At 43.4% G+C, this 273,149-nt stretch overlaps 7 protein-coding genes, 3 long non-coding RNA genes and 2 other non-coding genes across 34 annotated transcripts; 7 read left to right on the top strand and 5 right to left on the bottom strand.

The window, feature by feature from the left end:
* Window positions 1-7,213: 7,213 nt before the first annotated feature.
* CALB2 (calbindin 2) lies at window positions 7,214-35,614 on the top strand. Its single transcript, XM_020908583.2, has 11 exons — window positions 7,214-7,388; window positions 17,597-17,673; window positions 20,715-20,804; window positions 23,450-23,530; window positions 28,650-28,706; window positions 29,301-29,378; window positions 29,878-29,933; window positions 30,250-30,289; window positions 30,422-30,475; window positions 31,235-31,306; window positions 34,926-35,614. Exons 1-11 carry the CDS (start codon window positions 7,295-7,297, stop codon window positions 35,040-35,042), a joined length of 816 nt encoding a protein of 271 aa, XP_020764242.1. The 5' UTR covers window positions 7,214-7,294; the 3' UTR covers window positions 35,043-35,614.
* A 5,096-nt stretch (window positions 35,615-40,710) lies between these two features.
* On the bottom strand, window positions 40,711-59,950 carry LOC139029884 (uncharacterized). 2 transcript variants are annotated; one of them, XR_011482163.1, is made up of 6 exons: window positions 56,459-57,044; window positions 55,849-55,998; window positions 55,083-55,113; window positions 53,556-53,688; window positions 42,178-52,028; window positions 40,711-41,823 (listed from the first exon to the last, which is right to left on the bottom strand). It is a non-coding gene; the product is annotated as an uncharacterized lncRNA (long non-coding RNA). The 2 variants fall into 2 exon arrangements; XR_011482162.1 differs by lacking the exons at window positions 40,711-41,823; window positions 56,459-57,044 and adding exons at window positions 59,203-59,283; window positions 59,740-59,950 and having other exon boundaries at window positions 42,852-52,028.
* Window positions 59,951-60,266: 316 nt separating this feature from the next.
* On the top strand, window positions 60,267-60,339 carry TRNAM-CAU (transfer RNA methionine (anticodon CAU)). The gene has a single exon. It is a non-coding gene; the product is annotated as a tRNA-Met (tRNA).
* A 3,067-nt stretch (window positions 60,340-63,406) lies between these two features.
* TLE7 (TLE family member 7) lies at window positions 63,407-77,068 on the bottom strand. 4 transcript variants are annotated; one of them, XM_020908576.2, is made up of 11 exons: window positions 75,919-76,401; window positions 75,414-75,695; window positions 66,929-67,336; window positions 66,793-66,815; window positions 66,556-66,614; window positions 65,846-66,058; window positions 65,498-65,739; window positions 65,155-65,296; window positions 64,868-65,021; window positions 64,050-64,123; window positions 63,407-63,766 (listed from the first exon to the last, which is right to left on the bottom strand). In XM_020908576.2, exons 3-11 carry the CDS (start codon window positions 67,234-67,236, stop codon window positions 63,662-63,664), a joined length of 1,320 nt encoding a protein of 439 aa, XP_020764235.2. In that variant the 5' UTR covers window positions 67,237-67,336; window positions 75,414-75,695; window positions 75,919-76,401; the 3' UTR covers window positions 63,407-63,661. The 4 variants fall into 4 exon arrangements, with proteins under 4 accessions (XP_020764235.2, XP_020764234.2, XP_020764239.2 ...); XM_020908575.2 differs by lacking the exons at window positions 75,414-75,695; window positions 75,919-76,401 and adding an exon at window positions 76,408-77,068; XM_020908580.2 differs by lacking the exon at window positions 75,414-75,695.
* A 53-nt stretch (window positions 77,069-77,121) lies between these two features.
* LOC139029885 (uncharacterized) lies at window positions 77,122-79,565 on the top strand. Its single transcript, XR_011482164.1, has 2 exons — window positions 77,122-77,262; window positions 79,261-79,565. It is a non-coding gene; the product is annotated as an uncharacterized lncRNA (long non-coding RNA).
* ZNF23 (zinc finger protein 23) lies at window positions 78,837-104,752 on the bottom strand. Of its 12 annotated transcripts, none has more exons than XM_070451041.1 (9): window positions 102,533-104,752; window positions 99,052-99,175; window positions 94,420-94,529; window positions 91,866-92,118; window positions 91,355-91,472; window positions 86,809-88,618; window positions 84,510-84,636; window positions 83,727-83,840; window positions 78,837-81,139 (listed from the first exon to the last, which is right to left on the bottom strand). In XM_070451041.1, the coding sequence occupies exons 6-9, from the start codon at window positions 86,842-86,844 to the stop codon at window positions 79,335-79,337; spliced, it is 2,082 nt and encodes a 693-aa protein (XP_070307142.1). In that variant the 5' UTR covers window positions 86,845-88,618; window positions 91,355-91,472; window positions 91,866-92,118; window positions 94,420-94,529; window positions 99,052-99,175; window positions 102,533-104,752; the 3' UTR covers window positions 78,837-79,334. The 12 variants fall into 12 exon arrangements, with proteins under 12 accessions (XP_070307142.1, XP_070307141.1, XP_070307147.1 ...); XM_070451040.1 differs by having other exon boundaries at window positions 91,866-92,134; XM_070451046.1 differs by having other exon boundaries at window positions 86,809-86,873; window positions 88,455-88,618; window positions 91,866-94,529.
* A 1,334-nt stretch (window positions 104,753-106,086) lies between these two features.
* ZNF19 (zinc finger protein 19) lies at window positions 106,087-208,726 on the bottom strand. Of its 6 annotated transcripts, XM_070451051.1 has the most exons (8): window positions 208,662-208,724; window positions 204,064-204,138; window positions 116,075-116,227; window positions 114,229-114,252; window positions 113,945-114,008; window positions 111,213-111,339; window positions 110,547-110,660; window positions 106,087-109,424 (listed from the first exon to the last, which is right to left on the bottom strand). In XM_070451051.1, exons 2-8 carry the CDS (start codon window positions 204,096-204,098, stop codon window positions 108,337-108,339), a joined length of 1,605 nt encoding a protein of 534 aa, XP_070307152.1. In that variant the 5' UTR covers window positions 204,099-204,138; window positions 208,662-208,724; the 3' UTR covers window positions 106,087-108,336. The 6 variants fall into 6 exon arrangements, with proteins under 6 accessions (XP_070307152.1, XP_070307151.1, XP_070307156.1 ...); XM_070451050.1 differs by having other exon boundaries at window positions 204,064-208,726; XM_070451055.1 differs by lacking the exons at window positions 114,229-114,252; window positions 116,075-116,227 and adding an exon at window positions 129,735-129,846 and having other exon boundaries at window positions 208,662-208,674.
* Window positions 168,799-175,753, top strand: CHST4 (carbohydrate sulfotransferase 4). The gene is made up of 2 exons (XM_020872909.2): window positions 168,799-169,127; window positions 173,905-175,753. The coding sequence occupies exon 2, from the start codon at window positions 173,906-173,908 to the stop codon at window positions 175,079-175,081; it is 1,176 nt and encodes a 391-aa protein (XP_020728568.2). The 5' UTR covers window positions 168,799-169,127; window position 173,905; the 3' UTR covers window positions 175,082-175,753.
* A 1,719-nt stretch (window positions 208,727-210,445) lies between the features above and the next one.
* On the bottom strand, window positions 210,446-219,536 carry TAT (tyrosine aminotransferase). 2 transcript variants are annotated; one of them, XM_020901838.2, is made up of 12 exons: window positions 219,426-219,536; window positions 218,581-218,827; window positions 218,336-218,440; window positions 216,531-216,598; window positions 215,514-215,672; window positions 215,158-215,296; window positions 214,688-214,740; window positions 214,240-214,392; window positions 213,446-213,574; window positions 213,050-213,133; window positions 212,255-212,353; window positions 210,446-211,508 (listed from the first exon to the last, which is right to left on the bottom strand). In XM_020901838.2, the coding sequence occupies exons 2-12, from the start codon at window positions 218,813-218,815 to the stop codon at window positions 211,368-211,370; spliced, it is 1,365 nt and encodes a 454-aa protein (XP_020757497.2). In that variant the 5' UTR covers window positions 218,816-218,827; window positions 219,426-219,536; the 3' UTR covers window positions 210,446-211,367. The 2 variants fall into 2 exon arrangements, with proteins under 2 accessions (XP_020757497.2, XP_070307158.1); XM_070451057.1 differs by having other exon boundaries at window positions 218,581-218,794; window positions 219,426-219,528.
* A 111-nt stretch (window positions 219,537-219,647) lies between these two features.
* LOC139029886 (uncharacterized) lies at window positions 219,648-227,096 on the top strand. The gene is made up of 2 exons (XR_011482165.1): window positions 219,648-219,732; window positions 223,856-227,096. It is a non-coding gene; the product is annotated as an uncharacterized lncRNA (long non-coding RNA).
* Window positions 227,097-232,561: 5,465 nt separating this feature from the next.
* On the top strand, window positions 232,562-232,665 carry LOC139030074 (U6 spliceosomal RNA). Its single transcript, XR_011482393.1, has one exon. It is a non-coding gene; the product is annotated as a U6 spliceosomal RNA (small nuclear RNA).
* Window positions 232,666-257,131: 24,466 nt separating this feature from the next.
* MARVELD3 (MARVEL domain containing 3) lies at window positions 257,132-270,789 on the top strand. 2 transcript variants are annotated; one of them, XM_020901837.2, is made up of 3 exons: window positions 257,132-257,597; window positions 260,115-260,242; window positions 265,442-266,947. In XM_020901837.2, the coding sequence occupies exons 1-3, from the start codon at window positions 257,212-257,214 to the stop codon at window positions 266,050-266,052; spliced, it is 1,125 nt and encodes a 374-aa protein (XP_020757496.2). In that variant the 5' UTR covers window positions 257,132-257,211; the 3' UTR covers window positions 266,053-266,947. The 2 variants fall into 2 exon arrangements, with proteins under 2 accessions (XP_020757496.2, XP_020757495.2); XM_020901836.2 differs by lacking the exon at window positions 265,442-266,947 and adding an exon at window positions 270,003-270,789 and having other exon boundaries at window positions 257,137-257,597.
* Window positions 270,790-273,149: the final 2,360 nt, after the last annotated feature.

Raw genomic sequence — 273,149 nt, forward strand, 5'->3', positions numbered from 1 at the left:
CCTCCTTCACCCCGGTCCTTTAGTGATCTGTAATCTTCTGGAGGGAGGCATTATCAGGTCAGAGAAGACGAAGAGACTCTTGTAGATTCACAAAGCAAACTAGTAGACCCAGAATCCAGTTATGGCACTTTCTCAGTGGTCCAGGGGTTAAGAATCTGTCTGCCAATTCACACAGGTTGGGTCCCAGGTCCGGGAAGAGTCCACATGCCGCTGAGAACTAAGCCCGTGTGCCCCAGCTACTGAAGCCTGCACACTTAGGGCCATGTTCCGCATCAAGAGAAGTCACTGGAACGAGAAGCCTGAGCACGCAACTGGAGGGTAGCCCACCACTCACCGCAACTAGAGAAAAGTCCTCCCGCAGCAACGAAGACCCACAGCCAATAAATAAACAGAACCCAGTTATTCTGAGATCCCGCCCAGTGATAAGGAGAATAAAGGCAGCCAATATCTATCTACTCTGTGCCAAACACTGTGCAGAGTAATTTACATGCATCACTTTACTGAACCATTACTATTCTTCTCTGGAGAGTCTGTTAGTGTCCCTATTTCATCGAAGAAGAAACTGGGGCTTTAAGAAGTTGGAGAGAGCCTAGGATTCATCCATTCAGGAATCAGCAATCTATGTCCCACAGGCCACATCTGGCCCAGGGCATGTTTTTGTAAATAAAGTTTTATTGAAATGGAGCCATGTTTGTTTACATATCATCCTTGGCTGCTTTTGTGCAGAGTAGCTGAGACAGATACTCTGTGGCCTGCAAAGCCAAAAATATTACTATATGGCCCCTTACCAAAAAAGTTTGCCAACCCCTGTTCTAGGTGACACCCCCTCTCTGAGCTTCTTTACATTTGGACTCATTGGTCAGAGTGTTTTATACGTAGGTTTACTGCAAACACATCCCACTGCGTATTTGAGTTTTCCACATTGAGCACCCAAGCCTAGAGATCTTCATTAATGCCACTGTGCCCACAACTCCTTCTAAGAGCAATAGCTCTTTCTCTGCACTGCTTCATGCCTCAACTCCCCTCACCCTCTTCTGACTGGATCCATAGCTAATGGGATCAAGGGGTGGGTGTCATTCACAGCTGGGCAGTAACCTATGATACGAATGGCTTGATTTAAAAAAGTGAACTAGGCCAATCAGATCGTTCTCTTGGGCATTTAGGAAAGGGGAACTGAGAGACCCAGGCCAATAAGGGAAATGGAAGATGTGACTCTTGAGGGCAAGTGGAGACCAGGTGGGTATGATACACAAGGAAAGGCAAAGCCACGAGGACATGTGCTGTAGGAGAGAAGAAGCCGGAGGAACCGTGCTGACTGTGTAGACAGAACCCTGGCAGGAGCGGCTTGCTGCCATGAGATAAAATGAGAGAGAGGGATCTCGGTCCCTAAAGGTTGCCCAAGCCCAGGTCTCATGAGAAAAACTGTCCTCTTCTTGGATTATCAGCTAAGCTTCTTTTGGTTACAAAGGAAAGAAAATCTCATATAGATGGGTTTAAGCATCAATGGGTATATATCAACTAATATAACTAAAAAGGCCAAGATGCTTCAGGTTCAGCTTAATCCAGCAGCTCAAATGATGTTACATACGATCCAATTTCTTGCAGTTTCTCTGCCTTGCCTTTTGTGATTGGACTTCACCCCCACTCCGTGCTCTTCCGCACCTTGGGCCATTCTAGACTCTTAGCTCATGGTGTCAAGATGGCTGCAGCAATTCCAGACCTCAGAGCTGCATACTAGTCTGCCATAGAGAGGGCATCCCTTCCAGTAGCTCCTTCCCATCCTGGAATGCGATCTCTTACTGCCTATTTTTGATTGCACTTTGGCCAAGCAGTGGGCTGCACTGACTCGATGAAACCCCCCTAGCATCTGCTTTCAGTTTTCTCGCCTATAACAACAACATTGGAGTGTTCCTTATGTCCCAGGCCCTACATCACTCTTTACGTGCATTCCAACTCTTAATGTTCACAAAGGTCAATGAGGAAGTTATTAGAACTATCCTCATTTTACCAATGAGAAAAGGAAAGTGCAGAGAGGTTAGAAGCCTTGCCCAGGGGCACATGGCCATCACGTGCCAGAGCTGCTGATTAGCAGCAAAACCAAGAGCTAAAAGGGGGCCTGGGGGATCTTGGAGCCAGAGCTCTCAGCCTCTTCTGTGTCCCTGCCTGTTGGGGGAGGGTGTCACTCAACAGCCCCAGCTACTGTCATTCCACTTTGTATTGCTATCCTGGTGACCCAAATCCTTGGTTTAGAGGGAAGTATTTTGTCCACAGATTCTCTGGCTTCAGACCAAATTTACTCAAAAGTCCTGCTCCCACCTCTGGGTTCCTCTGGACTCTTTTCTCCCTCCACCTGATCCGTTTCCATGGAAACTGCTGGGCTCCTGCATCCCTTTCATCCTTCTTTCTGGGAAGCAAGGCCAGCTCTCAGGCACCCCAGTAGCCAGGCCTAACCATTATAAAGACCAAAGAGGTAATATCTGGAAGAAATATTTCCAGGCAGAGGGAAGAACCAAACAGGGTTTCTGATTTTTTCCTTTGATGTTCTCCAAAATAACACCAGGTGCTCTGAGCAGCTCTGCCAATTACCTCGGCCCAGTGGATACTGTCTGGAACGCCATTTGTCATCTGTTCTCCTGCATCTCACCATTTCAATCAGCAGGCCTCCCTCCCTTCTTGGGGGTGCAAGTCTGGGGTGTGAGGCAGAGGGCAAGACTTCTTTCCAGTCTTTGGTACTGGACTGGAGCACTCACGATGCCGCTGGTGGCCTGGGGGTGCAAAAGGGAGGATGTACCAAGCTTGCCCCTTCTGGAGAGGGAGGAAGCCACCATCAGGTGAGCGCCTGGGCATCTCAGGAACAGCAGACATGGCAAGCTTCCTTGCCACTAGGAGGCGCCCTGCAGCTGCGGAGGTCAGAAAATGGCAAGTATTTTGTCCATACTGTCTTCCCCCGTGGCTTCCCCGACGGCTCAGCAGGTAAAGAATCCGTGTGCAGTGCAGGAGACACAAGAGACATGGGGTCAATCCCTGGGTCAGACAGATCCCCTGGAGAAGGAAATGGTAACCCACTCCAGTATTCTTGCCTGGGAAATCCCAAGGACAAGGAGCCTAGCAGGCTACAGTCCATGGGGTTTGCAAAGAGTCAGACATGACTGACTAAGCACATCAGGGCCTTGGCACCTGGTCCACAAGGTCTCCATATACCACAGAAGCCAGAATGTTCCCTGTATCCCACTCCTGCCAGGTCATGGTTGGGTGTTAATCTCTCTGAGCTTTGGTTTCCTTATCTTTAAAATGGGCCCAATTCTTGCACTGATAAGATACCTGTGAAGACTTAACCAAGTAAGACACAGTAAAGCCCTCTTTTTAAAGTCATCTCAAGGTATCCTTGTGGTCCTCATCGTCGTTATAAATCGTGTGGGGAGATTCTGGAAGAGTAGCAGAACTTCAGATGCCCAAAAATAATCACAAGACTCAATTTAGATATAAACATAAAAAGAATTTTGTTTCTATAGTCACTGCTTTCAAATATGCTCATTGAATCTCTTTCTTATTCCTGAGTAATTTCTGGATCCATGCCCTTCTTCTCAGATTCAGGTATTTAAACTTGGCCATGTCCAGCTTAAAACTCCAGTCTCTTATTCAAAGCTCTCCTCCTCCCCCATTGCAAACTGGATGAGAGACCTGAGAGTCTTGGGTAGGGGCTGATCATGGAGAGGAGGGGTGGGCTGGCTTGGAGATGTAGCCTCCTTCAGTGAGTAGGGGGCCCAGGGCCAGGAGGAGGTCTTAGCTCTCTGGTCATCTTGGGTTGCAGGAACAGTGGGCTGGTCTCTAGGGAGTTTGAGGGCCCCTTGCACAGTAAAATGAAGGGTTTATTGGAGCTGTTTTCAGCTCTACCCTAGCTTCCTTCAACACCAAGAATCAACCAGAAGTATCTGGCTTCTGCTCCTCCTTTTCAACTCCATGCACCTTTCCCAGAAACCACAGTGACCTCCAGGGGCTGCAGAGAACAGGGACGGGGTGGGGTGTGATCACTCCCATCTTCCTTCCAGGCCCAGGACAGGACAGCCTGAGCCTTCAGACAGCTCTAAGTCAGACAAAAGCACCAGTTCTGTCTTCATGTGCAGACTCCAGAATTCTGCTCGGGGAACAGGAGGGCCTGCCGGTGTCCCCTTACAGAAAGGCACCCCTCCTGACCTGGAGAAGTTTTCTAGAGTCTCCTCAACAGAGTATGGCTTCAGAGAAACCACACATGCTCCACTCCCTGAAGACTAAGGTTCCTCCCTCTCCCCCAGGCAGCTTCTCCTTTCACAGCCCGTGGCTTTGGTTAGAAGCAGAGGGCAGCCCAGCAGACAGAACACAAGATGCCTGGCTCCTGGGGAGGAGCTTTGCAAGTGGGGTACTCAGCCCCTTGTGTGCTACTCTTTCAGAACAACAAGAAAAAATTTCTAACATTCTATATTAATAATAATATCTACTTCTTAAGTAGTGGGCTTCCCTGGTGGCTCAGAGGTTAAAGCGTCTGCCTGGAATGTGGGAGACCCCGGTTCGATCCCTGAGTTTGGAAGATCCCCTGGAGAAGGAAATGGCAACCCACTCCAGTACTCTTGCCTGGAGAATCCCATGGAGGGAGGAGCCTGGTAGACTACAGTCCATGGGGTCACCAAGAGTCGGACACGACTGAGCTTACTTTTTAAGTGAGCATTTATTGCTGCCAGGATTCTTGCTAACTAACTCCTTGAGTACATTATTTTTAGACCTTATACTAACTTTGCACCACCAGTATTATTATGACTTGTATTTCTACTAAGGACCAGAGAGGTTAAATAGCTGTAATGGAGGTTAAATAGCTGTAATGGAGGTTAAATAGCTAAGATCTCCTGGAGGAGGAAATGGAAACCCTCTCCAGTATTCTTGCCTGGAAAACTCCATGGACAGAGAAGCCTGGTGGGCTACAGTTCATGGGATCACAGAGTCAGGCACGACTGAGCACAGGTCTCAAAGCAGGTTTTGCACCCACATCTCTCCAGTCCCAGAGCAGGGACTTGTAACTACTGAACGTGACTGTTTCTGCAGGACTCAGCTTGGGGACAAAGGGCAGAGCTTGGACTCTGCCACCCCTCCGGGGCTTGTATCTGGGAGTGAGGGATGTGCCTCCCAGAAAGAGACTCCAAGCGTGCAGGAAAATGAACAACGCAGGGCTGTCCCAGCGCTGGGTTTGGAGGCCACTGTGGAACGCTGCAGTCATACTCAGGACCTCTCCTAGTCAGGCCAACATCTTCCCCCATCTCAGCAGTTCTGAAAAGTAGGAAGCACGAGAACCACTCTCTCTTTCTCACCAGGAAGACCAAAGCAGCAAAGAGGTACTGGTTTGGATCTTCAGAGAACCGGAGATGAGATCTCTCGCCCCTGTCTGGGCCAGGGGAGGGCACAGGAGCTGAGCCGAGGAGCCCAGATGACAGTGGCAGAGCCGAAAGGGGCGGCAGCACCGTGTCACGTTAAGTCTGGTTCAGCATTTCCTCCGTCTCACTCTGGGGTCAGCCCCTCTAGAAGCTATGAGCCCCCTCAGGGAGGGATGCTGGCCAAGAAATTTCTTGCCAAGCCAACTGCCGCTGATATCCGTCTCCACAAAGGGCAGCTGGAGTGTGAGCTCATTTAATCCTTGAAACAATTCTTGCGAGGTAGATACCCACATCCCCATGTTTTAAAAGAGAAAAACTGATGCACAGATAGGTTACATAATTTGCCCAAGGTCACACAGCTTATTCTGGGGTTCAGATCCAAGCAGCCTGATTATAGAGTGCCTGCTCTTAACCATTGAACAATCCTACCTCCCTAGACCCAGAGGCTTTGGTGGATTCCTCAGCCCTGGACCAGACAGCGTGGGGGCAGAGGGTGCATACAGGCCTGGAAAGCTGGCTTTTTATGACAACTTCTCTCTCTTACTCTGTTCCTGCAAGTAACTGGAAACACTTTTGTGCTAGGCAAAAAAAACCCAAAACAAATGGTTTTGGAATCTTCATTGTGTTGCCTCTTTCAGGCTCACTCAGGGCTCATCCCTCCCCTAAGGGGCAGACGGCCCCGCGGGCTCCTCCCGGCTCCTCTCTCCCCTGGTGACCTGCTTTTCCTTCTCACCTCCCAGCCTCTGCTCTGCCTTCAGAAGGCAGTTCAGCTAACACTCATTAACACATGCTAATAAGCATCAATTCATTTCTCAGTCACTCAGCGGGAGAGGCGAGAAAGGTGGGGACAAGCGACCACTCTGGGGGTGATGGTCCACAAGGACAGGGCAGCCCCCCAGGCTCAGGCCCCCGGGAGAACGGGAGGGAGCCCAGTTCCCAGCTGGGGAGACCTGTCAATATTCTCTGGCTGTACCCTCAGCAGCTACCTCCATCTTCTCTGAGACCTGCATTTTCAGATCATTCCTAGGTCAGTGTGGGACCCTCTGGGCCCACCAGCCTCAGCAAATTCCCATGATGCCCATAGGTGGGTGTTGGCTAAGACCTGGGACAGGAGGATCTAGTTCATGGGCAAGGGCCTGTTCCAGGGGCTAGCGGGCATCAGAAGGTGGAGGGAGGTACCCAGGTGAGGGCAATCAGAGGAAGCCCCTCCTCCACTCCCTGGGGGTCGCTGGATCCTCCCTGGGGGTCGCTGATTCCAGCCAACCCCAGTAAAGCCTAGAGAACCTCGGCTTCTCCCCAAGCTTCGGCCATTAAGGGACCATGATCCAAGGAAAGAAAGCTGGGCAGGGCGAGTCATTTGAAGCCCCAAGTCCCCCCATTGAAAAGCGGTCCCTGGTCTTCCTGCTGCGGAAGGGTCAGACGAGACAACGCATGACAAAGTCCTAGAGAAGTCCGAAGTGCCAGGGCTAAAGATCTGTCAAACTTTTATTATTACTACTGCTGGTGGTGGTGGTGTTGCTAGTTATTTATTATTGCCGCTGCTAGTGAGGATAGGTGGTGGCTGTTCTCAAGATGATCAGAGAGAGGGAGAGGGGAGGCAAAGGCAACCTCTCCTCTGCACTTGAGAGCCTTCTCCCTGTGCAGGTCCAGAGTGGTCTCAGCACAGACAGGCATCCCCACCCAGAAAACCCCTGCAGAACCCCTGGGCGGCCGCCGCCCCGCTGAGACGCAGGCCGATTCTCTGAGCGCGCGCGCCCTCTGCTGGCTGCGGGGCGCGGGCGCAGCCTCTGGATTGTATATAAACGCAGCGTGGCGCGCAAGACCTGGCGAGTGCAGGAGCGGAGCCGGCGCGCGGGGAGAGCGCGGCGCTGCCTGAGGTCTCTGAGCGGCTCGCCATGGCTGGCCCACAGCAGCAGCCTCCTTACCTGCACCTGGCCGAGCTGACGGCGACCCAGTTCCTGGAGATCTGGAAGCACTTCGATGCAGACGGTCAGTAAACTCCAACTTGTGTGCCCGCTAGCCCCCAGGGGACCGGCAGTGGAGGGAAGGGGTCAGTGATGATGTGGGCAGGTGTTAGATTGCGCCCAGGGCATGTTTTGGCCGCAGAACCTGCTGAGGTCGGGGTCCTGAGTTTGGAAGACACGTCGCTGCCCAGTAACAACTGTCAGGAACTTTTCTCCCCTGACAGAGCCCACCGGCTTTTGCAGCCTCATTCTGGGCAAGTTGGGGCTTTCCCAGACAGGACGCCTGTGCTGGCAAGGCTCCCCAAGACTCCCCCTGCCATTTTATCTTCCCCCACCTTCCCTTCAAGGTAACAGCCTGCCTTCAGAGGCTGCAGCCACAGGTCTCAGAAGCCCACTCATTTCTCCCCCCAAGTTCCCCTTTTGGTGAATACCAGGTTAGACAAGTAGGTGTCCAGGGGGCTGGGGCAAGCTGGGGGCTGCTGAAGGGACGCCCGTGGCCTCCCCAGCCTGTTTGGTAGGAGGAGGAATGGAGAGGACAGCCGGGCAGTGAGCATCCCCTGGGCTTCCTCTGCCATCTTCCATCCCTCACCGGCATGCAGGTCCCACTCACAGCAGCAGTGGGTGTGGTGGGGGGCACGCTTGAGGTGCCAGCCTGACGTGTTCTTTCAGGGTGCTATTCCTGGGTGCTTTGGGTGACTCCTTCCTTCTCTGGGTCAGGGGAGGCACCATCTTAAATGCCTCAGTGACTGACTCTCTGGTCTGTGTGGTCTTGATACTGACTAACCAAAAACCAAGGGCTGGACTGAATGACCTTTGGAAGTTGGCTCTAGGGATTCCAAGGGTCTAGGATGGTCTGACTCAGGCATAAAGGGAGGTCCCCTTTTAGAGGCTTGAGATATCAGTAGAGACTTTTTTCTCTACCACTCCCCTGGAGAAGGAAATGGCAACCCACTCCAGTATCCTCGCCTGGAGAATCTCATGGGCAGAGGAGCCTGACGGGCTACAGTCCATGGGGTTGCAAGAATCAGACACGACTTAGCGACTAAACCACCACCCCTACCCCCACCCCAACTTAAGTGATCCTATTTCCTTCTCACAAGTGCTGCCTGGGGTGGGCATCTGAAATGTTCTGGTATCTCACACCACTGGCAGGATGGTGGTCCAGGGTGTTTATCCTGGGACTGAGAGCAAAGGGGGTGGGAACCAGAAGGAGGATCAGGTGGAGGGTCCCTCCATTCTTCTCCCTTCCCTTCCTTGCCTCAGCAGGGTGGATGGAAAGGTGGCTAAACAGGTACCTTGCACCAGAGTGCTGTAGAGAGGCAGGGGTTAATGGGTATGATGATGAGTGAAGTTCTGTTCCCTAGGAGCCAACAAGAAATCTGGGGGTGAGAGGCTGTGTGATCTGCCTATGAATTACTGAAGGAGGAGGGTAGATTGTTAAATCTGTAAAATGGGGCTAAGGAGGGGTTGTGTCTCCAGTCCATGGCTGGTGCCATAAAACTCCCTCGGGGGCAAGGGCTATGAGAAGACTGTCTCATATTCCAGGTGACATGACAGTCCCTAAGGCTTCTCCTGCCAGTTTATCTGCACCGGAGGCTTGCATGATTCAAGGAAAGTTACCAAGTGGCCAAGGTCATACCACCGGCCTCCTGCCAGATGAGTCAGCTATAAACAGAGGGCTCCACAGTTCTCCTCTCCCCCTGTTCTCACAGGGACAACCAATAGCACTCTCGATAATCAGGCAAACCCTCACACTTGTCTGAGACTTTGTACTTTTCAGAACACAATCACACCTTCTTGAGTTCCACACAGAGAGGCTCTGGGCAGATCATGACTCTCCTCATGCAGGGGAGGGAACAGACATGAAGTGTGACTTTTCTAAGGTCATGGAGCAAAGTGGCCCCTGGCCAGTGCTTATATCCCCACTCTGATATCTGGACACCTGCTTCCCCTGCCATTCACTCACAGAAGAGCCCCTGACCCAGCCTTGGAGGCGATAGGCAGTTCCTTTAATACTAGAAAGGGGTCCTTCGCATGGCTGGGCATAGTTAAGCTAGCATGAGGCCAAAGAGTCATTAAAGATCCCCAAACCCCTGTGCCTCTGGCTCCCTTCTGCTCCTCCACGAAGGGAGCTAGATTGCTTCTTGGTTCGTTGTCTCACTTGGCATCCCACTCTCCTCTCTGATCACTGCTTCGGGGAAGTTCCAAGGGGGGACCATGGACCTCACAGAGAAGGAAGGCACAGGAGATTAAAACGCCAGAGATGGTAGAAAATGATGCTACAGCCAAACTGAAATTCCCCTAAAGGACCGAGAATTATCCTGTGGGTCACCTTGCTCTGGATCTTCGCTATCTGTCCCCTCCTGAACTCTCAAGGCTGCCAGTGAGCTTTCCTCTCACCCATGAGGTGCTCCCTGCCCTGGCCGGGCCTCCTCTTGCTCACTCCGGCTTCTGTTTTTATCTTGGGGTTCTTCCCGACTCTCCTGCCACTCAGAGTTAAAGACCTCTGGGCAGACTCAGCTCACCAGGTCCCTGGAGTGAGCTCGCTGGAGCCCAATTAGTCCCCGCCACTAGGGAGCATCGACCCACCCCTGCTGGACTCTAGTAAACAGAGACCAGGAGTCCGGAGGAGAAGCTGGACTCGGAGGAGAGTGAGGATGAGGCAGGGGATCTAACCCTAACTCAGCCCATTTCTAACAAGGAGGAAAAGCCATCATCCTGGTGACTTTGCACAAAGATAGTATCTTTAAGACTATCATCAGCCTGGTGGTGGAGAAAGGAAGGAGCGGGTGTCTGGAGAGGGGGAAACTGGGACTCAAAGAGGCACCATTCTTTTCACAATACCGCATCGCAAAGTGAGAGGGCGGGGGACCCAGGAATCCTCTCCTAGCCCCCCTCCCTGCTCCTCATCAGTGGCCAACCAAGGTCATGCACTTGGAAGGGTTGGGGGGTCATCCCTCAAAGGCAGAGGTAAAGAAGACCGCAGCCGAGCGCACTCTGTGAGCCTGGCTGAGCAACCTTTGCGTGCCCTACTTGACTGAGTCCAGAAACTCTTGTGTCCTGGTCACTTCTTTGTCAGAACCTTTCTCCCTGTGCAAGATTCAGGCTTCAGAGAGATGCCCAGTTCCAAGCTGATGCTGGCCCGTCTGTGGTTCTGACCACCTGGCCACCAGGCTCCTATTCTGCTGACCATCAGGAGGGGGTCTGTGAGGAGCCAAGATCTGCCCTTTGGAAGCTGATGCAAGTGTGGGGATAACTTTCTCTCCCAGAGGCCAACAGACATTCACAGGTCAATGCAGGGAATCCCACTCATCCCAAGGAGCATCCTACAAGGATATACTCATGCATATACATAAAGCTATATGAACACAGGGGTCTATTACCAAGTTCTTTGGGATACTGAACTTTTGAGAAAGAATGTGCTTCCCTAGGGAAGAGGAAAATAAACCCTCTAATCTATACAGTGGAATATTATACAACCAATGGGACTGAGATGGGGCTTTTATACTGACATGGAAAAACATCCAAGATGTATTACCGACATTTTTTTTAATTGCAGCATGACACTATTATAGTATGAGCCCATTTTTACTATTAATGAAACAAGTATGATGAAAAATATTAGAATGAACATAACAACAGTGGTCTTCTCTGCAGAGCAGATGATGTCAAAAAGGCATTTTCTTTAACTTTTGATGTTAATTTCTATAGTGTTTTACAAGAGCCTGTGTTTCTTGTATAATTAGCAAAATAATAAAAAGGGTCAAGAAGAAAATAATTTTATGGGCACTGCCCCCCGAAAGAAACACATCTCTCTCTCCAGGTGCGGGCCTCTGCCCAGAGTTTTCTAGGCCTCTGTCTGCCTCCAGATGCCCCTGGTGATGTGGGAGGCTCTCAAAGCCTTGCACAGGGCCTGTGCCTCGTTCCATATGGTGTGGCCACAAAGAGTGAAAACTACCGAGAGGGAGGACCACCAAGAACCAAGGAAGGCCCTGCCTGGTCTTCTCACCTCTCTCCACACGGGTAATAACAGAAGCATCCTCGCAGCCCACCCTCTCCGGGGAACACTGGCCGGCCGGCCGGAGAGTGGCCAGGCCAGCTCTCGGTCACCGATGCGCGTGTGTCCCTGATGGGGGAGCTGAGGAGAGCTAAAGAGCAGTGCCTCTCAGAGGCGGAGAGAGGCCTGAGGCAGCTTGCACTGGGATTCTCAATGAAGGCTTTTAAAATACTGAAAAGAAGACCTCTGTGCATAAAATAGGGCTTCCCTGTGGCTCAGATGGTAAAGAATCTGCCTGCATTGCAGGAGACCTAGGTTCGATCCCTGGGTTGGGAAGATCCCCTTGAGGAGAGCATGGCAACCCACTCCAGTGTTCTTGCCTGGAGAATCCCCACGGACAGAGGAGCCTGGCAGGCTGGAGTCCATGGGGTCACAAAGAGTCGGACACGACTAAGCAACTAAACGCAGCACAGTGTGTAGAAGAGATAACTAATGAGAGCCTACTGTCGATCACAGGGGATTTTACCCAGTGCTCTGCGGTAACCTCAGTGGAAAGGAAATCTAAAAATGGGTGGATGTATGTATAACTGATGCACTTTGCCGCACAGCAGAAGGTAATACAACAATGTAAAGCAACTATGCTCCAATCAAACTCGATAAAAGGGAAAAGAAGACTTGCCCAGAAAGGGTTACAGAGTATCCTGTCCCAGGCATTTACACAAACACGACGGCTGCTACTGTGCCACACGACTGTGCTGTCACAAGCTGATCGTAGGGTATATAAAAATGACTGCTTCTTGGAACGTTAAAGTCAGAGGGGTCTGATACCAGGAGGGAGCCAGCCCTCCTGGCTGGTTTTCGTTTAACCCTGTCGGCATTTCTCTGTGGGGTCCACGTGTCCCATTTGTGCCTGAGGTCGGGATTTGAGGTTCTTTGGGAGCAGTGTCCTGCCCCACCTGGGTAAGCCCTAAGAATAAGGCCCCCACCCCACCTCTGCTTTCACCCCCAAGTCCCCCGTTTGTTTTGCCTACAGTGCCCTTTGGTGTGGATGTCCACAGCGTGCCAGCCCTGCACAGGATGCCCTTTGTGTGGACTCGTGCCCCATGGCCCAACCTCTCCGAGAGTGATGGTGCCAGCTGAGTGGGGAGGCAGCTGTGTCTGAGAAGAGCTGGGGCTCCCCAGGGAGGCAGCTATGGGGACATTTGCACAAACAAGACACTTCAGCCTGCCCTGCCTCACCAGGGCAGCCATCAGCGATCCCGCATCCCTGCCCTGCTCGCCTTGTTTATCTCCCTCTAGACTTGAGTCGTTTCAGTAGCTGAGCCCCTGGAGGTTTCCAGGGCTAAGGAGACCTCTCGGGGAAACCTCTTCTAGTACCCAGGGAGCCAGAATTAATAGAGCAGGCGTGCGGCTCTTCAAGAACTGAGCCTCTCCAGCTCTGACCCACGGGGCTGTCCTGGCAGATTGCATCAGATCCCACCTCTGCCCAGCCAGTCCCAGCCGGGGCCTCTGGCTTCGGCCCTCTGCCTCCCCTCCTCTCTCGCCCAATCTGTCCCATCCTTCTGGCCTCCACCCCTGGGAGTTGGCCCAGCATTAGGCTGCCAGATGTCCACAGGTTCGGGGGACCCGACTCCAGAGCCAGTGTTCCAGAAGCAGCTCAGCGCAGAAACACAGATAAAGTCAAGTGTCGGAATATTCACCCAGAAGCTGTGCACACTGGGTTCTTCCCCCAGGAGCCTCTGGGAGACGTGTGTCTGTGTCTGTCTGTCTGTCTGTGTAAGACTGACAAAGGGAGAAACCAAAACAAAACAGAGATATGCACAGAGGTCGTCCCTGGAGCAAGCCAAAGGAAAACAGGCTGTAAGCTGTGGTTCAGTCTCTTTCCCCGCAAACTCCTTCTCTCTAACATGAGGTCCACAGCACCCGTCTGCTTACCTGGCAGGGTCCTGAAGACCAGATGGGACAGGAATTGGAGAGCTCTTTAAATGGTGTACACCGTGCAAAGGCATATTATTAATATTGGAGCAGAGCCAGAGAAAGCCCATTTCCTGCCACAAAGGGTGAGATGTGTCCCAAAGAAAACTGGGGCTGGGGTAGAGGGTTACTTGCCCTTTCATAAATTTGAGCTCCTGACAGGGAGCCAGGAGGCATGGCTTTCTGGATGCTTTCTTGGGCAGCTAACTTGAAACTGCCTAACTGCCCTCCTTGATTTTCTTAAACAGAAGGAACACAGAATAATACAGATTGGTGAGCACTCACCGCCACAGCCCCAGGTCCATGCTTCTCAAACTGGAGCATACAGGAGGGCTGGTTCAAGAGCACATTTTCGGGCCTCACTGCCAACAATCCTGATTCAGCCAGTCTGGGGTTGGTTAGAAATCTGCATGTCTAATAAGCTCCCAGGCGATACTGCCATCATCAGGCCCTGATCACTCTCTGAATAGTGCTGGTCTAGGCCACTCTTGTCAAAAGAGGCGCTGTCACTTAAAATGAAACCCTGGTCTACCACCTCGGGGTTCATGCCAGCCCTCCACCTCAACTTCAAAGGTGAACCAAAGGCCTGAACCTCAACCAAAGGCATGGTCTCTCTAGGGAGAAGAGCTCACATTCAAAAGCAGTGGTTCTCAAATGTTCACGCTCCTATGTTGTTAAAATGCAGATTCTGATCAGCAGGTCTGGGGTGCGGCCTGGGATTCTGCATTTCTAACAGGCTCACGTAATTCCAGTGTTCCCATTCCACAGGCCACGCTTTGACATCAAGCTCTCATACTCCAGATCTGCCAAATTAGAACTTCCATTCTAACAAGCTCCCCGGGTAATTCTTACATACCTTAAAATTTGGGACAGACCACTCTAAAGCAGTCCTTAATCCTGACTGCACCTCACAATTGCCCAGAGAGCTTTGAAAACATGCCAACAAGACACCCCCACCCCATTAAATCCGGAGCTCTGGGGGTGGGGTCCAGGCAGTGGTGCTGTTTTAATAGCTCTCTGGATGATTCTAATACCTAGCCTGGGCTGAGAACCAGGATTCTGAAGCTGAGCAGTAATGCTGCAACTCTTTGGGCCAAAGGGTGTATAGCCATGGATTGGTTGGAAGACCTTAAGAGCACAGAGTATAAAATGATGCTTTTAAGTTATGTGAGATTTTACGTTTTCCAGAGTGCTGTCACAGCTTTGTGTTGTATGGGTGTCACAATGATTCTATAAAGTTAAAAAAAAAAAAAGCATAAGTAGTTTTGAGCATAAACAGTTACAGTTAGAGATCAAGAAAGATCAAGAGTTCAGAGAGACTGACTGGCTCAACATCAGAACAGTCACAGAAATGGTGATGGGCTTACAGCTCTTACTCAGGCTCCTCTTAGCCGTTCAACTCTCAGAAAATCTGTATACACAAATGTCAGTGAGAAACAAACCCCTTTCCACCGTGGACAGGGACATTCTTCAGTCAAAATTTTCCAAGTGTCTGTGGTCAGATTAACTGTGAAGAAGTGCTGACTCACTTCAAAATTTGGGGAAACCGAGGTAGGGTGGTGGTGAGGAATGGTAGCCACGCTAGAATGAGGAAGGAGGCAGGGTCCCTGGCTCCACCCAGCCCCCTCCCCAATGTTCGCAGGGTGTGGTCTGATATGGGGATTAGAAGGGATGGTTGTTGTGTTAACCACATCCTTATCAATGCCAATCCACGAGATCTGTGGGGTGGCCAGCCAGCCCATCCCCATATAAGATGGTCATAGGAAAAGCAAACCCCCTGCCTAGTGCCGAAGTCCTCCCTGAAAGCTGGTAGGCCAACCTGTCCCCTCCTCCCGCCTTGGATAACCGGTGCCTCCTGCCTGATGGGCAGGGAGTCGCTCTGAGGGAAGCCAGGGTAGTGGAGGTCCTTCCCCGTGCCCCCACCCCGATGATGGAAGATGCCTCATCTGCCCCCTGCAGCCTACCTAACCTCTGCTCCTCACCTTCTGCCTTCAGCTGGTAGACACCTCTGTTCTCGTGTGGCTCCCTCGCCCCAGGAGACCATTAAATGCTCTTGGGGAACAGGCCTATATCTAAACTTGGCTATAGTTCCCACAATGCTGAACTTGTTATTCAGTTTAAAAAAACACAAAGGCTGTGGAACTGAACCACATTTCTGTCCCTCTGCTCAGAATGAGGTGCTGGTGGCAAGAGGGATCATGCAGCCCCCTGCCACCCAGGCTGCTCAAGTCAGACTCAAGGAGGAGTTGCCTTCCACGGGGGCGCTGGCCGGCTCCTGGCCCCCTCCTGCCCCCCTCCTGCCTCTGCCAGTAGCTGGGGTTTCTCAGCGAGGCCTTCCCGCCCGCGCTGTCCAAGCAGCCGTTACTTCAGCCTCCTCCTAGCACACTCATGAAACAGACTCACAGGCAGACTCACACGTCCATCCAGCCCTGGGCCAGCCCACCTCGGAGGCCTCTGCCACATGGAACCCCAGTGCACACTCACTGCGAGCTCCACACACACCACCACCCCGCTCCAGCCTCAGCCTCGGGCTTCCTGGACCCAGAGGTGAGCTCAGCTTCCTGCCTGAGAGACATAAGAACAGCCAGATCACGGCAGGGAGTGACCCAGGGAGACAAAAAGTACTGGTTCCTCAACTCGGAGTCACTGTCCACTGGGAACTGCCTTTTTGTCTAGAAAGCCCTTCGCCCGGCCCCCTTTCCGCTGCCCCACTCCAGCCGGCCTCACTGGCAGTAGGCACGCACTCGTGAAATTCCAGCTCTCCTAAGAAGCTTTGCAGAACATCCTAGAAGAAAGATGACCACCCTAGCCTAAGAGAAAAAGAGAACTCAAATCTTCCCCCACCACGCACTAACCAGCCATCCCTCCCCCCCCACCACCCCACAGTTATAATTGTATCTTTTCCCTGTAGATAAAAATACATAATTTATCTCACACGAAGCCCTCCATACACCCTCCATATTGTGGCATTTTTCCTACTAGAGGGCGCCAGCAAGGTTACTTATTATCATGGGGCACTGGAGGGGAGGCTGGGAAGAACATACATGCCCACCCTGACATCTCCCTCCACCCTCCCAAAAGCCCCCACCAAGGCCAGGGTAAATATGTCTTCTTTATTCTCTTTGTTTAGTTTGCAACTCCGTAGGCCCTTGACACAAGCTACCACCTCCCTTTCCTTTTCAAGTTGAATACTCTCTATGAGAAACTTCCTCAACTGCTTTAGTTCAGATTTGGAACTTGACCTTTAGCCAGTGGTTTCCAAATCTTGCTATAGGCATGAAAATCACTTGGGGAGCTTTTTAAAACATCGGGTGCCCCCATCCCATGGGATAGACACCCTGCCTTTCTCCTTCCACTCTTCCCTCTGCATCAGTTTCCTGGAGCTGCCATAAGAAAGTACAACAAACTGGGTGGTTTAAAACAGCAGAAATATCTTCTCTGACAGTTCTGGAGGCTCAAAGCCAAAAATCAAGGTGTAGGCAGGGTTGGTTCCAGGCTCTGAGGGGTAACATGTTCCATGTCCCTCTCCTGGCTTCTGGCAGTGGCTAACAACCCACAGCACCCCTTAGTTTGGAGATGTACCACTCTGATCTCTGCCTCTCTTCACATGGCCTCCTTTCCTGAGTATCTCTCTGTGTCTTCACATGGACTTCTTTTAAGGACACCAGTCACTGGATGATCTAGTCCTAGTCGCTAGTATGATCTCATCTTAACTAATTATGTATGCAAAGACACTATTTCCAAATAAGGTCACATTCTGAGTTCCAGGTGGACAATGTTCAATTCAGTATAGCCTCCACCTTGAGTACACCAAAGACTCAAGTTCTGCCTCTGACCCAATCCACCCTGGTGACCAGGGCTTGCCATCTGCCCACAGACCTTGAGGCTGATGACCTGTTGTCCCCTGTTAGAGCTCCAGCTCCTGCTGCTTGCCCAGCTGGCTACGGATGGACAGCTGCCAGCCCCTGCTCCCTCGGCCGGCGTGGTCCTGACGCTGGCCCCTTCCAGTGCTTTCTGACTACTAAACGTATACTCCAAAGATAACACCGTTATTAATCCTTGATTTCTATGGTTGCAAATGCCTGGAGGACAGGACCCACATCCCTAACAGTCCAGGGTTGGCCCAGACACCTGCTTGATGACCAGTGAGGAGAACAAGTTCTCCATGAAGCCCCCGACCTCCCCACCCCACCCACTGTAAATCTTACTATTTAGCTTGGAGATTCATTGCTTCTTTTTTTTTTTCTTTGCTATCTTTGCAGGAAATGGGTATATTGAAGGTAAAGAGTTAGAAAACTTTTTCCAAGAATTGGAGAAAGCAAGAAAAGGCTCTGGCATGGTAAGCTGTCCCCTCTCCCATTGCTTGGAATTTCCTGTCATCCTGACCATGGCTTTGAGCATTATCTGTCCCAGGGCATGCATGCCATCAGCAGCCTGACATCTCTCGTCTTGACCCTTAGAGTTTTTCTTTTATTTGGAAGGATTTTAAAAATTGATATACTCCCTAAAAAGGGTACCTTACCTCACTATCCTTGGGTGCCTGGAATTGAGGGGTGTTCATGGGTACCATAGGTTGATAAATGCCCCCAAAACTGCAAAATTTTGTGTGTCTATAAACATTATTTTTTCCCAGGGAAGAGTCCATAGCCTACCTAATATGCTTAGAGGGGTCATGACTCAAGATTGGATGCCTAGGGGGTTTCCAGTGCCTTTATTCAAGACTAGAGTTTCTCAGCCTGAGCACTACTGAAATTTGGGGTATACGACTCTTTATCATGAGGGGCTGTCCTGGACATTGTAGAATGATTAGCAGCATCCCTGGCCTCTACCCATGAGATCCTGGTAGCACCCCTCCAAACTGTGACAATCAAAAGTGTCTCCAGACACTGCAAATATCCCTTTCAGGGGATGCAGAATTGTCCCCACTTAAGAACCACTGTTCTAGACCAACCAAGGCTGGAACCTCAGCAAGGACTTAGAGGAGAATGGAGGATTGCTCCAAAGCAGTATCTGAGCTGGATGGCACTGGCTCATTTGTGCAGGTGTCAGACCGCCCCTCACGGCCTGGCGTGACTCCAAATCACACCCCAGCCCTTAATGGCAGGTACCTTGTTCCTCCTGGTGCCAACTTGGCACTACTGACCACTAAAGCCTTCTAGGGGGCGTCCAACAGATTGAAAAGGTAAGGTGACTGGAGCTAGTCCATTGTGACTCTCATGTCTGGTTCTCAAATATATGGAGTCACACCACCAGCTCCTGTGGGTCTTTTCACGGGAGGGTCTCTCCATTCTCCCTTTATGCGTGTCTGCTGGCTCACCCACTGCTTATTAGCAAGTCTTCATGGAGCCTTTGGGAGACGAGTCACAAGCCCACTGGTGAGCACTCGGTTCTGAGCTCGGCAGTGGGCCCCAGTGAGGAGGATGTCCAAGAGATGGGCTTAAGTGGTGGAGGTGATTCATGGGTTTGTTTATCAACAGTCCTCTATCACTCCTCATTACTAGGATAATGAAGCCCAGATCATGGAAAACACAGGCTTCTCAGCTGGTTCTGGGATCATGAGGTAGATGGAGGAATGTGATTTTATGAAGTGCTTCAAATCTGAAATCCTTCTCTTAGTCATTCCCTTCCTCAGATGGCATCAGGGGTGATTTTCAAGTCTGTCAACAACACTCTCAATTAACATCATCCTGGACTGGTTCTCAGAGCAGCTGTTACACGGCAGGAAAAATGCTGGTCTTGGAAACAGAAATAATGAGTTCTCATCCTGACAATACTAACTGGTGACCTCAGGAGAAGCCACTGCATCTCAGCCTCCATTTCTGTGTAAAACAGACAGGTTACTAGCTTCATGGGGATTGCTGTGAAATGCAAATAGGGTAAATAGACCCTTACTTGTGATAAGGGTCTAGGATCACTCCATGCACATCTGTAAATGTAAAGCAATAAATACTGATAAACAAACACATATTGGGAAATTGAGACCAGTCCCAAAGGTTAAAGAAAAAAAAAAAAAGACAATAGAAGGGATTCAGAAAAGACTGTAAGAATTGGTAGAATTCTTACAGGCCCAATCCTAGGAAACACAAATCCACTAGAAAACCTTCAGTGAAACAAAGAAAAGGCATCAAATGCCTAAACAATTCATTGTTGATTAAGGATAAGGAAGAGCTTGTTAACGCAAATAATCAATCACCAGCACCCCAAACCAAGAGAGCTCTGAGAACTTCAAGAAGGGCTTAAATTTAAGTTAGGTGATGATGGCCCAACACAACTTTTGAAGTGCTATGCTTTTTAGTAGTCACACTCATGTAGTGGACTATTTAAATGACCCCTCAGCTAATATAGACTTTCTCTTCACATTCTTCCTAGCCTAAAATCGCAGTGAAAAGCATTGCAGAATTGCCAGTTAGTCTTTAAAGAAGAAAACAAGCAATTCCCCTTGCTCTGGTGGAGTGCCTAGAACCTACTGGTGAGCCTTGCAATAAGCTGGGCTTATTAGAAGCTGCCTCAGTAAAATATTGGGACCTGAGTTCTCCTATTTGCAGTGGGACTAAATCCTCACCCTTCTGACAGACTTATCGTTTAATCCATTCCAACGGTAGAGGGTGTGTTTACTTATGTGGTACACAGAATCTCCACATGTCCTGTTCCCCTTTGAAAATTATGTGACTGAGCCTCAAAGAGGGCTTCCCAGGTGGCACTAGTGGTAAAGAACCTGCCTGCCAAGGCAGGAGATAGAAGAGACGCGGATTCAATCCCTTGGTCAGGAAGATCCCCTGGAGGAGGGCACGGCAACCCATTCTAGTATTCTTGCCTGGAGAATCCCATGGACAGAGGAGGCTGGCGGGCTATGGTCCACAGGGTCACAAAGAGTCAGACACAGCTGAAGCACCTTAGCAGGCATGCACAAGCCTCAAAGAAAACACTGAAAAGGAAGGACCCTGAAAAGGAAAGAATACAGCTTTTTAAAATTTTTTTTAAATTTTATTTTATTAAATTATAGTTGATTTACAGTGTTATGTTAGTTTCTACTGTATAGCAAAGTGATTTTCTTTTTACACATTCTTTTCCATTATGGTTTAGTACAGGGTATTGAATATAGTTCCCTATGCTCTTCACGTTGTCTTTTATCCCACAAATACATTTTTTTTCATTTATTTTTATTAGTTGGAGGCTAATTACTTTACAATATTGTAGTGGGTTTTGTCAAGAATACAGCCTTGATTACTCAGACCACTGGTTCAACCCAGTTGCACACAGGTTCAACCTGCATATTTGGGATGCAGAATAACTCCCCATTATTGCCACACCAAAAGGGTGAGAGATCCCTGGTTTGAAGGGGACCTAGTGGCAAAATCAGTCCCCTTTGTCTTTCTGCAGGTGTCAAAGAGTGACAACTTAGGGGAGAAGATGAAGGAATTCATGCAGAAATATGACAAGAACTCAGATGGGAAAATCGAGATGGCAGAGGTGAGTCCTAGTGTCTAAGCTGCTTATAGTTATCAGACCTGAGTCCTAGCTGCTAAGAGGTATGTGGGAAGGGTCATCAGTTGCTTGTATCTTTCCCATGCATGAGCATCCTTCCAGGAGTCTGATGAGGTGGTGGTCTTAAAGCCCCTAGCACTCAGGCTGATCAAAGAGAACAGATGGAACTTTTTCTTTGTCTCCCAAAGAAAGAGGAACAAACATTGGCCTAAGACAGGGATAAAGAACTTGCTCTCAGGGTCCAACAGGTACTGTAAATGTGTGATGAACTTAAGACAGAAAACAGGGTGAGGACTGGGGAGTAGGAGAGTTCATGCCCCACCTGAAGGCATCCAAAGGAGGGTGTGTGTGTGTATAATTTACATATGTAGTATGTATAACATATTTATATATACACACACACATATTTATATATGCATATTGATATGCATAGATATACATATTGCTAAAAGATAAACTGAGGCATATTAAAATTTTTAAGAGTTTCTTTAAGCAAAAATCAATTCAAATGGGGCAGGACCAACCTGAAATAGTTAGGAACACTCTACCAACAGAAGCTAAGGGAGACTTCTATAAAGAAGAGACAGTAGCAAAGACGTTCTTTGACTGGTTATAGCCTCAGTGGTTCCATTACTTGGGGAAGCCTAGTTGGCTGTTTTGGTTGGTTGGTTAGATTTTGGTTTGCTTATGTAGGCTACTAAGGCATTAAGGCCACCTCAGTCTTCCTGTTTAACGATGGCAGAGGAGCCTGGCAGGCTACAGTCCATGGGGCCGCAGAGAGTCAGACACAACTGAGCGAGTGGCACTTTCACTTTTCATATGCACACTTATACACACACATACACATGTGCACATGTATGCAGGCCTAACCAAACTCTTCAGGAAATCAGTTTGCAACCCATGGTCAAGTGATCCAGAATGACAGCTGGGCACACAAAGGACAGAGTTCTTCTGGGGTGGACTGGTTACCACGGCGCCTCAGGTCAGTGCCCTGGAAGCAGATGCTGAGACAGAGATTCGAGTGGGCAGGACTTCAAGAGCAGGGAAGACAGCAGCAGGACAGGGCAGAGGAAGAAGCCAAGTAAGGGTGTGGTCTCAGCTGATCGCATGGGGGGCTCTGGAGGGCGGATTGTGCCACCTAGCTGGTCCTACCTTGAAGTGAGGGGTAGTAGGGTGGTCCTGTGAACCCCTATGTCAGTCAGGTATTGGATGCAGGCTGCCCCCTCCTGGATGGGGATTGGAGGGGAGGATGGCTGGGGCAGCCCGTTTGGTGAAGGGCAGTTCTCCTGCAGGGGGCAGCTATGAGCCCCTAGCTCACAGCCTTCTCAGCCGCTGAGGCCCACCAGCCTAGTTAAAGATGATCTGCAAAAGGCACCGAGATCAGCCACTACAGATGCCTAAAGTGCAGGTGTCGGAACATCGTGACTCAAGTGGGCTTAGACCAGGGGTCAGCAGGCTTTTTCTGTGAAGATACAGACTGTGGTCAATGTTTCAGAGTTTGCAGGCTGTACAGTCTCTGTCATGACTCCTCAGCTCTGCCACTGTGGCACAGAAACAACCCAAGCAGTATGTAAATAAATGGGCCCTGCTGTGCTCCAACACAAGTTTCTTTACAGCAAGAGGCAAAGCAATTTGAGATGGGTGGTTGCTAGTACACAGAGGACTCTGGGGGTGATGGAGAGCCAGATTTGGCTCATGGGCTGTAATATACTGACTCCTGGCTTAAACTGTGAGAGACTCCTAAGGAGAAATGCTGTGAGAAGGGTTGGCAGGTGGTGAAAGAGGCCAGGTCTCCAGCCTGGCTTCTCTGCAGTTCTGGTTCTGTTCTCTGGCTCACAACAGCTTCATCCCTAGGCTGGATAAGAAAGCTAGCTACAGCAGTTCCAGGCATCACATCCAGATGCAGAAAGGGCCCACCTCACTGGTCCCTGATAAAAGAAAGGAAACCTTTCCCAAAAGTGCCCTCCGCAGACCTCCCCTCACATTTCATTGGCTAGGACTAGGTCAGTCCTACCCAAAAGCCAATCACTGGCCAGGGAAATGAGATTATTAAATTTAACTGAGATTGATTAGGATTTGCCTGTGACTCCAGAATACTGGAAGCAGAGAAGATGAGGGGTGGGGGGTGGGGGGGGTGGGGGGGAGGATATCCTGCATTTTTTTAAAAACCAGATTTGTGTGCAGTATAATTTATATACAGTAAGCAGCATCAATTTGAACTGTAAAATTCCATGAGCTTAGACAGCTGTATACAGCTGCAATCAAAATACAGCATCTCCATCACCCCCAAAAGGGTCCTCTGAGCACCAGCAAACACCCATCTCAGATTGCTTTGCATTTTCTAGAATTGTGTAGATATGGAATCAGTAAGTATTCCTTTGAGTCCTAATACATGCATTTTAAAGTGGCACCACTTTTGGTCCCTCTAGCTACTCATACCCAGAGGCTTGGGGGCACTCAGAAGCGCTTCTTAGAAAATCCTCCTTCCCTTTAAAGGGCTGCCAGCCCCTATTCTCAAGGAAAGCAGCAAAAATGGAACAAAATGTGACTCCCATGCTGCCTTGCACTGGCTGTTCTCCGACCTTTCCTGGCAGGGCTGTAATGTTACTGTCACTTTCTGATCCCCACAGCTGGCACAGATCCTGCCGACCGAGGAGAACTTCCTTCTGTGCTTCAGGCAGCACGTGGGCTCCAGCACTGAGTTTATGGAGGTGAGACCAAGGCGCTGCCTTCTCTCTTGCACACTGGGGCCTGCCTTTCTCTCACATTCAGAGACAGGCCCACCCAGTGCCTAGTAATGGTCTCTGGAAGACACCAAACCCCTTCTGAGTAGCTCAGCTACTCAAGGTGTGGTCTGTGGACCAGGAGCATCAGTGTCGCCATGACCTGGGTGCTTGTTAGACATGCAGAGTCCTGACCCACTGAATCAGAATCTACATTTTAACAAAATCCCCAGGTGATGTGCGTGCACACTAAAGTGTGGAGGATACGGTGAGAAGTAAGCTTGGGTAAAGTACCTTTTTGCTTCCCTTGTGTGGTTCAGCTGGTAAAGAATCCGCCTGCAATGCAGGAGACCTGGGTTCGATCCCCAGGTTAGGAAGATCCCCTGGAGAAGAGAAAGGCTACCCACTCCAGTACTCTGACCTGGAGAATTTCATGCACTGTATAGTTCATGGGGTCACAAAGAGTCGGACACAACTGAGCGACTTTCACTTCACTTCACTTCAAAGTACGTTTGGGAAATCATGTGTACACACTGCTTCCCATTTGGGTATTTGCCATAGATATTTGCATATTACAGGATCTGAGAAATCCTGCAGCAAACAGCCTGGGTTATTCAGTTTGCTTCTAGAGTCCTTCATGTTTTCTTCTCACTCAATAGCATTAGTGTTCCTGGAATTCAGAGTTCCAAGAAGCATTCTTGGAAAGGATGGATTCAGCCACCATTTAAAACTGAAAAAGGCCAGTGAGAATTCCAGTTTCCAGTATCTTCCAGGCTTGATCTTTGACTGTGGTCATGGCTTCACTGTCCATCTTCAAAGTGGACGTGGTCATCTCTGCAGTAGGGATTCTTTGAGAACCTCATGTGAACAGGACAACGAAACTCAAGTGTCTTCTGAGTAATATTCAACCAATAGATTGAACCATGAGAAACTGCTCATATTTAATCATTCTTTATTTACAAAAATTGGAAATTCCTTACATTTTAACCAAATATATTACTAATCCAGCAAACTACCAAATATTTTCTGCTATTTTTCTGGGGCTCTGCACCCTAGCCACTCAACGTATGTGTCCGTCAAGGTGAGATTCAACTCATCCCTTCATCATCCCAACACACACACACACACACTCTCTCTGCCTGCTGTGATAACTAACTCACTGGCCTTCAACACAACTCCAGTTGCCATATTTGTCATGTTAAATCCATTTCCACCCACCGGTAATCTCCTGTCTGTGATTCACTGCTTAAAAATGACTGGAGAGCCAGTCCAGAAACACACATGGCAGAGAGATCCCCACACGGATGGAAAATCAGTTAGAAATCATGGATTCTCAGGGTAGAAGACTCATTTTTTTAAGTGGCAGCATGCCCAAGCATTAGATATGGGTTTAATTTTATGGTGCTTTAAAGGATTTTCTCCATTTTTTTTTAAGATGGCAAAATTCCATAAGCTAGTAATTTGACATGCTGGATTCTGTTCTTAGCCCCGCCTTGCCTGTCTAGAAGGAGAAGTCGCATATACATAGAACTTGTGGGAGGGGGGGGGCTACTTTTGTGAGTGTCAATTTTCTGTCTATAGAAAAGAGGCTTCCCTAGTGGTCTAGTGGTTAAGACTCTGGTTCCACTGAAGGGGCACAGGTTCCATCCCTGGTCAGAGAGTTAAGATCCCACCTGCCACATCGTGTGGCCAAAAAAGAGAAAAGAAAAGAGAGCATTTATACCTGATTGCTCCTTTCTTGATGGTGAGGCAGCCAGAGATTGGCTCTGTTCCACTTATGATCAGGAAAATGGGGATGATAGCTTACAGGGTATAGAGATGCTTAAAGAGGAGCAAAACAAACCCCACCCCACCCGCGCCCCTAAATCATCAGTGGTTTTTTTCTGTGTAGTTGACATGGTTCCATGTTTTACCTGTCTTTGTCCTTTAAGCTAAGCCCAGCATAACAACTGATCCCCACCCCATCCCACAAGTTTCCTGGAACCCCACTGCCTTACAGGACCATCCCTCCTGGGGCTGTCCATTGGTTCCATCTTTGTCAGCAGGAAACCTGAAATGGCCCCTCTGTGGCCCCGAAAGCCTTGTGCTCTCAGATGGTTTCCATCCCACTGCTCAGAACAACATTTTAATTTCTGACTTTAGTGACACCTCAGGATTTCTTTGAGATTTCACAAAGCCCAGGTCTCTTGAACTCTTTTCCTTGAATGGGAAGAGAATAGTGACCCACTGATGGCAGAGCACAAAGTGTGGAAGGGAAGGGAAGTCCAGCACGGGGTCACGGGGCTGGGGCGGGTCCCGGGAGCGGAGGCAAACCTGCTGGATGCTCTCACTCTGAAGGCAGCTGAATATTTTGCTTTCTGTGAGCACTGGGGTCCCTCCAGGCAATTTGGGGGGGCATCTGTCTTTTCTCCCAGTCAAGACTCAACCTAGAAACCAAATTCTAATGCACTCAATGCATGCAGGTGGTTGGTGAAGTCATATTTGAAAATCTGCACATATTTCTTTGTGCTTAACTCAAGGGTGGGCTTTCTGAGCATGAGACGGAATATTTTGATGGAACTGGGCATTTTTTTCCCCAAAGAAAGTTCTCTTCCCAAGTCAAAAGCTATCTATCCAAGTGTCACATAGAATAAGTCTACGAGCAACATAGCTTCCTAAAAAACCAGGATCAAATGTTTTGAGCCACTACTATACCAAAGAGTTGGACACAATTGAGCGACTGAACAAGACAAGCCTATACCATGAGAGTCACAGCCTAGTTTGGTAGCATGGAAGAAAGATCCTCACACACCTCACAATAAGAGGGGGACATGCCATAGACAGATGAATGTGTGGTACATACATACAATGGAATATTACTCAGCCATAAAACAGAAAGAAATAATGCCCTTTGCAGCTACATGGATGGAGAAAGAGATTATCATACTAACTGAAGTCAGTCAGAAAGAGAAAGACAAATACCATATATCACTTACATGTGGAATCTAAAATATGACACAAATGAACTTATCTGTGAAAGAGAAACAGACTCACAGACACAGAAAACAGACTTGCGGTCGGTCGCCAAGGAGGTGGTGAGGGGGGCAAGCGTGGATTGGGATTAGCAGATGCAAACTATTATATATAAAATAGGTAAACCATACAACATAAGTCCTACTATATAGCACAGGGAACTGTATTTATTATCCTCTGATAAACCATAATAGAAAAAAAAAAACATGAGAAAGAATATATATATATACATATATGTATAACTGAATCACGATGCTGTACACCAAAACTAACACAACATTTTAAATAAACTATAATGAAAAAAATTTTTTAAGGGGAGGGCATGATGTGGAGGACTTAGGGATGCAGGAGATCAAATCTGGGAAAAGAATGAGTCCCTGCTGACTCTTAGAAAATCAAGTGTTGCTCGAGTCTAGGTGCGCTGTTTGGGGCTAGGGGAGAAGGGAATGAAAATTAAGGGAAGAAAACGTGAAAGGAAATCTAAGAACTATGGTCAGGCACCAAAACAGACCAAAGTTTAGGGAAATAGGGTTCTCTGGGCCTTTTGTCACAGATACACCCACTTCCACCACCATCACCCCTCATCATGGTATTCCCTCCTCCCCACCAGATGGCTTGAGTTTCAGGACAGCTGCACTCAGGACCAGATTCTTTCAGGACCACTGTATTTGTTACCTATTGCCATGTTAACAAATTACCCCCCAAAATTTACCAGCCTAAGGCAACAAACATTTTATCATCTCTCAGGTTCTGGGGAAATTTGGTAAAGCTCAGCCAAGTGGTTCTGGCTCAGAGTCAAGATGTCAGCAGGGCAGCAGTCATCTGAAGGCTTCACTGGGGCTGCAAGATGCACCTCCGGGGCGGCAGTCCCATGTGGCTGTTGGCAAGAGGCCTCAGGTCCTCACTACATGCATCTTTCTACGGTGCTGCTTGAGTGTCCTTACGACATGCACCTGGCTTCCTCCAGAGTGAGTGATCCAAGCGCGAGAACAAGAAGGCAGCCTCGCTGTCTTTGTGACTTAGTCTTGGAAGCCACAACTGCCACATCTGCCATCTTCTATTCATTACAAGTGGGTCACTGAGTTCAGTCCACGTTCAAGGAGATGGGATAGGGGGTGAGGGATTTATGGACATTTTAAAACCCTGCCAACTGTTTTTCTTGTTTCTCCCATATACTGTTTGCTCCGGCTCAGATGGACAGAACAGAGAGGAGAGAGGTGGTCAGACCCCTATCACCTGCTGAATCTCTGTATCTCTTTGATCCTCCAGATGCTGGGTCAGCAGGCAGTTCTATGGTTTCTCACAGGGACCCAACGCATGTACCAAATAACTGGGACTCAGATCAGAGCCCAGAACCAGTAATGGAGCAAAATCCAGGGAGGGACTGACTGTCCAGGCCTAGGTCACATGTCTACTTCTGGACATTGGTCAGCCCTTCTTGAACCATGTGTACTGAACATGAGAGAGGGGTAGTTTCCTAAAAAACAAAGGATGGGGGATGATTTTTATCAGAAAGATGGGGGAGTGGCCTTGGGATAGTTTAAACAAACTGATTACACTACCAATTATGTTCCATCCTCAGACGTGGTTGTCACAGGCATCATGATGAGGGGTAGAGGACATAGTACAGTGAAGAGTAACCAAAATCTGTTTCTGCCCCTTCCAGAGGGGTCTTAGCCTTGCCCTCAGTGTCTGTGCAGAGAATGAAAGGCTTCCAGAACAGTAAAAGGACACTCAATATACCCCCAACAAAAATAGGATCCACAGATCCTAGTGCTAGTTCTGATAAAATCTGCCTGGCTGGTATCTAAGAAAACTGTAACCCTGGTTACAAGATGATCGTGAAGCCAGTTAAGAGTAGAGAGACCCTGTCCCAGCAGGTTTTTTTTTTCTCCTCTATGTGACCTTGGCCAAGACGCTTGCCCTTGTTTCTTCATCTGTAATATGGAAGGCACTGGGCTAAACCATCTCAATGTCCCCATCCCACTGTGATATTCTTGAATATCAAGACCCAGCCTGTCTTGTTAAAGGGAGATGGAGGGAAGCTTATAGGTGTGGATAAATCTTTGTGAATAGGTTGACATTCCTGTTGCAGGCTTGGCGGAAGTATGACACAGACAGAAGCGGTTACATTGAAGCCAATGAGCTCAAGGTAGGATGGGCCTTGCCAGGGAGGGTGTGGAAAGGTGGAGCATGGGCCCGAGGCCCAAGTGGTGGTGGGCTTAAGGAACCTGGGGACGGAGGAGATGTTGGGTGAGGAAGTTGGGTGTGTGGCCTGATCAGGGATACTCAGGCCTAGCTCTGAACGGTTGGACGTATTCAGCCATGTGAAATCGGCAACGTGGAGCTGCAGGTCACAGAGTACAACCAGTTCACGCTCCTCAGCACATCAGTGCCCAGAACAGGCATCCTCCAAGTGCTCTAGCAGTTTGGCCTTCTGGCTTATACGTCTACCAAACTCCTCTAGACCCAGGGATCTCCAGCATGACTTAGCATGTGTTCTGGGCTCTCCAAGGAGCCAGAGCCGGTTTCTACCGCCTGTCCTAAGGGATGAGGTGGCATTTAGCAGCTCCTGCCTCCTTTGGGGTTACTCCACAAGCATTAAGGGGTGAGGGAATTATGAGGGCTGCAAGCTATGCAAATGATGGGCTTCAGAAAACAAGATCAAGTGACTGTCTGAAGGAACAAGTGAGTCAGGGGCAGAGAGACTGAGTCAGGAGCTCTGAAGAGGCCTTTCATATTCCAGGGATTCCTGTCTGATCTGCTGAAGAAGGCGAACCGACCATATGATGAACCCAAGCTCCAAGAGTACACCCAAACCATAGTGAGTAGCCAGGGCACAGGACATGGGACCCAAATCGGTGGGATCTGGGGTTTGCGGGGTCATTAGTTGGCTGATTCTTCAGGCCGGGGAGAAGTGACTCCCAGCGGCAGCTGGCAAGAGAGATGTCAATTCATGGCCCCAGCACCTTCTCTCTGAGGTTCCCACTCAGCCAGATGCTCCTGGGCCAGAGTAGGACCAGAGCATCTGTCTGTGTGGCAGCCTCCACAGCTCCAGGAGAGGGTAAACTTGGGGGGGGGGAGGCGGGCCTTCAGTGTTGGCCTCTGTCCTCTGAAGCCCTGTCCCTCCGAAAGGGGAGAGGAGAGCCATGACCAAGTCCCTGCTGATTTAGCCCATGCTGCCCCCTGCCTCCAGGCGACCTCAGAGGATGCATGAGCATGCTCGGCCATGTTCCCCTCCAGTACAGGGGATGGCGGGTCAAGGTCTCACATGAGCGAAGGTCAAAGCAAATAATCCAAGCACCACTTTCTGTCCCCAACAGCTACGGATGTTCGACTTGAATGGGGATGGCAAACTGGGCCTCTCGGAGATGTCCCGGTAAGTACCCGTCCTCACTCACCCCAGCATCACTTTTCACAAGACCCTGGCAGATAATCCCTGTGCTACCGTCCCATCACCAAGATCAACCAACCAGTGGGGAAAGTGACAGGTCAGGTGTCCCGAAGCTCAAAGTTAGATCAAATAGTGATCATTATCACCTCAACGTTCCGTCTCCCTCTTTTTTGAACCTTCCTCTGAAGTGCTCAGGAATCATTTCTGTAACTACAGATGCTACTTCTGCATCCCCTCCAGGTCCTAGTTGTTCCTATCTCTGCTCTGTCTCCTAATTACTGCTCTAACATTATCTTTCCAGACTCTTGCCTGTACAGGAAAACTTCCTGCTTAAATTTCAGGTAAAAGAGCGACTTTGCTTTTCTTCGATTACTCCCTTCCCCTCGTCCCGCTGAGCTCACCCTTCCTCAAAACACACACACACACACACTGCAGGGCTTTGGCTTCTGTCTTTAATACCTTGGGCCTTCTAGGGCATGAAGCTGACCTCGGAGGAGTTCAACGCGATCTTCACATTTTATGACAAGGTAAGATAGAGGACAGTGTGGGTGGAAAAGCAGGAGGCCCATCCCAGTCACCCCACCACCACCAGAATGCTCACCTTGGTCCTCAGAAGTAAACAAGCTGTGGGAGCAGCGGTCTGGGCCATGCAGTTCCTTCCTGTCCCTTTGGATTCCCTGCAGCATATTCCCTGAGAAGATAAACGTTCTTAATAACGTGTGACTTGTGGGACCCAAGGTTTTGGTTCCTTCAAAGTACAGGAGAGAATAGCTTGTGGACGGGAAGAGGGTCAAGCCCAGGACTAGGATGCGATTACACTGTTGGGGCCCAAAGGCAGGAGGTGCTCAGTACTGCTCCCCCGGTGCCGGGTCACCACCTTGCTGTTCTTCTAGGAAGTGGGGAGTGAGAGGCCCTCTGTACCACTCTCACCCCTCTCAGCTGCCCTTGCCTGGGTGACTCCAGTGGTTTTCCTTAGAACTACAGGTTTGGGGTAAATAGCCCCATGTTACCCTGACATATTATTGTGGGATTCAACACCCAGCGAGTTAGCAAAATGCTTCTTGAACCTCATTTACATTTTCAACGCAAATGTAAAATACCGGAAGGGAAGGTTACCAACAGTTTGCCCTGGGCCCTCACATTGCTGCAGTGACTGGCAAAGTCAGAAGTGACATGTTATTTGGGCACCTCTTTTGCTCAGAGCAAGGACCCTCAGCAAAGCTAGACTCTGGTCAGGGGTTGGCATGAGTTTTGAGGCCCTGTGCTGACCCTTGGCTCCCTTCCAGGACGGAAGTGGCTACATTGATGAGAACGAACTGGATGCCCTCCTGAAGGATCTGTATGAGAAAAACAAGAAGGTGAGGGGCTGAGCCCAGAGGTGGGGTGCTGTCATGGAGGTGGTGTGGAAGTGGGAAGGCCGGCCAAGGGGCACCTGCTCCCCTCTGATCACCCCTAACAAGGCAACAGCAATCTTGTGGGTTCTTTTCATGGTTGATTTTTTTTTTTAAATACACACACCAAAGTGTGCCGCCGTAACCACTTTTAAGTGTTCAGTTCAGTGGCGTCAAGTACACTCAGCGTTCTGCAGCCATCCCCACCTCCAGCCCTCTTTTTGTCTTCCCAGAATTAAAGTCTGTACCCAGTAAATGATAACTCCCCCTTGCTGCCCACCCCCAGCCCCTGGCACCATTCTGTATTCTGTCTCTGTGAATCTCACCACTCTAGATACTTCATACAAGTGGGGTCATGCAGCATTTGTCTTTCCATGTCTGGCTTATTTCATTTCATGTAACTTCCTCAAGGTTCATCCATGTTGTAGTGTCACAATTTCCTTCCTTTTTAAGGCTGAGTAACGTGGTGTGACTATCCCACATTTTATCTGTTTGTCCACAGACAGACACGTGGATTGCCCCCACCTGCTGACTGATGTAAACAATGCAGCTATGAGGCCATGGCAGTTTTAATGTGGCACACTTCTTGGAAGTGTTAGTCACATGGCAATTAAAAAAAAAAAAAAGACTTTTTACACTAGGAGAGATTTGGAAGAGCAGGGCCAGTGGGAGTTGAGGGTATTCTGAACTGACTCTAGAATCTTGAGCTGGGGAAGGGGCTAACAGAAGTCCCTGACAAATGTGTTCCCTGGAAGGAAAGGCTGGGAACTGAACTCCATTACTTTGCCGGGTCATGTTGCCTCTTGGGCAGTCCGCAGGGGCTCATCTCGGTGCCCAGGATGGGCGGACACAGGCAGAAGAGGAACCAGGAGACAAGTCTTGGCAGCATCTTCCTCCACCTCCTGGAAAATGTCTTTCTCTGAGCAAATAGCTTTTTTGATGCTTTCTTTAATTAGATGATGAGTGATCTATAATTCCCTGCATTGTCTAACTGCGTGGGCAGACAGGCAAGAACTAAATTTAACTCCTAATTTCAGGGAAAAAATTTCATCATGGCTGCTGAGTCTATCTGTCTCCCTTTCCAATTGTCTTCTGACCTCTTTATCTCTATCCTGAATATCATCCTTCATTTCTTTCACTCTAAGTTTATTTTTTTTAAAATGTTACCTATAATTGCTTTTTGAAAGAGGCAAAAAATAAATTATGTGCAAATACTTCCTAGGAAGAAGGAATTACTCATCACGTGCTTGAACTTGGCAAACTTTTTTCTGCTACCAAACTCTAGGAGAAAATTGTTTGGGTATCCGTATGTGTTCAAGGGATGTTGGGCATCATAATGAAAAATATGCTTAACTGTAATTGGAATAATGAGGCATAGTTTTTCTCCATATGACCCTATTTTATGCCTGAGGCTGATAGGCCTTGAGGGCAGGCATTAAATTTGGGGAGAGACCTGAATTTCCTGGTCATCATCTAACTACGGTCTTCCTTGATTCCCAAAAAGACAATATAGCTATACAGCTTGACTTTCTGAGATGTGCAAACAAACAAAAAAAGTCAGGTGTTGTGGTTAAGAAAAATTCTGAAGGTTAGAGAACAAGGATATTAATAGAGTTGTTTACCTGGGAATCTTCCACCAGTTCTAAGCTCCAGACTGAGCACATGGAGATCAAGGGAAGGAATCAGTAGAGAGAGCTATATGCCTGTAAATAACCTGAGTTGGGAAGGGAATGACCATTTTTAGGTGAACCCACATGGCAGATGCACATGCCATTTTGATGGTGCCTACATGGGCAGTCAGTCGGTTTCTGAGCAGATTAATGTCTGAGGCTCCTGCGGGACAGGCTGATGGGCTCAAACGTTGACATGTTCTTAGCGTTCCTGAGACAACTTTAACCTGCTAAAGCCTTCCCCAGCTTCACACAATGCTTCTAGACATAGAAAGGAAGCAGCCTCCTCCCTCCATTCTGCTGGAACTCCTCAGGCCATGCTGAATCAGAGGATTTTCTCAGGCTCGTGGCTGATATAGGGGGTCCCTTCCTTGGCTCCTGATTGAGGGATAGGTCGCTCAGGCACACCTCAGTGTTCTGGACTAGGTGGCATTTCCAGGAACTTCACAACTTTAGGGAAGTTAGAGATGTTTGCAAAGTGCCTTGGGACTGGGTGGTAGCGCAAACCCAGCAATCAGTCCTGTGAGGAGATGTCACCATAGAATGCAATGAAGGACTGACCCTCAAGCACTGACTCCAGGTGAGCCAGGTAGAGAATTACAGCCTTCAGGACTCAGAGGACTAAGGCTCTTCATGGCTGTAGGGTTGGTTCCATCCTTTAGCCAATCCCTTAGTCTTCACCCCTCAGTTTTCTCATGGGGATAATGACCCATTAGCCTAGAAGTATTAAAAAAAAAAAAAAAGATCTGTCAACAGGTTCAATACAAGAGGAAGTGGAGGAGAAAGGAAGGAAGGAAGGAGGGGAGGAGGAAGAAAAGAATTGTAGAAGGGAAGAAGGAGGGAAGGAAAAAGAAAACTGCTGAAGTGATTTTTCCAATGATGATGACTGTGGTGTATTTCAGTACTACTTACTGGCTGTTTGCATCCAAAGCCACACAAGGCTTATCAGCTGCTGGTGTTCTGTTTAGTGCTGGCCTCCAAAATCCCACAGACAGAGGGGCCTGGCAGGCTACAGTCCATGGGGCCTCAAAGGGTCGGACACGACTGGATGACTATCACGTTCAGTTTTCCATTTTATATGAGATCGTGGGTCACCTGTCTTAGAGCCTCTGAAGGCCTCAAGGTGCCAGGGAGCAAGAAGTAGGCTGGCAGGCTTTGCCACTGGAGGAGAGGGGAATTAGAATTCCTTGTCCCGCTGGGTGCGGCTTAGGGCAAAGGCAAAACCATGGCGTTTCCCTGGCATTCTCTTTCTCACCCAACGGGACCCAGCGGACTGAGTGAACGGAGGCCCAGTGAGGTAGAGGAATTTAGCGAAGCTGTATGTCGATAATGACCGGTATCAACAGCTGCTGTGTGGCGCGCATGCTGAGTGTCAGGGACTGTGCTCGATGCTGTTTACATTCATTTCTCATCTAGTCATTGTAACTCCTCAGTGAGGCAGACTTATTCCTGTACCGATTTTACAGATAAGGCAGCTGAGACTTAGAAAAGGCTGAATACTTTCCCCAAGGTAATGCAGCTAGTAAGTGAAGGGGACAGCATCTTAACCCAGGGCTTGGGCTTCCCTGGTGGCTCAGAGGTTAAAGCATCTGCCCGCAATGCGGGAGACCTGGGTTCAGTCCCTGTATCAGGAAGATCCCCTAGAGAAAGAAATGGCAACTCACTCCAGTATTCTTGCCTTATTGAGAATCCCATGGACGGAGGTGCCTGGTGGGCTACAGTCCATGGGGTCGCAAAGAGTCGGACTTCACTTTCTGACCCCAAAGCCCATGCTCTGTATGCCTCTCGGCTACTTGCACTGAGATGGGATGAGGGAAAGGTTTTGGTGAATGAACATTTCGGGGAGAGGGGCGGTGGCTGGGGGGGAGGGGTGCCTTCCCCTGAACCTGCTCTTACCCTCTCCCTCTGTCTCCTAGGAAATGAACATCCAACAGCTCACCAGCTACAGAAAGAGCGTCATGTCCTTGGCTGAGGCGGGGAAGCTCTACCGCAAGGACCTGGAGATTGTCCTCTGCAGTGAGCCCCCCCTGTAAAACAGGGGGTGGGGGCTGCTTCGCCACCTCCCCCTCAAACCTGCCCCTGCTGCCCTGCCACTGCCGCCCAGACCCAGAGATCCTGAGCGTCCCTGTGACTGTCCCTGCCACCTGCACACACCAGCCTGCAGATCAGGAAAGGAGAAATGGAGAAGGGGCTGCTGCCAGGCCCCCTGGAGCCCCCCAAAGCCCCACCCTGGCTGACTGGGCACAGCTGTGTGTGCAGGGGGGCACCAACCTTGTGGGAGGTGGGCGGGGGCACGGACAGGGGGGTCCCTGGTTCTCCTTGCTGTGATGCATGAGCTCATTCGCTGTATGATTTAGACGTCCATGTCCAACAGAGTGGACCCTCTTCTCTGCCTCTCCCCCATGCCACCAGCCACCCCCACCCCCCAGGCCCACTGCCCCACCTCGCTAATGGTATAGCTGCCTCTCAGAGCTCCTTCCTTGTTCGTGGTGGGTGTCAGCCTCGTCCTTTTCCTGATGCAGCGTGCTCCTTGTCCCTCTGGGTTTCTTGTTTACCAAAGAAGAGTTTACAGACAATAAAATGTTCACCTGTGGAAGCTCTCCCAGTTCTTGCCAAGTGGTCAACTTTCTCTCTACAGCCAACTCTTGACAAAGAGAAAGCCTGTTCTCAAGTGAGTGGGGAGGCTGGGGGGAACTGCCCAGCTGGGGTGTAAGCACTGGAAGCAAGGACCCCAGGACTCTGGGCTTACCCTTGCCATGCACCACCTGCTCTCCATCAACCTGTTGTTTTTCTGCTCCGTGTTTGTTCCCAGGTTTCTGAGATCATAACAGCAGTTATCAGCTCACTGCAAATTTACTAAATGCCAGGTACTGTGCAAAACAGCTCACCTGCAATATCTTTCAGTCCCTGGAGAGGGGTGCTGTGACTGTCTCCACTGAACAGATAAGGAAAACTCAAGATTAAAGAGGTTAAGTAACGAGCCCCATGTCTCAAGGCCAGTTGGCAGTGCAGAGCCAGGGTATGACTCCTGAGCATCGGATCCACATTTTTTTTTAATAGGCATGCTGCATGTCTTGCAGGTTCTTAGTTCCTTGACTGGGGATTGAATTCATGTCCCTGTCAGTGGAGCATGGTGTTCTGACCACTGGACCACCAGGGAAGTCTCTTCACAATAGGGCTACCATAGTCTGTGGGAACAGTGGGACTAGGTGTCCCTTGAGTAGGGGTGACCTCCACCCGGAGTTCCAGACACCAAAAACTTAACTTCTCCCCACAAAATGCAATTTACCCCACAACAACACATCAGGTGCCCCAGGGTCAGCATGGCCTTTGGGTGCAGAGAACTCTTTGGGATCTCAGAATAGAGAGATAACTGTGTGTGTGTGTGTGTGTGTGTGTGTGTGTGTGTGTGTGTGTGTGTTTTAATGCTATCAGGTTTGACTGTCTACAAGATGAGTTCTGACATTACCTCATTTCATGTCCCAACAGTCCTTACAATGAATACTATTTCAGGTAAAGAAACTAAAGTTCAAAGACATTAAGTAACTTTGGAAGTGCCCGCTTGATAACCAGGAACCTAGCTGGAGCAACAGAGCCCCCAGAGTGGATATACCTGGGTCAGATACACGAGTCTATTTTAGGTTCTCTGAAAAGAGAATCTATTTAGGTTCTCAGAGAAGTGAATGAAGTGAGAGGAGCGGGCCATGCTGCCATCCCGGGGGAGCCTAGATGGAGGAAACAGCAAGTGCAAAGGCCCTAAAGTGGAAGAGTTCCTGGCGTGCTCAGAAATGTGGTCACTGGGGCCGGAGTAGAATAACGGAAGGGGTGAACAGTAAATAGGGCTGGGGGAAAGGGTAAGGCCAGGTGGAGGCCAGGACAAAAAGGACTGTGTCACGGGAAGCCACAGAGAGGGGGAACATCAGAGAAGTGACATGATTTCAAAGGTCACTCTGACTCCTGTGTCAACACTAAACTTAGGAGAGAAAGCAGAGACATCAGTTAAGAGGCCAATGCACTAGGGCCGCTGAGAAATGCTGACGACTTGGACCAAGGAAGTGATGGGAGGTGACAGCAAATATCAGATTCTGGACCTGTTTCTAGAATTTAATCAAAAGGGCTTACTGAAGACTGGATAAGTCATATGGGAGAAAAACGAGTCAGGAAAGGCTCCAAGGCTATTAACTGGAGCAACTGGGTGCCCGGTGGACGCCAGTAACCGAGCAGGCAGAGAGCATGTTTGGGGATGGGAGGGCTAACAGGGATATATATGACTGTGGTTTTAGTACGGGGCTTGTGAAAGCTTCCTGATGGGAGGGACTGGTTGTGGGTGAATCTGGGTCTTGCTCTGATGGGCGGGGCCATGCTCGGTAAATCTTTAATCCAATCTTCTGTTGACGGGCTGTGTTCCCTCGCTGTAGTTTCGCCTGAGGCCAAACTATGGTAAGGGTAAATGTGGTCACGGAGACCTCCTTCAAAAGGGCTTACACCAGCACACCAGTACACTGCAGCCTCCCAGGACTGTTGTATTCAGCACCCCCAACCCCGTGGCAGGCCACTGTCAACCCACACCTGCGCCGGAGACTCCTGGACACTCATAGGCAAGTCTGGCTCAGTCTCTTGTGGGGTCACTGCTCCTTTCTCCTGGGTTCTGGCACAACAAAGTTTTGTCCGTGCCCTCCAGGAGGCTATTTCCCCAGTCCTGTGGAAGTTCTGTAATCAAAACCCACTGGCCTTCAAAGTCAAATGCCCTGGAGGCTCTCAGTCCCTTTGCTGGATCCCCAGGTTGGGATATCTGTTGTGGGTCCTAGAACTTTTGCAACAGTGCAAGAACTTCTTTGGTGGAGTTGTTCTCCAGTTTGTGGGTCAATGCTCAGCGGCTCTATGGTCGGGCTAACGGCAACCTCCTCCAAGAAGAATTATGCCACACACTGCGCCTCCCAGGTCTGCTGCAGCCAGAGCCCCTGTCCTTATTACAAAATTCAGACTTAAATTGAAGAAAGTAGAGAAAACCACTGACCACTCAGGTATGACCCAAATCAAATCCCTTATGATTATACAGTGGAAGTGACAAACAGATTCAAGGGATTAGATCTGATAGAGTACCTGAAGAACTACGGACAGAGATTCGAAACATTGTACAAGAGGAGGCGATCAAAACCATCCCCAAGGAAAAGAAATGCAAAAAGGCAAAATGGTTGTCTGAGGAGGACTTACAAATAGCTGAGGAAAGAAGAGAAGCAAAAGGCAAAGAAGAAAAGATACATCCATCAGAACACAGAATGTCAAAGAATAGCCAGGAGAGATAAGATAGCCTTCCTCAGTGATCAGTGCAAAGAAATAGATGAAAACAACAGAATTGGAACCTATAGAGATCTCTTCAAGAAAATTAGAGATACCAAGGGAACATTTCATGCACAGATAGGCACAATAAAGGACAGAAACAGTATGGACCTAACAGAAGCAGAAGATATTAAGAGGAGGTGACAAGAATACACAGAAGAGCTATACAAAAAAGATCTTAATGACCCAGATAACCATGATGGTGTGATCACTCACCTGGACCCAGATATCCAGAGTGCAAAGTCAAGTGGGCCTTAGGAAGTATCACCACTAACAAAGCCACTGGAGGTGATGGAATTCCAGTTGAGCTATTTCAAATCCTAAATGATGATGCTGTGAAAATGCGGCACTCAAATGCCAGCAAATTTGGAAAACTCAGCAGCGGCCACAGGACTGGACAAGGTCAGTTTTCATTCCAATCCCAAAGAAAGGCAATGCCAAAGAATGTTCAAACTACTGCACAACTGTACTCATCTCACACGCTAGTAAAGTAATGCTCAAAATTCTCCAAGCCAGGCTTCAGCAATGCGTGAACCATGAACTTCCAGATGTTCAAGCTGGATTTAGAAAATGCAGAGAAACTAGAGACCAAATTGCCAATATCCACTGGATTATGATCCACTAGAAAAGCAAGAGAATTCCAGAAAAACATCTGCTTCATTGCCTGCGCTAAAGCCTTTGACTGTGTGCATCACAACAAACTGTAGAAAATTTTTAAAGAGATGGGAATAGCAGACCACCTGACCTGCCTCCTGAGAAATCTGTATGCAGGTTAAGAAGCAACAGTTTGAACTGGACACGGAACAATGGACTGGTTCCAAATCGAGAAAGGAATATGTCAAGGCTATATATTGTCACCCTGCTTTTTTAACTTATATCCAGAGTACATCATGCAAAATACTGGGCTGGATGAAGCACAGGCTGGAATCAAGATTGCTGGGAGAAATATCAATAACCTCAGATATGCAGATGACACTACCCTTATGGCAGAAAGAAAAGAGGAACTAAGGAGCTTCTTGATGAAAGTAAAAGAGGAGAGTGAAAAAGCTGGCTTAAAACTCAACATTAAAAAAATGAAGGTCATGGCATCTGGTTCCATCATTTCATGGCAAATAGATGGGGAAACAATGGAAACTTTACTTTTCTGGGCTCCAAAATCACTGCAGATGGTGACTTGCAGCCATGAAATTAAAAGACACTTGCTCCTTAGAAGAAAAGCTATGGCCAACCTAGACAGCATATTAAAAAATAGAGACATTACTTTGCCAACAAAGGTCTGTCTAGTCAAAGCTATGGTTGTTCCAGTAGTCATGTATGGATGTGAGAGTTGGACTATAAAGAAAGCTGAGTGTCGAAAAATTGATGCTTTTGAACTGTGGTGTTGGAGAAGACTCTTGAGAGTCCTTTGGACTGCAAGGAGATCAAACCAGTCAATCCTAAAGGAAATCAGTCAACATTCATTGGAAGGACTGATGCTGAAGCTGAAACTCCAATACTCTGGCCACATGATGAGAAGAACTGACTCATTGGGAAAGACCCTGATGCTGGGAAAGATTGAAGGCAGGAGGAGAAGGGGACGACAGAGGATGAGATGGTTGGATGGCATCACTGACTCAATGGACATGAGTTTGAGCAAACTCTGGGAGATGGTGGAGGACAGAGAGGCCTGGCATGCTGCGGTCCATGGGTTGCAAAAAGTCAGACACAACTGAGTGACTGAACTGAATGAACCAGGATGTGGGACATGCTGCCTGATATCAGGTATCTGTCAGGACACCAAGAGAAAACAGGTTCACGTTATTTGCTTTTGACAAACATCTGCAAGAAAAACAAATGCTAGGTGCTGGGGACACAGGAGCGAACAGACCAGTTCCTGGCTGCTGAGCGCTTAAAGGCTCCCAGGCCTGAAAGGTAAGGAAACTAGCCACTCAGCCTGGTAAGTGGTGGGTCAGAAAAAAGCAGGAAAGAGGCCCCCGAGGTGGAGAAATTCCTTGGTGAGAATGCCTGGCAGGCACCAGAGCCAGGCTCAGTGGGGTGGAGGGTGGGGAATACTAGTCCCTTGAGAGCTGAAGCTGAGAAGGGAGAAGCCAGAGGATAAAGCTCAAAGACCAGACAGGACCAGCTCTTGCAGGCCCTGCAGCCCTGAAGGCTTAGTCATCAATCTCTCCCCAGGCTGCTTTGAAGTTTCTCTCTTTTCCTTCTGGTCTTGTTGAAGAGCCACCTTGAGGAGGTGGCTCAACTGTCACCTCCTCAATGAGGCCCACCCTGATGAAACTGCAACCCACTCACCTACACCCTGTACCCCATAACCCCTTCCCCAGGAACGTTTTTCTCCACAGCACATGACCACATGCCCTGATGTGCGTTCAGGTGCTCCCCCAGCTAGAAGGCAAGTCCTCCAGGGCAGTGCTCTCTCTCCCTGTCCCCCATACCTGCTCAACCCACACACATGGGGACACCATTCCTTCCAGCCTCCCCCCACCTGTGTCCCTCAGCTTCCCAGAAGAGTGGCCCCAAAGATGTCTGAGTCTTAATCCCCGGATGTATAGTGAATATATTATCTCATGTGGCAAAGGGGAATTACTTGTAGACGGAATTAAGGTTGCTAATCAGCTGACTTCGGGGAGGTTATCTCGGATGATCCAGGTGCACTTGAAGTCATCACAAAGGTCCTTGGATATGAAAGATGGAGGCCAAACCCAGAATAAAAATGATGCATAAGTGAGAAGCATCTAGAAACTAGGAAATCCAGAATATTCTTCCTTAGAGCCACCCCACAGGCCTGCCGATACCTTGATTTTAACACAACTTGGACTTCTGACCTCCAGATCTGTAAGGTAATAAATCTGTGTTGTTTTAAGCAGCCAAGTCTGTAGTAACTGGAAGTGAATACACAGCAGCAACATGAAGTGAAACTCAGGCAAAAACACAGACCCACCTGTTCCATATTTGTGTTCCTGGCACATTGTGAGATAGGGGTAAGGATGTATCTTCCTCCACGTGTTTTTGTGAGGATCCAGATAATCCTGGCTACACAAACTTTGCACAGCACCCAGCATGGAGTCTCTCTAGCTGGCAGCTGTGGGGATGACGTCTGCTGTGGTTGACGGGCAGGAGGCTTCTCTTCTTCATGCTGTGTGACTGGGGCTGCCCTAGGACTCACGGGGACCCAGCTGGTTCCAGATTTGGGAAGTCTCACCTTTCAGAGCAGGCGTCCTCCCCGTGGTGTACCACCTCCTCCTTCAGGGATGGGAGTCTTCTGAGCCTGGCAGACACTCCAAGGGGATGGTTCTATCCGCTCTGGCCCAGCAGCTGACCTCATACACCAGGCCCATGAGGGTCCCAGAAACTGCCCAGAAGTCTGGCTCAGGGTGCTCAGTCGTCCTCATGCCAGTCCACTGCGTCCACTCAGAGATCACGGTCAATCAAGAGAACCCGGCCAGACAGCCCTGGTTTCGCTCTCAAGTCCCCCATCTGTAGAATGGGAAGCTTGGAGTGGATAGCGTGCAAGGTTCCTTCAAAATCTTACCCCCTGACATTTCACGGATAGTATTTATAAATGCAAATAAACACACTGAAGATGACTAACGTCATCAGCCATTAGGGAAATGCCACTGTGAAAAACTGAGTATCATTTTTAAGTGTCTTATTCCCATTTACAAAAGCAAAATCTACTGAATTGTTGTGGACGACAGGGAGCTAAAGAAGAAAAAAGGCTTTCTTACAGAGCCAATAAGCAGAGTGTTATAATACAACACTGCCAAAAAAAAAAAAACCACAATGAAATTCCCACACCCCTCCATGAAGTGCTCTGTAACTCATTCTTACCTGCTTCTGGGCCAAAAAAGTCCTGGAAATCCCAACTCAATCCATGGGGATAATCTGAGAGCTGCCTAACCGAAGTCAACTCAGAAGCCCAAGAGTCTATTCTTCATATAAAGTATGGACAGTTTGAAGTACCTGGTCCAGTCTGTTATTACGAGGCTCTAAGACCATCCTCTTTAACTGGAGACTCAAGCACTCTGCAGCTTAGAGCAGGGCCTTCAGGCAAACACCAGACTAAAAAAAACATCTCTAAGATGACAGAGATTTCATGGCTACGGTTACCGTATTACTGTAACCAGTAAGATCAGAATGGAGCAGAGTACACTTCTCTCCCAGACTACAGTACAGAACAATTTCATGAGACTTTAGATGGACCTCACCCCTAAGGGTAAAAATATATGGGCAGTGAGGCACTGACAAGTTGCCAGGAGCTTCCACAAACCACATAATTTCTAAGACACTTACATTAACACTTCATCCATATAAGCATAACCACAAGAAGGCCAAAAACACTCTCTGATCTGACAATTCTTATGCAAGTCTTAAAATAGTAACATATTAAATAAACCTAATTCGTTCTGGAACCTCTCTTTTAATACGATGCAAAAATAAATCTCTGTGATTTTCCGGGGCTGCTCTGAGAAATAAATCTCAAAGAACACAGTACACGTAAAAGATATCCTGAAAGTTTCCTTCTTTTACTATGTTTGTTATTTGAAAAGACAAAATCTACAAAGAGTTATCAGAAGAGATATAGACACTTGATTAATATATGATTGTGGGTGCCTGAGAAACAATCCCTGGTTACCCATTTAAATAACATTTAAAAGTACACAGACCCAAGAGCATTGAAGGCACGTTGTTCATTTTTGTTCAGTTGCCCAGTCATGTCCAACTCTGTGACCCCATGGACTGCAGCATGCCAGGCCACCAAGTCCCTCGCCATCTCCCAAAGTTTGCCCAAGTTCATGTCCATTGCATCAGTGATGCCATCCAGCCATCTCATCCTCTGAAACCCTCTTCTCCTTCTTCCTTCAATCTTTCTCAGCATCAGGGACTTTTCCAATGAGTCAGCGATTCACATCAAGCAACCAAAATATTGGCATACTGAATAGTGAAGGCATAGTCCACATAAATATTTGCACACAAATGTTCACAGCAGCATTGCTCATAATAGCCAAAAAGTGGAAACAAACCAAAATGCCCATCAACTGATGAATGGATAAATAAAATGTGGTATTTCCATACACTGGAATAGCTATCACTCATAAAATGGAATGAAGTACTGATATGGGCGACAACATGGATTAACCTCAACAACACTACACAAAGAAGTTACACACAAAAAGCCACATACTATATAGTTTCATTCATATGAAATGTCCAGAACAGACAAATCCACTGATACCAAAAGTAGACTAATGGTTGTCAGGGGCTGGGGCAGTGGTTGGGGGCAAGGAATGGTATTGGGGAGTAAATGCTACCTGGTATGGGGTTTCACTGTGAAAATGTTCTGGAATGAGGCAGAATGACATAGTAGTGACAGTGTTGATGGTCGCACAACCTAAGATACTAAAAATCACTTACCAAATAAGGAGTTTGTATTTTTTGTGCTATAAAATGGTCTATTCTAGGACAGAATAAATAAATTCAACATAAAGCACCAAAAAGTTTTCTGGTGGACACAGCATCTCTGCTGTCAAAAATAACCTTCTATGTTGTAGGCAATGGTATTAATCAGTAAATCAAGGGGGCAAGCCCATCCAACCTGAGCAAACTTTGCTAAAATAGCATGCATTGCACAGTTTATTTCCAGACCAAGACAGTGTAAAGTAATATAAAAAAAGGCAGACCTTCCACTTCTGGGAACAAACTGACCCTTTACTGTGCAACAGGGAGTCAGTGAGGTCAAAACTATTTTCACAATAGTGATAAAATGTTATTTATGTCAACACAATGTGTTCATCATTGCTATTTGCAAATGACTCTATAAATAATTTGCAAAATGTTTCCATTTTTATATCAAATGCAGTAAATACCAATAGTTTTAACCCACATAAACAAAAGTTCTTTGGGTAATTTCAATGAGTTTTAAAAATGTAGAGCGGAAGACAACATCTGAAAGCTGTGTTAGGTGAGAAAGGAAACAGATTAAGAAGTGTGCTGACTGTTTATAATAGCCAGGACATGGAAGCAACCTAGATGCCCATCAGCAGACGAATGGATAAGGAAGCTGTGGTACATATACACCATGGAATATTACTCAGCCATTAAAAAGAATTCATTTGAATCAGTTCTAATGAGATGGATGACACTGGAGCCCATTATACAGAGTGAAGTAAGCCAGAAAGATAAAGACCATTACAGCATACTAACACATATATTTGGGATTTAGAAAGATGGTAATGATAACCCTATATGCAAAACAGAAAAAGAAACACAGATGTACAGAACAGACTTTTGGATTCTGTGGGAGAAGGCGAGGGTGGGATGTTGAGAGAACAGCATCGAAACATGTATATTATCTAGGGTGAAACAGATCACCAGCCCAGGTTGGATGCATGAGACAAGTGCTCGGGCCTGGTGCACTGGGAAGACCCAGAGGGATTGGGTAGAGAGGGAGGTGGGAGGGGGGATCGGGATGGGGAATACATGTAAAACCATTGGTTGATTCATGTCAATGTGCGACGAGACCCACTACAGTGTCGTAGGGTGGTTAGCCTCCAACTAGTGAAAATAAATGAAGAAAAAAAAAAGAAGTGTGCTGAAATTCACCCTAGGCCCTGAAGGTTCCCACGCCCCCTCCCAAAGGAAGATGCAGCTGCCCAGGACAGAACTGACAACACACAAAGACCCCCATCCTGGGCTCCGAGCATCATCACCTTCCTAGAGGTGATTCATCCTGGAGAACTTTCTCCAGCAATCCACACACGGAGAGAGCAGTGGAGAGTTGGCCTTGAAGGGAGCAGCTCCCAGGAGATGGAAGGCAGGTGGGGCTAGGTGGACACCAGAGAGGCAATGCATGCGAATTTATCATGTATGGACCACCTGCATTGACCAAAGAGGTTGGATAGTTGCAGGGATAAGGGAACACTGGCCAGGTGGGAAGCACCTAACCTGGAAATAGGCAGGAAGTGACAGAAGTGGCTGGAGGGAGCAACCACACCGTCTGTCATCATGCTAAGTGAACGTCTTTATTTCTTTTTTTTTTTTTAGTTCTACCAGTTTATTGCTACCAACCCATCTCCCTCCACCCTCGCGCACACATGCTCAGTCATGTAATCCCATGGACTTCAGCCTGCCAGACTCCTCTGTCCATGGATTTTTCCAGGCAAGAATACTGGAGTGGGTTGCCATTTCCTTCTCCATAAGTGAACGTCTTTAAAAGGTGAATGAGTTGGAGCACCATGGTGTCCACAGTTAGAGGTGGGGGAGAAAAAAAACCCAGGAGAGACACACAGAATCCCGACTGGAGGGCCAGGAGCTGAGAGAAAAAAGTTCTTCAAAAGGTGCAGAGAGATCCATGGGGTCAGCGCCACAGGCTCAAATCCCATGGATATGTCCTGAAGGGTACATGCTCCATCACATTAAACCGACAATAGAAATATCAGTGATCAATGCCAAATGACCAGCTGGTTTCCGCTTAATCAGGGCCCTGACTGATTGGGACCTGGCTGCTTACCAAGAGATTTCACTGCCACTCAGCTCAGTTATGAAGTCTGTCATCACTTGACAACTACTGTTTGGAGCAATAACCACAGGCTGTGAGCTACACTCACACCAGAGTTTGTATCATGAAGAACCTGCCCGTATCAGGCTCCTAGTGGAGGAGACAGCAAATATTTCCAGGGGTTGTCCTGCCCTTGGATTGCAGGGGTGTCCTTGCCTTTTTTGAGTCCCATACGAAATGCTAATCTCTCATACTCTTCATCCCATTGATCCCCTTCCTCTCCCTCCATGCTCACCCTCCACTCTCTCTCCTCACCCCAAGCCTCTGTGCACAACTCTTTTTCTGATGACCTGTTCCCTCTTCCTTCATGGCCCTCAGTAATGTTCCAGGGACACAGTGTGGCCTGTAACTGCCCTTCTTCAGGACTAATCAGGCAAATGATTTATAGGGCTGATCAGTACTAAAAGAAAACAGGGGGTCTCTCACTTCAGAAAATTAGCAAGAACCACGAGGCAAGGAGAGCAGAGCATTAGACCAAGCCTGGGGCCCTTCGAGGCTGCTCACATGCACCCCAAAAGCCAGCCCGCCCCCTGCGACATGGAGACAGAAGTGAGCTTACTGACCATCAGCCCAGGGCGGAAAAGAACCATCAGTCTGTGACCCCTTAGCTTGTCATAAGCAGGGGATGGGCTCTCATCCCTGACTGTCCCCAGCGGGACCCAGAATCTCACCAACACCCCATAAAGCAAATCACTAACACTTGTCAGAGCAGACATTGCAAATGAAACTTAACAGTTAAAGAAAAGCAAGGCTCCTGAATGCTAATTTTAAAAACCAAACTGAAGTTGTAAAGGGTGCTTCATGACCACAAAACTATGCTCTGAATCAAAAAGCCTGCACAGCAGGCCTGGTCTGGGGACAGGTATGGTCAGGGCAGCGCGTCCTGGGGGATACTGTCAGCAAACAGAGAGATGAAACTGAAGGGGTGCCAGCTGTGCCCAGGTTGTAGCAGAGAGGATGCCTCCCCTCGCCCCTCAGATAGCCTCTCTAAGTCCGGAAGGAAGGAGGCTGTTGCTCCGGACTCCCCTCTCTTGGCTTCTACTTTCCTGAAAGATCACTGAAGTCAGGAGGCACTCCTCTGAAGTAGGGTATTGTATCAAAGACTAATCAGCTGAAACCATAGCTGGGTTAACTGGCAAACAGCTGAAGAGCCCCAGGCAAAAGTATAAATGGGGAAAGAAATGGACCCAAAAAGGCAGGGAGGCCACACAATCGGAAGAGTAATCACCTAAGGAGCATCTCTCAGTCAAGGAGAGACTGGAGCTGGCAAGTAAATCCCCCAACTTCCTGGTGCCATTTCCTGTGGCTCACACCCCACCCCCGACCCTGTGCCCCCAACCCCAGCATCCAATGAGCCACAAGCCAGAAAGCAACTGAATCCCAGGGTGAGAAAATCAGAAGTCTGATGAGTTCGATCATAATGAAATGATCCCAGAATACTGCCCACAGCAGTTCAAAAAAGGTACACTCTTTCCCATCCAAATGGAGACAGAGGGCATAACTGTGTCATAGAAGAGACAATGAAGGTGCACAGGCCACATTCTACCAAAAAATCAAGAGAAGAGTCACATAGGCCTTCAGAAGGCCATCAGCAGCAAGTCATGGCTCCATAACACAAACAAATCAGGAAGAAAGGGAATGGTTTGAAAAAAGATGCAGTCTCCCAGTCCCAGGTGAGAAGATGTGTGCAGCGGGCAAGTGTTGGAAGAGGAATGGGACCAGTGAAGGAGGCAAGAGTTCCCTGAATCTGGCCAATCGATGCACCTCTGACAAATGAAGTCGAAAGAATGCAGGCCCTAACGAAGGCCATCGGCCACGAGGTGGCGCTGTTGCACAGCCAGCCAATCGGGAAGGAGAAAGAGCAGGCACTCCTTGAGAAATTGAAAATGGACAACCAGAAAACCCAAGACCTGGAGAAAAAAATTAGAAAAAGATCGTCTAAAATTTACATTTGCCACCTAAACAGGAAAGCCACGACTCCTGTTCTGGGCACAGGATGTTAAAAGAGCTCTTGCCACAGAGGAGGTGGGACCTGCCAACTTGAGACATGTTTTAGGACAAACACACCAAGAAAAAGAGAGACTCTCCAACAAGCTGTCTCTTCAGAAAGTTCTAAGATGTCAAGCAGTCTGCCAGAAACTTCCTGGAAGATGCCCTCGACAACCAGAGGCTCCTGTGGTCTGTCCAACCATCAAAACAGGTGAAATCTGGCTCCCCAGGCCAACTGGGGGCGGGGGCTCTCTCCCCGCTGAAGGACCCCGGCCTGGACTGGAAGCCCCAACAACCACTCCCAGGGGTCACCTGAGGCCTCTAGTGTGGCACCCACCTCCTGGCTGGTTCAGCTGTGTCCCACCACAGATGCAACAAACCCTTCTATTCTAGGGAGCTGGATGCCACAGGCTGCCTGTCATTTCCACAATTTCCATGGGCACACGGAGACAAAGACACCCACGCCACCAGGAAGACCTCCTGCACCCCCTTGCATCCTCCCACCTATTGTTCCTCTCAGACCTACTGAGAAAATACAACCTGTGCTCTCTCCCTCCCCCCACCAAGAACTTCCTTTTGCCCAAGAGAGTCTACGCAGACAACAGTCTGAGGTTTGGGTTTCAAACAACTATCTGACCCCTGTAAAGACCACTGGCTGAGCTGTTTCTCCCCACCACCAACAGTGAGACAGCCCATGAGCCCCTCCTAGCCCTTCCCTGCAGGTCAGCCTGAACTGAGTCCGGCCTGCAGAGGAAGCCCCTACACCTTGTCCTGGGCTCCTCCAACGTCTCTTCTGGTCACATAGCTGTGCTCGGCTGAAACCCTTCACTTTTGCAGATCTCTGTAGAAGAGCCATAGTGTCATAGCATCAGAGGGAACCAACTGGATTCCCACAAACATGGCCAATCCCGGGCCAACCCCATCATCATCTTCCTCAGCCATTCTCCCTGAATCTTCCAAGTGAGAATTCTAAGATGGGACCCACCCCCCAGCCCCCACCCTGTGGAGACTGGGCATACTCCAGCAACGGCTCTGATGTCTACATAGCAAATCAGAGAGCTCCACACTTTTTAACTATTCATACCACAATCCTTGGTGCAGTCTGATCAGCGTGAAGAGGTGTCATCTGCAATTAAAGCCAAGACTGATAGCCCTAGCTCCACAGCTACTTCTCACATGGGAAACCAGAATTCTGAACCCACACATCGGTGATGATCTGCAACACTGACTTGGTCTATAACACACAGCCCTCAATATCCCAGTGGCATCTTTACAGACTTCATGATAACGGCCACATTCACTCCGCAGAGAACCACCTCCATGCTTTAAAGCACCCAGCAACATTGCCAGGGTACACACATCTTTCCCAATGTACCTCTGTGTACATTAGCTCTGTCACGGCACGGCCGTGATGTCACAAGGCACTAGCTGGAATCTTCATTATCGAACTCACAGGGACAGCTGTGCAGACAACCATCCAGGTATACACAATGGGGAGAGGGACTCAAATGGCCACACTCAACGCTACCGACATGCACCTCCCAGAGCCCAACTTAATGCCAATTCTTATGCCTGGGGTCTTTGTCAAAACCCCCAAGTCCCACAGAGTGCAGAAGTAACTAAAGGCAAAACCCAGCACTCAGTTCCCTCACCGGAGGTGCTCCTCGCTGCACCGAGCATTTCCAAAACTTGCCTCTGCTGCCTGGTACCAGACATCACAGTCCCCACAAGGAGGGAATCGCAGGCTGGCAGACCTGCAACCGAAGGACTGCCCGAAGCAGGCCACACACGAGCATTCAAACAAAAAACTTCCAAAGCTTGGAGGAACATTCTTCACACCTGAGCAGCAACACATCGTGGGGTTTGGAATTCCTGGGGAAGTGCTGGAGTAGCTATACAAAGAATTAAGCAAGAAAAAGAAAGCCTGATTCGACTATGGAGGACGAATCATCATTAAAAAAAAAAAAGCCAAAGATGCTCATGGCATCCAGGATGCCCCAGCATGAGGGAACCGCAAGTGCACAGCGCTTTTACATCTCCTCCTAAATAGTGGGGACCTCAAATGCTTCCAATTCATATTCCACATCCCTTCCCTGCTGGGCCTTCTCCTTAAAACCCTTCTCCTCTGGTCTCTCCCCTGCATAAATAAGCAACTACCACTTCTGAAGTTTGTGGTTAAAAAGAAAATGTATTCACCACACAAGGTTATCTCAAGACCTTATTCCCCACAGAATTATTTTAATAGTAAAGGAGTTAGGAATTTAGAGCACTACGTATAATGCTCTAAAAAAACTCTCTGGGTTTAAGTAAAAAGAAATACAATAAACACCAAGTTCCAGCCCATGCGGATACCCAACCAGATTTAGGAACCAGTAATTCACATTTAAAAGGGCTAGGGTTTAAAAAGTCTGTGGCCGTCACCTTTGAAAACATTTTTGCCGTGCATTCATTGCACCCTCCAGACGGTGCACAGAAGTAGGCAGAGACTACCAAGGTTCAGAAAAGTAAGCTTGCCAGAGCACCGAACAGCCGCGTTCTGAGAGCTCACTGCGCAGAGAACGTTGCAAAGCAGTAGTTCTCAACCAGAGGCAACCGCGTCCCCATTTCTCCTCCCTGAGGATATCTGGCAATGTCTGGAGACATTTTTGACTGTCACAAATTGGAGCGGATGCTACTAGCATCTCATGGGGAGGGCTAGGGACGCTGCTAATCATCCTACAACGCACAGGGCAGGACACCGCCCGCCGTGACAAAGAACAATCCAGCCCCAAGTGTCAGGATTTCAGAGGCTAAGAAACTCCCAACCAAAAGTCACTTGAAATCCCCGAGGCATCCACTCTTGAGCAGCTTATTCTGGAGACCGTCTCCCTGACAGAGGAAACATATTGTACCCAAAGACTCCAAGCTTTGCCGTTTTGAAGGAATGGGGGGGAGGGGGGCCTCAACAGCCCCTGATGGCCAATCGCGACCACTCTCCTTCACCCCACCCTGCAATGCCAGGCACCGAAGGATACTCAGGTCAGAAACTCTTTTCAGAGTGTATTCCAAAACTTTTAAAGACACTTCTAAATAAACAGAAACCCTGCTCAAAACAAGCTTCAGCACTTACTACCTCATTTAAACTTCATAGTCATCCTGTCAGGTCGGGACTCAGAGTCACTGCGTGACAGAGGAGGAGCCTAAAGGTTCAAGCAACTTTTCCAAGGCGACACAGCCGGCGAGTGGCAGAGCCGCAGGCCTGGGGGCCTTAGGGTCCCGCAGCCACGTGGAAACTCGCGGAAGGATCCCAGCCCACGGCGGTGGGGGGGGGGGGGGGGGGTTGTGGGGGGCACTCCGACCCCAGCCTGGCTCCCACCCAGCTCGCACCTCCTCAAGTGGCCGCCCTCCCCTGACTGGTAGGTAAAAGCCTCAGAAGCGCCCCGCCCGGCCCTCTCGCACCCCCCACCACGGAGGGCAGCTCTCGGCGCAGACGCGGAGGCAGAACGTGGACGTAGGGACGTTGACAGGACGTGCGGCCTTGTCGTTGAGACACTGACGTGGGCACGCAGCGTGGGGCGTGGGCAGCGCCTGCTCCCCAGGGCCGGCACTGCGTCTGCAGAGAGAACACGCTGTCCCGACCTTCCCCGCGGTGTGGGTCTCCGCAGGCGCCTCTCTGGCTGGTCGCTCCTTTTCCGCTGCAGCCACGCCTGCCTGTGGCCCCTGTCGGAGCTACTGGTTCATGGAGCAAGTCAGCGCCAAGGCCCCTCACTTGTGCATTTAGGGTCCCCCAAACTTCCCTGCTGGCTCCATCCGCCAGGAGCCTTTCTGTGCTCCTCGGAGGCCGGAAGCCAGCCAATACCTATAAGTCAATGAGCAGTGGCGAATCCCTGAGGTTTCCTTATTTTTCCTTCATTAAACTTCTCGCTTCCCTCAGTTTGTCTCTGCTTTTGTTTCACAGGAAGAGGTTGCTTGTGGACGAGGCGGGCTAGCGGTCCTTCAGCGGAAAACTTCACTTTCCTCCTCTGGCTGGGAATGATGCAGCACATTCATGCCCCTGGGTTCGTCCTGTGTCTCCACTTCCTGGTGGTCGAGCTTTAATTTGGTCACGCGGTTCCTGCTGAAAACCACCCAGCAGGGGACCTTTGCATCCAGAGGCCTGTGACAGTCAAGAAATGGCATTTGGAGAAACTGTTCAGAGGCACATTTTTTTCTTTTACTTTACATATATTCAGATCTAAAATTTTTGTTTCAGAAAACAATAGCCAACCAGATTTAATGGATATTACCCCTTTGCCCTATGTGCACCAGATCAGTTTTTTAAATGGGTAAACGTTATTCTAAAGCTCACCCACCACCACTACCCTGCTATTCCTTTCTGTAACCCACCCCTACTTTGGGACAATCCCTATATGAGTCAACAGAGCATCCTTTCTCTGGATATTTCTTACTGGTGTGGGACACTAGTGTAGCCAGAAATCAGTATGTTATACCTGCCCAGTGAGTTCTGACAACTTACAGAAAAGGCATTATATTGCCCATATCTGGACCATAATGGACTCATTCTAAAACAGCCCCAGCTCCTTTTCTTGACTGAATATCAGATCCCTGCAAATGGGCAAGGGTGGCTTTTTCCATTTCAGACTGGATGGGATCAACCCTGCCATCTGACGGAGGAGAAACAGGCCCAGAGAGAACTGAACACACAAACAGGCCCAGAGAGAACTGAGATCACAAAGTCAGTGGCAAGGTAGGGAATAGACGTGAGCTCTTGGCCTGGGCCAAGGTGCATTCAGGATATGGTGACATCGTCAGAACCTTCTTCCTCTTCACCCCACAGAGAGTGGGCTCTGTGGACGGGGCCCTCCTTCCCCACTGCACTCAGCCTGGAGAGGAGCCAGCCAGTTACAGGAAGCTGTGACCTGAGGCTCTCAGCTGCTAAAATTCCGCTTGAGGGCATCCTGCCACTGGAGTCGGCATTTCTGGTCAGGAGGGAGAGGACTAGGGCACCCAAGTTAAGATCTAGGTGGAGCCAGAACGCCATCTGCTGGCTAACTGCTAAGTAACCCAAACCTTAGGTCTACCTCTTAGGATTTCTTGTGATCCCCACCCAGGAAAGCTGAGGGGTGGATTGAGGGCAAACCCCTCCTGGAGAGATTTTCCTTTTTTCTCTAGATTACCCCTGGGGGAATCCCCAGGATTCAAGCTGATGATAAAATCATATCCATCGTGTACAAGACCCTTTTTCTCTCTTACTGCATCCCTAACCCAGCATCATCTATTGATGGCTTTATGTGACCAACCACTGGATACAGTACTTCGAGGACTGGAAACAACAAGATACTGTTCTTCCCACAGTGGAACTTCTTGAGTGAGGCAGAAAAAGAAACATAGTGAGACAAAGATTTGATGGTAGGCAGTGGAATGGAGGGGGTAGAAAGGAGGACCAAGTACCATGAATATGGATTAGAGGGGCTCTAATGACAGACAAGGTGTTTTAGCTGAGTTTTGAGAAGAAACAGGTAGACAGATGTGGGGAGAGGGGAAGGCACTTGTAGGGGATGGAACAGACATAGCCAATACCCCTTCTCGCTAGCCCCATGTCCCAAATGCTTCCTCTTCCTCCCTCCATCCATCCTAATTCACCATGGGTCACAGTGGCTGTCCACCTAGAGAAGCCACCCACCTTTCCTGGCTGCAGCTCCCCTCTCCCACCAGGTTCGTCTCCAGTGGGATTCCTGTGACTCTCCCAGGTCTCATACCTTGACCTTGCCCATGAACACTCAGTTTCCTGGATCCTGCACAAGCCTGTCCACAATCTGGAAATATATGGGAAATATTTCTTATGCAGGGGATTCAGCAAAGCCTAAACCACCCTTTGTCCCTAAGAAACAGAATTCCTCCCAAGAAAAGGAGAAAAAGTATGAAGGTGTCATGCCAATAAGTTTTTTTGCATGTTCAGAGGAAGGAGCAAGATCCCTGCAGGCCCTTATGGTTGTTATACGTCCTCACTCATGGCAGGGTGGGTCCTGATGGTGCAGGGAAACCCGGTCACCCTGGACAGCAGCATTGTTTTCTCTAGCCTTCTGATATTCCTATCTCATCTGGGGAAAATCAGCTTGAGCTAGAAATCTGTGCTGCCACCAGAAGGCAGCAGCAGACCACAGTCTGACCAGAAACCAGCTCCTTTGTTACATTCTCTGTCCACGAGGTGGCGCAGTGGTTCTTTACCTTGGCTGCAGATCAGCTTCACCTAGGGGGATTTATAGGAACGCTGACGCCAGGATCCCACCCCCCAAAATTCTGATTTTCCCAGGGTGCAATCCTAGCATCACACGTTCTGGTCTCCCAACAAAAACTTTATTTTTGTTTAATGGGGAAAAAATAAAGGAGGAGAAGCAGCAACCTCTCAGACCATTTTTTTCAGCTAGGATTGAGAACCACTGAGTTAGGCCTTTGTAACTCAATCGTGGTTCACAGACCAGCAGCATCAACGTAACCTGGGAACTTGTTAGAAATGCAGAAACTCAGGACTCATCCCAAATCTCTGAATCAGAATCTGCATTTTAACCAGATCTCCAGGGGTTTTGTGTGCATATCAATGTTTGAGGAATGCTGGCCCTAGTAATCAGAAGGGCCCTTGGGGTGGTCTTGGTGAAAGGTGAAAAGTCGCTCAGTCGTGTCCAACTCTTTGTGGCCCCATGGACTGTAGCCTACCAGGCTCTTCCTCCATGGGGTTTTCCAGGCAAGGATACTGGAGTGGGTTGCCATTTCCTTCTCCAGGAGATCTTCCCAACCCAGGGACTGAACCCAGGTCTCCCACATTGTAGGCTTTACCGCTTTACCGTCTGAACCACCAGGGAAGTCTTAGTCCAGTGCCCAATCTAGTTTAGAAATGCAGAGGTTGAAGCAAGAGGGGAAAGTCCGTTTTCTCAGCATCACTGGCCATGCGTGGGTGGAATGGCGCAGACCTCAGGACACTGACTCCCAGTTAGTACTCTTTTTCCCACAGCACCCAGACCTGGGCCTGGGCATCAGATGGCCTTAAATGGTGGTGGGAGTTTGATGAGGTTTTGGAACTTCCCCATAGCTCTTAGTGCAAGGACAGTGGGCATCCCAGAGATGGCGAAAGTACCATCAGCTCAAGAAACTTCCACCCAAATATACAACTCAACACACAGACACATGATATCACCCAAATATAACCTCTCACCTTGAGTGACGCTGTGGGACCATCTCTAAATCTAGGAAAACAGAGAAGAGAGAAACATCAGTGTGGACGAAAGTGTAGCCAGGGAAGGCTTCCTGCAGGCTGGGCTGGTGAGAGGGGTGGGTGAGATTTCAGTGGCTGGTGGAGGGAGAGGCAGGTTTCAGGCCAAAAGGCCAAGATGAATGAAGGGTATTAACAGGTCAGGAAGGGGGTTCGTTAAGACCAGGAAACCAAGTAAGTGTTGGGCAGCTGTGAGAGATAAAGCTGGGTTGGGGGAGTGGCTCGGGGCTTCCCTGATAACTCAGTTGGTAAAGAATCCACCTGCAATGCAAGAGATCCCTAGGTTGGGAAGATCCCCTGGAGAAGGAATAGGCTACCCACTCCAGTATTCTTGGGCTTCCCTTGTGGCTCACCTGATAAAGAAGCCTCCTGCAATGTGGGAGACCCCTGGGTTAGGAAGATCTCCTGGAGAAGGGAAAGGCTACCCGTACGAGAATTCCATGGACTGTATAGTCCATGCGGGCCACAAAGAGTCGGATATGACTGAGCGACTTTCACTGACTCACTCACTGGGGGAGTGGCTCAGAACATAGACAAGACCCTGAAAGCAGACAGAGGACTGCTTGGTAGAGTTGATTCAGATCCTGGGCTGGAGGCCACAGGGAGCCATAGAAGGTATTGGAATCAGAGGGAAGTCTGGGCCCTGAAAAGGCCTTCTGGCATGTACTGGACATGGTTCAGTGGAGGAAGGGGCTATAGGAACCCTTACCCTGGGAGCTTGCTGAGGGCAAGACTAGAGGCTCATTCATCTCAGGGTCACCAGCATTTTCGTACAGCCCTGGCCTTGGAAGGTCTCCTCTAGCTGACCACATCCTTGGGAGGCCAGCCTTCAACACAGGGGCCATTTAAGACTCAAGGTCTAGATCAGAACAGGAAATGTAAGTCAATGCTCTTGTGACCTCAGGCTTGTTCCATCACAGAGTGGGGACCATAACAGAAATTCCCTCATAAGGTAAGAATTGCCTGTGATAAGACACATTCTACACCTGGTGTCTAGCCGGTGCTACATATCATGACGACTCTATTCTACTTCTTAACCCTTGTTCTTCCCAGGGCCTCAGTAAGCTAGCACCACCTTGGTTATCTCTTTGAGTTACTCCTTCGATCTCTTCCCCCTCATTAATGCTAGCATCTGTTGAGTACTACACCCATATCAAAGCACAAGCTCATTTAATCCTTCAATAATGCTTTGAGATCAGTTCTATTCATTCCCTGATTTAAAGGTGAGAAAACTCAATGACAGAGTTTTACATGCACCCAGTAAGGGTTTGAATTGGGTTACTAGATCAAGCACCCCTCTCTTAACCACACTTTCATACCTCCTCCTAATGAGATGGCCCAGGACTCTGTGGCTCCTCCGTGACTCTCAAGCTACACATTCTCCCTTAATAGCGCCTCCTCTGGCAGTTATAAGGACAAGTCTCTGTTTGTTTTTGGCCTTCATCTTCTTTGATCAACAGATCCACATTTCCAAAGGCCAGTATCTACATGGATGTCTTGTCGTCTTCTGAAGCCTAACCAGTCCCAAGTTCCCAGCCCCCTCCTCTAGCCTGAGCCTGGGTAACTCATGCCATGTACCTCCTAACTTCATTCTATCTAGAAGGGTGGCCATGCCGGTCTCCATCCCCAGTGTGGGATCCTGGAGGACAGACTGTCTCCCGGTGCCTCTCAAAGACCTGAGCACACTCAACACAGGACCTGCCTATCTCTCCAACCAGTGTCCCCTCCCTAATCTCTCATTTTGAATCACAGCACTGTATCCTTCCTTCATCAGGTCCTCTAAGATCTGAAACTTTTCCTGGACCATCCCTTTCCAGCAGGCTTCTCATTCCCCCAACAGTCTTCTCAACTCAGAAGTGCCTCTCAACTGCCTCTTAGATTGTTCCTTTCCCCCACATTCCAAAAGCCCAACTGCTCCCTGCCTCCTGCAAGCTCAGGACAAATCCAAGCCCCCTTCAGTTTTGTCCACACTCTGGCCCCTATAAAAGTTAGCTCCAACTGAGTGTCTTACTCAATGAACAATAAACTCCTTGGGGGCAGGAGCTGTGGCTTTTTATTTTTTGTCCCCTTGACACTGATCATAGTAACTAGCACAGAAAACCACTAATAACATATTTGAATAAAAGAATTTGGGAATTCAGTTAAAACAGTGTCTTGATTCACAGGGAACATTTTATTTAAAAAAAAAAAAAAAACCTAACAACTTGGAACTTATATGTATTCATGACACAGAAACATAAAACTGCCCACTCCCACAGTCCAGGTCATTCTGGCCCTTGCATTGCACACCTGCCCTGTTTTTATTCATTTATTTCTGTTTTCACACACTAAGGTTTGTGGACTATTCATTCAAATACTTCTTGAGCTAATGAATGATAGAGATGTTAATGGTTACCTGATCCAAGAAAATTTACACCTGAATACTGGAAATACCTAGGAAGTTTGTTAAAAGTACAATCCCAAAGCCCATTCCCAAAATTTACTGAATCAGAATCTCTAAAGGAAGGTCTGAGGGCTTCCACTGTGATTCATTTGTTTTCAACTTTTAACTTTTCCTTTTAAAGTACTTTTCAGACTTATAAAACAGTTTGGAAATAATAAAGTTCCCATATACCCTTTACCCAGCTTCCCCAAATATTAACACTTAACCTGTCATGCAATGATCAAAGCCAGGAAATTAATATTGATATATAAACTCATCTACAGGCTTTATTCAAATTTATGCAGTTGTCCATTGATGTCCTTTTCAAGTTTCAGGAGCCAATCCAGGATCCCATTGGGCACTCTAGACCCTCCTTCCTAACTCCCCTCCCTTCCCCCACGCCCTTGGTCACATCTCCCAACCTCAACCCCAAATCCTCAGATCTCCCAGTCCTTTGTAGGCCTTTCTATAGAGAACTCTCTACAGTAATCAATCAATAAACTAAAACTAGTTCTCTGTATCTGTTGTAGAGGATTTAGAAAATTCCAGAGCAACCTCTGCCACAAAGGTAAAGGAATCGTCTCAAGGGAAGAGTAAAGATACAGGAAAGTGAAGGAGAGAGAAACATTCTCTGTTGGTTCTGGGCCGCCGAACAAGAGGAGTTCAGGACAGAGGGGCTTTGTGGGTGACCAACATCAGATTAGGATGTGTGGCTAGGTGGAAGGAAGGCAGGAGCAGAGGCTGGGAGGTAGCCTGGAAGGTTCCGAGTGGGTGTGCAGGATGGCGCACGGCCTAACTCTTCCAGCTGAGAGACCAAGCTACAGAGCCCTGAGAACTGTTTCCCCAAATGTTGTGAGGAGCCATTCAGGATTGGGCTCAGGGATACTTTGGCCCGCTGGAAGAGCTGCCTGTACCGCAGCCGGTTTCTTCCTGTTTTCGGGGCAGAATTTGTACCAGGCTAGGATGACCCGGTGGAGAAGGCAATGGCACCCCACTCCAGTACTCTTGCCTGGAAAATCCCAGGGACGGAGGAGCCTGGCGTGCTGCAGTCCATGGGGTCGCACAGAGTCGGACACGACTGAAGCGACTTAGCAGCAGCAGCAGCAGCAGCAGAATGACCCGAAGGGGAAGCCACAAGGTCAAGATTGGGTAGTGGCTGAGAGAGAACAAATGCCAAGCCCTGACTCCCGGCCGTGTGAACTCTTTGTTCACTAAACAGGCTCCCTGAGTCTAGGCAGGAGGTGGCAGTCGAGAGGGGCTTGGGGGTGGGGTCCAGAACCTCAACCATCCTTCTGAACGTGGTGTTCCCAGGGGTGACTCAGATTCTGTCCCTGCATTACAGAGCACCCAGTCAAGGGAGGAGACACATAGGGAACAACTGAGAACAGCCTGGAGCCACAGGATGCAATACAGTCACTTAAGCGCCCTGGGAAATCAGAGCAGCAAGAGGGAACCAGCGTGAACGGCTGTCCAAGAGATGACCTGAAACCTGCGTTCAGCTGTGCACCAAGGACCTGAAAGCGGCCAGGCCAAGGGGCCAGACCCACCAGATATGGAAACACACTGTTCCCTGGTGAAAACAATAATTACACAAGGGCTGAGAGAAAGAATAAGCCGCCCAGCCCAAGGTAGTAATCTTACCTCGTAATAATCGTTGGATAAACGGGATGGGGTAGTGATTCCTCTGTAGTCATGCCTTCTGGGCATCGGTGGCAGAAATTCCTGTGAAGAAGTAAGGAAGGAATGCTTTCTGACTTATATGTTCTATGTTCTGCCTATCCACTCATTCATCCATCCACCCTGCCTTCTTGTAACAATAACATTTTAAACCCTGCCTAGAGGGATCGCTGCTGCTCTTCTGCTCTCCAAAATGCAATGCTCTATATATAATAAGGACACAAAATAATTTGAAGGAGAAAGCAGAACCACAAGGTTGAATAAACGAGTAAGATGGCAAGTCCAAGGCAATCATGGTTTCTCCCTCTGTTTTTCCAACTGAATTCACATCCAAGAGTCTTCTGGAATCTTCTCCTCCTTTTAACTCACCCCCACTCCTAAGGCCGGCTCAGGGCCTGGAGAGTTCACGCCCCAGCTTCTTCCAAACGCCTCTCTCCTCCTCCCGCCCGCCTGCCCTCGCCCCCAGGTCCCTTCCCACCCTTCAGGGACGCCCCCCGATACCCATCTGCAGTCTTCGTCCAGCCGGACACCCGCCGTTTGTCAGCAACACAAGCCCGAGCTCACGCCCCGAGCGCTCCGGCAACAGTGGCCGTCTGGGAGGACGCCCCAGCGCCGCCCGCCTCCGTACCCGGCGCATCCCAGCCGCCGGTCCTCCCGCCAAAGCCAGGCGCGTGCTCTCCGGTTTCCCTCGGAGCCTGTGCCCGCGCGGGACCCTCGCGTGTCCTGCCCCGCCTACGCCTGCTCACCCCGCAGAACCCCACCGGCCGCGCGCGCCCTTCTACCCGCGGCGAGCGCGGCTGCACGAACCCACCTCCTCTCCCGACCCTCTGAGCTCCAGGCAGGCGCGGGACTCCCTCCCGCCGCAAGACTGCTCCTCTCCTCTCCCGGGTGAGGAGCCGTCCTTCCCCAGCTGTCCCGGGACCCACCGGCGCGGTGCCGGCAAACACAACCCTTGTGAGGCGGTTAGGAAAAAGGAAGCGGCTGCAGGTACTTTCCCTTTAGTGATAAAGAAGAGTCTTTGTTCGTCAGCCTTCTTAGCGCAGTGGGTAGCGCGTCAGTCTCATAATCTGAAGGTCCTGAGTTCGAGCCTCAGAGAGGGCATGGCCTTTTGCTGCCATTCACAGGAAATAATCTGCTTTCCAGGATAGTGTTTACAGAGGCCCTGCGGACCCAGCACGGAGTGCGGATCCCCACCGAGTAAATGCCTAGGTCCACAGAGAGCCCGTTCTACCACAAGCCACAGCCAGAGGGTCGATCATTGTCCCATCTTCCTGCGGGGAAATGGATACAGCACTGCTGAGTGATTAAATCCGTCTCGCAACATCTCTGAAAAATGTTTCCCAAACCACTTCTGACTTCCTTCCCCACTTTCTCCGTGTGCTCTCCAATGGCTCAGCGGTAAATAATCCGCCTGCAACGCGGGAGACGCGGGTCCAACCCCTGGTGGGGAAGATCCCTTGGAGAAGGAAATGGCACCCACTTCAGTATTCTTGCCTGGGGAATCTCACGAACAGAGGAGCCTAACTGGCCCCAGTCCATGGGGCTGCAAAAAGTCAGACACCACGTAGCAACTAAACACGACCACCTTCCTCTACTCGGATCAAGGCCGAGTCTCCACATTTTCTCTTCTGCCTCGGGAGGCTGTATCCTTTCTCCGGTCCAGACCCAGTTTTCAGTTTCTGGGAAGATCCGGGCTGTCAGTGCAAGTCTCCCACGTGGCCCCGGAAAGCAAGGTGACGCCTGGCATTGATGACCTAGGAATGGCCAAACTTTAACTATAGCTTTAGCTAAATCCTTCCATTCTTTTTAATTTAAAAAAAAAAAAATCCTTCAATTTTTGATTATTCAGTTAACAATAGCTTCCAGTTTCTTTATGATTTAGCCTCCACTAATTATTAATTTCCAAAACAAAGAAATTTCTAGTTTCCTTTATATTGTTTATTTCTATCTTAACTGCATTATGGTCTTAGCATATATTCTGTAAGAATTAAATACTCTGAACTTTATGGCTCAGTATTCAGTCATGTCTTCTGTTTGTCATTATTACATAATTTTATTTAGATTAACATCAAATTAAACAATGTACTGAGTTAACAATAAATTATATTATAAATATAAATAACTTATTAATATTATTATATTCTATTATTCCAGTAGTTTTCCTCTATTAACTTGGAAGCTGTACCCTTCTTTAGTATTCTTTTAGTAATTAGCCTTGAAATTACACTACTCTTTGACTTACCGTGACTACTCTTAACTTGGACTTTACCTTCTTTCCACAAAAGAAGAAAAAGTACAGGTCTCTTATTTTATCTTTTCAAAGTCTTACTCTCCCAACTTACATGCCTTTTTTCAGTTTTCTTGGGCATACATCTAGGCGTTGAATTGCTGAGTCATATGATAACTCTACCTTTAGCATTTTAAAAAGCTACCAAACTCTTTTTCAAAGTGGCTGCAATGTATTCTATTAATACAATCCCACCAGCAAGTTATGGGGGTTCCAGTTTCTCCATAGCCTCAGCAACATTTGTTATTGTCTGTCCCCTTTATTCTAGCCATCCTACTCATGCAACATTCCTTTGCACTGTGGGTTTGGTTTGTGTTTCTCTGATAACATTGAGCTTATTCCTGTGCTCATTGCCATCTGTATACCTTCTTTATAGTAACAGATATTCAGATCTTCTGCCCTTTTTGGGGATCGTTTTGTCTTTTGCTGTTGAGTTTTAAGAATTCTTCACACATTTTGGATATAAATCCCATACCAGAAACATCTTCACAAAGGTATTCACCCCTTCTGTGAGCTGTCTTCATTTTGTTAATGGTTTTTCTTGAAGCCAACTCTTTTTTGACAAACATTACCTTGAAGAAATAAACAATGCAGATAGAGTTGAATCTGCCCTTTTTATCCTTTTATGATCCAGTTTCTCTACTTTAGTTTCCAGAAATTACCACCTTGTGAATTTGATCTTTAGAATTCCCTACCTTCTAAAAATACTGTGTAAAAAACATATAGACACTTGGAGTCTAATTGTTACTCTAGCCCAGGACAGGACTACTGTTGGAGCCTACTCTCTGTATATTTTTCCATGGAAGCTAAATAAATATATTATTGAGAGGCACAATGGCCATAGCAGGAGTCAGCAAACTACAGCCAGCAGACCAAATGTGACCCACTGCTTATTTTTATAAACGAAGTTTTATTGGCACACAGTCACATTCACATATGGCAACTTTTGTGCTACAACAGAGCTGAGCAATTGCAACAAGGCCTAAAATATTTGCTATCTGGCCCTTTAAGTAAACGTTTGTTATTTCCAGGGTTATAGTGACACTTCAACATGTGTAACAATCTAAATACAAGTTTATTTCTCTCCCCTGAAATATTCCAAAGGGGGAAGCTTTTCTCCATATTTGATTTGGGGACACAGGATGATTTCATCTCCTTGTTTTGCAATCCCCTTGGACCTTCACATCACTTGCCTGGAGCTGGTAGAAGGAGACAGAGAGCCTGGAGGAGACATCCCCCTACTCCTTTAGTCTTGGCCCAGAAAGGAGGCACATTCTTCACTCGTTATCTGTCAGCAAGAATCAGTACCAGACAGTATCTCGATGCAAAGGATGGTAGAGTTGGTCCCAGCCTTCGTGCCTCTTCCAGGTTAATTCTAAGCTACAAACTTTAGTAGGCTACTAGCTGTCTCAGCCATGCCAACTCCAAGCAGAGGCTGGAGGAAAGCAGGCCTATATGGCTTGATTCAGAGTTGGGTCTTTTTCAGTTTGGTGAAGGCCGCACAAAATATCACATCCACCAACATGAGAAGATGCCTTGAAACAGACAGGCAGCTTCTGACTGGCACCAAATGCCAGACTGAGAATCGAGACCTTGGATATGGTTAGATCAGCTCCTGGAGTTTTAACCTGCGTCAAGAGTTGAGTTTTGTTGGTCTACCAGCATCCTGATACAAACTGAAAGTTTGTACATGGACATACATTGCTTCCTGAACTTTCTTAAGAGTCCAAGAATTCCCTGACACCCCCAAAAAAGAGTTATAAACAAAATTAAGTCTGGTCTAAAATTTCTTACCCACCCAGAAATTTGCTGAAAGGGGGTGTAAGCAATCCATCATGATGAGCTTGTTGTGTAAAACAACTGACCACACACCCAAGCCACTTTGGTTTTTGCTTTTCTCTTTTATTAATTACAAAATCCAGGAATCAGTGGTAGAAAAATAACAAAGGAAAAATCCCTAAGTTGTATAATAAAAACCTGGAGAGCAGGCTAGGCATGTGCTGGGCAAGAGGGGAATGGACAGATAACCAACCCATGAGGAGAAACAGGGAGGGTGGCAGGTGTCAGAGTTGCCCAGCACCCCAAGATCACCCTCCCAGCACACTGGCCTTCTTTGGGTCTTCACCAGTGGGACCTTCAATACAACAGCTGGTAAACCGTGGCACTATTCTTGGAGCCCGTGACCAGATACCGATTGTCAGAAGACGTGTCACAACACAGGATGTGTGCGGACTCCTCTGCCTGGAGGGAAAGAGGGGCATGCAGGAACAACACGCGGGGTGTTTCAGGTTTCATACAGGGCTCTTTCCAAGGCTCCATGTAGACCCGAGGCTTGGTCCAGAGGCCAGGCTAGGTTCGGAGCTCAAGGTGGAGCCCAGGAGTTCCCAGGACCTCGAGTCCTCATTCCCCTTGATGTACTCAACGGCCCTGGTTGCCATCTCAGAGGTACTTTCCAGAACTATCTCTGGGGTCTGGGGTTTGTGAGTTCCCAGTGCCTGGGTTTGCACACCCCTCCACCCAGTACCTGAAACAGTCTATGCAGAGAAGGTGCAGATATGCAGCGGATCGTCTCATTCATTGTGGCCACAAAATAGCTCCCTGGCAGAGAAAAGACAGATGGAGGGGCCAGAGACCACGCCTGCCTTCCAGCCCCAGCTCTGCTCCCGACAAGACCAGGGAAGGAACCACTTTCTCTGCCTCAGCTTCCCCCATCTATAAAACTCAGAGACATGACCCAAACCATTCCTTCATCAGCCTGCTCCCTCCTCCTGCCACACACAGGATCCCGGGGAGAGTCCCTGAACAACAGGACAATCACATGCGGCTCCGTTCCTCTTCTGTCTTTGGCTGGTGTCTTTGGGCTGGGGTTCCGTGTAGGAAGCTACCATTACAGACAGAGTCAGAAAAGCAGAGGGAACAAGCAGAGAAAGGAGGGAGGAAAGAGACTTCCCTGGTAGTCCAGTGGCTAAGAGTCTGCACTCCCAATGCAGGGGGCCCAGATTCAATCCCGGGTCAAGGAACTAGAGAGATCCCACATGCTGCAACTAAGAGCTTGCCTGGCACAACTAAGACCTGGTACAGCCAGATAAATAAGTGATAAGAAGAAGAAGAAGAAGAAAGAAGAAAACTTAGCCATGCCAGCAGGGGAAAAAAACTGGTGGTTTGAGGAAGCAGAGGCGAAGGCAATGGGAAGGTGGCCCGAGACCTCGGTCTGGCCAGTTCTGGGGCCAAAGACGGGGGAACTAAACAGTCTGAAAGGAGGCTGGGCCCAGACTCCACAGATGAGCAGACAGCTTGGCAGGCAACAGGGCACCCAGAGGTGTCCCCGGCCTGCTCACTCACCACAGGAGGCAAACTTGAGATTGTGATGGCAGACGTATTTCTGTAGGACAGCCTTAAACTTTTCCCTCCGGTGTGTGTGTACGATTACGATGTCACTCATTCTCAAGCCTACTAACAACCACTCCTCACTGGGGTCATGGGTGATGCTGAGGATCTGTCAGGGAGGAGGTTTGGGGTCAGCACTCAAAGAGGCCAGGCCCATCATTCATCGCACCCCACTTCTGCATGCACCCACAGCTCCCGGGCCCCTGGGACCGCACTCAGACCCGCGGTGGTCATGCGGGCACCTCATGCCGTAAATCATGTTGCTGCAGCCTCTGGTAGCTTCTCAGGTCCCAGGAATATAGTTTGGTGTCTTCACCTCCCGTCCAGAACTTATTGCCCGTGATATCCACACACTGGGATCCATATATGGGGACTTCATGCTTCCTGGTGGGAAAACAACTCAGAGGTTCATGCACTGGTTGAACCCTCAGAAGTCTGGGGCCCAGGAAGCCCCTAGATACACAGCCCATATGCGTCCTCCACACGGACTCACCTCGTCCTACTGCAGAGGAGGAGGTGAGGTAGGGCAAGCAGCCCAAGCTTCCCAAAAGCCTCACCGTTGCACCCCACCCCCTGGGGTCATACCTGATCAAGATTTGGTTCTGCAAATCCCAAATTTCAACAAATCCTTTGAAACAAGCCACGCAGATCTGGGCGTTGGAGGAGAGCGCCAGGGAATAGCACACGGGGCCAGTGGAGGCCAGTTGTGCCCTGACACGGGGGGTGGGCGCCAAGTCCCAAAGTGTCAGGGTCTGGGACAGACCCCCCGTGATCAGGCTCCGCTCATCGGGGAACAGCTTGCAGGTGAAGACACAGCTGTCACGGTCCTGTTGGAAGGGCCAACATTCTCAAATGGTCTCCAGGAGGCATGGGCTCTCAGTGTCAGGACAGAGGTCATCCCAAGCTCCCCCAGCCTTCTGGAGGACCCCTTACCTGGAAGTTGAGCTGGGCCTGGGGCGCCCGGTCCCAGGCATGCAGGGCACTCTCATCCCACACTCTGATGTAGCCATGGCCACAGGTGTACACATGGTGAGTTGAGCCACTGACAGCCACTGCATAGACTTTCTTCCCATGGCGGAGTCGGCCGACCTTCCAGGACTTATGTGGGGCCCTCTGCCTAACCACCACGTCATCTGGAACGGGAGGCTGGGGTGGCCACAAAAGGGTCACAGCCTTGACCTGCTCTCATCGATGGGGGCCAGCCTGTCCTGTCCTCTAACTCAGCTCCTAAGCCTGCATCCACCAGCTGCTCTCTGATCCCCAAGCAGGACCATGGCCTCAACTGGGGTCCCCAGACCACTGACATCCTTCTGCACCAGCCCAGAGTGGCCTCCCTGACAAACAGGCCATATCTCAGACACTTCTGAGTTTAGCGATGACAGCAGAACCTGGCTCAGAGTCCCTCTGAGGATGTCACTCCAAATGCGACCCTGATAGCTGAGGCCCTACACACTGGTGACAGAAGGAGGGGAGCCCAGGGCCCAGAGAAGCAGGGACTCCATGCACCCACCACCTATGCGGGAGAGAGTGAGGGTGCAGACATACCACACACCCTTACCCTCTTCCTTCTAACTTCTTGTTGAGGCGGGAGAGGGGAATGGGAAGGGAAAGATACTAGGATTAAAACAAAAAAAGACACGTACAATTGCTCTGAGGAATGACAAGACTTCTTCACTGGGACCAGGCGAAGGACAAGGCTGACCTACAGGGAGAGACCAGCGGCCACTCGCTCAGAGAGGTAGGGTCTCGCAGCAACAACATCACAGAACCCAGGGAGAAGGCTGCTCTCACATCCCAGGGTACCCCAACTCTGAAGCCCAGCCACAGGCTGCACCCTTGTTGCTCACGATGTTGCTCACATCGTCCCAGCTAGGACTTACCAAACTCCGCTCCTGGTGGGGGGCTGTGACACAGGGAGGAGAGAGGGAGGAGACAGACGGGAAGTGAGAGGGGTGGAGCCTCCCTCTCCCGAGAAAGTTCACCACCCCAGGCCAGCCTTGTTCAAGGGAGGCTTACCTGAAACTGCACGCTGCATCTTCGGATTCTGCCTTGGAGATCCGAGTGGCTGGCAGCTCAGATCCATCTAGGGCCTGGGGGGCCCACTGCTGGGGACTCGCACAGGTCGTCTCTTGATAAGCTGGGCCATGCTGCCTTGGGGAGCCCAGGGGCTGCTCCAGGGGACCGCACACCTCGCCCAGCTGAGACCATGCACGGTGCTCCGGCTGGGAGGAAGCATCAGGGCTCTCTGGCACGTCCCTCCTCTTTTCAGGCTCATCATAAATCGAGAGCACACTGAATGAGGCCTCTCCCTTCTCTTCACTCATGGTTTTCAGTCAGTGAAGTGCCTGAGCCACCTGGTTCCAGGGCTTGAGGAATGAATGAGTTTGTCACACAGACCCTGGGTCCCCAATTTGTCCCGATCCCCTGCAGCAAAAGAGAGAAGAGATGCTGACATGTGGATGCGATCTTTGGGGTCTATTGAGAAGGCTGTGAGAACACTCCTCTGAGGGAGAGGATTCGCAATTGGCCACAGACTCACTTTTGATACTAAATGTTGGCAGCGATGGTGCCAAGGGTGAAATGTCACTTGGACATTTTGAGATGTTATAATAGTACCAGGTGTGTGTTTTGGTTTTCCTTCTAGACACACAGCCTGCACTTCCTATCCTCTAAAATCAAACTCACCCTTAAATTTGAAAATGCAGATCAGGTCAGTGGCATTAAGCACAGACACACTGTTCAGCAACGATTCTGCTTGCGTGCTCAGTAGAGTTCAACTCTTTGCGACCCCATGGACTGTACCCCACCAGGCTCCTCTGTCCATGGGATTCTCCAGGCAAGAATACTGGAGCAGGTTGCCATTTCCCACTCCACAGGATCTTCCTGACCCAGGGATCAAACCCGCATCTCTTGCGTCTCCTGCACTGGCAGGCAGATTCTTGACCACTGAATAGCATTTTCAAATGAGGCTTCATCCACCGGGTAAAAGAAACATGAAGCCACAGGAAACCATACACCCATCACAGGGTCTCTCTCCTCTAGAGGGGAGAGCATGGAAGAACTCAGCGGTCATGCAACAAGCCTTGGGCGAGGCTGCAGAAGGATGAAGAGGTTGGCTGGTGGGGATTTAATCTTTCCCATCCTAGGAGTTAATTCTGAGAACTGAATGCAAACAGGATTGTGGAATACTCAGAATTATACAATAGGCCAGTGGCAAACACTCAATACATGGCAGATAGTGTGTTTATTTGAGAGCTATGCCAGGGACCAGAGCTTTGAGGATTGAAGGCAGACTGAATGCCTTCCTTCAGGCTGCTCAAAAGCCAACTCCAGAAGTCCCAGGTGAGACCCAGTGTTCCACTGACAGGACAGATCAGAAGCTGTAGGGACAAGATGACAGGCAGGGCTGAAGAGGGGATCTTCCAGTTGGAACCAATGCCTTGAAAACCAGGCTCGGTCCTCAGCTCTCAGATACAATGGGGTACCCAGGCTGCCTGCTCTTGGGAAGCTCCTCCGGACACTTGGCGGTCTCACTGTGCCTGTGGCCCTGAACCAAATACTTCACATAGCTGGTCCCATTTCATCCACACACCTGTGCAGGCCACATTTCACAAGTTTTAAACCCTGAGCTTCTGAGTGGGTAGGCAAACAGCTAGAAAGCACGGAGAAGAGGTTCAAATTCTGCCGTGTCTGGCTCTCAACCGTCTCCTTCCTTCCTTCCCATCAGAGGAAGGAGGGTACTCTCTACCACAGTCACGATGTAGTTACCCAACCCCCAGCAGTTCCACTTTCAGGAATTTATCCTCAAGTTGCCCTCAAATATAAGCTAAATAATCTATGTCTAAATAGAAGCATTATAGCATTGCTTGTGATAAATGACTGGACAAATCCAAAGTCTGTAAGAAGGGAGTGGTAAAATAAGTCACAGTAATATGTGTGAAGTGGAATATGACACAACTGTGAAAAAGAACAAGGACGCTGATGTCTGGAAGTGGAAAATTCCAAGGGAAGTTAATGGGGAAGGAGTGGATTCAATGTGTATAATGCACAGCTTTGGTGTAAAAGAATGGAAGTTAGAACCTACCTTTGCATATGCTTGTATAGACTTAAGAAATTAGGAAGGGTGCTGCCCTAGGAATAGAAATTGGCAAGTAGGAAAAAGGAATGGCAGGAGGATGTCACTGCAAAACTTGGGATATATTTTGCATGCCTGTGGCTCTTTAGACCTAAATTAAAATTGCTGGACCATGAGCCTTTTTCCTCAACCAGGTCCTTTCTTTGTCATTTTCTCCAACTGGCAATTTGAGGTTCTCATGATTCTTAATTGTTGTTATTATTAATTGCTAAGTTGTGTCCAACTCTAAGACCCCAAGGACTGTAGCCCGCCTGGCTCCTCTGTCCATGGGATTCTCCAGGCAACAATACTGGAGTGGGTTGTCATTTCCTTCTTCAGGGGATCTTCCCCACCCAGGGATCAAACCCAGGTCTCCTGCACTGGCAGGCAGATTTCCCACCACTGAGCCACCAGGGAAGCCCAATTCTTAATTACTTGTTTAAATAATTCAGCAAACTTGCCAAGACATGCAGCAGTCTCCTTTAATTGGGCCCCCAGGTCTGGCTTGGCCCTGAGGGTGGTGGAAGGGCAGAACACCTTCCCAGCCAGGGGGATGCGGATGTGCAGAGAGAGATGGGTAGGAACCCAGGCCCACATGCAGGTAAAGCTTAAAGGCAGTGAAGCCATTTAGACAGGATTTCATGGATGAGAAGGATTACATCTTAAGAATAAGACAAGGCTTTCTAAAGTGTCCAAGGAAGAGTCAGCATCACCAATTCCCTTGTCTGCTCCACCCTCAGAACCGGGAATAAAAGCAACTCTCTTTCTCAAGCTTCAGCACAAAATGCTAGAGCAGAGATTCACCCCGCCAGCAAGACAAGCACTCACCAGTCCCTCACGGCACGCAACTCACCTCCGTAGGCAGGTCAGACGCTGGAGACAGGAGGTGAGAATTGCACACACCTGGTTAGTAATGGGAATCGCTTCCTCCAGCCTCGTCCACCCCTCCCTCCCTCAGGCACTGCCCCTTGTGCTGCAGGCTGCTAGTTTAGACTAACTGATAATTAAGCCCTGGGTCAGAACCTGGGTCAGGTGCAGGGCCCTGGATGGCTCATCAGTAACCGGGCGTGACCTCGGCCACCACCCACCACAGAGCTGGGCTGCCTTTACTGATAAGGCTGGGATAAGAGTCCTGGGATAAGACTGGGATCTGTCCAATAAATTCACAGCAGGAGGCCAGGTGCAGTGAGACATTTTTCAGGGAATGGGTTCGGGGTACCCCACTCGAGCCAGTGTTTTCACAAAGATGGAGAGTTGGGTGGAGCTACACCAGGAAGCAGTTTCACATTTTCATCTAGAGGTGAACCCCCTGGGCAAGGGGAAGCCAGCCCTGTCACCTCTCATCTCTCACCAGTCTCTCTTGGAAAGTGAGGATCAGGGAACTCTTCTCTGCAGAGGCCTCACCAGTGATTCTTACATTGGAGTGCTCAACACCTGGAGGGCTTGTTAAAACCCAGCACTGGGCCCACCCCAGGAGATTCTGATTCTGTGTCCCTGGGGTGGGGTCTGGCTCGAGGTGAGTGATCACACCATCACGATTATCTGGACCATGAAGATCTTTTCTGTATAGTTCTTTTGTGTATTCTTGACATCTCTTCTTAATATCTTCTGCTTCTGTTAGGTCCATACCATTTCTGTCCTTTATTGTTCCCATCTTTGCTTGAAATGTTCCCTTGGTATCTCTTATTTTCTTGAAGAGATCTCTAGTCTTTCCCATTCTATTGTTTTCATCTATTTCTTAGCATTGATTGCTGAGGAAGGCTTTCTTATCTCGCCTTGCTATTCTTTGGAACTCTGCATTCAAATGGGTTTATCTTTCCTTTTGTCCTTTGTCTTGAGCTTCTCTTCACATCCTAAAAGAAATTCATCCTAAAGGAAATCAGTCCTGAATATTCACTGGAAGGACTGATGCTGAAGCTGAAACTCCAATTCTTTGGCCACATGATGCAAAGAATCAACTCTTTTAAAAAAAGACCCTGATACTGGGAAAGATTGAAGGTGGGAGGAGAAGGGGATGACAGAGGATGAGATAGTTGGATGGCATCACTGACTCAATGGACATGAGTTTGAGTAAGTTCCAGGAGTTGGTAATGGACAGGGAAGCCTGGTGTGCTGCAGTCCATGGAGTCACAAAGAGTTGGACACAACTGAGTGACTGAACTGAATTGAACTGGTGTGGGGTCTGAGACTTGATATTTCTAGCAACTTCCCCGCTGAGGGTGACCCTGCTGCTGGAGGTCTGGGGACTCCACTGGAGAGGCACCGCCTAAATCCCTCTGTTTGGTGGTCCTTTTCTGGCAGGAGGGGAAGGGGTAACGAGGCCATACCTCTTCTGCTCTGCTCCCCCTGTTCACCTCCAGTCATGGCCCACCCCTCCCACTGAACACATTCTCTTCTGTTCTGCTTTTTCTCACTTGTTGCCTTCCTTCTGTTGAAGTGTAAGTCCTGAATTGCTGCTGCTTACAAAGAAATCTTTTACCACTCCTGACCTCCAATATCCAAAGCTCTCTGTCTCTCCCTTTCTCTCTCCCCATTCATGAACACAGCCCTGGTCTCCAAAACTGTTACTGCTGCCTATAGTCTTCCAGATAATGCCTGTATTTAAGGTCTATCCCTAGGTGACATCCCTGGTGGTCCAGGGCTAAGACTTGATGCTCCCAGCTCCCAAAGCATGGGGCCCGGATTTGATCCCTGGTCAGGGAACTAGATCCCACATGCAGTAGCTAAATGATCCCACATGCTGCAACTAAGTCCGGGTACAGCCAAGTAACTAAATATCTTTTTAAAAAAAGAGAGAGAGAGAGAGAGTTGTCCCTGTCAAGGCTCCATGTTTCTACCCTCATGCTGTTTGTTCTCTCATCTAGGACCTCTGTTTTGAAAAAACAAAAAAATTATGAAAAATTTAAAAAAGACCACGTCTGTCACTTTCAGACAGCCTGCCAGCCTGAGAGAGGCCAGTGAGAGGACCCCAGTGGTCAGCGAGGCAGCCCCTGGAGAAGAGGGTTCATAGAAGGGGCCTAGGGTCTGGATCATAATCCAGAGCACTGCTGGGCACTAGACGTTCATTTTCTGCATCATCATCATAGTCCACTCTCGGAGCCGACCCAGGAGGGAGGTTTACAGTGAAGGGAGCTAAAGCTTTGAGAGTTTGAATAACTTGCTCAAGATCACACAGCAAGGAAGGGCTAGAGTCAAGAGTTTGAGACCAGGTTTGCACAAGCCCACACAGCCTTCTACTGGAGTGCAGGGAGACGGAGGACAAAAAGGAACAGGGGGCCACGTGGCTGCAGCAGCCTGGAGGGGTGCTTTCTGGGCACTCTCAGGACAGACATGGGAATGCTAAGAGTTGAACTGTCAACTATTGATAATAATGGAAGTGGGGACTTGCCTGGTGGTAAAGAACCCACCTTCCAAGGCAGGGGATGTGGGTTTGATCCTTGTTGGTGAACTAAAATCCCACAGGGCAACTAAGCCCACACACGCATCACAACTACTAAAGCCCATGCACCCTCGAGCCTGTGCTCTGCAACAAGAGAAGCCGCCACAGTGAGAAGCCCGCCCACCACAACTAAGAGTAGACCCTGCTCACCACAACCAGAGAAAGCCTGTGCGCAGCAAGGAATGGCCTGGGCACTGCAACAAAGACCCAGAGCAGCCAAAACCACAAACTTAAACACAGAATTACTATATGACCAAGCAATTCCACTCCTAGGTATATACCTAAAAGAATTGAAAACAGAGGCTCAAACAGATTTTTGTATACCAGTGTTCACAGCAGCATTATTCGCAATAGCTAACAGGTGCAAACAAACAACCCAAGAGTCCATTAACAAGCAGATAGATAGGCAAGATATGGTATATCCATACACTAGAATATTAGTCACCAGTAAATAGGAAGGACACATACATGCTACAGCTTAGATGAACTGTGAAAACATTACACTAAGTAAAAAAACAGACACTATAGCTCCATATTGTATGAGGCCATTTACATGAAATACCCAGAGTGAAAGTGAAAGTGTTCTTTGCTCAGTCATGTCCAACTCCTTGTGATCCCATGAATCACAGCCCACCAGGCTCCTCTGTCCATGGAATTCTCTAGGCAAGAATACTGGAGTGGGTTGCCATTCCCTTCTCCAGGGGATCTTTCTGATCCAGGGATCAAACCAGGGTCTACTGCATTTCAGGCAGATTCTTTACCATCTGAGCCACAACAGAGATCAGAGACCATTTACATGAAATACCCAGAATAGTCAAATCTATATAAAGAGAAAGCAGATTAGTGGTTTCTAGGGATTGGAAGGTGGGGGTGGGGGTATAGGGATCAACTGCTTAACAGTCATGGGGTTCTCTCTGGGGTGATGAAAAGGTCTGAAACTAGATAGTAGTGATCAGTGCACTGTGAAAGTACGAATGCCACTTAAAAATAGTTAAAACGGTAAAGTTTATGTTACGTGTATTTTACCACAATTAGAAAACCAATGAAAACAGACTTTGTGCCAATGAGTTAGAGGCCGTGCAAGTCCCAGTAGCATTTTCCCCTTCTTCCTCTTCATCCACCAAACCCCAAACAGCTTAGCTGGTAGTTTTCTCACCTTTGCTTCCGTAAAAGAAGAACCAGCAAGATGCAGGTAGGTACCCCTCCCTGCAGTGGTCATGTATGGATGTGAGAGTTGGACTGTAAAGAAAGTTGAGCACCAAAAAATTGATGCTTTTGAACTATGGTGTTGGAGAAGACTCTTGAGAGTCCCTTGGACTGCAAGGAGATCCAACCAGTCCATCCTAAAGGAAGGACTGATGCTGAAACTGAAACTCCAGTACTTTGGCCACCTCATGCGAAGAGTTGATTCATTGGAAAAGACCCTGATGCTGGGAGGGATTGGGGGCAGGAGGAGAAGGGGACGACAGAGGATGAGATGGCTGGATGGCATCACCAACTCGATAGGCATGAGTTTGAGTAAACTCCGGAAGTTGGTGATGGACAGGGAGGCCTGGTGTGCTGTGATTCATGGGGTCGCAAAGAGTCGGACACGACTGAGTGACTGAACTGAACTGAACTGAACCCCTCCCTGCCCAGAGACCCTGGCCAGCTACAGTCTAATGGGCAAGGGTTTGTTTGCCCTCTGGTGGGCAATCAGAGAGCAACCCAATTCTAACCACCTAAGATATCTGTGCTCACATCCCAAAGCACTTGATGGTTGTACTCAGGGTGCCACTCCCCCACCCTGGAATTTCTCTTTCTGCAGGAGAGCCTCCAGAGAACTGACAAGGGCCCCTGCTGTGGATGAAAATGTATAAACCATATAAACACAGGCACAAAACACTTCTTCCCTTACGAATTCGTTGACATCATCCACTCAACAGAAATTATTCACAGGCAAGTTCCACCCAGCCTGTGAATGTTGGAGGTGGTGTTGAAACTGTGATGTTGGAGAAGACTCTTGAGAGTCCCTTGGACTGCAAGGAGATCCAGCCGGTCATCCTAAAGGAAATCAGTCCTGAATATCATTGGAAGGACTGATGCTGAAGCTGAAACTCCAATACTTTGGCCACATGATGTGAAGAACTGATTCATTGGGAAAAGACCCTGATGCTGGGAAAGACTGAAGGCAGAAGGAGAAGGGGACGACAGAGGATGAGATGGTTGGATGGCATCACCAACTCAATGGATATGAGTTTGAGTAAGTTCCAGGAGGTGGTGATGGAAAGGGAAGCCTGGTGTGCTGCAGTCCATGGGGGTCACAAAGAGTCAGACATGACTGGGCGACTAAACTGAACTGAAGTTCCGGCCTCACCCAATGAGTTACCCACAAGGAGCTTGTGGTCCACAAGGCGAGTCAGTAAACCAGGAGCTCCAAGTAGAGAAGGCAGAAAATGATATCAATTAGACGGAGGTGAGATGAGGACCCAGAACAGGGGACACACTGCTAACCAACCAAGGAGATAAGGGAAGCCAGCAAAGGGGAGGTGGCCTTTGGCTGAGCTGTGTGAAGGGGAAGGGGAAGAGTTCTCCAGGTAAGGGACACTCCTCATAGTTCCCTGGGTCCCTGCACTTCCTCTCTTTCCCTCACTTCCTGTCGTGAGGAGCCTCCAACTCACCACTCCTTACTTTGAGCCCTTCCCACATGAGCACGGTGGTGGGTCCCACCTCCCCCATCTTGTAGGTTCTTCCTACCCATCTCACCCCCACAGCCTGGCTACTGAAAGCTTGTGTTCTCAGTTCTGCATTTCACTTTTCCTGATGGAATGACCTCTTACCTCCCAAGGGACATTTAAGCAAAGCCCCTGCCCCTCATTCCCGGGGCCTGGGACTGCCCCCTCCCCAAAGTCCTACAGCAGTTCCATTTAAGTACATTCACCTGGTGGCTCAGATAGTAAAGGACCCACCTCGTGGGTCCCTTGGGAGGTAAGAGATCATTCCATCAGGAAAAGTGAAACGCAGGGTTGAATCCCAGCGTCGGGAAGTTCCCCTGGAGGATAGCACGGCAACCCACTCCAGTATTCTTGCCTGGCGCATATCCCCAAGGACGGAGCAGTCTGGCGGGCTACAGTCCGTGGGATGGCAGAGTCAGACACGACTGAGCGGCCAAGCACAGCCCGCAGTCCTACAGCAGTCCTCTATTGTGTTCACCATATAGGCCTCAAGTCAGATTTCACGCGGTGGTAGAGCTGAGGGTGGGGGTGGGAATAAGCTGTGCTTCTCTTAAGAAAAGTTTGCAACGCCTTCTGTGCGTCCCGCTGACTGCAGGACACGGGGTCCTGAACGCACAAAGTCCAACTCCGAGCCTTCACACACCCCAGCATCCCCCCACCCCCACTCCTACCCCCGCGCCCTGGTCCCTAAGATCGTGTCCTCCCCCACCCCCACTCCGCGGATCAACAGGAGACTTACCGTCAAAGGCTCAGACCGGCTGCCCCAGGACTCCGCCCGGGAGACTCCTCAGGACCAGAGCAGGGAGAGCCGGCCCGCACCAAGGGAACCCGGGCAACCTCGCGCTCCTAGTTCGTTTCTTCCCGCCCTGCAGTGAGCGGACCGGCCGCCGGGGGCAGCAGGGGCCAAGCTGGCGGTCTGTGCGCCTTAATGGCTGGCTCCTCGTGCCCACAGCGCCGGCCTCCGAGCCCTGGACGCGCAGGCCCGTCCTCTCCGCTCTGTCTCACTTCGAGGCCAAAACAGGGTCCCAGGGCGACAAGGCGCGCGCCCAAGGGCGACAGGAAGGGAGGCAACCACTGGAGGCGGCCACCGGCTGCCAGCGCCGCACGTCTATGGCCCAGGACGGATGGGACCCAGAGCCCCAGGCCCCCACCTGCAGCAGGTGGGCCCCGGAGCCCCGGCCAGCACGGCCGGCAGATGCGTCAAACCCTGGGCAGGAGGACCCCTTACCTTGGCGAGCCGAGGAGAGGGGCGAGAAGGTGCGTTCGGCCGCGCCGCTGGGAGGGCTTCCTGGAGGCTGGGCTTCGGCTGAGTGTGGGTGGGATTTCAGTGGCCGGGAGGAGGGGGGGCCACGCTTCAGGGGCACTGGAAACACTTGAGCACCGACCTGCGCAGGGCAGGGGCTGGTGAGCGGGGAGAAGAGGGTGGGAAACCAGAGCCGGAGTGGGACTCAGGCCCGGGAAGCCCAGGAGCAGGCGGAGAACGCCGGTCCCCCGCACAGCGGGCTCAGACCCCGGGCGGAAGCCCCAGGAACCCTGCGAGGTGTGGGATTTGCTGAGACCACGTGGTCTGTGGTGCGAATGGGGCCCGAGAGAAGGCGGAAGGGGCTGCAGGGAGGTCGCGGAGGAGAAGACCAAAGTTCGCTCCTCTCGGAGTCCCCGGGCACTTCGGTAACCCCGGCCTGTGGATGGGCCCGCAAATGTTCAGTTGAACTGAGTGGACTGTGTAAGGGAAGGGGTGTCCTCAGTTCCTTGTAAGGAGAAAGAACAGCAGAGCGGGGCTATGGTCTGTGAGGAACGGGGATGTCAGAGGAACATCTTACGGGCCTCTTCTCAGAACCCCCAGCCCCACCACAAGGAGAGGGCTGCCACACAGGGGGAGCTGTGCTATCTCTTTCCCCCACCCCCACCCCCACCCCCACCCTGACCAGATGTCACAGAAGCCCTGCCTCCACCCATTGCACACACCCTCCCTCCCTGATTGGGCCTCTGCTCACCAGGCTTCCCAGACCTGCTGGATGCCCTGCAGCAGCCATGCTTTCCTCTGAGCCTGTTTTCCCTCCTGATCTGGACAGGGCAGGATCAGGTATTTTCTGAGGTCCCTTCCAGGGTGACAGGCCTTGGCAGAAGGGTGCCCTGTGCTGCAGAGATGGAACATGCTTACCTGGACTGAAGAGAGACACTTGATTTAATCCTGACCCTTCCAGGCTCATGGCTCCTGTTGAGAAAGAAGTGCTTTTGCGAGGTCTCCAGTGCCATGGCTCTTCCTAGTCTCTGGAAGGCCCACACTGTACCCAGGCAGCTCTTCACTGGAGTAGTGAACGTGGAGGCTACAAGGTGTCAGGACTTCTGGGCCATAGGGCCCACATCACTTCATGAGACTTTGCAGTTACCTGCTTTATTCACCCTCGTATCCTTGGGATCTGAGCAGAGGACCTACCATGGATAGTAACAAAGCTACAGAGAGGGAGAAAACTCTCGAGCCGTTTGGGTGAGATGGGCCTTACGCCCTACGTCCAGCCCCAACCCTGCAGATCAATAGCCTTAAGACCCAGAGCCCAAGTTCACACAGGATTTTGGGGCAGATCCAGAAGATAGGTTCTGTCCTCAGTGATTCTCAGCCCTCCTAGAGTCCCTGCCTTGGTCCTGCCACAGCAGAGATGGTGCTAAGTCTCCACCTGGAGCCAGGACTGCAGGACTTCCTGTCCCCATCTCTCCTGTCACATCCAGAAACCAGCTGGAGAATATTCGTGACCTAGGAGGGGTGGGGTGAGCATGGCCTTCTACCCTCTTCTCTGGCCTGGGTAATGGACACATCAGCCACTGATTTGCTGTGTGACCAGGGGCAGTGCCATCTGTCTCTGGTGTTCAGTGTTTCTGTAAGTAAGTGAAGAACATGGATCCATGGCCTGAGGCACTTCTGGGTCTGTGTGGTCTAGAACTGCCCAAAGGAGTAGGCCAAGATGGTTGGGTGAAGGACTATGCTCTCCTGTGTTCGGGGGCCGCCAGGGTCTGCCTCCACCCATGTGCAGCTTCCAGAAGCTGGAGTTGGGGGTGGGGAGAGGTCACTTACACAGTGGTCCTGGACATTCTGCTGAGGTGCTACACCATGTCATTAGCTTTCTGCCAGGAGTGGTTCCTCTGAGGTACATAAGACAGTACTCCCAGCCAACACTGGTCTTCCAAGCTACGGAGAGTGCAGGAGTAGGTGTGGGGAAAGGGGGTGCTGTGGGGTATACTGTGTGTCTGTGAGAGTCTTGTGTTCATCTTGATGTGGGACAGAGGTTTGAGGGCTTACTATGTGTGACTGTATGCTTTTAATTTTTACTCCTTAGAGTACTCCTGAGACTGAACATCTTCATTAGTCACTTTTGTATCTTTTAAAAAAGCTGTTTGCTGTTGTTGTTTGCTGGGTTTTAGAATTTCTCTTAACTGCAAGATCTCTTTGTATATTATGTACTACATGTTAATATCACAAATTTTACAAAGGTATTTCCACTTTTTGTGCTTTTTCTTTTACTTGGAGTTATTTAAAACAAAAGCAAAGATTCAATTTTGAAAAGCCAATTTATCAATATTTTCCCTCGTGGTTGGTTTCTAGCTTTCATCTGATGCTTAGAAAGGTTTTCTCCATTCCATGAAAATAAAAAGATTTACTCATTATTTTTCCCTTAAGGAAAGTTTTATTGTTACACCTCTTTACAAACTGATGCATGCTTCTTGTAAAAAACTAAAGGGCAATAAATTAATTTAGGTAAGTAGTTGAAGAGTTTTTCTATCTAAGAAGAAGGTACTGCTCTCTTCCATTTATTTAACTTCCCTTCTGTGGCCCTCAATGGAGATCTGTAAGTTCTCCACAGAAGTCCTACATAATAAGTTTATACCCAGAAAATTGACTGTTCTTGATGCTGTTGGGAATGGAATATTTTCCTTCATTATATTTCCTATTGGTTGTTGGTATAAACCAAACTATTTAGTTTTGGATGTTATTTGAAAACTGGTCATCATTCTTGATTTAAAACTGAATAAAATGAAAAAGATTTGTTTCCTTGTGAAGACTCAGCCATATTAATTTCCCTTTCAGGGTTTTCCACCAGGGTGAATCTGAGGACACTTGATCCAGTTCAGCGTTAACACTGACAATTTTCTACATCCCTTTCATGAGGACTTTTCTTCACTGTGAATGCTCTGATGCTGACTAAGTTGGAAGCTAAACCTGAAGGCTTTCCCACACACATTACACACATAGGGTTTCTTCCAAGTATGAACCGTCTGATGTATAATACAGTCAGAACTATAGCTGAAGCCTTTGCCACACTCCACACATCTGAAGGGTTTCTCACCAGTGTGGCTTCTTTGATGCCGAATTAAATGAGCATTAACATGGAAGGCTTTTCCACACTCCTTACACTGAAAGGGTTTCTCTCCAGTATGGATTCTCTGATGCACAATATAGTCAGAACTACAGCTGAATGCTTTCTCACATTCCATACATTTGAAAGGTTTCTCCCCAGTGTGTATTCTCTGATGCCTAGTTAGTTTGGCATTGATACTAAACGCTTTCCCACATTCCTTACATTGGTAGGGCTTTTCTCCAGTATGGATTCGGTGATGATCAAGTAGGTTTCTTTTAGAAGTAAAGCATTTCCTGCACTCATTACATTCAAAGGGTTTCTCCCCAGTGTGAATCCTCTGATGCTGCATTAATTTCGCATTAACGTTGAAGGCCTTTCCACACACATTACACTCATAGGGCTTCTCCCCAGTGTGGATTCTCAGATGCTGCCGAAGCTGGGAGTTACACCTGAAGGTTTTGCCACATTCTTTACACTCATAGGGTTTCTCACCCGTGTGGATTCTCTGGTGCTGGATTAATTTCCCTTTGACACCAAAGGCTTTTCCACATTCAGTACATTCATAGGGTTTCTCCCCTGTGTGAATTCTTTGATGCTGAATGAGTTTTGCATTACTGCTAAAGGCCTTTCCACACTCCTTACACTGAAAAGGCCTCTCTCCAGTGTGGATGCTCTGATGCTGCCTAAGCTGGGAACTGCACCTGAAGCCTTTCCCACACTCAGTACATTCATAAGGTTTCTCTCCAGTGTGGATCCGCTGATGTTGAATTAATTTTGCATTAACATTGAAAGCTTTTCCACAGTCTTTACATTCATAAGGTTTCTCTCCAGTGTGGATTCTCTGATGTATGATATATGCAGAACTGCAGCTAAAGCCGCTCCCACACTCCTTGCACTGATAGGGCCTCTCTCCTGTATGGATTCTCTGATGCCTACTTAGACTCCCATTAACACTGAAGGCTTTTCCACACACCTTACACTGATAGGGCTTCTCCCCACTGTGGATTGTCTGATGTGTAATATAATGGGAACTGTAACTGAAGCTTTTACCGCACTCTACACATTTGAAGGGCTTCTCCCCACTGTGAAGTCTTTGATGCCAAATTAATTTTGCATTGATGTTAAAGGCTTTGCCACACTCCTTATACTGATGGGGCTTCTCCCCAGTGTAGCTATCTTGACCCTGATTAAGTTGAGAGTTACAGCTAAAGTTTTCCATTAATTCTTCACATTTGAAAGGTCTTTCCCCAGCATTAATTATTTCCTGTTGAATAAGTTTTGTGTCAAAGCTGAAGGCTTTCTCCAGTCTTGTACACTCAGGGGGCTGCTCTCCAGTGGAGATGGTATGACACTGATTCAAATTTGGACTCTGACTAAACAAACACTCCTCCATGGGGCTAGTATTGTCTTTCACCATCCTGTCAATGACATTGCTGTTTTCTTTCTTCACTTCACTTCCTACTGAGTGGACCTCCTGCTGTTTCTTTAGAATATAGGTTTCTGTAAAATCTGTTTCCTGAAAAGAGTTCCTCTGAAGTTTATATGATGTATTATATTTTTCTTCATTCATTTCTTCTGTCAAATTATTGTCAGTCTGGATATCAATATCTAATATAAAAACCAAACATAAAATATCATGTAAGAACCATGTTTTAAAAAAAACAAAAAGAACTGTGACAGAACACATGATCAAAGTAATCAAGAGGGCTCTTTAAAATCACCAGATTGGGCCAAAGAATCTAAATCTGGAATAATATGTAGCTATTAAAAAAATGACATAAACCCATGTGTGCTGAAGTGAAAAGATGTCAAAGATACACTATTTACTGGAAAAACAACTTCAGATATGGTATGTAAAATATCTTCCATTTGTTACAGAAAGTAAAAAGGGCTGACATACATCTATTTGAATATGGCTAGAAATCTACTGCAGGAATATACAAGAAACTGAACAACTGGCACAGGAATTTTGGGAAACTTCCCCACTGCTTTCACCTTATGCACTTTTTGTACTGTTTTGAGCATGTGCAAACATTACAAATAGTAAAGTAATGATTTCAGAAGATCACCAATCTCTATAAACTAACAGCCAGTAACAAGAAGGTTAAGAGTAACAGCAGTGGGACAAAATTCTAGGGTCTTATCTGCCAGATCAAATTCCTTTATCACATCATATTTTACAACACTCTGCAGTTTCTATTAATAAAAATGGAAATTGCTTATGAAGGATAAGGCACAGAATCCAACAACATATGGCAACAAGGGATGGCAAGCATTGACAGCACTAGGAAGCAAATGGGAATGAATTTTGTTTGTTTTCTTAGAACTGAATTTCTAGGCTTTCCAAACTTTCTCCTTTAACATCTTTTTTCTGTACTTGTGAATGGCTCCGTTCAGGCCCATTAGATCCCTCTGACCCCACCTCTTCCCACCCCCACCAGAACACTGCTGCATTCACCTTGTCTTTCCTCATACCTCTTTCTACAATCCTAAAATTGGTCACTCTCCAACATTCTTTCTATCATCTTATTAGTTTTTCTATAATCCCCACAGTCCTAGTAGAACTAATGATCTGTACACTTATTTTCAAATTTCTCAAAATTGGCCCTAAAATGTTGCCTCTATTTTTTCATTTCTCATCTCTTCTCAATCACATGTAATAAGCCCCCTACCCCAGTATTTCATTATAATACCAAGACAGTAATGCGAAACAGTAATCCCAAGTCATCTTTCTCTTCCTGCAGGACATGGGTTCAGTCCCTTGTCTGGGAAGATTTCACATGCCATGGGGCAACTAAGCCTGCATGCTGCAACTACTGAAGCTGGCAAGCCCAGAGCCCATGCTCCACAATAAAGAATAGCCTCAGCTCTCCACAAGTAGCGAACACCCACATGAAGCAACAAAAGACTGAGTGCAGAGATAAATTAATTAATTAAAAAAGAAATCAACTCTGCTGACATAGGTCTTGTGCCCTATGATTTACCCTTCTGCCTGCCTAGAACCCATTTGGTTCCTTATCCCAATTAACCTACATACACTGATGAGATGAATGTTTCTATCCTCTGCTGACATCATGATGGGTTGTTCAAAGACTTCAGGACTGTGGGCTGCCTACAGAATGAAATCTAGACTTCTCTGACTGAGAATCTCCACAACATCACTGACTTGCCCCTCTGTTTGGTCAAACACTTTAAACTCTCCATTTCATTTCCAAAATATGTCTTCCTTGGTCAGTAAACATCTGGTTGTACAATCACAAGGAACAAAAATCCAATGAAACCACCTTTTTAAAAAAAAAAAAGATTTATCAAAAGGATGCAAGAGTATCTTATGGACCCCAAAGGCAGGAATTAAAGCTAGGCCTCATGAGAAATGGGAAATCACCTGGCAGCTACTCTGTGTGAGCCCATGAGAACCTCATTACTTCAAGAGAGAATCTTGGCCCTGCCCCAAACTAACTGAATGACAACCTGCACATATGCAAGATGCCCAGGAGATGCATTCATTCTTCTTTTGAGAAATGTCAAACTGATAGCAGTACTTCCTCCCAACTTACTTCCTACAGCTTATTATATACAGCTTTCTCCTAAAATACATTAGTAAATAATAAAACAAAATTTAACTGAGCACACACTATATCAGTTACGGGCTTGGCACATGTTCTCTCATTTTATCACCAATCCACAATCCACAGGACTATTACCTCATTTTATAATTACTACTCCATCTTCAAGAGTGAGAATACTATTAGAGAATGCAAATAACTGACCTGCTCAAAGTCACACAACTAGGAAGTAGCACAGTTAGGACTGGATCTGAGAAAGTCTACTCCAAAGCCTACGTTGAAAGACTTAATTCTGTACCCTTCATGTTAAGTGGATGGTGCATAGAAAATATCAAGGACCCAAAGAAGTACTGAATCCTTTTGTTTCAGAAAGGTAGAACAAAATTAGGATTGAAAAGAATTAGAATGAAGCATTAAAAAAAAAAGATGTTCTTGGAATTATAAAGAAATAGCAAACTACGAAAACAGAAAGGTCTCAAATGTTCCTATCTCTAGAAATCAAAATTTATTTAAATGTTTTCTGTACACTTGGCCAATAAACATGGCATGCTTCTACATTGCTGAAGTTGACTTTCTTCCTAAAGGGTTAAACTACTTTCCAGCATAAGGGCAATGAGTGCCTCCCTTACCAGTCCAGAGGCCCTGGGGGCCTGTGCCTGCTCCAGAGGCCAGTGGAGATGGGCCCTCAAGCTCACCTCCTCCCTCCAGTTGTGAGATCACAGCAGGTTTGAGAAGCGGAAATCCTGTTTCAGGGAAAGAAAAAAGGAAAGGCAGGTGAATAATCTCCCACAGCTGATTTCCTAAACCTGATTTCTCAGATTGTGTCAGTAATGGGGAAAGAAGGAAAGAGCCCTAGGGGCAGGTCCTGTGCCTAAGAACTATGGGAAAGGGGGTGGCGTGGGTGGGTAGGAAGGTGCATGTATAGGGTGGGGTGGGAGGCAGAAGCTTGAGAAGATGTGGGAGGATTTGGGCAGGGCCAGACTGAGATACTTCATGCCAGGCAAATAAAGATATTCTGCCTAAAGGGACAGATACCATTTTTTGACCATGGCCTAAATACTATTCCAAGTACACTGAGATTCCTAGAAAGACTCAAGAGATGCAGTTTGGGTGAGGGGGAACCTGAAGGTAATACCGCAGAACAGGAAGTTACTTTTTTTCCTCTCTGTATCCAGAACAGCCTATAGGGTGAATCAAGAGTGCATGCCAGTCCCAGCAGAGTCCTATACTGGCCCCCAAAGGGCTTAGGGTTCATCCTTCCCAGCAACCCCTGGGTCTAGGGGATTAGGAAGCAGCTCCTGAGGTTCCCACTCTGCAAAGGATTACCAGAAGCCCCCTTGCAACCAGCAAAGGGAAAGGAAGCCAGGAAACCCTAATAAGCAGTCTGAGCCCCGGGGGGAGAAAGTGCTTACCCAGGGAAGCCACATTCCCATAATTCTCCAGCATCACATCCCTGTACAGGGCCCTCTGTGCAGTGGACAGGCTGTCCCACTCTGTCTGGGTGAAGTACACAGCCACGTCCTCGAAGGTCACCGACTTCTGAAACAACAGGTTCCTGCTGCCCTACGGCCAATTCCATGGCTCATGCCCTAGGTGAGGGGCAGAGGGCAGTATGAGGGCTTGAGGAGGCGCTTGTGGAGAGCACAGAGGTAATGGGGGAAATATTTACAAAAAACACCTGGAAAGTAAGGCATGGCATATCTGGCTCACAGCAGAGAAACCTCATGCCATATTTCATACTTACCAAAGATGACATTAAGTTGAAATGAAAGAAAACAAATTCTCATGACTGAGTTCTCCAATGCAATTACTTTCTTTCAGTTAAGCTACCATGCCCCTCACTGGCAGAAGCAACCCTGGACCCACCCATAGGCTTCACACTCCTGGCCTTGAGGTCTTGCCTTCTGCACCCAGCTTACCACACCTCGCCCTCACCCTCAAGTCAGCTCAAAAGCATATCCATGGCTTCTATCCCATCCACCCCCACCTGCCACAGATTTCTATCATGTGCCCTCTATGAGAGGATGTGTAGCCTCTATCCCAGCACCTCCAGCAGAGGAAACTCAGTGCTGCCCAGATCAGCTGGGCGGCGTGGGGGTGGAGAGTGTGGTAAGAGCAGGCTGCCCATTCTGCTTCCAAATGGGTTTCACTGAAAGCCTGCTTTCTGTTACCCTCTCCTATTCAAGCCTCATCCTGTCCAACTTCACCCAAGACTTCACTGTCTCTCCAAGGAGGTTACCATCATTTCACTTACTCCTCTGCATCACTCCACACTCAGCACAGATTCCTTCCTCAACCTTTTGAAACACCTTTGGGACACACTGGCAGCGATCTGCCTCTCAACTATTCTCTACCAGGATCCGTCTTGTTCAATTGTACTGGCCTCCAACCCATCAACCATTCTAGTCCAACTTGTAAGCATTTCTGTGAGTCACTCATTGTGTGACCTGGGTAAGTCAAGTAACTTCCCAGTACAAAATGAAATGCCCTCAACATCAGCCACCACCGGCTTTATCCCACCACCAGTGCTTCTTCCTGAATTCAAATCTCAGCTGATGTCACCCACCATCATCCGCATAAAAAAGAAACTTGGTGATTTATTCCTGGCTCCTCCCTCCTTTACCCCACCCAATCCTTGGACTCACTGTCCTAGAGATTTTTGTTAAGCATTACCTGAATTATGTTAAGCATCCTCCTCTTTAGCAACCACTTGTCTTAATGAAGCCTACATCACCTAGACTGATGGGACTTTTTCTGAAGTGGTCACTCTGCTTTCAAATCTCCCCTCAAAACTATTCCCTATATAGCCGTAAGAAATCTGACCACATTATGGTCCCACATGTGACACAGGGCTCAACAGTAAAGAGTCATGCAACAACTGTGTGACTGTGGGCAAGTCACTTCGATCCCCTCTGCCTTTGTTTCATTTGTGACAGAATGAACACAACACAGTGCCTATCTCCCAGTGCTGCAGTCAGAACTGAGTAATCCAAATAAAGTGCTTAGTATGGTGGCTGCAGTATAGTAAGCTTCAAATGGTGTAACTAGAGTCACTGTGACTATGATTATTCCCAAGCTATAGTCCATGGAGGTCCAAGGATGAGCATCAGGGGGTCCATGAAATCCCTGAAATTGTATGGAAAATTCTGTTTGCTTGTTATTCTGGGGGAAGAGTATCCACAGCTCTTAACAGAGAACTAAACTTTGACCACTGCGCCCCCAGCCCTGAAAGCCTCTCCAGGACACAGCAAGACATCCCACCCCACAGTACATCCTTCCTTTTTTCCTTCACTTGACCCCACTCTCATCTTCTGCTTGCCCTGGAACTATAGGCACAACCACTTTTATGTGGATCTGGTCCTGCTGTTCCTCTTTATTTATATTCCCCTTCCTGGAATCCTACTCCTCTGCTATTCTCTATTCACGGGCAGCTTCCACTTCTCTTACTCACCAGAGCACTTTGCTGGTGGAGCAAGACAAACTGCTGTGCCTTCTGCACTATACCTCTGCCTTCCCCTCGCTCGTGTCTTTCCTTTCCTGGTCTCTGGACCCCATCCCTCCACATCACCCCTTTCCACAAGCTCCAGCCCAGCAGGCTGAAGCATGGAGGCCCCCTCCAATTTCACAGCAAGGCTCACCAGCTTCCTTCCCTTCTCAGTTTTTTTCAATGTGAAACTGCTCAGAGGAAGAGATGAAGGACCCACAGCTCACCTGGGGCCAGGATGTCAGGAGCATGGCTGCCATCATCTGGTCTCCCTCTCAGAGGAGGACTGGAGCTGGGGGAAAACAGGGGAACAAGTATAGGACAAGTCACCCCCACCAGGAAACATATAGCCCCTCACAGAAGGTTTGAGACGCAGGCAGCCAGCATACAGACAAGAGATGCGAGCAGAGCTACCTGCCATGGTAAGAAAGGAGTGATCTGTTCAATGGTTCTGTGCCCAGGGGTCCTCCCAGCCATGACATCGATGCTCACTGCCAGGAACTCTGGTATTTTTACAATTTTGACATATACTGTACACACAAAATTGTGTACATAAAATGCAGGTAGAGCCTGAAGAATACTAAAACAAAGACTCGTGTAGCAACAGTTCAGCTCAAGGGATAGAACATTCCCAAGGTCTTAGGCTTATTTGTCTTTCTCTAAACGAGCTTCCCCTTCTATTTTACAACAAGAGAAGCCAAGATAAAGGGGCTGTAGCCCCAGTACAGAGGCCTGAGAGTCAGGCCCCAGGGAGGCAGTTCGTGGAGAAAGGTACAGCCACTCTCTCCCATGTGCCTGTTCCCCCATACAGCTGAGAGCCCTCAAGAGTCCTGATATCTCTGTACAGATCTTGGAAGTTAGGCTCCTGCCCAGTCCAGCATTACGATGAGGATGCTGGGCTGCAAGTGAGATACCAGGCTGGCTCCTCATACCTTCCAGGCTTCTGATGGCAAAGAAGCCAAGGCCTCAGCTGTCTGAGAGAGGGAGTCACTATAGCATCCAGGGTACCATGGTCTAGCATTCCTTGTTTGTTATATTCCAAACAACATGGACTGGTTATTTCCTGATTTTTACTGCTTCCAAAGTCAGTCTTGAGGTGTTATATTTTCTTAAAATACTGTCCATGTCTTTCAGAATTTAAACTTGAGTGTATGCAACACTGGCCTGTGATTTTTTTCTTTCATTTTTTCCCATACCTGAAGCTACTCTGCTTTTCCTACTTCTTTTGATATATGTGTTGTCCAGACCTTTTAGCTTTAGTTAATGTTATGAACTGAATGTCTCCCCTCAAGATTTGTAAGCTGAAGCCCTAATTTCCAATGTGACTATATTTGGAGACAGGACTCATGAAGACCTAATAAGGTTAAACAAGGTCATAATCTGATAGGGCCAGTGCCCTAAGAAGAGGAAGAGACTCCAGAGTTCTCTTCTCTGCTATGTGAAGACACAAGTGAGAAGCAGCCATCTGTAACCAAAAAGAATCCTTACCAAGAAACAAATTATCTAGTACCTTGATCTTGGACTTCTAGCCTCCAAAATTAAGAGAAATCACTTTCTGTTGTTTAAGCAGTGTATGGTGTTTTGTTATGGCAATCCAGGCAGACTAAAAACATTAGGCTGAAGTGTGGTTTATCTATGTTAACTTTTATTTTTAAACAACCAGCTTTTTAATTTTGAACACCACTTCCTTTTCTGCTTTTTAACTAAGTTCTGATTTTTTAAATTAATTAATTTTAATTGGAGGATAATTACAATATTGTGTTGGTTTTTGCCATATATCAACATGAATGCACGGGTGCACATGTGTCCCCCTAAGCTCTGCTTTGTAAAATTTGTTTCTCTAGCTCTGTAAGAGATACCTTATGCACCTTACCAAATCCTCTTGTCCACTCTTAGTCCAGTTCCAGAGGCTTTGACCAGCTTTGCACAAGTACAACCTACCAATGCTTCCTCAAGGGTCTACACCACACATGGTAATGGCTCCTGCCCTGGGGCTTCTCTGTCCTGTGTGGGACATCTGCAGACGTCCACTGGGTCCTGAAGGACAGGGGAGTTAAAACCTGTGATGCCACCCTTGACCAACAACAGATAGAGGTCAATGGATAAACATTTTCCCCTTTAGTCTCCCAGGTGGGGAGCCATGAGACTCCAAGGCTCTTCAAAGACCCTGTAAATCAGAGTACCACTTTTCCACTGAGAGACCAGCCTGGCAACGCATCCTTGTATTGGTCCCTCCTTCTCTGTTTCACTCCCCTTGTGTTTAACTCTGCCCCAGGACTAAATTTCCAAATAAACAGCCTGCCCACAAGCCTCTGTCCAATCTTCTGCTTTTAGGGAATGCTAAACTACAAAAGGTTCTACCAATTTTATTACATAACATTTTCTCCATAACCCATGATTACTTTTACCTAATTGTTTAGAGACCCAGTAAAGAGTGAACTCTCACAAAACTCTGAGTCCTTATATATCCTTTCAAATTTTAAAGAAATGAATAATTCTAACACTACTTAAACTGTCGCAGATAACCAGCAAAATAAGTTCGTAGTAGTTTATTAACGGGAAATCATGACTAGGAGGGATCATCCCATGAATGCAAGTAAAGTTCAGTATTGGTGTACAGATTGTACTTTTTCACATTAATAAATCAAAGAAATATAAACATGCTCTCCATCTCAGTGGATGTCAAACGTGTCTGATAAAATTCAACATTCACACCTAAATTTTAAAACTAATTCCCTAGGGAACATCTCATATGTAGGTGATATACATACAAAATTATTCATTACTGGAAACAACTCACATGTCCACTGAGAATATGAACAAGCAGTGTTAGGGAAACTGCAGAACAAAGCGAACAGCATTGTAAAAAAATTAACATAATACCAGTGCTGCAGTTTTGCTCAGATTGACAATGATATCAGTTTGCTTCCTGGATCATAAAGGGAAACCCAAACTGCAATCTTTGAAGTCTCAGCCACGGAGAGGATGCCCTGCCTGGGACCTTTTCCCAAGACTCCAGATGTGCTGTGACACGGGACTTGCCAGTGCTGTTTGAGTTTGGACCTTGGTCAAAACCCAGTTTGGTGATGCGTCCTCTGCTGTTTCTGTTTCTCTTTTCTTTTAATGTTAGTATATTAAAAGTAAGCTACATAATTCTCTAATAAATATTGCTATTGTTTACTTGTATGGAACAAGTGGCTTATTTTGTTAACAAATCTTTTGACCCTGAGATGAAGTGAAAACTTTCAGCAAAACAAGCTGTCATACTATTTTTACAATGAAACATCAGCCAGTAGCAAAAATGAATGCCTCAGCAACACACACAATCTGGATGAATTCAGGATCATAATACTGAGTTAGGCAAGTCTCAGAAGACTTGCCCAGAAGACTTACAGACACCATGACACTACCTTCATAAAACTCAAAAACAAACAGAATTAATCACATTATTTACAGAAACAAGTATATCTGATAAAGTTATTTTTTAAAATAGGTAAAGGAATAATGGATTTCCCTAGTGGCTCAGTGGTAAAGAATCTGCCTGAAATGCAGGAGATCCAGATTCGATCTCTCTGTCAGGAAGATCCCTCGAAGAAGGAAATGGCAACCCACTCCAGTATTCTTGCCTGGGAAATCCTAAGGACAGAGGAGCCTGGAGGGCTACTGTCCTTGGGGCTGCAAAAGAGTCAGATATGACTCTTAGCAACTAAACAACAATAGCAAAGGCTATGACTAACACAAAATTCAAGAGAGTACCTCTAGGGGACAGAAAGTGGGAGCTGGAGTGGGGAGGAGTATACAAACACATGCAGCCATATTGGTAACGTTCTCCTTTTTATTGGAGTGTCTCATGGGTGCTCACATCACTACTATGCTTCATAAATGCCATGCTAGATCAATCTTCTGAATACATGAATTACATTTAAAATATATACTTATCTATATGATATGAAATAATTTTCAACATGCAAAAGGTACAGCGCTATCTTCTGTGTAAAACAAAAAGGAACTATAATATATGTATAACTGGTGATTTGTGCAAAAAGAAATAAATGGAAAAACCAGAAACTAAGGAGAATGGTGCCTCAGGTGTGGATGGGAAGTCAGTGAAAGGAACTCAGGGAATGGAAACAGGGTGAAAGGAAACCTGGGTGCAGAAGTAGAAGGGTGACAGGAAATGACACCTCACTGAGTGTGTCTTTTTGTTCTGACTTTCACGTAATGCTTTGCATATCAAAATACACACACACACACACAGACATACATATATTTAAAAAATCAACCAACCAGGATGGGATGGGGTGACAACCTCCAAAAACTAAGAACAACAGCAAATGAGCCTAACCATACCACAACATTACTGCACTGAAGCGATGGGAAAGAAAACAAGTAACTCTGATAAATAATATTTTAACTAAATACTGTAAGGCTAAAAAGACCTGTACCCAAAGGCTTCTTGAGGTTGTATGATTTTTAATTTTATTGCCATTCTCCCCTATTTGGCAGTTAAAATCACAAATTTCCTTTGAATGCACTACAAACTACATTCCAAAAGCTTTTCAAATATATATATATATATATATATATATATATATATGTCTTCATTACTGCTTTACATTTTTAATAAACTTGCTTTCCTGAGGGTATGAATGAGCAATTTAATAACTATTTTATGGGTATTCTAGGACGGAGAAAATCAGCATATTCTACATTGTAACAATCATTCCCAGGTCATCGTCATCCCATAGCCCCAGAGATGTCGGGTCCGGTTACCTTTTGGAACTGACATCGCTCCAGAAGACAGTGCCCTCCAAAATCCGGGTTTCTTCCGATCTCAGGTGCCCTGGAGGGGCTCTTGCTTTTTCTGTTCCCCCACTGACCTCGATTCACCCTGTGTTCGGAAGGAAGACACATAAAGCTTATACTTGAAACGCATACAGATAAAAGCCCCTGCACTAACCCAACACATCGAGAGACTCGTGATACTATCTTAGGCCTCTTCATCTCTGCAAATATTCCACCCTCTGGCTGCTCCAACACAAGCTCCCAAAAGGCCAGTAGCATCTTCTCCAAAGTGCTAATTGCTCGCGGCTTCGCGGTTGTGACAAAAACCCAGGCTTCGCCTTCTACCCGACGGAATGTAAATGGCTACTAAATCTAAAGTAGGCGCGAAGAGGACCGAAGAAGCCCACAGATCCACCTCAACGGAGCTTGGAGGAGCATCACAACCGCAACCAGAGCGTTTCACCAGGCACCGCCCCCGCCTCCCGCAGCCCAATCTCACCTCCGAAGCTAGCCGCTCCACGGCGCGGCCGGAAGTACGTCACCAGACCGCGGCCGAGTCTCTCTAGCAGCAGCATCGCTCCTTCTCGGATGTGCTCTGGCCCCACCCCCTGCAGCGGAATCCCGGGTACTCTATCCTGGCTTCCTTCTCCCGGATGCGGGTCTAATAGAGAAAGCAGTGCTCCTCGAGGTGGGGTAGGGAAGGCAAGAATGAGGCGAGCGATGGACCCAAACCAGGGGCTGGCGCCTGGGATCTGTATCGTAGTAAAGCTGCAGGTATAACCAGATCTGGGAGTTTCCGGACTGGACCCCTGATCACACGATGTCAAACCTAAGGCCCCCTTTTTGAAACAAATATTTCCTAATGACCCATAAGCTCCTGTCATGAAACTCATAGATAATAGCTTAGAAGATCATAGACAGTATAAACAACCTGCACTTTAAAAAATAATGTTATAAAGGAAAAATAAAATAATTTATAAAGTGTATGTATTTCAGTAGGTAAATGTTTGGTAAGTCGGATGTAGACCTAATATGAAATTGCTCAGTCGTGTCCGACTCTTTGTGATCCCATGGACTGTAGCCTACCAGGCTCCTCCGTCCGTGGAATTTCCCAGGGAAGAGTGCTAGAGTGGGTTGCCATTTCCTTCTCCAGGGGATATTCCTGACCCAGGGATTGAACCGAGATCTCCCGTGTTGCAGGTAGATGCTTTACTGCCTTGAGCCACCAGGGAAGCCCAGAGACCTAATAAGTCCTCAGATAACTTGCCTCTACACATAGAACATATGGGGTCCAAAGCCATAATGCTGTATAATATGTTGGTATTTCAAAAAACTACAAGGTGTGATCCAAAATGGTTGATCACAGAATCTCCTGATTACACATACACAGTAGTTACATTTTTGGAGAATCAGCTATGTCAAAACCGTGCAAAAATATACTGTGTTTATCCTGATTAAAAAAAAAAAAAAAGCTCTAGATTCAGGTCATCTGTAAGCAGTTTTTACCTATGTGAATGTCCATCAAGACATATGAAAGCCTGAAAAACTTTTCATAGGCAGGTCTGTGTTGTGCACTGCAAGCTGTGTTACTCCTGGCTCCCAATCAACACCACCAAATCTTGTGACAAAAATAGCCCTGTTAAACTCCAAAATGATCATTAAAATGTAATTTTTACTTTTAATTTTGCTCAAGGTAAACAGCAGATTGAGATAGATGGCTGTCTATATAAGCCTTATATATGCAAATAACTCAATGGTGTAGTTAGGCAAGTATGGAGTTCAACTAACTTTGGGTTGGTGAATTGAGGACAGAATGTTTGTTAGGTGAATTAGCAGAATCTTATATGCTTTGACTTATTTGGGGAGTGTGGCAGGGTGATAATGGTATATAAAGTATGAGAATTAGTGGGAGGATGGTAGGGGTTTGTTTAGACAAGCTATTTATCAGATATAAGTGTGCATGTGTGGTATGTGTGTAACTGCTCTGTATCCTGTGACCACTGACACAGTAACACATTATGATAGATGATGTTGGAAAATAATACTCAATTTAAGCTCAGCTAATTCTTGCACAAGGCCTTCCCTTGTAACTCAGCTGGTAAAGAATCCGCCTGTAATGCAGGAGACCCTGGTTCAATTCCTAGGTCGGAAAGATCCACTGGAGAAGGGATAGGCTACCCACTCCAGTATTCTTGGGCTTCCAAGCTGGTGGCTCAGCTTCCCTGGTAAAAAACCTGCCTGCAATGTGGGAGACCTGGATTCAATTCCTCGGTTAGGAAGATCCCATGGAGAAGGAATACTTCACTCCAGTATTCTGGCCTGGAGAATTCCATGTACTGTATATCCATGGGGCTTGCAAAGAGTTGGACATGACTGACCTTCACTCTCAAAGCTTTCACGTCACTCTCAAAGCTCAGCTACAAGTTTCTTAACTGTGTTAAGGCCTCTGATGGCCATAGCTGAGTCCCAGCATCCCCCTCAACTTAAAAATACCAGAAGCATGAAACCAGTGAGCATGGCTGATTAATCATTAGCCTATTGAGGTGTATTACTCAAGGGGAAAGAATGGATGATTTTAGGTGAGATAATCTTGAAGTAAGAACCAGATGCCAGATATAGTTCATTTATAGAAATCCTCATGGTTCATTGGCCTAGTACAAGGAAAGAGGCACATTTGTGGGTGAGCTGATGATTTATCACAGCTTGATAATTATGCTCTGCCTATTAATTATGATAAGCATAATGATTGGAAATGATTAGCTTTATGTGATATGCATGATTTTAAAAATATGTCCTGTGCAATATTAATCACTTCAATTACCCCTGTGAATGTCTGTGGGGACTGGAATCTAATGTGAGTTGAATTGTTTATGTGTATGGAATATCAACAGGCTGATGTACATACTTATATACACAGGATGAATAATTCATGATTATACATATCATATACTATGCATGAGAAGGCATAGTATTTATTTACATAAGTGGAAGGGCACAAAATGCACAAAGGACACCGTAATATTAGTTTTTAGACATCATTTTTAAATACTCACACAGCACTTAAAGATCATGTAAAATGTTCCATAAGCAAGTTGTCCAGGGAATCACTGAAGTAGAGTTCAGCTTTGGGTGTTGATGGAGGGCTGGAGCATCTTCCTTGAATCTTAGGGGAAAATGTTATTTTCCTTTTCTGTTTTAGAATAACAAACTAATAAGTACACAGCAAAGACTCTTCTTTTTAGGAGGTTCTCTACAATAATGCTTGGTAGTGGTATAAGGACTACAATTATAGGAGTACAGAACAGATCCTCTTTGTCAAGTGATAATAAATGAGTGATCGACAGTTTGTCCTCCAATTCATGTCACTGTTAAGAGGCCCCCTAAAAGTATGCTGTTAATAGGTCCCCTACAAATACTTTGGCCACCTGATGCAAAGAACTAACTCATTGGAAAAGACCCTGATGCTGGGAAAGATTGAAGGCAGAAGAAGGGGACAACAGAGGATGAGATGGTTGGATGGCAATCACTGATTAGATGGGAAGGTTTGAGCAAGCTCCGGGAATTGGTGATGGACAGAGAAGCCTGGCCTCCTGCAGTTCATGGGGTCGCAAAGAGTCGGACACAACCAAGCAACTGAACTGAGCTGAACAAGTATTCAAGATAAACACTGGCTAATAGGTCATAATGTTATACTTCGCTGTTTTACTATATGAAGTATTGGGACCACTGATAAAATTAGGAATGAGATGGTTAATGCTAGAACACCTCCTATTTGTTGTAAATGGATCACAGAATTGCATATGAAAATAAGAAATATCATTCTTATTTGATGTGAGGGAGTGCACTGAGGAGGTTAGGTGGAGTATAACTCTCTGGGTACCCTAGAAGGTCAGGTGAGACTAGTATTAGTAAGATTAAGATTAGAAATAGAAACAAGGCACCCAAGATATCTTTAATTATGTAGTATGGATGAAATGTGATATTGTTCATTCAGGATGAGATCCATTTTGGACTATTAGAGACTGTTTCATGATGGAATAAGAAGTGAAGAACTGCTAAAGCTGCAATAATGAATGGGAGAATAAAGTAGAATGTGAAGAACAGGGGAAGGGTGGCTTTATCAACTGAGAATCCTCCTAAGAGTCATTTGACTAGATTACTTCCAATGTCAGGAAGTACTGAAAGGAGATTTGTAATTAATGACTGTTGCTCTTCAAAACGATATTTAGTCTTATGGTAAGACATAACCTATAAATGCTGTGACTATTACCTTAAATAGTATGATGATTCCAATGTTTCATAGTTCTAGAAAGTATAAGATCCAAGTATCAGCCTCTTCCTACATGGATAAATAAGCAAACAAAGAATAAGAATAGGAAAGGTCCAATTGCATATAAATACCAGATAATTCATCCATAGTTTACGTTTTAGTAGATATGGGTTACAGATAAGGCAGTTATTGTATCTGATATATAATATATTGTTAGGAATAACCCTGTTAATATTTGTATAATTAAACAAATATAAAGCAGGGATGAAAATTTCATCACGCTGAGCTATCATCCTAAAAGATGATATTGTGACAGTGCTACACTCTATACCAGCAAATTTGGAAAACTCAGCAGTGGCCACAGGACTGGAAAAGGTCAGTTTTCATTCCAATTCCTAAGAAAGGCAATGCCAAAGAATGCTCAAACTACCACACAATTGCACTCATCTCACAGGCTAGTAAAGTAATGCTCAGAATTCTCCAAGCCAGGCTTCAACAATACATGAACCGTGAACTGCCAGATGTTCAAGCTGATTTTAGAAAAGGCAGGGGAACCAGAGATCAAATTGCCAACATCCGCTGGATCATCAAAAAAGCAAGAGAGTTCCAGAAAAACATCTATTTCTGCTTTATTGACTATGCCAGAGCCTTTGACTGTGTGGATCACAATAAACTGTGGAAAATTCTGAAAGAGATGGGAATACCAGACCACCTGACCTGCCTCTTGAGAAATCTGTATGCAGGTCAGGAAGCAACAGTTAGAACTGGACATGGAAAAACAGACTAGTTCCAAATAGGAAAAGGAGTATGTCAAAGCTGTATATTGTCACCCTGCTTGTTTAACTTATATGCAGAGTTCATCATGAGAAATGCTGGGCTGGATGAAGCACAAGCTGGAATCAAGATTGCTAGGAGAAATATCAATAACCTCAGATATGCAGATGACACCACCCTTATGGCAGAAAGTGAAGAACTCAAGAGCCTCTTGATGAAAGTGAAAGAGAGTGAAAAAGTTGGCTTAAAACTTAACATTCAGAAAACTAAGATCATGGCATCCGGACCCATCACTTAATGGCAAATAGATGGAGAAACAGTGGAAACAGTAGCAGACTATTTTTCTGGGCTCCAAAATCACTGCAGATGGTGAATGCAGCCATTAAAAAGATGTTTACTCCTTGGAAGAAAAGTTATGCCCAACCTAGACAGCACATTAAAAAGCAGAGACATTACTTTGCCAACAAAGGTCCGTCTAGTCAAGGCTATGGTTTTTCCAGTAGTCATGTACGGATGTGAGAGTCAGACTATAAAGAAAGCTGAGCACTGAAGAATTGATGCTTTTAAACTTTGGTGATGGAGAAGACTCTTGAGAGTCCCTTGGACTGCAAAGAGATCCAACTAGTCCATCCTAAAGAAAATCAGCACTGAATGTTCATTGGAAGGACCGATGTTGAAGCTGAAACTCCAATACTTTGGCCACCTGATGCAAAGAGCTGACTCATTTGAAAAGACCTTAATGCTGGGAAAGATTAAGCTGAGAGGAGAAGGGAATGACAGAGAATGAGATGTTTGGATGGCATCACTGACTCAAAGGACATGAGTTTGAGTAAATTCCGGGAATTGGTGATGGACAGGGAGGCCTGGCATGCTGCAGTCCATGGGGTCGCAAAGAGTCGGACACGACTGAGCAACTGAATTGAATGACTGACTGACTGAGCTATTTGATAGGGCTGGTAGATCAATAAATGCATTGTTAACAATTTTGATTAATGGGTGGGATTTAATTAATGTTGGTCATTAGTGTAACTACAGTTGGGACACAGTGATGATTTTTCAAGTCATTGGCTATGATTACATTGTATGTAAGAATAATGACGACACACATTATATTTGCTTCAAGAACTATTTTGGTAGTTCTGTAGGTTTTTATTCAAACCCTTCACAAATTTATTGTGGGCTTGGGTATCCTAGATTGAAAAATTCCATGGACAGAGACGCCTGGCGGGCTACAGTCCATGAAATTGCAAAGAGCCAGACACAACTGAGCACCCACTTCTATGGGTTAGTAAAGTGGTTGTGTACTGTAATAAATTTTGGTGTTTTGTTTTGTGCTTAATGATTTTTAAAATTTGTTTAAGGGAAATATGTTTAGTAGTTTTAAGGGGAATATTTAATACTTTTTGGTTATACAACAGTTGTGTCTACTGAGCAGTATCCTGAGGTTTGAGATTCTAATAAAACCTTCTTAGGTAAGCTTCTTTCATGTTATGATAGAAATGCAAATTAAAACCACAAAATGACATCCATTCACATAAAATAAATGGTTATAATTAAGAATAAACAAAGATGTTGGTTGGCAACAATGTAGAGAAATTGGAACCTTTACTCATTTTTTGTGAAAGTGTAAAATGGTGTGGACAGTAAGTACACATATTGGCATATGGACAATATGTACACATACTTGCATACACAATGTTTGACATTTCTTCAAAAAACGTAAAATACAATTCAAGCTTGTTTTAAGAACTCCATGCCTAGGTATATGCCACAAAGAACTGAAAACCGTTGTTCAAACAAAAACTTGTACATGAATATTCATAGCAGCATTGTTGACATTGGCCTAATGGTAGAAATAATTCAAATAACCCATCAGTGGATGAATAGATAAGTAACAGAGGGTGGATCTATAAAGTTCCATATGATTCCGCCATATACAGAAAGGGAGTAAAATAGTGCATCTGCTGTAGAAAAGAAAACACTATGGTGGTTCGTCAAAAGCATAAATTAATGTATGATTTGTCAATGCCACTTCAGAATATACAGCCAAAAGGTTTGAAGGATGGAGTGAAACAGATATTTGTACACCCATATTCATAGCAGCATTACTCTGGCCAACAGGTAGAAGCAACCCAAGTATCCATGATACATGAACTGATAAGCAAAATGTGATATATACACAAAGGTATATTATGCAGCCTTAAAAACTGAGGAAATTCAAACACATGCTACATCATGTATGAGCCTTAAAGTCATCAGGCTAAGCGAAATAACCTGGGCATAAAAGGATGACTATTATATGGTTCCACTTCTGTGAAGTATTCAGAGAACAGAAATTCAGAGACAGAAAGTAGAATGCAGTTGACAAGGGTTAGAGGGAGTTAGTGTTTAATGGATGTGGTTTCACTTGGAAAAAATGAAGAAGTATGGGAGATGGATGGTGAGGACATTTGAACAACAAAAATGTAGTGAATGTCATAGAACTATACTTTAAATGGTTTAACTGGTAAATGTTATGTTCAATAGATTTAATCACAATGGAAAATGTGAATGAAGTACTGACAGAAGTTACAACATGCATGAACACTGAAAATACCCTAGAAAGAAGCCATATAGAAAAGACCATCCAGATCATACTCACCTTGTGTGCTTTAACTCCATCAAGGTTGTGAAAATGAAAGTCTCAAGATAACTTCCAGAAAAAGAAAACTGGATCAGAATGGAAAAGACATTTTCAAACTTTGGGACAGGTGGTAGAAGTGAGCCTGTAGATTAGATAAGAAGGTGAAAATCAATGATTTCTCATATTCGGGTTATAGGGGTGTTCCCTGGGACAGTGTCCCTTTTGGGGGTAAAACACAATAGAAATTATCATTTAAACTGGCATATGTGGCAAATCAGTGATGACTGGGAAATGTGAAGTGAAAGCTGCTCAGTCATGTCTGACTCTTTGTAACCCCATGGACTATAAAGTCCATGGAATTCTCCAGACCAGAGTACTGGAGTAGGTAGCTCTTCCCTTCTCCAGGGGATCTTCCCAACCCAAGGATCAAACCCAGGTCTCCTACATTGCAGGTGGATTCTTTACGAGCCGAGCCACAAGGGAAGCCCAAGAATACTGGAGTGGGTAGCCTATCCCTGATATCCTGAGCTACCAGGGAAGCCTGGGGAATGCTGAACCTACAAATAAAGAATACACTGTACTGCTACTTCAAGTTTTCTGTATGTTTGAAGTTAGCAGAAAGTAAATAAACACGTCAAAACACGTTTTCAAAACAAACACGTCATCTACTTTTCTGACATGGTATTAAGACATCAAACTTCATGATGGGGCCAAGCCCTACCCACATTCAGCTCTCCTAAAATGGTTAAGTTAATTACTCTTAAAGGAATCCAGATATTATTAAGAGGTACTGTGGGAAGATTATATTAGTAGCGACTATGTCTTGGGTGTTATGGATGACTTAGAATGTGGTAGAAACAATGACATTTTTGAATTACAATTTTCCACATCAAACTGTCAAAAGTTACAAGTAATACATAAATTTAGTAAAGCTGTATGATACAAAAGTAATACACAAGTCAGTTGAGTTTTTAACACATTAAAGAAGTATCAGAAAGAAAAATTAAGAAAACAATCACATTTGCAACTGCATCGAAAAGAAAATATCTAGGTGTAAATTTAACCAATGATGTGAATGAAACACTTGCACAATGAAAATTGGAAGACACTAATAAAGAAACTGAAGAAGAAACAAACAAAAATATTCCGTGATTGAGCATTGGAAGATTATTGTTAAAACGTTCCTCCAGCCAAAGCAGTGCACACATTCAATTCAAACACAATTAAAATGACATTTTTCACAGAAACAGAATTAACGATTCTACCATGTATGTGGAACCAAAAAAGCCCTGAAATAGCCAAAGCGATTCTAAAGAAGAAAGCACAGCTGGAGTCGATTCACTCCCTGACTTCAAACTATATCACAAAGCTTCAGGAACCAAAACAGTGTGGAACTAGCACAAAAACAGGCACACCCACCAGAGGAAGAGAACAGAGAACTCAGAAGTAAACTCAAGGATATACATTAGGATTAAGTCCCCTCAATAAACTGATGCCCAGGAAACTAGATACAACACACCAAAGAAACGCACTGGAAATTGTCTACACCACACACAAAACTACCTAAAATCCACAATTTTCCACATCAAGTCCTTCTCTGGCTCCTATGAAAATGGATCACTGCCCCCCACCCAGGAGTCAGCCACATACAGGAAGCTTCACCCCACTTTTTCTTTGCCTTTTACTCCTGCAGCAGTGCCTCCCAGCAGGTCTTGCAAACACTGAACTCTTGTCTGTACATGTAAGTGTGTCCTGAAAAGACTGAACTGTCTGCGTTAACTCAGCCAGGCACTGTCTGGAAGTCAAAGCCCTGGCGAATCCTGAGACAACCAAGCTCCTATCAGCTGCATGGAATCAAGTCCTCTAGATGAACATGAAGGCACCTCAAAATTCAGAGAGGTAGACTTGGCTCTGCCTGCTGGCCAGCTGGTAAGTATGCAGGCTTCAACCACTCAAACCTTTCAGTTGAGGCCCTGTGCCCATCTGACAGGTCTGATGAATCCACTAAGTCTGAAAACTCAAATGGAGCCAAAAATCCCATGACAAGCCACAAATGGAAAGAAAAAGATTTTCAAAACACTTACATGATAGAGGATTTGTACTCAAATTATACCAACAACTATAGAACAAACAGCCCCATTAGAAATGGCTTTATATCTGAACAGGAAACCTACTTGACCATTAAAGATAGTAAACAAGCATGTAAAAATATGTTCTGTATCACATATCATTAGGGAATTACAAATGAAAACAATGAGAAAGTACTGTAAAACTATTAAAACTGCTGAACTAAAAAAAAAAAAAATGATACTACCAATTGATGCAACTGTGAGAAACAACAGAAACTATCCTTCACTGCTGGTGAAATGGATATACAGCTACTTTGCAAGACATTTGGGAAGATTTTTGCAAAGCTATACAAATATCACTGTGGAAAACAATATGGTAGCTCCTTAAAAACTTAAAGTTAATATATGATCTATCAATTCCACCCCAGTATAAATACCCAAAATATTTGAAAGCAGAAACTGAAACATATTTGTACAACCATTTCATAGCACCATATTCACAACAGACAAAGGTCGAAGAAATTCAACTACCCACTGACAGGTGAATCAAAAACAAGATATGGTATGAATGAATAAACAATGGGATACAATTCAGCCTTTAAAACTAAGGTAACTTTCAAACATGCCCACAACGTGGATGAAGCCTGAAGTCACTATGCTAAGCGAAATAAGTCAGTCAGAGAAATACAAATATTGTACAATTCCACTTACACAGATATCTAGAGAAGACAAAAATAATGTGGTTTCCAGGGGCTGAGGGCACCAAGTTAATAGATAAAGAGTTTCATTTGAGAAAGATAAAAGTTCTGGAGATGGAGGGTGAGGATATTTGTACAACAGTATAAAGGTAGGTAATGCCACAGTTCTGTACACTTAAAATGTTTAAACGGTAACTGTCATGTTCATGTTATATATTTTTAATCACAATGGAGAAAAAATTAATTAAGTACTGATAATTTTTACAATATGGATGAACATTGAAGACATTCTCAGTAGAAAAAAAGCCACATGGAGAAGGCCACCCAGATCACATGTTCATCTTGTGGGCTTTAAATCCATCAAGGTTATAAAAATAAGGGAAAATCTAAGTAATCATTCCAAAACAAGAAAACTGGGTCAGAACAGAAGAAGTTATTTTCACACATTTGGACAACTGTTAAAAGTTTTTGAAGTGGGCTTGTGAATTAAATTATAATGTGGGAACCACAGAATTTCTTGATTGGGGGGTTATGTGTCATTCTGAGAGAATTCCTGTTGTGGGTAAAACACACTAGAGTATTCTGTGTGAAGGAGCAAATGTGAATACTTTTTACTGCTGTGAAATTTTGTTTGAAATTATTAGAAAGTAATTTACTTTTCAAAACAACCATGTCAATACCATGCCAGAAAAACAGAAGACCTTGAACTCTGTTATAAATGCCAAGACTTACCTAGATCCAGTTTAACCAAAGTTGTGATATTAACTGGCCTTGTAGGGGTCCACATGTTATTAAGACATATCATAAGATTACATTAGGAGCCACCATGTCTTTGGTGTTATGGATGACATGGAATACAGTAGAAACAGTGGGATTTTATTTTTTTAATAATTTAAAAAAGTTTATTTGGAGGCATCAGGTCTTAGTTGTGGCATGTGGGATCTAGTTCCTTGACCAGGGAACAAGCCTAGACTCCCTGCATGGGGAGCACAGAGTTTTAGCCACTGAACTACCAGGAAAGCCCAACAGTGGGATTTTAGAATTACAATTTTCCACTTCATGCCACATAAAAAAAATTGCTGGAATAAAATTCAATAATGTTGTAAAATATAAAATCAATATATAAAAATCAGCTAAGTTTCTATGCACTAATAACGAACCACGAGAAGGATAAATTAAAAAAGCAATCCAACTTATAACTTCATTGAAAAGAGAAAAAATACCTAGGATAATTTTAACCAAGGATATGAGACTCCTACTTGTACTTGGAAAACTATAAAGCCCTGATTTAAAAAATGAAAGAAGACACAAATAACTAGAAAAATATTCTGAGCTCGTAAACTGAAAGAAATACTATTACTAAAATGTCTATTCTACCCAAAGCCATCTGTAGATTCAATGCATTCTTGATCAGATTTTCAAAGGCTTTTTTTCATAAAACTAGAAATAGTCATCTTAATATTTGTATGGAACCACAAAGGACCCTGAACAGCCAAAGAAATCTTCTGAGAAAAAAGAAAACAGCTGGGAGTCAAAAGTCTCCCTCTGACTTCAAACTATATCGTGGAGCTAAGGTAACAGAAACAGTGTGGAACTGTCACAAACACAGATGTGCAATAAAGGAAAAGAATACAGAGTAAGCCCAGCAAAAAACTCACATGCAGATAGTTAATTCATAAGAACAGGGCCAAGAACCTACAACATGGACAGTCCCCTGAAAAAAAATGGTGTTAGGGAAACTAGACACTATATACCAAGTAATTAATTAGAAAACACATGGGATGAGATTAATATAGACAAACTTTACACCTTATACCCAAACTTACCCCAAATTGTCCACAGACAAACTTAAATTAGGAAACTGTAAAAATTCTGAAAGAAAACATTAAAAAAAAAATCTATATGACCTTGGATCTGGGGATGACCTTAACACACATCACCAAAAGCCTATCAACAAAAGAAAGAAGTTAATAATGTGGATTTTATAAAATTAGAAATTTCTATTCTGTGAAAGGAAAGCCAAAGACAAACCACAAATAGATGTTTGCAAAACATACATCTAGTAAAGGATTTGTTCTCATTTTGTCCTAAGAACTCTAGAACAAAAAACCTCATTAAAAATGGGCAAAGATCAGAACAGACTCCTGGCCAAAGAAGATATGCAGAGCAGAAATAGTCACACAAGAATACACTCAACATCAAGAATACACGCAACATCACAAACCACTGTCGTTGTTCAGCTGCTAAGTCGTGTCTGACTCTCTACAACCCCATGGACTGTATGTAGCCCACCAGGCTCCTCTGTCCATGAGGTTCTCCAGGCAAGAACACTGGAATGGGTTGCCATTTCCTTCCCTATCACATACCATTAGGGAAATACAAATCAGAACGTGACAGTACTGCACATCTATTAGAACTGCTACACTTCAAAACATGACAATATCTATTGCTGGAGGGGGAAGAACAAGAACTCTACTTCTCTGCTGGTGGAGTACAGGTACAATCATTTTCGAAGACAGTTTGGCATTTTCCTATAACTAAACAAGTCTTACCATAGGATATAAAAATCAAACCTATAGTATTAAGACAATTGTTTTGAAAAAATGTGTTCAAACAAAACTACTATAAATTATATACATCAGCTCTATTCATAATGACTAAAAGCTTGAAGGTACTAGGATATTCTTCTATAGATGAATGCATAAGCATATTGGGGCACTAACATGTGAAGGGCAAGAGCATATGCACCCCAAATATGCCTGTTTAATATAAGAATTATTTTAGGCTGATTAATTTCCTAAATTGCAAACACATATATATAAATCCATCAGAAGTTACCTTTTTATGAGGTCACTACAGAGGGGGCCTCAGCAAAGGATGAAGAAAGGTACAGGGAAAATAATTTTTCCCATCCTACACAGTCAATGGAATAGTTTTAGCTATTGAAAGAAATGAATCACAAACCCAAGCAGAGACAAAGATGACTCTACATATATATTGCTAAGTGTTAAAATATAAAATAACATAATGCACGAGACAAAAAACAAGAACATAATTTATTTGGCATCTTAAGAATTGCTATTCGGAAGACAGACTGAGGTAACCCTGAAAGTGTTCTTGGTGAAAGATTCTTTTTTTTTTCCCCATTTATTTTTATTAGTTGGAGGCTAATTACTTTACAATGTTGTAGTGGTTTTTGTCATACATTGACATGAATCAGCCATGGATTTACATGTATTCCCCATTCCGATCCCCCCTCCCACCTCCCTCTCCACCCGATTCCTCTGGGTCTTCCCAGTGTACCAGGGCCGAGCACTTGTCTCATGCATAGAATCAATACTGTCAAAATGACTATACTACCTAAAGCAATCTATAGATTCAATGCAATCCCTATCAAGCTACCAATGGTATTTTTCACAGAACTAGAACAAATAATTTCACAATTTGTATGGAAATACAAAAAACCTCGAATAGCCAAAGTAACCTTGAGAAAGAAGAATGGAACTGGAGGAATCAACCTGCCTGACTTCAGACTATACTACAAAGCCACAATCATCAAGACAGTACGGTACTGGCATAAAGACAGAAATATAGATCAATGGAAGAAAATAGAAAGCCCAGAGATAAATTCACAAACCTATGGACACCTTATTGTCGACAAAGGAGGCAAGAATATACAATGGAAAAAAGACAACCTCTTTAACAAGTGGTGTTGGGAAAACTGGTCAACCACTTATAAAAGAATGAAACTAGAACACTTTTTAACGCCATACAAAATAAAACTCATACAAAAATAAACTCAAAATGGATTAAAGATCTAAATGTAAGACCAGAAACTATAAAACTCCTAGAGGAGAACATAGGCAAAACACTATCCGACATAAATCACAGCAGGATCCTCAATGACTCACTTCCCATAATATCGGAAATAAAAGCAAAAATAAACAAATGGCACCTAATTAAACTTAAAAGCTTTTGCACAACAAAGATTCTTGTTTTATCCCAGAAAAATTCTCATCTCCCAGAGATGAGACAGAGAAATCAAGAAAGTAAAGCAAGCATTTATTTAAGCTAAAGTACACTCTGAGTGGGGAGAGCAGACAGGCTCAGGCGAATAGCTACCCTGAGGTTTTTTGGCAAGCCAGTCACGTGAAATGTAATATTCGCTGGGGAGAGAGGAGTTTGGGGGTCATGTTCTCTAATTTTTATCACAGCACCATCTTCCTGGAGGGAAGAGGGATTTTTGTCCTTATTTAGCATTGATAAGAAATGTCACAGCATCGGTATAGGATGGACACTTATCTGCAAGGCTTATTTTATTGTAATGAAAGCATAATGAGCAAAAGGTTACATTCAAACACACCAGATATTCCTGCATTTTTCCACATTTCTTTGTTCTGCCTTCAGGACACTTATCTCCAAATGTATGGTCTCCAGCATGGAAGTTCCAAGGATCCCCCTCTCCTCTGCACAAGATGCATGGCTTCCTGCCATCTGACCCATGCTCCGCTTCCTCTGCTCATATCTAGTTTTTTTTGTTGTTTTGCCACTCAGTCATGTTCGCCTCTTTGCGACCCCATGGACTATAGCCCCACCAGGCTCCTCTGTCCATGGAATTTCACAGGCAAGAATTGTGGAGTGGGTTGCCATATCTAGCTACCTTCCTGTTTTAACAAAAACATTCTGGAGGGAGAGAAAGAGACAGGGACTTTTAAAAACAAAAGGCAGTAAGGCTGATAAAAGTTGCCTGGCGACAGTCATGACTGACTCTGTTGGAAGTCTGGAAATGTTTATCCTTAAAAGAATCACCAGTTGTTTCAGGGTAGAAGTAAAAAAAAAGTTGATAGATTTCCATGAATTACTTTAGTATAAAAAGTCAATAAGTAAACAGGCTGCCTGCCATGAGTTTCTGACAGATGTGCTGGAAGACTTCAACAGGTGAAAGACACAAACAAAATAAACCCTAAAATATGGAAAATACAAACAGACCAACTGACCATCCTCTGGCCCTTTCTTCCTACTCGTCCTCCTCTTCGTGTTCTGGGATGTCGAGAAATGAGGAAGAGTTGTCTGGCAGCTCCCCTTAGACATGACTGCACCTAATGTCTTCACCTCCCCTAAGCATGCCCCACTCATCAGGTACACCATCCCAGATGGAGCCTCAACAATCAATGATCCTGATGTGTCAGCACTTTTTTTATTACAAGGGACTAGACACACTCAAGTGAAATAAGTATTATATTATAGATGATAGAAAGTAATCTTTACAAGAGACAAGTTGAAGAGTGGGTTCAGAGGTGTCAGATCCAAGGGCTCACATAGTGTGCAACCTTGCCCCTCTCTGTCAGTCCTGCTGAGGGTCTTACGGTGACTCAACTCACAGGCAGTCTCTCACCAGCACCTCCAGGATGACACAAGCTCAAAGTCCATTCTACTGTGAATAGTTTCTCCCTCACTAGAGTTCCATGAAGACTCATGACTTGGAATGCCTTTGGTCTGGCTTGGATAACATTCTCACCCTTGCACCGATCAAAGCAATCAGAGGACAGAAAAGGGAACTGGCTAGACATGTATCATGTACCCATCTTCCAGATGGGTGGAATGCAGGGTCAGCCCTCTTAAACTGTCTGGACTGGAAGCCCGTGAGATGTAGCTCCCTAAGGAAAGCTGAGGTGCTATACTTGGACATGTGGACAGATCCTGGCTTGGTGAAAGCAGCAGATCCCACTGCACAGCACAGAATCTGAAGCACAAGGTAAAAAGGGATTTAGAGCCAGTGGCTATAGCTACCTGTCGAATCCTCTTGCTATCCAGCCACAAGTTCTCCCATTTGCTGAAGAGCAAGGATGATGATGGTGGTAAAACTCCAGGCTCCAGCCTTGAACACCAGGTTCTTGCATCTCAAGAGACTGGCCCAGAACAGGTCTCATGCCCTTGCAAGGCCCACAGACCTGTCTTGGTCCTGGGAGGTGGGAGCTCAGGATTCAAGCCTGCCCTTGGCCACATTAATCAACCACTCCCCCAAACCACTCATTTTTCCAGCCTCTTCTCTCTGTGCTACAAAGAACAGACACCAAATCCTAAGGGTGGTAAGGAAATCCTTGCTCAATGAAGTACTGGGAGTTTCAAGGATTATTCAATACCATGGAATTCATAACTGGTAGGCTTTCCAAAGTCCACATGGGTGCATGTGGTTCTCCAAACACCAAGAAGCCTGTGAAACCATCCATTAGGAGGCCACATTGTTCACATATCTTTGACTCTTAACAAGTACAAATGTCAAAAGTTTGCAACAACTGGAAGGTGAAAGGATTGCAGGGCCATAGTCTTCTGTCTGGTTGCTGTGGCCAGGGCCACACTCAACATTAGGAGGGTTATTAACTTGGTCTGGGATTCTAACTGGACTATCTTGGGTCATCTATTGACATATGAACCAAGAGCTGTAGCCTGAGGGAAGGAACCTGTAGCTAAACTGGGCCTGTGTCACACATTCTACCCGAGTGGAAGATGGAAGGCAAAGGAAATATTGTGTACTGTTACCAGTAAAAGGGGGTAAAAAATTCTGGGAGCCCAAAACAACCAACATCCAGCACAGGCTTCTCTCCAGGGTGGACACAATCTAGCTGGGAAGATGTCCTAAAGGTTTTTTCATACTTGACACAGTCACAGGGTTTCTTTCTAGTATGGACTCTTTGATGCTGAAGCAGATTTCTTTCGCTAGTGAAAACTTTTCCACACTCATCACAGGATGTCTCCTGAATATGGATTCTTAGATGTCTTTTCAACTGAGCCTGAGTACTAAACACTTTTCCACAACATATACAGTCAAAAGGTTTCACCTCACTGTGGACTTGCTGGTGCCGAGTTAGTTTTGTACGGAAATTGAAGGCTTGCCCACATATTTTACAAGAGTAAGGCTTTTCCCCTGTGTGAATACGCTGATGCTGACTAAGATGAGAAGTCCTTCCAAAGCTTTTGCCACACTCATTACACTCATACGGTTTCTCTCCAGTGTGGATTTTCTGATGTCGCAGAAGTGGTGAATTACCAACAAAAGCTTTTCCACACTCATTACACTTATAAGGTTTCTCTCCAGTGTGAATTCTCTGGTGTATAACAAACTCAGAACTACTGGTGAAACCATTTCCACACTCCCTACAGAAATAGGGTCTGTCCCCACTGTGGATTCTCTGATGCCTAATCAGATTTGCATTATCATTAAAGGCTCTCCCACACTCTTCACACTGATAGGGTTTCTCACCAGTGTGGATTCTCTGATGTCGAATTAATGAAGAATTGCCATTAAAGGCTTTTCCACACTCATTACACTCAAAGGGTTTCTCCCCAGTGTGGATTCTCTGATGTCTAACATAATAAGAAAAATAGCTGAAGCATTTCCCACACTCTTCACATCTGAAGGGTTTCCCATCATAGTGGATTCTTAGAACCTTTCCTCTAACATTTTTCACTATGGGGATTTCCTGGTGTTGCTCCAGTTCACATGTTTCTAGGAAGCTGCTTTTGTTAAGAATGTTCTTCTGTGGTCCATGTGACATCATCATGTCTCTTTCTTCAGAAATTCCCCATGTTGGTGTTAATTCACTGTCCATGTGGGTCCTGGCATCTGACATAACAAACAGAAGACAAAAATGCCACCTGAGAATTATACCAAAAACAAAAGAACATTGAAAATTATAGTGGTTCCCCCTTATTTGCAGTCCCTCTTTCCAGTTTCAGTTTCCTTGTCAAGCACAGTCCCAAAATATTAAAAGTAAAATTCCAGAAATAAATAATCCTTAAGTTTTAAATTGTGCACTGTTCTGAAGAGCATAATGAAACCTAGCATCAACCCACTCCAACCAGATGTAAATCATCCCTCTGTATATGCTACCTGTCTATTACTAAGTAGCTGATTCAGTTATCAGATAGACCTTTGTAGGATTTCAGTACTTGTGTTCAAGTAACCCTTATTTTACTTCATAATGGCTCCAACGTGCAAGAGGAGTGACACTGGCAACCTGGATAGTCTCTTGCTGCATCTAATTTATCACAGGTATGCATATATAACAAAAAGACATGATAGATACATAGTTGATTCTTTGTACCCAAGAAAGTAGACCCCACAGTTACAAAGGTCCTGGAGTCAATCCCCTGTGGATACACCCAGGAATAGCTACATAGGGTTTGATACTACCTGAAGTTTCAGGCATCCACTGGGGATCTGAAAACATATGGACCATATGTTAACTATCCCTGGTGGCTCATTTGGTAACAAATTTGCCTGCAATGCAGGACACCTGGGTTCAGTCCTTGGATTGGGAAGATTCCCCTGGAGAAGGAAATGGCTACCTACTCCAGTACTCTTGCCTGGAGAATTCCACGGACAGAGGAGCCTGGTGGACTACAGTCCATGGGGTTGCAACGAGTTGGACATAACTGAGTGATTAACACTTTCACTTTCACAACAGAGATTTTAGAGATTACTAAACTCCTAACATCAGCCTGCTTTTCAGACAAGGCTAATAAAATGAAAGTGTCAAATATTCACAGGTAGAGAACAGTTGACAAGGAAATGGATTAGAGAATTAATGCATTAATTAATTAATCAGAAATATATGCAGAAGAGTTATGGTGGAAATGGTTTCATATTTGCCTATTTTGAGAAATCATCTATTTAAATCCTTCCCAGCATGGTTCATTTTAAACATACTGCTCTGTAAAGCTCTATAGTCACTGCCTCACTTACTTTTATAGATTTCTTCAGTCCCCTGTGCAGGAGGATTATCCTGTGTCTCCAGGCCCGCAAGCAAATCCCCTCTCTCTAGAAGTGAGACTAATGTAGGTTTGGGAATTGGGTATCCTGAAAAGGGTAGAAAATGGCACCTTTCAGTCCTGTGTCTGCTGTGTCAAAAGAACAAAAATCTCAAGAGTCTCAGTGAGACTAGAACAGATCCACAGAAAAGGGCTCAGGGCTGGGGAAAGCCAAGATTTTCGCTCAAGTGGAAAGTGAGCATTTGTGATCTCTTCCTAAAACTAGACCCAAGAGTAAGTTCGTGATCCTGAGGGACATATACAAACAAAGGGAAGGAGTCATACCCTTCCCTAGACTAGAGGGAGACAAAAGTAAGCTGAAAACTTATCTAACAACAGACACTATTTACCCTGCAGAGGCCCTGGGAGGATGGAGCATACTCATACCAGGTGACAATTCCCTACATTGGGACCAAACTGACCCAAGACTTGTCCCTACCCAATAACCTCTCAAGTGGGTCATTTGGTCTCAGTCCCAGGACGATGGAGGATACAAGAGATGACTTCCCGCTTTCCACACCACACCCCTGGCTGATAAGGAGGAAAAAAGGAAGGAAATAGGAAAGCACAGATCTGAGAACCAGGAGAAAAGTGGCCTTACCCAGGGACATCAAGTTCCCACAGATCTCCAGCATCACACTTCTGTACAGGGCCCTCTGTGCAGGAGAAAGGCCAGCCCATTCTGTCCGGGTGAAGTAAACAGCCACATCCTCAAAGGTCACCACTGCCTAAAACAAGAGGTTCCTACTGTGCCAGAGCCAATTCTCAGGCTCCGAGTGTGGGGCACAGGGGACAGGGACAGTGAGCTGAGTGTTAAATGACTATTGGTACAACAAAAAATCTGGAACTTCTCTCACTAAAAGTTAGAGCTTTCATTTAACACAAAATTTAGTCTCATGAAACGTAACATCATGTTTTGAAAACCCTGGAAAGTCTCCCATGAATTAAAATCCCTAGAGCAAAATCTCTTTGATTTTATAAAACTTTCAATCTTTTATTATTGCACCTACAAGTAAACAGTTAGCTTTAATCTCTTCAGACACCCACTTAGAAGAGACATTGCAGGACTGACCTGCTCCCCCTTCATTGCCCCAAGTGCCCAATCAATCCATCTGTTCCCCATGCATGCTCACTCTACCCCAGACCTCAAGTTCACATGACAGGAACAGAGTTATGGTTGGCCCTGATGACTGGCCTCATCCGACCTCATCTCCTGCTTGAAGAAGGGGTTGTGCAGCCTGTGCTCAAGAATGTCCAGCAGAGAGAACTCAGTGCTGCATGGGACAGTGTATTCTGCTTCCTGATGGATTCTCCTGGAGGAATATGCTTCTGGAATCAAATTGCTGCTGGGTAGTTCTTTTAACTGCTTTTCTTCATACACCTCCAAAACAATCTGTAAATGTTTCTGTCAACTAAGTATCATGCTTTTTCAATAGCCACCCTTTCCCAACCCTGATAGCCCCACTCTACCTTGCCAGAAAGCTCAGGATCTGGCTTAGAATTTTTATTCATTCCCCAGACTTTGATATCAAACTTGGTTACCTGAATATGCAGGGAATGTCCTCCCACCTTTCAATACCTCAACTGACTCTGCAGATCTCATCAGCACTGTCACCATCTAACACCAAATGCATCCACCCGATCTGCCTCCTGCCAAACTGGCTCTATCTTCAATTCATGTAACTAACCAGCACAGAGAGTGAAAGTGTTGTTTCTCAGCACAGAAATAGTACAAATTTCATCTCAGTCTCCTAAGTTAGAAATTTGAGATTCATCCTGGACTAACTTGCCCTACTCACCACTCATTTCCAATAAGCAGTCAGTAATCAAATCCTGCCAATTTTATTTTCTAAACATTTCTGGAATCTGGTTCCTCTTCACTATCATACAATCAGTTCACTAGTACCTGCTGGGGATACTTAACTCCAGTTCTAGGCCTGTCCTGGGTTGACTCCATCCTCAGTCAGCTATGCAATCATGGACATATAACAACAAACTGACTCAGTCAACAGAATGACTTCCTTGAATGAGTCATCATGAACTACAACAATGGTTCTCAAGGTGTGGTACCCCACTGCACTAGCAGGATCACCTAGGAACTTGCCATAAAGGCAAATTCATAGGCCCCATCCAAGACCAATCTGTGCTTTCATAAGCCCTCCAGGTGATTCTTATGCACACTAAGTCCAAGAATCCTGGACTATAGGATAAAATCTGAGCTTAGGAAACCAAGTTCTATCAGGTAACACATGATAAGGGGAAAGCACAAGATTGTACAGAGAAACTGGCTAGGAAGCTCTGCAAACAAAATCTAAGAAAAGGAAGGACAAACCCTGAAGGAGGTCAATATAAAAGACAGGACAAATGGAAGAGAGAGTAGCCAGAAAGAGTCAGACTCTGAAAACAGTATCAAGGGAGAACAGAGTCAACAACTACTCAGCAACCTAGAAACTGAGTGGTCAGGATTATGACAGGGTGATACCAGTAACTGACAACTTATATAAGATCAGAAGATGGGAGCAACAGGGTAGACAATGTCAGGCAGAGGGACAAGCCAGATATCAGAAATCCAGGACGGGGACTTGGGATATGGTTCATAGATGCTGAGTTACTAGATAAGTAAGTACCAGGAAGAAGGAAATAGTTAAGGAACACCCAGAAATTCATCAGTCTCAAAAAGTGAAATCAGCTCAAGAAATCAATTTCCTTATCCCATAAATGCTAAAGTATTTAATGTTCACTTCACAGATGAAGTTAAGGTGCAAAGAGGTTAAGTGACTGGCTCAAGGCCACAATGTCACAGAGGCTTTACAGGATCCCTAACTTCAGGTGTTTTGTCCTAGTGCAGATTTTTCCTGTCATAGCCCCCTGCCTTGATTAGCCAAGTCAACTTCTGAATAAATGATACAAGCTCCCTTCTTGTCTTCTTCCTGCCATCGCTCTGCCCCTACTTCCCAAGAACCTTGTGATCTCCCTGATCTTGATTACTCCCACAGTGTAATGGACACCTATAATGCCAATCTGAGTCCCTCATTCTCACAGGGCCGTCTGCAGGAGGAACCACTAAACCTGGGAACCCACTAGCTCAACAGAGATCCTCAGAGACTATCCTTTTGCATCCCTGGACACTCTATGCAGCCACTGCTTGCTGGACTTCTGGCTGCTCATTCCACGTCATCTGCTTTCCCCCAGCATCCAGTCCTACTGCAGACAGTCAACAAGGGTCTTCCGACTGCTTTGGCTCTAAGGCTTCTTGCCAGAATCATCTCTGTCATCCCCCCCTTTCTTCACATCAGATCTCTCCAAGGCTGACCTGAAGGAATCACAGCTCACCTGGTGCCAGACTTTCAGAGGCATGACAGCCATTATTGGGCTCTCTCTCAATGAAGGGCAGGGGCTGAAGGAAGAAGCAAAGAGAAACAAGAGTAAGCCGATCCAGACAAAGGCTCTTTTTTTAAAACAAATCTGCCAATAACAGCAACAACCATTTATTAAATGGCACTGAGTAAATGGTATATTAATATTTCCCCACAATATGCCATGAGGTTTGAATTCTTAGGAAATTAAGATTTTGAAAGGTAAGTAACTTGACCTTGGGTACCAGAGACTGTACTCACCAACATCGTGCAACGCTGTCTGTCCTAAGACATGAGAACAGGGGAACACAAATACACAAAGAGCAAACAAGCAAGACATCAGAAAACTCAAAGCAAACCCTACAAGAAGGAACCTAGACTTTTATTTTCAAAAATAAAATTTTACTGAGAAACATAAATGGTTAAAAAAAAAAGAAATACGTTTTTGGATGATAAATACATATCCACTCAATCACCTCAATAATTCTTTAAACCTTTTCTTTTTCCCACATAAGAAAACAGTCTAAGAGAATAATTTTCTCTATGAAAGTCACTCAGCCAGTGGATGGATGAACTTGGATCCCAAACCATACGTGCCTGATTTCCAGATGCCAAGCTTTTAAAAACTACATCAAATTGCTTCCAACAGGAATCTCAACAGGATTTTTTTCTTTTAGAACTCAATAAAGTGATTCTAAGGTTGAAAAAAAAAAACAGATAAAGGTAGCCCCCCCAAATCAGAAAAATAATCTTAGAGTAAGGTTTCCTTTTCTTGATCTTGGGGCAGACATCTTTTTTGGTTCACCACCCTCTTCTAGGACCCAGTGATAACCAGAAACCAGTTAGCAAAAGACCATGAAAAGACCACTTCAACATGCTAAAATGTCTGGGTCATTACTTTAATTATATCATCCCCTACAGACACTTTGTATTCTTGTTACACACTCATAGTCTACCAAAAAGCCAGGATCTTCACAAATGAAATTCACTCCATGTGGCCATTTCCTGCTAGCCTCATCTTTGTGCCACCCTCTTTTCTTTTAGTTTAGCCACACTGGTCTTCTTTCAGCTTCTCTATTATGCTAATTCAGGACCTTTGTACCGGCTCTGCATGAACCACTCTTCTTCAACCTTTAGAACCTTTGTAACTAATAGACTGTGTGCAGTACTTTTCATTAGTCGGTCCTCTGTTCATAGCTAACTGCCAGCTCACCACAGCCTGTCTCTACAGACCAGGTCAGTCAGGGCCCCAGGTTACACACTCCACTAGCACTGTATTCTCTTTCTTGTATACCACTTCTCTCAGTTCAAGACACTGTGTTTTCTTTATCCAACATTTATCACAAACTTATTTCATTCCAGGCCAAGTGTGAGACACTGGACAAACAGTCAAGAAAGAAGGGTGTGATCTCTTCCTTCATGGGGCTTAAACTAAAAGAAACACAAATATGAATTGAAGATCCTCAGAATTAGCTTTAAGACCACAATCGTGGCTAGTGACAGGGATACTTTATCCTAGATGCGGAGGCTTAAGAATAGGAATTACTTAGGTTGAAAGGAAAATCTGGTTTCCAAAGTTAACAGCATGTGCAAAAACATGGTCCCGAAGTGAAAGCCCAAAGAATCAAGGGGAATGTGCCTAAGACGAAGGTGAAGAAGTTGTAAGAGATCAAGTCCTGCAAGGCCTTGTGCACATCAAGAATAACCGCACTGGATTAACAGAGACTTTTAATTAAACTGAAAGGTCCCTGGGAGAGGGGGCAACGGCCCTCTCATTCGCAGCTGCATCTTGGGAACCTAGAGCAGCAACTAGCATTTAGCGGCTCAGTTAGTAGTTGCCAGCCCAGGGAGCACGGGAGGCTGCGGCTGTGTGAGGTCAAACGGCGTCTCCTTTTCATCCACAGCCTTACACAAGGCGGCCGCTAAGGACTGGGGCGAAGGCACCGCGGCCGGGGGAGACTGGCCGGCGGGCGCGTTAGCTCCCCAGACCAGGGGGCGCCACCCGACTCCCTCCACCTGGACATGAGGGACCAAGCTGACAGCCTTCTCCAGGGTGAAACGTGTGCCCCCAGCAGGCTCGCTGAGGCGACAAGACCCAGAAACTCACCTCAGGAAAAGTGCAATGTGTGGTGTGACTGGAAGTGCGTAACTACGTCTGCCGCAGCACCCAAGTATCGCGAGCTTCCTCTCTAGGAAACCAGACCACACGTCTCTGTGGTCCCTGGCTTTCCTCCCCAGGCACGCGATTTTAACCGGCGACCTCAAATAGAAAAAGCTTATTGTTAAGCTAATCTCTAGCTGAAATCTAGAATTTCCTTCAATTTTGTGTTGGCGAGGACCACAACAGTATCAGCAGTGCCTTGTGACTTTGTCAGCAATAGGAATCCCACGTTTTCATATCACATTACAATTGCAGTTATAGGGGAACTTCGATTTCATGCACCATCGTTTTTGCCTTAGCTGACCAAAAAGTACAGTCAAACTAAGTGTTTTGTTGCAGTGTGTATATTGGTATGATTTACGTGATTGTGCCCTTGCTGTTGAAAACAGAATGGTCAGAGACAGAATGCTTTCCCTCTAACGTTGACAACAAGGCAGGTATGTCCACTCTTCCCACTATTATTCAACATCGCACTGGAGTGCTAGCAAGTGCAGAAAGGCCAGAAAAGGAAATAAAAGGCAGAGATTAGAAATAAAACTGTTAAGATTTGCAGAGGACGTTATTACCTACATTTTTTTTTTAAATCCAAAGCTACAAAACTGCTAGAACTAACAAGTGAGTTTAGCACGATCACAGAGTTAAAGGTGCAAAAAGATAAACTGTTGGAAACTGAAATGCGCAGCAATAAAATTTCCTGTAATACAATGTCAATAAAAATTTTAAAACAGTACCATTTACAACAGCACAGAAAATATGACATAGGTATAAATCTCACAAAATATGTGTAAGATACACATCATGAAAATTACAAAATAATGACAGAAGAAATGAAAGAATACCTAATAAACTGAGGGAGATAACTCTGTTCACTGATTGAAAAACCCAATACTAAGATGTCAATTATCCCCAAATTGCTCTATATATTTAAAGCAATCCAATCAAAATCCCAACAAGACCCTTTATAGAAAACGAGCTGATTCAATTTAATTGTATGTCAATCATTTGATAGACCTGAAAAAAAGCAGTGGAGAAAGGAGGGGTTTCTTAGTAAATTATGCTGAAACATTTGGATGTCACAACAGGAAAAGAACATAATATTCTTACTTCACACCATACTAAAATAAATTCTAACAAGGGTGTCCACTCTCACCACTATTATTCAACATAGTTCTGGAAATCCTAGCTACAGCAATCAGAGAAGAAAAAGAAATAAAAGGAATCCAGATGAGAAAAGAAAAAGTAAAGCTCTCACTGTTTGCAGATGACATGATATTGTACATAGAAAACCCTAAAGATAGTATCAGAAAATTACTAGAGCTAATCAGTGAATTTAGCAAAGTTGCAGGATACAAAATCAATACACAAAAATCACTTGCATTTCTGTATCTAACAATGAAAAATCAGAAAGAGAAATTAAGGAATCAATCCCATTCACCATTGCAACAAAAAGAATTAAATATCTAGGAATAAACTTACCTAAGGAGACAAAAGAACTGTACACAGAAAATTATAAGACACTGATGAAAGAAATCAAAGATGACCTAAACAGATGGAGAGATATTCCATGATCCTGGGTAGGAAGAAGCAATATTGTGAAAATGACTATACTACCAAATGCAATCTACAGATTCAATGTGATCCCTATCAAATTACCAAAGGCATTTTTTCACAGAACTAGAATAAAATATTTCATAATTAATATGGAACACAAAAGACCCCAAATAGCCAAAGCAGTCTTGAGAAAGAAGAATGGAGCTGGAGGAATCAACCTTCCTGACCTCAGATTATACTACAAAGCTAGTCATCAAGACAGTATGGTGCTGGCACAAAAACAGAAATATAGACCAATGGAACAAGATAGAAAGCCCAGAAATAAACCCATGCACCTATGGGCACCTTATTTTTAACAAAGGAGGCAAGAATATATAATGGGGTAAAGACAGCCTCTTCAATAAATGGTGCTGGGAAAACTGGACAGACACATGTAAACGAATAAAAATTAGAACACTTCCTAACACCATACACAAAGTGAAGTGAAGTCACTCAGTCATGTCCGACTCTTTGTGACCCATGGACTGTAGCCTACCAGGCTCCTCTGTCCATGGAATTTTCCAGGCAAGAGTACTGGAGTGTGTTGCCATTTCCTTCTCCAGGGGATCTTCCCAACCCAGGGATTGAACCCAGGTCTCCCACATTGCAAGCAGACGCTTTACCATCTGAGCCACCAGGGAACCCCACACCATACACAAAGATAAACTCCAAATGGATTAAAGACCTAAATGTAAGACCAGAAACTATAGAACTCTTAGAAGAACACTAATAGGCAGAACACTCGATGACATAAACCAAAGCAAGATCCTCTATGACCCACCTCCTACAGTAACCAAAATAGAAACAAAAGTAAACAAGTGGGACCTGATTAAACTTAAAAGCTTTTGCACAGCAAAGGAAACTATAAGCAAGGTGAAAAGACAACCTTCAGAATGGGAGAAAATAACAGTAAATAAAGCAACTTTGTCAAAACTGACAAAGGATTAATTTCCAAAATATACAAGCAGCTCATACAATTCAATGCCAGAAAAACAAACAACCCAATCAAAAAGTGGGAAAAAGACCTAAACAGACATTTCTCCAAAGAAGACATACAGATGGCTAACAAACACATGAAAAGATGCTCAACATCACTCATTATTAGAGAAACGCAAATCAAAACCACAATGAGATATCACCTCACACCAGTCAGAATGGCCATGATCAAACAGTCTACAAACAATAAATGCTGGAGAGGCTGTGGAGAAAACGAAATGCTCTTGCACTGTTGGTGGGAATGTAAATTGTACAGCCACTACCGAAGACGGTATGGAGATTCCTTAAAAAACTAGGAATAAAACTACCAAATGACCTAGCAATCCCACTCCTAGGCATATACCTTGAGGAAACCAAAATTGAAAAAGACACATGTATCCCATTGTTCATTGCAGCACCTATTTACAATAGCTAGAACATGGAAGCAACCTAGATGTCCATCGACAGATGAATGGATAAAGAAGTTGTGGTACATATACACAATGGTATAGTAACCAGCCACAAAAAGGAATGCATTTGAGTCAGTTCTGATGAGATGGGTGAACCTAGAACCTATTTTACAGAGTGAAGTGAGTCAGAAAGAGAAAGAGAATTATCATATGCTAATGCATATATATGGAATCTAGGAAAATGGTACTGAAGAATTTATTTACAGGGAAGCAGTGGAGAAACAGACATAGAGAATAGACTTATGTTCATGGGAAAAGGGAAGGAGAGGGTGAGATGTATGGAAAGAGTAACATGGAAACTTACATTACCATATGTAAAATAGACAGCCAACAGGAATTTGCTGTATGGCTCGGGAACTCAAACAGGGGCTCTGTATTGACCTAAAGGGGTGGGATGGGGCAGGATATGGGGAAGGAGTTTCAAAAGGGAGGGAATATATATATATATATAAACTTGTGGCTGATTCATGTTGAGGTTTGACAGAAAACAAAATTCTGTTAAACAATTATCCTTCAATAAAAAATTAAAAAATAAATTCTAGTTGGGAGAAAAATCTGACTGTGACAAATCTACATCTTTAATGAGAAAGTAATGGCAGAACTTCCCTGGTGGTACAAAGGATAAGAATCCACCTGCCAATGCAGGCACAGGGGTTCAGTCCCTGGTCTGGGAAGATTCCACATGTGGAGGGGCAACTAAGCCGGTGTGTCACAGCTACTGAAGCCCGAGCACCCTAGAGTCTGTACTCTGCCACGAGGAGCCACTGTAATGAGAAGCTCACACACAAAGTGTAGGCCCCTCTCAACACAACTAAAGAAAGCCGGCACGCAACAAAAGACCCAGCACAGCCAAGACAAAATAAATAACTTTTTTAAAAAAGAAAGTATGGGCAATATGATTTATACAATGTGCTTTATTTTGTCTGTCACTGCATGTGAGGTCTAAACCACATAATGGATACCTCAACACAGGGCTGCTCAAGCTACACTCCAGCACTCCCCCAGATTGACATGTGCATTCAGAGGCATCTCACATGGCCTCCCTGTACATGCTTGTACCCACTTCCTGCCTACTGTGCCATAATACCCAGTGGGACTGATAACCTCTTCACAGTCTGGGTTGTTTTCTATGACTGCCCCTCCTGCCCTTCTGCAAGCCAAGGAGAGAAGCCTCAGGAGAAATCGAACCTGATAACACCTTGATTTTGAACTTCCAGCCTGCAGAACTGTGAGAAGATAAATTTCTGTTATGTAAGCCTCAGTCTGTGCTGTTTTGTTATGGCAGCACATACAAACTACTTTAGACATGTGAAGTTAAGACATATTGGTAGTGTCAGAGGCTGCTGGTTGCCTACCAAGAACATCCATTCATCCGTCTTGTTTAGTAACAGAAAACTTAATTAGGGATTGGCACCTTGCCTCTCAGCCAAGGACATTTCTTGCCACTCTTGTAAGTCTGTGGGTCTCTCAGGACCAAGGTCTACACAATGAAGTGGAAGTGTTTTCAGTACTCATAGAATATTCCCTCGAAAGGAAGGTGACATGATCTTCTTCCTTCCCTCCATCCCACATCCGGGAATGGCGAGAGCTCCAGTTGCTTCAGACCATGAGGATATGGCCACATCTGAGGGATGGCAGTATGGTGAACCTGAAGGAACCAGAATTCCCGCTGATGGTGTGCAGATGCCTATCTCCATATCTCTATTTTTAAAAGGAAAAAAATCAACTCCAGTCTTATTTTAAGCTCTATTATTTTGGATTTTCAGTTATATGCATGTGAACCTAACCAAGTCTGATCCAAAGACAGTAAATCAGTTGGAGAGGGCCTCCAGCAGTGGTACCTAGGTCACATATCATGGATAATCTGCTAGATGCTCAAGTTCCAGGAAGATGGAGCTACTCCAGCGCCTCAGAGATGAAAGGCACCTCAGGGGTCCAGCTCTCTGGCTCAGGCACTTATTATGAAGGCACTATTTTCGAATAGTTGTAGTAACAAAAATGCCAGTGCCACACTGCTACTAATCTTTAATTGGGAATCTAGGAACTGGGTCCACTGCCTCCTAGAGCTGTATTTTCTTCCACATGCACCTGGTCTTCTTGGAGCCTAACCTGTGAGGTGATGATCCTCCTATCTCCTCACAAGGTCTCCTATGGTTTTGGCATCACCACATGGCTAACTCAGATGTCCTAGCGACTGTAAAGAAATAATGTTGCCTGCCATTTCAGTTCTACAAGGATCAAGACACTAGCCACTGCAGTCTCCTACCCATAATGTGCCCGAAGGGCAATTTAGGGTGGAGAAAAATAGGAACCGTTCTGTGCTTTGGGTACAACCCCTGGTTACATAGATACATATGCAAGGAAAATTTTCAGTGAACCCAAATTCTTGAATCTTTCCATACAGAAAAAAGCATTAAAATCATTAACTTGAGGTGCCTGTACTTTGTGTTTAGCAGTAATCTTTTAATGTTTGATATGGTTTTTTTGTTATTGTTGTCCCCAACCCCCAGCAGAAGTTTATATATTTATATATTCTATATACTATATATATATATATATATATATATATACTGGCTCCTTCCTTATCTCTTCAGAGTAGCAGAGGATCCCCAGAAAAATTAAACTCCACTATAGATAAGCAAACAAACTTAAAAAAAAAAAAACAAGCAATTTTGATTGCCGTTAAGTGGATGAGACAAAAAGCAAGGTCCGAGATCTAGGGTTAATAAGAAAAGAGAATGTACGATAAGTCTGAACATAAATAAAGACATAAAGGAAGAAATCAAAACCTTGAGGAAAGTGATGTTTTATAAACAGATATGAAAATGAACTAAATAGAATTTTACAAATGAATATACACATTGAAGTTAAATCCTCAGTGGATGGGTTGGACAACAGAGCGCAGTCAAAGAGAAAGTGAAACTGAATACAGACCTAGACTATAGCACAGCTAGACAGAGATGGAAATTATAAAACCACGATACCAAACACCAGTGAAAATGAATGAACTTGAGCTATGCGGTTAAATATCAATTCTATAGAGTTGAATTTAAAAAGTAAGTGGTGCTCTAGTGGTTAAGAATCCGCCTTGCAGTTCAGGGGACACCGGTTCAATCCCTGGTCCAGGAAGACCCCAAATGCTGCAAGGCAACTAAAGCCTATGTGCTACAACTACTGAGCCTGTGCCCTGGAGCCCTCAAGGTGCAGCTACTGAGTCCGCGCATTTAGAAGTGCTCCACAACAAGAGAAACTACCACAACGAGAAGCCTGTACACTGCAACTAGAGAATAGCCCCTGCTTGCCGCAACTAGAGGAAACCCACAAGAAGCAATGAAGACCCAGAGCAGCCAGAAATTAAAAATGATATTTTCTAAAAAGTAAGCTGCAGAAGAAAACATCAAGTTTACTACTTATGTAGATTCAAAACATGTAAAATAGTATATGATGCTTATGGAAATAACCATAAATAACAAGTTTAAAACTATCTATGGGCATGAGTAACACCAAATTCATATGGTAACTACCTCTGGAACCACAGAGAGGGAAAGCAATTCAAACGAGGTACACAGCGGACTTCAATTCCATCTGCAACAGTTTAGTTCTTAAAAACATACGTAACAGCCACGACAAAATGGTCAGAAACAATAAAGCTGAGGGCAGGTACACAGGTGTTTGTTATTCTCTTTATTTTCCTACACATGAAATATTTTAAAGAATTTTTTTTTAAACCTCAACAGTTTCACTGGTAGAATAAAACCAGGAGAAATATCTTTTTTAAAAAAATCGATGAAAGAGCAAAAGAAAAAGCAAAAGGGACACAAAATAGGATAAAAGTAATCATTACAAACTAAAGGCATTCAAGATGACAGACATCAGACCAAAATTTATCACGAGTATAAGTTGGGGGACTTCCCTGATGGTCCAGTGGTTAAGACTCTGTGCTCCCAATGCAGGGGGCCTGGGTTATCCCTGGTTAGGGAATTAGATCCTGCATGGCACAACTAAAGATCCAACACGCTACAACAAAGATCCTGACTGCCACAACTAAGACCGGGCACAGTCAAATAAATTAAAAAAAAAAAAAAAGTGGGTTAAAAATTCTTAGATGCATCAATAGAGAAAACAGATGAAACATACTCTGCCTAGATGATTGGGGCTACTTCCCTTAAATCCAAAGGTGAATAAGCCTTTACCAAGGCATCCCTCACAAGCCAGAGCAGTTCTAATACCTGGAGAGCCCTTACTCTTTTCACTGAAGGCAAGACCCTATATACTCATGAACTATACTATCCTTAACATAAATTTCTAAATTACTAATGCAACAAATTAAATGTGAGGTCTCATGAACCATTTTCCTATATTTCTTATGCAATATGTGTTTCCTGATATTTCTTTCCAAAACCAAGGAATCATTAAAGACTTTGGGGACAATAAGTTCTGTGTTACATGTGGATTCTTGTACCAAACTGGTGGGTTTGGACACTCCAAGACCACTGGACACTTCAACAACTGTGGTTAAAGCCTTAGCTTTTGGTAACAGAGCCCAGCGGACTGTTCACCTCCCAGGGCCGAGGCAGAGACCCCAGGGTGGGAACCACTGCACAGGGAGGCCCTCCACCAGGAGCACTGAGGCCAGTGCCCTCCCTGGTCTCTTCCCTCCGGCATGGAGGCCTCAAGCATTACCCAGCTCAAGGGATGTAGAATGAATCATATACAAGAGACAGTCAGGGTGCAGGGAGTTTTAATAAGGCCACAGCAATCATGTCCTGGGATCAGGAGAGGGGAGAAATGGAACAATTTCAAACACTGGAAGGCCTCCCTTGGTTCAGTTCAGTTCAGTTCAGTTGCTCAGTCTGTCCGACTCTTTGTGACCCCATGGACTGCAGCACCTCAGACCTCCCTGTCCATCACCAACTCCCAGAGTTTACTCAAACTCATGTCCTTTGAGTCAGTAATGCCATCCAACCATCTCATCCTCTGTCGTCCCCTTCTCCTCGCGCCTTCAATCTTTCCCAGCAACAGGGTCTTTTCCAACGAGTCCCCTCTTCGCATCAGGTGGCCAAAGTATTGGAGCTTCACCTTCAGTATCAGTCCTTCCAATGAACACCCAGGACTGATCTCCTTTAGGGTGGACTGGCTGGATCTCTTTGCAGTCCAAGGGACTCTCAAGAGTCTTCTCCAACACCACAGTTCAAAAGCATCAATTCTATCAGAGAAATGCAAATCAAAACCACAATGAGGTACCATTACACGCCAGTCAGGATGGCTGCTATCCAAAAGTCTACAAGCACTAAATGCTGGAGAGGGTGTGGAGAAAAGGGAACCCTCTTACACTGTTGGTGGGAATGCAAATTAGTATAGCCGCTATGGAAAACAGTGTGGAGATTTCTTAAAAAGCTGGAAATAGAACTGCCAGATGACCCAGCAATCCCACTTCTGGGCATACACACCGAGGAAACCAGATCTGAAAGAGACACGTGCACGCCAATGTTCATTGCAGCACTGTTTATCATAGCCAGGACATGGAAGCAACCTAGATGCCCATCAGCAGACGAATGGATGAGGAAGCTGTGGTACATATACACCATGGAATATTACTCAGCCATTAAAAAGAATTCATTTGAATCAGTTCTAATGAGACAGATGAAACTGGAGCCCATTATACAGAGCGAAGTAAGCCAGAAAGATAAAGACCATTACAGTATACTAACACATATATATGGAATTTAGAAAGATGGTAACGATAACCCTATATGCAAAAGAGAAGAAGAGACTCAGATGTATAGAACAGACTTGTGGACTCTGTGGGAGAAGGCAAGGGTGGGATGTTTCAAGAGAACAGCATCGAAACATGTATATTATCTAGGGTGAAACAGATCACCAGCCCAGGTTGGATGCATGAGACAAGTGCTCAGGCCTGGTGCACTGGAAAGACCCAGAGGGATCGGGTGGAGAGGGAGGTGGGAGGGGGGACCAGGATGGGGAATACATGTAAATCCATGGCTAATTCATGTCAATGTATGACAAAAACCACTGCAATGTTGTAAAGTAATTAGCCTCCAACTAATAAAAATAAATGGAAAAAAAGAAAAAACAAAAGCATCAATTCTTCAGCACTCAGCCTTCTTTACAGTCCAACTCTCACATCCATACATGACTACTAGAAAAAACATAGCCTTGACCAGACGGACCTTTGTTGGCAAAGTAACGTCTCTACTTTTTAATATGCTGTCTAGGTTGGTCACAACTTTTCTTCCAAGGAGCAAGCATCTTTTAATTTCATGGCTGCAGTCACCATCTGCAGTGATTTTGGATCCCAAAAAAATAAAGTCTGCCACTGTTTCCACTGTTTCTCCATCTATTTCCCGTGAAGTGATGGGACCAGATGCCATGATCTTTGTTTTCTGAATGTTGAGCTTTAAGCTAACTTTTTCACTCTCCTCTTGCACTTTCATCAAGAGGCTCTTTAGTTCTTCTTCACTTTCTGCCATAACGATGGTGTCATCTGCATATCTTAGGTTATTGATATTTCTCCCAGCAATCTTAATTCCAGTTTGTGCTTCATTCAGCCCAAATGTTTCTCATGATGAATTCTGCATATAAGTTAAATAAGCAGGGTGACAATATACAGCCTTGACATACTCCTTTTCCTATTTGGAACCAGTCTATTTTTTCATGTCCAGTTCTAACTGTTGCTTCCTGACCTGCATACAGATTTCTCAAGAGGCAGGTCAGGTGGTCTGGTATTCCCGTTTCTTTCAGAATTTTCCACAGTTTGTTGTGATCCACACAGTCAAAGGCTTGGCATAGTCAATAAAGCAGAAATAGATGTTTTTCTGGAACTCTCTTGCTTTTTTGATGATCCAGCGGATGTTAGCAATTTGATCTCTGGTTTCTCTGCCTTTTCTAAAACCAGCTTAAACATCTGGAAGTTCACAGTTCATGTATTGTTAAAGCCTGGCTTGGGGATTTTTGAGCATTACTCTACTAGTGTGTGAGATGAGTGCAATTGTGAGGGACTTTGAGCATTCTTTGGCATTGCCTTTCTTAGGGATGGGAATGAAAACTGACCTTTTCCAGTCCTGTGGCCACTGCTGAATTCCAAATTTGCTGGCATATTGAGTGCAGCACTTTCACAGCATCATCTTTTAGGAGTTTAGGACCTCCGTTGGTCCTGAATATTAAATAGCACACATGAGCATCAGCTACATTTTTTTTTAAAGCACAATGGTGACACCTAGTGTTAGCTAGATAAACCTCAGCTAGCCTTGCAACTAACTTGAAATTCAGAGAAACAGGGTCTTGATGCCTCCTTTCCTTTCAGGATTCTCACTTCAGCTTCCTGTAGGGCTGAGAAATTTGTTTCTGTTTTTTTCCATTTTCTAATTTGCCTTTTAATTTTCTTAACAACTGTTCTTTTTTCACTTTGTTGAAATAAAATTGATATACAATAGACTGAACATTTAAATTTTTAAAACTGAAATATAATTGACACAACATTGTGTAAACTTAAGGCGTATGTTAATTTGGGACATTTATATATTGTCATATGATTGCTGTTATAGTGATAATTAGCACCTCTTCCACATTACATAATTATCCTTTCTTTTTAGTGGTTGGAATTTTTAAGTTCTAGTCTCTCAGAAAGTTTGATGGTTATAGTATATTTTTATATTCACTATGCATACATGCTAAGTTGCTTCAGTCCTGTCGGACTCTTTGAAACACTATGGACTATAGCTCACCAGGCTCCTCTGTCCATGAGATTCTCCAAGCAAGAATACTAGAATGCGTTGCCATGCCCTCCTCCAGGGGATCTTTCTGACCCAGGGATTGAACTCATGTCTCTTATATCTCCTGCATTGGCAGAAGGGTTCTTTACCACTAGTGCCACCTGGCAAGCTCTATATTCATTATTCATTCGTTTAGTTGCTAAATAGTGTCTGACTCTGTGACCCCATGGACTGCAGTATGCCAGGCTTCCCTGTCCTTCACTATCTTCTGGAATTTGCTCAAACTCATGTCCATTGTGTCAATGATGCCATCCAACCATCTCATCCTCTGTCACCCCCTTCTCCTCCTGTCCTCAGTCTTTCCCAACATCAGGGTCTTTTCCAATGAATCAGCTCTTCGCATCAGGTGGTCAAAGGATCAGAGCTTCAGCATCAGCCCTTTCAGTGAATATTCACGGTTGATTTCCTTTAGGATTGACTGATTTGATCTCCTTGCTGTCCAAGGGACTCTCAAGTGTCTTCTCCAGCACAAATAGAAAGCATCAATTCTTTAGCACCCCGCATTCTTTATGGTCCAACTCTCACATCTGTGTATGACTACTGGAAAAACCATAGCTTCCCCAGTGGCTCAGACGGCAAACAATCTGCCTGCAATGCAGGAGACGTGGGTTCCTGGGTTGGGAAGATTTCCCTGGTGAAGGGAATGACTACCCACTCCAGTATTCTTGCCTGGAGAATTTAATAGACAGAGGAGCCTGTCAAGCTACAGTCCATGTGCGAAGAGTCACATACAACTGAGCTACTAACACTTTCAAATTCACTATTTGTGCATTAAATCTCTAGGACTTATTCACTACTTGTTGCAAATTTGTAGCTTTAAACAACATCTGTCATCCTCCCACCAAACTGGACATTTTTAGGGTATACAATTTGATGAGTTTTGACCGACAGAGAATGAAAGAGACAAAAATCCCTGCCATCACAGCCTTGCATTCTTTTTTTTTTTTTCATTTATTTTTATTAGTTGGAGGCTAATTACTTTACAATATTGTAGTGGTTTTTGTCATACATTGACATGAATTAGCCATGGATTTACATGTATTCCCCATCCCGATCCCCCCTCCCACCTCCCTCTTGACCCGATCCCTCTGGGTCTTCCCAGTGCACCAGGCCTGAGCACTTGTCTCATGCATCCAACCTGGGCTGGTGATCTGTTTCACCCTAGATAATATACATGTTTCGATGCTGTTCTCTTGAAACATCCCACCCTCGCCTTCTCCCACAGAGTCCACAAGTCTGTTCTATACATCTGTGTCTCTTTTTCTGCTTTGCATATAGGGTTATCGTTACCATCTTTCTAAATTCCATATATATGTGTTAGTATACTGTAATGGTCTTTATCTTTCTGGCTTACTTCACTCTGTATAATGGGCTCCAGTTTCATCTGTCTCATTAGAACTGATTCAAATGAATTCTTTTCAATGGCTGAGTAATATTCCATGGTGTATATGTACCACAGCTTCCTCATCCATTCGTCTGCTGATGGGCATCTAGGTTGCTTCCATGTCCTGGCTATGATAAACAGTGCTGCGATGAACATTGGCGTGCACGTGTCTCTTTCAGATCTGGTTTCCTTGGTGTGTATGCCCAGAAGTGGGATTGCTGGGTCATCTGGCAGTTCTATTTCCAGCTTTTTAAGAAATCTCCACACTGTTTTCCATAGCAGCTATACTAATTTGCATTCCCACCAACAGTGTAAGAGGGTTCCCTTTTCTCCACACCCTCTCCAGCATTTATTGCTTGTAGACTTTTGGATAGCAGCCACCCTGACTGGCGTGTAATGGTACCTCATTGTGATTTTGATTTGCATTTCTCTGATAATGAGTGATGTTGAGCATCTTTTCATGTGTTTTTTAGCCATCTGTATGTCTTCCTTGGAGAAATGTCTGTTGAGTTCTTTGGCCCATTTTTTGATTGGGTCATTTATTTTTCTGGAATTGAGCTGCAGGAGTTGCTTGTATATTTTTGAGATTAATCCTTTGTCTGTTGCTTCGTTTGCTATTATTTTCTCCCAATCTGAGGGCTGTCTTTTCACCTTGCTTATAGTTTCCTTTGTTGTGCAAAAGCTTTTAAGTTTCATTAGGTCCCATTTGTTTATTTTTGCTTTTGTTTCTAATATTCTGGGATGTGGGTCATAGCGGATCCTGCTGTGATTTATGTCGGAGAGTGTTTTGCCTATGTTCTCTTCTAGGAGTCTTATAGTTTCTGGTCTTACATTTAGATCTTTAATCCATTTTGAGTTTGTTTTTGTGTATGGTGTTAGAAAGTGTTCTAGTTTCATTCTTTTACAGGTGGTTGACCAGTTTTCCCAGCACCACTTGTTAAAGAGGTTGTCTTTTTTTCCATTGTATATCCTTGCCTCCTTTGTCGAAGATAAGGTGACCATAGGTTCGTGGATTTATCTCTGGGCTTTCTATTCTGTTCCATTGATCTATATTTCTGTCTTTGTGCCAGTACCATACTGTCTTGATGACTGTGGCTTTGTAGTAGAGCCTGAAGTCAGGCAGGTTGATTCCTCCAGTTCCATTCTTCTTTCTCAAGATTACTTTATAGCCTTGCATTCTTAACAGCCAAACTTATGTCACATGGCTACTTCCAACAGCAGAGGAATTGGGAAGGCAAGATTTTAGCTTTTTGGCTTCCATAACAGAAAGAAAATGGAAAGGGTTTGCTTTGAGCCAACCTACAGTTCCTGCCACAGTAGAAGCACACTTGAAATGTGTAAATGCTTAAGTACACCAGTTAGGTTTAAAATATGTTTCAAAAGTATTAACATACCTACTCCTTCAGTCAGTCTCTTTCATTACGATTAACTTAGATTTCTTCTTATTTGATGACATGTAAATAGAGTTCCCTCGACTTCCCGATGGCTCAGCAATATAGAATCCACCTGTATGCAGGAGAAACAGGAGATGAGGGTTCTATCCCTGGGTCGGGAAGCTCCCCTGGAGGTGGGTATGGCAATCCACTCCAGTACTCTTGCCTGGAAAATCCCATGGAGGGAGGAGCCTGGTAGGCTGCAGTCCATCAGGTTGCTATGAGTTGGACACGACTGAGCAACTTCACTTTCACACATTGGAGAAGGAAATGGCAACCCACTCCAGTGTTCTTGCCTTGAGAATCCCAGGGACGGGGGAGCTTGGTGGGCTGCCGTCTATGGGGTCACACAGGGTCAGACACGACTGAAGTGACTTAGCAGCCCAGCAGCAGCAGAAGTGACTAAGCACACATACATACACAAATAGATCCCCTAACACAAATCCTTGCCCACAGGGCTCCTCCGCTCAGTGGTAAATACTATCTTGGCACCAATAAGGTACACACCCCAATGGTCCACAAGTGTTGCTCAGGTCCCTTTCATTAGCTCACTGTAAAGATTCCCTGTTAAGTTATAGGCTCAGCTGGCTTTGCTGACATCTCACCATACTCACAGCCTCTTTGCTTTCCAAAGTCCCCTTAACTGAAAGAAACAGATGCTTACTACATAGAATGAAAGGAACTGCTCATGTGACTCAGAATATATCCATCCTTACTGCATCAAAATTAAATCAGTTTATAAAAACCCATTCCAAAAGTCCCGGGACTTTCCACCAGGATACACTTCCCAAAGGAAATTCCATCAATACAGCTCTTAAACTGGGATGCGTGCTGGACTCACCTGGGAAGATTTTTTAAAACTGTGATGCCTGGGTCTTGCCCCCAGTGCAGTGATCTTCCTTCTGCCTGACATAGAAATGTCTCTCCCTTAGCACTCCCACTCAGTCTATGAGAAGCACAGTTCGGCACAGTCAGAGGTCTCTTCCGGTTGTCATGTCAAACTAACAAATCAGCATGGAGAAAGGTCACTATGTGCAAGGGGCTAACTAACTCTGGCATTCCAATTTCATCATAGAGGCTTCGAAGCTTAGCATTTATAAGGATGTCATCAAAACAGAAAAGGGCTAATCTAGTAAGCAGCAGAGAAAGAAAATTTTGTTTTCTTTGCTTTTTTTTTTTTTTTTTTTTGGCTCTGCCGTGCTGCATGTGGGATCTTAGTTCCCCAACCAGGGATTGAACTCATGCCCACAACAGTAGAAGCAGAGTCTTAACCACTGAACCACCAGGGAAGTCCCTAGATTTTGTTTTCTAATTGTAGTTTAAACAGAATTCTCAGCAACTTCACTCCTAGGTATAGAACCAAAAGAACTGAAAGTAAGTAATCAAACAAATATTTGTACAACTATGTTCATAACAGCAGCACTGTTCAAAATAGCCAAAAGGTAGAAACGACCCAAATGTCCATCAGCTGATGAATGAATAGGCACAATGTGATATATCCACTCAGTGGAATGTTATTCAACCATAAAAAGGGAATGAAATATTGATACATGTTACAACTTAGATAAACATTGCATACATTACAGTAAGTGAAAGAAGCTAGTCAGGGTTATGGGTTGTATGATTCCACTTATATGAAGAGTATTAAATCAACAGAAACAGAAAACATGTTAGTGGTTGCCAGGAGGAATGACTGCTTAATGGGTCTAGAGTTTCCTTTTGAGATGATGAAAATGATGTGATGGAAACAGATGTGATGGTTGTACAACAATGTAAACATACTAAATGCTAACTGAATTGCATACTTTAACATGGTTAATGGTTAATTTTATGTTTTATGAATTTTATTCAATAAGAAATAAATAAAAGGAAAAAACACCTAAGTAGTCTCCCTACTCATTTTGGAAAGTGAAAATGAAAGTTGCTAAGTCATGTCTGATTCTTTGAGACCCCATGGACTACACAGTCCATGGAATTCTCTAGGCCAGAAAACTGGAGTGGGTAGCCTTTCCCTTCTCCAGTGGATCTTCCCAACCCAGCAATCAAACTGGGGTCCCCTGCATTGCAGGCAGATTCTTTACCAACTGAGCTATCAGGGAAGCCCCAAAGTGAAAGTGAAAGTCGTTCAGTCATATCCGACTCTTTGTGATCCCATGGACTATACAGTCCATGGAATTCTCCAGGCCAGAATACTGGAGTGGGTAACCTTTCCCTTCTCCAGGGGATCTTCCCAGCCCAGGGATCAAAGCCAGGTTTCCCGCCTTGCAGGCAGATTCTTTACCGGCTGAGCCACAAGGGAGGCCATTTTACTCATTTTTAGCTAACATTTAATATTTCTGAATTTTAAAGAGTTACAAAAGATGTAATTTCTGGTGTATTATATTTCACTGATGATCTGCTGGCTGTGCTAAAACAGCAGCTCTCTGGTATACTATAAATAATGATAATTTAAAATAAAACTGTTACATCATTCTTTTAAATATATATCTATACAATCTTAATGCTCTAACTTGATACCCCATCATCTATTTGTAAAAATACATAAACTCTTCTTTAACTCTCAAATATTTTATTTATTTTTCCAGAGTTGCTACATTATTTTACTTAAAACATTCAGTTTTCAATAACAAAAAGCCACTTATGATATATACGAAGAAACCAGAATGTATGGCTCATACACATAAGAAAAAAGAACTATCAATATTTTCCTTAAAATGATACTGCCATTAAATTCCCCATGTATTTTTATCCTTGTGAGTTTTTTAAGTTTTTTGTTTTTGTTTTAATTTCCTGATACCAAGGGCTCCAAATATTAAAAATTTCTTCTGGATTGGATTATAATAATTGGTATTAGTATACATTTGTCAAAACAGCATAAGTATTATACATTTTTATATATAATACAATGATTAAACACAAAAATTGTTGACAATACAGATCTCTTAATAAAATGGATAGGGTTTTTTTTTTCCTGTTTATTCATGAATTCATGGGTAACTATTACCTCTTGCCAAATGAAAGAGTTCAGCATAAACTCCTATTTCTTGATTTTGCTTCTATATGTTCAAGCACTGTTCACATAAACAAGTGGATGGGAATACAGAGTTTTGTTATATCAGTGTCAGTCACTCAGCCCTTTCAAGGTATGTGCCAAAAGCCACCCAGTAGTTAATCATCAAAAAATTAGTTTCAGTGCTCTATCTGCTGACAGCTAAATTAGGTATTCCTTCAGTGAGTTTATTTTTTTAGACTCACTTTTTTAATCATCTTGTCATTTTTGTTATTGAAAAGTTTGTATATATAAATGTAGAAGAATAATAAAATGAACCTCGATGTGACCACTATCAAGCTTTAGACAATTTTGTCAACCTATGGCCAATCCTGTTTGATCTCTCCACGCTCCCCTCCCCAACTCCCACCCTTCACCACTGCTGGATTATTCTGAAGCAAATCCCAAGTATCATGCCATTTCATGTGTAAATACCTCTATATATAGCTCTAAGAAATCAGGACACATTTAGAAACAAACTAGTATCCCTAAACACTGTGAGTAATCTGGTATTCAGCCAACATTCAGATCTCTGGTTGTCTCATATGTGCTCTTGTTTTTTGTTTTGGTTTGGATTTTAGTATTGTTTTTTCAACTCAAGATCCTAACAATGCCCACGAATTGCTTTTGGCTAATATTTCTCTTGTCTCTTTTAATGGTAGATTCTTCTTCCTGTTTTTCTTTCCTCTCGTAAATGGGTTTGTTGAAAAACCAATATTTGGATCATTTTTCTTGTATGGTTTTCCACATTCTGGATTTTACTGTTACATCTCTCTGGCCTCTGTATTTCCTAAAAATTGATATTTAGGCTTGGTCAGATTCTGAGTTGATACTTTAGCAAGAATCCTTCACTGAGCAATTTTTCACTGCAAGTACGTAAAGTCTGGATGTATCTTTTTTTCATGACAGTACTAATCAGTGGGCTCAGTGTATCCACTCATTATCAAGGTACCCATCAGCTTTTCATCTAATGGTTTTAGCAGTCACTAGTGATCATTTCTTGGGGCTTCCCTGGTGGCTCAGAGGTTAAAGCGTCTGCCTGCAATGCAGGAGAGCTGGGTTCAATCCCTGGGTTGGGAAGATCCCTTGGAGAAGGAAATGGCAACCCACTTCAGTATTCCTGCCTGGAGAATCCCATGGACGGGGGAGCCTGGTGGGTACAGTCCACAGGGTCGCAAAGAGTCGGACACAGGAAGCCTGGTGGGCTATAGTTCATGGGATCCCAAAGAGTTGGACACGACTGAGTGACTTCACCTTCACTTTCAGTGATCATTTCTTAGATCCATCATTTCGTTACAAGTTCCTCCATTGATTTTGACGAAAACAAATCACTAACTTGCAAAAGAATTTGTTGCCTTCTTATTAGATTCACTCACTTTTTTAATTCCTGTAAACTAGCATAACTTTTAAAATTTCAAGAATTATTATACATAATTATTAATGTTGAGGATTATATAATCATAATGAATTATATGTTACTCCTTCACTTAAGAGATACCTTAATTTGATAAACTCAGAAGATATTGAGAAAATAAAAATATTAACTCTAATGTATCACAACCAACTCAACATTTTTCCAATAAAAATAATTTTATCTCACCCCACATTTAAAATACATTTTTTGTCAAAAAATCTTAAGAGATTTATGTCGTCCTATTTATGGAAAATACTCATCATAAAACCTAACTGGCAACTCTGATCCTCATTTTCAAATCAATAAACTAAATCAGAGATAATTTCTCTGACTTTTAATATCCCAGTAAATGTGTTAATAGGCATTTTGGGGGACTATATAAAAATTACTGAAAAATAAAATGTTCAAGCTGGTTTTAGAAAAGGCAGAAGAACCAGAGATCAAATTGCCAACATCTGCTGGATCATCGAAAAAGCAAAAGAGTTCCAGAAAAACATCTATTTCTGCTTTATTGACTATGCCAAAGCCTTTGACTGTGTGGATCACAATAAACTGTGGAAAATTCTGAAAGAGATGGGAATACCAGACCACCTGACCTGCCTCTTGAGAAACCTGTATACAGGTCAGGAAGCAACAGTTAGAACTGGACATGGAACAACAGACTGGTTCCAAATAGGAAAAGGAGTATGTCAAGGCTGTATATTGTCACCCTGCTTATTTAACTTATATGCAGAGTACATCATGAGAAATGCTGGGCTGGATGAAGCACAAGCTGGAATCAAGATTGCTAGAAGTATCAATAACCTCAGATATGCATATGACACCACCCTTATGGCAGAAAGTGAAGAAGAACTAAAAAGCCTCTTGATGAAAGTGAAGGAGGAGAGTGAAAAAGTTGGCTTAAAGCTCAACATTCAGAAAATTAAGATCATGGCATCTGGTCCCATCACCTCATGGGAAATAGATGGGGAAACAGTGGAAAGAGTGGCAGACTTTATTTTGGGGGGCTCCAAAATCACTGCAGATGGTGACTGCAGCCATGAAATTAAAAGACGCTTACTCCTTGGAAGGAAAGTTATGACCAGCCTAGATAGCATATTAAAAAGCAGAGACATTACTTTGCCAATAAAGGTCCATCTAGTCAAGGCTATAGTTTTTCCAGTAGTCATGTATGGATGTGAGAGTTGGATGGTGAAGAAAGCTGAGCACCGAAGAATTGATGCTTTTGAACTGAGGTGTTGGAGAAGACTCTTGAGAGTCCTTTGGACTGCAAAGAGATCCAGCCAGTCCGTCCTAAAGGAGATCAGTCCTGGGTGTTCATTGGAAGGACTGATGTTGAAACTGAAACTCCAATATTTTGGCCACCTCATGTGAAGAGTTGATTCATTAGAAAAGACCCTAATGGTGGGAAGGACTAGGGGCAGAAGGAGAAGGGGACAACAGAGGATGAGATGGCTGGATGGCATCACCTACACAATGGACATCAGTTTGGGTAGACTCCAGGAGTTGGTGATGGACAGGGAGGCCTGGCATGCTGTGATTCATGGGGTCGCAAAGAGTCGGACACGACTGAGCGACTGAACTGAACTGAACTGAAATCATGAAATAGATTTTGTAAGATACATTACTAAACACTAAGATTTACAAATTATTCTAAATGTGAGTAAATTATATGAGCCCCTCAATAATGTAACTCATATAATTTATTCACATTTAGAATAATTTATAAAAACAACATAATAATGCATTTGTCATCAATTATACTTTAAGGTAATGTGCAGTTAACAATGTAAGTTGTTTATAAAGCAAGAAATATAAGGGAAAATATGGCATTTCTTTGATGTTTGCATGTTTGTATATCAATGCTAGGTGTTCAACTTTTGAAAATAATTAAATAAAATGATATATGAATATCACAATTAACTTTACTAATTTTGCTTCATATCATGATTGAACTTTTTCTATGAAAGAGAAATGTATATATTGCACTAATTTGTCCAGCCTTTATGTCATTTTATAAGAGAAAATAAGATGAGGATTGACTGCTATTGGAATAAATATTTCATTATATGTTTTGATAAAATTGCCTTCATGAACTACCAGACTGATGTGCAAAAAATCTGGGAGAAATCACATAAAACTTTTGTTGGTAAGTTTATCTAGTATATCTTGAATAATTTATTAGTTCCAGAACACATGTCTCATTGAAAAAAATCAGCATTTTAACTTGTACCAATCCTTTCCATAAAAGACATGTCCTGGATTGAGGATTCAATGGAATCCTTAAAAACAGGAAAGGCATTCTGAGGAACTGATGTTTGCTTTGCTTCCATGAGTTTGTTGTTAGGAGTGAGGCTTTCTTCAATAATAAACTAGAGACAAAAGAGATGAAGTCATTCCTACCCTATTATCACACTCCATAATATCTGAATTCAGAATATTCCAATGCAGGCTTATTTCTTCCAATAAAAAAAATACAAGACAGTGGAAGACATATTGTGGGCAGTTTGTTTTTGCTCTTGGACTAATTATTCAAGGAGCCTTTTCAGAAATCCGTGTTTTCAAGTGTCCCATTGTGTGGTGCCTCAGAGGTTTTCCTGGGGGCAGTCCAGGGCAGAGTAAGAGTATTTAAGGTCAGATTATGAAAGAGACTTTGGAAAGGGAAAAGCCAGGACAAGTCTTGCCAAAGATCTCATGACGGGAAGGGATACATGTATATGTATGGCTGAGTTCCCTCGGCAGTCCACCTGAAATTATCACAATGTTGTTAATTGGCTATATTCCCATAAAAAAATTAAAAGTTTTTTTTTAAAGATGTCATAGCCAGTAAGTGACTTCTTTTGGAATAGCACCTTCTGTCTACAAATGCATCAGCGTGAGAAAATACTGAGAAAACAACAAAAGCAGAGCACAAGGAAACCATCAATTTAACTAAATACCAGCAAATACACACGAAGTATGAAGCATATCTAGCATGTATATTCTAGAAAACACATAGGATACCTACATAGATCTAAGTTTATAGTACACTCAAATTGTTTTTAAATCATTTTCTTAACAGTAACAGAGGCCAAGAAATATTTTCTCAGTCTACTCCACCAAAGCATGACTTAACATGATTTAACTGACAAGGAAAAGAAACAAAAACCTGAAGCCAGGAAAAGGTAGTCTCTGTCCTCAAATGCACATTCATTCTTGACTGTGCAGTGATCTATGACGTATTTCCCATTTCTGTAACCACCCTGCAAGGTGATGCCCCAGCTGCAAGGAATGCTGCTGACCAAGCAAGGAAATGTGCAGAAATAATTACATTTCAGGAGCTTCGGGGGTGGGGTTTGTTTTTGTTTTTGCTTCACTTGAAACAAAGCCTTCATTTATTTTTTGACTAGTAATGCAAAAGTTATTACAAAAGAGGTTTCTTGTCCACTCTTTTTCTCTTCCACGCTGTTCCTTTTGCCAGAAGTAATCAATGAGAAAGAATTTAAAACATGAAATCCATTGTAATTCTGTCCATGGAAGCGGCAACATGAGATAAGCCACTTGGGGCTAATCTGAAGCCCAGGAAGTGTTTGGGTACCGTAAAACCTTAGTTATGGAAGACTAAGTATAGAAAGTTGGAAGCAGGGTTGAGATAAAAAATGCCATGGCACACAACTCTTAAATTCTAGAGCTGAGAAAAAACTTAGAAATTATCTAACACATCTATTCTCAAAGAATTTGGCCTCAGGGCTCCATAATACTTTATTATTATTTCTTAATTTATTTTTGGCTGTGCTAGGTCTTCATTGCTGCATGTGGGCTTTCTCTAGTTGTGGGAAGCGAGGGTTACTCTCTAGTTGTAGTGCGCAGGCTTCTCATTGCAGTGGCTTCTCTTGTTGCAAAGCATGGGCTCTAGGGTGCATGGGCTTCAGAGCTGTGGTACATGGGCTCAGTGGTTGGGGTTCCCAGGCCCTGAGCACAGGCTCAGTAGCTGTGGCACATGGGCTTAGTTGCTCCCCCATAGCATGTGGATCTTCCTGGACCAGGGGTCAATCCTGTGTCTTGTGCTTTGGCAGGTGGATTCTTTATCACTGAGCAACCAGGCCCATGATACTCTTAAAGATATTGAGAACTCCAAAGAGTTTTTGACTATGTGGGCTGTATCTATGGCCATTTACCATATTAAAAATGGACACTGATGAATTTTTTAAAATATTTATCAATATAATTTTTAAATGATATTAAGCACATTGCATGTTAACATAAGTATGACTTTCTAGGTTAAAAAAAAACTATATTTTCCAAAACAGAAAAAAACAAGTGAAAAGATTGGCATTATTTTTGAAAATCTTTTTGAGTGCCTGACTTAACAAGAGATAGCGGGATTCACACCTCTGCTTCTGCATTCTAGGTGTTTGCTGTCACATGGCATGGAGTCTCAGGGAAAATTCTATATACATACAAGAGCGGTTTTGAATGAACAGACTCAACTGTCTTGGGAACCTCAGAGGTTCCTGCATCACAGTTTGAGAACTACCAGTCTGATGTAATTTAGGATTACACTTTCTGTTAACGCCAGTTATTAGCAATGTGAGCTTCAGCAAGTTACCTGATCTCTCCACACCTCATCTTCCTTAGCTATGAAGTCAGACCAAAATAGTCTTTTTTATGACTACGTGGATTCCTATAAATGTGTTTCCTCATAGTCATTTAAAATATATAAATGAGGAGGCGGTCCTAATATGGCAGAGGAATAGGATGGGGGGAACACTTTCTCCCCCACAAATTCATTGAAAGATCATTTGAACGCTGAGCAAATACCACAAAACAATTTCTGAACACCGGCGGAGGACACCAGGCACCCAGAAAGGCAGCCCATTGTCTTCGAAAGGAGGTAGGACAAAAGATAAAAGATAAAAAGAGAGACAAAAGAGTTAGGGATGGAGACCTGTCCCGGGGAGGGAGTCTTAAAAGAGAAGTTTCCAAACATCAGGAGGCCCTCTCACTGGCGGGTCTGTGGGGCGTTTTGGCATCTCAGAGGGCAACATAACCGGGAGGAAAAAATAAATAAATCAAACCCACAGATTACGGGTCTAACTACAACTTCCAGAGGAAAAGTAGCCCAGATACTCGCATCCGCCACCAGCAAGTGGGGGCTGAACAGGGAGGTGCGGACTGCACTGCTTAGGGTAAGGACCCCAGGCCTGAATACCTTGAGGGCAATCTGAGGGAGCTAACGTGAGATAGCAACCCAAACCATGGGATAGCCAGAAATGGAGAAAAAAAAAAAAAAAAACGGAGGAAAAAGAGAGAGAGAGAGAACTTCCCTGGGAAAAGTTCTAACCTAAGGCACTGCCAGCCCGCTCACAGAACAAAGGACTGAGCGAATACCAGAGGAGAGCTAGCTGGCTGTGGACAGGCCCATCCCCCGCTGGAGGCAGGGAGGCAGGCGGGTGCCAGCCAGAGCTGGAAGGAATGGGGCAAACTCGGCCCCAGAGATGGCATCCCCTACCAAACTGCACGCAGGTTCTCAGTTGCTAACCAAGTCTTCCTGGGATCCGGTTGACATCTGTCAGGGGAGTCACAGCCAGAGATCAGCTCCCCAGAAGACACACAGCACACCACCCAGGAAACCGAGCAGCTGGGACCGGGGAGGTGGTCAGACGCACCTCACCTGGGGGTGTGTGCTCGACAAGCACCTGGTCGCCTGAGCTGCTTGGACCTGGGAAGGGCACAAAACGCAGGCCCAACCGAGACTGCGCCCCTGTGGAGCACCTGAGAACCTGAACCTGAGCGGCGTAGATTCGGGAAGTGCATGCAACCCAGGGCCCACCCCAGAAAGTTCCCCAGCAGAGCAGCCTGGAGCCTGAGCAGTGTAGACCGGGAAAGCACACACGCCGTGAGTAGGGGCAAACCAAGTGTGGCCCAGGCACTGCGAGCACTCCCCACACCCACCAGTGATATTTTGTTTGCAGTGTTCCTCGCTCCCCGCAGCACAGTTGAACAAGTGAGCCTAAATAAATGACACCTTCGCCCCCTTGTGTCAGGGCGGAAGTTAGATACTGAAGAGACTAGCAAACAGAGGAAGCCAAAATAAACCAAGAAAAGGGTAGGGCTCTGGAAGTGACAGGTGCAACAGATTAAAAGCCTGTAGTTAACAGTGACTACATTGGAAGGGACCTATAGACTGAGAAGAAGTATAAGGTGGGACAAGGAACTATCTGAAACTGAACTGATCACCCACTGCCCTCAACAGCTCCAGAGAAATTCCTAGATATATTTTACTATTATCCTTTTTAAATTTCTTTTTAATTTTTTTTAAGTTTTTTATTAATCCTTTACTTTTCATTTTTAAAACCATTACCTTGAAAAAAAAAGACCCTATTTTTAAAGCAAATTTCCTATTTTTTTAATATAACTTTGGTGATTTTGTTTTGTTTTTTTAATATTGTATTTTTGAGAGTCTAACCTCTACTTTAGATTTTTAATCTTTGCTTTTTGGTAATTGTTATCAATTTTGTACCTTTAAGAATCCAATCTTCAGTACCCATTTTTACTTAGGAGTGTGATTACTGGCTTGATTGCTCTCTCCCCTTTTGACTCTCCTTTCTCTCCCCCAGGTCACCTCTATCTCCTCCCTCCCCCTTCTCTTCTCTACTTAACTCTGTGAATCTCTTTGTGTGTTCTGGGCTGTGGAGAAAACTCAGGGAACTAATCACACGCTAGACTGGTTTCTCTCCTTTTGACTCCCCTTTCTCTCCTCCCGGTCACCCCTATCTCCTTCCTCCCTTTTCTCTTCTCTATGGAACTCCGTGAACCTCTCTGAGTGTTCCAGACTGTGGAGAGCAAATAGGAAATTGATTACTGGCTAGCCTGCTCTCTCCCCTTTTGATTCCCCCTCTGCTCCTCCTGGTCACCTCTATCTCCCTCCTCCCTCTTCTCTTCTTCATGTAACTCTGTGAACCTCTCTGGGTGTCCCTCACTGTGGAGAATCTTTTCACCATTAATCTAGACATTGTGTCATTGGTGCCGTATGGATGGAGAAGTCTTGAGGCTACTACAAGAATAAGACTGAAAGCCAGAGGCAGGAGGTCTAAATTCAAAACTTGAGATCACCAGAAATCTCCTGACTCCAAGGACCATTAATCAACAAAAGCTCATCCAAAATCCTCCATACCTACAATGAAACCAAGCTCCACCCAAGAGCCAACAAGTTTCAGAGCAAGACATACCAAGCTAATTCTCCAACAAAGCAGGAACATAACCCCGAGCACAAAAATATAGGCAGCCAAAAGTCACACCAAACCCACAGACACCTCAAAACTCACTACTGGACACTTCATTGCACTCCAGAGAGAAGAGATCCAGCTCCACCCACCAGAACACCAATGCAAGCTTCCCTAACCAGGAAACCTTGACAAGCCACTCGTCCAACCCTACCCACAGGTAGGAACCTTCACAATAAAGAGGAACCACGAACTTCCAGCACACAGAAAGGCCACCCCAAACACAGCAACGTAAACAAATGAAAAGAGAGAAATATTGAGCAGGTGAAGGAACATGATAAAAGCCCACCAAACCAAACAAAAGAGGAGGAGATAGGGAGTCTAACTGAAAAAGAATTCAGAATAATGACAGTAAAAATGATCCAAAATATTGAAAACAAAATGGAGTTACAGATAAGTAGTCTGGAGACAAGGATTGAGAAGACTCAAGAAAAGTTTAACAAGGACCTAGAAGAAATAAAAAAGAATCAATCAATAATGATTAATGCAATAGCTGAGATCAAAAGCACTCTGGAGGAAAACAATAGTAGCATAACTGAGGCAGAAGATAGGATAAGTGAAGTGGAAGCTAGAATGGTGGAAATAAATGAAGCAGAGAGGAAAAAAGAATTAAAAGAAATGAGGACAACCTCAGAGACCTCTGGGACAATGTGAAATGCCCCAACATTCAAATCATAGGAGTCCCAAAAGAAGAAGACAAAAAGAAAGGCCATGAGAAAAATACTTGAAGAGATAATAGTTGAAAACTTCCCTAAAATGGGGAAGTAAAGAGCCACCCAAGTCCAAGAAACCCAGAGAGTCATAAACAGGATAAACCCAAAGTGAAACACCCCAAGACACATGTTAATCAAATTAACAAAGATCAAACACAAAGAACAAATATTAAAAGCAGCAAGGGAAAAACAACAGTTAACCCACAAGGGGATCCCCATAAGATAACAGCTGATCTTTCAATAGAAACTCTTCAAGCCAGAAGGGAATGGCAGGACATACTTAAAGTGACGAAAGAGGAAAACCTACAACCCAGATTACTGTACCCAGCAAGGATTTCATTCAAATATGAAGGAGAAATCAAAAGCTTTACAGACAAGCAAAAGCTCAGAGAATTCAGCACCACCAAACCAACTCTTCAACAAATGCTAAAGGATCTTCTCTAGACAGGAAACACAGAAAAGGTTTATAAACCTGAACCCAAAACAACAAAGTAAATGGCAACGGGATCATGCTTATCAATAACTACCTTAAATGTAAATGGGTCGAATGCCCCAACCAAAAGACAAAGACTGGCTGAATAGATACAAAAACAAGACCCCTATATATGCTGTCTACAAGAGACCCACCTCAAACCTAGGGACACATACAGACTGAAAGTGAAGGGCTGGAAAAAGATATTTCACACAAATGGAGACCAAAAGAAAGCAGGAGTAGCAATACTCATATCAGATAAAATAGACTTTGAAACAAAGGCCATGAAAAGAGACAGAGAAGGACACTACATAATGATCAAAGGATCAATCCAAGAAGAAGATATAATAATTATAGGAGCACCGCAATATGTAAGACAAATGCTAACAAATATGAAAGGGGAAAGTAACAGTTAACACAATAATACTGGGAGATTTTAATACCCCACTCACACCTATGGATAGATCAACAAAACAGAAAATTAGCAAGGAAACACAAACTTAAAATGATACAATGGACCAATTAGACCTAATTGATATCTATAGGACATTTCACCCTAAAACAATGTATTTCACCTTTTTCTCAAGTGCACATGGAACCGTCTCCAGGACAGATCACATCCTAGGCCATAAATCTAATCTTGGTAAATTAAAAAAAAAAACTGAAATCATTTCAAACATCTTTTTTGATCACAATGAGGTAAGATTAAATGTCAACTACAGGAACAAAACTATGAAAAATACAAACATATGGAGGCTAAACAACACACTTCTGAATAACCAACAAATCACAGAAGAAATCAAAAAAGAAATCAAAATATGGATAGAAACAAATGAAAATGAAAACACAACAATCCAAAACCTGTGGGATTCAGTAAAAGCAGTGCTAAGGGGAAGGTTCATAGCAATATAGCCTACCTCAAGAAACATGAGAGAAATCAAATAAATAACCTAACTCTACTAAAGCAACTAGAAAACGAAGAAATTAAGAACCCCAGGGTTAGTAGAAGGAAAGAAATCACAAAAATTAGGGCAGAAATAAATGCAAAAGAAACAAAAGAGACTATAGCAAAAATCAACAAAGCTAAAAGCTGGTTTGTCAAGAGGATAAATAAAATAGACAAATCAGTAGCGAGACTGATCAAGAAACAAAGGGAGAAGAATCAAATCAACAAAATTAGAAATGAAAATGGAGAAATCACAACAGATAACACAGAAATACAAAGGATCATAAGAGACTACTATCAGCAACTATATGCCATTAAAATGGACAACTTGGAAGAAATGGACAAATTTTTAGAAAAGTATAACTTTCCAAAACTGAACCAGGAATAAATAGAAAATCTTAACAGACCCATCACAAGCACAGAAATCAAAACTGTAATCAGAAATCTTTCAACAAACAAAAGCCCAGAACCAGATGGCTTCACAGCTGAATTCTACCAGAAATTTAGAGAAGAGCTAACACCTATCCTACTCAAACTCTTCCAGAAAATTGCAAAGGAAGGTAAACTTCCAAACTCATTCTATGAGGCCACCATCACCCTAATACCAAAACCAAACAAAGATGCCACAAAAAAAGAAAACTACAGGCTAATATCACTGATGAACACAGATGCAAAAATCCTTAATAAAATTCTAGCAAACAGAATCCAGCAACATATTAAAAAGATCATATATCATGACCAAGTGGGCTTTATCACAGGGATGCAAGGATTCTTCAATATTCACAAATCAATCAATGTGATACACCACATTAACAAACGAAAAGATAAAAACCATATGGTTATCTCAATAGATGCAGAGAAAGCCTTTGACAAAATTCAACATACATTTATGATAAAAACTCTCCAGAAAGTAGGCATAGAAGGAACAAACTTCAACATCATAAAAGCCATACATGATAAACCCACAGCAAACATTATCCTTAATGATGAAAAATTGAAAGCATTTCCCCTAAAGTCAGGAACAAGGCAAGGATGCCCACTCTCACCACTACTATTCAACATAGTTTTGGAAGTTTTGGCTATAGCAATCAGAGCAGAAAATGAAATAAAAGGAATCCAGATTGGAAAAGAAGAAGTAAAACTCTCACTGTTTGCAAATGACATGATCCTCTACATAGAAAACCCTAAAGGCTCCACCAGAAAATTATCAGAGCTAATTAATGAATAAAGTTGCAGGATATAAAATTAACACACAGAAACCCCTTGCATTCCTACACACTAACAATGAGAAAACAGAAAGAGAAATTAAGGAAACAATTCCATTCACCATTGCAACAAAAAGAATGAAATACTTAGGAATAAATCTACCTAAAGAAACAAAAGACCTATAGATAGAAAACTATAAAACATTGATGAAGGAAATCAAAGAGGACACAAATAGATAGAGAAATATACCATGTTCACAGATCGGAAGAATCAATATTGTGAAAATGGGTATACTACCCAAAGCAATCTATAGATTCAATGAAATCCCTATCACTCTACCAACGGTATTCTTCAGAGAATTAGAACTAATAATTTCACAGTTTGTATGGAAATACAAAAAACCTCAAATAGCCAAAGCAACCTTGAGAAAGAAGAATGGAACAGGAGGAATCAACCTGCCTGACTTCAGGCTATACTACATAGCAACAGTCATCAAGACAGTATGGTACTGGCACAAAGACAGAAATATAGATCAATGGAACAAAATAGAAAGCCCAGAGATAAATCCACGCACCTATGGACACCTTATCTTTGACAAGGGAGGCAAGAATATACAATGAAGAAAAGACAATCTCTTTAACAAGTGGTGCTGGGAAAACTGGTCAACCACTTGTAAATGAATGAAACTAGAACACTTTTTAGCACCATACACAAAAATAAACTCAAAATGTATTAAAGATATAAATGTAAGACCAGAAACCATAAAACTCCTAGAGGAAAACATAGGCAAAACATTCTCCAACATAAATCACAGCAGGATCCTCTATGACCCACCTCCCAGAGTAATGGAAGTAAAAGCAAAAATAAACAAATGGGATCTAATTAAAAGCTTTTGCACAATGAAGGAAACTATAAGCAAGATGAAAAGACAGCCTTCAGAATGGGAGAAAATAATAGCAAACGAAGCAACTGACAAGGAATTAATCTCGAAAATATACAAGCAGCTCCTGCAGCTCAATTCCAGAAAAATAAGTGACCCAATCAAAAAGTGGGCCAAAGAACTAAACAGACACTTCTCCAAAGAAGACATGCAGATGGCTAACAAACACATGAAAAGATGTGTAACAGCACTTATTATCAGAGAAATGCAAATCAAAACCACAATGAGGTACCATCTCATGCACGTCAGAATGGCTGTTATCAAAAAATCTACAAACAATAAATGCTGGAGAGGGCGCAGAGAAAAAGGAACCCTCTTACACTGTTGGTGGGAATGTGAACTAGTACAGCCACTATGGAGAACAATGTGGAGATTCCTTAAAAAGCTGGAAATAGAACTGCCATATGACCCAACAATCCCACTGCTAGGCATACACACCGAGGAAACCAGAATTGAAAGAGACACGTGTACACCAATGTTCATCACAGCACTGTTTACAATAGCCAGGACATGGAAGCAACCTAGATGTCCATCGGCAGACGAATGGATAAGAAAGCGGTGGTACATATACACAATGGAATATTACTCAGCTATTAAAAAGAATGCATTTGAATCAGCTCTAATGAGGTGGATGAAACTGGAGCCTATTATACAGAGCAAAGTAAGTCAGAAAGAAAACCATCAATACGGTATATTAACACATGTATGTGGAATTTAGAATGATGGTAATGATGACCCTATATACGAGACAGCAAAAGAGACACAGATGTAAAGAACAGACTGTTGGATTCTGTGGGTGAAGCCGAGGGTGGGATGATTTGAGAGAATAGCATTGAAACATGTATATTAACATATGTGAAATAGATCGCCAGTCCAGGTTCGATGTATGAGGCAGGGTGCTCAGGGCTGGTGCACTGTGATGACTCTGAGAGATGGGATGGGCAGGGAGGTGGGAGGGAGGGTCAGGATGGGGAGTACATGTACACCCATGGCTGATTCATGTGAATGAATGGCAAAACCACCACAATACTGTAAATTAATCAGCCCCCAATTAAAATTAAAAAATTAAAAGCAAAACAAAACAAACAAACTCTTGGAAAAAGAAAAAAATAGATAACTAATAAGAACCTATTATATGGACAGAGACCTCTGTGATTACAGTACTCTGTAATCATCTATACAGGAAAAGAATCTGAAAAAAAAGTGAATGTGAACTGATATCACTGATTCATTTTGCTGTACACCTGAAACTAACCCAACATTGTAAATCAACTATACTCCAATAATTTGTTTAAAAAAAGGAAAAAAAAACTCAAGAGGTTAAACACAAATAAATAAATAAATAAATAAAATATATAAGTGAGATGATACTCATATGTGTTTAATACAGTGCTTGAGAAATCACTCAAATGACGGCTCTTCTACTACTGTTGTTAATATTTGATATTAACAACATGCCAAGCACTGTGCCAGGCACCAAGAATCATATCAAAGTAAGATAGCCTGAGTCATTTAAGAATAGGGGAGATAAAATAAATATATAACTGTAGAACAAAAACTTATGTCAAGAATGAGAGAAAGAGGGAGTGGTCCCACTCATTCTCAACACACATTAATGAATTGCCTCCTCTGTTCCAGGAGCAATAGCTGGTAGGAGGCCAGTATATTGGAGAAGAAGGATAGCAGGAGGTAAGCAGGGGTATGGAGAGATGGGGGTGGCCCATGGACACATGGTGTAGGTCTTGGTAGGCCAGTGTGATCTGGGATATAAGGAAATGTTTTATCAGAAAGCGGCATTGAGTTAGAATCTAAGAAGAGGTAGGGTTTGAGAACAGAGTTGACAATGAGGATGAAAAAAGAAAGCAAATAAAAGCTGGCCCTGAAAGTCAACATTCAAAAAACTAAGATCATGTCATCCAGCCCCATCACTTCATGGCAAGTAGATGGGGAAAAAATTGGAAGCAGTGACAGATTTTGTTTTCTTGTGCTCCAAAATCACTGTGGGTGGTGACTGAAGCCATGAAATTAAGAGATGCTTGCTCCTTGGAAGAGCTATGACAAACCTAGACAGCATATTAAAAAGCAGAGACATCACTTTGCTGACAAAGGTCCTTACAGTCAAAGCTATGGTTTTTCTAGTAGTCATGTATGGATGTGAGAGTTGGACCATAAAGAAGGATAACAGCTGAAGAACTGATGCTTTTGAATTGTGGTGATTAGACTCTTGAGAGTCCCTTGAACTGCAAGGAGATCAAACCAGTCAATCCTAAAGGAAATCAATCCTGAATATTCATTGTAAGCTGTTGCTGAAGCTGAAGCTCCACTACTTTGGCCATCTGATGTGAAGAGCCAACTAACTAGAAAATCCCTGATGCTGGGAATGATTGAAGGCAGAGGGAGAAGGGGGTGGAAGAGGATAAGATGGTTAGAGAGCATCACTGACTCAGTGGACATGAATCTGAGCAAACTCTGGGAGGTAGTGAAGGACAGAGAGTCTGACATGCTGCAGTCCATAGGGTCGCAAAGAGTAGGACATGATTCAGGGACTGAACAACAACACACATTCTTTCCTCATCCAACAAACATTTGATTTTTCTACCAAGTTTCCCACATTGTACAAACTAAGGACCCCTCCTTTCAAAGAAGGTATCTTGCATTTGACTGTTTTAATAAAAAAATATATGATTCAGACTTCCCTGGTGGTACAGCGGATATGGACAGCCAATACAGGGGAGGCAGGTTCGATCCCTAGTCTAGAAGAATTCCCACATGCCACCAAGCAACAAAACCCGTGCACCGTAACTGCTGAGTCTGCTCTCTAGAGCCCAGAGCCACAACTACTGAGCCTGTATACTGCAATTACTGAAGCCCATGAACCTAGAGCCCATGCTCCACAATAAGAGAAGCCACCACAATGAGCAGCGCACTCACTGCAACTAGAGAATGTCCATGTGCAGCAATGAAGACCCAGGGCAAACAAAAATAAACATAAATTAATTAATTAAAAAATAAATAGATGATCACTTAAAAAAAACTAGAATATACTAAAACTAGGTGCGCAAAAATGAGAAAATAAGAACCTAAATAATACCCCTCATCCAGAGAGCACCATTTCAGGGCCAGGATTAAGGTGAGGTGAATTTTGCCTCAGGTGCAAAATTTAAGAGGAAGGGGAGGCGCTAAAAAAAAAATCAGTAATATCTTAATTTTTTAAAAAAACAAAACTATTGTAAAGAAAGTCCAGGATGATACAATACCTAAGTTTTAAATAAAGGCAGGCTCCACCCCTGTGCATGCCCCACTCAGCCTCACTGACTGTGCACAGTTATTCCCTGTATGTTCCCTCTTCCCAGCAGATCCATTCTCTGCCCTCCTCTGCCCAGTTCTGGTTCCCCCTGGGCAGACTGGCTTCTTTGCCTTCTGGCTTCCAGCTGGGCTCAGCCATTAGGAGGCACCTATTAGAAACTGGAGGGTGGGAGGAGAGAAAGGTTGGCATATGTCTCTCCCCACTCCATCCATTCCCATCATCCACTAGAAGGAGACCCTGGGGTTGGAGCAGCTGGGGCTACTTGGGCCCAGCTTTGTCATAGACCTGAGGAGTTCAGTGGGGAGCTGCACACCTGTGCCGGGTTCTTTCGGCATCCTGAGGACAGGATGTGTGTGAAGCTTCGGGACTCAGCTTTCCCAAGGTCCACCTGCTCATTTCGGTCCTAAGCCAGTTGACCAGTGGTTCTGTCCACAAGGAACTTGAAGAAGCTGGGAGAGCAGGCCCACCAGGGGAGACTTCCTCCTCACCCCCTAAGTAAATTGTGCTCTTTCATTCAGTCCTCACCACCTGCTGGTTACATTTCATGCCTGTCTGACTGCAGATTTGAGAAGTTGGAAGGAACGTTCACCATTAAAAGAAACCACATCCTGGTGCCCAGAGGAGTTAGCCCTCTCTGCCCCACTCTCCCCCGGGGTGGGGGGGGGCCTGCTCAGGAGGCAGTGGGTGGAGGAGGATGTGGAGGGGAAGACAGCCAGACCTCCTCAGAAAAAGGAAAGTTCTCACAGAAATGTGAGAAAACAAGGGCAAAGTGAAGTGAGGAGTGAGCATCCACGCTGGAAAAACAGGAAGGCAGAAAAAGCAACTGTGCCCTGAGGGACACCCAGGAGGGGTCCAGGTGGCACGAGGAGAGAAAAGCAGGCGAGAAGCAAGCAACACAGCAAGTCGGCACGGGAGCTCCTGCAGTGAACACCATTCCCCTGATGGCTACTGCAGGGCTGTGAAAACTCCTTCTCAAACAGTTTAAAGCAGGAAGAAAATGAATCTAACTGGGGATGGTTTTAGGTGTTGCCCCTTTATCTTGTGCTTAGCCTGTTAGCTGGATTTAGAATCCTCTTCCTGGCCTTTAGATTCTCTCCCCATGGATTCCACAACACCCTCAACACTCTTGTGGTCCAACAGGGCAGAAAGACATATAAAACAATGTGCATAATTACAGAAATTCGTACAACCCAGAGAATGATCACTTCAGTGGGGGAGGGGGGGGAGACTGAACTGAGTGTGGATAAGGAAACGTTGCACAGACAGTGCATTGTCTGAACAGGGTTTAGAAGGCTTAACAGGAGCTTCTTTCGTGACTCAGACAGTAAAGTATTTGCCTGCAATGCTGATGACCTGGGTTCGATCCCTGGGTTGGGAAGACCCCCTGGTGAAGGGAAAGGCTACCCACTCCTGTATTCTGGCCTGGAGAATCTCATGGATAGAGGAGCCTGGCAGGCTACAGTTCACGGAGTCACAAAGTGTCTGACATGACTGAGAAGCGAACACACATCACTAACATAAGATTTTTGATATTTTTCCTTCCCAATTCTAAGTTCTGCTTAAATAAACAGTGACACATACCTGGTAATACAATCAATGGATTATGAAACATCTTTTGAGGACAAAACGACACCCTCACACCTGAAAGGTAAATGCAACCACGACACAGGTGAGATGTACTCTTAAGAGCTTAGAATAGTTTATTCCAATGTTGATTTTGGTTTTGGTTACATGGAGTCTCATTCATCCTTCCAACTGACCTCTACACCAGGCTCTCATTAGTTTTTCACAGAACTAGACTAGCAGGGGCCAGGGGAGTGTATCAAAGGCAAAATAGAATAAAATGAGACAACCCAATGGTTGATGGGCAGGGTGGGGTGGAGAGGACCATTCATGCACCTCCAATAGACAAAGGCTAAGACAGTCAGGGAGAGAACAGCAAACTTTCTGATTTCAAAATAATTCCTTGGTCATTTGCATCCAGCAGAAATCCAGACTTATTCAAGACATGGGATTTAACAATAAACGGAAACAGGGACTAACCTGGTGTTACACTGGGTAAGAATCTGCCTGCCAATGCAGGGGACACAGGTGTGATCCCTGGTCTGGGAAGATCCCACATGTTGCAGAACAACTAAGCCCATGAGCCACAACTACTGAGCCCATGTGCCACAACTACTGAAGCTTGTGTGCCTTGAGCCTGTGCTCTGCAACAAGAGAAGCCACCACAATGAGAAGCCTGAGCACTGCAACTAGAAAGTAGCCCCCACTCTCCACAACTAGAGAAAGCCCATGTAAATTAATTAATTAAAAAATGGGAACCGAATCTGAATAACATAACTTTGTATTAAATTATTTGATATTACTGTTAGCCATATGTCTGCAAAAACCATCCGTACACCATGCTGCTAGAATCCAACAGCTAGGACTCACCCAATCCTTCATTATGTCACTCCCTTGCTCAAAAATTAACTATCCCCTGATGAGAAAAAGATAATGTGAAAATGCCCCTAGCCTTATATTCAGGGATTTCCACAACTGGGCTCCATCCTGCTCTACTACTCTCAGACTTTTTGTTTGTTTTTAGTTTTGTTGTTTTATTATTTCTTAGAAAAAAACTCTCTTCTTCAGCAAAACTAGTTTGCTCAGTGTCCCTAAAACACGCCCAACCATATGATTGTTGCTGACCTTTTATAACGATAATATTCTTGCCTTCCCACCCCCATACTTGACTAGGCTATTAGATATTTTTCCTCTATAGACTCCTAGCAGAAGTTCTCTCTCCTTTTTATACTCATACAATTTTTTTTTTAAGAAATGCAAGTTTCTTGACATGATTTCGGAAATGTCTGTAGTTAACAATGGTTTAATATTATGTACCGAAGATAACAGCAAGGATCTCTAGACCAAGTCATATCCAGTTACTTACACTCTAACCTTTAAAGTATACTTGTAGGATTTAGATTATCTTTAGATTGATCTATAAAACATAATAAATTGTAAAATCGATTGCCCAATGTTTAAGAAATTGCCACTGTACTTGACGTGGAAAAGTGCTTTTATCTGTGATGAGAGTTTATTACGTACTGTAGCTTCACATATCTTGTTGAACCAGGTTTTCCATGGGTGTGTCTGTTTGATTATGTTGTTTAATTTGGGGGAATTTTGCAACTGTTGTGCATAAAGCAGTGAGGCCCTTTGTGAAGGCTGAACAAAGGTTCATTCATTCATGCCTTTACAAGCTTTCACTGAGCACCTTCTATGTGCCAGGTACCATGCTAAGTGCCAGATGTATACAGATAAAGGTGTCCTGTACTAAACGAGTTCCTTAACATTAGTTCAGGAGACAGGGTTAAGGCTTGTGACAGAGCTACACCCAAGGGGCTCTGTGTCAGTGATCCAATGCCATAATAATGCTGAGTACCAACCAAGCCCATAATTTTAGTGGATGAAAGAGTAACTGTTACATTTCTTATGCATCTGGAGTGGTTGCCTAGGCAGTCCTGCCAATTTTGGTTGGGTTCAATGAAGTGTCCAGGGGTTAATTACTGTTGGTTGATCTAGGATGGCCTCACCATGTTGATTCATCTCTGTTTCAAGGGTCTCATCCTTCAGCAGGTTTGTTCTCATGGCACTGGCTTAGACATAAGAGGAAGAGCATGCTCAACTAACTGCACAAATGATTTTTAAGCTTCTGCTTTAAACTATCCCATTGGTCAAAGCAAGCTGCATGGCTGAAACTGGAATCAGAGTTATACAGCACAGGGCATAGATCAGAGATGGGAGAATTGGGGTTGTCACTGCCAAGTACTCTAGGTTCTGAATACACATACCAGAGGCACCTAACTCCACCTAGGGAGATAAGGAATGGCTTCTCTAAGAAGGTGGTGCTGACTTGAGCAGAATTTTGAAAGAGATGATGGAAGTTAGCTAGGGAATAAAGAAGATGCTTTAAACAGAGTGACCCACATAAGCTAGTATAAGTACTTCCACATGTTTGCCTCACAGATGCATATACCCTTTGCCTGTGAACCTTTTCCTCCTTTCCCATTTGAAATTTAGATGTGCATTCTAGACATGTGGCAACCTTCTTATGACCATGAGGCAATAAGTGTCAGGTTGAAGATCTGCAGAAAGATGGCACTTAACAGCAACATCAAGTCACTGTAACAGCCCTGACTATACCCCAACTTCTTTGTCAACTGTGTCAGCTGAACATAGATGCAAAAATACTTAACAAAATTCTAGCAAACAGAATCCAACAACATATTAAAAAGGTCATACACCATGACCAAGTGGGCTTTATCCCAAGAATGCAAGGATTCTTTAATATCCGCAAATCAATCAATGTAATACACCACATTAACAAATTGAAAGATAAAAACCATATGATTATCTCAACAGATGCAGAAAAAGCCTTTGACAAAATTCAACATACATTTATGATAAAAACTCTCCAGAAAGCAGGCATAGAAGGAACATACCTCAACATAATAAAAGCTATATATGACAAACCCACAGCAAGCATCACCCTCAATGGTGAAAAATTGAAAGCATTTCCCCTAAAGTCAGGAACAAGGCAAGGATGCCCACTCTCACTACTACTATTCAACATAGTTTTGGAAGTTTTGGCCACAGCAATCAGAGCAGAAAAAGGAATAAAAGGAATCCAGATTGGAAAAGAAGAAGTAAAACTCTCACTGTTTGCAGATGACATGATCCTCTACATAGAAAACCCTAAAGACTCTACCAGAAAATTACTAGAGCTAATCAATGAATATAATAAAGATGCAAGATACAAAATTAACACACAGAAATCCATTGCATTCCTATACACTAACAATGAGAAAACAGAAAGAGAAATTAAGGAAACAATTCCATTCACCATTGCAATGAAAAGAATAAAATAAATCTACCTAAAGAAACAAAAGACCTATAGGTAAAAAAACTATAAAATATTGATGAAGGAAATCAAAGAGGACACAAATAGATGGAGAAATATACCATGTTCATGGATTGGAAGAATCAATGCAGTGAAAATGAGTATACTGTCCAAAGCAATCTATAGATTCAATGCAATCCCTATCAAGCCACTAATGGTATCTTTCACAGAACTAGAACAAATAATTTCACAATTTGTATGGAATACAAAAAACCTCGAATAGCCAAAGCAACCTTGAGAAAGAAGAATGGAACAGGAGGAATCAACCTGCCTGACTTCAGGCTATACTACATAGCAACAGTCATCAAGACAGTATGGTACTGGCACAAAGACAGAAATATAGATCAATGGAACAGAATAGAAAGCCCAGAGATAAATCCACGCACCTATGGACACCTTATCTTTGACAAAGGAAGCAAGAATATACAATGGAGAAACGACAATCTCTTTAACAAGTGGTGCTGGGAAAACTGGTCAACCACTTATAAATGAATGAAACTAGAACACTTTTTAACACCATACACAAAAATAAACTCAAAATGGATTAAAGATCTAAATGTAAGACCAAAACCATAAAACTCCTAGGGGAAAACATAGGCAAAACACTCTCCAACATAAATCACAGCAGGATCCTCTATGACCCACCTCCCAGAGTAATGGAAGTAAAAGCAAAAATAAACAAATGGGACCTAACTTAAAAGCTTTTGCACAATGAAGGAAACTATAAGCAAGATGAAAAGACAGCCTTCAGAATGGGAGAAAATAATAGCAAACGAAGCAACTGACAAAGAATTAATCTCAAAAATATACAAGCAACTCCTGAAGCTCAATTCCAGAAAAATAAATGACCCAATCAAAAAATGGGCCAAAGAATTAAACAGACAGTTCTCCAAAGAAGACATACTGGCACAAAGACAGAAATGTAGATCAATGGAACAAAATAGAAAGCCCAGAGATAAATCCATGCACCTATAGATTTTGTTTGTTAGCCATCGATGGCTATAGATAGCCATCGATGGCTAACAAACACATGAAAAGATGCTCAACATCACTCATTATCAGAGAAATGCAAATCAAAACCATGATGAGGTACCATCTCACGCATGTCAGAATGGCTGCTATCCAAAAATATACAAACAATAAATGCTGCAGAGGGTGTGGAGAAAAGGGAACCCTCTTACACTGTTGGTAGAAATGCGAACTAGTACAGCCACTATGGAGAACAGTGTGGAGATTCCTTAAAAAACTGGACATAGAACTGCCATATGACCCAGCAATCCCACTGCTGGGCATACACACCAAGGAAACCAGAATTGAAAGAGACACATGTACCCCAATGTTCATCACAGCACTGTTTTTAACAGCCATGACATGGAAGCAACCTAGATGTCCATCAGCAGACGAATGGATAAGAAAGCAGTGGTACCTATACACAATGGAATATTACTCAGCCAGTAAAAAGAATACATTTGAATCAGTTCTAATGAGGTGGATGAAACTGGAGCCTATTACACAGAGTGAAGTAATCCAGGAAGAAAAACACCAATATAGTATACTAACACATATATATGGGATTTAGAAAGATGGTAATGATAACCCTATATGCAAGACAGCAAAAGAGACATGGATGTATAGAACAGTTTTTTGGACTCTGTGGGAGAAGGCAAGGGTGGGATGATCTGAGAGAATAGCATTGAAACATGTATATTATCATATATGAAACAGATCACCAGTCCAGGTTCGATACATGAGGCAGGGTGCTCAGGGCCAGTGCACTGGGATGACCCAGAGGGATGGGATGGGGAGGGCAGTGGGTGGGGGGTTCAGGATGGGGAACACATGTAAACCCATGGCTGATTCATATCAAAGTATGGCAAAAACCACCACAATATTGTAAAGTAATTAGCCTCCAACTAAAATAAATACATTTTTTAAAAATGTGTCAGCAAAAGGAACTTGATAAAATCCCCTGAAGAATTACCTTGTTCTTCAGTATTTTACACCCCACCATGACCTCCCTTTCTCCCTTCAATCAGAGCCCCCATTCCTTTGGTCAAGTCAACTCCAGAAGCTTTGCATCATTTGCAACAGTGGTAACATTTTTCTCCAGAGAAATTATTTATTCCCAGAGTGACGTTTCTAAATTTCTAGAATGTCAGGTGCTCTGGATAAGACAACATCCCTCCCCGGGCCTCATCACCAATAAGAGTAAATATGGGTGAACCTTGGATTCTCCTGGCAGGTCCTTCACACTTCCCTTTCCTCAGTACCCAAAGTCTGGCCAGCATTACCTGCCTTGAAATCATCATTATCTGTCATCATGATTCTCTTTATGCTGGATTATGCTAGTCACACAAGAAGCCCAGGTTTCTAGGTCATTCCTTATCCCTTGCATTACATTTAATCCCAAATGGTCTTTTACATCCTGTTTCCTAATCTGATTTCATACCCTCTCTATCTCCTGAAACTCTTCAGGAATTGGTTGTTGGGATCAGTAAAATCCTTCTTTTCTCAAAGTCTCTGAATTTTCCCTTCTCCTTGCTCTAAAGGAAATCTGGCTCCTCTTTGAGGGCAATGCTTCCTCTGTAGCCCTCTCATGGGGTGGCTGTGTTTCTCCCACACCCTGCAGTGGAAGAGGTGTCCACTTTGTCCTTATTGCTACTTCCAGGCCATTCTGCTTTCCTCCTTCCCAAACATGCCCAGCTTTGATTCTGACATTAACCAGACTATGCTACCCACTGGAGTGGATTGCCATGCCCTCTGCCAGGGGATCTTCCTGACCCAAGGATCAAACCTACATCTCCTAATGTCTCCTGCACTGGCAGGTAGGTTCTTTACCACTAGCATGCCACCCGGGAAGCCCCCATTGCTGTCATGTAGCCACTATCACTCTCCAACCCTGCTCCTACATGATCTCAATACCCTTACAGACAATCCTTCCAAAACACTAATTTCTAAAATCTTTGACCTCCTCTCCTCCGAACATCTGTCCTCCATTTTAGCCCATTTATTCCCTTTGTATCCTTGATTCTCCTCCTATCTCACTTAGATTCTGTGTCTGTTATTATAATCAATCCTTCAAATACAACCTTGGTTCTCTTTCCAAGTACAATTCACTGTACTTTGCTGATAGAACATAAGTCTTTTAATTAAATCTGACCTTCTTCCCCTATACACGCACAAGTGTAGCAGCTAAACGTGACTGGAAAATTCACATCTCTCTGCTAAATGCTCTCACTTTCAGTTTATGACTGCTCACCTTAAAAAGGCCTTCAATGTCACTCATCAATTCTACTTACATTATCCTGGCACGGTTATTAAACCATTCTCACAGACACCCATTCCACAACTCCCCCCTCTTCAAAATTTCCATAACATCTTCCTTATCCTAAGATGACAACCTTGTCTCTTAGTTCACCAGAAAAAAAACAAAAGAAGAGAAAGTCCAGAAGGTCTCCACCTCCCTGCATCCATGCTCATGCACTCTGCCTTCCCTCCTGTTAATAATGATTAACATATGCTGTTGTTGTTGTTTAGTTGCTAAGTCGTGTCTGACTCTTTTTGACCCCATGAACTGCAGCAATGATGAACAGTATGTTCTCCTAACTTGGGCCAACTCCTCCACCTGTGTACACCTGGTTCTATCATTCCAACCATCCTCTCTCTCCTGGACCATTTTCCATCAGTAAATAAACAAGCAGTTGCTTATCTCATCTTTAAAAACAACAACTGACTCTTGACCTCACTTCTCTAACTAGAATCCCATTTCTCTTCCCTTTTAGACAATAAGAATTGGCATCTCCAACCCTTTCCTCTATCAGATTTTCATGCTTGGACTCCACAGAATGTCCTCTTGTCAAGGTCATTAATGACATCCACATTGCTATATCTACTGGTCAGTATCTATCCTTAATCTTTCTGAAGGTTTAAATACAATTGATTACTCCTTTCTCCCTGAAACATTTTCTTCTCTTGGCTACCAGGGCTCCACACATACTCCATGGCATTATATGTGTGTGTGTGTGTGTGTGTGTGTGTGTGTGTATATATATATGTATACATATATATATATATATATATATATATATATTTCCAACTTCCTGATCAACATTCCCACCTGGTTGTCCAATAGGCATCTTGAACTTAACACATCCAAAATATCCTGATTTCTATCCCCAAACCTAATTCATTTTTTTTTTATGGCAACCATACCCTTGAGTCAGCCTTGACTTCTCTCTTACTTTCACTCCCATATCTGATCCATCAGTGAATTGGTTGACTCTTTTAAAAATATATGTTTTAATAGATATTTCAGGATCTACTAACTCCACTGCTTTTACCCTGATCTGACACACTGGTCTCTTGATTCGCCTCCTAGCTGGCCCCTCAGTTCTGCCCTTGATCCTCCTATGGTTTATTCCCCTCCCTGTAACCCAAATGATCCCGTTAGAATATGTTATTCTTAAACTTATACCCTCAAGTAGCTTCCCATTTCACCCTAAATGAGAGTCAAACTCCAACTAACAGGGACTCCTACACAATTTGTTCCACCTGCCTTTGTTACCTCTCAACCCCTCTTTCATACCGTCCTGCTTCCTCACTGGGATCAGTCACACAGCTTTCCTTGTGATTCCTGGCTTAGCACCTCTGCACTTGCCTGTTCCTTTTGCCCAAAATGGTCTTTCCTCGGGTATTTTCCTTACCTCCTTTAGGTCCCCACCAAAATGCTACTTTCCCTGACCTTTCTATTAAAATCTGGGACTTCCCTGGTGGTCAAGTGGTTAAGAATCCACCTGGCAATGCACGGGACACAGGTTCGATCCTTGATCCAGGAAGATCCTACATGCCGCGGAATAACTAAGCCCATGCATTACAACTAATGAGCCTGAGCGCTGGAGCCTGTGAGCTGCAACGAAAACCCCCAATCACCACCACGAGAGAAATCCTGTGCACAGCAACAAAGACCCAGCGCAGTCAAAAATAAACAAATAAATAAACCTTTTTTTCAAAATAAAAGTTGGTCACAATCTCTTTTTTCCTTATTTTTCTCCATAGCACTTATCACGAGCTGATACACTACACACATTTTATTTGTGTTTGTCTCCCACGCTGTAACAGACTTCAAACTCTACAGACACAGAGCATTTTTTCTGATTTGCTTCCTGCTGTTTTCAGGGACTAGAGAGTAGTGCCTGGAGTGTTAGAGATGCCCAAAAAGTATTTTTGGAATATATCACATGAAGGAGATTATGATGGAGCGTTGAAAGGCAACAGCACTTTTTAGAAAATGCTTAATGGCACGCCGAGTTTTCTTCTCGTCCATAATGAGCTCCACTGCAGCGTTTCCATCAGAAGAGTGACAGGGATCAGACCTGGACAAAGAAAGATCAGTCTAGCCACAGAGTGGAACAGAGACTGGAGGGGTGGGATTGGAGGTGGAAGGAATACTTGAGAGGATGTTGGCAGAAATTCAAGTTAGAAAAATTGAGAGCCTGAGCAAAGACAGAGGCTATGGACATAAAGAGAAAGGGAGTGAATTTGACAGTTACTTAGGGGCAGAAGAGACAGACCCTGGTGATCAATGTGATATGTGGAATACAGCCCACCAGAAGACACCCTTTTATTCTCCCCAGATTTCACCCCCAGAAACACCTAGACTGGGCCATTATGGATCACCTGTAGCAGTCTCTGCAGATTTTTGAAAGCCTGGAGCTAGAATTCTTAAATCCCACCCTGTCCTAATTCCAGGTAAGGCATAGTCTAACAACGTCAAGCTCCTGAACCACTAAGAATTTACAGGTTTGGGCTTTACCAGGAACTCCTGGCTCTATTTTCCATTTTCTCAGCCACTCTGTCTTCTCTGTTAAGGAAACTCAAGAAAGCAAGAACCACCAAGAAACTTAAAACCATGTTTACTTTTTACCTTCTACTGACCTACCTTAATTCAGCTTGTTCTCACACTGTTGACATAGATACTTCACAGATGCAGAGAGATAAGGGCTATCCTATTGCCAGGGAACCCCCACTCAGGGCCCAGTTTAAGGAAGCAAGTGCTATTGATGGCAGTTGTCCATTTGATAATAGGATTTACAGTAACAAAGATTCCCTTCCTGGCATACTTCTTCAGAAGGTCTTGGCCTCCCAGGATGCTAAGGTCCAACTACTATAGTCTATACATGCTAGGCCAAAACAGAAAGCTCTAGTCCTCCAGAACTCATTCTTTAAGCCCAACCCCTTAGCCAATATCCTAATTGGGACTGATATCAGGCTTTGTTAAGCCACACAGGGCAGTCAACCAATGGAGGGAGTTTAACGTCACTTAAGTTTCAGACCTTAACATCCACATTGCAGGCTGCTACATACTGAGTGAAAAGAGGCAAGCTGGAGCCCCCACATGAAAAGGGACACAAGGAAAACTGGACTGTCCTTTCAGTGTCACCATGGACAGGAAAAACAAGTAGCCAAGTACATCAGTGAAGAAACTCCAACCCTAGTACACAAGGAGTGATGGTCTGGGTGAAGGTAGCAGGTATGGGTAGTGTAACTGGCACAGGGCTTTCTCCTTGATTTCTGAGAAAATCAGACTTTGTTTCAGGGGCTGACCCAGGATCTCTTCACCATTCAGGTGGGTCCCCAGACTGTAAAAATCCAAGAGCAACTGTTAGAGCTCAGAGCTCTGCTGTATATAGTCCACGGGAGACAACTGGCCCCACAAATCACAGTTTGAGAAGCACCTCAAGGGCATGCAGGCTTCTGTAGAGATCCTTAACTTGGGACCTCCTTGAACCTGAATATGATTTTGTGTTTGTATGATGAGCACATGTGTACTTTATTTAGAGAGAAGGTCATTATCAGATTCTCTGAGACTTAAGAAAGAGACTGGATCTGTACAACCTTAACTCCATTTTCCAAAATGGTAAAATTAGCCATACTTCAAGTGTTCAATGTCCACATGTGGTAGTGGTCACCGTATCTGTGCAAAAACATTTCCTCACCACAGAAAGTTCTACTGGACAGTGCAATCTTAAAGAAATGGTCCACGGGATAATAGGAAGGTAATATTACCTGATGAATAAGCCTGGGCTTTGAACTCAGACCTGAGGTGGAGTCCAGACTCTGCCACGATAAACCATGTAACTGTGGATACATTGTTTAGCTTCTCCAAACCTCTATTCATCACCTGGAAATTATGGAATTTACCTCCCAAGGCCATGGCAAAGACTAAAGGTGAAAACCCAAATAAGTGTGAAGTACAGTACCTGGTTTGTAGCAAGATCTCAATGAGTGATAGCTATGATGGTCTTCATAGTCTTCATGCTCCATAATTCCTTATTGGGAGTGCCCTCTGTTTTGGACACCCTAAGTTTTTTATTAATTACTGTGAATACCTATTTCTTAACTACTGCTTCCAGCCTGCCTTTCTAAAAGTTATTCCTAACAGATTTCTGAGTCACAAACGAAAGAGGCTAAGATCTGTGTAACGACACATGTAAGGAAGGAGGTGAGAACGGCTACTTGTACCCAGGATTATGTGAGGTGCTTCATTAGTCGTTAAAATCAGTGCGACTTCCCTGGTGGTCCAATGGCTAAGATGCTGTGTTCCCAATGCAGGGGGCCTGGGTTTGATCCCTAGTCAGGGAAATGGACCCCATATGCCGCAATTAAAAGATCTTGCACGCTGCAACAAAGATCAAAGATTCCACGTGTCACAGCTAAGACCTGGCATGGTCAAATATTAATAAACAAAAATTTTTTAAAAAATCATTAAGATCACCATATTTGCCACAGTGTTATATGTAATAATGAAAAACTGGATACATTACACAGTAATAAAAAACAAACCAAAAAAAATCCATAATTGCATGTAAAAATGTGATGAATCTTACAAGGATAACATGAAATGAAAAAAGCAAATCTCAAAAGAATACATGTGGTATAATTCTACCTAGAAAGAGGTCAAACTGGGGAAAATTCAACTGTGCTGCTTAAGGTGATAAACTGTAAGGAAGAACAAGGAACTGCCTACCATGGAAGTGGTCACCTCTGAGTGATGAGGGGAGGGATACTGAGGCAGCTTTGGCAATGTTCTGTTTCTTGTTGCTTTTTTTTTTCTCCTAGAGTTGTAGTTCCTTTATACTATTTGTTAAATTGTATCTTTATGTCCTAATTTTAATTCATAATTTAAAATATTTTAAAATAAAGACAAAAGGAAAATAAATATAAAACTACATTTTCAGTGTGATCTCAATTATACAGATGTCTGCAGGCACGGGAAAAATGGTCAACAGTGCTCTTCTCTGGGCAGCAAAATGTAAAGAGATTTATGCTGTCTTCTTTATACATTTAGCATTTTTCAGATTTTTTATAATTAACGAGTATTACTTTTACAATAAGAATAAAAGCAGAACTACCGACCGCCAGTTTTGCTCTTCAATTTGTATCTCTGCAGTGGTAGAGTCACTTTGAGGAAGAGAAATTTCTCTTCCATCTGCTAGAGAGAAACAGGAAGGAAGTGAGGGCCACACAACTGAAATCAATACAAGGCACCACCACAGGTCTGCTTATTCGTGTTGATGACAGGCCTTCACGGGTTCAGCTGATGGAAACCAGAAAAGATACTACTGCCTATCTTATCCCAGAACCCACACAACTCTGCCTATTCTTTCTCTTTCAAGGCCTTGGAAAATGAGCCAACAGCTGAGAAAGAAAAAAAGAGACATTATTATGATTCAATAATAACTACCACTTTTAAACTCATTATTGTCACAACAGGGGCTTCCCTGGTAACAGGGGCTTCCTTGGTAGTTCAAACGTAAAGAATCTGCCTGCAATGTGGGAGACACAGGTATGAACCCTGAGTCAGGAAGATCCCCTGGAGAAGGGAATGGTGTAATATTGTGTTAGGGTTGTTACATGCATTAATTCAATCCTAACATTCACAAGCATTCTATTAGGTGACTATATATTTTGTGCTGATATTATAGGGTTGGGGAAGTGGAATGACTTGTCCAGATGTCTGACCCCAAACCAGTTGCTCTCACTCCACCACGATTTATCTTTACTCCTGTACATGTTGTAAAGAGCTTCCTCGTCTTTTATTCCCCTACTCCTAGCCAAGATGAGCCAAGTGAAATGTAGGTTCCATTTCCCCAGAGAATGATAGCTCATTTAATTCCACAACAAACTCGCCACCAGGAAGAAGGGACTATATAAAGGTCTGTGTCAATTACACAGTGATTGTGCAATTCATAACGTGACAAATCCAGTGGCTGAACCTATGATTATGACAAAGAATATACAGTGGAAGAGGCCCTTTGCCTGCCAAGAAAGAGAAGTCAGTCTGTGCCAGTGCTGCACTACCTGCGACTTCTCTCCTGGATCTCCCTTCTCCACGAAAGGGAGCAGATGTCTGTCAGATGGTTTCTGAATTAAATTCCTGGAAACTATTACAGGCTATTTTTCATGGCTGACTCAAGGCTTGGGAAATCTGGTGTGTTGCTTTATATAATTCGGCCTTTGACCTGAAGACTTTCCTTTAGTGATCTGCATTTTCTCACCTGTACAATCATCTCTTCCTCTGTATCCACAGGTGAACTGGTTTCAGGACTCTCACTGAAGCCATGCTCTAGTCCCTTAGAGAGAATGGTGTAGTCTCTGCTTATAACCTATACACATCCTCCTGTGTACTTTAAATAATCTCGAGTTTACTTGTAATAGAATGCAAATGCTATGTAAATAGCTGTAAATACACTGTAAATGCTATAAACATAGTTGCCTGTGCCTGGCAAATTTAAGTTTTACTACGTGCTATGTAGAAGGCAATGGCACCCCACTCCAGTATTCTTGCCTGGGAAATCCCATGGACGGAGGAGCCTAGTAGGCTAGTAGTAGTCCATGGGGTCCCTAAGAGTCGGACACAACTGAGCGACTTCACTTTCACTCTTCACTTTCATGCACTGGAGAAGGAACTGGCTGCCCACTCCAGTATTCTTCCCTGGAGAATCCCAGGGATAGGAGCCTGGTGGGCTGCCGTCTATGGGGTTGCACAGAGTCAGACACGACTGACGCGACTTAGCAGCAGCATGTAGAACTTGTTGGCAAAAAAAAAAATTTCCGCACATTTTTAACCAAGGTTGTTTGACCCCTCAGATGGAGAAGCTAAGGACAAGGTGAGCTGATTGTACTTAGTGTCTGTGATTAGATAATAGGCCATCATGACAAGCCTGTAATTTCCTGAGGCATTTTTTATTTAGTTATTTTGGGACATTTTATAATTCACTTTCTCTTTAGAATATTTTGTAAATGGCAACTAAAAGCCATTTTTAACAAATACTTATAAACAACCCAGTGTTAAAAATAAGGAAGCAAAAAAAAAATATTGCCCAAACTCTGAGGTCACTGACACTGTTTTTGGAGAGAAGTCTAACAACCACTGAATGCGTGACCCCTCCCAGCCCCTTTCAGACAGAAAGGTCTGTGGTTCCTATGCACTGTGGTGGTGGGGGAGGTAGTAGTCATTTTTTAAAATAACTTTTATTCAATTTACTTAGTAAATTGAATTATTTGTAATTAACTAATTAAAATTAATTCATATTAATTTATTTAATAATTTGGGTGACAGACTTTTCCATGTTTAAGTTTTTTTGAAAAAATAAACAAAATTGACAAACCATTAGCAAGACTCATTAAGAAACAAAGGGAGAAGAACCAAATTAACAAAATTAGAAACGAAAATGGAGAGATCACAACAGACAGCACTGAAATACAAAGGATCATAAGAGACTACTACCAGCAGCTCTATGCCAATAAAATGGACAACTTGGAAGAAATGGACAAGTTCTTAGAGAAGTATAACTTTCCAAAACTGAATCAGGAAGAAATAGAAGATCTTAACAAACCCATCACAAGCAAGGAAATCGAAACTGTAATCAGAAATCTTCCAGCAAACAAAAGTCCAGGACCAGATGGCTTCACAGCTGAATTCTACCAAAAATTTAGGGAAGAGCTAACACCTATCTTACTCAAACTCTTCCAGAAAATTGCAGAAGAAGGTAAACTTCCAAACTCATTCTATGAGGCCACCATCACCCTAATTCCAAAACCAGACAAAGATGCCACAAAAAAAGAGAACTACAGGCCAATATCACTGATGAACATAGATGCAAAAATCCTTAACAAAATTCTAGCAAACAGAATCCAACAACATATTAAAAAAATCATACACCATGACCAAGTGGGCTTTATCCCAGGAATGCAAGGATTCTTTAATATCCGCAAATCAATCAATGTAATACACCACATTAACAAATTGAAAGATAAAAACCATATGATTATCTCAATAGATGCAGAAAAAGCCTTTGACAAAATTCAACACCCATTTATGATTAAAACTCTCCAAAAAGCAGGAATAGAAGGAACATACCTCAACATAATAAAAGCTATATATGACAAACCCACAGCAAGCATCACCCTCAATGGTGAAAAACTGAAAGCATTTCCCCTGAAATCAGGAACAAGACAAGGGTGCCCACTCTCACCACTACTATTCAACATAGTTTTGGAAGTGTTGGCCACAGCAATCAGGGCAGAAAAAGAAGTAAAAGGAATCCAGATAGGAAAAGAAGAAGTGAAACTCTCTCTGTTTGCAGATGACATGATCTTCTACATAGAAAACCCTAAAGACTCTACCAGAAAATTACTAGAGCTAATCAATGAATACAGTAAAGTTGCAGGATATAAAATTAACACACAGAAATCTCTTGCATTCCTATACACTAACAATGAGAAAACAGAAAGAGAAATTAAGGAAACGATACCATTCACCATTGCAACATAAAGAATAAAATACTTAGGAGTATATCTACCTAAAGAAACAAAAGGCCTATAGATAGAAAACTATAAAACACTGATGAAAGAAATCAAAGAGGACACAAACAGATGGAGAAATATACCGTGTTCGTGGATTGGAAGAATCAATATTGTGAAAATGGCTATACTACCCAAAGCAATCTATAGATTCAATGCAATCCCTATCAAACTACCAAGGGTATTTTTCACAGAACTAGAACAAATAATTTCACAATTTGTATGGAAATACAAAAAACCTCGAATAGCCAAAGTAACCTTGAGAAAGAAGAATGGAACTGGAGGAATCAACCTGCCTGACTTCAGACTAGACTATAAAGCCACAGTCATCAAGACAGTATGGTACTGGCACAAAGACAGAAATATAGATCAATGGAACAGAATAGAAAGCCCAGAGATAAATCCACGAACCTATGGTCACCTTATCTTCGACAAAGGAGGCAAGGATATACAATGGAAAAAAGACAACCTCTTTAACAAGTGGTGCTGGGAAAACTGGTCAACCATCTGTAAAAGAATGAAACTAGAACACTTTCTAACACCATATACAAAAATAAACTCAAAATGGATTAAAGATCTAAATGTAAGACCAGAAACTATAAAACTCCTAGAGGAGAACATAGGCAAAACACTCTCCGACATAAATCACAGCAGGATCCTCTATGACCCACATCCCAGAATTTTAGAAACAAAAGCAAAAATAAACAAATGGGACCTAATGAAACTTAAAAGCTTTTGCACAACAAAGGGAACTATAAGCAAGGTGAAAAGACAGCCCTCAGATTGGGAGAAAATAATAGCAAATGAAGCAACAAACAAAGGATTAATCTCAAAAATATACAAGCAACTCCTCCAGCTCAACTCCAGAAAAATAAATGACCCAATCAAAAAATGGGCCAAAGAACTCAACAGACATTTCTCCAAGGAAGACATACGGATGGCAAAAAAACACATGAAAAGATGCTCAACATCACTCATTATCAGAGAAATGCAAATCAAAACCACAATGAGGTACCATTACACTCCAGTCAGGGTGGCTGCTATCCAAAAGTCTACAAGCAATAAATGCTGGAGAGGGTGTGGAGAAAAGGGAACCCTCTTACACTGTTGGTGGGAATGCAAATTAGTACAGCCACTATGGAAAACAGTGTGGAGATTTCTTAAAAAGCTGGAAATAGAACTGCCATGTGACCCAGCAATCCCACTTCTGGGCATACACACCAAGGAAACCAGATCTGAAAGAGACACGTGCACCCCAATGTTCATCGCAGCACTGTTTATAATAGCCAGGACATGGAAGCAACCCAGATGCCCATCAGCAGACGAATGGATGAGGAAGCTGTGGTACATATACACCATGGAATATTACTCAGCCATTAAAAAGAATTCATTTGAATCAGTTCTAATGAGATGGATGAAACTGGAGCCCATTATACAGAGCGAAGTAAGCCAGAAAGATAAAGACCATTACAGTATACTAACACATATATATGGAATTTAGAAAGATGGTAACGATAACCCTATATGCAAAACAGAAAAAGAGACTCAGATGTATAGAACAGACTTGTGGACTCTGGGAAAAGGCGAGGGTGGGATGTTTCAAGAGAACAGCATTGAAACATGTATATTATCTAGGGTGAAACAGATCAGCAGCCCAGGTTGGGTGCATGAGACAAGTGCTCGGACCTGGTGCACTGGGAAGACCCAGAGGGATCGGGTGGAGAGGGAGGTGGGAGGGGGGACCGGGATGGGGAATACATGTAAATCCATGGCTAATTCATTTCAATGTATGACAAAAACTACTGTAATGATGTAAAGTAATTAGCCTCCAACTAATAAAAATAAATGGGAAAAAAAAAATAAATGAAAACTGCCAGCAAAAAAAAAAAAACATGTATATCTAGGGTGAAACAGATCACCAGCCCAGGTTGGATACATGAGACAAGTGCTCAGGCCTGGTGCACTGGGAAGACCCAGAGGGATGGGGTGGAGAGGGAGGTGGGAGGGGGGACCGGGATGGGGAATACATGTAAATCCATGGCTAATTCATTTCAATGTATGACAAAAACCACTGCAATGTTGTAAAGTAATTAGCCTCCAACTAATAAAAATAAATGGAAAAAAATTAAAAAATAAAAAAAATAAGTGTTACTTGAATAATCAAAAAAAAATAATAAAATAAAATAAAATAACTTTTATTCAATTTACTTAGTAAATTGAATTATTTGTAATTAACTAATTAAAATTAATTCATATTAATTTATTTAATAATTTGGGTGACTGACTTTTCCATGTTTAAGTTAACTGAATAAAAATATTCAGCTAAACTGAATCACTTTGCTGTAGAGATCAGCACAACACTGTAAATCCAACTATACTTCAATTAAAAACATTTTTTTCAATTTAGCTATTGCTTTATACTCACAACAATCATGTAAATTAGTTCAAAGTAGTTGCATGATTTGCCCAAGTACACACAGCTAGTTAGAAGCTATAATCTTTTACAATAACATTTTTTTTCCTTGAGGGGGAAATTTCCCATACCCCAACTAAAGGCCATTACATCTACCTCCTCCCATAGAATGAGTTACTACATCTAGGCAGGACATCTAGTTATTGCCTTGCACAAGAAGGGTGAAGATGTTGAAAAAACACAGAGGCCAAAAAAACTTATCCCCATAAATACAGTGGGGTGAGCAGGAATGTACAACCCAGAAATACCTTCTAGGTTTTCTCTCCTCTTTTTGCAACAGAGATTAAGAGTAAGGTGTCACACTGGGTCATTTTGGCTGTCATTGTCCTGTGACTTCCCTATCAACCTCAAGTATTTCTGGAGTCCCCTTCCTTTCTCCACTTTGCCTTAACCTTTCCGCTGCCTTCAAGGAATTTAGCATCCAGCATCACCTTCCAGTTGTGGGAGAGAATACTTCCTCCTTTGCTTCTCCAGGCCCGGCCCATTCAAGCAGCATCTCCCCACCCCTCGAATCTCTTAGGGTTAAAGCTGCCGGGATCACACCTCCCTGGCAGCCAGTGTTTTCTTAACCCTGTCTTGGAAGGTGGGTGATTTCAGGTCAGAGGAAGAAGACAGTGAAATGTGCTCTGAGTAGGGATGGTTATGCAAGATTCGAGGAGGAGAAGGAAGCTGAGAGAGGAGCTGGTGAGTCAGAGGAAAAAAGCTGCACAACTTGGCTGGCAGAGCCTCCAGAGTGGTGGTGAAGCCCAAGCCGTTAACAAGGTAAGGAGAAAATTTCCCGTGTACACCTCCAGAGCAGGGCCATTATTCCTAGGTCCTTGGAGTGGAGTTTCAGATAACATGGGGCAACTAAGCCAGGCATTTCTTTGTGAATGGCAGATAGGAGGTGTTGGAGAGGGGCTGGATCAGAATCACCTGGATAATCTTCCCCAAAAGCACAAGTTGCCTGCCAGCAGCTCTCCTAACCCCACCCACCCCCATCCCTAAGAAAGAGCCTAGAAAGTGAGTGGGGCTATTCTGATGTATACTTTACAGCTGGTTCGTCTTACTTATTCCAATGCTGACTTCTGTGTTTCCTGTAGCTTCTCCTCTGCTCAGGTGCTGGGAAGTGAGGACCAGAGGTTCTAGGAGCTACAGATTTTCTCTAGCTCAGCTGAGATTTAGTGTGATAACTGAATTCTCAGATCTGGAACACAAAATATCCAGGTCTAATCAGGCGGGGCTGTTTTTATCACTGAGAATTAAAGTTCACTTATTCGGAAATATGGAGGTGTGGCTCATCACTGTTCTACGTGATGTATTTAATTGGAGTGTTGTCATTACTGTGGCTAGAAGGGCTTTCAAAGTTGTGGAGCTCCGTTCCAATGTAAAATAAGATTAAATTATGAGGCCAGTGAGTTAGCCAAGGTAGAAGAGACTTCTGTCTTGTAAGGCTGCGGACGAGTCTGGAACTTCTAACTGGAAGTAAAATACCTTTTTTTTTAAAAAAAAAAAAATTATTTATTTTGGGTCTTCTGGCTACTCGCTAGTTGTGGCGCTTAGGCTTCTCACTGTGGTGGCTTCTCGTGGCAGAGCACGGGCTCTAGGGGCACGGGCTTCAGCAGTTGAGGCACAGGGTCTCATCAGTCGCGGCTCATGGGCTCTAGAGCACAGGTTCGGTAGCTGCAGCACCCTGGCTTAGTTGCTCTAATGCCTATGGGATCTTCCCAGATCAGGGGATCCAACCCGTGTCTCCTGCATTGGCAGGTGGATTCTTTACCACTGGGCCATCAAGGAAGCCCCATGTGGAGTGTTTTTAAAGTCTTTATTCAATGTGTTACAACACTGCTTCTGTGTTATGTTTTGGTTTTCTGGCCACAAGGCATATTGGATCTTAGCTGCCCGACCAGGGATCGAACCTGACCCCCTGCCTAGGAAGGCAAAGTCTTTACCACAGGACTGCCAAGGAAGTCCCAATATAGTGTTTATTTTTTCTTTTATTTATTTATTTTTGGTTGCACTGGGTCTTTGTTGCTGCACTTGGGCTTTCTCTACTTGAGCAAATGGGGGCTACTCTTTGTTGTGGTACTCAGGCTTCCTCATTGCAGTGGCTTCTTTTGACGCAAAGCACAGGCTCTAGGCATGCTGGCTTCAGTAGTTGAGGCACACAGGCTTGGTTGCTCTGTAGCATGTGGAATCTTCCCAGATCAGGGGTCAAACCCATGTCCTGTGAATTGGCAGGCTGATTCTCATCCACTGCACTACCAGGAAAGACTCCAATATGTTTTCAAATTACATTTTTTGGAAGGAGATGATAGGTTGTGCTGAGTGTTTTTTCCTTCTATTTTCTTCTCTTACTAACGAACCCAGGGAAGTTCTGTGAGTAGTCTACTGCCCTTCGATGGGGCTTTAATTTCTTATTAATAAATATTTTTTAATGATGCTTGTGGTTTTTACCCCCTTAGTTCTAAATAATACATGCTCTGTATAGAACCTATTTTTTTGGAGTCAGGTTCACTGTGCCATATTGCTTCTAAACTAAGGTTCTGACTTAACATCTTGCTCCATGCAGTTGAGATAGTATTGATTCTGTGCTCAATATTCAATAAAATCATCTAAATTTTAGTAACTAACATGCGTTTGATCCCTGGGTCAGGAAGATCCTCTGGAGGAGAAAATGACAACCCACTCCAGTGTCCTTGCCTGGAGAATCCCATGGACAGTGGAGCCTGGTGGGCTACAGTCCATGGGGGCGCAAAGAGTGGACATGACTGAAGTGACTCAGCATGTTTGCACACATGCCACTTCTCACACTCATTTATTATTTGTTCAACAAGTGTTTAATGAGCCCTAATCAGCTGTATGTTTTATGTGCCAGTAAACAAGATAAGACATAGCATTTACCTTTAAGTAATAGCAGCTCAGTGAGAGATATTCATCCTCCACTGCACTACAGGTGCTTCCCCTGTGGCTCAGCTGGTAAAGAATCTGCCTGCAATGTGGGAGACCTGGGTTCAATCCCTAGGTTAGGAAGATCCCCTGGAGGAGAAAAAGGCTACCCACTCCAGTATTCTGGCCTAGAGAATTCCATGGACTCTATAGCCCATGGGGTCGCAAAGAGTCGGACATGACTGAGCAACTTTCACTTCACTTAACTGTACTACAGAGAAAGAGAGAGAGGGATGGGAATGGAAAGTTCAGGGGAAAACTAAATCTTGGGAGGAAATAAGACACCTTTCAGGGAGAAAGCTGAGAGGTGGGCAGAATCTTGAGGAAAGAGTGGTTGTCTTGCAAATGTCTCAGAGCTTGTAAACAATGGGACAGGGGCTTCCTGGGTGGCTCAGTGGTAAAGAATCCACCTGCCAATGCAGGAGACACGGGGTTCCATCCCTGGTCTGGGAAGATCCCACTTGCTGCGGAGCAACTAAGTCCATGTGCCAAAACTACTAAGCCAGTGCTTTAAAATCCAGGGAGCCACAACTACAGAAGCCCATCAGCCCTAGAGCCCATGCTCCACAACAAGAGAAGCCACCACAATAAGAAACCTGTGCACCACAATTAGAGAGTAGCTTCTACTCACTGCAACTAGAGAAAAGCCCTCACAGCAACGAAGACCCAGCACAGCCAAAGATAAATTAAACTACTAACAATAAATAACAGGGTAAGTTAGAAGAACTGAAAGTAAAATCCAGAACCTAAGGTGCCAGAAAGGAAAGGGAGTGACAGGAGATCTAAGATCAAATTATGTAGGGCCCCCAAACATGAGAAATGGGGATTTAATCCTATATGTGTCAGAAAGCTATTGAAGGACTTTAAGGAAGGGAGCGACAGGCTTGTGCTTTAAAAAGATAGATTTTGGTAGCAGTGAATGAGGTGGACAGCTGAGGGAGAGAACTGATAGACAAAAGTGAGAGGTTACTTACTATAAAAGCCAGGCTAGAGATGAACAGACTCAGGATTAGATAACAGGGAGGGCAGGGTTCAAGCATGCATCAAATAGCCAGAAAACAACACTCAGGAAGGTGCACTAGGGACCTCTCATACATGCTTCCCAACCTCAAGGAGGGTCTACAGTGGAGGTTAGTGTAGGAGAGCTGAGGAGGGGTGATGGTTAGATGAGAGGAGATTGCCATGAAAAGCCTTCAGTTTCCTGTTCTTTCTGGGCTGCCTCTACACTGATTCCAGTAACTGCAGAGATGATCTTTCCCTGAGACACACCTTCAAGGGTCTCTGGTTGAGCTCATCAGCCCCATTATGGGTTGCTTAGATCCAGGTTGTATCCAGATCCCAGTGACAAGAGATGGGATTCACTTTACAAAAGCATACTTTCCTGCTGGCCAGAGAAATTGCTCATGGAAAGAAAAAACAGAGAAAGAAAGTGAGAGGGTTCCCTTGGCAGTCCCTGAAAACTGTGGCAAATTAAAGCCTGAGGACAACCAGGGACGAGTTTGAAGGCCAGGCTCCAGCTCTGGGTAAGAACGGGCATGAGGTCAGGAGCCACAGGTAGGCAAGGAGTGCTCAGAGCATGTAGCCCACTCTGGACCCTGAGCTGGCCCGAAGCCACATGGGGGCAGGAGGTGGACTTTTGAAAGGTCCATGTTACCAGTCTCTAGGAAATGTTAGCTTTTTCCTAAGCTGATTATAGGCCCTGCCTATAAAATTCTAGCCTTATATTTCTACACAGGTCAAGTTCTTTCCTTTCTCTTTCACTCCATTAATTCGTATCTTTGTTCCAAACTTTTCCTCATACTCATATTGTCTTTGGGAGAAGGTCAGTTCCTCAATATTTGGCTCAATTCTTGAGTCATTATCAAACATGGCTTAGTTTCTAATCATTTCCTCTTGGGCTCAAGTTCAAAAGAACTAGGTCCTGTTCTTCTTAGCTGGTCCTGCTCTAACCTTCAGGGCCAAGACAGGAATTACTATTCATTGACATGTTCCTGGCATATAACAATGCGCTTTTTTTGGCACCTGGGAGAGATGATCCTCACTGGATCTGTTGGCACATGTGGAGGAAATGCATTGTTGTCATGAATGGAAGAGAAAGGTTTCTGGGCCACTGCCACTTAACATTTGGTTGAGGTCATCACACACTTCCCAGAAGGTTCAGGGGACTTCCAAGGGAAGCCCATGGGCTGGCAAAGCATGTTCTACCTCTTCAGGAAGCAAGCCATAAACTTCAAGAGTCACATCTGTGACTGTCCAATTCGTCCTCTAAAATCTGCTCCCTAAAATCTCAGGAGCTCTAGACACAGACAGTGGCTTATAACCAGTATGAAGCCTAACTGGACAACAGATACCAAAGGTACACATACCCATACTTGCTGACTCGGCAATTCCACTTCTTGGGAGTTAGCTTACATGCTTGGATAATGAGGTGTGAACATAAAGGTCATTACTGAAAGCTCTGAAATGGCCAAAGACTGGAAACAACCCCAAGCTCACCAATGAGGACACTGGTTAAATACTGATAAATTGTGGTACATCTGTACAATACAATTCCATGTTGTGATAGCCTAAAATACCCCTCTGTTTGTTCTTCCATGGTCTATCACTTCAGCATGATACCACTCAAAAGAATGAAGCTCCTGCTGTTCCTGGCTTCCCAGATGGCCATTTTCATTCTGTTCATCCTTGTGTACTCCCACGATGACAGCTCCCTGCAGGTGAAGGAGGAACCCAAGCCCCCACACATGCACGTGCTGGTCCTGTCTTCATGGCGCTCTGGCTCCTCTTTTGTAGGGCAGCTTTTTGGACAGCACCCAGATGTCTTCTACCTGATGGAGCCCGCCTGGCATGTGTGGATGACCTTCACACAAAGCACAGCCCAGAGACTGCATATGGCTGTGCGGGACCTCATTCGGGCTGTCTTTCTGTGTGACATGAGCGTCTTTGATGCCTACATGAATCCTGGCCCCCGGAAACAGTCCAGCCTATTCCAGTGGGATGGCAGCCGGGCCCTGTGTTCCCCACCTGCCTGCAACCTCTTCCCGCGAGATAAGATCATACCCCAGGCCCACTGCAGGATTCTGTGCCACCAGCAGCCCTTCGAGGTGGTGGAGGAGGCCTGCCGCAGCTACAGCCATGTGGTGCTCAAGGAGGTGCGCTTCTTCAACCTGCAGGTGCTCTACCCGCTGCTGAGAGACCCTTCCCTCAACCTGCACATTGTGCACCTGGTCCGGGACCCCCGTGCAGTCTTCCGGTCCCGAGAACACACCACGAATGAACTTAAGATTGACAGCCACATTGTGATGGGGCAGCATCGTCAGAAACTCAAGAAGGAGGACCAACCTTACTATGCAATGCAAGTCATCTGCCAAAGCCAGCTGGAGATCTTCAAAGCCGTGCAGTCCTTGCCCAAGGCCCTAAGGCAGCGCTACCTGCTCGTGCGCTATGAGGACTTGGTCCGGGACCCCCTGGCCCAAACTGCCCGAATGTATGAATACGTAGGGCTGAAATTCTTGCCCCGGCTCCAGACCTGGGTACATAATATCACTCGAGGCAAGGGCATGGGTAAGCACGCCTTCCACACAAATGCCAGGAATGCCCTCAATGTCTCTCAGGCCTGGCGCTGGTCCCTGCCTTATAAAAAGGTTTTTCGACTTCAGAAAGTCTGCAGGAATACCATGAACCTGCTGGGCTACCACCTTGTCACATCAGACCAACAGCAGAAAAACCTGTCGCTGGATCTTCTGTCTACCTGGAGCCCCTACGAGCTGGTCTACCAAGAGGGTTAAGGAGGCTCCTTCTCCACCCAGCACCAGCTTCGGCCACGTTAACTGAAGGCTGTTTCTGAGCTTTGACAGTATGTGTCAGTGTATGCGTGAGAATGGGTTTGCCCACACGTGTTCGAGAGATCTTTGTGTCTCTGCTCATTTCTAGAAAAGAGACTTGTGAACCTTATGTGAGAAGCACATACCAACCAACAAAACAGAAGTGATGCCCTTCTTCTCTTTTTGGGCTTCCGACCTGTGAATACCTCAGAGATTTTGTGGCCTGGGTCCTACGTGGTACAAGCAATATCACTGGAGGAAATCCATAAACTCCTCTGTCCACATCTTGCCCAATGGGAAAGGAGAGAAACAGGAAAAAACAGGGAAATGGGTCTTCAGCCAAAGAGCCCACCAACACGTTCGGCAAACATGTGAACTCTGAGCCCTCAGAGCTCCCAGTGGATTCAAAAAGAGAGCAGAGATCAGGGTTGGACACTTACCTGTGAGTCTGGCCATAACAACGGTCAATTATCACAAATATGGAAGAAAATCTCTGCACAACAGAGCAAGCTTTTAAGTTCATGGGGTGGCTGGACCCAATTTGGACATCAGTTCCCCACAGTGTTTTCCTATTTTAAGCCGTGAAATTGCCATCTGTTAACACTAAAATTTCAAAATAAGATTCTGTTTGGAGTGTACCCTTTTATGCTTTCTAATTAGTTAGTAGCAAATATTTGTCCTTATGGGATCTTAACTAACAGCTTAATCATCTTTATAGATTTCTTTTACTGGAATATTTTACTTTTTAAATTAAAAAATTTTTTTTTACTGAAATATAGTTGATTTACAATGTATTAATTTCAGGTGTACAGCACAGTGCTTCAGTTTTTTATATATATATTCTCATATTTATAGATTCTTTATAAATACTTTTGCTATTATCTATCACCCACACATAGAACAAAATTGTTAAGACAATGTTTGGTTCAGATGATGGACTAAGTCTAACTTGGTCAATACTGATCTATACACTGCCCTCTCAAGAATTTGTAGAAAGCAGACAACCACAGCTAAGCCCACTTGAATGTGAGATATAAGCTGTAATAATACAGGACGCATCACTCTAGGTTCTAGAGTTCTTTTAGTCTCATACCTCAGCCAGAGGACCTCAGTTATAACATAATTGGTGCCATTCAACTCTTCCTGGTCACCTCCCCTAACAAGAAAGGTTGTTTCCTTCAGTCCTTGCAGGATTCCCCACATCGAGTTGTGTATCAGAATCACTCGTTAAAGATGTGTTTTGTCACGTCCGACTTCAGATCTGCTGAAGAGGCTGGGATTCTGTATGTTTATCACATGACTCTGTAGCTCTTCCACAGCCACTCTGACAGTGGTACCCCCTGCACTCTTTGCCTTCTTGCCCCAAGACAGATGACTTCTCCAGTGCCTGCCAAGTATCTAAGCACTTACTCATGACACAGGTGCTATCCTCAGGTTGGAAGGAATAGGAAGAAGGTCCCTGTGTATCTGAAATTCTGTGTCTGAGTCCTGACTCTATAAACATCTCTCTTTGTCACAGCTGAGAGGTACAATCACTTCACCGTTCCTTTTGTTCCCACATCCACTTTTGGCATGGTCCTCACTTCATGAAGCTCCCTCCACGTCAGATGGGAATTTTCCCACTCCATTTTGCTCCTGGGCTGTGCCACCCCTGAGATGCTTGAGTAGATCCCTTGGCCATCTGGGTCTTTGAAGTTAATTTATACGGGTTTTAAATGAGTGAATTTATTCTGATATTTAAACCCATGCCACCCTAGACCCTCCTCAAGAGCCTAGAATCTCTCAGGCATGTGCTTCTTGCCACTACAAACCTTTCAAAATTATAAAAAATTTCCCCACGCTGAAAATAAGGCCACTGCAGTAGGTGATGGTGGAAACAGAGTGAAGACGGTCAGTGAGAGGAAGAGATAGTGATAGACTTGACCATCTCTGATTTTCCCTCTGAAATTCCAGCCTCTACACTGTCTTAAAGTTAGCAACTTCCTTAGGAACCATCTCTATGGAATGCCAGAGTACAGAGCAGCTTGCTTTTCCATCTCCAAAAGAGTCAGCCCATCTCCAGACAAGGAGAGAGTGAAATCTCAGGATCTTATTTAAAATTAAGATCTACTTTAAAATAGTTTTAAGTTTCCTATATTCCAAGTCCTGATGTCAGATGAAGTCCATCTTCTTGAAGGACAGTCTTATACATGACCCTATATAGCAGAGGTCCCCAACCTCCAGGCCACAGACTGGTACATCCTATCAGATCAGCAGTAGCATTTGGTTAGAAATAAAGAGCACAATAGATGTAATGCACTTGACTCATCCCAAAACCATGCACCCCCACCCCAGTCCATGAAAATGTCTTCCATGAAATTGGTGCCAAAATCCCTGGTGCCGAAAAGGTTGAGGACCACTGCTATATTGGAGCCATTGGTGGCTGTTTAGATTTAAATAAGTTAAAATGAAATTGTTCCTCAGTTGCATTAGCCACGTTTCAAGTACTTAATAGCAACATGTGGCTAATGGCTACTGTACTGGACAGCATAGATATAGGTCATTTCCATCACTGTAAAAGTTCTATCAGATATCTCTGGTCTAAATTAATTTATATTTGTTTGCAGTATCATATTCTTAACCTCAAACCGCAACCCCCCCAAAAAAGTTTGGAGAATATAATATTGTAATGGCATTCTTATGTAAGAATGTGTAGTATAAAATCACACTATATTACCTCTAAAACTGTGACCCAGTGCTGAGCAATATTTAGAGAGCAATGGAATGTCTCCTACTGAAGTGTTCAGGAAGCTGGCACTGGAGTTCAGGGGCACCAGGGGCAGTACACTCAATTATGAGACATGGGGAATTCGGGAAGCTGAGAACCCATGATGAGTACAGAGGACTGTGTTCTGCAGAAGAGCTTTACTACTCTGGAGGCATCTGCTCCAACCCTCCACCCCCCCAAACAGGGAGGCATTTGTTTGCTTGCCAAGCCTATTTGAGCTGCACAGGATCCAAAGATGAGTTTGAACACATATGACATTTGAATTTGATTTAAATTTCTTAGGGCTAGTAATCAGGCTTGGGGAATGAGCTATTTCATGTCTAGAGAAACATAATGGCCTGAAATGCCTAATTGCAGGAAAGCAATTGATGATTTTTATAAAAGAGACATACTGGGCAAGTGCCCTAAGCCCACCACTTTGGGGAGAGAAGGGAGCCCCAAAATTTTGAATATGTGTTTGGAGGGTGAGAAAAGGTTAGCTTGGAAACAAAGTGGTGTTGACCGTGTTTCCCTGTGGCTTAATTTTCTATATAATGAGAGCAACTGCTAAGTTTTTAAATTACTTTTAATTAAAATTATATTCTTTTCAGCTTATGGATAGTAGTTATACGGAGAAATGAGAAAGTAGAATCAGATTTTTGTGCAAAATCTGTCACTGAATAGTATGTAACATCTTTCTTAAAAGAATAGCTTATAATTGTTCTATGTAAATATAAAGCAAAACATAAGTTATTTTCTCTGAGTATGCATATTGTAATGACTCTATTGGATTACTTTCACAGACCAGCAAAGCAAAATTAAAAATAAACATATGTAAGTGACATAGGCCACTAGTATACGTCTGGTCAGTGGGGGATCCCCAATACCCTGGCATTTCTATTGAGGGCTGGGCCCCTCTCCTGAATAAATGTTCCCATTCATTCAGAGAAAGATTATTTTTTAAAAGCAGTACTGAGGAAAAAGTAAGGACAGATAATCAAAGCAAGGATATTGGATATAGGATTAAGTTAAAGGATTTCTTCATTCATCTCATACATTTGATGGCATGCCAAGGAATGTTCAAGGTGCTGTGGATATAGCAGCACACACCATAGGCAAAGCCCCTCCTTTCATGCAGCTTCTATTTTGGTCTGTTGGGGAATGGAGGAATAAACAATAAATACATGTCAGATGGTGGTAAATACTGTGGGGAAGAATAAAGCTGGGTAAGTGTTTGGGAGGTGAGGGAGAGTAATGTTTTAAAAGAGGGCAATAAGGAATAACTTTACCGAGAAAGTGATATTTGAGCAGAGGCATTTTTGGAGCAGAGATCTGGGACAAAGTGCCCCAGTAAATGCCAATGTCAATATGGACAGAATTCATCAGGGTCCAGTGAGAACTTGTTATATGCTTGGTAGTATGCTGAGTATTGTGGAGGTTAAAGAAGTACAGATGTTACAGAAAGAACAGTATGACCAAGGGGTTATGTGCTCATAAACATGTGGACCCTAGAACTGTGTTGTCTGGGTGACTCAGCTGTTACCAGTTGGGTGACCTCAGCAAGTCTCTCAACATCTCATGTCTCAGCTCCCTGAACTGTAGGTTGGGTACAATAATAGCAGTACCGACTCCTTGGAGTTGCAAGGGTAGCTAATGAGTTGATATACAGAACCTGCTTAGAAAGCATCTGGTGCTCATTACTGCTAGCTGTGAATATCTTGGTAACAACACTGGTCTCAGGTCTCAAAGACTGTCTTCCATCATTTCTGGTAACATCCTTATTAAGGTGAAGTTTAACAGCAGATCACAAACCCTTTATTTAAGGCATTTCTGATCACGATACCATTAGGAAATTTATAATTTTCTGACATTCTAGTTTCTCAATATCAGTAGTTCTCAACCAGAGGTGACTCTGCCCCACAAGGGACATGTGGCAACGTCCAAAGACATTTCTGGTTGTCACACTTTGCAGAGGGGACATTTCTGGCACTAGTGGGGAAGGGCCTGGAATGCTGCTAAACTTACAATGACCAGGAAAGCCCTCCTTTAACTAATACATGATTAATACATGAAGGACAAAGAGCTGAAGATTCGAATAAATTTCTCTTATGCCTTCATTCAATTACATTTAGCCTCACTCAAATGGGACACCAGCAGGCCAAGTGTTATAACTGCAGTGATGTTACAACCTGGTCTCCTTTGAGACTCATTCAAATTATCTCAAAGGGAGAAGTGGTAGACACATCATAACAACAAGAATAGCACCACAGAAGTCTGACATGAGGAAATGACCACAGCCAGGCTCCCCGAGACCAGCCAATCATTCACTGGCCAATCTATGCCTTAACTGATCTTTGCTCATGTCCACCCTAATTCAGTTAACTGTGGCTTGAAGAGAGGGTTTAAAGGTGCAAAACAAGGTCACATAGGGCCTTGGGCAAGACAGGCAGACGAATGAAGCCAGATGCAGACTCTGTGCTAGACAAATTAATTGTCTAATGTGTCTGGGAACAGAAGAAACACTGACAGTTGTCAAAAAGTTCCATAGGCACCATGGAATTTAAACCACAAAATCTCACCACCATCACCACCCCCAACCAACAAGCCTTCTGAGATGTTTTTTCCCCTAATTGCCACCCCCACCAAGAACTGTTAATACCACTAACACATGGCAGGTCTGTTTTTTTATGGTGGCCCTTTGGAGGGTCCAAAGTTCCGTAATATTTACTCATTTTTCTGCCTCCCCTAAACCACTTTTTACACCCATGGTAATTTTGACCTTCACTGAGAATGCATGCTTTAGATGTCCCCGATATTTTTTAAGCTCCATTCCATATAGCTCCTCTCTTTTTTTCATTATATCTTTTCATTTGTCATCTCCCCAAACTATGTTTCTTGTGCTCACCAATGATAGCTGTACCTTGCTCAATAATGACCAAATGTGGTTTTGAAAAATAACGCATATGAGAACAATTTGTAAACTGTAAAGACCATGAAAATTCTGATTAGTAGTAGTAGTAAAATAATAATATAAGTAACTCTGACTGTTGTCCTCCCTGCGAGCCCTAATCCTAATCATTTGAGATGGTCCGGCTTCCCTTGCCAGTTCTCACATCGACTTCTTATGGTCCTGGAAAAACAATAAGGAAGCCAGTTTACGGTCTGTTTGTTTTTTAAGTTTATTTGGTAACAAATGGAACAGGCACATGAAATAGGTTCATAAAGAATGAGGAGTGTTTCAGAAAACAGTAGGTATTGCTCTGCCCTAAATCAATGTGACTCTAAATGGCTAACTGCAGATCATTTAAGCATGTTGAGCGAAAAGAAAAGCTCCTACCATTTTATGTGGCAGTGAGGTGAATGACCCAACCTAAACCAAACTGTAAAACCTTAGCAGATGCAACACACACACACTATTCGAGATGCAAATAAGCTTGAAAAAGTTGACTACACTAAATTTAACTGAGTATTCAAACGTGAGACCCTCAGAGCTTCAAATATGTTAATATGCATATTAAGAAGGGATTGGAGTATACAGCAGTTCTCCCAAACTTCTTTGACCAAGGAAGTTTTCTGCTGTTAACATCTGTCAGGAGAATATTTTGAGAAAGACCAGTTAGAGAAATGCTGAATTGTCTTCAGCCACCATAACTCTGGATGGCCCCAACACTCTGGCTTCAACTTGTCTCCTGCCAAGCCCAAGCACGCAAAAGCCGAATGAAAAAAATCACATGAGGGCAGCTTAGTTCACAAAGACTTAGAATCATCTCCATCAGTTTATGGTCACTTCAACACTCACCTGCAACCGTGCAACCCTTCCCCTCCTCTCCAGAAGACCTTTCCACAACCATCTTCTGACCACATGCCTTCCCCTCCTTCCCAAGAGAAAAGAAAACCATCAGATACCAATTTCTCAACCACTCTGTATAAATAACCAAACCTCCCTTAGCATTCTGTCTTCCTTCTTATCTTGGGTTATAATACAGATGATAGTCTATCTCCTGTTAAGACTATCATAGTTTTGTATTTCAGCCCCTTCTCACCTTTTTAAGAACTATATATTTTTATTACTCACTGCTTCTCTTCTGAACTCAGCTTCTCTTCAACTGAAATCTTCTCTCTGGCTTTTAACTTACTCAAGTCTCTACCATCTTGTAAAAACTCTCCCTCATTCCCACATCCTTAACCAAACTCTGGCCTCTCTCTCCGCACCTTCACAGCCAAACTTCTCTAAAGAATTATCTGCATTCATTGGCTTTATTTTCTTACCTTCTACTTCCTCCTCAACTTACTTCAATCTGGATTTTCCCCCCTTCTCTAAACAGCTCTAACAACAAAAATTAAATTCCTTGTTGCTCGCTCAACCCTATGAACACTTCCCAATTCTCATCTGATTTGAACTCTCAGCAACAATTGAGTTTATTGACCATTTCTTCCCCTGGAGAAGGGAAAGGCTACCCACTCCAGTATTCTGACCTGGAGAATTCCATGGGCTGTATAGCCCCTAGGGTCGCAAAAGAGTTGGACATGACTGAGGGATTGTCACTTTTACTTTGCTTGAAATCAGTCAGTTCAGTCATTCAGTCATGTCCAACTCTTTACAACCCCATGGACTGCAGCATGCCAGGCTTCCCTGTCCATCACCCACTCCCGGAGCTTGCTCAAACTCATGTCTGTCGAGTTGGTGATGCCATCTAACCATCTCATCCTCTGTCGTCCCCTTCTCCTCCTGCCTTCAATATCTCCCAGCATCAGGGTCTTTTCCAATGAGTCAGTTCTTCTCATCAGGTGGCCAAAGTGTTGGAGCTTCAGTTTCAGCATCAGTCCTTCCAATGAATAATTCAGGGCTAATTTCCTTTAGGATTGACTAGTTTGATCTTCCTGAAGTCCAAGGAACTCTCAAGAGTCTTCTCCAACACCACAGTTCAAAAGCATCAATTCTTCAGTGCTCAGCTTTCAACTCTCACATCCACACATGACTACTGGAAAAACCATAGCTTTGACTAGACGGACCTTTGCTGGCAAAGTAATGTCTCTGCTTTTCAGCATGATGTCTAGGTTGGTCATAGCTTTTCTTCCAAAGAGCAAGTGTCTTTTAATTTTATGGCTATACTCACTATCTGCAGTGATTCTGGAGCCCAAGAAAATAAAGTCTGTCACTGTTTCCATTATTTCACCATTTATTTGCATGAAGTGATGGGACCAGATGCCATGATCCTTGTTTTTTGAATGTTGAGTTTTAAGCTAGCATTTTCACTCTCCTCTTTGACTTTCATCAAGAGGCTCTTTAGTTCTTCTTTGCTTTCTACCATAAGGATGGTGTCATCTGCATATCTGAGGTTATTGATATTTCTCCCAGCAATCTTGATTCTAGCTTGTGCTTCATCCAGTCCAGCATTTCACATGATGAACTCGGCATATAAGTTAAATAACCAGGGTGACAATAAACAGCCTTGATGTACTCCTTTCCTGATTTGGAACCAGTCCGTTGTTCCATGTCCAGTTCTAACTGTTGTTTCTTGACCTGCATACAGATTTCTCAGGAGGCAGGTAAGGTGGTCTGGTATTCCCATCTCTTTCAGAATTTTCCAGTTTGTTGTGATCCACACAGTCAAAGGCTTTGGCATAGTCAATAAAGCAGAAAAAGTGAAAATGAAAGTCATTCAGTTGTATCTGACTCTTTGCGACCCCATGGACTATACAGTCCATGGAATTTTCCAGGCCAGAATACTGGAGTGGGTAGCCTGTTCCCTTCTCCAGGAGATCTTCCCAACCCAGAAATCGAACCTAGGTCTCCCACATTGCAGGCAGATTCTTTACCAGTAAAGCGGAAGTAGATGTTTTTCTGGAATGCTCTTGCTTTTTCTATGATCCAATAGATGTTGGTAATTTGATCTCTGGTTTCTCTGCCTTTTCTAAACCCAGCTTGAACATCTGGAAGTTCTCAGATCATGTACTGTTGAAGCCTAGCTTGGAGAATTTTGAGCATCACTTTGCTAGTGTGTGAGATGACTACAATTGTGTGGTAGTTTGAACATTCTTTGGCATTGCCTTTCTTTGGGATTGGAATGAAAACTGATCTTTTCCAGTCCTGTGGCTACTGCTGAGTTTTCCAAATTTGCTGGCATATTGAGTACAGCACTTTCACAGCATCATCTTTTAGGATTTGAAACAGCTCAGCTGTAGTTCTATCACCTCCACTAGCTTTGTTCATAGTGATGTTTCCTAAGGCCCACTTGACTTCACACTCCAGGATGTCTGGCTCTAGGTGAGTGATCACACCATCATGGTCATCTGGGTCATGAAGATCTTTTTTGTATAGTTCTTCTGTGAATTCTTGCCACCTCTTCTTAATATCTTCTGCTTCTATTAGGTCCATACCGTTTCTGTCCTTTATTGTGTCCATCTTTGCATGAAATGTTCCTTTGGTATCTCTAATTTTCTTGAAGAGATCTCTAGTCTTTCCCATTCTATCGTTTTCCTCTATTTTTTTGCACTGATCACTTAGGAAGGCTTTCTAATCTCTACCTGCTATTCTTTGGAACTCTGTCTCCTTGAAATACTATGCTGGTTTTCCTCTGGCCCCTTCTCAGTTTTTTTTTTTTTTCTTCCATATTATTTTTTTTACTATTATAATGGCAAATAAATTCACTGTGACTGGTTCATTTATTTACAAGAAGTGTCTTTATTTTTCATGCATATTTCCCCACAATAATACAACAGAATCAAATTTTTGTAACCATCAAAAAGTTTCAAATATTAGAAAAATTTAAACAGAAGCTGTGATCTTGAAAATTTGATGTCTCATTGCCTTCTCAGTTTTTCGTAGAATTTTTCTCTTCTGTCTAGCTGTTAAACGTTGCAGTTACTTAAATTAACATAGACTCAGCACAGATTCTCTTCTCTCTTCACTGGATGCTTTCTCTTTAGACTATCTCATCCATGCCCATAATTTAAAAAAAACACCTACAAACAGATGACACACAAATGTATATTCTCCAGTGGAGACTTCTCTGAGTTCTATATCTGTAAGTCCAACCACCAATTCAACATATCTTGAACATCTCTGAAGACACCCCAGACTCAACATGTCCACTATGTTCATGAGTTTCCCTTCTACCTTCAACCACGGCACATATCATCTCTCCTGGGTCTCCTTCTCACATTTTCAACTTGCTACCATATCAAACACCTGGACTTTGCCCTTGACTTCTTCTGCTGATCCATGCTACCTCATCAACATGTCTTAAGTTCATGTACTTCTCCTCCCCCTCAAAGTTTCTCCACACTACTTTGTTCATGCCACCATCATCTCCTTCCTGAACCACTGACTGATCTGCCTGCTTCCAATGCTGCACACATCAATCCAATACCTACACTGTTTTTGAAAACTCAGAAAGTCCAGATTCCTTAGTAGAGTTTAGGAAGCCCTCATGATCTGTCCCCTCACATCCCTCTCTAATAACCCCCTCTTAGACTTGACTTCCCCCATCTCATATTTGAAGTTCTACCAGTTTACCACATACATGTCTGGATTTTTAACCATGCTGCTTCTCCCACCTGGAATATCCTGTTCTGTTCCACCTTCAACTTCTTCTTTTTTTTTTTTTTTGGTCCCTCAGTCCTAAACTGAAATAGATCCTCTGGAAGTTTTTCCTGGCTTGAACCTTAAGCCTCTGAGTGCAACTTTTACAGGCTTTCTTTCTATTACAGTATTGATCACATTGTAATAAAACCTCTCAATTTGAACTCTTTTAGGGTAAGGTCTATCTTATTCACCGTGGTATAACCAATGTTTAGTACAGTTCCCAGGATCTAGAAGGCATTCAATAAATGCTTGTTTATTTAATGAAACCTGGATCTCAGCCTCATTACATGTAAAGGGATCATTCTTTACATAAAACTTTTTAAAAGGCCAATCATGAAACACAGCGACATATTTAAAGATTCAGATAAGAAATAACCAACATTTAAGAGTTTCCTGTCAGAGAGAAATAAGGGAAGTTGAATCTTAAAGTCAACAGCTCTGAAGTGTTAGGTCAAGTGAGGTGGCAGGTGGCAGGGGGGATGAAACAGAGGTTCAAAAATTAAGTTGGCTTGTATTTCTAATAGTGATATTATCATAGGAAGAGAAGCTGAAAATTATGCTGGTTGTCTAACAAGCTGCATGTGTTCACAGAATGTAGCATATGAACTAATCGATTGCCCCCTGGAAGCATTTGGCAAATACTTGCTTAGCGATTACCTTCTAACTGTTTTTTAGCTAAATCTCTATGCAGAAAGTTCATGGCTTGTTTTTTATTGCTGCTCCACCCTCACAATGGCAAAGTTTGGTTTTAGGAATGGATTGGAGGAATAGAGTCCTCTTTGATTCTTTCTTTTCTTTCACTTTCCACATTCTGTCCATCAGGAAATCCTATTAGCTTGACTTCCAAAATATACCCTGAATCAGGTCACCTCTCATCATCTCCAATGACAATGTTCATCCAAACCAACCTCAAATCTCACCTGAACTGCTGCAAGAACCCCCTACCAGGTCTCTTCCTGCCTGCCCTCATGGTTTGCCTCCAATTTGCTAACCGGAATGACCTATCTTAAGAGTAAATTAATGTCAATTCTCTGCCTAAAGTCCTCCAGTAAATTATAGCCCAGGTGACTGTAAAAACAGAATGGATAAATAAATTGTTGAATTCATACCATGTAATACTATTCAGTAATAAAAAGGAATAAACTACTGATACATGTAACTTGGATGCCTCGCAAAAGCATCAGGTTAAATGAAAGAAGTTTTACATGAAAGAGTTCATGTAATATATAATGTCCTAATTTGTACATACTATATAACGTCTTAATATGTAGAGTTCTAGGCCAGGAAAAAAACTAATAAGTGGTAGGAAAAAATCATAATGGTGGTTGCCTCTGGGGGCAGGGAGGTGGTAGTGACTGGCTGGGAAGAGACATGAGGGAACTTTGTTGGGTGATGGAAATATTTCACATCAGGACAGAGGAGTTTGGGTTGCATAGGTGCATGAATATATCAAAACTCAATGTTATACTCTTAAGATTTATATACTTTATTGTATGCAAATTTAATTCACGAGAAAAAAACTACAAACAAATACTATATTCTAGTTAATGATATACATGTTGGAGAATTTAGAAGTTACTGATGTCAGTAACTTACTCTGCACTGCATCCAAAAATACAGTGACTGACAGACAAAAATTCAGAGTGATTGATAGACAAATGGGGCAGATATGTGATACAACAGCTATAACAAAATGTTAATGGTAGAATCTTGGTAAGGAGAGTATGGGTATTCACTGTCAAAATTCTTTCAACTCCGCTGTTTAGAATTTTTCACACTAAAAAGTGATGGGGAGATAAAACTTCCTAAGGTGACCACACTTGTAGAATGGCAGTGTGAGAATCTCATCTCCCCATTGAAACAAACACTTAACTAGTGAAATTCATTTTTTAAAAAAACAATCAAACCAGATCTGAAAGAGACACGTGCACCCCAATGTTCATCGCAGCACTGTTTATAATAGCCAGGACATGGAAGCAACCTAGATGCCCATCAGCAGATAAATGGATAAGGAAGCTGTGGTACATATACACCATGGAATATTACTCAGCCATTAAAAAGAATTCATTTGAATCAGTTCTAATGAGATGGATGAAACTGGAGCCTATTATACAGAGTAAAGTAAGCCAGAAAGATAAAGACCAATACAGTATACTAACACATATATATGGAATTTAGAAAGATGGTAACAATAACCCTACATGAAAAACAGAAAAAGAGGCACAGATGTATAGAACAGACTTTTGGACTCTGTGGGAGAAGGTGAGGGTGGGATGTTTCAAGAGAACAGCATCAAAACATGTATATTATCTAGGGTGAAACTGATAACCAGCCCAGGTTGGATGCATGAGACAAGTGCTTGGGCCTGGTGCACTGGGAAGACCCAGAGGGATCAGGTGGAGAGAGAGGTGGGAGGGGGGATTGGGATGGGGATTACATGTAAATCCATGACTGATTCATGTCAATGTATGAAAAAACCACTACAATATTGTAAAGTAATTAGCCTCCAACTAATAAAAATAAATGGAAAAAAAAACAATCATTTATAATTTCTGAATATTGTCTTAAGAGTATACAGAAAATGAAGAAACATTTATTCAAGAAAGTTTGGTAAATCTTGATAAGAACAGGAAGAGTCTATGGTATTTGAGCCACTCTCTGATCCTATCTCCTCTCAGCTCAGTATGACAGAAGTTCTACTTCAAGCAGGGAGGTCAAAGAAGACAGGGCTCCCTTTCCCCTCAGCTCCTAGTCTGTGACTATGGATTCCACCCAAGGAAGGGCAGGTGGCCAGCATATCATCCCTGTTTCAGGCAGGAGCCTGGACTGGGACTCCCTTTCAAATCCCAGGTCCCACTCATAGGGTGGAAGCTAGCCAATAAAAGCTGAGAATATTGGGTCCCAACTTCCCCCAACTAGCCCAACTCACTCAAAGGTTCTGTGGCAGGAGGGCAAGCCAAAAAGACTAGGGGCTACCATACATGTCCAATGACCTTCTCATGAAGCAAGACAGGTTTATCATTTAGAAGTGGACCACAGTCCCCACCCCAACATTACTCTGATGCGATAGTACAGAGATTCTACTTAGGGGGTTGCGGAGAGGAAGGCCATAAGAACAGAGAATACAGCAGCTCTCCCTAAGAGGACATAACTTTACTGGGAAGACAACATGGGATGTTGTCAAAAACAATGGAGATTTTGGTGGTAAACGGTTAAGAGGAGTCTCTAAGATGCTTTAAACCAGTAGCAGCAAACAAAATGGTAGTAGAGGCTCTTCTACTCTCTAAAGTTTAAGAGAGTAAAGCGGGGAAAGAGACAGTTAAGAAGAGCCCTTCTGAGCTCAGAGCAGTAAACAAAGGGACCTGACTTTAGTTAGATTAAACTGTGGAATAATTTATGCCTCAGACTTTGCCAAAAACAATAGAGTAATGAGTTAGCAACTACTGGAGGCTTAAGGCTGGGAGTGTTACAGTCAAGTCAGATCAACTAGTAGCTTAACAGGGAGACCAGGGAAACAGACAAAATACTGCTAAAACTAATATAATCCCTGGTGGTCAGAGAGACTTTGCACATGGTCAAAACTTCACTCTTTGAGGAGTAACATCAGAGATTGCACACTGGGGAAAAGAGATTTCAGTGAACTATTCCAGCCAAGTCTCTGAAGAAATAACTAAGAAAATAAGCCCCAGGTAAGAGAGGGATCAAAATCCAGAGTTGCTACAATATGTTATTATAGCAGTGTTCAGTTTTCAACAAAAAAATTCATAAGACATACAAATAAACAGGAAGTATCACCCATGACAAGAAGAAAACAAAGAGTAGGCTCTAGAAACTGCTTTGGTGGGGGCCTAGATGTTGAACTTAACAAAATTTCAGAGCCCCCCTATTGTAAATATGTTCAAAGAATTAAAGGACATCATATTTAAGGAATTAAAGGAAAGTGTAAAGGAGATCAATCCTGAGTGTTCATTGGAAGGACTGATGTTGAAGCTGAAATTCCAATACTTTGGCCACCTGATGCGAAGAGCTGACTCATCTGAAAAGACCCTGATGCTGGAAAACATTGAGGGCAGGAGGAGAAGGGAACGACAGAGGATGAGATGGTTGGATGGCATCACCGACTCAATGGACATGAGTTTGGGTAAATTCTAGGAGTTGGTGATGGACAGGGAGGCCCGGCGTGCTGCAGTCCTTGGGGTCACAAAGAGTCGGACACAACTGAGCGACTGAGCTGAACTGAACTGAACTGATGTTGACAATATCCTATCCAACAGAGAATACCAATAAGGGACATAGAAAATGTTAGGAAAAAAACAGAACAAATAAATATGAAGACATACAAAAAACTAAACTTATAGGATGGAGATAGAATGTTGTGGTCCTTTAATGGACCGGAACCTGGTGGTACAGAATCGACGATAAGAAAGTAAAAGAGAGAAAGAGAGAGAGAGAGAAAAAAAAGATCCGGGGACTTAAGCTCTGATGGAGCAAAGGTGCTTTAATGATTTTTCTATGAGTATATATAAGCTGTGGTACAAGAAACTTCTTTCGGGAATGATAGAGTTCAGCAAACCAAACTTACTGCAACTGTTACCAAGGGAACAAGGAGTAATGTTAGTCACAAGGTCAGGAGACAATCCATATCTCAAGAAAGAGGAAGGGGACTAAGCAGTTTTGTCCTAAAGAGAATGTTTACTAAAGGAGACCCAAGTCTGCCTCACACAATGACCTCAGTCCCTGGGAGCAGCGTGCTGTTCCGCTTGAAGAGGGACAAAGGACTCATGAGAGACAGCACGTAGGAATCCTCCCATCAAACATTCCCTGACAATAGAATAGTGCCTAGAGGAAAATTTTTAACTATAAATGCCAATACACACACAAAAAAATCAAATCTATAAACTAAATCTCCACCTTAAGTAACAGGGAGGGGGTGAGAAGGGAAAGCACACAAAACTCAGAGCAAGCAGAAAGAAGAAAACAATAAAAATGAGAGTGGAAATTGTGGACATGAAGAATGAGGAGCAGGGGAAGAAAATAAAACCAAATTTCATTCTTTGAAAAGATCAACAAAATTGACAAAGTTTTAGCTAGACTGATTGGGAAGAGAGAAGATTAAAATCACTAAAATCAGAAATGAAAGAAGGAACATTACTACTGAGCTTATAAGAAAAAAATAATTATAAGAGAATATCATGAAAAACCATAAGCCAACAAATTACATAACAAAACAAACTATCAGAATCTACTAAAGAAGAAACAGAAGATCTCAAAAGGCCTAAGACAAGAGACTGGATTAGTAAATTAAAACTTCCACCAAAGAAAATCCCAAGCCCAAATGGCTCAACTGGTGAATTTCACAAAACATTTAAAGAATTAATATGAATGCTCTCAAACTCTTTCAAAATACAGGAGAGAAGGAAACACTTCTCAATTTTTTTCTATGAGGTCAGTATTATTCTAATACAAAAACCAGAAAGACATGTTTACGAAAAGACCCTACATACCAATATCACTTATGAATATAGATGCAAAAGCCTCAACTAGCCAACTGAATGCAGTAACATATAAAAAGAATTATACATTAAAACCAAGTGGGAATTATCCTAGGAATGCAAGGTTCACTTTACATTGGGAAATCAATTAATTTAATGCACTGTATTAATAGAATAAAAATAATCATTTAATCACCTCAATAGGTACAAGGGGAAAAAAAGCACTTGACAAAAATCTGAAAACCTTTCATGATTAAAAATACTTAGTAACCTAAAAATAGAAAGAAACTTCCTTAAATTGAAACAAAGAGCATGGATGAAAAACCCACAGCTAATTATAATGGTGAAGGAATGAATACTTTCCCCACCAAGACCAGGAACAAGATAAGGATGTCTATTCTTACCCTTTTATTTAATAATATATTGAAAGTTCTATCCAGGTCAATTGAGCAAGAAAGAAATGGCATAGAGATTGAAAGTAAGTAAGTGTTAGTCACTCAGTTGTGTCCGACTCTTTGCGACACCATGGACTGTATCCTGCCAGGCTCCTCTGTCCATGGAATTTCCCAGGCAAGAATACTGGAGTGGGTAGCCATTCCCTTCTCCACGGGATCTTCCCAACCCAGGGATCAAACCCGTGTCTCCTGCATTGCAGGCAGATTTTTTACCGTCTGAGCCACCAGGAAGCCAGAAAGATTGAAAAGGAAGAAGCACAATGATCTCTATTTGAAGATAACATGGTCTTATGTAGAGAAAACCCTAAGGAATCCACTAAAAAAATATTAGAACCAATAACGGAGTTTAGCAAGGTTGTAGGATACAAATGAATAAACAAATACCACATCTATTCCTATACATTAGCAAACAATCCAAAAGCGAAATTCAAAAAACAATCTAATTTACAATAGCATCAGAAATAAAGTACTTAGTAATAAATTTAACAAAGGTGTAAAATCTATTCATTGAAAAGCATAAAAATATTTAAAGAATTAAAAATCTAAATAAATGGAAAAACAGCTATGCTTATTGATCAGAAGACTTAATATTGTTAAAAGGGTAATACTCCCCAAGCTGATTTACAGATCAAAGTAATTCCTATCAAAATCCCAGGTGGCTTTTTTTTTTTTGCATAAATTAACAAGCTGATGCTAAAATAGTAGGGGAAAAAAACAACAGTTCTGATTTCAAAATTTACTGGAGCTACAAAAATTAAGACAATGTTGTAGTGGTATGAAGACAGACAACTAGATCAATGGAATAGACAGCCCTTTAAAAAACCTATGCATAAATGGTGAAATGATCTTTGAAACGGTGCAAAGACCATTCAATAAGGAAAGAGTAGTTTTTTCAATAAATTGTGCTAGGATAATTTGACATCAATATATAAAAGAATTAAGTTGGACCTCTACCTCACACCACATACAGAACAAAAATGAACTCATAGGCCTTTATGTAAGAGCTGAGAGTATAAAACTCTTAGAAGAAAGTCTTCATGACTTTTGTTTAGGCAATGGTTTCTTAGGTATGACATTAAAAGCACATGCAACTAGAGAAAGAAAGAGATGTCAAGCTTAATTAAAATTAAACACTTGTGTTTCAAAGGACACCATCCCAACAAAAACCTGAAAGGACAGAGTAAAAGGAGGTGCCGGCCCTCACTGATGGAAGATTTGTCACCAGACTTGTCAGGAGGTGCCAATTCCTTCCCCCCACAGGACAGAGGCCCATGGCTCATCTAGGCATATCGGGATGTATTTGAGAGCGTGTTACCATGTTACGGCTCTGTTCAGAAGTGGTCTCGACGCCGAAATCCTGAAAGAGGAGTGCGAGACCTCACACCTAGGTGTGTGTCAGCGAGCGAGTCCTCTTCACAAGGTGGAGTGCTCTGGTTGTCTCGTTCACTGCTGTGTCCCCAGCACCAGGTGCACACAGGCACCTACTCAAGGCTGGCAGAGTTTTTACTTTTGGCTGAGTCACTGAACTCGGAACAGATCTTGGCTCTGCCTAATGCTGTCTGGGTGACCAGGGGCTGGTCATTTCACCTCTTTGAACCTCACCATCTCTCTGACCTTCAGGAGTTTCGAGGACTCCTGAAGCCAGAGATCAAGCCCTGAGCCTTTGGAGTGGGAGAACTGACTCCAAGACCCTAGACTACCAGAGAACTAACCCTGTGAACTGCGAAGTCGCTTCAGTCGTGTCCGACTCTATGCGACCCCATAGACGGCAGCCCACCAGGCTCCCCCGCCCCTGGGATTCTCCAGGCCTAGGGGGTATCAAATAGTGAGAATTCACACAAAGAAAACCACTTGAATACAAGACCCAGCATCATCCAACCATCAGTAGCACCCTGTGCCTCATTTAGACAACAAACAAAACAAAAACACAAACCCAATCATGAGCAGACAGGATTACCACCTCACTCAGCCTTGCCCATCAGAGGAAAAGCAAACAAACAAACAAAAACGCAGCACAAATTTCACCCTATAAGAAGCTTACACAAAGCACTGGACCAACCTTAGAGGGCAGAAACCAAAAGGAAGAAAGAATTCAACCTTGAAGCGTGGGAAAAGAAGACCTCAAACACAATAAGTTAAAAAAAAAATAATGAAAAGGCAGAGAAATACTACACAAATGAATAAACAAATAAGAAACACAGATGTCCAAATAAATGAAGAGGAAATAGGCAAACTACCTGAAAAAGAATTCAGAATAATGATAGTAAAGATGATCAAAAACCTTGAAAGCAAAATGGAGAAAATGCAAGAATCAATTAACAAAGACCTAGAAGAATTAAAGAATAAACATTCAGAGACAAACAACACAATTACTGAAATTAAAATAACTCTAGAAGGGATCAATAGCAGAATATCTGAAGCAGAAGAACAAATCAGTGAGCTGGAAGATAAAATGGTGGAAATAACTTCTGAAGAGTAGAATAAAGTAAAAAGACTGAAAAGAACTGAGGATAGTCTCAGAGACCTCTGGGACAATATTAAATGCACCAACATTTGAATAATAGGGGTCCCAGAAGAAGAAAAGAAAATTTTGAAGAGATTATGGTCGAAAATTTCCCCAACATGGAAATGGAAATAGTCAATCAAGTCCAAGAGGCACAAAGAGTCCCATACAGGATAAACCCAAGGAGAAACACGCCAAGACACATACTAATCAAACTAACAAAGACTAAATACAAAGAAAGAATATTAAAAGCAGCAAGGGAGAATCTACAAGTAACATACAGGGAAACCCCATAAGCTTAACAGCTGATCTTTCAGCAGAAACTCTGCAGGCCAGAAGGGGATGGCAGGATATATTTAAGGGATGGCAGGATATATTTAAAGTACTGAAAGGGGAAAATCTACAACCAAGATTACTGTATCCAGCAAGGAATTCCTTCAAAACTGATGGAGAAATCAAAAGTTTTTCAGACAAGCAAAAGTTAAGAGAATTCAGTACCACCAAATCAGCTTTACAACAAATGTTAAAGGGACTTATATAGTTAAGAAATACAAGAGAAGAAGAAAAAAGATCTACAAAATCAACCCCAAACAATTAAGAAAATGACAACAGGAACATATATATTAATAATTACTTTAAATGTAAGTGGATTAAATGCTCCAACCAAAAGACACAGACTGGCTGAATGGATACAAAAACAAGACCCATATACATGCTGTCTACAAGAAACCCACATTGGACCTCAAGACACATATAGACTGAAAGAGAGAGGATGGAAAAATATATTCCATGCAAATGGGAAGCAAAAGAAAGCTGGAATAGCAATCCTCATATCAGACAAAATAGACCTTAAAATAAAGAAGATTACAAGAGATAAGGAAGGAAACTACAATAATGATCAAGTGATCAATCCAAGAGGAAGACATAACAATTGTAAATTTCTATGCACCCAACATAGGAGACCTCAATACATAAGACAAACACTAATAGATATAAAAGGAGAAACTGACAGTAACACAATAATAGTAGGAGACTTTAACACCCCACTCACACCAATGAACAGATCATCAAAACAGAAAATTAATAAAGAAACACAAGTCTTAAATGATACATTAGATGAGATGGATCTCTTTGACATCTTCAGGACATTTCATCCAAATGCAGAAGAATACACCTTCTTCTTAAGTGCACATGGAACATTCTCCAGGATAGACAGCATCTTGGGTCACAAATCAAACCTCAGTAAATTTAAGAAAACTGAAATCCTATGAAGCATCTTCTCCAACCACAACGCTATGAGACTAGATATCAATTACAAGAAAAAAAACTGTAAGAAACACAAACACATGGAGATTAAACAACATGTTTCTAAATAACCAACAGGTTACTGAAGAAATCAAAAGGGAAATTAAAAAATTTCTAGAAACAAATGACAATGAAAACACAACTCAAAACCTATGGGATGCAGCAAAAGCAATCCTAAGAGGGAAGTTTACAGCAATACAATCCTACCTCAAGAAACAAGAAAAGAAAAACATCGAATAGATAGCCTAGCTTTACACTTAAAACAACTGGAAAAAGATGAACAAAAAAACCCCAAAATTAGTAGAAGGAAAGAAATCATAAAGATCTGAGCAGAAATAAATGAAAAAGAAATGAAAGAAACAATAGTAAAGATTAATAAAACTAAAAGCTGGTTCTTTGGAGAAGATAAACAAAATTGACAAACCTTTAGCCAGACTCATCAAGAAAAAAAGAAAGATCAAATCAACAAAATTAGAAATGAAAAAGAAGAGGTTACAACAGACAATGCAGAAATACAAAGGATTATAACAGACTATTATGAACAACATTATGGCAATAAAATGGATAACCTGGAAGAAATGGATAGATTCTTAGAAAAGTTCAACCTTCCATGACTGAACCAGGAAGAAATAGAAATTATGAACAACCCAACTACAAGCACTGAAATTGAAGCGGTGATCAAAAATCTCCAAAAAAAACAAAAGCCCAGGGTAAAGAATATGCTCTGCATAGGCCTGTACTATAATTAACAGGGACTCTGAAAAATAAGAATGACTTTCTCATCACCCCCAGGCAAAGGGCTGGGAGCAGTAAAAAGAACACCATGAAAAGACATCTTGAAAACAAGATGTTGAAGTACTGATGTGACTGATGGAAAACTATTAGTGACTGTTCCCGTAACCAGAGCCTTGAGGGAGTTGCTGAGAAAGGGCATCACTAGCCTAAGGGCTAAACAAAGTCATGAAAGGCCTGAAGGTTTGACATTGAGGACTGTATATTGTATATCTTTATCCCCGATCTGAGACTGTAAAGAACAGGTATCTCTAGAGCAAGAAAAGTAGAAGTTAACAATAAAAGGCATGCAAGGATTAGGATCTGGGCTTTTGCCTGCGAATGGCATCAGGCCTGTGATCCCCACTTTATTTCTGAGTCTTATTTTTCTTGATTTTTCTGTGGCACCGCTCCCTCAGGTTGGTTTGTTGTTGGGCTGGTCCTGACACCCAGGACCAGATGGCTTCACAGAAGAATTCTATCAAATATTTAGAGAAGAGCTAATGCCAATCCTTCTAAAACTCTTTCAAAAAATTGCAGAGGAAGGAACACTTCCAAACTCATTCTACAAGGCCACCATCACCCTGATACCAAAACCAGACAAAGACAATGCAAAAAAAGAAAGCTACAGGCCAATATCACTGGTGAACATGGAAGCAAAAATCCTCAACAGAACTTTAGCAAACAGAATTCAGCAACACGTCAAAAAGTTCATACACCATGATCAAGTTGGCTTTATTCCAGGAATGCAAGGATTCTTCAATATATGCAAATCATCAATGTGATACACCATATTAACAAATTGAAAGATAAAAACCATATGATAATTTCAACAGATGCAGAGAAAGCATTTGACAAAATTCAGCACCCATTCATGATTAAAACTCTTCAAAAAATGGACATAGAAGGAACCTACCTCAACATAGTAAAGGCCATATATGATAAGTCTATAGCAAACATTCTCAATGGTGAGAAACTGAAAGCATTCCCCCTAAGATCAGGAACAAGACAAGTGTGTCCACTTTCACCACTATTATTTAACATAGTTCTGGAAGTCCTAGCTACAGCAATCAGAGAAGAAAAAGAAATAAGAGGAATTCAGACTGGAAAAGAAGAAGTAAAACTCTCACTGTTTGCAGATGACATGATATTGTACATAGAAAACCCTGAAGATAGTATCAGAAAATTACTAGAGCTAATCAGTGAATTTTTAAAAGTTGCAGGATACAAAATCAATACACAGAAATCACTTGCATTTCTATATACTAACAATGAAAAATCAGAAAGATAAATTAAAGAATCAATCCCATTCACCCTTGCAACAGAAAGAATTAAATATTTAGGAATAAACTTACCTAAGGAGACAAAAGAACTGTACACAGAAAATTATAAGACACTGATGAAAGAAATCAAAGACGACATAAACAAATGGAGAGATATTTCATGTTCCTAGGTAGGAAGAAGCAATATTGTGAAAATGACTATACTACCAAATGAAATCTACAGATTCAATGTGATCCCTATCAAATTACCAAAAGCATTTTTTTCACAGAACTAGAATAAAATTTTTCATAATTCATATGGAAACACAAAAGACCCCAAATAGCCAAAGCAGTCTTGAGAAAGAAGAATGGAGCTGGAGGAATCAACCTTCCTGACTCAGATTATACTACAAAGCTACAGTCATCAAGACAGTGTGGTACTGGCACAAAAACAGAAATACAGACCAATGGAACAAGATAGAAAGCCCAGAAATAAACCCATGCACCTACGGGCACCTTATTTTTGACAAATGAGGCAAGAATATACAATGGGGCAAAGACAGCCTCTTCAATAAGTGGTGCTGGGAAAACTGGACAGATACATGTAAAAGAATGAGATTAGAACACTTCCTAACACCATATACAAAGATAAATTCCAAATGGACTAAAGACCTAAATGTAAGACCAGAAACTATAAAACTATTAGAGGAACACTAATAGGCAGAACACTCGATGACAAACCAAAGCAAGATCCTCTATGACCCACCTCCTACAGTAACCAACATAAAAACAAAAGTAAACAAGTGGGACCTGATTAAACTTAAAAGCTTTTGCACAGCAAAAGAAACTATAAGCAAGGTGGAAAGACAACCTTCAGAATGGGAGAAAATAACAGCAAATGAAACAACTGACAAAGGATTAATTTCCAAAATATACAAGCAGCTCAAACAACTCAATGCCAGAAAAACAAACAACCCAATCAAAAAATGGGAAAAAGACCTAAACAGACATTTCTCCAAAGACGACATACAGATGGCTAACAAACACATGAAAAGATGCTCAACATCACTCATTATTAGAGAAACACAAATCAAAACCACAATAAGATATCACCTCACACCAGTCAGAATGGTCATGATCAAATAGTCTACAAACAATAAATGCTGGAGAGGGTGTGGAGAAAAGGGAATGCTCTTGCACTGTTGGTGGGAATGTAAACTGATACAGCCACTATGGAAGACGGTATGGAGATTCCTTAAAAAACTAGGAATAAAACCACCATATGACCCAGCAATCCCACTCCTAGGCATATATCCTGAGGAAACCAAAATTGAAAAAGACACATGTATCCCATTGTTCATTGCAGCACTATTTACAATAGCTAGAACATGGAAGCAACTTCAATGTCCATTGACAGATGAATGGATAAAGAACTTGTGGTACATATACACAATGGAATATTACTCAGGCATAAAAAGAAACACATTTGAGTCAGTTCTGATGAGGTGGATGAACCTAGAACCTATTATAGAGTGAAGTGAGTCAGAAAGAGAAAGATAAATACTGTATTCTAACACATATATATGGAATCTAGAAAAATGATAGTGAAGAATTTATTTACAGGGCAGCAGTGGAGAAACAGACAGAGAATAGACTTATGGACATGGGAAGAGGGAGGAGAGGGTGAGTAACATGGAAACTTACATTACCATATGTAAAATAGTCAACGGGAATTTACTGCATGGCTCAGGAAACTCAAACAGGGGCTCTGTATCAATCTAGAGGGGTGGGATGGGGTAGGAGATGGGAAAGAAGTTCAAAAGGGAGGGGGATATATGTATACCTATGGCTGATTCATGTTGAGATTTGACAGAAAACAACAAAATTCTGTTAAACAATTATCCTTCAATTAAAAAATAAATTAATTTAAAAAACTGAACAGACAACTCACAGAATGGAAGAAAATATGTGCAAATCATATATCTGATAAGGAACCTGTATCTGGAATATATGAAGAACTGTTACATTTCAACAATAAAAAGATAAATATTCTAGTTTAAATATGCATGTATAACTGAATCACTTTTCTGTACACCTGAAACTAACACAATACTGTAAATCAACTGTATTTCAATTTTTTAAAAAGTTATACAGTGTTGTATGTCAATTATATCTCAATAATACTATAAAAAAAAGAAAACAGTAAAATAAACACAGGGATTTTCCTGGTGGTCCAGTGCCTAAGACTTAGTACTCCCAACACAAGGGGCCCAGGTTTGATTTCTGGTCAGGGAATTACAATTCATATGCTGCAACTAAGACCTGGCACAGCCAAATAAATAAATAATATTAAACACACACACACACAATGAGATATCCACTAAGATTGCTGAAATAAAAAGGTGACAAATGTTTGATAGTTCCTCTAAACCTTAAACACACAGTCACCACATGAAATAGCAATTTCACTCCTAGTTACAGGCCCAAGAGAAATAAAACCATTTATCCACACTTTTATATGAAATCTTATATGTAAATATTCATAGAAACATCATTCATAATAGCCAAAAAGTGGAAACAACCCAGATATTCCTCAACTGATGAATGAATAAACACAAGTAGTATATTTACACAATGTAATACTATTCTGCAAAAAGGAATGAAGTACTGATACACGCTACAACATGGATGAACCTTGCAAATGTTATGCTAGGTGAAAAGTTATTTACAAAATACTATATATTGTATTATTCCATTTATATGAAATGGCAAGAATAGGCATATTCATACTCACAGAAAATAAACTGGATTTCCCTTGTGGCTCAGCTGGTAAAGAATCTGCCTGCAATGCAGGAGACCTGGGTTCGATCCCTGGGTTTGGAAGATCCCCTGGATAAGGGAACAGCTATACACTCCAGTATTCTGGCCCGGAGAATTCTATGGACACTATAGACCATGGGGTCGCAAAGGGTCAGACATGACTGAGCGACTTTCACTTCACTTCACTAGGGCTGGAGGTGGGCTTCCCTGGTGGCTCAGCAGAATCTGCCTGCAATGCAGGAGACCTGGTTCGATTCCTGGGTTGGGAAGATCCCCTGGAGAAGGGATAGGCTACCCACACCAGTATTCTTGGGCTTCCCTGGTAGCTCAGATGGTAAAGAATCCACCTACAATGTGGGAGACCTGGGTTCGAACCCTGGATTGGGAAGATCCCCCATAGGAGGGCATGGCAAACCACTCAGCATTCTTGCCTGAAGAATCCCCATAGACAGAGGAGCCTGGTGGGCTACAGTCCATGGGGTCACAGAGAGTCGAACATGACTGAGTGACTGAGCAGAGGGCTTGCAGTGAGAGTGGGCAGCCACACGGCTCACTGGGCTCCTAGTTCCCTGACCAGTCCCTTGGCAATGAAAGCACAGAATCCTGACCACTGGACCACCAGGGAATTCCCTGAATTATGTCTTAATAAAGCCATTTAAAAAAATGAAACATAAATCTCTAGGTTTCTAACTCACATGGCCCTTCTTTCCTCACTCACTCACCTGTATCCACGTTCTCTTCTTTCTGTCAAATTTCCTATACTTTGTAAGTTTGGTTCCTACTTTGAACATTCTACCTCAAACTATCTCAAGCTGAAATTATTATTATTTACTCTCAATTCAAGTGAATCCTCCTCAGAGACATTTTCCCTGACCACCCCAATTAAAGCAGTCTCTCCCCCTGAAAATGGTCTCTTTTATATTCTGTTCAGGAACAAAAAATTAATTCAGCTATTCAGCTGATGCATGTCAGGTGGCACCTCAAAATTAGTTAACTCCCTGAGCTGAAGCAGAACAGGAGTTTTTATAGAGCAGGGGAAGAGAGGGGTATATGGTTATGGTATTGTCCCAAGGTGCAATTTTCTTTATCTGTAAATGCTGAAAAACACTGCAATTTAAAAGGGTGGGATATGTTGGGGTATTCATGTCTCTTTCTTATAAATGACAGTACTTTGGTAGCAGTTCAAAGGATTTGTTTGAGAGCTATCTTTGTAAACCATGTTGAAGATCTAATGTCAATTAAGATTCAAGGGCCTACTTCGCTCTGTATAATGGGCTCCAGTTTCATCCATCTCATTAGAACTGATTCAAATGAATTCTTTTTAATGGCTGAGTAATATTCCATGGTGTATATGTACCACAGCTTCCTCATCCATTCATCTGCTGATGGGCATCTAGGTTGCTTCCATGTCCTGGCTATTATAAACAGTGCTGCGATGAACATTGGGGTGCATGTGTCTCTTTCAGATCTGGTTTCCTTGGTGTGTATGCCCAGAAGTGGGATTGCTGGGTCACATGGCAGTTCTATTTCCAGCTTTTTAAGAAATCTCCACACTGTTTTCCATAGTGGCTGTACTAATTGGCATTCCCACCAACAGTGTAAGAGGGTTCCCTTTTCTCCACACCCTCTCCAGCATTTATTGCTTGTAGACTTTTGGATAGCAGCCATCCTGACTGGCATATAACGGTACCTCATTGTGGTTTTGATTTGCATTTCTCTGATAATGAGTGATGTTGAGCATCTTTTCATGTGTTTGTTAGCCATCTGTATGTCTTCCTTGGAGAAATGTCTGTTGAGTTCTTTGGCCCATTTTTTGATTGGGTCATTTATTTTTCTGGAGTTGAGCTGGAGGAGTTGCTTGTATATTTTTGAGATTAATCCTCTGTCTGTTGCTTTGTTTGCTATTATTTTCTCCCAATCTGAGGGCTGTCTTTTCACCTTGCTTATAGTTTCCTTTGTTGTGCAAAAGCTTTTAAGTTTCATTAGGTCCCATTTGTTTATTTTTGCTTTTATTTCTAAAATTCTGGGATGTGGGTCATAGAGGATCCTGCTGTGATTTATGTCGGAGAGTGTTTTGCCTATGTTCTCCTCTAGGAGTTTTATAGTTTCTGGTCTTACATTTAGATCTTTAATCCATTTTGAGTTTATTTTTGTGTATGGTGTTAGAAAGTGTTCTAGTTTCATTCTTTTACAGGTGGTTGACCAGTTTTCCCAGCACCACTTGTTAAAGAGGTTGTCTTTTTTCCATTGTATATCCTTGCCTCCTTTGTCGAAGATAAGGTGACCGTAGGTTCCTGGATTTATCTCTGGGCTTTCTATTCTGTTCCATTGATCTATATTTCTGTCTTTGTGCCAGTACCATACTGTCTTGATGACTGTGGCTTTGTAGTATAGTCTGAAGTCAGGCAGATTGATTCCTCCAGTTAAAGACCATTACAGTATACTAACACATATATATGGAATTTAGAAAGATGGTAACGATAACCCTATATGCAAAACAGAAAAAGAGACTCAGATGTATAGAACAGACTTGTGGACTCTAGGAGAAGGCGAGGGTGGGATGTTTCAAGAGAACAGCATTGAAACATGTATATTATCTAGGGTGAAACAGATCACCAGCCCAGGTTGGGTGCATGAAACAAGTGCTCGGGCCTGGTGCACTGGGAAGACCCAGAGGGATCGGGTGGAGAGGGAGGTGGGAGGGGGGACCGGGATGGGGAACACATGTAAATCCATGGCTAATTCATTTCAATGTATGACAAAAACTACTGTAATGATGTAAAGTAATTAGCCTCGAACTAATAAAAATAAATGGAAAAAAAAAAAGATTCAAGGGAAGGACTGACAGAACGGGGAAAAAAAGGAAAGGAAGAAGGAAAAAAAGGGGGCAAAGGGACTTCTCTGGCAGTCCAGTGGTTAAGACCCCAAGCATCCAATGCAGGGCATTTGGCTTCAATGCCTGGTCAGGGAACTGAGATCCCATATGCTTTGCAGCCAAAAGTAAAATTTAAAAATTTTTTTAATTAAAACAAAAGGAGGTAAAGACTGAAACAAGGAAAAGCAGGATCTGTTTCAATTCTTCAGTACACATCTCAGTACCTGAAACTGTCTTAGCTATTTGTTTGCATGTTTATTTTCTGTCTCCCCTATCACTAGGACATTTCTGTCTTGTTTGTCCACATAGTAGATGCTTAATATGTGGTGGCTGATTGACCAAATTCCACACCAACCTGATAATCAAAGATGAAATCAAGAGCAAATATTTTGGAACTTTCCAGCCACTCCTCTCATTTCTCATGACTATAACAAACTCCGCCTAGTCTCCATAACCTGGGTGTTTAAAAGAATTAAAAATTTTGGGGCCACACCTACACAGACTGGTTCATTTGTGCTTTAATCACATCTGCCTGCCTACAGAAACAAATATTTTAAAAGGTAAGGAAAAGTCTGTGTGACAGTCTGGGCTGTGCTTCAGTAGAACTAGACACTAGTCCTTGAACTAGACACTAGGACTATTAATTGTACAGAAGAAACTGGATTAAACTTACTGCAGTTTTTTTTCAGGGCTCTTAAGTCCTTAATTCAAGCATGCTTTTCTTTTTCCCAGAAGTAGCGGGGGCCATTGTGCTTAGTTACTTCTGCAATTGCTAGAGGATAGAAGCAAAGACTCAAAGAATTTAAGCGGTGGAAGGAACTTCTGGGCACTACTTAACTTGTTTCCTTCTTATCAGATGTTTCTTTCTTATCGTTTGTCCCCCAAATATCAGGATTTCACCTTCTAAGAACACTTCCCAACTCAAAGCATTTTCTGACCAGCATCACTGGCAGTACCTAGACGTGTGTTTGGAAATGCAGGATTTCAGACTTATTCCAGAGCCATGGAATGTGTCACATCACAAGACCCCCAGGTGACTAATGCACAGTTTGAGAAGTACGTAGCATTTCTGGACATGCTGAACCAGTGCTACTATCTCCAACAGTGTGCACTTATCATTAGCACTTACCTACAAGCTGGACTAATGGAACAAGGAAAATTCATAAGTGAAGTTTTCCCAAATGCCCCCTGTAGAATTCAGGACCTGTGAATTAGGGAAAGAAAAGACAGGCTCAAAGGATAAAACTCAAAAGTAATTACAAAACTTATTGGCAAAATGGTGATCTTTTTTTTTTAAATGAATACACTGAGATTCATTAAACTACTCTAAAAGTTTTTTAAGAGAATATCTTTTTAATTATATTTTATTTACACTTGTGTATTTGTTTGGTTGCACTGTGTAGCATGTGGGATCTTAGTTCCCCAACCAGGGATCGAACCTGTGCCCCTGCATTGGGAGTCTTAGCCATTAGAACACCAGGGAAGTCCCCTGAAAGTTTCATAATATTTTTTTAAGTAATAACATGTTTTAATAAACATTTTTTTAAGTAATTTCTGACTCAAGTTAGTGATAACTACCAGTCCCACCAAGAGGCACTTGTGGTGGGAAAGTGTAGTCAAGAACGTGTATCTGCCCAAAGTGAAGACTAACAGGGAATGGGGGAAAAGTAAAGTTTATGAACCAGGCCCCCTGGGTCTTTCATTTAATCCCCCATCACAGCTCTGTTAGGTAACACCACTTTAACTAAGTGATTGAATTTAGCATCAACAAACCTGGGACAAACTAGTATTGTATGCCCCCTGGTGAAGCATATGGGGGAAGTAAATGTCCTCATTGATGTGGTCCTCTCCTCTAAGCAATAATTCAGGCACTTGGGCTCCTTCCATTCTGTGCTCTGCCATCCTCAACTGAAGGCTTCTAAAGCAGCACTAGTAAAAGGATTTTCAAAGTGAGGCTGGAGACCATGCACCAATAGCACCAATTTGCCCTTTTTTTGGCAGGGAGTAGGGTATAGAAATGGAGAGGGTTCAGGGTTAGATTAATTTCTGGTAAAGACTGCCCACAGCAGATGCTACACAGAGTTAAGGAAGCTGAGAAGTTCAAGTGGCTAGCAAGAATGTGGCTGAGTACTGCACCAGGGGTAAATGTTGGAAAAAACTAGAATAACAACAATGCAGAGGAGTTGATGGACTTGGGAGAGAAGTGTGGAGAGATCAGAATGTTGAATAATGTCTAAGTATAAACTGTGATCAAGCTGGAGGGCAAGCAAATTGTAGCGAGTTACTTATATATCAAGGGTTAAGATTCCTAAAATAGCCTAGTTCAAGATCACCTTAAGAAACAAAGGTGTGGCTGTGGGAGTGGGTGGACATAATAGGGGTGGGATTTACAGCCAGATAGGCAGGAGGCCTTAATAGGTGTTGGTTGGATTATCCACAGAAATACTGAAATTTCCCACATGTCAAGGTCCTAAGTAAACAGAGTATACAGAAAGGTTATAAAGTAATATAGCCTATATTTTATTTTTTTTTTAATTTTATTGGAGTATAATTGATTTACAATGTTGTGTTATAGCCTATATGTTAAAGGATAGTTATTGTGTGACTCAGAGAACAGAGATCCTGAAAGGACAATCAATATGTTAGACTTCTCAGTTCAGTTCAGTTCAGTCCCTCAGTCGTGTCCAACTCTTTACGACCCCATGGACTGTAGTACGCCAGGCTCCCTGTCCATCACCAACTCCTGGAGCTTACTCAAACTCACGTCCATTGAGTTGGTGATGCCATCCAACCATCTCATCCTCTGTTGTCCCCTTCTCCTCCTGCCTTCAATCATTCCCAGCATCAGGATCTTTTCAAATGAGACTTCTAGACTGAGAAAAAAAGCAATTTCAAACAGGCTGAAAGGATGGCACTGTCTTTCAGGAAACAGCCAAGTTACACTTAAGGAAAAAAGGTGAAGGAAATATTCTCAACAATTTGGGAATGGCACAGAAGTTTATCTGCCATGGAAGAAGAATTCCAGGGGAAAATAATGGAAGGAGGAAGCAAGAGGTGGAGGGACCAAAAAGTATGGGAATTTCTATAACAATATCACAAACCAGATAATGTGAAAATAAAAATGTGGGCTTCAAAACACCTAAATATGTTAAATCAAATATAAAAGACATACTTTCAGATTCAGAGCTAATTTTGCAAGAGGGTAAGGTTACCTATCAAGGATCACAAAGAGAGAACTAAAAACTAGAAGGAAAAAAAACAAAGATTATGGTTGGGACTTCACTGAAGATCCAGTGGTTAATAATCTGCCTTCCAAAACAGGGGACGAAGGTTTGATCCCTGGTCCAGGAACTAGGCCTGCTCATGCCACAACTACTGAGCCTACTTTCCACAAGTACTGAAGCTCTCTTGCTCTAGAGCCTGTGCTCTGCAACAAGAGAAGCCTGCCCACCTCAACTAGAGAGAAGCCCCTGCATTCCACTACAAACACTCAACGCAGCCAAAACTAATTTTTTTTTTAAAGAGTATGGTTATGCTGGTGCTATCTCAGTAACCAGGCTTCCCAAGTGACTCAGTGGTAAAGAATCAGCCTTCCAATGCAAGAGACACCAGTTTGATCCCTGGGTGGGGAAGATCCCCTGGTGGAGGAAATGGCAACCCATTTCAGTATTCTTGCCAGACGAATCCCATGGACAGAGGAGCCTGGTGGCCTACAGTCCGTGGGATCATAAAGAATCAGACACAACTGAGCAACTGAACCCAGCACACATCTCAGTAATCAAGAGGTTTGGATTTTAAGATGCGGAGAGGAGGCCTTCGGCTCAAGTAAGGCAGGGAGTCGGAATTTAAACTCTGCATGAAATCAGGACCCTCCAAATGCTAAGCTTGAACAAAAGGATGAATTAAAAATTAACCTCTCTTGGTCTGCCTTTTGGAATATAAAAAAACCTCTCCCATGAGAATCTGTAACCATAGGCATCCCTTCAGATGGATTTGGTGTTCAACTGCATTCTACCTACCTGAATGGTCTGGAACCCCAAGCTGAGAAATTTACATGAGAAGTGATCCTAATCCAGGAGTTTTAATAACAGAAAAGACAAACAGAAGGGGCACTGGGGGATATTCTAAAATTGTGTTGACTGTGGTATGACTGTCCTTCATTCTATTATTGTGCTTTATTGCATTGACTGATTTTTTTCAGTCAGTGTAGAACCATTCTCATATTCCAGGAATAAATCCCACTTGGTCAAATCTGCTGTTGAATTCAGATTGCTGGTCCTATGCTCATCTTCTCTATCTTGTTCCAATTTTAGTACATGTGCTGCTAAAGCAAGAAGTCCCTGTGGTTTTATTTTTTAAACGGTGGATAATGTACTTTTGCATTTCAGTTTTCAAGTGAGTAAATATCTCAAGGAGCAAGAATTACTTTCCATGCCTGAAACGTTGACAAAAATTAAGACCCACATGCTCATTCACAGACTCTTTTCTTCCCAGAACTGGCATCACCTCCTTCCTACATAATACACCTCAACTGTAATATCAGAAAGCAACCCTTTCTTCAGAAGGTGCTGTACAATAATCTAACCCACAGAGAGAATCCAGATTTGAGGTTTCTATGTCACCACATGAAACCCATCTGCAAACTGTTTAAAGTAAGAGTATGAACATCATGTCCATGGAAGCAACCTAGATGCCCATCAGCAGACGAATGGATAAGAAAGCTATGGCACATATATACACAATGGAATATTACTCAGCCATTAAAAAGAATACATTTGAATCAATTCTAATGAGATGGATGAAACTGGAGCCCATTATACAGAGTGAAGTAAGCCAGAAAGATAAATACCAATATAGTATACTAACGCATATATATGGAATTTAAAAAGATGGTAATGATAACCCTATATGCAGGACAGAAAAAGAGACACAGATGTATAGAACAGACTTTTGGACTCTGTGGGAGAAGGCGAGGGTGGGATGTTTTGAGAGAACAGCATCGAAACATGTATATTATCTAGGGTGAAACAGATCGCCAGCCCAGGTTGGATGCAGGAGACAAGTGCTTGGGCCTGGTGCACTAGGAAGACCCAGAGGGATCGGGTGGAGAGGGAGGTGGGAGGGGGGATTGGGATGGGGAATACATGTAAATCCATGACTGATTCATGTCAATGTATGGCAAAAACCACTACAATATTGTAAAGTAATTAGCCTCCAACTAATAAAAATAAATGGGGAAAAGAATGAACATCACGTCCCTGGAACTCACTTCTCCAAAGAATTCGATAATTCAACCTTTAGGGTACTTAAATTCGGCCCCTCAAGCACAGTAATGTGTGGTGTTCTTGGAGTTCAGCGGAGGATTCATCTTTCTGGCTCAGTAGAAATCCAAACACTTATGTCAGGTACTCGGGACCGTGAAAAGCAAGATTCTTTGAAGAAAAGTTCCAGGGACCATACTTTTGAAAACTGACAACAGCTACTGGGAATTTCTTTTCCCGTTTCACAACTCAGGGAACTTACTGGCACCTGCCTAGAGCTAGGACTGGTTAACAGGTGTTCACAATACCTAGGGATAACTTGTCGACTTGCAGGAAGCCTCCCGCCTGGCGGGGCCCAAAGGGAGGGGGGGTGAAGGGGGAGGAAGGGACTCTCTCAAGGCGTGCGGTCAAGAAACAGACTAAAGAGGAAACAATACAGAAGACTGAGGAGAAGTAACCGCCTCACCTACGGAGACAAATTATGGCCGTCGTCTGCTTCCAGAATACGCCCCCTAGCCCCAGATTGCGCATGCGCCCTGAGCAGTGCGGCGCGCACCCCCCACCCCCCCGCCCCGTTCCCCCCGAAACTGCGCCTGCGCAGGCGTGGGTTCTTTCCCCACTGTCCACAACACCCACTTCACTCCCCAACCCCGGTCTTCGAAAGCCGCCAACCCAGTGCGTACCCGGGCGTTCGTGGTTGCTAGGGACTAGAGTGGGATGGTTTGTGGTACCAGGTCAGTGATAACTCGCCAGTTACTGGGTAAACAATGCTTTGGTTAGACTTCACAGCCTCGAGCCTTTGTCTGCGAACTGTTAACGCATCCTTCGTTTATCCTCGCATACTCGGACGCCCTGCTGTCGCCATCCTCAAAGCGGCTGGAAATTGCCTCTTGAGAATTTTAATCTTGTTTGGGAAGCAGCCCCGACCAATGGTTCCCTTTTTTTTTTTTTTAGTCTAGGATCACCCATGATGTGATGGACACCTCAGAAATGTCATCCCTCCTTTGATTTCCATAGGAAGCTGAATTAGAAAGTTGTGCTTATTCATGTCCGACTCTTTGCGACCCCATGGACTGTAGCCCAGCAGGCTCCTCTCACCATGGGGATTCTCCAGGCAGGAATACTGGAGTGGGTTGCCATGCCCTCCTCCAGGGGAATCTTCCCAACCCAGGGATCGAACCTAGGTCTCCCGCATTGCAGGCAGATTGTTTACCGTCTGAGCCACCAGGGAAGACCAAGTAATAGTTAACTTTGAAGAAAAAAAAAAAAAGAGAAGAAGGAAAAATTAATGTAAACATTTACGTGTACACAGAATAATCTCGAAGAACTGGACAGCAACTGCCCCTGTGATTACCTCAGGAGAGAAATGGGTGGCTGAAGGATGGGCATGAATGTTTTGGGTTTTTTGTGGTTTTTTGCATCGTTTGAAATTTGTCCAATACGTGTGTGTGTTTTAATTTTTGAATGTTCATTTGACTCCCTTACCAAAATGTAGATATCAAGGAAATTTGGAAACTTAAGACATCTGTCTAGATGCCGTAATGCTGGATAGAATTATACATTATGTGTGAAGATAAAACGTTTTGTGTAAACCACTAAGTTTTCCTGTTTATTTCTGGACAAACATCCTTGGGAATTGGGGCGGGAAGTACAGGAAAAGAGCCAGGAATTTTCAAAAAGTCGGCAGGGTTGGCATACAGGAAACAAATTTTTATCATCTCAATCACTTGTATATTCCTTTTGGATTTGATGAAGAAAATTGAAGGGTAAATTTTAGTTGATTTCACTAAAGTCCAACTAGATTGGAAAGGGGACATTTGATGTTTATTTTTGTAAAGGAAGTTAATTGAGTGTGGCTGGCAGGGTTGGGACTCGAAGTTCCTATTCTAGACAAGGAAAACATCCCTTAGTAAGGAATCTCCAGGATGATTATGATACATTCCTTCCCCTAACCTTGTAAGATAACTTCAGGTTCCCTCCTCCAAGGGAATGGTGAGGAAAAAAACTAGGCAACTGTGCCTAAGAGGATTTGCAGACAAAAAGCTCATATTGAAAAAAGATCCTGGACACACCTCATTCTCTTGGTTAGCTGAACCAGTTCAGCTTGTTACCCAGTAAGTGGTTAGTGGATCTAAGCAACAAAGAAATAAATGAAACCTAGTGGGTAATACATCAACCAGGTTGAGCAATAAGCAGCACCTGGGGATAGAAATTCCCCACAGAGGAGAAAAATGGCATCACAGAAGAGAATACTTAGTAAAATTTATTAAAATAAAAAAAGAAAAACAATAATTTATGCCCTTGGCAAAATAAAAGATCTTGTCAATATAAATGTTTCTTAGAAAACATATGAAAAGATAATATATATCAATAAATCAGTATCAATGTTACAGCAAAAGTAATAATGATTGTATAACACTGACAAGTGAGGATAATTCTGGCCCTTACACAGCAGCATTTCTGGAAGGTCCTCTGATTCCTCCTTTTTTTTTAGTACATATATGCCTTCATTTTAAGAAAGCCTGATATACATATATCTATATTTAGAAATTCTATCAATTAAATTTATTTGTGTCACAAAATAATTCTCTACCAAAAAATCAAGTTTCTGTAATGTATCCTTCAAATTGGCAAATTTTCTTAATGTGTTTAAAATTAACCAAATACATGTGTCCCCAACTTCTTTCCTTCTAGCACTACTACATACAGTGAGGTATACCTGAAGTGAGCCAGAAAAGTTGGGCTTCAAACCTGACTAGAGAGAGTGTGTTCTTACTTAGAGTAAGAGGAAATAGTTGGGGGCACAAGTTCCCTCAATCTTAGGATTGATTCGTTTCTCAAATCCTAAGCTCTTGATTTTCTTGTCCCTGCTGTTTCCTGGGCAACTTTGTTCACCTAGTACTCTCAAGATAAAAGGAGGAAGTCAAATGGGAGAGGGGCGGGTTAATGAATTAGTGAGTCACTCCAGCAGAGCACAGTGAGATGAAATCTGGGGTTCAGAGTGTGTGTGTGCGGCTATAGCTGGGGGAAAGCCAGAGCAATTCTCTGCCCTTGATGTGGTGTTTGTGAGGCTCCTCTCCCAGCAGGACCACCTGATTCCTGGAGGGGCAGCAGGGCTTAGTCCAGTTTCCCCAGCCAGAAGGCACACGTACTCAGGAGAATGGACTCCATCCTATTTGTCACATTCCTCCTGGCTCCCTTCAGCACAATGGTAGTGCTGTTCACAGAACTCCTGGATCCGGCTACAGGCCTCCAGCATCATCACTTCAGGGACTGTGATTACCACTCGGAAGAAATTTGGATACTCAAAGCACTGCAAAAATAAAAGCCTATTATTCTCAGAGCAGTTGAATCAGTGACTAGGCCACCCTAGTATAGCCAGGGCCCTAATCAGCAAGAGGCAGCAACACCGTTTACCCAGGGCTAACAGTTCCCACCACTGAGAAGCTGAACCAGTAACTGAGTTAATTTATCTTAAAAGGAATTTGTGGGACAAGCTTGATTTTCTGTCCTTTAGAATGTCCAACTACAATTTTTCTTCCTGAATCATATGGGATAATGATGAGGAAGAAACAAATTTTAAATAGAGGTCATGACACCCACCAGTAAGAATCTTTTCAAAAAAAGAGTACAGTAGTCCCTTAGTATCCATAGGGGGGTTGGTTCCATAACCTCCGAGAGTACTAAAATCCGAGGATGCTCAAGTTCTGTATATAAAATGGCATAGTACTTGCATAACCTACATACATCCTCCTGTGTACTTTAAACAATCTCTGGCTTACTTATAATACCTAATACAATGTAAATGCTATGTACATAGTTGTCAGGCTGCAGCAGATTCAAGTTTTGCTTTGGGGCATTTTCTGGAATTTTTTTTCTTCTAGTATTTTTCCATCCCCAGTTGGCTGAATACTTGGATGTAGAACCTGCACATATAAAGGCCAACTGTACACTGTGTTGGGGGAGGAAAAGGCTAAAGACCAGCTCAGGGAGAGCTCCCAAGGCACTATACACCATTGAGAGTTTCTAGAGAAACCTGAGAGGGATGTAAGCACTCACCGTTGCTGGGAGGCAGTGGACGGATTGCTCAGCAACTAACCGCTCCGTGAACTCCACATCATTCTCAAATTCTGGGAAATGTTCCATCTCAATTCCAACCTGTACCAATAACAGGGAGAGGCAAACTGATCATAAGAAGGGAAAACAGGCCACCTCCCTATGCCAGAAATCAGGGCAGGGACTGCTCTAAAAAATATCTTGGAATTCCACTACTGATAACTAAGAGTTCTTGCTCTTATGGCTTGTGGAATTTCTCATAGGGAAGAGAGGATATATTCATATTAATATTTTATTGAAGGGTTCTTTCTTGGATGCTGATAAATGAAAGCTGAAAATAGGATGCTAGTGTTCCTTTAAAAAGGCACTATTGGTACTATGGGCCAGGCTAGTCTTGATTGCATGGAAGTAACCTGCCCATTGAAAAATATTCAGCATTGCTGGCCTACAAGATGCCAATAGCACTTTTCAGTCCTTCTGAAAACAACATTCCTATATATCCCCACTCTGAGGGAACCAGATCTCCCCTGGTTGAGAACTACAATAGTGTGGAAAGCCTCTTATTTGTGTCCTATCATCTCTGTATCTATATATAAAATAATTCTCTGTATTGAAAAGTTGTCATTTTAAGAGGTTATTTTTTCTTTCTTTTTTTAGCACTGAGTTTAAACCATGTCAGTGGGACAATTCAGAACAAGGAAGTTCCTAAACTGGCTCAGGGGCCCGTCTGGTTGTCCTTGGAGCCCTAAAGACTGGCTTCCCTCACCTGCCAACAGGTGCCCGCCACCACATACTCACCATGAGGTACATGGCCCCAGAAGGGCGAATGGGCCGGAGTCCGGGGATGGCAACCAATGCCCCATAGCAGAGATCCGCATTGGACTATGAAAAGAGGCAGAGACATCAAGGATGAAAACTTAAGCTAAAGGAAAACTGGGTCATTAAAGAGACAGCCCACATCAAAGGCAGGGAACTTAGGTTTGCTCTGCTGGCATAAGGAGTTAATAATAAAAAAGTACTCTGCCCACTCACAGCTTTAGGCCGGGAGCAGAGCGGATTGCCAGAAGTTAGAGAAATGTATGGATGAATGTTGACAATGATGCCACCTTCTGCCAGAAGGTAGCCATAATGGCTCAAAATTCCACTGGAGGCATTCCCTGACTCCCAGAATGGAAGGCCACAGGCTGCCCTTACCTTGAGGAAGCTTAGAGTGTTGTGGTAGAACTCTTGAGGGGTGCGACACAGGATGCTTTTCAGAGCTCCCTGGACAAGGGTGCAGGGGCCCAGGATCCGTTGACTTAGTTTCGTCAGCCCATCTCGGATCTAAAAGCCCCCCAGCAAACACATTATTTAGCCTTTCTTAAGCATCCCTGCTGTGGAGATTCTTGCTCTGACCATTCTTTCTATAAAGTGTTTATTTTTATTTATTTTTAATTTTTTGTTGTTGTTATTATCTTCTATCTAGGCAGAGTTAGGGTTAGTTTTTGATATCTGGAGACGCGGTGGTGCCTCGTGTCATTCTTAAATCAGACCACCTGGGTTTGTAGCCCATCTCTGCCACACACTGACTGGGTGTGTGACTGAGAAAATTGTACAACCTATCTGAGTTCATTTTTATCAGCTGTAACATGGAGATAATACTAATACTGGCCTCACAGGGTTGTTGGGAGAATTACATTGAAATAAAGTACATAAAGCACTGGCACCTTGTAAGACCACAAATAGTATTAGGGATCATTACTGCTTGTTGCTTCTTTTTTTGTGGTAATAAAATTGTAGGTAGATGGAACTTCCTCACCAACACAGAAAAACTGAATTCTGGGGAGAAATAACTAGTACTATCTTTATCCAGTGTCTTTCCAGGCACACAGAACTACAGGGCCAAGAAAGGAAAATCTCACATCTATACCACTACAGTGAGATAAAGTAAGCAAGTAATAGGTAAACAAATAAATAAATATTTAGAATATATATATATATATTCTCACCTCATTGCCAAAAATATCTCTTCGGTCATGGATAAGGATCCAGCCCATCCTCCAGCCAGGAACCAGCCAGCGCTTGGCCAGCCCTCCACAGGACAGGATGGGGACATTGCTGCTGAGGGTGGCCAGAGGCTCAAATTTGGAATCTGAAAACACCTGAGGAGAAGAGGTGCTTCTTACAGTTGTTTTCTGGCTTCCCTCCAAATCCCATGCCTCCCCAAATTTTCCTTTTATCATTAAGCACAGGGCCTCAGATTTACAGGCTCTTTCTACCCTGAAGCATGACTGGGATCTCAAGAAGCTTCAAAGGGAACTATCCAAATACATTTAACCTAGTGTCCTGTCTGGGTTAAAAGAAGCCTAAAATGAGGAAACTGGTCCCAACCCAGTAATATGTACAACCCCTGACTCTCGGGAATGAATGAAATAATTAGATCCTGCCCAGACTCACCATGTCTCCATAGATCTCATCAGCTAAGATGGGGACACACTGCCTTGCAGCCACTGAAAATAAGAGAAACATGCTGATGTCATTTTTAATGTGAATTGCCTTAGCACTTAAATGTTTACCTGGGCTTATACTTTACACTTCATGTTTGTGGGTTTTGTCTTCCTCTTTAAGAACTACAAATTCTTCTCATGGTACAGAGCCTTCCAGGGCACAGAGCCTGAATTTGCCGTTTGATTAACTAGATATTTCAAATCCTTTCTTCCACATGAGGGGAGTGATAAAGAGGCAAGTCTTTTTCTCCTCCTTTCTACCTTTGCAGTGGCACACCACTCACTAGGGACCCCACTGGAGCCCTCCAACCTCTATACTAGTCTCGGAACTTAGTAAAGGACTTCTTTCTCACTCCAGGAAACAGCTAAAGGATTCCATCCCCATCTTCTTTCCTGTCAAGTGAAATCTGTTGGACTTACCTGCCAAAATTTTCTGGAGATGACGTCTACTGAACACTGACCCACAAGGGTTTGATGGATTGTTGACAATAAGACAAACTGTCTTTTCATCAATCAGAGATTCTAGTTGTTTCAGGTCAATTTCCCAATTCTTCTCTGGCTGGGGAGGGAAAAAAAGTGAAACAAGATGATTCTGAAAAATTTAGGAAGACTACTCACTTCACTCAAAGGTATAAATAAGTCACAAAATGTGTCTGTGGCCTCAGACTTTCCAGATCTTTCTCTGCTAAGATAATGGTCATGTATTTTTATGAAGTAGTAATTGAGCATTTGTATCTAAAATTATAATTTGTATCTAAAATTAAAAAGTCATTTACCAATAAATTGTAGAGTTTGACCTCAATTCCCATAGATTCAGCCAGAGTCCTGTAGAGAGAGAAGCCGGGTCTCGGAACTAGGATGTTTTGCCCTGGGTTGGCCAACACAGCCAAACATAGTTCAATAGCCTGACTGCAGCCACTTGTCAGAATGACATCCTATGAAGAAAAGTTTTGTTTTGTTAGGGGTTCCAACAGCAACAGGAGAAAAGGGATTATCAGATGAATGAGTGGGAAGCAAAAATTAGCTTACTTTTAAAAATCCTATGTAAAGTAGTGGGGACTGTACTAGGCCCAAATGGAAAGAAACGGATATGTTTATATATGTCCATATCTAGAGGTTGTTGGAAATGCTGGCCACTTAAAAGAAATAAATCACTTTAAAAAGGACAGGTTGGCTGTGACTCAGCAGACCTCCATAAGAGGTCATTATGACCTTGGACTTTTTCACCTGGTTGTTTATTTACTTTTGACCAGAGATTTGAAGCATGGCTCTTTTCTGAAATACAAAGGGCTCCCCTTAAGGTTAAGAAATGTTGACCTCCACCCTATCTATAAACAACAGAGTGGAGGGCATTTAAACTTGACCCTGCCATCAGTCCAATATGCCATGGAAACTCGATCCTCCCATCTAAGTGACCTTAGGTAAGTGAAGGGAACTACAGATTAATAAAAGACCCTATTGGTAAAATTAAAATTTTCAATTATTTGGTATATATGAATTACTGTTTTTCAATGATCTTTTGCAGAGAAGCAAATATAGGGTGACCTCTGAGTCCTTTGAGCCTCCTTGAGACAGACATCATGTAAGTTGTATGCAATGTTATTATCATACTATAATTACATTAAACATACTCACTGACTAGTGGCCTCCCCATATAAAAAGTCCTGGAATTGCCAAAGAGAAATTATCCTTAGTTTTTGTTTCCCTTGAAACCCTTATTCCTCACGGAACAGAAACAAAGGGTAGAGTTTGCCTGGTATTGCTTTAGAGCGGGCACCTTGTCTAGGGCTCACCTTAGCTTCCAGGGGTGCCTCGGGACAGTGGTAATAAGAAGCAACTTCCTCCCGACTGGATAAGTAGCCTGAGAGAAAAGAGCAGAAGGAGAAAGCTGGAAGTTTTCATCCCACAGCTGACAGCGATGCCCTTAAGTCACAGGTCTTCAAGGCTACCTTCTGTCCCAGACCAGAGCACATAGCATTCGGTTCAGCTCTCAGTCACTATAGTTAAAGGAGATTAACTTTATACCTTATAATTTTACAATAAGCACACAAATGTATAAATAATAACAAAAAGAGTTTACCAAACTATAAAATACTCTGTAGCATCCTGGTTACTGTGATTATGTTTTATTTTCTTCTAGATTATTTAATCTAAAATACAGGATTTAGATTATTCTTAAATCCCTTTCAGGGATTATATTTGAAAACTTGTAATTAATGAGTTTGTTACACTGGGTTCATTTTAACTTTTTCACATTGTATTGTATACCTATTAGTATTTTCCTTTTATATTTAAATTAAAATATTTTCCTTTTAAATTATATTCTCATGCAATGTTTCCAAATGTTGGCTTGCAAGCTTGAAGTATAGACAGTTTCATACCAATTATAATGTTTTACAGAATTGCTGTCCAAAAAGATTATTTTCCGTTACCAAAGCTAGAGGCAATATTTCCTAATGTTTGTTAACTTAATAGGTACAGATAGTTCTCTTGAAATTAATCAGCATTTCCTTAATTGTTAATAAAAAACACAGATAAATATTATCTGTGTTTCCTTTGGCATGAAGTGTTCATATCTTCTGAGTATTTGTCAAATGCAGACTTGGTTTTAGGTTTCAGGTTAAATCAGTTTCTTAATACTTTGAATATAAAGGTCATAATAAACATTTTAAAAAATTGTATTGAAGAATAGTTGATTTACAATGTGGTGTTAATTTCTGTTGTACAGCAAGGTGATTCAGTTATATATATTCTTTTTCATATTCCCTTTCATTATGTATAAACTCTTTTTATAACTAAATTTTAGTCTTATTTTGTTTTGATTTTTATTTATGAAGCTGTATAAAATGTAAATAATCAACCTAAAAATCATGTCCCTCATATCTCTTTAAAGTGTTTTTAAATTCTATTTTAGCATGAAGCTGGTTTTTATTCTGCACATACACACAGTGGGGAAGTGTGTGACACCGAAACAAAGGAGTCACTTATTTTACCAAAACGCTTAGGGTAGGAATGTTCAATATATGGAGAGAGTTACACCTAAATAAAATTATTCCAGTCTTAAACAACCTTCTGTCCTCTAATAGAACAACTCACTCTTTGCTGTTGTTTTTGTTTGTTTGTTTCTGCCTTGAAACAAGCACAGTTACACTGAGAGTGTGACCAGGACCATAATTAAAATAAATCTTGAATGTGCAGAGGAGGAGAAATAACGCCAAGAAGTATTTTCATAGAGCAGTAAGTAAATTGATTTAGGAGCTAGACAGCTCTGTCAAGAAGCAGCTGCAGCCAAACTCAAGGCCTCCGTGGAAAAAGAGCAATGATAGGATAGAAGCATTATTTGAGCAGAGTGCATAATGGAAACCTAGAGCAAGGAGGTGCCATAGTCCCAGAGGAAGCCAGGAAAGAAGTTGGACCTTGGTGGCTTGAGGTTAAACATTCTGAGACTCCTTTCCCCAAATTCAACAGCCATATTATCTTAGCCTCTCCTTAGGAATTATGCATCGGGAAAGCAAAGAGAACTGCTAGAAATTTATTACCGTCTGAAGAGCACAGACGATTTGGAAACTGCCAGATTAGCGTCTCAGAGGGAACTTACCAATGGAAGGGGCGTAGCCATTAAACTTCCCTGAATCAAGCGCATCTTTCATTGCTTGGGTAACTTCAGGATCTGTCAGCAGGTTTCCAAATACAGTAGGGTCCCCTTTTCAAGAACCACCAAGAGGTTATTCTTCCAAGCCCAGTACCCAGACCCACCCTCCACTTCCATCCTCTCTGCCCAACCCATGAGGATGGGGGTGAGAGGAACAATGCCTGGCTCTTGGTTAAGTGTACTCAACTCACCAATCGATAAAGCAATCATGGTCTTGTTTGGATTTGGCTTCACCTTCATGTTGTCCACAATGGCCCGGATGGGATTGAAAGTTTTGTTGGACATGTCCGAAGGCCTCACGGACCATCTGGCCTTCCTGCTTTTCAGTTTTCCCAGCACGGAGCTTCTCCCAGTGATGTTGACATGCACATCCAGAACTGAGGGGAGGCTCCCATGGTCCTGCATCTGAATTACGTATGGGTCCATGACTAGCAAAGACTATGGGGAAAAGAAGGGGTCACTGTGACTCTAAGAACAGATACAGTCCAGTGGGGCAGCTACAGTTGGACCTAAACACTGGGGTGACTTTGCCAGACATCTCTTTTCAAACTCCTTTCACATGTAAAGCAGCTTTGAATGAATGAGGGCAATTTTAAGACTTCTCACTCAGATGGAAAATAAGCAAAATAACCATTCTACAATATTAGCAGAGTGTTCCACTGAATGCTTATCTACTGTGAGATTCACTATGTGCTACATCATCACCATGAAAATTTAACCATGCTCTCAGCAAAACCAAGGAAGAATGACATGAAAACTAATGTTAAATAAGGAAAGCATAGGTATCCCTTCCATTCCGTGCAAGGAAGAGTCTCCTTACACTTCAACAGACTATGTCTTGTCCTGTACAAAGAATAACCAGGAAGAACTATTCCATATTGTTAGAAATTTAGTGTTAACATTATCATTAGTAAAAATAAAGCCCTATTCTATAAGCAGCTTACTGCCCTGTGGAAAAAGAAGTCAATACACCACAAAAAAAAAAAAAAAAACATGCATCCCAAATCACAAGGTAAGCTGAGGCTTGAGATTTTACCTTGCCAGTAAAGGAGAAGCAGCCTCCAAGCAGCCAAACCAGGAAGTTGCCTAAGTTCTTTGACAAGTGACAGTGACAGTGAATTCAGATGCAACCTCTGATGCCTGAAATAGTCCCACAAATGGGCGTTGAGCCTGAGACTCTCATGCTATTGGCTCAGGTACGAATGGAGCAAACAGCCCTCTTCTTTTCTCCCCTCCTCACTTTTTGGTGCTTTTTCCCTCTAACCCTGCCTCCCACCTCCACCACCAAATCAGGAATTTGAACACTTCAGCCTTCTGGAATTGTCTGTGTTAACCCTTTCCAGGTAATCTGTGATATGTTTGAAAGGATTGTCAGAGAGGTAGTTAGGATTACAGTTGGTAATTTTTATTAAATCTTTTTTTGTGACAAAATGACCTATTAAAATGTTAATAGTACAAAAATGTATAGAGTAAAAAGTGAGTCTTGCAAGGACCAGGCAGTGGTAATGATCTGGCCATTTCTATCCATTCATCAAGATAGATAGATGATAGTAGATCAGATGATAAATAGGTAAGTGATAGACAGTAGATAGATTAGATGATGGATACATAGATACAGAATCATGTATATTTTCAAAACACAGCTGAGATCATGCTCTACAACTTGTTCAGCAGCATGCTTATTTATTTCCTACATCTCGGGCTCCTTTCTTTGTTAGTCCACGAAGTTCTACTCCAGTTAGAACAAACTGTGCAGCTAGAGTAAATGAAGGCCCACTCCATAAACATTTAAAAAGTACAGAGTATCTAAGGCAACCAAAACCTGTGCAATTTTATCTTTATGCTGTGAATTCTTAATTTTCCTGTTATGGAGTTTTTGGAAAAATAAGATGTCAGGTGAGATCTAAACAAAAACCTTTGCTAAGCCAGCACAGCAGACAACTCAGAATTCCTGTGAGCCTATGAAAAGTATCATCCACCCAAGGGTTAAGAGAAACCTCAGTCACCCCATGGCTCAAATCCTATCCGTTTACTTATTGAGAGACAGAGAGTTGTTACATAAGCTCTGTCTGCTTCAGCTATTTATTGGTGATTTGAGTCTCCACTGGGGTTGAATAAACTTTGATTTCTCTGGTCCTTCCATCTTCTTCTTTTCCCTCCATTTATTTATGTCTTTATTTTTTAAATTGGAGGCTAATTGCTTTACAATGTTTTGTTGCCTTCTGCCACACAATGATGAGAATCAGCCATATGTATACATATGTCCCTTCCAACTCTTAGTACTTTGAAAAATTCACCTAATGTAGTCGCTTCTCCACTCCACTGAAGCAAGCATTTACCACTTCATCTAACCAGTGGAGAAGCAGAAGCACCAGGCCGGTGCAGGAAGCCAGCCAGGTCAAAGAAAATGTAGATTAATTATGAAGCCCTGAGCCCTGAGCCGGACAAGCTAGACTGCTTTGTTTCAAAAAGCTATGTCTAACACATCTAAAAGACAGAAAAGGAAAGGTTTAGGTCTGCTACTTGGCACCCTATACACAGGTAAATGGCCCATTTTACTAAATACAGTTAACCATTTTACAGATAGACATATGCTTAGCAGGCTGAATCTACTACCCTTGGTGAGGTTGCCAAGTGAGAACATGGTGCTGTTTCCAAAACACATAGATCTTGTCAAGAGAGGAGACTACCCTTTCCTAAACATATTTATCCCACCACCACCTCCATTTAAAATATATGTGTGCTGGAGAAAATCAGAAAAATTTAAAAGCATTTATAATCTACCAGAACTCTTAACACATTAGTTTTACTTTTTCCCTACAAAGTTGGGGTCTTGTTCTATGTACATATTTTTTAAATTGAGAAAAAAATTATATAACATAAAATTCACTATCTCAAAGTGTAAGATCCAGTGATTTTTAGTTCATTCACAACATTGTGCAACAATCGCCGCCATCTAATTCCAAGACATTTTTTTTTCATTGTTCCAGAGAGAAACTCCATACCTATTAACTAGCCCCTCTCAATTTTCCTCTTCTTAGCCCCCAGCAACCACGAATTTACTTTCTGTCTCCATGGATTTGCCTATTCCTGATGTTTCACACAAATGGCATCATACTACATGTTGTCTTTCATGTCTGACATCTTTCACTTAGCAAATGTTTTTCCAAGTTGTAGCATGTTTCAGTACTTCATTCCTTGTTATGGCTGAATGGTAGTCCATTATGTGAATATATTCATTTGTTCACCTGTTCATCAGCTGCTAGACATTTGGGTTGTTTCCTCTTTTTGGCTATCAGAAATAATGCTGCTATTAACACTTACATGCGGGTTTTCATATGAACATATGTTTTCAATTCTCTTGAATGTATACCTTGGTGTAGAGCTGCTGGACCATATTATGGATAGTTTTGCATTGTGAACTTTTAAATTATATCATGAATATTTTCTCATGTTCTGAAAAACATTCCATCATAGAGAATTATCAGAATTTATTGAATAATTTTCTTATTGTTGGACATGATGTGGAGTCTAGCTTTTACTATTGTAAGAAATGCTGCCAAGAGCATCACTGTATATAAATATCAGTTCATACATGTCATCATCTCCTTAATGTAAATTTTACTATACATGGACTTACCGCATTGAAGACAGCAAACATTTTGCTTTCACTCATCTAGTAATTAAAGTATAATATGTAATCATATAATAAATTCAAATTCAGATGTTTATGAACTAAACTCTTAAAAACTTCTTTCCCCATAATCCAGTTTCATAGAGACAGCCAGTTTAGCCACTTCTTGGTTATCTTTCCAAGTGTTTTCTATGTCTACACAGTTCTTGTACAGCTGGTTTTGGAGTTGTTCAAAATGATATATATACTATATGTTCATTCTGCAGCTTCACTGTCTCTTACTGTGACCACTATTCTTAAGTGGCAATTGAGTACTTGAAATGTGCTTTATCTGAATTGAGATGTGTCACTGATGCAAAATACACAACAGGTTTCAAAGACTTATATAAATAATGTAAAATATCTCACCAATAATTTTGTATTGACTACATGCTTAAATAATACTTGAATCTATTGGGTGAAATAAAGTACATTACTGAAATTAGTTTCATCTATTTCTATTTTTTTGACAGTTAAACATATTCCTATTAGAAAATTTGAAATTACTCTGTGGTTTGCATTCCATTTCTATTGAACAATGTTGTTCTTTAGCTTGCTTTTTAAAAACTCAATAATATGTTATATGTCATTTTCATACATGGAGAGCAACTTAATTCCTTTTAATGGCTACATTATGTTCAGTTAGCCAGTCCACTCTTTTCGGACATGGAGCAGCTTCCAATTTTTATTTCTATTAGAAATAAATCATACTGCATACACTTATTATTTATGATTGGGAATTTTTATGAGCATCCTGCAATTTGTGGGATAATTTCCTTGAGGTAGGATCACATTTCAAACACTGATACACCTGACAAATTGATCAAATAATGGACTATAGGAAGAAGAGAGAACACAAATATATCTTATCATGACAACTTCTTGGAGTTCAGACCAGCTATTAGAACTTGAAGGGTGATACAGGGAATCAACTGAGTGTTACGGCAGGGGTTTTCCAGGTGGAGAGAATCTCAGAGGTTAAGGCCCTTCCTCTTGATAGTGGCCTTTCCAAGAGTTAAGTCAAGCAAGGATGAGGTTGTCTCAAAGTTAAAAGCTACTGTGACTATTCTGCCATTCCAGGTTTAAACTTTCAAAGATCCTAACTACACTGGAGACTCAGGTTCAACTCGCTCTTCCACACACCCACACAGCCAACAGGCTTAGCCTCCTGTCCCCACCTCAACATTAAACCAGGGGTCTTAGATTATTCAAAATGATAATCTCGGTGGGGCATCAGCGGTGTCAGCTCATCTGTGTCTCTGCTTTTCAGTCATTCTCATTGCTTGGCCTCTGGGGAATTCCATTTTTATCTTTGGAGATCAGTTAGGCATTTTGTTACATTTAACCCAACATTTCTAGATATTTTTATAACTGGAGATCTTCCAGGTCCTTTGACCTCAATATCACCAAAAATGAAAGTCTCTCTTTGTTAATTTGAAATGTCACCTTTATCTCATACTAAATTCTTCTATCTTCCTAACCTTTTATGGAAAATTATATTCTAGAATGAAAAATTGTACAGTTCCTGACACACATTGCCAGCTTCCTTTCATCCTATCAGCGATTGCTTGCAAGCCCTGAGAGTTATTTTCTGAAAAAATCTTTGCTCAATTGATCAATAGGAAAAAAAGTGTATTAAAGGTTGTTGTTATTTCTGTTCCTTTTTATTTTAGTGAGGGTGGTCATTTTTCATGTAGTCTGAATTGGACATGGAACAAAAAACTGGTTCCAAATCGGGAAAGGAGTACATCAAGGCTGTATATTGTCACCCTGCTTATTTAACTTATATGCAGAGTACATCATGTGAAAAGCCAGGCTGGATGAAGCACAAGCTGGAATCAAGACTGCCGGGAGAAATATCAATAACCTCAGATATACAGATGACACCACCCTTATGGCAGAAAGCTAAGAAGAACTAGAGTCTCTTGATGAAAGTGAAAGAGAGGAGTGAAAAGATTGGCTTAAAACTCAACATTCAGAAAACTAAGATCATGGCATCTGGTCCCATCACTTCATGGCAAATAGATGGGGAAACAAGGGAAAAAGTGACAGACTATTTTCTTGGGCTCCAAAATCACTGTAGATGGTGACTGCAGCCATGAAATTAAAAGATGCTTGTTCCTTGGAAGAAAAGCTATGACCAACCTAGACAGCATATTAAAAAGCAGAGACATTACTTTGCCAACAAAGGTCCATCTAGTCAAAACTATGGGGATGTGAGAGTTGGACTATAAAACTGAGCACCAAAGAATTGATGCTTTTGAACTGTGGTGTTGGAGAAGACTCTTGAGAGTCCCTTGGACTGCAAAGAGATCAAACCAGTCAATCCTAAAGGAAATCAGTCCTGAATATTCATTGGAAGGACTGGTGATGAAGCTGAAACTTCAATACTTTGGCCACCTGATGCAAAGAACTGACTCACTGGAAAAGACCCTGATGCTGGGAAAGATTGAAGGCAGGAGGAGAAGGGGACGACAGAGGATGAGATGGTTGGATGGCATCACCAACACGATGGACATGAGTTTGAGCAAGCTCCGCAAGTTGGTAATGGACAGGAAATCCTGGCATGCTGCAGTCCATGGGGGCACAAAGAATTGGACACGACTGAGCGACTGAACTGAACTGAATAGCTCTTCACATTTTGTGAATTACCTGTTGGCAATCCCTCACCTGTCTTGCTCCGGGGCGGGATTTTTTCTTAGGTGAGACCAGGGCCAAATAAGGTACTGCAAGGCAACAAAACAGCAACTCTGAGATCACTGGCCTAGCCTCCTCTGTCTCAATCTAGCTGGCTCAGACTCAGGTTTACAGATCAAAGAACAGCCAGCAGCACGGGGTCTGAGGGTGGTCCTGCAAATAGTGCAGCTGACGCAGAACCAGTAGGGCTTGAGTGTGTGTGAAAGGAGCAGGGGCCGCTGGGTCAGAAGGCCATCCCCTGGGCACGCCCTCATTCAGTAGCTGACAAGCAAACCCAGATGAGAAGGGAAAACAGACAAAGCAAACAAGTTTCAGTAACACCCCTCTTCTGTAGTTCACATTTTCTCTCCATAGAAAGCGGAACGGGGAGAATAAAAGAGAAGGTCCAACCATGCTTATGGAGCCTAATGGCCACCAGCTAACCTTCACCGGGCAGTCAGGGCCCAGCAAACTGTAGAAACACTCACTAAAAGGCATACCAACCAACCATTAAGGCTTTCACTTAAAAATCAAACAATTTGCACTGAGTTTGTTCTTAAATATGACACTATTGTGTTTGCCATAGAAAAGTGTTTGTGTGTGTGTGGCAAAAAAAAAACGTAACATTAAATTTGCCATCTTCATCATTTTTAAGAATAAAGTTCAGCAGTGTTAGGTATATTCACTTTGTGCAATAGTTCTCCAGAACTTTTTCATCTTGCAAATCTAAAACTCTATACCCATTAAACACCAATTCTCCCTCTCCCCTCCCCCCCAGCCCTTGGCAACCACCTTTCTACTTTCCACCTTTTCATTTTCCAATAAGGAAGTATTTTAAAAATAGCCCCACCCATCCAGAGATAAGCACTGTTAACTATTTTGCCCACAATTAATATTCTGAAATATTTTTCCCTAGGGGTACATCCATAGGCCTTATATATCAGAATTTGGTATTCCATATGATACTGTGGTCTTACTAAGACTGTAAAAAAATTTTTGAACCTGGTTTTTAGGAATCACCTATAACCCTGTGTCCCCCCATTTTTATACATCTCTTGCCACACCCTTCTTTTCTTGACCCAGGCATAAGAGTTTATGCTCATGGCTATTTATCCTATAACCAGCACAATTTGATACACTCTATTCAAATCAACTCATAATCCTCACCTCCCTCCCAGAAGTAAGGCCTGTTTCATTTTCATAAAGATGAAAACAAGTCCCATAGTAGTGAATGGTGAGTTGCAGTTCCAATCTTACCATCTGGTTCCAGATTCCACTACACAATTCTGCCCCACTTTACTGGACCAAGTGAGTTGAGAAATACAGTCCTTTCTTTCTCAAATAGAAAAAAAAAAATCAAAAAAGAAAGAAAGAAAAGAAAAAAAAACCATGGAGAGTCACTGGGGATAACCTTAAGAAAATAATGAATCAATTATGTGGCTTAAGCATGGAGGATTCACCTTTTTTTACTTATTACTTGTTATTTTCTAACTTTCCATCCTGAATCATTCCCAGGGATCACTCATCTGTTGGGTACAGAGGAATGCATAAGTTTTAACTCCCCTGGTGGACTGTAAGCTCCCCGAGGAAGTACAAGGTCAAGAGCATTCCTTACACTTCTTGACAACCTCCTTCAGGTCTGGCCTGATACCTTCTATCAGCCATACCCAATGCTTGCTCACCAGCTAGCAGTGAATAGTACATAAACCAGAGGGAGAGGAATGCAGAAGGGGTGATCAATGAGAGGAAACTCAAGTCTTTGCCCAGTTATAGACGATGAGGTGAGGGATTCAGGAGGGGATAGGTGGCTAGGTTGAGCTTTGTTCATTCATGGTGCCATCTTACATTTACAGAGAGAGTTTCACAGTTTGTTTCCACGTTCACTATCAAGTAATTAAAAACCAACCTACATACAAACCACAGACCTGTGAGCTAGATAAAGAGAAGGCTGTCAGAACAGAGAGGTTACTCTGGTTGAACTTTTAAAATTTAAAGTAAATGTTTAATTTTAGAATAGACTTAGATTTACAGAAAAGGTATGGAGATGGTACAAAGAGTTCCCACATACCCTCACCCAGTTTTCCCCTTATTTTTAATATCTTACATGGCATATTCTTAATCAGAACTAAGAAATAAATGTTGATCCATTAATATTCACCAAACTCCACATTTTATTTAGATTTCACTAGGTTTTCCCACTAAAATCCTTTGTCTGCTCCAGAAGACCACTTTATATGTAATGGTCATGTCCCCTGAGTCTAATCTAATCCGAAAAAGTTTCCTCTAATCTGGAACAGTTTCTCAGACTTCGTTTTTCATGACCTTGACAATTTTGAATAAAATGTTCCTCAACTTGGATTTGTCTGATGTTTTTCTCATTGTGAAAGGGGAAGGCAAGTTGAGCTTTTAACGTTATGGCCATTCACTTCCCGTCAGGACTCTAAAGGCTAAAGAGGAAATAAAGCTTTCATTTGTTTGTGGGTTGAAGCATCTACTGGCTACTTCTTTCATGGAGCTTAGCAAATAATACCAACCTGTTTATTTTGCACTTTGCATAATCATTTCAACCATTCTCACATTAACTCAGTCATTTTTCCTTATTCAGAACTTAGGGTTCTTTCATTTGATAATGTCTAGGACCTCAGTCCCACTCCAATTCTTAGCATTCGTCAAGAAAGAGTGTCATTTGTACATACAGAGGGAGTCACCAGGCAAACAAGCTTAGATTCTTGGGAAATGAGTCTGTGTTCTCGCCATTCTGATGTTGAGAATAACTGAGTGTCTAAACTATGTATGCTCCAATCCATCAGCCTGTTTCTAGACTACAATTTCTCATTGTTTTTCTAATAATAAAATATTATTTGGGGTTGTTTTTAAAAATTGAGATATAATTCGTACTCTGCAAAATTCATTCTTTCCAAGTATACAATTTACTGGGTTTTAGTATATTCATAAGGTTGTACAATCATCACCACCATCCAATTTCGAGACACTGTCATCATTCCAAAAAGAAATCCTGTACCTATTAGCAGTCACTCTCTACTGCTCAACCTTGCCTTGCCTATGGCAACCTTTAATCTACTTGCCTATTCTGAACATTTCTTATAAGTGGGAACTGTATAATAAGTAGTCTTTCATGTCTGACTTCTTCCACTTAACATAATGTCCTCAAGTTTCATCCATTTGTAGCAAGTATCAGGATTTCATTCCTTGCATAGCTGAGTAATTTTCATTGGGAGGAATATAGCACATTTTGTTAATCCATTCATCTGCTGATAGACATTAAAATTATTCTATAATTGATTGTGTTTTGATAGCTGTTCAATATTTACCAGCTGACTCAGCTCCTGGCTTCATACCTTATCTTCCTAATTCTTAATCCCCATTCATGTCTTACCTCCAGCTGCCATGAAAATGTAGCCAACAGTGGCTATTGCTGAAAACAAATATATTTAAAAAAACACGAAAATAACCACTTCTATAGAAATCAGAGAAGATTTTTCTACCATATTCATTCAGTAACTGACTCATCTCTGCTTACAGAGTACCCATCATTGGTTAAGCACTATTCTAAGTCCTACAGATACAGGATTCGAGAAGATGGAAGCAAACTCTGCTCTCAGAGTACTATTATTAAAGTCTAGTGAGAGACTTTAAGCAAATCATTATACAGACATTTAAACAGCTATTAGAAATTTTTGAAGCTGTTCAAAGTTAGGTAGTTTTTCTTCCAGTTCTATGACACGCAATGTCAGTCCTGAATCTCATTCTTGCCCATGGGTCACGTATTCTTGACATTCGGTCATCCACTGGGATGCTGGATATCTGTGAACGTTTTAGAAAGTCTCAAGAATTTTTTTTTTTAATATTTATCTGTTTGGCTGCACCAGGTCTTAGTTGTGGCACATGGGATCACTGATCTTCACTGCAGCATGTGGGACCTTTTTAATCACAGCACACGGGATCTAATTCCCTGACCGGGGATCAAACCTGGTCCCCCTGCATTGAGAGAGTCTTAACCACTGAACCACCAGGAAAGTCCCACTCCCAAGTACATTTTCATGGGCCTGAAGTTCTGAAGAACTCTCTCAGCCAAGAAGCACAGAAATGTCCCAAAGTTTAAAGGGTTTGCTGCTCTCATCCCCCAGTGAGGCCTCAAGGACACTCCTTTGCTCTTCTGCCTGGAAACAAGTGCTAGAGGTGATGCAACCCAGCAAATTTTATCTGGATTCACCGCTCAGATCCATGAAAGGGAGGGGACCATCGATAGGGGCCAAACTACAGTGAATTACCCAAGTCTGGGAACATCAAGTTCCCGTGAGACTCTGACGAAACAAAGACATGACGGGGGTCTCTAGTGATTGAGAAGGGCACCACAGGGTACACATCACCCTCCGTGGGAGGACTGGGAGGGAGAGAATAAAAAAGAACAATATGGTTACCAAAGGTGAAAGAGGCTGGGGTGGGGTAAATTAGGAGCCTGGGATTAGCCGATACAGACTACTATACATAAAATAGATAAACAACAAGGTCCTAATGTATAGCACAGGGAGCTGTATTCAATATTCTGTAATAAACCATAACAGAAAAAAAATAGGAAAAAAATATATATGTATAACTGAATCACTTTTCTGTATAGCAGAAACTAACAGTAGCATTGCAAATCAACTACACTTCAATTTTAAAAAAAGAACAAGTCAGGATAATAGGATTTCAGGTTTGAACCAAAACATGGAGAGAGGTGGGGCATTGTGCCTACTTGTCACTTAAAGCCCTTCTACAGCAAGAGTTCTGCAACCAATTTTAATTAATAAATTCACTCCATAAGTATCTATGAGACACGCACACACCTAATACTGGGGAGACTGAAGGAACAAGGCAAGCCCTGCCCCTACATTCTTGGAATTGACATTCCTGTGGGGCAAGAGAAGCGATGAACAAAGAAACATGTCAGGAGGCATCAATATCACAGATAAGAATGAAGCAGAGTGTGAGATTAGACTAGTGGTATTTTGCGTAAGATCATTAGAACAGCTCCCCACCCCCTACACCCTCCCTGAGGCAGTGACATTTAATGGAGAAAGGAAAGAAGAGAGAGAATGAGTGCAGTGGATGACAGGAGAACAGGCATTCCAGGCAGAGGAAACAGCAAGGGCAAAGCATTGAGGTGGGCTGGCACCTGGTGTGTTCGGGGTGTGGCCAGGCCAGTGGGCTGAGTGAGCCAAGTGAAGGGTGGCAGCAGATGGAGTAAGAGAGAAAGTGCTTTAGTCTTGCTTCCGAGAGGACTAACTAGGGACACTGGTTTAAGACAGGAAAATTTGTTTCACCACCCCAGACTGGTCCTCTAGCCCCAACTCACTGTCGATAGATGCCTTTAGACATGAGGAGTTAGGAGTGTCAACTGCATCAGTGCTGACCCCATGCAAACTAAAATAAAACCTGCAAAGCACACATGCTGTTGCTGGTGGGTCAGCAGGATCACCTCATTCTGTAGTTGCCGGGCAAAGGCCAGAGGACCAGACAGAGATGCAGGGGGAATTAGGAGGTTATCCTTCTAGTTGAGTCTGTAGAGAACTGGGGCTCTGCTGGGAAGATCCTCGCAGTCTCCCCCAGGAAGTGAGTCCACCCCAAAGGGACTTTACACACAACCTGCTCCATTTCGCCCAAGGCACTTCCAACCGAGCTGTTCCCTTGGCTGTCACCTGAGAGTTCTGCAATGTGCTGGTTTGAGGGAACAATGATATCAGTGGTTATGGTGGTAGGACTCTGACCTTAGGTTTTATAAAAGGAATGGAAAAGCTGTTAATTTATTTTTAAATATCCCACTCCGATTCTAGAAATGATTAGGCAGTCATAGACTGTCACAGCATGGAAGGACATCACCCAGGAGACTGGACTGCATGGCTTCCAAGTGCTGGGGCTGGGCTCCTCCCACCCATGCTGAAGCAGCCTCTGGCCTTCCCCTCCCCTCTCCCTGCCCCAGGTAATGGGCCCACCTCTCATATCCAGGGTTTAGTGAGTATCCCTGGCACTTCATGGCAATAGAAGAGGAAAAAGTGGAAACAATGACAGATTTTCTTTTCTTGGGCTCTAAAATCACTGCAGACAGTGACTGCAGCCATGAAATTCAGAAAACACTTGCTTCTTGGAAGAGAAGCTATGACAAACCTAGAAAGCATATTAGAAAACAGAGACATCACTTTGCTGAAAAAGGTCCACAGAGTCAAAGCTATGGTTTTTCCAGTAGTCATGTATGGATGTGAGAGTTGAAACATAAAGGAGGCTAAGTGCTGAAGAATTGATGCTTTTGAATTGTGGTGCTGGAGAAAACTCTTGAGAATCCCTTGGACTGTAAGGAGATCAAACCAGTCAATCCTAAATGAAATCAACCCTGAATATTCATTGGAAGGGCTGATGCTGGAGCTTACGCTCCAATACTTTGGCCACCTGATGTGAAGAACTGACTCACTGGAAAAGACCCTGATGCTGGAAAAGATTGAAGGCAGGAGGAGAACGGGACGATAGAGGATGAGATGGTTGGATGGCATCAGTTAGTCAATGGACATGAATTTGAGCAAATTCCAGGCGATGGTGGAGGACAGGGGAGCCTGCCATACTGTAGTCCATGGGGTTACAAAGAGTTGGACATGACTTCGTGACTGAGCAACAATAACTGGCAGCTAAAGGGCTGGGCCTCCAAGTTCAGTCTCTGTGTGGGAAATCTTCTGCAGGAAAGTTAGGGAAAGGCAAAGAAAACCAGAGTTCCCGGCTCCTTGACCCCCTCACCCCCACTCACCTCCCACTCTTACCCCCTTCTCAGGGAAAGGCAGCTTGCTTTTTCTTCTTGTCTCTTTTCAATCCACTGCATAGAGATAAACCCTGACCTTTCATTTGATTTGCCAAAAGCCTTTTCCCTTCCTGTCATAAAGTAAAGAGGATCAAAAACTCTGGTTCTCACAGCTAATGTCTTTAAAATAAACTATGAGAATCCTTTTCAGAAGTCAGAGCTGAGCTTAGACTCTCCCTCTGCTGTAACACTTCCTGGTCTTCCCTGTGAGATGGGCACCTCTGAGCAAAAGGCAAATGAAGGTCACATATGACGAAGAAAAAAGAAAAGCACCTCAACGCTCCTTCAGGATAATATTTAATGTTCCATTAACCCTACTACATTTATTATTGTGATACTAACAGAAACTTTATTCTATAAAGAAAACTGATGTTCTTTTTTTAAGATGAGTACTCTGGATTGGAAAACAATGCTTTTTCATAAAGTTCCACATACTTAACCATACAACACTAAAAGTCATCCTACTGTATTACAGGAAAAGATTTTTTTTAAGTTATTTCACACAAAACTCTGGATGTGAATGTTTATAGTATATTTGTAGTTGTCAAAAATGGGAAACAGCATAAATGTCCTTAAGCTAGTGAATTAGTAAACAAATATTAATACATCCAAATAAAGGGAAATTACAGAGCAAAAAAAGGTAAGAACTGCCAATACACCCATCACCAGGAATGAATCTCACTGCATTAGGATAAGTTAAAGAAGCCAGACTGAAAAAGTGATAGTATGATTTCATTTGTAGGATATTCTTGTAAAGGTTGAATTACAAGGAGAGAAAACAGCTCAGTGGTTTCCCAGGGGCTGGAAGTGGGGGAAGAGGTGGCTACCAGTAGGAATTTTGGAGGATTCTGTCCATATCTTTTTTGTGGTGCTGGCTATATGACTGTACACATTGGACAAAGACTGCAGAACTGTACATACACACACACACACACAACAGTGAATTTTCTACTACAATTAAAAAAAAAATAACCCAGAGCTCACTTCGGCAGCACATATACTAAAATTCAGACGAAGCAGAGATTAGCATGGCCCCTGCACAAGGATGACACGCAAATTTGTGAAGCATTCCATGTTAAAAAAATAATAATAATAATCCATAGGTTTGTTTAAGATTTTCCAGTTGTTTCCCCTGCACTATATTAAAAAAATCTTAAAAAAAAAAAAAAAGCTCTTGACTACTAAAATCTTTTTTTTTTTTAAGTGAATTTTCCTGCTTGTAAAGTACACCTTAATTTTTTCTTAAGGAAGAATAATAACAGGTTACCTCCAAAAAAAAAATAAAAAGCTAAAGCCAACCCAAACCAAAACACCTGTGCTGAGAAGGATACCGCTGACAGTAATTTTGCAGAAACAGATGGGATGACATCACCTGAAGGGTGGTTTGTTGTTCTTTTATGAAGCAGAAGTGTCCTTCGTGGACAAAACACTATGTCCTACCATACAGGCCCCACCCCCCAACTTCTCCAAACTTGGCCACACTGGCTCTTTGGGTCCTTGAACAAGCGAAGCTCATCCCCACCTGAGGGCCACTGCCCTAGCTAGGTTTGAACCATAGTTTCATCATTTCCTAAATTAAGCAAATTATTTAATCCTTGTTCCTCAGTTTCTTCATTGGTGAAAATGGGAATAATGATAGTACCAACATCATAGGGTTGCAGTGAGATCTGGTCAATTAACATGTATAAAGGACTTTAACCAATGCAGGAACCATGTAAATATTTGATAATTGTTAGTGGTTATTACTTCTGGTTCCTGAAACTCTTGTCTTTTCTACCTTTCAGCCTTGTAATCCAGAACTGTTTGCATGCATGAATGTGCCTACTGGGTAAAATATCTTACAAAGAAACTGTGTCCAAACAAATCGGTTATTTTTTGGTAAACAGAGTGGCTTCAAGTTCACTAATAACATTTTTTGTTAAAGTTTTTATTTGACAATAAAAGTAAATATACAAAAAAGTTGTAAAGAAGATACAGATTTTTCATATACCCTTACCCAGTTCCTGCTAATGTTATTACATATAACCACAGTATAATCATCAAAATTAAGAAATTATCATTGATTCAGCCCTTAATTATACTTGCAAACTTCATTTGGATTTCACTATTTTTCCACCAAAGTCCTATCTCTGTTCTAGGGTCCCATTCAGGATACTACATTGCATTTGGCACAAACAAGGTTTTTAAACTATTATTTGACTTAATAATTGTGGTTTTGACTTCTAAAATATGTGAGTATAAAAAGACACAAGAGTATATGCCATATTTAAGTTGCAAAGCTTCCCAAGTTCCCTACCCTCATCCTGCCTTATTTTTTCTATATCATTGATTATATCTAACATGCTCTCGTGCATGTGTGTGTGCTAAGTCACTTAGGTCACATCTGACTCTTTGCCACCCTATGGACTGTAGCCCACCAGGATCCTCTGTCCATGGGGTTCTCCAGGCAAGAATACTGGAATGGGTTGCCATTCCTTTCTCCAGGGGATCTTCCTGACCAAGGGATTGAACCTGTGTCTCCTGCTGTTCCAGCATCACAGATGGACTCTTTACCACTTAGCCACCGAGGAAGCCTAACATGCTCTCATATAACATCAAATTTAAGATGCCACTGCATGAAACATGTATCACCATTTTATGTACGAAAGAAAAAAACGCCAGCAATTAGAAGAGCAAAATGCCATCAGTTACAAGATGTATCCCAAGTTCAAAGATACTAAGACATGAAAACGTGTGTCCTAAAATCTATGAAATATGATATGAATTTTACATGTTCTATTTATTGTCCTTTTGCCTCATTGGAATGTTGATTTCATGAGAGCAGCATTTTTGTCTGTTTTGTTCCCCAGTGTATCCATGGTTCCTAGCACATAATGAGAAGAAAGTGAAAGTGAAAGTCACTCACTCATGTCCAACTCTTTGTGACCCCATGGACTATACAGTCCATGGAATTCTTCAGACCAGAATACTGGAATGGGTAACCTTTCCCTTCTCCAGGGGATCTTCCCAACCCAAGGATCAAACCCAGGTCTCCCGCATTGCAGGCAGATTCTTTACCAGCTGAGCCACAAGAGAAGCCCAAGAATACTAGAGTAGGTAGCCTATCCCATAGCTATGAGGTTCCCTCACAGCTCAGTTGGTAAAGAATCTGCCTGCAATGCAAGAGACCTGGGCTCTGTTCCTGGGTTGGTAAGATCCCCTGGAGAAGGAAATGGCAACCCACTCCAGTATTCTTGCCTGGAGAATCCCACGGGCAGAAAAGCTTGGCAGGCTACAGTCCATGAGGTTGCAAGAGTCGGACATGACCTGGCGACTAAACCACCACCAGCCTATCCCTCTCCAGCGGATCTTCCCGACCCAGGAATCAAACTGGGGTCTCTTGCATTGCAGGTGGATTCTTTACCAACTGAGCTAAAGCACATAATAGTCACTCAGAAAATATTTGTTGAATGAACAAATTAATAATATAATGCCAGCTAAAATGGAGCCCTTGTGTCAGGCACCATTCAAAGCTCCTTGCTTGTATTAACTCTGTTCATTGTTTAGATGCCTGGTCAGCTATAGTTCAAAGGGTTGCAAACAGTCGGACATGACTGAAGCAACTTAGCACACGCGCATGCAGCAATAACCCAGAGAGTGATATTTTCAATACCTAAGCTAACCAGAACATAAAATTAGGCAACTGGGAAATTCCCTGGCATTCCAGGGTTTAGGCCTCCACACTTCCACTGCAGGGGACTCAGGTTTGATCCCTAGTCGTGGAACTAAGATATGATGTGCCACATGGTACAGCCAAAATATAATCATATAATAATAAATAAATAAATAAAATTAAGCAGCTGAAAGAAAAACCAAAAAAAAAAGAGTATGAGTATCTTGTTTAACAATGTACTGAGAATTTAAAAATAATAATTTTACTCATGAACAAATATCAATTGAGTACTTGTACAGTATCAGCCCTTTTGCCAGGCAATCCACTCCAGTATTCTCGCCTGGAGTAGTCCCATGGATAGAGGAACCGGGCAGTCTATAGTCCATAGGGTCGAAAAGAGTCGGACACGACTGAAGCGACCAAGCACACAAATACTTCACAAATGTTAACTCATCTGATTTTCACAACAACAACATGAGGTACGTACTCTTACGAGCCCTGTTTTACAAATGAGAAAACCCAGGTGCCTAAAGGTTAGGGAATTTGCTCAAGGTCACACAGCTACTAATGCCAATGTCAAAACTCACACCAAGGCAGCTTATTCTAGTTATCTGCATTCTTACCCGCTAGGCCACACTGCTTCATACCAACTAGAATAGCCTATATTTATGGTACTTAAGTGGTAATCTGAGCTTCCCTGGCGGCTCAGATGGTAAAGAATCCACCTGCAGTGTGGGAGACCTGGGTTCAATCCCTGGGTTGGGAAGATCCCCTGGCAGAGGACACAGCAACCCACTCCAGTATTCTTGCCTGGAGAATCCCCATGGATAGAGGAGCCTGGCGCACTACAGCCAACGGGGTCACAAAGAGTCGGACATGACTGAGCGACTAAGCGCACACACGCAAGTGGTAGGTAGTTCAGTTCAGCTCAGTCGGGTCTGACTCTTTGTGACCCCATGGACTGCAGCACGCCAGGCTTCCCTGCCCACCACCAGTGAAGCTGCTCAGCCGTGTCCGACCCTTTGCGATCCCACTGTAGCCTACCAGGCTCTTCCATCCATGGAGTTTTCCAGACAAGAGTACTGGAGTGGGTTGCCAGTAAAATAATAAAAATCATGAACTTCTGTGACCAAAGTGACCCCCTTACTCTCTGGTTAATTAGGCCATTGTGTTTTCTGGCCAATGATTATCAAGTGAAAAAACCTACTTTGGTTGACTTTTGTCCTATTGACATTTGTTGAATGCCCTTCATGTGACTAGTACTGTGGTATGTGATGGGGATAGACAGGTAAGACATAGGCTGGGAAACCAATGATTGCCACCATGGAGGTCTGTAAGGAGTTTCAGGATGAGCCCAGAGGAAAGGAGAGGACTTTATGAAACCTTAAGTGGAAGCTTGAGGGAGGGGTCAGTTTGCCAAGTGAGAGCAAAAAAGGCTAGACTCACTGCCAGGCAAACCTCCTAGCCTCCAGACCTGAGGCTAGGTGGACTCCTTCCTCTCTCTTTACAAAACGGTTTTCGCTGCCTCGGAAAAAGAGATCAGCTCTGGCTGCCTGTCTCTGACAGAGCAAATATTGAGAAACATCACTCGGTGACTCCAGAGTTGCACCTTATTGCATGTGCCACGGAGGTCATCTCTTCTCCTGCCCCCGACCCCTCAAATGAGCATTAGGTAGTCGAGGCTGAGCTAGTAAATGAGATGGCATAATTAGAGGCTGCCAAGGGACCCAGGGAGTGAGGAAAGAACCAAAAAAGAGTGACTGGAGATTGATCCTGCAAAGTTTCCCACCCACAGGGACCCTGGGCTTGTGGAGTTGATGACGAATATTGCCTGACATCAAAGGAATAATCCATAACTACAAGGCATGTGAATGTTAGCTGTTCTGGGGTCTCCCAGGAACCGCTGTCTCCTTTCTTTAAAATAAATTTAAAAAATAAAGTTTTAGTTTTAAGTACACACACATATATACAGTAGTGTTTTCTCAGATTTTATGTATGACAAATCTGTCAAAGTGACCAATAAAATTGCTTACAGAAGTTCCTGATTTTTACTGTTCTATTGATTTTTAACTACCACTAAGTTCTCACTTAGATGTCAGTGTGCCCTAACATGAAAATTATTAACTGTAATGGTTATGTGTCTTGTAAATATTTGATCAACGTGTTCCTGGCCTGTGCTTTTGCTAAAGTGTGGACTCTAGGAAAGGGTATATATCCCTGTTTCTTTTCATGTTTGTGCATTTCTGAGGGCAGGGGCCATATTTGTTTAACTTTTTTTTTTATACAGTTCTAGATAGTTCCATGTGCAAGGGAGTACTTAAACAACCCAGTTTAATCAAGAGGTGAATGTTCATTTCCAAGAGGAAGTAAGATATGAACACATTCACACATTTTGATGTTTTAAAACTCATAAAAAATGTGATTTACAAGTACCAAATAAATCAGACCAAAATACACATACTCATTAATAAAAATGACAATTTGGACAAGTTTGTATATTTTGGTTTTTCATCATGGAGTGACCGTCCGAAAATGGCAGCCACAATTTTTGCCTGATGTAGGCAGAATTGAAAGAACATTCCAGCACAGTGGTAATATTCCAACTTCCAACTGTCCTCTTCCATGCAACTTCAAGTCATGTCTACCATGATTTTTCTCTCTTTTTTAAAAAAATTACTTATTTGTTTTTGGCTGCTGAGTCTTCATTGCTGCTCAGGCTTTCTCTACTTGGGGAGAAGTGGGGGCTACTCTCTAGTTGTGGTGTGCCGGCTTCTCACTGCAGCGGCTTCTTTAGGGCACAAGGGCTTCAGTAGTGGACTCAGTAGTTGCAGGTCCTGGGCTCTAGAGCACAGGCTCACTAGTTGTGGCCCATAGGCTTAGTGGCTCCACGGCATGTGGGAGCTTCCAGATCAGGGACTGAACTCATATTTCCTGCATTGGCAGGTGGATTCTTTACTACCGAGCCACCAGGGAAGTCCTTCCGGTCTTTAAAAAAAAAAATTCAAACTTGTGCTTTCCTGTCTGTACAAACTATGGGAAGGTTCAGGTAGAAGCGACACAGAGAAAATAAATATGACAACTAATACTTACACAGAACTTATTATATGTCAATCCCAATTCTAGGTGTTTTGCATATTAATCTGTTTAATTCTTACAATAATCCTATGAGGTCAGTTTTAATATTATGCTCATTTTCATGAAGGAAAACTTTTCATTTCTTTGAAGGAAACAGGTCCAGAAAGATTAAATATCTTGCTCAAGTTCACAAATTTATCAGGTAGTGGATCTGGGATTCAAACTTAGGTAGTCTGACTCACAGATCTATCTTTTTTTTTATTTTTAAAAATATGTATTTGACTGTACTGGGTCTTAGTTGTGGCACACAAGATCCTTTAGTTGCAGCACGCAGGATCTACTTCCATGACCAGGGATCAAACCTGGACCCCTTGCCTTGGCAGCACAGAATCATAGCCACTGGATCACCAGGAAGTCCCTCACAGATCTATTTTAACCACTAATATATGACCAGAAAAAAGCCCTTCAAGAATTTGCCAGTCACCTTTATCTGTGGATCTGACCTGCGTGCTAAGTAAGTGGCACAGTAACTCTCAAACTTCTTAAAAGTCATGGCCAAACCACATGTGGAGAAAGGAAACAGCAATGAAAATTTCAAAGTATATAAAACTTACTTTAAGTTATTTGATATGTTGACACATGTGTCATGTGAATTTTGGTAACATGATACCTTAGAATGGAAGCTCCCAAAAGCTTAGGGACCTGCGATGATACTCAAGCTATTTCTCCAGCTTCTTCCAATCATCTTGTATTAACATTTGCCGCATCTATGTCCTCTCAGACATAACAGAGTTCACATGTCCCTAGTAGTCAGGCCAGATGGCAGCAGCTGCTGGACACTTCATATGATATGTCGTAGCAACTCTAAACTCTGATTTTTTACCTCACAGGTTGTTGCTATTGCTGTTCTTTTGGTTGTTTATAGTGACTTGACTGGACGAATTCTGCAGAGTCTGTTTACCCTACAAAATGCAGCCCCAGATATCTATGGATGGTTTGTTTTTTTTTTCCATTACTTTAAAAGTCTGGCTTCCTAGGAGTTGTCCCTTGATCAGGATAACTTAACACTCAGTACTAATCCAGAAACAACTGAATAGCTGTTTACGTACATGGCCTTCTGGATCACCAGACGTCTGTGGGAGCTCACCAAGACCCACTATGCCTGTCTCAGTTCTTGATTTCACTGTCAACTTTCTGGCCAATCTACTGCCCTGTTGCTTGCCCAAACCCTCAGGATAGCTATGGCATTTGCCTTCCTTATTTGTTTGCCACCAAGATCTTTCCCTGGTGGCTCGGAGAGTAAAGAATCTACTTGCAATGCAGGAGACCCAGTTTCGATCCCTGGCTTGGGAAGATCCCCTGGAGGAGAGCATGGCAACCCACTCCAACATTCTTGCCTGGGATAGCCCATGAGAAGCCTGAAGGGTATAGAGTCACAAAGGGGCAGACACAACCGAGGGACTAACGGAGAAAGAGGAGATCGTTGCTGTTTTTTTTAACAAACCCTTGGGCAATGGGTTTCCTCTGTGTCCTGCTCCAAATCCAATTGGTCCCCTCTGGCAATGAGGGTGCTATTTTATAGCTTAGTCCAGCTGTAGTCCATGGAGGTCTTGAAGAGTCAGACAGGACTGGGTGACTGAACAACAATAACTCTGGTGGAACTACCAGCCAGAAGAACTGGGTCCCAGGGTGGGAGCTGTCCCAGACAAGAAGTTATAAACTCTCACTGCTCATACCTGATGCTGAGTAGTTTTTCCTGAATAAACACTTCTCAATTTGTTGTACCCCTTTGCTCAATTTCCAGAATCCCTAAGTGGTTGTTTTTGATCATTTTTTTCAGTTTTGTTATTGCTTTGGGGGGAGAGGATCTGTCACGTTCCTCGCTCTGCCATTCCAAAGTCCAACTCCCCTCACTCTCAAGTACAATCAATCACCCAGTTCTAGCAAATTTACTTGTCATAGATCTCTGGAATCCATTTCCTTCTCTTTATCTCCACTACCTCCTCCTAGTCCCAGCTACCATCACGTCTTGAGTGAACTATTTGTAATCATCTCTTTGGAAATCTACTCTCATTCTAACTGTTCTCCATGTTGTAACCACTCATATTGTTCAAAGGTATTTTCTGATCATGTCACACTTATCTCCTTCACCCTAGCTTAAAATCTTTGACTGACTTCCCACTGTTCTCAAGATAAAAAGTCCCTAGCACTCTCTCAGAAGACCTGAGTTCTCTAACTGCCCATGGTAGGGCTTCTTTTTCCTAGACCCACTTACCTTCCCATCATTCTGGGATTATCCCCATCTCCTTGCTATCTTAGGGCTTTTGCACATGCATTTTCATCCACCTTGAACTCCCCGGTCCTTCTTCATCTAGCTAAGGCTCACTCTTGCCCCAAAGACGATACTGCAAACATCACTTCCTTGGGGAAATCTTTCCTAATATGCCCTATCTCTGCTCCCACTATAGTTTACTTCTTGGCACTAACTGCAAGTGTGATGTTACATTTATGGTTTCTTTGTTTTCCATTGCCTCCTCTACTGAATTGTAAACTCATGAAAGTAGGAACCATATTTACCTCTACATCTCCAACACTGAGCTCATAGGATGTGCTCAATCAGAATGAATGCATGTATCACCCAAAATACATCATTTCATGGCAATTCAATCTAAATATCAAAGGAGATATAAAAGCAAAGTTCTAAACTTGATGTTATTGAGAAAAAAAGATTTAATATATATTATAAAGGAAATTTGTAAAGAAAAAGGGCCTGATGAACAAGAAATCCAACTATTTTTATCACACAAAATCACTCCTCATATTTTAATATAACTTTTTTAACCTTTTGGCCGCACTGTATACCATGAGGGATTTTAGTTCCCTGACCAGGTATCGAAACCCCTGCCCCTGGCAATGGAAGCACAAAGTCTTAACCAGTGGACTGCCAGGTAAGTGCCCTGATGTATTTTTAATAGACTAAATTTTTTTTAGAGATGTTCTAGATTCACAGCAAAATTGACCATAAGCTATGGGGATTTTTCATATATCCTCTGCCCCTACATATGCATAGCTTCCTTCATTATTAACATCACTCACCAGTGACACAGTTTTTTCTTTTACCAAGAATGAACCTACAGGGACACATCATTGTCATCCAAAGTCCATAGTTTACACTATGGTTCACTTTTGTTGTATATTCTATGGGCTTGGACAAACATATAATGACATGTATCCACCATTATAGTATTATAAAAAGAAGTTCCACTGACCAGAAAATTCTTTGTGCTCCACTTATTCAATCCTCTCCACCTAACCCCTGGCAACCACTGATCTTTTCACTGCCTCCATAGGTTTGCCTTTTCCAGAATGCCATATAGTTGGAATCATACAGAAAGCAGCCTTTTCAGGTTAGCTTCTTCCACTTAGAAATAGGCATTTATGTTTCCTGTCTGTCTTTTCATGGCTTGATGGTTCATTTCTTTTTAGTGCTGAACACAATGCCATTGTCTGGATATATCCCCCGATTTATTTATCCATTCACCTAGTGAAGAACATCTTGTTTGCTTCCAGGTTTCAGAATTACTAATAAAATTGCTATGTGAAAGTGAAAGTTGCTCAGTCACATCCAGCTCTTTGAGGACCCCATGGGTTATACAGTCCATGAAATTCTCCAGGCCAGAATACTGGAGTGGGTAGTCATTCTCTTCTCCAGGGAATCTTCCCAGCCCAGGGATCGAACCCAGGTCCCCTGCACTGCAGGCAGATTCTTTACCATCTGAGCATCAGAGAAGCCCAAAATTGCTATAAACAATTGTATTTAAAATCTCTGTGCAGGTTTTGCTTTGTTGTTGTTGTTTGGCCACTAAGTCATGTCCGACTCTTTACAACCCCATGGACTGCAGCCCGCCAGGCTCCTCTGTCCATGGATTTCCTAGGCAAGAATACTGGAGTGGGTTGCCGTTTCCTTCTCCAGGGGATCTTTCCAAGTCGGGGTCGAGCCCGTCTCTTGTGGCTCCTGCATTGGCAGGCAGATTCTTCACCACCAAGTCACCAGGGATGCCCTCAGGCTTTGGTGGGGCCTAAGTTTTCAGCCCCTTCGAGCAAATACTGAAGGTGAGTGACTGCTGGATCATATGAAAAAGTAAGTTTAGTTTTGTAAGAAACTGCCAAGAAAATCTTTCTAATGGCTTACCATTTGCATTCTCTCCAGCAATGAATGAGGTTTCTGTTATTCCTCATCCTCATCAGTAGTTGGTGCTCAATGTTCTGGATTTTGGTCGTTATAGCAGGGATGGCCTGGGTCTACTTCACTGTGAATTTCCATTTTCCTGATGACATATGATATGGGCATCTTTTCATGTGCTTATTTGCCATCTGTATATCTTCTTTCATGAGATAACCTGTTAAGCTCTTTGGCCCATTTTTTAATCTAGTTGTTCATTTTCTTATTGTTGAGTTTTAAGAGTTCTTCATATGTTTTGGATAACAATACTTTATCATATGCATTTTTTGCAAATACTTTATCCCAGTCTGTGGTTTGTCTTTTCATTCTCTTCATATTTCACAAAGATTTTTAATTCTAATGAAGTCCAACTATCAATTATTTCCTTCATGGATCATGCCTCTGATGATAAAAAGTCATCACCACACCCAAAGACATCTAGATTTTCTCCTGCTATCTACTAGGAGTATAAAACTATAAAGTTTTGAATTTTGCATTTAGGTCTGTGATCTGTTTTGAGTTAAGTTTTGTGATGAGTGTAAGTTCTGTGTCTAGGTTCATTTTTGTCTGTGTGTGTTGTTTTGTTGTCCAGTTGTTTCAGCACCTTTTGCTGAAAGACTATCTTTGTCCCATGGTATTGCCTTTGCTTCTTTGTCAAAGATCAGTTGCCTATATTTATGTGGGTTATTTTTGAGCTCTCTATTCTGTCCCATTGATCTATTTGTCTATTCTGTCACCAGTATCACACTGTCTGACTGCTGTTGATTTATATATACTAAGTCATGAAGTCAGGTAGTGTCATTCTTTAAGTTCGTTCTCTTTCAATATTGCACTGGCTATTCTCGGTCTTTCCCCTCCAGGTTAACTTTAGGTTTGTTGATATCTACAAAATGACTTCCTGGGATTGCACTGAATCTACTACATCAATTTGGGAGGAACTGACAATTTGACAATAATGACTCTTCCTTCCCATGAGTATGGAATATCCCTCCATTTATTTAGTTCTTCTTTGATATTTTTCATCAGAATTTTGTATTTTCTTCATATAAATCTTGTACATACTTTGTTAGATTTTTATCTTTTCATTTTTTTTGCAGTACTAATGTAAACTGTATTATGCTTAAATTTCAAATTCTACTTATTCACTACTTGCATATAGGAAACAGTTGATTTTTGTAAATTAACCTTGTATCCTGTAACCTTACCATAACTGCTGCATTAATTGCTTATTAATTGCAGAAGTTTTTTTGTTTCATATTTTCTACATAAATAATCATGTCATCTTGTGAACAAAGGTAGTTTAATTTCTTCTTTCCTAATATGTATACCCTTTATTTCTTTTCCTTGTCTTACTGCATTAGCTAGAATTTTCAGTATGATATTGAAAAGCAGTAGTCAGGGGGGAAATATTTGCCTTGGTTCTAATCTGCAGGATTACAGAAATGTAGTGGTGAGAGGGGGCTTCTGAGTGGGAATGCTTCTAGCTTCTCACCATTAAGTATGATATGAGCTATAATTTTTTATAAATATGCTCTAAATTCAGGAAATTCCCCTCTATTCCTAGTTTACTGAGAGTTTTTAATCACAAATGGGTGTTGGAGTTTCTCAAATCCTTTTTCTGCATCTAAAGATATGATCATGTGGTTTTTCTTCTTTAGCCTACTGATGTGATGAAGTGAAACCGTTAGTCGCTTAGTCGTATCTGACTCTTTGAGGTCCCACGAACTGTAACCCACCAAGCTCCTCTGTCCATGGAATTCTCCAGGCATGAACACTAGAGTGGGTTGCCATTCCCTTCTCCAGCAGACCTTCCTGACCCAGGGATCAAACCTGTGTCTCCTACATTACAGGCAGATTCTTTAACATCTGAGCCACCAGGGACTTGTCTGATGAATTACACTGATGTGATGGATTATATTATTTGATTTTCCAAGTGTTGAACCAGCCATGCCTACCTGAGAAAATTCCCTCTTCATCATGGCACATAATTCTTTTGATTTGCTAATATTTTGCAGAGGATTCTGACATCTGTGCCTATGAAAGAGATTTGTCTGTAGTTTTCCTGTAATCTTTTTATCAGAGTTTGGTATTAGAGTAATGTTGGCCTCATAGAATGTGTGAAGAAGTACTCCCTCTGCTTCCATCCTCTGAAAACAACTAGAGAGACTCAATACAATTTTCTTCAATAAATGTTTGGTAGAATTCAACATTGAATCCATCTGGGCCTGGTACTTTCTGTTATATCAATTTGATTTATCTTTTCAAAGAATCAGATTTAACAATACTAATAATTTAATAATAATCCACTAATATCTAAAATAATAATGATATTATTAATGAACAATGATAATGATATCAATAATAATGATTTATTTTAAAGATGAAGATGTTTCTTTGTCTATTCAACAAATGTTTGTTGAGCACTTAACTCCATGCCAGACACAGTCATAACATAAAAACAACAGCTCCTATGAAGATTCCATGCAGAAGTGAAGTGAGCAAAAGTCACTCAGTTGTGTGTCCGACTCTTTGCAACCCCATGGACTGTCCATGGAATTCTCCAGGCCAGAATACTAGAGTGGGTAGCCTTTCCCTTCTCCAGGGGATTGTCCCAACCGAGGAATCGAATCCAGGTCTCCCACATTGCAGGCAGATTCTTTACCAGCTGAGCCACCAGGAAAGCTCAGGAATACTGGAGTGGGTAGCCTTTCCCTTCTCCAGGGGATCTTCCTGACCCAGGAATCAAACTGGGGTCTCCTGCATTGCAGGTGGATTCTTTACCAACTGAGCTATGAGGGAAGCCCTTTCCATGTGGAGGAGAGGTGATATTATCAGGCAGAGGTCATTCATCCTTCTGTGCAAAAACTTACTTTGGGAAGATTATGGGGTGCAGGTGATGTGACAGAAGAGACTGTCACCTGCTGGAGGGAACGTAGGCCCCAAAGAAGGAAAGGATGCTGTGTAGAGTGGTCTGAAGGTAGTGATCAGTGTGCTTCCTCTGTGTATACATTTTACCTGAAGCTGGCTCTTGGAGTCAAGTCGGAGTTCCACCCTCCCTGGCCCAAGGCTGCCCTTTGCACTCAGCCACCAACCCTGAGACATTATGAATCACCTGCACCCGGTACTACTGACCAAGATGGGGCTGATGACAGGACGTCAGCGCACAGAAAGCTTCAAACACAGGTCAGCTGATGCAGGTGCCATTTCCTAGCAAGGCAGTGGTTTCTTTCTGAGTCACTTTTGGAGGCAACATGCTGACTGTTTAATGAGATGAAAGGTTGGAGGAACCTGTGTTTGATTAGTGTACACATTACTGACATCCTACGGTTTAGTGAACGGCTAGGTTTTGCTAGTGCCTGGTGGACTTCTTCACTGCATGCTAAAATGGAAACTATGTCCAGTGATGCTCAGAGGGCATGACAAAGAGCATGAATGGAGAAGCCTGGAACAGAGAAAAACAACTGCACAGAACTTTGGCCTGCCACGGCTATGTTACAAGAATGTCTCTTTGAGAAAAGAAAATGGCAAGACACAAAGGACACAAAAGATCCACCTTCTTGAACCCCAGGAATTCCTCTTCAGAGAATTTATTCCGAAGAAGTCATTTATTTCTGCCTCAGCTCTAATACTGAAGCATTGAAGACATCCTAAATACCCACAACTGGGGAACAACTAAGTGAACTATGATGATACGAACTGGAAGTATAGTTGCCCCTCAGTACCTAAGGGGTCCTGATACCAGGACCCCCACGGACACCAAAATCCAAAGATGCCCAAGTCTCTTACATAGAATGGTGTAGTATTTGCATATAACCCATACGCATCCTCCTGTAAACTGTAAATCATCTCTAATTACTGATAATACCTAATACAATGTAAATGCTATGTAAATAGCTGTAAATACCCATGCAAATGCAAGGTAAATAGTGCCAGCATGTGGCAAATTCAAGTTTTGTGTTTTGGAACTTCCTGGAATTTTTTTTTCCCAATATTTTTGATTTGTGGTTGGTTAAATCTGAGGATGCAGAACTCTGCTGATACCAAGGGCCAACTGTACCATAAATGGAGTGGCTTCAACAACCAAAATACATAGAAGGGTCTGTTCTGGGCCTCTCTCACTGGTCATCTTCTCCCTATCTCTTCACATTGTTGTCCCTCTATACACATCTATCTCTGTGTCCAAATTTCCCCCCTTTTTTAAAAGGACAACAGTCTTCTTGGATCAGGTCACACCCTAATGATCGCATTTTAAATTGATTATCTTTGTAAAGTCTCTCCAAATAAGGTCACAGTCTGAGGTACTAGGGGTTAAGACATACACACACACACACACACACACACACACACACACACACACACATATATATATATAGGCCGTACTACGCATAGCTTGCAGGACATTAGCTCCCAACCAGGAATTGAACTCATGCCCTTGGCAGGGAAAGCACGAAGTTCCAACCACTGGACCACCAGGGCATTCCCCTGTTTTTCTCTTTGAGGGGAGAGACAGCTAACTCATCATAGTGTTTATGGCACAATGCTAAGGGCAATAATAACAACAGCAAACTCTCGTTCAGTCCTTTCCATGTATCAGGGTTATAAATGCTTAAGATATGCTAATTCATTCAGTCCTCAAGACATCCCTATGAGGTATCATTATCCTCATTCTGTGCATAAGAAAATGGAGGTATAAAAATGTTAAATTATTTTCTCAAGGTCACATGAGTCAATAATGGTGGAATCAGGCTTTGAACCCAGGCCATCCAGCTCCAGAGACCATATACTTAACCTTGTCACCATACTGCAAAATTTCATGTATGTTAGGATGCCAACAATACCTAAACATGTAAAAAATATTTCTGCAAGCAAAGCCTTAATAAAATACACAAAAGTAAAAGCAATTTATAGTCAGGAGCCAGGTTATTTCTATGCAACATTACTTTTACAATTATGCACATGCCTCTATAGACTTTTCCTAAAAACCAGAGACTGCTGTGAAAAGTCTTCACAATCTAGGAAAATTCTTACAGAAACTATACACCAAAAGATGAGTGATGAAAACCATTAGGATAGCCAGTCTCCAAGATGGCCCCAGTGATGCTTGCCTGCTGGTAGCCAAGCCTTGGTGTGGTCCTTCTACATTCAATAAGTGCTGACTTGTGTGACCAATAGAATACTGTATGACTTCCAAGGCAAAGGTCAAAAAAGGCACTGCAGCTTCCACCTTTGTCTCTTGGATCTCTAGCTCTGGGAAAAGTCAGCTGCCATGCCATGGTGACACCCAAGCAGTTTGGTAGAGAGCCTCACTTAGAGATGAATTGATGCCTCCTGACAACAGCAGCATCAACTTGCCACCCTGTGAGTAATCAACCTTTGGGACAGATGGATTAAAACCTGGCTAACTACAGACTCAGCTACAACCTCATATGGGACCCATGAGTCATCCAGCCCAGTCATTGCTGAATTTATGACCCATAGTGTGGTAAACAGAATAATGTCCCTCCCAAAAAATGTCTACATCCTACTCCCTGGATCCTGTGAATACATCAGCAATACATGGCAAAAGTGACTTTGCAGATATAACTAAGGATCTTAAAATAAGGAAACTAGTCTCGATTATCTGGGTGGGCCCGCATTTGGGGCTCAAATTCTAACCTGCCTGGAATTACAGCCTTTGCAACCTTAGGAAATTGTGGATATTATGGGAGAGATAAATCTTAATTATGCAAGTGGACAGCTTACATCAAGAGGAGTCCCCCCAGGTTCAAAAGGACCAGGCTTGCCCTTGACAACTCTTCTGTCCTCTAGAGACATGGGTATTTGTGGATGAGGTATAGAAAAATGACTTAACACTTGGAAGTAAAGAAAAAATAATTGTATGTCTTCAATATCACATGGAACATTGTTTAACAGGTCTGCCCCAAACTATTGATTCTCAGGACTTCCCTGACGGTCCAAGTGCACTGATAACTTTTATTCTGTCACTGAAAACAAACAAAAAACAAAAAAAACCACACTTAAGGGACTGCCCTGGTGATCCATTGGCTAAGAGTCTGTGCTCCCAATGCAGGAGCCCCAGGTTCAATCCCTGGTCAGGGAACTAGATCCTACGTGTTGCAACTAAAGATCCTGCAAGCCAATGAAGACTGAAGATTGCATGTACCACAGCTAAGACCCAGCACAGACAAATAAATGCATACTTTTAAAACTAAAAAAAAAATTTTTTTTAAGATGAGTATTTTTGACAAGAGAAGGAATTTCTCTGGTGAGGGGGGAAAAGGGGAGGTGCTTCTAGGAGAACAGGCTCTGAAGTTCTATATAAGAGACATCATTTCTGTTTTTCATGCCTTTATTGATCCCCTTTCTTTTCAGTCCATAGGTATGATTAAGTCTCTCCCTTCTAGAAAATAGCTTCCTTTTCTTCCGGCTGTGGTGCTGTCTCCTACTCTTCTCACCTGAGAATGCAATCTGGTTCCTCCTTAGCAATCCTCTCATGATCTAGCCAAACTCACTGTTGCTGTTTAGTCACTAAGTCATGTACAACTCGCTGTGACTCCATGGACTGTAGCCTGCCAGGCTCTTCTGTCCAAGGGATTCTCCAGGCAAGAATACTGGAGTGGGTTACCATTTTCTTCCTCACAGGTTCTTCCTGACCCAGGGATAGCAGACATATTCTTTACCACTGAGCCACCAGGGAAGCCCAACCAAACTCACTAACACTGTCCAAATACAATAGACACTTTCCAATCTTGAATTCACTTAGCCTTCTGTAATAAAAAATATTTATAGCTACCAATATCTGACATTCATTGAGCACCTGACACTCTTTTGAGTATTTGTCTTTCATTGAATGACCATGCTCTTGGTCACTTGGCACTTACTGATTGGTTGCTCCTTCTCATTTGCTATATAATTCCTTCCAACAGTGTTAGTTGCTCAGTCATGTCCCACTCTGTGACCCCCATGGACAGAAGCCTGCACCAGGCTCCTCCGTCCATGGGATTTTCTGGGCAAGAGTACTGGAGTGGGTTGCCATTTCCTTCTCCAGGGAATCTTCCCGACCCAGGGATCGAATCCAGGTCTCCCACACTGTAGACAGACGCTTTATCCTCTGAGCCACCAGGGCCCAGGAGAGGCTGTATAGTAAATGTGGGCAGCCCTAGCCTGGGCCTCTGCTGCCCCCTGCTGGCCAGATCTGCCCTCGCGGCAGGCTTAACCAGTTCTAAAGTCCCTTATGCCACCTGAGCTTGAGCCTGGGTTCTGACAAGCACAGGATCTTTTCCAAGGGGGAGAGGGAGCCATAAGATCACGCGGATAATGTGCATAGATGTCCCCTGATCCACACACATAAAGGCCATCTCCCTGATAGGGAGCCGAATGAAACCTCTCTCAGTTAGAACTGGGCAAGCAAACTCTCTGCCACCAAACACCATAGAATTTACCGAAAACCAACACAAACATTTATTTTTTAAGAAAAAAATTAGGTAACTATTTGGATTATTCTTATGTTAAACTTTTTTTGGATGGAGAATTGAATGCTACTTTGTATTAACAGATTGGTTTACCAATGAGTTGCCCCATGGAACAACTGAAAATTACTGACACCCAGGATCCATCTCAGGCCTTAGAACCACTAGTGTTTTACTATGTCTCCATATTCTACATTTTCCCAAACCCCCAGATCTCTAAGACCCTTCAGCATTCCACTTTTCCAGTTCAAGCAAAGGCAATGCTTTTCCATCTGTGCTTCACTAGAAAACGAAGCTATTTCTTAGAACTCTGTGTATTGCAGGTAACTGATAGTGATGAAAAGAAAATTCTTGTCTGTAGACATACAAATTCTATCATGTCTGATGGAGGTTCAATTGATTTTCCTCTCCCTCTCTGGAAGAAATCAGTTTTTCCTCCTTTGTACATTGATTTCCTTATTCCTGATCTATAATGAGTCTGTTCTTCAGATTTTCTCCTGAACTTGCTGTAACATTGGCTGATTCCCTCAGTGATTATTGAGTTAAATAAAATCTTTAGCATATGGTCATTTTATATCTGAATAAGACTTGTGATTTTACCTCTTTTGGAATATCATCTCTAATACTCCAATGGCAAGTATTTTCCTTCTCCCTTCTCTTCAGCCATCTGCTACTGTGCTCTTTGCTTTAGGTGAAAACTCAGAGGGTTCCTCAGAAAAGGGCCCCTGCCTTTAAACCTTCTACCATATGCATAATGTCTAACCAAGCATTCCTGAAATAATAGTGGAGTGACCAAAGTATGTTACATTTTTAAGACAAAAGTGAGGTCAGGGCACTGGTTCCAAGTCTTCTACAAAAACTAAAATAAAAGGACGTAAATTTTACATTAAATAATGAGCATCATATTTTTAACTCTCAAATACCTTACTTATTTACTTATTTCTTCCTTACCTGTGCTGTTGATGGATTTAAGAAAAATTATATACATTAGAATTGTTTCACTTTTAATGCAATTTATGCCACCTTATACCTTATTCCAGATGCCATGCAAAATACAAGGTCCTTGTCATCTTCCTGAGTAGACAAATTCACATAAGAACTAATATTATTTACTCAACAATTACTGGGACTTCCCTTGTGGTCCAGTGGCTATAACTCCGAGTTTCCAATGCAGGAGGCCCGGGTTTGATCCTTGGTCAGGAAATTAGATCCCACATGCTGAAACTAAAGATTTTGTGTGCCACCCAGTGCAGCCAAATAAATAAATAAATATTTAACAATTATTTATTGAGCACCAACTGTGTGCCATGCATAATGGCAAAGGCATTGTCCCAGGCAGCTGACAGACTAGAGAGAGGAACAGACAACATAAACAAAAGAATAATTTCAAATTTTGAGACCAACAGATGGAATTCCTGTTTTCCATTCTTCCCTCACTCTCACAGTTTTATGCCCCAATTTTTAGTTGGGTACATAGCTACACTTGCCAGCTTCCTTTGCAGTTACCTATAGTCATGTGATTATCTTTTGGGCAACAAGATGTGAACAGAAGGTGATGTCTCCAACTTGTGGGTCTCACTCTTCAAGAAATGAGAAGAGCCCTTACTAATCCCTAATTCTCTTCCCTTCCTGTGGGCTAAAATGTTCCTGGTTGACATTTTGGAGCTTGTAGAAGAGGGCAGCATCTGGAAGGGTAAAAGAACAACACAGAAGGAGTATAGACTTCCAAGAACTTCACAGAGCAAAGCCACCAAATAGGCTCAGATTTTTCCAAGAGAAAAATAACTTTCTATCATGTTTAAGATACTGTTACGTTGGGTCACTGGCCCATCCAGGCCATTTTATAATTTAACTCTGACAAGCCTCAAAGGAACAAAGGATATTCTGTGGATGTTAACAGAACATTCCTATGGGGATGCGGGGCTCAGGAGTGAGCATTCTCCAAATGAGGGAACATCAAGAGAAGTGAGCTCAAAAAAAAAAAAGAGAGAGAGAGAGAAAGAAAGAGAAGTGAGTGCTTCAGGAAAGAGGCAAATCAGGCAAATAAGCACAAGATGAAACCACAAAGACTGATGAGCATATCAGCATATTTCTCCTGATGTCAAAAGCACACTGGAGATAGCTTAAAAGGATTCCCACCAGCCAAATTTGGGCAATGTTAAGTATCAAAAAATTAATACATTATGACACATTATCAGGGAAAAAATAAGTCTATCTAGTTAATATAATAGTCTGACACCATTTTTGACTCTGACTACTGACATTTTTCAAGTCCCACTAGTCCCCTGCCCCTTCTACCCCACATCTGAGAAAGCTGATAAGAAAGCTTAGGTAAGCCCTTGACACTGGCAGAAGTTCACATCAGGCAGGTTCTTGATGTGACTACACAAGAATCTTCACTCCAGATGTATTCCCTAATCACAATAAAACTCCAAGGCCAGTCACCCCTTCCTGTTTTCTCAAGTTGTTCTCAAGTCTACTTGGGAATCTGTTCTGCTCTCACCAGAAAGCCTCATTATGTAAGCAACAAATATACCCAACTGGTGCATTTTTGGCATCATCAGTCTTGACATGAGAACTAAATTTGGGGTGGGGTACAGAAACTACTTCTGCGGGTTGATCACAGTAGGTGGAAGGGAAAGTTCTGCATTATTAGAAAATGTCAATAAATCAATAAATATAAAAGGATTGATAAAATTAAAAAACACAACTTTGCAACCATCATTGTAATAGTTCATTCAAGCAAGAAAGGTTAAGAAGGAACGTAAAGTCTCAAGCTATTAAATACAAATGGAAGGGTGCTTCCTTTAAAATGAAAAATCTGATGGATACTACCTTATCCGAGTAATCAAATTTAACATCACCAATCGTGGGACAAACTGACATCTTGTGCTTCCTGATAGAACATAGCAAGAACGATACAGCATCACCTATTTTAATATTCCTGCCAAAATGTTAAACTAGAAGTTAATCATAAGGAAATGACCACTGATACAGTATATTAACGCATATATATGGAATTTTAAAAGATGGTAACGATAACCCTATATGCAAAACAGAAAAAGAGACACAGATGTACAGAACAGACTTTGGGACTCTGTGGGAGAAGGTGAGGGTGGGATGTTCTGAGAGAACAGCATTGAAACAAGTATACAATCAAGGGTGAAACAGATCACCAGCCCAGGTTGGATGCATGAGACAAGTGCTCAGGGCTGGTGCACTGGGAAGACCCAAAGGGATGGGATGGGGAGGGAGTGGGGGGCGGGGATTGGGATGGGGAATACATGTAAATCTATGGCTGATTCATGTCAATGTATGGCAAAAACCACGACAATATTGTAAAGTAATTAGCCTCCAACTAATAAAAATAAGTGAAAAAAAAAAAAAAGGAAATGACCAGTAAACTCAAGTTGAGTATAAGCAAGTATTTAGTGGGGACACTCATGTGTCTGGAACTTATATGTTTCATCCAACAGATTTTATAGCTATATATAAAACTGTAGAACAAATGAGGCAAAATAACAATTAGCTTATTAAGGTAAAGATATGAAATAAAACAAAAACAAATGAAACAAAAGGGTAAGCTGGTATGGAGGTCTGTTTACTCCAAAAGAGGCTTCCAGAGGGAAGGTTTGAAAGAGAAAGGACCATGACACTTTACAAACCATCCTGTGTCTGCTTGTTCACAAAACTCCTCTATAGCCATAGCAGTCCCAGACTCAGAACAGGGTTTGTTCAAATAAATATTTGTAGATAGTCCTAGGATTTGGCCCATCTTCTCTACTCTGGGAAGCAAGGCTGATGGAGCTCACAGGAGCCCATCTATGGGATGGAGGATGATGTCTGTGCAGATAGGCCTGGTGCCCCCACCCTCCTGGATTTTCTACCTCACTCCTCACTTCTTAATCTTCTTGCTTTTTAAGTCTGAATGTTAGTTTTTCCTTCAGCTCTGCCCAAGGCCTTCTCTATTCTAACTCCCTCTCTCCTTAGAGGAGTCCTTTTACTTCCCCCACCACCCAATTCCAGACTCATTCATATGTTCCATTGCAACTGGGCACGTGGATGAAGCATACCATCTCAAATTTAACACTGAGACAGAAGGGAAGGAGGCAAGGCATAACCTTTAAAAGAATGAATGACATAGCTGTTGAGGATATGACAAAAACTAGTTAGAACCTACCAGGCCCAAAATGGCAGAAGATTCTCTTTCCTATAGACCTTGAATCTCTTTATATGCTTATTGTACTCATTCAGTTCAGCTCAGTCACTCAGTCGTGTCCGACTCTTTGCGACCCCATGAATCATAGCATGCCAGGCCTCCCTGTCCATCACCAACTCCTGGAGTTTACTCAAACTCATGTCCATCAAGTTGGTGATGCCATCCAGCCATCTCATCCTCTGTCGTCCCCTTCTTCTCCTGTCCCCAATCCCTCCCAGCATCAGGGTCTTTTCCAATGAGTCGACTCTTCGCATCAGGTGGCCAAAGTATTGGAGTTTCAGCCTCAGCATCAGTCCTTCCAATGAACACCCAGGACTGATCTCCTTTAGGATGGACTGGTTGGATCTCCTTGCAGTCCATGGGACTCTTAAGAGTCTTCTCCAACACCACAGTTCAAAAGCATCAATTTTTCGGCGCTCAGCTTTCTTCACAGTCCAACTCTCACATCCATACATGACCACTGGAAAAATCATAGCCTTGACTAGACAGAACTTTGTTGGCAAAGTAATGTCTCTGCTTTTTAATATGCTGTCTAGGTTAGTCATAGCTTTCCTTCCAAGGAGCAAGCGTCTTTTAATTTCATGGCTGCAATCACCATCTGCAGTGATTTTGGAGCCCAAAGAAATAGTTTGACACTGCTTCCACTGTTTCCCCATCTGTTTCCCATGAAGTGATGGGACCAGATGCTATGATCCTTGTTTCCTGAATGTTGAGCTTTAAGCCAACTTTTTCACTCTCCTCTTTCACTTTCATCAAGAGGCTTTTTAGTTTCTCTTCACTTTCGGCCATAAGGGTGGTGTCATCTACATATCTGAGGTTATTGATATTTTTCCCGGCAATCTTGATTCCAGCTTGTGCTTCTTCCAGCCCAGTGTTTTTCATGATGTACTCTGCATATAAGTTAAATAAGCAGGGTGACAATATACAGCCTTGACATACTCCTTTTCCTATTTGGAACCAGTCTGTTGTTCCATATCCAGATCTAATTGTTGCTTTCTGACCTGGATATAGGTTTCTCAAGAGGTGAGTCAGGTGGTCTGGTATTCCCATCTCTTTTAACATACGTTAAATGACACACACACATGCACCATGACAGTTCATAAAAGGTAAAAAAGTGGGCAGTAGCCCAAGTCCTGGAAATCCCCAGCTCTTCCCCCCAAAGAGTTTGAACAATCCTCCTGCTCCTAAGCCTATGAAATTACCCTGCCCATAAAAACTAACCACCCCATGGGGTGCTGCTCTCTCCTTCTGAGATGAAGTGCATTCTGCCTGTGGAATGTGTCTTTCTCTCAATTATCTGCTTTCATTTTACTATGGCTGGCTCTTGAATTGAATTCTTTCCTGTGCAAAGCCAAGGACCACTATCTGGTGGCCCATCCAAGGAACTCACCTTGGACCTGATCATACTTTAGTGTCCTATTTTCCTGCAACATCTTTACAAAGGAAGAGGAAGAAGGTAGTCTTCTCTTCTTCCCTACTTTTCCTTTGATTATAAAAATGTATTCCACTTATTTCCTGAAGCAGCACCCTCTTGCCTGCTCACCTGTATCCTTCACAAGCATTCTATATTAATAAACCTATTTCTTACCTATCACTCTGCCTCTCACTCACTGAATTCCCTCTGACTTGAGACATAAAGAATCTGAGCTTCATTAAGCCCTGAGTGGAGTCCTGTGGTTTCAACATGTCCAAAATGGAACCTTCCAATTTTCTCCAAACCTGGTTCTCTCCAGTCTTCCCATCTCAGTAAATGATTCCTCCACCCACTCATCTTTTAAGTTCTTCCTCCAAACTGCAACCTACATCTGTCCACTTGTCACCATCAACTCAGCCACCACCACTCCTTACCTGGAATGCTTCAGTAGCTTCCTAACTCATCTCTTGACACTGTTCCTGGGCCCACAGAGTCCATTTTCCTCACAGCAGCCCGAGAAATCTATTTTAAAAAAAAAACAAAAACACGTAAGTCAGAGCAAATCAGAAGTCACTCTCCTGGCTCAAAACACGTCAAAGTTTCCCCGCTGCTCTTTGAAAATGACTGTTGACCATGAAGGCCCTATACCAGCTCCTGCTCCATTTCTCAGCCTCAACTCATCCCCGCCTCACTACACTCACAGTGACCTTCTTGTCCAGCCCTCTGCATAACGCAGGCTTTTTTTCTTTCTGGAACGTTCTCTCAGCTGTTCCCAAGCCTGCCTCCTTCTCTTCCAGAACTCAAGTGTCCCCTTCCAAGATCTATATAAAGAAACCTGCTCCATCAAAATTTGTCTTCTCTTTTGATTCCCTGTTCTCCTTACACAGTGAAGTAGAAGTGCCGAACGAGGAGAGTTCACCGCTGGATCTCTCAAGCCCACTATGCTCACACATATTTGTTGAAATAATTCATTAACAGACAGCAATATTGTTTTAAAATATCCTGATTTGACAAAAAAGTTGTCAATTCTGTGTGGGTCATCATTTAAAAAAAAAAAACAACGTTATTAAGTCCTGGACTCACAAATGGATGAATTGGCCTCAAGTCCCCTACAACACAGTTGTAAGGACAGCGGAAGAGGGAGGAAGAGGACAACCGCTGGGTGGCTGGCTGAGTGGCTGAGGGAGAAAGCAGATGGGAACACTCTGGGAAAGCAAACCCAAGGTGCTAAGTTGAGCACAGTCCTCCTGGTCGCCATCTTGAGGGGTCATGGTGCAGATACCTCAGGGCTGACGAGGTACGGCGGGCAGGCGGTTGTCGCGTCCGCAGTGTGTAAAGCTGCACGACGCTCTAGGATCGCACCCAATCCCGGCTCACGCGCGCCCAGGCCCCGGGCCGCGCTCACCTACTCCCCCTTCAGGCGCGGGTCCTCAGGTGAATGCTCGCCTAGGCCGCAGCGGGATTAGTGCGCGTGCGCGCAGGTGAGCGTCCCGCCCCCAGGCTTGGCCACCTGCCGTCGAAACTTGTGGATTGTTGCCCTCGGGTCGTTCCGGGGCGGGGACGCGAAACCGAGCCATGGAACAGACGTCGGGGACTCGCGAGTCCCGGGCCCGGCCGAGAGAACGGGACCCAGACCGGCATCCCCGCCCGGAACGAGACCGCCACCCCGAGAGACAGCGGGACAGAGCCGGGGACCGGCATAGGGAGAGAAACGGGGGCGGGCGGAGGGACGGGGACCGGGACAGGGAGAGGAACCGGGAACCTCGCCAGGACAGGCCCAGGGCCGGGGACCATCGCGGTGGCGAACAAAAAGTTTGGGAAAACTCCCGTCAGAGTCGGACGCGGGACGGACCCCGGCGACCGACCTGGGACGCGGACCCTCCCCCCTGGCCCGCGACGAGGGAAACCCCGGAGCCGCCGCCCCTGTGGAAGGAGGGCCTCGGACGCAGAGGACCAGAAAGGTGAGGTGGGGCGGCGGGGGCCCTCGATCTCGCCCTGAGGAAGCCTGGGGCTGAGGCCCGCCTGCGGTCCCGACTACTCCTAGGAAGCGGGTTTAGAGAAAGTGCCATTCTTCCCTTTTGAGCTTTTAGAGGTGACCTAAGGAGGGAAGGAAGACCTTACAGTGCCCACCACCACATGCTCTCCCCTCCCCCGCACACACACTTCTTGACCTGAACCCGGTTAACAAAGCAGAGACCCACTACCCCTCTCCACTCCTCCCCGCCACTCCCCGTTGAAAGTGGCAGGGCCGGGGTTCCAGGTAGAGAAGACGAAAGGACTGCAGGACCAGAAGGGGAAGGAGTAGGAAGGAGATTGAGTGGGTGGGGTGAATCTGAGGCTCCTCCCTGATACAACCTCTCCCCCCACCTCCAGCACACATACCCACACCCATGTGGTCACAGGACAGCCCCTTTGAGGCTTCAGACCCTTGTCCTGTTTTCCAAAACCAGCCCTCCCCGAAGTCCCGTTCCCCGGAGGTCCAGGCCTAATAAAGTCAGCCCAGTGAAAAGTTAATACATTAATGTGTAACCCCTTCCAGGGCTATATGCATTTCAAAACCAGACAGCTGGGAGAAACTAGACTTTTAGCCAAAGAGTTGAATGAACCTAAAACTGCATAGAAGGGCAGAGATTTACCCCATCTTTGTCAGTGAGGGCCTTCCGGTCAGCTTGATTCAAATCCCGTGGTTGGCTCAGACCTCACCCTCCTAAATGAACACATTTTGCCATCCCTGTCTTTAGAACTGAGTTCCCACAAGGCCTGTGGAGTGACAGCATCATGATGTTTTAGAAGACTTGGTGAGCTGGGAGAGAGGGTAAGGATGGAAGGAAGGAAGGAGAGGCAGTATTCCCAGGCCCCACTCTTTCTTTAGGGAAGTGGTCCTTTTCCCATTGCATGTTCTATCTAACTCCACAAAAATTACTGAATGCCCAGATTAGATGCCAGGAGACAGGCAGGTACTAGAGTGATGATTACCTTCTGGCTTTTGCCCTCATTCCTAGGAGGAGTCCAGACTCCTGTCTGCTGTGGGACTTGGAGGCGTTAGCCCAGTCTCTCTCCCAGTTGTGTCCACAAAGCGGGAAAGCTACTATCCTGAGTTTATGTTAAATTATCTAGAACTAACTAGCCAAGGTGTAACAAAGGGAGTGCCCAGTTATAGTCACAGGCACTGGCCATTGTTTCCCTACCTAAAGCCACACTGCGTTGTAACTGCCTGACCTAGGAGAAGCCACAACTTCTTTTTTAGATTTCCTTTTAAAATGGTGTCCTGGGCTCCCTGACCACCACAACCACCACTACCCCTGCTAGCCCCAAAGCTAGTGAAGGGAATACTTTTGCTTCTTTTGTTCACAGATAGTTGGTGTGGTTTAAAATCAAAAGCCATTTATTTGACTCTCCTCCACATAACAAGCATCTATTTAATGGATGGGAGGCAGGGCCAGGGACTACAGAGGTCTACTCTGGATGTCCATAGGACACTGATAAGTAAACAGGCCGATTTGCAGCACATTTGAATGTGCTGCTCCAGGGGAAACCGATTCAGAGAGAATTGAGTTGGGGCCATGATTGGGCTCTGGAATGTTTGCCAGAGGAGACAGACTCAAAGCTGAGTTCTGGAGAGAAGCTCCAGGCTGTCTCTCACGGTGACCTAGAGGCATGGTGCAATGCAGATCATCTGTTGGGGCAGGGAGAGGGGCAGTTCACTATGGCTGGGTCTGTAAAAGTGAGATTGTGAGTGGAGAGTGATGAACAAGGGCCCTCCTGCACTGTGCTTAAAGTTTGGACTTTATGGATTTTGAACCCAAAAGATACATGATGAGATCTGTGTTCTCTAAGAATCCCTGGAGCCCAGGTAGTAGAATGCAGCCCCCACCATTCATCACAGAATCTTGGACAAAAGCCCAGGATGTGCTGGATGAAGTGATGGGGAAGGTTGGGAGTGGGGCATGAGGAGAAGGAGCAGAATAGAATATGCCACGGCTGTCAGAAGAAGAGGGAGAGCTATGATGTCCAAAGTTGTCCATACCACCAGAGTCTAGAGAATTACTGCTGATTCACCTGTTTCCAAAGTAACAAGGGAAGGAAGAGAATGCCAGCCTGGACATCAGTCTTGTGGATGCAAACTAGTTTTGAAGAGAGCCTGTCCTCAATGAACTGAAAAGCTCCTCCAAGTGGTTCCCAGCTACCTGTTCAATAGCCACCCTCCCCACTTCCCCAGCAGGCCAACAAGCCAGCATGAAAGGTAGGGCTCAGAATTACTAGGATAAGTGACGTACTTCGCAAAATTGGGCCAAGTGTTTGAACACCCTGTGGAGCCACTAAGCCAGAAAATTCTCTCGAGTATAAAAACTGTGGCAGATTTTCTGTTCTGTACATTCTTTAACCTCTGGGCCCAGCATGAGGTGTTCAGAGTTCTAATACTGAACAAGCTATTCAATTTGAAGCCTGCTAATGGCCATGTATGTGTTTGGTTATAGTGAACCCACTTCAGGGAGATACCCACTCTCGAACCCCCGGCCTGGACTACAGGAAGCGGTATATTACCAGTCAGAGGCTGAAGGGCTCCTGGAATGCCACAAGTGCAGATACCTGTGCACTGGGAGAGGTGAGCCATTTTGAAGGCAGACCATTTACTTACCTTTGCTGGTGGTCCTGGAAGGGGTCCAAGCTGGTGGGGCAAAAATTCAAGCAGGCTTCCCTTTTGATTTCCTAGCATTTTTGTTTTCATACCCACATGAAGATCACATTTTCTAAAAAAACAAAAAACTGGTGGCCAGGTTTCCCATGTTTCTTCTCGGACATGCCTAGGGGTGGTGAGGCAGCTATGCCTGCAGTGTTCAGGCTGCAGATGGACCTCCAGGCAGAGCCAGCTCTGAGCTGCCAGCTGTCAGAGTGGGGCTCATCAGGCAAGGTGGTCAGAACTAGAGAGGGAAGATGACCTGGAGATGGCAGACAGGTTGAGCTCATGCCACAGGACAGGAGATCTCATCCCCAAACATGCCATCATGGCTTTTAAATGTTGTTGACTGAAACCCACAGTAAGAAATACACACACGTCATGAACCAACTTCTGTCCTGTTCTGTGTCATTAAAAACAAAAAGCCACACTTAAGGGACTTCCCTGGTGGTCCACTGGCTAAGACTTCCAATCCCAGTACAAGGGACCTGGTTTCGAACCCTGGTCACAGGGAACTAGATCCCATATGCTGCACCTACGAGTTTGTATGCTGAAACAAAGATTGAAGGTCCTGCGTGCTGCAACTAAGACCCGGCACAGTCAAATAAATAAAGGTAAAATAAAATTAAATATTAAAAAAAAATACTTCTTAGAATCCACAGTTTGAAGAACTGTGATTTTAAATAATATTATGTATCAGCTCCAAATGTGGTTTTCCAGAGTTCCCATCCTAACACCAGGCCTGGCCTTGCCAACAATGAAGAAAATCAGGTTTGTCAGGGTGAGTCCTTATGGCTCACATGATTTGGTGAGAAACTTACCTCAGCTGCCTATGACTAAGAGGGGAAAACTTCTCAACCGGAGGGGGAGAAATCATGAAATTTATACCTGAAAGTGTCCCTTAGAATGATTACAGTGAGATATGTTGTTATAGGATTACATAGAACTCTTATTGAAGAGCTCTAGGTAATCCGGGTACAAGAATCCTCACTCTAGTTTACATATGTTGGCACACCCCATTGCTTTTAATTATCTCAACAACTCCTGAGGCTCAGAGAGGTACAGTAAGTTATACAAAGTCACACAGCTGTGAAGTGGAAGAGCTGGAACTGAAACTTAGAGCTAACGCTAAGGCCTGATATGGTTTATGTGCTTGACCTTCTTTTCTTGATGATATAAACAGTAGGAACAAGCCAGAGGCTGTTTAACAGGTTTCTCTCTAGAGGTATTCTTCGGTGATTGTGATTTACCAAGAGAGAGGAGAGGGCCAAGCTTGAGGCCCCTGTTTTAACTTTGATTGCCTCTGGTTATTTGGCTTTGGGCCTAGAGGTTGGGTTTCTGAGTCAAGATAGTGAAAGGATGGCTCAGCAGTCAGAAGCTAACAAATGAGGGCTCATAAAGATCTCTGGACACACAGGGACCCTTGTATAAACAAAATGTTGTATTGTTTTGAGAGCAGCAGTCATTGAACACCAGGAACTTGTCTCAGCAGGAAAGGCACACCTGTGTAAAGGTCACCTGAAGAATTTCAGCCTTGTCTTAGATCTTCTGTGACTTCTTTTCCTTGTCGGTGAAATCACGTCCTCCTCCTCCAGCAAATGGGCAAAGAGGGGAGGCAGCTATGGCTCTGACTTCTTAGGGAGACCCTGCAGTTTGGGCTGAATCACCCTTAGGAAGTTCAGTGGAACACTGACAAAAAGAGATAAGCCCTGAATCCATGGTTTTGGGCAAGACTCCTCAGCTACCAAAATCTTTAAAGGCTGAGGATAAAGATCAGCTAATAAGCAAGTACGAATGTTACATGTTTATATGAGATCACTAGGAATCCTGTGTGTGTATAGGTTGTGCTATCGGTTTATTATTTGGAGGGATGGTGAGGAGTTACAGGTTCCCTGGGAAGGAGATACATCGCCTGCTCTCCTCCTGGCTTCCTCCGATTTGCATTTGGGGCAGCTTCTCCTTTCCCTTTTTGTCCTTTTCCTCTTCCTTTAGACCTTTGTTGCTCAAATCATAATGGAAAAGATCATAAGAGGAGAATTAGGCCAGTGTAACAAGGAAAGTGTGTGTGGTTTTTTTTAAAGTAATGTTTGCATTCACCTTGCAGCCTTACTTGCAAACCATCCTTAAAAATTTAGTTTCTCTCTCCATATGTTATAATCTCTATAGTCAGTGGTATTGTCTGTCATTCAGATCCTAGAGGTATACTTCTGAGATGGCTTCTCACTGCCTATGGCATTGACTTGTGACCATGATGAAAAGGTTCAGGGGGACAATTGTGGAGATTTTGCCCCTTAACTTGCATTCTCAATACCCCAGTACCCTTGCATTCTCAGTATCCTTACCCAGTGCTTATGGGACTGAGCCTATGTCAAGATTTCAAACCATGGCTGACTTTAAGAGTGTTAACTCATTAACAGGTCTGAAATATTCAGCCAGAATCAGAGGAATGTATGACCTGAAATGCATAACTACTTCTTAAGAGAGAGGTGCTGACTCAGTGAACCAGATCCTTTAAGGGGCGAGTAAAGCCTAGAGACTCTCTGGGCTTTTATTTTTTAAAACGTGCTACCAGACATCTCCCCCATCCCTGGTGATTGTTTTCTGGTTCTATTTAAAGCTACAACAGGAATAAGGAGTTTGTGGAGGCTCTGTCCTTTTCAAACTCTACTAGGAAATACATAGCATATATCTGCTCCCATATAGCAAAACACTGGGAAAAGCCTAAATATCCTTTACATTGAAATTATTTAAATTCATTGTGGCATCCTATAATCCTTTAAAAATATAAATAGATTTATATTTGCTATGGTAGAAAAACTGTTCACACCATATTAAGTGAAAAAAATGGGTTATATAATAATAGAGAGAAGAGAACCCTGTTCTTACTTAAAAACAAATAAACAGCAAAAATTATGCACATGTAGCAGAAAAGTCCAAAAGAAAAAAAAAATGGTAACAGTGGCTTCTCCAGTTTTATTGACTGGACTTTAGATCATTTTTATATTATATGTTTGTTTCATCTAGATTTTCTTTTTTTTTTTGTACTATCAGTGTGTGTTACTTTTATAATTAAATAAAACAGTAATGCCATTTGCATTTTGGAGGGGGAATGGCAGAGTGTAAACATAATACTTGAGAGAGGCTGGTTTCAATTAGCGAACGTGCAGGTGTAACACACCTTCATGCTTAGACCACCTGGTGGTTGCTGTTTAGCTGACTCTTTGGGATCCCATGGACTATAGGCCGGCAGGCTCCTCTGCCCATGGGATTTTCCAGGCAAGAATATTGGAGTGGGTTGCCATGTCCTTCTCCAGGGGATCTTCCCAACTTCCAGGGATTGAACTCGTGTCTCCTGCATTCGCAGGCAGATTCTTTACCACTGAGCCACCAGGGAAACCCTAGACCAACTGGACCCAGGCCCAAAATCTGGTTCTGTAAAAGCCAGGGAGATGCAACAGCCTGATCCTACAGTCAGCTGACCCACTAGAACCATGCCAGCACATACAACTCCCAGCTTTGTATTATGAAGAGAAAAAGAAGCCATACACAAAAGAGCACATAACTGTATGATTCCATCTGCGTGAAATGTGAGGAAGACAAACCTAGTTTCTAATGGCAGAGAGCAGATCAGTGGTACCCTGAGGAGGAGGGCGAGCGGTTGACCCCAAAGGGTTTTAGGGAACTTTCTGGGAGGATGAAAATAGTCTATATCTTGATTATGATTACATAATCACATTTGTAATACACTTTTATATTTTGTATCTTTGCATACACATTTGTCATACTCTTACCAAGCTGTGTGCTTAATGCAGGTCATTTTGTTGTGGATAAGGTATATCACAATAAAACTGACTTTAAGGAAAGCAGCCAGCTTTGGTAGAAAGCTGGGGCTCTCTGATTGTTCAGGACAATGCAGCCAAGGATCCTGAAAAAATCCAGCTCTGGAAAAGTATCACAGCCCAGATTTACTCTTTGAAAGTGAAAGTGCTAGTGGCTCAGTCGTGTCTGACTCTTTGCGATGCCATGGACTGTAGCCCACCAGGCTCCTCTGTCCATGGGATTCTCCAGGCAAGAGTACTGGAGTGGGTTGCCATGCCCTCCTCCAGGGGATCTTCCCAACTCAGGGCTCAAACCCAGGTCTCCTGAATTGCAGGCAGATTCTTTACCATCTGAGCCACTACTTCTTGAGTTAAAGTCTAAGAACAGTAAATTATGTTTTACTGTTTAATTATATTTAATTCAGTAATTAATTAACCTAATCTTCCCTATCTCTGGTACTTGTGAACCATGATTAATATTTTGATGGATAACTTCCATGCTTTTTTCTGACTTCATTATAATTTTTAAGCACTATGTTACAATCTTTTTCAAACTTGGAGAAGTTTCCTCTTCCAAACTGAAAGAAAATGAAAGTTGCTCAGTTGTGTCCAACTCTTTGCAACCTCATGGACTATACAGTGCGTGGAATTCTCCAGGCCAGAATACTGGAGTGGGTAGCCTTTGCCTTCTCCAGGGGATCTTCCCAACCCAGGGATCGAATACCCAGGTCTCCTGCATTGCAGGGGTATTCTTTACCAGCTAAGCCACAAGGGAAGCCCGAGAATACTGGAGAGGGTAGCCTATCCCTTCTCCAGCGGATCTTCCTAAACCAGGAATCAAACCGAGATCTGCTGCATTGCAGGCGGATTCTTTACCAGCTGAGCCACAAGGGAAGCAAACTGAAGATGGCCACAAAGCATCTAAAGAGGATGTAACTATTGTTTCAGTCTTTGTGGCAGGGCAGGGCTAGGGCAAAGAATCTTCTTGCCTTCCATATACAACACCTTTCTTCCTGCTCCCTGGCCTGACATCTTCCCTCGTCGTCCTGCAGCCACCTGGACCGGCTGCTTCGCTGTTTTTAGAGTTATCCTTTTCAGTCCAAAGTATCTCTGACATTATTTCTGGAGGCCATGATTCCCTGCTGCCATCTAGTGCTAATCCTGCAGCTTTGGCTGCTCAGGCCTTCCCAGGGCAAGAAGAAAGAGCTGGCTGTGGCATGAGCTGCCACGGGGAAGATAAGCCTTTAGGTGGAAGTCTTCAAGTGTAAAACAGCATCTCTCAAAATGGTAACACACCCTTCTTTTGCAGCCTGCTGCCAAATGCTGGAGGTTCTCCTGAACTTGCTGATCCTGGCCTGCAGCTCTGTGTCTTACAATTCCACGGGGGGCTACACTGGCATCACCAGCCTGGGGGGCGTTTACTACTACCAGTATGGAGGGGCTTACAGTGGTTTCAGTGGTGCTGATGGGGAGAAAGCGCAGCAGTTGGACATTCAGTTCTACCAGCTAAAGCTGCCCACGGTCACTGTGGCGATGGCCTGCAGCGGAGCCTTCATGGCCTTCTGCTGCCTCCTCCTCACCCTGGGCGTTCTGCGGGTGCCGTGGCACTGTCCCCCATTGCTGGTGATTGAAGGTGTGCTGCATGTGCTCATTGCCGGGGCATACATCCCGGCCTTGTACTTCTATTTCCACAACCTCTCGGCTGCCTACGCCTCTCCCGTGTGCAAGGAGAGGGAGGCACTGTACCAGAGCAAAGGATACAGTGGCTTCAGCTGCAGTTTCCATGGGGGAGACATTGGTGCTGGAATCTTTGCTGCCCTGGGCATTGGGGTCTTTGCAGTGGGGGCCGTGCTGGCCATCAGGGGTTACCAAAAGGTCAGGAAGCTGAAGGAGAAGCCTGCAAAAATGTTGGAGTTTTAGGCCTTTTAAAACATTCTGCCAAACTTGAGTGATGGAAGTTACTCTGAACTACCATCTTTCGTGGAATGCTTTGTTGTAGAACTTGCCAGCCCTCAGGAGGTAAACAGTCCAGCTTTGGTTTGCTGGGCCGAATTCCAGGGTACTTGGAACAGCACCACCAGATGTAATAAACCCTGGTTCTGGAACCCTCTGTTGGTGAGGGACTGACCAAAATGACTTTAAAAAACAAAGATGAAAATAAAACAAAAACACACCAAAACCAGAGCCCAGGAGCCACAAGGAAAAGGCATGTGCTGTGGCAAAATGCATTCTTGATTGAATAGAGGGAGATGACCAAGGGTACTTGAAGAACCTTATCCTCAGTATGCATGAAAAGCCACATAGACATGAAAAAACATTTCAGCCTTAAGTCCTCTAAACACAGCTATCTCAAGCAGATTAGCCTCACATTTTTTCCTCACTGAACTCTAGGTTCTTCACTTCCTTAATGCTTTGGGTGAGGGTGGGTGGGGGTGCTGGGGAGACCACTTCTGTGAGATTTAAGTTGGAGGAGACGTGGGCTGAGGAAAGAGGAATCAGATTATTTCACTGGGTTGCAAAAGAGGTTTTCTAACAAGCCCCCCTACAATGGCCTTCAAAGCTCAATGCGTTTTTTGTACCTCTTGTAAATGTACCATTGTACGACAGATTCAACTCAACAACCAGAATTCAGGATCCATCCAGAATCAAAGAATGTAAAATCTTTGCCAGCAGAAGAATGCTACTTTTGGCCAGACAACCTCATGGGTTCTTAATGCATGTTAAATTAGGACTTATGGCCCATTATAATATATTCTTGGTACAAGTGAATATGTTCTTTGCTTTATGTAACACCAATAAAAATCCAAAGAAAACATTTTGATTTGGAGGTGATGGTTCTCTTTACATTTATAATATTATTTCCTTACTTGGCACATTTAAAAGGTGAGTTCCATTTGGGTTTACAAAAGGAAATACATATATTTGCTTGGATATGATTAGAAAACTTCTTTGAAGAATATATAAGAAAGTATTAACAGTATTTGCTTCTGGAGAGGAGTTTTAATTTGATTAGCCACAAAAGCAGCCTCACCCAAAAAAGATGTTATTTTACAACAAAAATCTATTTGTTTCAGTTTTCGTTTTCCTCTACAGCTTATCCCTAACTGCTGGCTCTAGTGGTGGTTGTGGTTTAGTTGCTAAATCCTGTCCAACTCATGGCTACTCTGTGGACTGTAGCCCACCAGGCTCCTAGTAGGCCACTCTTTTCTTTTTTCCTGATGTCTGTGTATCTTTCTGCACTAACCACATGCTTGGAAGTACTTGAACCTGTTCATTGTTTTCAGCAAAGCCAGGTAGGTCTGGCTGGTGCTCTGAGTAATACCCAGTGGCCATATTTCTTCATCATTGGACCCGGCAACAGACCGTTATTCCTCTTGCTTGTTGCAGTCAATGGAGTGGTTGACAAGATCTAGATATGTTCCATTCCAGGCTGGCAGATATGTGCTCTGTGTATTATGACTCTGCTGTTTTGGCAGAATCTGTCCCAGAAGGAGAGGTTCAGGCTGCGCCCATCTTGTATTAGCACAGCATTCCTGCTTCCCTTCAGAGGGTGAGAGATTAATTGCATGCAGAAGGGAAACCAAGGCAGAGAAAGGTTAGGGTTATCTAACCTAAATGGTTATCTCCCCTAAATGGTTAGGGGAGATAGCTACTCCCCATGAATTAGAATGATCTCTGGGTCCATTCGCTGTAGGGAGAGAGTAGCCGGTAGTTTATGGTGCCTGGGATAGGAGTATGCAGTTCTGGTCTGATGTTATTTTCAGATTTAAATTAGAGGAATGTAGCTTCTCAATCTCAGAGTCCTTAATTATTGCTACTTCTGTCCTGTGGACCTCCTTGGAATTTGTGTGGACCCAGCAGGAGATGGAATCAGCAAGCCCAGTAACTGTTGCCTAAGTACCTTAGATACTCTGGTCTTTAGCTGCTCAGTTTATAAACATTGTGGTACCCCTTTGTGTACTAGAGAGTTTTTCTGATTTCTGGGAATTCATGCTTTTCGTAAACTTGTCCCATTTCCTAAATCTCTTACTAATCCTCTTTCATTTTATAAATGTTACTAGGTAGCATCACCATCCACTTGCATAACATTTTATGATTTTCCAGGTATTTTCACATACTTGCTTTCATCTGGGCCTCACCCCAGCCCTGTGGGATAAGACAGACAAAAGAAGGCATTACCTTCATTTATTTGTCAGATGAGGTATCTGAGGCTTAGAGCCAATGACTTGGGCATAGTCACAAGGCAGCAAAGAGCATAGGAGTGAGCCTGTGCTCCCGCTCTAAGTTCTTATGCTTTCCTCTTTGTTTTCATCCCTGTCACCTGAGGGAACCACAGGAGACCTTCTCCCAGGAATATGCCTCCTGAGAGGCTGAGGTCCCCTTCAGGGAGAAATAAAGGGTGAAGGGTGACTCTGGACAAGATGACATTTATCTCCATTCACCTGCTGGTGTCTCCTGCCTCATGGCATTTGGGGGTTCCTTAAACTTGTAAGAATCCCCCAGGTAGCAGGCTGGGTATCCAGCATTAGGATCCTGGTTGAGTAGACTGGTCCACCCACAGGTGGGGTTGGAGGCCACGTCACAGGGAGCGGGGACCCTGTCGGAGCTGATCTGAGAACATCTGTAGGAAGAGTCAATGAAAACAGCACGATGCAGAGCGGTGTGTGTGGTGTGCTCCCTACACTAGCAGGGGAAGGTGAAATTCAGACTTGACTATTTTTATTTGCATAAAGGAACACTGGAAAGTTGTATTAGAGAACACTGAAAGTGGTTAGGGGTAGAGAACAGGGTGGACAGTGACATGGGTGAATTTTTTTCAGTTTACAACCTTTTATGTCATTTCCATTATTTTAAAACCTTAAAATTTGAAATAATTATACATTCACGGAACACTGCTAATACAGCACTGTACTGCACTGCATGGCATGAACTCGGTTTACACCAATGGTGACTATAGTACAGTATCACAACCAGGAAACTGCCAATCTTCAGAGCTTTTGTTTAGGATTGACCAGTTTTATATGCACTCGAATCTGTGTGAGTGTAGGTCTCTGAGGTTTTATCGCACGTGTAGATTCGTGTGAGCACCACCATAGTCAGTTGCAGAACTACCCCATCATCAGGCATCTCTCGGGCTCCCCCACTCACAGTCTCACCCCTCCCCTCCCCCACCCCCACTCATCCCCATCCTCCGACAACCATGAATCTGTTCTCATTTCGAGACTGTTGTATAAATGGAATCATACAGTATGTAACCTTTGGAGTCTGGCTTTTTCTTTTTTTTCACTCATTATGAATCCCTTGAGATCCATCCGAGCTGTTCATCAACTGCTCATTCCTTTTCACCTCTGAGTAGAGCTTCCCCTTGGGAGGGCTGTACCAGATTGTTTAACCGTTCGTTCATTGGAGGGCATTTGGGTTTGCTCTGACATCCATGTACATGTTTTTGTGTAGACCCAGGTTTTCATTTCTTTAGGATGAATGCTCAGGCATACAGGTTGCAAAGTCACATGGTAAGTGTATGTGTAGTTTGCCAAAACCTTTTCCACATGGCATTTTGATTTTTCAAACACTAGTACTAAAACAAAATAAAAAACGGGGACTTCCCTGGAGGTCCAGTGGTTAAGACTCCGTGCTCCCACTCCAGGAGGCATGGATTTGATCTCTAGTCAGGGAAGTTCCACATGCCACATGGTGTGGCCAAAAAGAAAGCCCCCCCTAGATGAACCAAAAAACCCCCCAAAACCAAGGATGTTAAGGTTGAATCTGTGTCCTCACAATCAGCTCACCGATGTTATTTCTCTTGTCTGACCTAGGGAGCTTTCCTGGGTGAGTGATCAGTGTTAAATCCCCCATCTCTCTCCTCCTAGGTGTGATACAGATAGTGGAGGTGATACTGAATGGGATGGTTCTCATGTGTATCGTGGCCTCCTACTTTGTCCTGGCCGGATTCAGCGCCAGCTTTGCCAGCGGCGGCGGCTTTGGGAACAACTATTACTCACCATTTGAGGGCACCGAGCTGGAGCAGGTTCGGCAGCTGGACCAGCAGTACACAATCCTCCGGGCACCCCTGATATACGGTGGCGTGGCTGTTTCTCTGGGGCTCGGTGTCCTCACCTTGGGCGTTTTACTCCAAGGAGCCAAAAGTCTATTCAAACTGCCGGGGAAGTGGCTCCTCCTGGAGGCCGCCTTCAGCCTCCTGGCGGCAGTGGGCTACTGCGTGGGCATCGGCATTTACCTCCACGCAGCCTTGCAGATCAATACCACAGACACTTGCAGGACAAGAGAGAGGGTCTATGCCCGCAAGGGTCTCACCTGGATGAACTGCCAGCTGGCAGGCACTGATGGAGCGGCTGCCACCTTTGCTTGTCTGCTGGTGGTGATGTATGGCGCCAGCGTGGTGCTGGCCCTGCGGAGCTACCGAGAACAGAAGCAGTACAAGGACAGCCAGGAACAGCAGAGAAATTACAATGATGCACCAGAATACGTGTGGTCTGGAGTACTCTGAGATCCACTGGAACCTAAAGTTTCAACCCACCTTGTTTCTCTCAAAAAGATGGGTCCATTAAAATCGCACTTTACACATATGTGGTTTTCACATACTTGATTTTATAAATGCTCCCTCTGGAACCAATACAAAGCTAGATGATCATCTCATTTTTCTATCCGTGTCTTTGTTGGCTGAGAGTGTGCAAAAAATACTCCACCTTTGCTACTAAGAGCAACATTGGGAAGTCTGCATATATGCTTATGGTTTGGCTCTCTTGCCAAATGGTAAGGTAATAATAATAGCTTAAATAATAGCCAGAGGAATTCTGAAAGATGAAAATAACACATCAGGCAGTAGCAGGCAGTAGAAATATCTTGCTTGTCTGAGCTAAAGTCATTAAGAAAAACATGCCATTTCCCCCTGTATATGATCCCAGGGGAGTGATTTTAAAGCCTTTGTGTGGTTAGATTTCAAAGGAGTAATTCCATTCTGACTCTCTCCTAGAAGAAAACTCTCCTGCCCACTAAATAAGATAGTGTGCCATGACCCCAAGAAGCCTTCCTCCATTAGAGATGGGGGGCTGGATCCCTGATACCTGAAGGCAGGTGCTTTTAGCATGCATGGTCCTCCTCAGGATTCCTGCATTAGGACTCAGAGAAGATGGTTTTTGCCAGCTTTCCAGGTTAGTTTCTTTGATTGGAATTCACTTTCCTGGAAGATTTTATCATTTCCTAAAATACGAGGCCTCCGAACAGTGAGAAATAATTCATAAACCTCTTAAAACATGTTATTCAGCTGAATGCAAAGATAAAGCAGATGATTTTCTAGGAATATTCAGGTATATTGGAGGCGTCTTTATTTCTGCATCCCTTCCAGGGCCCTACAGATTAGGCCTTCAAAGGTTAATTATAAATTCTTCATGATCCTGAATTGTTTCCATAACATAACAGTTCATTAACACAGAATCTCAAAAATAAAGTTCTTTTGATAATTTTAATCTAAAATTTTATAGCTGTTCTTATACATTACAACTAGTCTCAGATATTCAGTTCATGTGGGATGCAACTAGAAATGTTATTCTATATTTTCTAGTTGCCATCTTTTTCAAAACTTACTTTCATGAGATTAAATAAATTCAAACTGAGTTTTTAGTACATTTCTAAAAACAGAAATTTTGACATAAAAGACTGTCTATGTACAGTTAGTAAGAAATCAGCCAACATAAGCCTGTTTCAACATATGCCAAAATGACTATGAAAACAACTGTCAACATCATCTCCTCTGACATGGGTTGGACATTTTTACTCCTGCAGGTTTGCTAGCTCTTCTCCCTGGAATATACCGTCTTTCCTCTCACCTCTTAAATCCTTCCTACTCTTCTTTTTTTTTTTTTTTTTTTGGATCTATTCCTTTATTATTTTTTTTTTCCATTTATTTTTACTAGTTGGAGGCTAATTACTTTACAACATTGCAGTGGTTTTTGTCATACATTGACATGAATTAGCCATGGATTTACATGTATTCCCCATCCCGGTCCCCCCTCCCACCTCCCTCTCCACCCCTTCCCTCTGGGTCTTCCCAGTGCACCAGGCCTGAGCACTTGTCTCATGCATCCAACCTGGGCTGGTGATCTATTTCACCCTAGATATACATGTTTCGACGCTGTTCTCTTGAAACATCCCACCCTCGCCTTCTCCCACAGAGTCCACAAGTCTGTTCTATACATCTGAGTCTCTTTTTCTTTTTTTGCATATAGGGTTATCGTTACCATCTTTCTAAATTCCATATATATGTGTTAGTATACTGTAATGGTCTTTATCTTTCTGGCTTACTTCGCTCTGTATAATGGGCTCCAGTTTCACCCATCTCATTAGAACTGATTCGAATGAATTCTTATAAAACCTATCCCAGGCAAAGGATCAAAACTAAATCTCGTACAGAAACGGGGGTGGGGGGGGGGGGGGGTGTTGTGGAATCTAGATGATACTTTTACAAAAATAAAGCTTGGAGAAAAACAATCAACTAGAAGTCCACACTGTGACCTTAAAATACAAACACCTATGCCACAAAACAAAGCTTCCCCTCCACCACCTTAGCCCAAGGCAGTTTTCTCTGAGTGGTAAGACAGGTTTAACAGCAGCAAAAATCAAATGACCCATTTCCTACCCTAAACACCCCCCACCCCCGAAACCCGCCAAAACTTCCAAACTGAAGTGTGTCCTAAGTAGATCTTTGCCATGTCTGGGTCAGGGGCTTGGGAAAATGAGGACTTCAGCCTCTGTGACCCCCATATGGTGCCCAGACCCAGCTATACAGTACTGCTCCGATTCAGCTCCTCTCATCACTACAGTAACACTCCATCACATTCAAAATGCCTTAGCCAAACTTGCCTTACTATCACTTGTCAGATCAGCTGGTCAAGCTTTCTTATATTTCACATATGAGACAAAGGTTCAGGAAGGCTAAGTGGCTCACCCAGTGGTCAATGTTTCATTGTCACGACTGCTCAGTGCCAGGTCCAGTGCTG

This window comes from Odocoileus virginianus, chromosome 20 (assembly GCF_023699985.2).
Source record: "Odocoileus virginianus isolate 20LAN1187 ecotype Illinois chromosome 20, Ovbor_1.2, whole genome shotgun sequence".
Classification (NCBI taxonomy): domain Eukaryota; kingdom Metazoa; phylum Chordata; class Mammalia; order Artiodactyla; family Cervidae; genus Odocoileus; species Odocoileus virginianus.

Bases quoted from the DNA above. Each gene is read 5' to 3' on its own strand.
- MARVELD3 (XM_020901836.2), top strand. From the start codon at position 257,212: ATGGAACAGACGTCGGGGACTCGCGAGTCCCGGGCCCGGCCGAGAGAA. The intron at 257,598-260,114 runs GTGAGGTGGGGC...GTTTGGTTATAG, and splicing joins GGACGCAGAGGACCAGAAAG to TGAACCCACTTCAGGGAGAT. The intron at 260,243-270,002 runs GTGAGCCATTTT...CTCTCCTCCTAG, and splicing joins ATACCTGTGCACTGGGAGAG to GTGTGATACAGATAGTGGAG.
- ZNF19 (XM_070451050.1), bottom strand. From the start codon at position 204,098: ATGAATTTTCCTTGTTCCATTAGTCCAGCTTGTAG. The intron at 116,228-204,063 runs GTAAGTGCTAAT...TTTCTATTTGAG, and splicing joins TCCATTAGTCCAGCTTGTAG to GTCGCCGGTTAAAATCGCGT. The intron at 114,009-114,228 runs GTGAGTACAGTC...TTCTTCCTTCAG, and splicing joins GACAGCGTTGCACGATGTTG to CCCCTGCCCTTCATTGAGAG.
- TAT (XM_020901838.2), bottom strand. From the start codon at position 218,815: ATGGACCCATACGTAATTCAGATGCAGGACCATGGGAGCCTCCCCTCA. The intron at 218,441-218,580 runs GTGAGTTGAGTA...GTTCTTGAAAAG, and splicing joins CATGATTGCTTTATCGATTG to GGGACCCTACTGTATTTGGA. The intron at 214,393-214,687 runs GTGAGTCTGGGC...TCTTCTCCTCAG, and splicing joins ATGAGATCTATGGAGACATG to GTGTTTTCAGATTCCAAATT.
- TLE7 (XM_020908575.2), bottom strand. From the start codon at position 67,236: ATGAGTGAAGAGAAGGGAGAGGCCTCATTCAGTGTGCTCTCGATTTAT. The intron at 65,297-65,497 runs GTATGACCCCAG...TTTTCCCACCAG, and splicing joins CAGAACCAAATCTTGATCAG to GAAGCATGAAGTCCCCATAT. The intron at 64,124-64,867 runs GTGAGTGAGCAG...TTTCTCTGCCAG, and splicing joins TCTCAAGTTTGCCTCCTGTG to GGAGCTATTTTGTGGCCACA.
- CHST4 (XM_020872909.2), top strand. From the start codon at position 173,906: ATGATACCACTCAAAAGAATGAAGCTCCTGCTGTTCCTGGCTTCCCAG.
- ZNF23 (XM_070451043.1), bottom strand. From the start codon at position 86,844: ATGATGGCAGCCATGCTCCTGACATCCTGGCCCCAG. The intron at 84,637-86,808 runs GTGAGCTGTGGG...CTGTTGTTTCAG, and splicing joins TCCTGACATCCTGGCCCCAG to AAGTCGGTGACCTTCGAGGA. The intron at 81,140-83,726 runs GTAAGGGAGGCA...TTTTTATATTAG, and splicing joins CCCCCAGGGCCTCTGGACTG to ATATTGATATCCAGACTGAC.
- CALB2 (XM_020908583.2), top strand. From the start codon at position 7,295: ATGGCTGGCCCACAGCAGCAGCCTCCTTACCTGCACCTGGCCGAGCTG. The intron at 20,805-23,449 runs GTGAGTCCTAGT...TGATCCCCACAG, and splicing joins GGAAAATCGAGATGGCAGAG to CTGGCACAGATCCTGCCGAC. The intron at 28,707-29,300 runs GTAGGATGGGCC...TTCATATTCCAG, and splicing joins TTGAAGCCAATGAGCTCAAG to GGATTCCTGTCTGATCTGCT.